The sequence below is a fragment of the Capsicum annuum genome, chromosome 11 (assembly GCF_002878395.1).
Source record: "Capsicum annuum cultivar UCD-10X-F1 chromosome 11, UCD10Xv1.1, whole genome shotgun sequence".
NCBI classification, from domain to species: Eukaryota; Viridiplantae; Streptophyta; class Magnoliopsida; order Solanales; family Solanaceae; genus Capsicum; species Capsicum annuum.
Window position 1 is genome coordinate 63220861 of NC_061121.1, and position 288358 is coordinate 63509218.

The window sequence follows — 288358 nt, forward strand, 5'->3', positions numbered from 1 at the left end:
TCCCTCTCTGTTATGACCACCACTCTTCTCCTAACGACTTATTAGGCCTGATAAGGGGTTGCTATGAGATATTGTGGTCTCATACTTGCTTTCTAGATTTTTCAGTTGTCGTAACTGGTCCACCTAATGACTCATTATCACTGGTAATGAGTGGTAGGATGGACTTATCACCATAGAGGTAAAATTTAGGGATGCCTCACTATTTAGGCAATGACTACATATAATGACTGGTAACGGGTCGTTACCCGAGTCATTGTCATTGGCAGTTGACAGACCCCTAAGGAAATTTTCCCCAACTTCTTGCCACGATGTTGTAGCAAGGCAAGACTTATGGCATTAGATAGCTAATTTAATGGCCTATATTTTGACGTGTCTAGAGATTGAAAACTTGGGGTATTATAACATCTCCCCCTTGGGATCATTCATTCTTGAATGAGTCTGACTAAGCTGAGAGACTAGGGGAAAGCTAAAATTTTTCACTGAACACTTATGAACTGACATCTAAATTCATGACTGATGTATAAACTGAACTAAACTTATGAATGTATTCTATGACATGAAGATAACTAGATGGCTGAGATATAAATAAAAGAATTAATTAATTAAGAAAAACTATTACCTCAAGGTAGAGCTGGATTTGAAGAGAAAAGATGGGTCTACTTGGTCATCATATCTTCCTCAAATGACTAGTTTCTCCACAGAGCCTTTACTAAAGCAACCTCTTTTTTCCCCAGCCTATGAATTTGACGATCAAGCACTCAACTGGGACTTCTTCATAACAAAGACTATTTTTTACGCCAACCCTTTCTAAAGGGACTACTAAAGTTGGGTCACTAATGCTTTTATTTAACAGAGAAACATGGAAAATAGGATACACTGATACTAACTCCGTAGGCAATTCCAACTCATAGGCTACCTTACCATATCGAGTCAAAATATTATAAGGACCAAGATAGCGGGGAATGAGCTTCCCCTTCTTACCAAATCTCTTCACCCCTTTCATGGGTGAAATTTTTAAGTAAACAAAATCACCAACATCAAAATCAAACTCCCTCCTCTTCATATCCCCATAGGATTTCAAATGACTCTGAGCAGTCTTCAGCCTTTCCCTAATAAGCTGAATATTCTCCATCGCCTCATGCATTAAATCTAGCCCTATTAAAGCAGCCTCACCAACCTCACACTATCCAATAGGAAATCTATACCTCTTACCATAAAGATCCTTAAACAGAGCCATCTGAATACTAGAGCGATAGCTGTTATTGTAGGCAAACTCAATCAAAGGCAAGTGATCAGCATAACTACCCTTGAAATTAATTACACACGTCCTCAACATATTCTGTAAGGTTTGAATGGTCCTCTCTACCTGACCATCTATCTGTGGTTGAAAAGTTATAATAAGGTAAACTTGGTTACCAAGAACCCTCTGGAAAGCCTTCCAAAATCGAGAGGTAAACTAGGTACCTCTATCTAAAGTGATGGTAAAAGGGACTCCATACAAATTTACCAAATCCCTAAGATAAAGTCTAGCATAATCTTCAGCTGAATTTGAAGTATTAACTAACAAGAAATAAGCCGACTTAGTCATTCAATCTATAATAACCCAAATAGAATCACGCTGATGACGAGTATAAGGTAACCCTATAATGAAGTCTATATTCACCACTTCCCACTTCTAATTGGGGATACCAAACTACTAAAGTATATTATTAGGCTTCTGGTGTTCAACATAACCTGCTGGTAATTTGGACACTTAGCCACAAATTTTGAAATATCCCTTTTCATGCCATTCCACCAATAGACCTCCCATAAATCACAGTACATCTTTGTGGCTCCTGGGTGGATAAAATATTGAGAATATGTAGCCTCTGCTAATATCTGCTGCATCAAATCATTAATATTTGACACACATAACCTGTATTGATAATGTATAACACTATCTCCTCCTTGAGAGAATACCTCAACCTTCTGACCCTGAACTGCATCTTTCAACTGAAAATAGGATCTGTCTATTTTTTTCTTCACCTCAGCAACCAAGGAAGATTTTAATCCATTCTGAACCCAAACATTACCTTTATCTGAATCAACCAAATGCACTCTTAATCAAGCACGTTAATGAACCTCATGAACTAGCTTCTTTTTATCCTCTTCAATATGGGCAAAACTTCCCATAGAAAATAGGCTTAGGGCCTCAGCCACAAATTAGCCTTACCTAGGTGATACGAGAAACTCATATCACAGTCCTTCAACAACTCTAACCACCTTCTCCGATGAAGATTTAAATCTTTCTATCTAAAGACATATTGAAGACTCTTATGATCAGTGAACACTTCAACATGAACCCCATAAAGATAATGCCTCCAAATCTTTATGGAAAAAATAATTGCCGCCAACTTGAGATCGTAGTTGGGTAGTTCTTATCAAAGGGTTTGAGTTGTCTAAAGTCATATACTATGACCTTGCCTCGTTGCATCAAAAGAATTCTAAGGAAAACCTTGGAAGCATTACAATATACCACAAAACCATCTGAATCTTCTAGTAAATTCAAAACTAAAGTAGAGGTAAGTTGAGTCTTTAACTCCTAAAAACTCTTCTCACAAGAATTGGACCACTGGAATTTGACTTTATTCTAAGTCGGTTTGGACATGGGAGAAGAAATATAGAAAAATCCTTCAATGGACCATCTATAGTAACTAGCTAAACCTAAGAATCTTCTGATATCTAATGGAGAGATGGGTCTAGGCCAGATCCTTATCGCTTCAATCTTTTGAGGATCAACTCAGATACTTTCACTAAAAATAATATAGACATGAAAAGCTATCGATTTTAACCAAAATTCATACTTATTGAACTTAGCGAATAATTGGTGATCTTTAAGAGTTTGCAAGACAATCCTCAAAATAGTCTGCATGCTCACTCTCACCCTGAGAATAGATGAGGATGTCATCTATGAAGACTATAATAACATGTCTAAGTACTGTTTGAACACCCTGTTCATCAAGTCTATAAAAGGTGTAAGAGCATTCATTTTTCCAAAAGACATAACTACAAATTCAAAGTGACCATACCAAATTTTGAAGGTTGTCTTCAAAATGTCACATTCTCTGACTTTGAGCTGATGATAGCCAAATTTGAGGTCTATCTTAGAGAAGTAATGTGCAGCCTAAAGTTGGTCGAACAAGTCATTAATCCTTGGGATGGGATACTTATTCTTGATTATTCTTGATTATGACTCTATTCAACTGATAGCAGTTGCAACACATTTTGAGAGAGCTATTTTTCTTGCACACAAATAGAACTGGAGCACCCTATGGAGAGACACTGGGCCTGATGAAACCCTTGTCTAATAGATCTTTCAATTTCTTCTTTATTTCCTTAAGCTCAACTAGAGCCATTTTGTAAAAAATAATTGCCGCCAACTTGACTTGAACGAGATGATAGAGAAATCCCTTGAAAATTATTTTCTTTTCCTTAAGAATAGACAAATTGACCTATAGGCATTGACGTACTACCTTTCCATTTAAAGATTGGCCCATTTGGGAACTAAAACTAGACTACCCTTTTTGTATAGTCAACTGTGGCATAGGAAGAGTGGACCCAATCCGTGCTAAGAATGAAATTGAAATTAGTCATGTCTAACTCTACGGGAGCAACTAAGGTGACTTTCTAGGATACTGTGTGTAAGAATCTGTAGAATTCTAGCTTAAATTAGTCCTTTAGAGCATGAGAAGAGGTGTCATACTAAGAAATTTCAGCTAAGTGTTTATACTTAGAATCATTTTAGCCTTCATAATTTGGCGATCTTATTTTATGACCCTGATGACCCTAAAATATTGATCCTTCGATTGAATCATGATCAGGTGTGTCAATAGTTAACTTTGGATGAGTTTCAGATTTTTTGAACCTCATTTGAAATATGTTTGGGTGACAAACCAGTGAGTCAATGCAATCTCGATGCATTGCATCGCCCATCGCGTCGACTAGGATTTTGTCACTAGTCTTCAATGCAAATTTCAGTAAGCATATGCAATATCAATGCGTCGCATTGGCTATCGCATCGACCCTCAACTCGGCACGTCTCTCAATGCGTTCGTGGGCATATTTTCAGTCATTAAAACTCCATGTCTATAAGGGTATTTGGGTCATTTTCCCACCCTTAATCAGCATAAAAAATATGAGATTAACCTACTCTAATGGTAAAATCCCTCATTCTCTCTCAAATTTACTCAAGAACTAACCCTAGGGCATTTAAATTTTAAGACCAATCTTCAAGAACACACCATCAGTCTTCACGAATTTAATTACCAAGGTATGTTAGCTGTTCATTCATGGGTTCCTTTCACTCATGAAGTCCAAGAGCCCCTTTTAAAACTACAAGTTTATGATTTTCAAGATTTAAATATTGGAATTGGATTGTGTTCATGTGTGAATTGATATTTGGGGTTTAATTCCATGTTTTATTACAAGTATCAAGAAAACTAGATAATTGTGGGTTGATTTATGTGATCTTCATGTTGAACTCTTGAACTACAAGTTGAATGTAGTAACCATGATATTATTACATGTTTATTGCTATATGAAATAAGCATGCTCCCCAAGTGTTTGTTAAAATGCTTATGTGAATTGACTAGTGAAAGCATGACATGTTATTAGGTCATTCCATTCATGCACGAGCTCATGTATATCAACTGTTTTACAAAATATCTAAATAAATGCATTGTTAGTAAGTAAGTATTATTATGCTTTTAAAGTTATGCTATGTTTTAGTTTTCATGCTATTGAGTCTTGGGGCTATTTAATAATTGAAAATCTAGTTGTTGACCTAGAGCTACAGTAGTTACAGAATAGTTTCGAGAATATCATGATCAATGGTATTTAGTAAGTACAGAACTCAGTGTATTCAGTCAGATATTAGAATTCAGTAAACTCAGTCCAGTTTAGTCAATTAACACGACCAGTAACAATTCAGACCATCCCAGTACAATTTATAAATAAGTTCAGTGTCTATGTAGTTGGGATAGGATTCAACACCGAGTGAACCCAAGGATGGGGACTCACCTGCCTGTAAAGAGTGTGATCCTTAGAAGCAGTCCTTGCATTTTAGAAATACGTAGATAACATAGGTTGACACATCAACCTGGTAATTGAGGGTTGAAGAGGTTTCTTACTTGCCAGTTGAGGGTACCACCATTCTCATTCAGAGCACCTTCCAGATAAGGGTGACTCAATAACTTGTCTTTAACAATGGCATGATATTGACACCCTTCCAGCTGGGGTTATAGGTTGAACCCCAATCAGTTCAAAGAGAGGTATGCCGGTTAAATAATTACCTCCCATAGTTTCAGTTTCAGTCTTAGTATAGAACTCAGTTCAGTTCTATAGCATCAGGACTATCAAAAACAACCACCCAGCTCAGTATAGAGCTCAGTTTAGTTCTACAAAAATAAGATTGTAAGAAACAGTAATAAAGTTATCAGTAAACTCAGATATGATTCATTAGTTATCAGAACTCAGTACCCAGTTTTAATATGATCTCAGTTACAGTATACGTAGTAATATGCATAGTATTACATAATCAATATTTACAGCAGTTTCATATATACATGTACTCTCATTAAGTTATATTCATGTTACTCAGCTAGTTATTGTTCATGCTTATGAACCCATGCATTCAGCCTTACCTCACTTAGCATACCGGTACATTCAAAGTACTAATGAATACCTTACTTTTGCACTTTGATATCTTATATCATATGTTTAGATGCACGGGCTCCTGATCGTTCTTAGAAACCCAGCTTATCAGTAGCAGACTTAGTCATGAGTCCTCCTAGTTCAAGGATAGAGTTATTATTTAAGTATATTTTTAGTAGTTGGAGTTAGTTGGGGGTTTGTCCTATCAACTCCACCTTCAGATAGTTGGAGGCTTTCAGACTAGATTATTTTTGATAGATGCTCAGTTTTCAGTATTTATTTACAAGTATTTGATTTCAGTTATGATCCTTAAGGTAGATTCAGCCTTATTTCTGCATTATTATAGTATTATTACTCAGTTATTGTAGCAGGTACCAGTCATGGGTTAGCTTGTGCTCCTTTGGGATTATCATCACTGTGTAACATCCGGGGTGCAGACTCGGGGCATTACACTATGACTTGATAATTTTTGTATACCCATCTAGTTCTAATATAATTACCGACTGGAGTAGAAACTGAGAAGCGCTTTTCTAGGATTTTAGGATTGACACCAAAATCTACTGCTTTATAGGGTGTCATGAAGGAAAGTGTGGCTCCAAGATCTAATAAGACATACATATGCATATAAAAGACATGTAATGTACCAGTAAACTCATCCAGGGAACCCTCCTAGTCCTGACAATTTTGAAGGTCATACAACCTATTCTGACACTGTCTACTGGTTGCACTAGTAGTGGCGCCCTATTGAGTAGGGGTGACCTGCTTTAACTATTGAGGAGTTATATTAACCCTTCTGACGAAGATCCTAACCTCTCTATGCAACCACTGGGAAATTCTTGATTTTTTGGCCTGACTTGCTACACCTAAAATACGTATCACTACCAGCCATGCACTATCTGTTATGATTCCTATAATATTTCTTGCAGATTAGGTTGGTGCGACCACTATTCACACTACCCTATGACTTACATCCTGGTGCTCTATCATATGTATTCTATCTAAACTTCGGCATTATCCGACTCTACTGAGAGAAATTGAAGCTACTAGTTCTCACCCTCTTATTTTCCTTTTACTTCTTCTTAAGCTTATCATCTTCAATAGCTTGATCATGAACCATTAGTTTAGAGGGGTCCATCTCTTTGACTAGAATATCCATCCTACACTCCTTGAATATCCTCAAAAACACCAGACACAAACTTACTCATTCAGGCCCTAGAATCATCCACCATAGTTGAAGCATATCTTGCAAACTTAGTAAAGTTGATTAAATGCTCCTTCATACTCATACTTCCTTTCTTTAAGTTGATGAGCTCCTCTACCTTGGCCTCCCTCAAATTGAGTGGGAAAAACTTATATAGAAAAGCAGTAACAAACTCATCCCATTCTATAGGCTCTGCATCAGCGCCCCTATCCTCTTTTCACTACTTAACCCAGGTGTGACCCACTCATTGTAGTTGGTAAGCAACTAAATTAGCTGCAATACCCTATATTTTCCTAGCATAATTTAAGTCTCAATACATGAGTATTAATGTACATAAAATTTAAGAAATACTCATTATTTCTTAGTTAAGATCCCACCAAGTTGTAAGAAATTGAATCATCTTTCCAACGATATAAGATTCTCCTTAGTCTGATAACCGAGTAAGAAGTTATGGCGATTCTAAAGTTTCAGTTGTAAAACACTGTAATTTGGGATCGTAGTGCATTGCAGAGAGGTGTAAAATCACATTTTTCAAATTCTAGTGAGACTCTGTAATTCCACTGTATCACAGTGACATCCCATCTCACAATTTTCCTTTTCTAGTGAAGCTTCATGATCATGGAGCATCGCGAAGGAGTCCCATTTCACCTTTGGCAATTTTTACAACCCAATCTCACACACAATTTTTACATCAAAACTATAGAACATAGCATTAAGAAAAACTAGTACACAATGACAATCGATCATAATCATATGGCCTATCTTATTCATAATTTGTTAACACATCCTCTTTCTTAACATCATTACTATTTACCCATCTTCACACCTAAATTACTTTCATAGCTCTATAAATTTCAACTAAACTTCCTCTTGCAATCTCAGAAAAGCCTAAATTAACAATACTCAACCACCAAGTACTTCCATCAAAACCTATACTTTCCTATCACAACAAATACCATCAATAACTCTTTTCATACTTCAAGCATACAACAATCCACCTTAACTAATAATCTCTAACTTCACTAAACTAACAAACAAGGGTATATCACTTCATTACTAATTCAATAATAAGCAAAAATTCAGCTATACATATTCAATAAATTGCCCTTACCACCATTCTTGCCACTACACTTCTAAACCCACAAGTTCAACTAACATAAGACTTTTAGCTACACGTTACTACTTCTGTCACTACACAAAAACCCACACTTTCAACTAACACCAGAATAACAAGATAAATAACAAGTTGTTAGTGAATCGAAATAGGCCTCACACGACTTCACTAGACTTTTGTTTTGTATTTTGAACAAGAAAATTAGATGAATAACAAAGCAACTGTGCTAGTGAATCGAAATAGGCCTCACATGGCTTCACTAGACTTTGATTTTTCACAAACATAATAATAACAAGATTACATAATACAAGAGATAGAAACTTGACACACAACATTCAATGATCTAAGAATATACCTTACTCTGTCTTAATTAAATAACTTATAAGAACAATGGTATGACTTCAAATCTGATGGACTTATAACATACTAGAAGGCTCCTCTCAAGCTGCTTTATGAGACTTTTAAAAATTCTGCTAGCAATTATAAAAGCATTATCTAGGAAGGAACTGAAACTTGCCGAACATGTTACTTCAAAAACATAGATAGAGAAGTATAGATTATCATTATAGATTATGAAGAGAAATTTGAAAGAATAGCTAACTCAGGCTTTATGCACGATTTCTACAGGCCTGATAAAGAACTTCAGTTTTCAAAACTCAGAAGTATTGACAGGATACTTTCTAGATCTCTTACAATCCCATAACTATCTATGGAGAATGAAGTTCAACTGTTTCTGATACCTTAGAAATAAGGCAGAGATGGCCTGACTAGAGTAAGATAAGAATCTGTATAAGTTTCTTGGAGAACTTTTCTATAGCATGATTTAAGACTTGAAAGAATGGAGACATTTCCTAAATACCCTGTAGCCTCTCAAAGAAAAGTGTAGACGTCTCCATACTGTTCTACAAGAGTCTATTACACATGACTTCATAGACACCCCAGGACATTTTTACTCTGTGCTCTGATACCAAGTTTGTAACGCCCCAAAATCGGGTCCCGAGACGTAACACGGTGCTTAGGATCACAAGTAACCCCAAGATAACCCTTCTACTAGCATAACTCATAAGAAACTGAACAAAAAAGTATAAATCAATACAAATCTGCAAAAAATAACTCTTTTTTGAATATGATAGATACAAAACTAAAGTTATAAGATTACAACCAAAACTGAAACAGAATACATTAACTTCTACTGATTGTTTATGAAGCCTCTACTAGTACTGACTGTAGGTAGCTGGGTCATGACTCCCGACTAACCCAACTCAATACGACTGAATAAAGAAAATACAGCACTTCTGGAACTGTATAACTGACTTAAGCCCTTAAATCAAAAGGACTCATCACCTGCTGACTGGATGCCGTGAACTGACTGGATCTGAATATGTACACTATACCTTGTACCTACATTCCAAGAAAATATAGCCCACATACGAATATGTGGGTCAGTACCATGGAAATGTACTGAGCATATGAGGGTGTAATGCATATATAAAATAATATCTTAATATCATCACAGTTTATAAAATTATGCATGTTGATATAAATGACTCACCTAGCTCAAATTAAAATCATCATAATCATAATAGAGTAAAATATATCAGGTGAAACATGTGAGTCATCATAATAAATCTCAATTAACTTCCATCTAGATTCCAAATCATCAAAGCAATCAAATCTCATAACAATTCTCTTTGAAAAATATGTTCATTAAATCTTTCAAAAATAATGACTTTCTCAAACTCTGTCTTTCAAACAAATATATTTTCATCTCAAATAGAAGAATAAGACTTTTCATAGTAGATAGGAGAATACACACACACACATTGGGATTCTCCTACAACCGACATAAACTATGTGAGCTACATGGAGTCCAACGTCTAACCCACGTTGGGGAGAGCTGTCCTCTCCTTGCCATCAGAGTAGGACCTTAAATCATCAATCCAAACACTAGTGATCACTATATAAATCAGCCTTAGGCTCACAACCCATGGGGGAACATAGTTCTAGGGAAGTACCAATCCTCTAATACCTCCTGCTCGATGCTAAAGACTACTCCTGAACTTAGCTCAAATCTTTTCAAAAGAAAATCCACTAATAAATATTTAAACAATTCAAAACGGGAGCCATCATGCTACCCCTTTCATAATAAATCAATAAAAATGGATTTCTTTTCTCATCTCGATTTCAAAAACAACTCTTTTTATAACCAAAAGGTCAAAGCTTCATTATCATCTCAAATTATTTAAAGTCAAGATGTTTATGACACATGATTTTCTTAAAATAATCATCTCAAATAGGGTTCCTAAAACCCATACATCAATATCACCATAAAACCTTCCAAAGTTTCATACTTTATGAAATAAGCACAAAAATAATCACTTAAAACTTAAAATTTTAGCTTTATTATCATACATCTTGGTAAAGAAAATTATCTTAGCACATAATTTCTCAAAGTACAATCCCAATTAGGACTCAAGGTCTCATACATCAAAATAATAGTAAATTTTCTCAAGATTCATGATTTTCATCATAAATATATATAACTTACTTTATAACCTGGAAAATTCAGCTTTATGTACAAAAATGTCATCATTCTCATTCAATTCAACTTCCAAAACATAGAGAGTATCATAATCTCATGTAAAACCATATAAGGTATAAATTCATGCTTGAAATTCATATCAAAACATGTAAAATCATGTATATTCATAAAACAAAAATCAATTTGGTCACAAGAACGAAAGGGTGTTCTTGTTGAAAAATCCCACATACCTTTATGGTAACGGATTCATTGAAAGATTGGACCTTCAAGCTTGATTTAAAGAATCCTTGTAGAGAACTTTGAACTCGAAGCTTAACTTCTTGATTCTTGAGAGGTAAACTTAGATTTTGTTCTTGGGAAGAGAGGAAGGGTTTTGGATCATAACTTGACTGATTTAGGGCTTAGGGATTGTAATTATGTGTTTAAAAACCCCTTGTCAACGATTTGGAGTGGTTAGGGACGGTTTAGGGGTGTGAAATGACTTCAACACCCTTGATATAAGTCAAAACGGAGTGTTTTTGGAACTTGGAACTGACTTAGGAAGCGCTCAAGTAATTGTACAAGCCAGGTTGGGCGGCGCTTAACCAATCACCTAAGTTTGGTTGGGCGGCGCCTAACCAATCGCATACCCTTACTGTCTCTCACGAAAATAGGCATAACTCTTCGCTCGGGTATCAGATTTTTGCAAAATTGGTATCTTTGGAAAGATAATTCAATTATCTACAATTTGATAGGTCTTGTGGTGAAAAATTCTATGTATATTAATAGATATACACGTTTGAAGTTGACCCTTGTAGAATCAAATGTCAAACGTTGGATAAATCAATTGGTCTTAGCTCAACTTTGTTCTAGGTCATTGCTATGAACATTTTTCACCTATAAAATACTCCATAGACTAGGATAATGATCATGAAACTTGTATTCACATTAGAATTACTTGGATTAGAGTTTAGACGCGCAAGAACAATTGTTAGAATTCTAGCACGAAATTATGGGTTATTACAGTATTTGGAAGGTCTATTTTGAAGTTAATTTTCCTTTGCATAAGAACTCTGCAAAGATCTTCAGGGAACACATCTAGGAATTCCCTAACTACTAAAACTAACTCAAGGGTTAGAGTCTTTGAATTAGAGTCTTTGATTCAAACAAGATGGTAAATACACCCCTTGGATATCATTCTTCTCGCTCTAAGGTACTAAACAAGCTGAACCCTAAGAAATGTATTAATACCCGCCCATTCAGGGACTGGTTCATTTGGAAACTGAAAATGAACTATTCTATTTCTATAATGAATTGAGGCATAGCATGAGTGGAGCCAACCTATGTTGTGAATGACGTCAAAATCTATCATCTCTAACTACATGAGGTCAACTGAAGTAACTTTCTAAGATATTATGACCAGACAGTTCCTGTATACTTGCTGTGCTATTGTGGAAACACCTACTAAGTCAGACACTAAAAAGGGCTTTGTTAGAGTTTTGGGATTGACTCCGAAGTTGACTACTAAATATGGAGTTACAAAAGAAAGAGAAGCTTCATTGCCTAGTAAAGCATAAATATCTAAATTAAAGACCTACAGTGTGCCAGTAAATACGTCAAGAGAATTTTCCTAATCTTTTCGGGACTGAAGAGCATATAATCTATTTGGATGCTAACCGCTGGTAGCACTGGAAGTGGCATCCTGCTGAGTCGGGCGACTGGCTGGAACTAATGACTGATGGGACTGGCCCTATTGGTGCAAATCCCTATCTTTCTGAGCAACCACCCGACACTTCCTAACTCGATGTCCTGGCTTTCCACACCCAAAACAAACTTTGCTGCCATCTCTACACTCACTCTAATGATGTCTGCCATATTTCTAACATAGAGGATTTATATGGGCACTATTAACACTGCTCTGGGACTTGGAGCCTGCTGCCTTATACCGAGGATCATCTCTGAATTTGGGTATGGGGGAACTAGCTGAAGAGGTTATTGGGGCTGAAGATCTCTGATGAAACTAAGGATGGTTACTATCTTCTGACCTTGGAAGGTTGAAATTAAAACTACCTGTCATAGCTTTTTTCTCTCCCTCTGTCTCTTCTTAGTCTTCTGCTTCTCTATTTATTGAGCATGGACCATTATCCTAGACAAGTCTATTTTCCTAATCTGCATTGTGGTCCTACACTTCTTGACCAAACTATCAGATACTCCAGACACAAACTTGCTCATATTAGAACTATTATAAGCTACTACATGAGGAGCATATCTAGCTAACTAAGAAAATTTAAGGGAATACTCCTTCACGCTCATGCTTCCCTGCCTCAAGTTAATAAGTTCTAACACCTAGGCCTTCTCTCAATTCCAAATGGTAGAACCTTTCTAAAAATTATGTAGCAAACTCTTCCCATTCTACAGGCCCTATATTGTACCCCTATCTACTTTTTACTACTTAAACCATGAATGGGATACATCTTGTAACTGATATACAGCCAACTCAGCACTCTCACTAGATGTCACCCCCATAATATTTTTCACCTTTTAAACCATATCTAAGAATTTCTATAGATCCTCTTCAGACTTGGATCTCATGAAGAAAGGAGGATTCATTCGGGTGAAGTCCCAAATCCTGGTTGCAATAGTATTGGCCACTGGGTTGGCCTGAACAGAAGTTGGCCATTCATTCCGAGCTATTACAGAATTCACTAGAGTGGTGAATACAAATCTAAATTCTGCATGAGAGACATGCTCATCCAGAGGATCTGCCTGAACGGGTAGAGGTACTGGATGGTTTCTCACTCTTCTTCCTTTGTTCTTTTTGGTAGGTATGTTTTTTTAAATGTAAGGAATATTAGATTAGGAAGAGAGTTTAACATAAGCTCATGCTCAGTCACACGACATGAATACTAAAAGAAGAGAAACTTTTCCTAAATGCCTTGTAGTCTCTGACCCATAAGTGTTGCGCTCTACACACCCATGCATAAGCCTCTACTTGATGCGTCTTTCAGACTTCCTAGGATACTTTAAAACCCTAGGCTTTGATAGTAAGTTTCTAACACCCGAAAGTATACCCTAGGCGTCACACGGTGCTTACAGTCCTGAGGGACCATAAGCTAACCCATGAGCTGGTACCTGCTGTTAGCACTGAATAATAACATAATAAATGTGGAAGAACAACTGACTAACCATAAGGTTTAATCAACTAAATCAGTAATGAAATATGAATCTAAATAAAATAACTATTTGAATCTAATAAAATTTTAATAAACCAAATACCTAACAAATATGTCCGAAAGCCTCTAAACTTAACTGAATACGAGTTGATGGGACAGGCCCCAACTCCAACTAACTACTAAACTTAAAGAATGAAACAAAATAATTTGTCCTTGAAATATGAGGACTCACCACTGCTACTGCTGTGAGCCTAAGAAGTTAAAGAGTTAACTAAAAACTGGGTGTCCGAACCTATGATCTGATATAACATGGCACAAAAGAAAAAGTATGCGATCAATACTTTGAATGTACTAGTATACTAAATGAGGTAGGTTAATATACATGGTTTCATGAACATGGATAAATAATCATCTGAATATGTTTGTATTAAATAAGGTATTGAATAGAATGTATAAAATCTGGAGTTACCAAGAATATGCTAATCTGTAAATACTAAGGATGTATGACCAAGCATGTAACATAAATTGAATAAAATCTTTAAATTAAAATACAAAAATAACTTAAATAACTGATATCTGTTAGCTTTGGTCAACCAACACTGAGACTGAGTATCTGAACTAATTAATGGACTTAAGCTATAGGTAAGACTGTGATAGGTATCATCTAACCGGCATGCCCCGATCTGAGCTAATTGGGGTCTAACCTGTAACCCAGTTGGAAGGGTGTTAGTACCGTACCATGGCTACTGACACTGGCTATGTAGATTTGATAAACTGGTAGACTGTATAGTCCCAAAGGACTAAGGGTGTCAATCCTAATCTGATGGGTAACCCCTGTGAGATAGTCAAGCCTAAACTGATGGGTGACTTCTAATATCCTACGCTGGCTACATAGTTTTGGAGTATAGGGATTGCTACTTATGACTCTTCCTATCTGATGGGGAAGTCGTCATCCCTGTACTTACTCGATGCTAAGTGCTACTCCCAACTGAATAACACTGGATGCTAAATTCTTCTAAGTTTCATTGACTGATCTAGTAATGCTCATAATATATTCTGAAGTTATCCTAAAGATACTGATACGAGACTAAGTAAACATCTATGGTTTTTGGGTATTCAATACCCCAGGACTCAAAAGGAAAAATTGTTAACTTGATACTTAAGCAGAAAGGACATAACATGCAAGCCTCTATCAAATCTTCACTCTTGTAGGCATCTTATCAAACACTTGTAGTTAGTTCATAGTTTATTTAAATCATGGGAATGTTATGGGACATGTAGTAATAGCATGAATTCAACATGAATAGCACCAAATCATTATTTAATCCAATGAATGACAACATTAAAACGTGGAGAATTGAATAACCACAATAATTTCATTTACACATGGTGTAAGATCATAGTTCATGGAGATTCATGGGTGAAATCATAATCTAAAATAAAAAAAACTTGAAAGAAACATAATTTTTGCAATTTAAACCTGATACTTGGACTCCATAGGTAGAAGGAACCTATCGATGAACATCTAACATACCTGGGTTAATGAATTTGGGCGGATGGATGGCGAGATTTCTTGATATTTGATCTTGTATTTGAGAGCTTGGGTTTTAATGGAGAGATATTTGATGAACATTTAACATATTTTGCCCAATTTCAATATTAATCTTCTCTTTACAAGGTTTGGGGGCTTGATGAAAGAAAAGATTGCTCTTGAGAATTAAAATCCCACAACTGGAATGCCAATTAAGGACTCACCACGGCGTGTTGAGTGGGTCATTGCGATAGCCACCATGACGCGGTGGAATCATGATGACTCTCTAGATAGTTACAATTGTTGTTTTGGGGATCACTGTGATGCGGTACAACTGTGGTGACCTCTAGAATTTGACAAATGCTGAAATAGTATTTATCATGATGTGATGACATGCTCTTCGCGATACACACCTCGCTGAGGCCTTATTGCAGTGATCTACTATTTTTCCAATTCCAATGCGGTCCAATCCCCATTCAAAAATCCTGAAACTTACCCGAAATAAGCTATTTTCCAACTTCTAAGTGTTACAAGTACGTACTACGTACTAAGGGTTGGACTAAGCTAGAAATGTTTGGGGTATTATAGGAGGGTAGTATGTATGTATACCATACCACTACCTAAAATAAAGTTGAGAGGTTTTCCAACTCAGTACAAATAGCGGTTTAACAAATAGCAAACAGAGCACACTTCAAAAAAGGATAACATCTTGTTAGCTAATACAAAAAACAAAATAACCCAAGGATAATACTAATGAAACACCCTGGTTACTGGACCTTAAAAATTTTACTGGAATTATGGAATTTGGACCAAATATGAGTCATGATTATGAGCCCAATGTTGTGGTATGAATGGTATGGTCCAGTCGTATACTGACTAGTGTTGGTTGGTAGGATGGATATGGGTCACTGGAATGGGTACGATTTGGGGGTACAAGTTATATGGTTGGATAAGGATTGTTTGGTTTCTTCAATTAACCTTAGTATTGGTAAATTATATTGGATATGAGTATGAGTGGCTCACTAGGAGCCATAAGCTAGGGTATGAGTCATACTCAGGACAAGTATGGTGGACAGTGTTCAAACCTTTTGTGGTTTTATCTTGCTAGGGATATGGGTGAAGGGTACGGATCATATGTTTTCAATAAGACTTGGGTAGGATGAGTCATACACTGTACAATGTTGGGTCCAAGGGTTAATGTAACGCCCCAAAATCGGGTCCCAAGACGTCAATCGGTGCTTAGGGTCACAAGTGACCCCAAGCTAACCCTTCTACTGGCACATCTCATAAGCAACAGAATAAGAAGTACAAATATATATGAAAATCTGCGAAAAATAACTTTTTTTGAATTTGATCACTGCAATACTAAAGTTATAGGATTTCAATTCTGCCTTTACAACCATAACTGAAATGAAATGCCTTAACTTCTACTGATTATCTATGAAGCCTTTACTAGTACTAACTGCAGGTAGATAGGTCATGACTCCTGATTACCCCAACTCAATACGACTGAATAAATAAAATACAACACTTCTCGAACTGTATAACTAACTCAAGCTCTTGAATCAAAAGTACTCATCACCTGCTGACTGGATGCCGCGAACTAGTTGGATCTGAAGATGTACACTATACCTTGTACATACATTCTGAGAAAATATAGCCCACATACGAATATGTGGGTCAGTACCATGGAAACGTACTCAGAATATGGGGTGCAATGCATATATAAAATAATATCTTGATATCATCACAGTATATAAATTATGCATGCTGATATAAATGACTCACTGAGCTCGAACTAAAATCATCATAATCATAAGAGAGTAAAATATCTTGGGTGAAACATGTGAGCAATCATAATAAATCTCAATTCACTTCCATCTCGATTCCAAATCATCAAAGCAATCAAATCTCATAACAATTCTCTTTGGAATATAAGTTCATTAAATCTTTTGAAAACAATGACTTTCTCAAACTCAGTCTTTCAAACAAATATGTTTTCATCACAGATAGAAGAATAAGACTTTTCATATTAGATAGGATAATGCACACACACACATTGGGATTCTCTTACAACCGACATAAACTATGTGAGCTATATGGAGTCCAACGTCTAACCCACATTGGGGAGAGCCGTGCTATCCTTGCCATCGGAGTAGGACTATAAGTATCAAATCCAAAAACTAGTGATCACTATATATAATCAGCCTCAATTCTGGCTCCTACGGGGTCACATAGTTCTAGGGAAGTACCAACATAGCTATACCTCCCACTCAGTTCTAAATACTACTCCCGGACTTAGCTCAGATCTTTTCAAAGAAAATCCACCATAAAATAATTAAGCAATTCACAACGGGAGCCATCATGCTACCCCTTTTTGATAATAAATCAAAATATGGATTTTTTTTCTCATTCGAGTTCAAAAATAACTTTTTCAAGATCAAAAGGTCAAATAAATCAAATCTCAAGGTGTGCATAACACATTACTTTCACAAAAGTCATAATTTTCAAATAGGGTTCAAAACCCATATATCAATACTTGAGCAAAATATTTTAAGATTCACACTTTATGTAGCAAACATGTATAATTCATATGAAAATCTAGAGATTCAACTTCAAGCATGATATTAACATCAAAACTCAAGGAATTTATCTTCAATACATCATAAAAATATAATAGTCTTTTGAACAAGAACGTAGGATAATAGTTTCTATATCAAATTCATATCAAAGCATGTAAAATCATATATCTTTGTAAAATAATACAAATTTTGGGCACAAGAACGAAAGGATGTTCTTGTTGAAAAACCCCACATACCTTAAACTTGAAGCTTTGAATGAACTCTTGACCTTGGGACTCTATTCGTGAAAATAATGAGTGTTTCTTGTAGCCCTCGGAATGGGGATTCCTAATCTCAAAGAATTATTGAAAACTCATGGTTGAATCTTGAGATATTTGAATTTTTAGGTTGAAACCTTAATGAATGTTCTTGGTGATTTTGAGAAAAAGTAAACTTATTTTGGTGTTATGGGAGTTTAATCCCGTGTTATAGACATACATAGGGGTGTTTTTGGCACTTCGAAGTGAGGTATCCGGCACATTGCTTATCGCACATATTTAAGTATGTGCTGCATTGCTTATAGCACACATTTAAGTATGTGCCGCATTGATTATCGCACACATTTAAGTATGCGCCGCATTGCTTATCGCACACCTTTTCCAATAGCCATGTGCGATTGGTTAGGCGACACACTCTACTTCATAAAGCCATAACTCCTTGCTCCGGTGTTGGATTTTAATGAAATTGGTTTTGTTCGAAAGCTAATTCAATTATCCAAAATTTGATAGGTCTTGGGATGAAAATTTCCATGTATATTAAGAGATATTCACGTTTGAAGTTGACCCTTGTAGAATCGAATGTCAAACTTTGGATGAATCAATTGGTCTTAGCTCAACTTTGTTCTAGGTCATTGCTATGAACATTTTTCACCCCTAAACTACTCCATAGACTAGGATAATGATCATGCTACTTGTATTCATGTGAGAATCACTTGGATTAGAGCTTAGATGCGCAGGAACGATGGTTTTAATTCCAGCACAAAAATACGGGGTATTACATTATCTCCCCCTTGGGAGCATTCGTCCTCGAATGTGGATAATTAACTTGAAAAATAGAGGAATCTTAGTCTTCAAGCCATCATGTGTAACTGATAGAACTGAATCACTAGATCCCAAGAATAATGAGCTACTGAACTATTTTTCAAGTGCATGAATCCTCAAGAAAAATAACTATATGGCTAAGATAGAAACGAGAGTGTTAACTTATGAGTAACCATTACTTTGCACTGGATCTGATCTCATAAGAAAGGATGAGAGGTTTAAGACATGAAAACTCGGGGTATTATAGCATCCCCCTATTGGGATCGTTCATCCCCGAATGATAATAATTTGATGAAAATACTTGGAATAGACTGTGATACTACACAGGATACTTACGAACTGAATCATGACTTAATATCTGAAACTGAAACTGATACATGAACTGAACTATATTCATAGTTTAATTGGACACAAACACATTGCCTTTTGGAATGTACATACGTATAAGACTGTGGATAGTAAGACTAGCTGGAAATTAAGAATCTATAGGAGCTTATCTCCTTGCTTGCTAAACTAGACTACAAGCTATATGGACTGGATTATACTGACTACCCATACTCAAATGGAGTATTTCTTCAGCACTTTTATACAAAATTTTATTGACATTAGGGAGCAAAGAATTTTGGGCATGATCTGAACAAGACATTTGACTAAGGAATTACAACATTCATATAACTCTATAGCATGAAATATAATTATATAACTCATAAACTAGGATAGGATTGCTAGGCTGTAGGCAACACAACTTCTTACTTTCAAGCTTAGCATCACTTCTCAAATGCTCTCTCAACTATACTATTCCCCTTAAATACCATACTCATTTGATTAAACTTATAATTCTCATATTGGCACTGTGAAATCTTTCTACTAAGGTCTAAACTAAATTATGTTCTGTCACTATTATCAAGCCTAACACTAAATCACAAGATACAATATGCCAAACCACAATACTAGTCTAAACCACAAGGTTCAATGTTCTATATCTTCGTAGAGCTCACACCCTAAGTATAACATGCCTTACCACTTCAATGACTAATTTAAAACTCTTGATATGGATTCACTAGCACATATTGCATTCATCATCTTACACCCAACATGATATTCAAGTCTATCATTAAAAATCACATATAACTTTAAGGCAAATACCCCTAAAGGCATACTTCGCATATTCTCTAAACCTTTATCAACAATAATTTTCTTGCGCTATAATTAAAAACATAACCACAATTTCTAACTAACCATGACATGTATCAAAGACTTGGCCTCAATCTTACTTCACACTTTAGCCTTAGATAAAAAAGCATAAATAATCTTTCTTAATGAGGGTCATCAACTCTCTCACATGTAAACCATTGCTTATCCACTATTATCACCACTATCTTAACATAGGAAGAGGTCACCAAAGGGCTAACACATATGACCAGAAGCACGAAAACTTTAATACATAACATTAACACATATCTTTGTCCTGAGGAATAAAATATCAAAGGCATGGATTCATTAAAGAAATCTAAGATGAGGACATGCATGATATAATACCAAATTCACTAGTATCATGATTTTAAAAACTGGTCATACTCTAAAACATGAGTTTATACTTGTCATAAGCTATTCAACAGAAGAATGGGGTTCATAGATTCATAAGAGATAACTTGAATCATAGAGTGAAGCTGTTACATGCTTGCTAGAAGCTGAGAATGGGCTTGAGCACACATGATAGGTATAAGCATAGGCCTGTGGCATAGTTTTGTCAAGCAAGTGATGGATTTCGCATTGTAATAACTGAAATCCAAGGAATACTCTAGAGTAAGAAAGGATCACTATCTCATCATAACTCATTATTGACATGTATCACAATCTAATTCTCAAAACTCGGTTTAGTTCTTCACTAACCATCTCCCCCTTAGGTCAAAGCTGATATTCTAAGTATGATGGTCTACTCCATATCCTCTAGATTAAGCCATAATTTCATCATTTTATTATCTACACATAAATGTTAAACTCACAAGAATAAACTAACTTTGAACTTACCAACTTCATTCTTGAACAACCCATCCATATGCCATCCTTAACTTTTTAGCTTCAGTAATCATCATCAAAGACTTACACTCTCATTTGCAACCATACCTACATCTCTAATCACATAATCATAACATACCAAGATCACACCTCTATTCTTATTTTTTTTTCCAAACCATGAGAATAATAATCATACTAAAAAGGCTCAACGTCTTCAATCATAACTCCTTAACTTATCTATCAAAAATATCATAAATTATCTAACTAGCCTTTCTCCACCTAGCAACTAAACATTACTACTAACCACACAATATGCAATAATCCTTAAAAATAATGCAGCCCCATAGCACCTTGGGCATATTTCTACACCATACTAAATTACGAACACATGATCTTATACTCTTGCATACACTGTTCAAGCCTTCTAGATCACCTCCATATAACTAGCATTAACAACCAAACCATCAACTGTTCAAACTTAATGTCTAGATCTAAACATGATTTACAACCTAATCTCACACACAATTTTCACTTCAAAACTATAGAACATAGCATTAAGAAAAACTAGTACACAATGACAATCGATCATAATCATATGGCCTATATTATTCATAATTTGTTACCACATCCTCCTTCTTCACATCATTACTATTTACCTATCTTCACACCTAAATTACTTTCATAGCTCTATAAATTTCAACTAAACTTCCTTTTGCAATCTCAAGAAAGCCTAAATTAACAATACTCAACCACCAAGTACTTCCATCTAAACCTATACTTTCCTAGCACAAAAAATACCATCAATAACTCTTTTCATACTTCAAGCAAACAACAATTCACCTTAACTAATAATCTCTTTCTCTAACTTCACTAAACTAACAAACAAGGATATATCACTTCATTACTAATTCAATCATAAGAAAAAATTTAGCTATACATATTCAATAAATCGCCCTTACAACCATTCTTTCCACTACACTTCTAAACCCACAAATTCAAATAACACAAGACTTTTAACTAAACGTTACTACTTCTATCACTACATAGAAACCCACACTTTCAACTAACACCAGAACAACAAGATAAATAACAAGTTGCTAGTAAATTAAAATAGGCCTCATACGGCTTCACTAGACTTTAGTTTTGTATTCTGAACAAGAAAATTAGATGAATAACAAAGAAACTATGTCAATGAATCAAAATAGGCCTCACACGGCTTCACTAGACTTTGATTTTTCATAAACATAATGATAACAAGATTTCATAATACAAGAGATAGAAACTTGACACACCACATTCAACGATCTACGAATACACCTTACTCCATCTTAATTAAATAACACATAATAACAAGGGTATAAGTTCAAATATGAGGGACTTATAACATACTAGAAGGCTCCTCTCAAGCCGCTTTTATAAAACTTCTGAAACTTCTGCCAGCAAATATAAGAGCATTATCTGGGGAGGAAATTAGAGCTTGTTGATCGTGCTATCTCAAGAATACTACATAGATAAGGAAGTATTGATTTACATTATGGATTCTGGGGAGGAATCTGAAAACACATCTGACTTGTATTTAGTGCACGATTTTTACAAACATGCTAAAGAAATTCAATCTTCGAAACTTAAAAGCATTGATGGGATACTTTCTAGCTCTCTTACAATCCCATAACTATCTATGGAGACTTAAGCTTAATAGTTTTTGATACCTTGAAAATAAGGCAGAGTTGGCCAGAAAAGAGTAAAATAAGAGTTTATATAAGTTTCTTGGAGAACCTTTTTATAGCACGATCTTAGACTTGAAAGAAGGGAAACATTTCCTAAATGCCCTGTAGCCTCTCGAAGAAAACTACAGATATCTCCGTACCATTCTGCAAGCTCTACTAGACATGGATTCATAGACACCCTAGGACACTTGAACTCTATGCTCTGATACCAAGTTTTTAACGCCCCGAAATTAGGTCCCGAGATGTCACACGATGCTTAGGGTCACAAGTGACCCCAAGCTAACCCTTCTACTGGCACATCTCATACGTAACTGAATAAGAAGTACAAATATATATGAAAATTTGGGGAAAGTATCTTTTTTTGAATTTGATCAATGCAATACTAAAGTTACAGGATTTCAATTTTACCTTTATAACCACAACTAAAATGAAATGTATCAACTTCTACTGACTATCTATGAAGTCTCTACTAGTACTGACTGTATGTAGCCGGGTCATGACTCCTGATTATCCCAACTCAATACGACTGGATAAAGAAAATACAACACTTCTCGAACTATATAACTAACTTAAGCCCTTGAATTAAAAGAACTCATCACCTGCTGACTGGATGCCCCGAACTGACTGAATCTGAAGATGTACACTATACCTTGTACCTACATTCCAAGAAAATGTAGCCCACATACAAATATGTGGTCAGTAACATGGAAACGTACCGAGCATATAGGGTGCAATGCATATATAAAATAATATCTTAATATCATCACAGTATATAAATTATGCATGCTGATATAAATGACTCACTTAGCTTGAATTAAAATCATCATAATCATAAGAGAGTAAAATATACTGGGTGAAACATGTGAGTCGTCATTATAAATCTCAATTCACTTCCGTCTCGATTCCAAATCATCAAAGTAGTCAAATCTCATAACAATTCTCTTTGGAATATATGTTCACTAAATCTTTTAAAAACAATGACTTTTTCAAACTCAGTCTTTCAAACAGATATGTTTTCATCTCTGATACAAGAATAAGACTTTTCATATTAGATAGGAGAATACACACACACACATTGAGAGATCTCATAACCGACATAAACCATGTGAGAAACATGGAGTCCAACGTACAACCCACGTTGGGGGGAGCCATCCTATCCTTGCCATCAGAGTAGGACTATAAGTATCAAATCCAAAAACTTATGATCACTATATATAATTAGCCTCAATTCTGGCTCCTACGGGGGCATGTAGTTCTAGGGAAGTATCAACATAGCTATACCTCCCACCTGGTGCTAAAAACTACTCCCGGACTTAGCTCAGATATTTTCAAAGAAAATCCACCACAAAATAATTCAGCAATTCACAACGGGAGCCATTATGCTACCCCTTTTTAATAATAAATCAAAATACGGATTTCTTTTCTCATTCGAGTTCAAAAATAACTCTTTCAAGAACAAAAGGTCAAATTATTCAAATCTCAAGGTGTGCATAACACATTACTTTGACAAAAATCATAATTCTCAAATAGGGTTCAAAACCCATATATCGATACTTGAGCAAAATATTTCAAGATTCACACTTTATATAGAAAACATGTATAATTCATATGAAAATATGAGATTCAACTTCAATCATGATATTAACATCAAAACTGAAGGAATTTATCTTCAATACAACATCAAAATATAATAGTCTTTTGAACAAGAACGTTTCTATCTCAAATTCATATCAAAGCATGTAAAATCATATATCTTTGTAAAATAATATAAATTTTGGGCACAAGAATGAAAGGATGTTCTTGTTGAAAAACCCCACATACCTTAAAATTGAAGCTTTGAATGAACTCTTGACCTTGGGACTCTATTTGTGAAAATAATGAGTGTTTCTTATAGCCCTCGAAATGGGGATTCCGAATGTCAAAGAATTATTGAAAACTCATTGTTGAATCTTGAGTTATTTGAATTTTTATGTTGAAACCCTAATGAATGTTCTTGGTGATTTTGAGAGAAATTAAACTTATTTTGGTATTATGGGAGTTTAATCCCGTGTTATAGACATATATAGGGGTGTTTTTGGCACTTGGAAGTGAGGTATGCAGTGCATTGCTTATCGCACACATTTAAGTATGCGCCGCATTGCTTATTGCATATATTTAATTATGTGCCGCATTGCGTATAACACACATTTAAGTATGCACCGCATTCCTTATTGCATACCTATTCCAGTAGCCATGTGCGATTGTTTAGGTGATGCACTCTACTTCGCAAAGCCATAACTCCTTGCTTAGGTGTTGGATTTTAATGAAATTGGCATCGTTGGAAAGATAATTCCATTATATATAATTTGATAGGTCTTGGGATTAAAAATTTCATGTATATTAAGAGATATTTATGTTTGAAGTTGACCTTTGTAGAATCAAATGTCAAACTTTGTATGAATCAATTGGTCTTAGCTCAACTTTGTTCTAGGTCATTGCTATGAATATTTTTCACCTCTAAACTACTCCATTGACTAGGATAATGATCATGGAACTTGTATTTATGTGAGAATCACTTTGATTAGAGCTTAGACACGTATGAATGATGGTTAGAATTCTAGCACAAAAATATGAAGTATTACAGTTAAGGCTTAGGATATTAGTGATGGGTACCACTCGTATCGAAGGGTATGAGTTGCGAGGGTCAATTGTACCCTAGTGACAAGATTTTTATGCAATTTAAGTAGGGGTATTCTGGATATTTCCCCACTTATTCTAATAAGGTCCCACAATTTCTAACTCTCTTGGGCTGTTATTTACCCTATTATTTTATTTATTAGCACTTAAAAACTCTTCCTAAACACTCTATATTTCACTCAAAAGCTTTTGGGAATTAAAGCTAGAGTTTCCACTAGAGGACTAATTTGGGGATCATGTTGGTGGTTTCTTTTCGTCTACCTTGTGAATTAAGGCATGTTCTCTTCCCTCATTCTTATTTCCAATTAAAGGAATAGTTTTATGGATGTTTTTCATGATTTTATTATTGTATGATTTTGGGCTTTTAAAATATGATTTGGGGTTGTGTTTATAAATACTTGGTTTGGTTTTCCCTTGTTTTAATTATACTTTTATATGTATTAATGATGGTTTTAGATAACTGGTTTCATTGGAACGGTTCTTTGGCAATGGATTTTGGTTTTTGGAATACTATGCCCCCAATGTGTTTGAATAAAATACCTTTAATAATTTTCCACCATAATATTAGTTTTTCAATGGAACTTATGCATGGTTTAAACCTAGTAATGGAAACCTAAATTGTTTGAATGGTTTAAATAGTTTTAAATAGATTGGAAAGGACTTGGTGGCCATGGTTTTAGTTAATTTAAAATCATGAAGGGTTCATAGAATCCCTTAAAACAATATAATGTTGGGTATCGACAAAACTTGTAGGTATTGTTGGTATGATGATACCACTATAAGTTGCCTTGGTTAATAAATGGTTAATGGATTGGATGTTTTCTTGATAATGGTTTTAATTTTAAAATAATGGCAGGGTGAGTAGTAAAGCCGTAGAAGATGGAGGTCTTGGGGTAACTCAAACTAGAAACTCATATTTGCCGATATGAGGTTTGGTCTTGGTGACCGTATGCATGATGTCACACTTTACATTATAGGGATATCTTAGTCATCCCAGGTTTTTATCCTTGGTGGTGCGACTTCACGCACAAGGGCCTTTTTAGCAGGGGAGCTGAACCTATATAGCCCATGGGTAGTTTAGGATGATAAATCTACATAGCCCAGGTAAAGGTTTTAATGGCATCCTAAGCTTGGTCCCCTTTACCAGCATGGTTATATATATATATACAGGTGTTGTTGTGTGCATATGGATTGCTTTATTTTTTTTATAAATGGTATTATTTTATCCTTATCCTGAGTTCATGCTAGCAATCACTCACTAACCTATCTTTGGGTGGCTGTATACCTACGTTATACAGGAATTGGCCATTCTACTCCTTCTATATAGTTATTGACTCAGGGATAACTATTGGATTGAAGTGGTGAGCTTCCATCTTTCTGAAAGGATTTATTTCATATTATGGAAATTCTTAGACATTTTGGTTTATTTTTGGATATTGGTTTTGGCTATGGTTAGGGGCATGTCCCAACTAGATATTCTTAATCTTTTGGTTAGAGGCTTTATATTATTTCTATGGGTTGGAATGGGCAGGCTCGGTATTGGTATCGGCCTTAATATTGGCATTGGAATTGGGGATGCCATCATTGGATATAATTTCTCACTATTCCATCGTATTTCATTTTAGGATTAATCATATTATGTTTTAGAACTTATTAGGTTATGGCCTGGTAGATGAAGTTTATTTTGGTACTGATTTGGTTTGATATGGTTGGTACGGTTTGGTGTGATGGGATGACTTGATAGGGCTGGTCTAGGAATTGACCTATCCCAAAGTCAATCATTGTTTAATTATGCTATCTTGTTATATGTTCGGTATTCAGCCAACTCAAGATATGCTAATGGTGGTTGGGTTAGGTAATCGAGGGTGGTCTATAGTCCTGATTGGGCTTGTTATGCCCATTACGACAATGCCCCAGTTGGGTCATGTTAAGTTGGTATTAGATCTTTAGGTTCACGGTTAATTAGGATTCCACTTAGCTGTGTCGAGTAGAGTCTCTTTTAGAGTTGTGTAGCGCACCACACTCATAAGAAAAAGGCTATGAGGAATTTAAATTTTTTTCACTTTCTTGGTATTTTTTTCAAGCTTGGAGTCTATGTCACAAAATTCTTCTCTAATTTTTGGTTATTAATGTTTTAGATCACAGGGGCCTCGATGATATAAAACATACAAAAACACTTTAGTCCCATCTGGGGATAATGTTGATGGGGTATGTCCTATGTCTAGAGTTCGTCTTCGATCTCAGAGTCCAATTCTTGATAGTTCTTGAGTTTCTCCAGTTGATACAATTCCTCCTTAGGGTAAGTTGACTAATATAGAATTTCGCCAGTCTAGTCATACTATTACTAAATTAGTTGTTGCTCAGATTGAGCGGGATGCGTCTAGTGGGTTGTCTATTGAGGCCACAAGGGTTGGTTAGTTTATAAAATTGAAGCTTCCTACTTTTATCAGTGTGAAGGTATAGGAGGATCCTTAGGGTTTCTTGGATAAGATGGAGAAGATATTCAGGGTAATGCAGGCCACTAATGTGGAAGGTGTAAATTTTTCAGCTTATAAACTCAAGAATGTCGAGTACCAATGGTATGAAAAGTGGGATAGGGATCGAGGTGATGTGGAGGAGATGTCCTTATGGGATGATTTTTTGGAGATTTTCTAGATTATTTCTTTTCTCAAGAGCTGAGAGAAGAATAGATGGAGGATTTTGTGAATCTTAAGCAAGGGAGAATATCTGTCAAGGAATATTCCTTGATGTTTCACCAGCAATCAAGGTATGCTCCTAATTTGGTGCCTGACATGAGAGTAAGAATAAGAAATTTTGCTTCAGGGTTGAATTGGGATTTGATCTTAGAAAAAAAGATTACATTGCTGATTAAAGATATTGACATTTCTAGGTTGACTATTCATATGCAATAAGTAGAGGATAAGGAGACGAAATGGGCAGAGTTTGAAGATCGGTAGGGAAAGAGGATAAGGTATTTTAATTATGGAGGTGCTCAATCTCAGGATAGTTGAGATAGCGGTAAATGAAAGAAAAAAAAGTGGGGAGTTATGGTTCCTTCTCTACTACTAGTGCTCCTTACTCGAAGCAGTTGGGTGACAAGCATCATCAGAGTGGTGATAATTTTCAAGAATAGGGTGACTAATCTCAAGAGAGTGGGGGTTAGTCAGTTTATTTAAGCCCTCCTTATCAATTTTTTAGTAATCCTCATTGGGTTTATTGCGATAAAGAGAGGAACAAATGCTTCAAGTGTGGCTAGGCAGGCCATTTTCTCAGGATTATTCTGTCAATAAGGTTCCTATAGGAGCTGCTAAGGTACCAGTGGCTTTATCTTCTGCTCTTGCACTCAGTGGTGCTGCGTTTACTTTTGTTACTAGTCCTGTTTCTAGCATTAGCCAAAATAGGTTGTATGCTTTGGCATCCCGATAGGAATTTGAGGCATAGCCTGACGTCGTTACTGGTACATTACAACTCTTTTCTCATGACATGTATTGTCTACTTAATCTTTTGTCCACTTTTTTTTATGTGACCCCATCGGTGGATTTATATATTGGTTTTGATCCTGAGGTTGTTTTGGTTTATTTCTGTTTCTACCTCGGTAGGTGACTCAGTTATTACTAAGAGAGTCAATAGAGGGTGTGTGTTGTGTATTGGTGGTAGGAAAACTTTGGTAGATTTCTTTGAACTTGATATGGTGGATTTTGACAATATTCTAGGGATGTATTGGTTACACTCTTGTTACGCATCTTTGGATTGTCAGACCCGTAAAGTTGTCTTTAGGTTCTTTGGTGAATCGGTTATAGAATGGGAGGTTTATTTCTTATGTTAGATCTCAAGGTTAATCTCTAAAGGTTGTATTTATCACTTCATTTGAGTTAAAGATTCTAACTCAGAGGGTCAATCTTTTTACTCGATTCTAGTAGTAAATGAGTTTTCTGAGGTCTTTTTGGATGATCTTCCTGGTGTTCCTCTAAATAGGGAAATAGAGTTTGGCATTGACTTGGTTCTGGAAACTCGTCCAATATCCACTCTTTCTTATAGAATAGCTTCATATGAGTTGAAGGAACTCAAGGATCAATTTAAGGATCTTCTGAATACGGGGTTTATTTATCCCAATGTATCCTTGTGGGGTGCAATGGTATTGTTCGTGTGCAGGAAGGATGGTTCCCTTCGGATGTGCATTGAATACAAATGTTGAATAAGGTGATAGTCAATAATAAGTATCCTCTCTCAAGGATAGATTATCTGTTTGATCAGTTGCAAGGTGCCAAGTTCTTTTCTAAGATAGAACTTTGGTCTTGGTATCATCAGCTAAATATTAGGGAGGTGGATATCCCTAAGATGACTTTTTGTACTCGATATGGGAACTTTGAATTTTTAGTGATGTCATTTGGATTGACTAATGCCCCGGCGACATTTATTAATTTGATGAACAATGTTTTCAGGCAGTTCTTGGATCTCTTCATCATTTTGTTTATTGATGACATTTTTGTTTATTCCAAAAGTGTGGTGGATTGTGCTAATCACCTCCGTGTGGTACTGCAGGCCTTGAAGGATTAGCAGTTGTATGCTAAGTTCGCCAATTGTGAGTTTTTGTTGAATGTTGTGACTTTTAATGGTCATTTATTTCTAGCGAAGGGATCATGGTCCATCCGCAAATGGTGGTTGGGTTAAAAGGAGGCCTAAACCCACGACCCCAATCGATATCCAAAGCTTCTTGGGCTTGGCTGGGTATTATAGGCAATTTATGGAAGGATTTTTGTCAATAGCGTCTCCTTTGACTAAGTTGACTTAGAAAAGGTTAAGTTTTCTTGGTCGGATACTTGTAAGGGGAGTTTCAAGAAGTTGAAAGATCAGCTAACTTCGGCTCCAATTTTGACTTTGCCAAAAGGCAATAATGGGTTTTTGATATATTGTGATGCATCTCTGGTAGATTTTGGTTGTGTGTTGATGCAACATGGGAAGGTGATTGTCTATGCTTCCAGGCAGTTAAAGGTACATAAGAGGAGCTATCCTACTCATGATTTGGAGTTATTGGTAGTTGTGTTTACTTTGAAAATATAGAGGCATTATTTATATGGTGTAAACATGGACATCTTTCCTAATCATAAGATTCTACAGTATATATTCACTCAGAAGGAGCTCAATTTCAGGCTGAGGAGATGGTTGGAGCTTCTCAAGGACTATGACATGAGTCTTCACTATCACTCAGGTAAGGCTAACGTGGTTGTTGATGCTCTTAGCAGGTTGTCCATGATGAGTTTGGTTCATATGGAGAAAGGAAAGTGGGAATTGGTAATGGATTTTCACCTCTTAGCTAATCTTGGAGTTCACCTCTTAGACTTGATAGATGGAGGTGTAATGGTACAAGAGGTGGTTCGATTATCTGTTGGTGCAGAGATCAAGGAGAAGTAAGTTCTAGATCCTATCTTGATGAAAATCAAGGGTGATGTAGATGGTAAAAAGGTGATGGCGTTTGAGATAAGTAGCAATGGTACTTTATGGTACCAAGCAAGGTTGTGTGTTCCTGAAGTCGATGTTTTGGAACAAAGGATTTTGGCTGAGGTGCATGAGTCACACTATGTTGGTCATCACGATTCCACTAAGATGTATCATGATCTTAAGGAGATGTGTTGGTCTAACGGTATGAGAGGGATATGGCTGATTTTGTGGCCAAGTGCTTAGTGTGTCAACAAGTTAAAGTAGAACACATGAAACCTGTTGGGTTGTATCAAGAGGTTGTTTTTCCTGAATGAAAATGGGAGGTAATAAAAATTGACTTCATTACCGGTCTTTCTCAGTCTCAGAACTAATGTTATTTAATTTAGGTCATCGTGGATAGGATGACAATCTCTGCTTTCTTCTTGCCAGTGAGAACTACCTCTTCGGCGGAGGATTATGAGAATTTATATCTTCAGGAGATTGTGAAGCTGCATGGGGTACCTTTTTGATTATTTCTTATCGTGGCATGCAGTTTATATCTCACTTTGGGCGGCCTTTTTAGAAAGGGTTGTGGACTAAGGTAAGCCTGAGTACTTCTTTTCATCCATAGACTGATGGGCAAGCAGAGAGAACTATTCGACATTGGAGGATATTCTTCGGGCATATATGGTTTATTATGGTGGCAGTTGGGTAGAGTATATACCTTTGGTGGATCTTTCTCACAAAAATAGGTATCATTATAGCATTACTATGGATCATTTTGAGGCATTGTATATGTAACACCCCAAGACTACACCTCGAGCATCACACGCTACTTATGACCTCGAAGGACCACAAGCTAACCCATGATCCTGAAACATATCCAAAAGTAAAACTGAAAACGCCATAAGGTTCATAAAACCGAAATAATATTGAGTACATCTATTGAATAACTGCTATTATAAATATCTGGCAGTCTCTAAACATCTGAAATAAAAGATTTTATGGGACAGGCCCTTAATAACTCCAACCACTTTATGAAAATAACTGAAATACTGAAAATACTATAGATTATGCAATATCTAAATAAGTGTCACGTCCTTGATGGATGAGGATTCACTGCTATAACTGCGGCTGATAGAATGATCTAGCTAAGTACGGTCAGGAACCCGAGCATCCGAATCTGACATCATAGCATAAAAAGATAGTATGCATCAGTACTTTGAATGTTCTAGTATGCTAGGAGAGGTTAGGCTAATATGCATAGGTTCACGTTCTTGATAATAACAACTAAATATCATGACATAACTGGATGAGAGTATATGCAAACTGGGACTACGGTAAGTACTAAACATGCAATACTGAGCATATATCGTCTATCTGAATTAGTCTGAAGTTGAAGTATCGAGTTTCTGATAGCTGATAACTGATAAATGAAAGTCATGGTCATGTAGAACTGAACTGAGTTCAGTACTGAACTCTAAATACTGAAACTGTGACTGTGGGAGTTATCATCTAAACCTTATTATAGACTGATTTGGGGTCCAACCTGTAACCTCAATTGAAAGGGTGTTAGCACCATGCCACAGGTTACTAACAATAGCTGGGTCAACCCTAACCTGGCAGGAAGACTCATGTAATGTATATGGTTACGTCAACCCTAGAATGGAAGGAAGACGATTTACCCTACGCTGGCTATGTAGTTCTATAACTCAGGGACTGCTACAAAGGGTCAAACCCTCTGCTAGCAAGAATGCTCCCATCCCTGGGTTCGCTCGATGCTAAATCCTACACCCAACTGAATCGACACTAAAGTGATCACTAGACTACACTAGGATTTACTAAACTCACACCGATTCGGTTGACTGACCGAATGCTACTATTTGGGATACTACAAAATCATTCTATTTCCACTGAAAACTAGATAAACAACTAAATTTCGGGTATTTAATATCCCCAGGACTCGATAGCATAGATAATGGAACCATATCTCAACTTTAAGAGTATCACACAGAGATTATCATGAACAATTCCTTCACATAGACATTTTGTCAAACACTTAAGATGCATAAATCTTGTACATGAGAATAAGAAATATATGAATGTCATGACTACTATATCAACAACACAATTCAAGGATTTAACATAAGGGTTATATAAATCAACACACATTCTAGTGTATGCACATGAAACTCAAAATATTCTTGACCTGAAACCCATACAACAACACATACATGAACAACAAAATTCCATTCAAGAATGTAAATCATAATCTAAGTTTTAAAAAGGATTCTTGAACTCCAAGGATGGAAGGAACCTAAGGAGGAACATCTTAACATACCTTGATTATTGAATTTGTGAGAATTGTTGGTGAAGTCTTGGGACTTGATCTTGGACTTGATGAACTAGGATTTTGCTCTTGAGAGAATTTGTGAAATAATGAGTGAATTTTTTCCTTTGGGAGGCTTAATTTGGTGTTATGGATAAATAATATAAGGAAATAATGACCCAGTTACCCCATAAACCATAAATTAATACACAAGAAATTCCCAGTGATGCAATAGGTGATGCACCATATCAACAGTATTGACGCAAATGCCTATGCACCACGTTGATAGTGACGAGGTGATAGCCAATGCAATGCATCCTGATCGCGTTGGCTTGTTATTTGGGTCACCCAAACATGTCTTAAACAATGTCTAAAAATTCTGAAACTCACCCAAGATAACTTATAGATAACCCTAATCATTAATCAATTTAAAAATCAATAATCTAAGGCCGGAAAGATAAAAAATGAGACCATTGAAATATTGAGGCCAAAAATAAGACTAAGTCTTAATACTTAGCTAAAAATTTCTAAGTTTGGGACTTCTTTTGGCATGCTATAAAGAACTGAAATGGGCTAGGACTGTATGAGGTCTAACAATATCTCCCCTAGGGAATATTCATCCTCGAATGAGTCTGATTTAGCTGAGAGGTACTGAGTTACTACAACTATACTGACATGCATAGCTGAAACATGACTGAATCTTGACACATGACACATGACTGAACTGATCAATGAATGCATGAATGATATGTAGCTGAAAATAGGCATGGAATAGAGTAAATCTAAGAAAGACTGTTACCTTAGGCTAACTCTAAGTTTGTAGGGAAGATATGAGGGTACTTGTCTCGTATATCTGCTTCATCTTCCCAAGTGGCTCCCTCGACTGAATGGTTCCGCCAAAGAACTGTGACCAAGTGAACTTCTTTATTCCTTAGTCTGAGTCTAATGATCTAGGATTTCAACTGAGACTTAATCGTAAAAGAGATTATTCTAAACATCTACACTCTCTATGGGGACTACTACTATTGGGTCACCTATGCACTTCTTTAGCAAGAAGACATAAAACATTGGGTGCACTGATGCTAAGTCTATAGGAAACTCAAGTTCATAGGCTACCTTTATGAAATGACTCAAAAGCCTATAAGGACCAGCATATCGAGAACTAAGATTCCCCTTATTTCCAAACCTCTTCAGTTCCTTCATGGGAGAGATTTTAAAATACACAAAGTCGCCAATCTCAAATTCAAGATCTTTTCTTCTCACCTCTGCATATGATTTTTGTCAGCTCTGGGCTATCTTAAGCCTCTCTCTAATTAACTACACCTTCTCTAAAGCACCAAACACCAAATCAGGCCCTACTAGTATGATCTCACCTACTTCAAACCAACCAATAGGAGATTTACATCTCTTCCCATAAAGAGCCTCAAACAGAGCCATCTGAATATTGGAATGATAGTTGTTATTATACGTGAACTCAATCAAAGGTAAGTGGTGGGCTTTTAAAGTCAATGACATATGCTCTGAACATATCCTCAAGAGTCTGAATAGTCCTTTCTACTTGACCATCTTTCTGAGGGTGGAAGGCTGTACGAGATGGACTTGGGTACCAAGACCATTTTGGAAGGCATTCCAAAAAAAAAGAGGTAAACTGCATACCCCTATCTTAAATCATGGACAATGGAATACCATGTAACCTAACTAACTCTCTGATATAGAGCATGGCATAGTCTTTGACTAAATAAGAGGTATGGATGGGTAAGAAAGAGGCGGACTTGGTCATCCTATCTATAATGACCCAAATTAAATCATGCCAACGATGAGTACAAGGCAAACTCATCATAAAGTTGATGTTCACTTCTTTCTACTTTTATGTAGGAATAATGAACTCCTGCGTGGAACCACTAGGCTTTTGGTGCTCAATTTTCACCTACTGAGAAGTAGAGCACTTAGCCACAAACTCTATAATGTCTTTCTTTATCCCACTCTACCAATAGACTTTCCAAAAATCGTGGTATATCTTAGTGGCCCCTGGATGAATAGAGTAACGTGCACCATGCACTTCAGCAAGAATTTGTTGTCTCATATCATCTACACATGGAACACATAGCCTACCCTGGCAATGCAACATACCATTTCTCCCTTAGAAGAAAACCTCTACTTTCTGGTCTCTCACTGACTCTTTCAGCTTAACTAAACAAGGATCCCCGTCCTACTTTTATTTTACCTCAGAAACTAAAGAAGATTTCTAACCATTCTACACCCCAACACTACCCTCAGCCGAATCAACCAAACAGACACCTAGTCTGGCAAGATGATAAACTTTCTGAACTAACTTCTTCATACCATCCTCCATATGAAAGAAACTACCTCTGGACAACCTACTAAGGGCGTCTGCCACTATATTAGCCTTGCCCAAATGATACAGAATACTTATGTCATATTCTTTCAACAACTCTAACCACCTTATCTGACGCATGTTCAGGTCTTTCTGCAAAAACACATAATGTAGGCTTTTATGGTCTATAAACATAGCAACATGCACCCTATATAAATAGTGCCTCCAAATATTTAAGAAAACACAATAACTGCTAGCTAAAGATCATGGGTGGGATAATTTTTTTCATAGAGCTTAAGCTGTCTAGAGGCATAGGCTATAACCTTACCACTTTGCATCAAAACACACCCCAAACTAACTCTGTAAGCATCATAATATACAACAAATCCATCTGAACCGTTGGGTAAAGTCAAAAATAGGGTTGTAGTGAGTCGAGTCCTCAACTCCTGAAAACTCTTCTCACAAGAATCTAACCACTAGAACTTGACTTTATTTGGGTTAATCTGGACATGGGGGATACAATCGACAAAAGTCCTTCAACAAACCATTGTTAATAGCTAGCCAAACCCAAGAAACTCCTGATATCTAATGGAGAGATAAGTCTAGGGCAGTTTCTTACTACTTTGGTCTTTTGAAGATCCACTCTAATGCCATCACCAAAATTTATGTGACCAAGGAAAGATATTGACCTTAGCCAAAATTTACATTTACTAAATTTGGCAAACAACTTATGGGCTCTGAGAGTATGTAGTACTATTCTGATATGGTTTGTATGATTATATTCATTGTAGGAGTAAACAAGGATGTCATCAATGAAGACTATGATGAACATGTCCAAGTACTGCTTGAACACTCAGTTCATCACGTCCATAAACATTATTGGGGAATTGGTGAGAGCAAAAGACATTACTAGAAGCTCAAAGTGATGATACGGGGTTCTGAAAGCTATTTTTAGAATGTCACATTCTCTTACTCTAAGACGATAATAGCCGGATCTAAGGTCTATCTTAAAAAATTAATTGGCACCCTGAAGTTGGTCAAATAATTAATAATTCTAGGAAGTGGTTATTTATTATTGATGGTGAATTTATTCAACTAGCGGTAGTCTATACACATTCAAAGAGAACTATTTTTTTTCACACGAATAGAACTGGTGCACCCTAAGGAGATATGTTGTGTCTGATGAACCCTTTGTCTAGGAGATCTTACAACCATTCTTTTAACTCTGTAAGTTCAGTTGGAGCCATTTTGTATGGAGAAATAAAGATGGGCTACGTATCGGGAAGAAGGTCTATTCTAAAGTAAATTCCCCTTTCGGGAGAAAGTTTAGGGAGATATTTGGAAAATATATCTGGAAATTCACTTGTGAGTGGAACTGACTCAAGATTAAAAGTCTTAAAACTAGATTCTTTATCTTGAACAAGATGGTAAACACACCCTTTTGATATCATTTTTCTTGCTCTAAGGTATGAAATAAATTGAACCTTAAGTGCAGAAGTACTTCCTCTCCATTCTAGGACTGGTTCATTCCGGAACTAAAAATAGACAACTCTATTTCTACAATCAACTAAAGCATAGCATGAATAGAGCCAATCCATGCCGAGAATGATGTCAAAATTTGTCATCTCTAGTTCTACAAGGTCTACAAAAGTAACTTTCTGAAACACCATAACCGAACAGTTCCTATATACCCAACGGGCTATGATAGACTTACCCACTGGGGTAGAGACTGAGAAAGACTCTATTAGGATTGTGGTATTGACTTTGAAGTTGAAGGCTACGTAAGGAGTTACAAAAGACAGAGAAGCTCCAGGTTCTAACAAATCATAAACATGTAAATGAAATATTTGTAATAAACCAGTAACTACATCAGGAGAAATCTCTTGATCCTGTTGAGACTGAAGTGTATAGAGGCTGTTTGGGCGCTAACCACTGGTGGCACAGGAAGTGGCGCCCTGCTGAGACAGGAGACTAGACTGAACTGGGGGACGATTATGCTGACTCTAAGAACCCACCTGAAGGTATTCTTTGAATCTAGGACCTGGCTTACCATACCCAAAACACACATCCCTGCTAGCCCTGCAGACACCTTAATGGTTTCTGCCATATTTCTGGCAAAAAGGATTTGTTCAAGCACTGTTCACACTACCCTAAGATTTAGAACCTAACACCTTATCCTTATTATCATTCTTTAATTTGGGCCTCGGCTTACTAGCTAAAGACGGAGCTTGGAATAAATATTTTAGGCTAAATTAAGGATAACTACCACCCTCTGACTTTATCTGGAAGGAATTAAAGCTACCTGTTCTATCCTTCTTGTTCTCTCTCTTTCTCCTTAGTCTTCTATTTCTCAATCTGTTGATCTTGCACTATCAACCTAGATAAGTTTATTTCCTCAATCAGTATTGTGGTCCTATACTACTTGATCACACTATCAGATACACCAGACATAAACTTGCTCATATTAGACCTGCTATCAACTACCACATGAGGGGCATACCTGGTCAACTGAGTAAATTTGATGGAATACTCTTTCACACTCATATTTTCCTACCTTAGGTTGATGAAATATAACACCTTAGCCTCTCTCAACTCCAACAGAAAGAACCTACCTAAAAAGGCAGTAGCAAACTTCTAGTATTCTATAGTCCCTGCGTCTGTGCCCCTATCTACCTTCCACTGCTTAAACCATGTATGAGCTATATCCTGCAACTGATAGGTAGCTAACTCAACACTTTCACTAGCAGTTACCCCCATAATATCTGTTACCTTTTACACTGTGTTTAGGAATTCCTATGATCCTCTTCAAACTTAGACCCTAAAAATGAAGGAGGGTTTATTTGGGTGAATACCCAAATTATAGCTGCAATATTATTGGCTACTAGATTGGCCTGAATAATAACTGGTTGATCACTCTTAGCTACCACAGAATAGGATAGGGTGGTGAATACTACTGTGAATTCTGTGTGAGAAACATGCTCATTTGGGGGGTCTTCCTGAACAGACGAAGGTGTTGGTTAGTTCCCAATTCCTCTTCTGTTAGTCTTTCTGGGAGGCATGTTCAATAAATGAAAGAAAAAGTTGGATTTGATAGAGAGTTTAAATTGAGCTCATGCTCACTCACACGATATGAATACTAAAAGAAGGGAACTTTTTCTAAAAGTTCCTCATAGCCTCTTATCCATAGGTGTGGTAAACTACACACCCATGTACAAGACTCTACTTGACGTGGCTTTCAGACTCCCTAGGACACTTTAGAACTTTATTATCTAATACAAAGTTTGTAACACCCCGATACTACACCCTAGGCATCACAAGGTGCTTATGACCCCAAAGGGCCACAAGCTAACCCATGACTGGAACCTACTGTAAGCACTGAATAGTAACAATGAAACATATGAGGAAGTAAGGTTAATAAAATCAAAACAACACTGAGTAAATTAGTAGAATAATTACTACTGTAAATGTCTGAAAGCCTCTAAACATCTGAATTAAAAAAGTTAATGGGACAGGCCCCAACTAACTCCAACTACTTTCTGAAAATCACTAAAATGCAAAAAATACTGTAGATAATTCAATATCAAATAAAGTGTTACGTCCTTAATGGATGAGGACTCACTATTATAGCTGCGGCTGATATACTTAGCACGGTCAGGAACCCAAGCATCTGAACCTATGATATGAGATATCATAGTGCAAAGAGAGAGTATGCATCAGTACTTTGGATATACTATCATGCTAGGTGAGGTAAGGCTAATATGCATGGATTCATGTGCTTGAGAATAATAACTAAATATCATGAAGTAACTAGATAAAAGTATATGCTTGACTGGGACTACTGTAACTACTGAACATACAATACCAAGCATATATTATTTTTTTGAATTAGTCTGAAGCTGAAGTACTTAGTTTCAGATAAGCAATAATTAATAATTAAAAGTCATAGTCATGTAGAATTGAACTGAGTTCTATATTGAATACTGAATACTGAAACTGTGACTGTTGGAGTTATCATCTAACCGACATACCCCAATTATAGAATTATTTAGGGTCCAACTTATAACCCCAGTTGAAAGGGTGTTAGCACTATGCCATAGGTTACTAACAGTAGCTGGGTAAACCCTAATCTGGTAGAAAGACTCATATGATATTTATGGTTATGTCAACCCTAGTCTGGCAGGAAGATGATTTACCCTACGCTGGCTATGTAGTTCTATAACTCAGGGACTGCTACAAAGGGTCAAACCCTCTGCTAGCAGGAATGCTCCCATCCCTGGGTTCACTCGGTGCTGAATCCTACACTCAACTAAATCGAAACTAAAGTGATCACTAGACTACACTAGGATTTACTGAACTCATACCAATTAGGTTGACTGACTGAATGCTATTGTTAAGGATACTATGAAATCATTCTATTTCAACTGAAGACTAGGTAAACAACTAAATTTTAGATATTTAATACCCTCAGGACTTGATATCATAGATAATGGAACCATATCTTAACTTGAAAAGTATCACACATAAGTTATTATGCATAATTCATTCACAGAGACATTTTGTTAAACACTTAGGATGCATAAATTTTGTACATGAGAATAAGAAATATATGAATGTCATGACTACTATATCAACATCACAATTCAAGGATTTAACATGAAGGTTACATAAATCAACACTCATTCTAGTTTATGCACATAAAACTCAAAATATTCTTGACTTGAAACCCACACAACAATACATACATGAACAAAATTCCATTCATGAATGTAAATCATAATCTAAGTTTTAAAAAGGATTCTTGAACTACAAGGGTGGAAGGAACCCAAGGATGAACATGTAAACATACCTTGATTATTGAATTCGTGAGAATTGTTGGAGAATTCTTGGGACTTGATCTTAGACTTGATGAACTAGGGTTTTGCTCTTCAGAGAATTTGTGAAATAATAAATGAATTTTGCCCTTTGGAAGGCTTAATTTCATGTTATGTCTGAATAATATAAGGGGAAAATAACCTAATTACCCCCACAAAGCCGTAACTTAATATACAAAACATACCTATTGATGCGATAAGTGATGTGCCCCATCGATAGTGTTGATCCGATTACTGATATACCGTATCGATGGTGACAATGCGATAGCTAATGTCACGTGTCCAGATCACGTTGGCTTGCTATTTTGGTCAATGAAACATATCTTAAACAATATCTAAAAATTTTGAAACTCACTTGAGATGATCTATAGATAACCTTTAACATGAACCAATTTAAAAATCGACAATCTAAGGCCGGAAAGATAAAAAATGAGACCATTGAAATATCAAGGCCAAAAATAAGACTAAGTCTTAATACTTTGCTAAAATTTTTTAAGTCTGGGACCTCTTTTGGTATGCAATGAAGAACTGAAATGGGCTAGGACTGTACGAGGTCTTACAGTCTGGTAAGACGTGTAGATCTCCTATTAGTTGTTTTGAGCTTGGGGAGGCAGATATGTTTGGTATGGATTTTGTCTATCAAGTTATGCAGAAGGTGAAGGTAATTTAGGATAGGCTTAAGGCTTTCCAAAGTTTCCAAAAGTTCTATGCGGATGTTAGGTGTAGAGACTTGGAGTTTGAGGTTTGGGATAAGTTGTTCCTCAAGGTATCTTCCATAGAAGAAATAGTGAGGTTTGGTAATAAGGGGAAGCCCAGTCCTCTTCTATTGGTCCTTATTAGATTCTGCGGAGTGTTAGTAATGTTGCTTATGAATTAAAGTTGCCTTCTATCTTGAATTCGATTCATTTGGTATTTCATGTCTCCATGTTGAGGAACCATCTTGGTGATCCTTCTTTGATTGTTCCTTTCCAAGGGTTGGGTATCTTAGACTCTCTGTCTAATAAAGAGGTCCCAATTGAGATCTTAGATAGATAGGTTCCCTGGTTCCGAATGAAGGATGTGTCTTCGGTTAAGATTATGTCATAGAACCATAAGGTTGAAGAACCTACATGGGAAATGGAGGAGGACATGAAGTCTAAGTATCCATCTCTATTTTCTTCTCTTGGGATTCGTGCGGAAGGTATGTGTCTTCAACACATCTTTGTTTTCGGAGCTTGTTAAAGGTAAGACTAATATCTTTGCCTCTTTGTTTTCAAACTTTGTTAAAGATTCAAAATATATTTGACAATACAAATGACTCATGCATGTAGTTACCCCTACCTTGTCTGTCATGTGGGGACAAATATTCCTAGTGGGGGAGACTGAAACATCTTAGTTACCGGTCCTTAGAAAATTTCCTAGAATTATGGTCTCTAGACCCAATATGACTCTTGGGTACGAGCCGTATACTGGGTATGAATGGTATGGTCTAGTCGTATGCTGACCAGTGTTGGTTCATGGGATGGATTTTGGTCATTGGAATGGGTACGACTTGGTGGAATGAGTCACAAGGCTGGATCTTAGTACAAGTGGCTTGGTAACTTAATTTGAATCTGAGTAAGAGTGGCTCACTAGGATCCATAAGCCAGGGTATGAGTCGTACCTAGGACTCGTATGGTGGACAGTGTTCAAACCTTTTGTGATTCTATCTTGCTAGGGATAAAAATGAAGGGTACAAATCATATATTGTTAATATGACTTGGGTATGATGAGTCATACATTGGAAAATGTTTCATCCAAGGTTTAATTCTTAGGATATGAGTGGTGGGTACCACTCATATTGAATGGTACCACTCATGAGGGTCAGTCATAACCCTGTAACGAGATTTTTTATGTAATTTAAGTAGGGGTATTCTGGACATTTCTCCACTTATCCTTAAAAGGTGCCACTACTTTTAACTCTCTTGGGAGGTTATTTACCTTATTATTCTATTCATTAACAATTACAAACTCTTTCTAAACACTCTATAATTGTCGAAAAGCTTTTAGGCAAGTATTTTAGGGTTTCAACTAGAAGACTAATTAAGGGATCTTGTTGGTGGTTTCTCTTTGACAACCTTTTCAATTAAGGCATGTTCTCTTAACCCATTGTTAGTTTCAACTAAACGCATTGTTTTAGGAATGGCTTTCATGATTTAATTTGTTTTTATGATTTTGGGGTTTTTAAATATGATTTGGGGTTTTTATTATAAATGCTTGGTTATGGTTTTCACATATTTTAATTATGCTTTTATATACATTAATGGTGGTTTTGGATAATTGGTTGCAAGGGAATGGTTCTTTGGCAATGGATTTTTGTTTTGGAATACTTTGCCCCCAATATGTATGTTAAAATGCATTTAACAATGTTTCCACTATAATATTGGTTTTTGAATGGAACTTATGCCTGGTTTAAACATGGTAATGGAACCCTAAATTGTATGAATGGTTTTAAAAAATTGGATATACCTTGGTGACCACGCTATTGGTTAATTGTAAATCATAAAGGCTACATGGAATCGCTTAAACCTATATATGGTTGGCTATGGTCAAAACATGCAAGTATTGTTGGTATAACGATACCATTATAAATGGCCTTGGTTAATAAATGGTAAACGTATTGGTTGGTTTCTTGGTAATGGTTTTAATTGGGAAATAATGGCGGGGTATGTAGCAAAGCTGTAGAAGGTGGAGGTCCCTGGGGGAACAAAATAGAAAACTCATATTTGTCGATGTGAGGTTTGGTCTTGGTAACCGTGAGAATGATATCACACTTTATATTTGGGGGATGTACTAGTCATCCCAGGTTTCCTTCCCTGGTCGTGCGACTTCATGCACTAGGGCCCTTTCAGCAGGGGGAACTGAACCCAAATAGCCCGTGGGTGGTTTAGGACGTCAAAGCTACTCAGCCCAGGTAAAGGGTTTAATGGCATGCTAAGACCAGTCCCCTTTTATGGCATATATATATGTGTATAGTTGTCTGCATATGGATGGTTTTACTTTGTTTTATAAATGGAATTATTTTAGCCTTATCCTACGTTCAAACTAACGCTCACTCGCTAACCCGACTTTGGGCTATTGTGTACCCACGCTATGTTGGAACTATCAATTCTACACCACTTACATAGTGATTGACTCAGGGAAAACTGTTGGATTGAAATGGTGAGCTTCCATCTTTCTAGAAGGCTCTATTTCATGTTATGGATATTCTTAGACATTTTAGTTTATTTTTGGACATTAGTTTTGGCTATGATTGGGGGTATGTCCCAAGCAGATATTCATACTCTTTTGGTTAGATGCTTTGTGGTATTGCTATGGGTTGGAATAAGCGCGATAGATATTAATGTTGGCCTTAATATTGGAATCGAAATTGGGGTTGACATCATTGGACATAATTTCTCACTATTCTGTTGTATTTCATTTTCGGGATTAATCATATTTTGTTTTTGGAACTTATTTGGTTATGTCCTTGTTTATGGACCTTGTTTCGGTATTGGTTTGGTTTGATTGATTGGTACTGTTTGGTGTGATGGGATGACTTGATAGGGTTGGTCTAGGAATAGACCTATCCAAAAGTTAGTCCTTATCCAGATATGCTATCTTGTTAAATGTTCGGTATTCAGCCGACTCAGGATATGCTAATGGTGGTTGGGTCGGGTAACAGGGGGTGGTCCTCGATCCTTGTTGGAATTGGGAAGCCCATTATGACAAGACCCCAGTCAATTCCTGTCAACTATAAACTATCTATTCAAAATCATAGGCATCATCAAAACACCATGAACAAGAAACATCAGGCGTAGACAAAGCACTCTTCCCTACTATAACAGACGAACCCCTAACCACCAACCCTTTACCCTAATCCGCATCCTCCACACCTTCCTATTATGCCATGTCCTCCATAAGCTGTAACTGCTCTAACATTATGTAATTATCACACTTGAAGGACCATGACATATATAGAGCATCACAACAATTGGAATGCCTACTACATTCATTTACTACTAAGTTAGGATAAGTAGGTTTCTGCACTTTAACAATGCCTTTAATTGTATAGAAATTACTTACCCAAGTTAAACAATTGTACCATTCCCCATTTCCCCTTTCCAATATTTTGGTAACTTCTATAATAAACACATTGAAGTTAAAACCTGAAAAATACGTATTTTGGGTTTTTACCAACACTTCCAGGAAATAGTCAAATGAAATTCACTAATCAAGACAAGTTCTTTTCTTCCACCACCTTTCTAGTTCACCTTCCTACCTCAGTAACTAAGTAGATAATCAAACAAATGAAACACATACAAAATGGTTCTTTCTTGGGTCCTCAATAAACTCAATTTTGTGATCGGAGAAAGCAACAATATTGAGAAGCATACAACTGACCAATTACACTACCATTCTAGAAACAAAGAATCACCTAAAACAAAGATAAGAGTCAACAATCAAGACCACCTCCACCTATGTAGTTAACCTACCTATTTTAGTCAATAATCAAAGTAATGAAATCATATGCAAGTGGTTGTTTCTTAGAACAAATAAAGATCATAAAGAACTTCAGTTATGCCTCTGAATGGGACTTAAAAAAAGTTCATTATCACAGAAAGCAATAGGATCAAGAAAAGCCCAAGTTACCAATTACAGAACTATTTCAGAAACAAAGAGATACCCCAAAATAAAGAGGAGGGTACTCTCTAGATTAAAACAAAGAGGAAGGTATTCTCAAGATTAGATTTTTAGACAAAATACTAGTTCTTTTTTCTCCTCCACCTATCTAGTTCACCTAACTATCTCAATCAATAATCAAAGTAATGAAATCACATGTAAATTCTTGTTCTTTCATTCCCAATAAGACTATAAAGAACTCCGGTTATTCCCCTTGATCAGAAAAAAGGAACTACAAATAAAATTCATTATGAGAGAAAGCAACAAGATCAAGAACAGCCCAACTAAACAAGTATAGAACAATTCCAGACATAAAGATAATAATTAACAATCAAGACCAGTTCTTTTGTGCATTTCCACATTTTTGGTTCACCATCCCATTTCAACAAACTAAGTAGATAATCAAAGTAATAAAATCACATGCAAATAGTTGTTTGTTGAGTCCCGATCAACTAGAGACGCATTTTAGAATCAAAGAGTCACCCCAAAATAAAGAAAAAAGGAATTCTCAAGATTACATTTTTGACTCAATTGATAGCAAAAAGTTAGAAAGGGGACCTCAACAATTCGAGTGGTATATCCAAAATCATGCCTAATTACATAGTAAGAAAATACATCAGTGTAAGCTACAGTTGTACCTACCCACTTCAAGCTAAATGACTCTATAGTTGAACCTTTTTTTAAAAATTTTATTTTTCCATTGTTGTTTCCCTTCTTCTACACACTAACACATCAAGACAATAGTACCTAAGATTCTTATAGTAACAGTATTGAATTAAACCACACTTAGTACCCTTTTTCAACTTATGAATTAATAATTATAAGGAAAAAATGGAAACAAAGCATCAAAATTATGAAGAATTGAAGACAAATAAGAAAAAGAGAGAAAAGGATGAAAAATTTATCTTCGATCACTCAATTTCAAACTCAAACAACGTCTATTACAACTATCGTAACTCAATTTTAAAGATAGAAAAAACTAGCGTGCCTCTTAAGAATGCAATTCCAAACTCGATGGCTGAGGCCTTGGGTACAGCGGAGGAGGAAGGTCTTAGGTTAATTTTGCTGCGAGAGAAAGGGAAAAGAAGAATTATGTTGTGAGATATAGATGTTGTGTGATACTTATGCTTCAATTCCACATTTCAAATGAACCCTAGCTATGAAATATTTCAGAGAAAGGTCATATTTTGATTTTGTGTGATATGGATGCTTCAATTCCATATTTTAGATGAACCCTAGATGTATTTCAGAGAAAGGTCGTATAGTTTGATTTTCCGGCGAGAGATAGGGAAAAGAAGAATTATGTTTTATATTTTTTGGGTGGTAATTAGGTATTTGAGGGAATATAATATTTTAGTATTAAAAATATTGGAGGGAATACCATAGTTTGATGTAATTTATAAAAAGTTATTAAGACAACACTTATAAATTGTTGTTTGAAAATAATAAAACTAACCACATTCTAAAAGTCTAATCATATTTGCAAAAGGCGTTGTCAATTATATAATTATTTGGGAACACTTATAAAATGTAGTCTATAGCATTAATGAGCACGCTTTACAAGCGTTGTCAAAATTATTGTGGCTTAAAAGCTAAAACTTAAGGCTACCTTTTAAAAGCGTTCCCAAAAATATTTTAGGCAATACTTCACAAGTGATGTCCAGATTTAGTGTGCCCTTAAGCCAAAAATGTTGTAGTGATTGTTAAAACAAATATTAAATTAATCACTAATTTCAAACTAACTTATAAATAAGAACTTTGTTTAAAGCCTACATTGATCTCTCCATTCAAATTGTCCACAATCCACATAATGAAAAGTGAGATTACTTCTCAAGTTTACCTTTGTTTCTTTCAATTTTTTGAATCTACCAACAGATGAGGAAGTCTTTAACATCTTTAAGCACCACACATTTGACTATATGAAAGAAAGTGCAAATCTTCTATCTAACGTTGCAATGAAATAATGGATATCTATTAGTAATTTCAAGTTTAGTATACAAAATAACTTCCAACAGTTAAAGGTTCCCCTAAGGTGTTGTAACAAGTCTGAGATGCTGAAACAGTCTACAGTTTGTGTAATTTTGTTCACAATTATACTATACTCCTTCGTTTTAATTTATTTGGCCAATTTTTCTTCTTATTCTATTTAAAAATAATGACCCTTTCCTTTTTAGCAAGTCAACCTTTCTTCTCATATTTTCCAACGACATGTTTAAGACCACAAGAATAAAAAATATTTTGGTAAATTTCACATTTAAGATCACAAAAATTAAAAATTTAGCATAATACGTAAACATGACATTCTTTCAAAACTATCTTCAACTTTCCAAACTTCTCTACTTTCATAAACTTTGTTCCAAGTCAAAATAGATCAAACAAATGAAAATAGAGGTGTATAAATTAATAACGGAACTTTATTTCCAAAAAAAAAAGAGAATAGGAATCTCATTCTTTTAAAACTCCATCTTCAACCATTTTAGTCCTAAAATTTGATATATTTTTCCTTCTCAGTCTTTTGTTTATATTTAATTTGACTTAAACTCATCTAGATGTTTCGTAAAATTCAAAAATCTTGACGAATTTCTTTACATCCATTCATGGTTAAAGTATACCTAAAAATACCATGAACATGGAAAAACCTTTAGAATGCCACATTCACCATTAAAACGATTACGTGAAGGTAGTATTCTCCTTTTCTATATATAGTTTGGCCAAATAGTTGATCATTAGATCATTAACCATAAATAAAGAACCAAATCTGGAAACCAAAGTTTTCCGAGCCTTAGAACATCACTATAAATAATATAAAATTCATCAAAATAATAAAAGTCAAACCCAAAGACACAAGCTTTGGTAGTACATAACTGTAACACCCTGCTTTTTCGGGGTAAGGTTGAACCATCTTTCCTATGTTTGTAGACCTGAATCCAATGATTTCTAGTTAAAAATATAAATGTGATTAATATTTGGGAACATCCTTGGAGATGAATATACACCATAAGAATCTCCTAGCTCAAAAGTTAAGTTGAGCATTTTCCTATCAATGGACTTTTAGTTGATGATTTTACTGGAGTCAACTTCCAATGACTGTTTCTCCTAGGATATAAATAGTCATGTAGCCTACTTTATATTAAATTAAATCCCTTTGAGTCTTCTTTCCAACTCTATCAACAGTTCGTTAATCCAAGTCTGGAGTAAAAAGTTATGATTGTTTGAATAAGACATTGTCCAGGCTGTGCGATAGGGTATGCGGCACCCAGCCTTGACTTAGACTATGGGACATTCATCACCTAGCCTTGCCTTAGGTGATGAGGCAGGCATCGCCCAGCCGAGGTTTAGCAGTGTAAGGCTTCATTTTTGAGTAATTTCAAAGGCAACAAAGTCTTTTTATGTTCCATAACTGTCCCTAAATATCTTTACATAAAATTAAAGTCCCTAAATACTTTGTAACATTATCAAATCCCTAGCTCATCTTCCAAAAACACTAGAGGAGATAAATAGACTAGGGTTAGTACATTCAAGATTAAAGGGTCGATTTCTTCATGATTTCTTCATCATTAAGGTATGTGGGACTATCCTAAACCCCATGGGAATAAGTTTTGTTGTTTTTATCAAGTCTAAAGATATATAATATTGTTTACAAAGAGGGTTTTTGACATTGTTTTGATGAAATCATGGTTTTTTTTTATGAAAGTAAATGTTTGTCTTGAACCCCTTTCATACAATTGAATTGATACCACGTATATATATGTGTGTGTTTTTGGTTTATAAATTTTGATTGACAGCATGAATAATGAAACTCCCTCTCTCATCATGATATTCTTTGATCTTAAATGTTATGGGTTTCTCTAATGCATGATTTTAAAAGAAAAACTTGGGAATGATTTCCTTACAAATGTTCATGAATTGATATGGTTTATGATGTGTTGAGGGGATGATTTTATTACTGTAATCGTTCATTATACTATTTGAAGGATTGTATGAGTCTTAAAGTAAATGCAAGCATGATATGACCACCATATGTTTGAAATATTTAAAAGAGAATCATTTGTCAAAACTCATTTGATAACCTATAAAAAAATTCTCTCTCGTATGATGTTTAAGGTTTTGGTTGGTAATTAACGCGGTGCTAAATAAGAAAGGGCTAAAAATATGTTGTGATAAGAATTGAGTGACTTGCAAGTCTGGATATGATAATACCCTATGTTGATATACCCTAAAAAAATATTACTGACTATTTTTAAGCATGAAGCATGATTTTTAAAGAACTAAAATTGGGCTTAAAGAGAGCTGGATGGTTACCTGAAGAAGGTTAGAGTTTAGATAACTCATAGCCTGAAATCGTAATTTGTCGATACACAACTTATGAGATGTTATCCTACATGGAAGGATAATTAGGACATCTCACATCGGGAGATTCCTACGTTATGCTCACGTGGTGTTATTACCAATTTCATGAACTCCAATCCTTGCGGTAAACATGAATTGGGAGCTTGGCCGCCAAGTGAAAAGCAGATTCCATATAGCCCGTGGTATTGTAGAAATGTAGAGTGTACCATCTAGATCAGAAGTAAAATAAAGAGTGAGTCATGATTTCCAACAATTATTTTGATGTTCATTAAAGTATACCTATGTGTTTTCATTTATCTTATATTCACTGTTTTAAGAAACTCTCTCACCTATGTTGTATTAAAGTATGCTATTTTTTATTGTTTCACATACCAGTACATTTAGTATTGATCCCCTTATATTTCAGGTTCTGAGGCCAGTCCCGTGGCCCCGCCCCGCTAATCAGTAGATCGTGTTAGATGTCTGGAGTTGGTAAGCCTCCCTTATTTTGGAAGACCTTTATTCATGTGTTAATTTCAATTTATTTTAGTTCATGGTCCGACCAAGGGCCTTGTCCCAATTTTTAGATATTTTATTGTTTTTAGTTAGTAGAAACTTTGTAGACTGGTTATAGATGGCTATGGATTTTATTATAGGCTTGTGTCCCATATTATCTAGTTGAAATAATAAAACCACCATGTTTCCAGTTAACTTCTGCATTATTACAATTGATGAGTTATGCTTATGATTCCAAGCTAAGGGGTCTCTCGAGCCTTCATGGTTTGGGATGCCCATCGTGGTCAGGGCCTCGGTTCGGATCGTGATAATAACCATGTGAAAAATAATCAAGCCAAATAAAAAAAGAAACTAAAAGCATAAATTGCATAATTATGATAACCTATATATAAAGCATAGCCACAATTTGGTTCACTCTCAGTTTTGAAAAAGAGAACTCAAAACTCAAGAATAAATATAAGAATAGATAAAAATATATACATATAGTCACACGAGAAAATTGAAGGAAAGGTGTGATTTAAGTCTTGAATGAAGGATTGATGACATTGAACAACTTAAAGGGTCAAACATAATTAGGAAACTTAATTAAGTTAATTATGGACTTGATTAATATTTTTAAAACTTTCAAATCTTTTCAAAGAAATAAACATTAACCCATACCATTCTTCTCTCCAAATCAATCGTCTTTCTCCTCTCACCACTCTCTCTATCTCGACTGTGTCTCTCATGCTTCTCCCAACCAAAAGTTCTGCAAATTTATCCCTTCAGTCCTTGGGGCGACTTCAACCTCCCGGCAATAAATAGTTGGGATTCAAATTTCCTTTTGACTTTCAACCGTCAATCGACGTGGAAATATTTCTCTTCGGCAATAATAACTCCGAGTTCTTCATTGTCCCTTTTCTTATTTCGCAGGTAAATTATTAGGGTTTTTTAGTTATTAAAAAAAGGGAACTTGAGCCAACTTCTCTTCTCGTACATGTTTACAATTTTAATATTTGCTGCTAAAATTTCAAATGGGGACTGAAGAAAAACCTAATTTCTGATATTTCTTCTTTTCTCTTTTTGGAGTGAAATGTGATTTTTTATTGTTATTTTAGTTCTATTTTAGTTCTTGTTTTCAAACTGTTGATTCGATTTGTTGGTGTCTGCGGAATTTTTTGAAGTTTGATTTTTGTTTTTTGTATTTGTACAAATAAAACAACATTTTTTATGTTTTGGTCACTATTGATGTTCTTGGTGTTTATGTTGTGTTGGTGTTTCTGGGTTGATTTGTTGTTGTTCTAGATAAAAATGGTGCATTTGATATTAAATGGTGATATTAGTTGTGTTCTATTGATCAAAATATAGCTATTGTTTTTTTTCAGCAACAACTGAACCATATGATGCAAAAGATCAACCATCTAATGCAACAGTTGTATCATCATATGCAATCGATGAATCATCTGATACAACAGATGAACAATTTGTTGGATGAAATCCTACCAACTATTCTAATAGTACATGTCCAAGACTTTGATTTGTTCCACCAGATAATTCATCTTTTTCGACAAATGACGATTCTGTTGGAAGAAATATAAACAATTTTGACAGTTGACTTGTTGCATAGACCAGTCATCTATTTGAACAGATGAGTGATCTGTTGAAACAAATATAAATAGTATAGAAACTATTTTTACTATTTACAATAAATTATCTGTTGCAATAGGTTATTTATATGTTGCAACAGATAACACACTTGTTGCAACATGTGTGTGATTTGTTGGAATTACTATTTTACTATGTTGTACATGTTAGATTTACTGTTATTTCTTTTTTAATGATGGTTTAAGTAATTATAATTTTTTTTATTTTCCTGTTATTTTTAAATAATAGGCTCCTAAAAGAAATGAAATGGAATCAATTTCAAGTAAAGGAACAAGTGAAGCTGCTAGGCTTCATCCACTACTCTATAAGCTTGCTTTACAAGCGTTATCTCAATTAGAAGCATAAAATAATGAAAAAGGGGATGAGGATTATTTCAAAAGAGATGATCCAAATGCTAATAACCCTCCCACAGAAGAGTTGTCAAAACCTTCAGCATTGATATTTATCTTGTGAGAATGTAGTGAGATGGTTCCACAGATTTATTTGGTGATTTCGTAGTTAATTCAACCATGAGAAAATCTTTTGATTCCTTTAGAAAAATACTTCAAGACTAAAAATTGGATTCTTATTTTAGGGATAGCTTCTTTGGGCAATAGCTTAATTTGCCAAAGGAAAACAATGCTTATTTCCAAATGAAAATGGTATATGATTTCCTCAAGAGTAGGTTTATGTATGAAAATAAAGATAAGATGGATGATATGTGGATAAATTACTATGGCATGCCTCTTTGTTTTGGTTGGAAGGAGTGTTCCATAGTTACTGGATTACAATGTTATCCTTATTCTCCTTCTGAAGTAATACCAGTTCCAACCTCAAAAAAGGACCTCACATACCTAAGAAAAGGCAAAAGTAAGTCAAGTAATGGTTATGTCTTGGTTTCCCTTGGTTGTCCAAGCTTCAAAAACAAAAATATAATAGAAGCATTGAATGATAAAAGACTTTTAATGAAGCACAAGCAACCGTTGTTCTTAGTTTGGTTTGTACCTAATATTCTTTGGGCGAGAGACGTTAACAACAATATACTACTTGATTTAATAAAGCTATTTGAGGATCTTGAGGCATTTAACAAGTATCCTTGGGGTTATGAAAGGTTCAAAAAAACTGTCAAATATTTGTTAACTCCATTAATGCCAAAGATAGTCAACTTATATGGCTTTCCGTGAGCTTTCATGATAAATATTTTCTTTACTATGATTTATTTATTTTTTATTGAATAATGTTTTTGATTTATTGGTGTAATTTTATAGGTTTGGGGATTTAAAGTCATTCCTTATTTGAGACAATATGTGGACTACCAAGAAGAAGTTTCATGCCCAAGATTTCTTAGATTGTTTTCGGATCTGATAAAAATACAAAATTTCTTGATCTGTTCAACCCCTCCCCCCAAAAGAAAGTAGTAAGTTTAATTCTAATTAAGATTTTATTTTAATTAATGATTTATTTAAATGATTTAATCATCATTCTAATATATGTACTGATTTGTATTAGATTGTGCATCCGTGGCTTTTTCCGACTAATCGAGAGTTGAAGATGCCATTTTTTCTTACTTTACGGTCTGTGTAAACTTTATTGGACCCTAAGGTCATTGATATAATAAAAAAGGAATTGTTTGGAGCAACATCCATCACTAGAAAAATAATATTTAGAGGGTAGGCTTGTTGTTGCTTATGGTGTTAGTGGTGATGGAGTTGTTGGTGGAGGTAGTGGTGCTGCTATTGGGGCTAATGATGCTCCTATTGCAGTTTTTAAAATAAAAAACCATTATGATTATGATCATACTGGTTTTACAAATTTTTCCCCTCCTAGCTAATGTTTTGCATGCAAATTTCATGACTACAAGGTGAAACAAGATGGAGTGATTAATGTTATTAATGCATTAAATGCTTCTATAAAGGAATTGACATCTATGAGGGGTACCATTCCATCAAAGAGAATTTCATATCCATACACTCTATTAGAGATTAAAGCAGCTAAGATGAGGAGGAAAGAAATTTCCAAGTTATCTTAAAGCATCGAACAAAGTAAAATTGCAACTCCTCTGTCTTTGTCTTGCACTTTTGAACAATGTAAAAGGGCCATAGGAGAGCAGCATGAGCCAAAGAAGATGAATATATATCATTTTTTCCAACAAATAAATAGACTACATATCAATTGCAACAGATGACACATCAGCTAAAAATTATCAAACAGATATATGTATCTGTTGGACTAGTTGACTAACTTGTTGCATCAGACGCATTATTTTTTGCAACATATCTTTCATGTGTTTTAGAAAATCAAATTGGCCTTCCTACTATTTTAATTTGTACCAACAGTTGACCTATCTGTTGCAACAAATGGGTCATCTGTTGGTTCAAATTAAATCAAGACTTCCTACTATTTTAGTCTTTCCAAACAGATGAGTCATATGTTGTAAAAAATGGGTCATCTATTAGAAATTATCATACAGGTCTTCCTCCTATTTTAATTTTTTTGCAACAGATGATCCATCTATTTCAATAGATAAGTAATCTATTGGTACAATTTAAACTAGGAGGAAGACCTATTTGATTTGGTAAAACAGATGGGTTATACTTTTAATTTTTTTTTGTATATCTGTGATTAGCATTGACACTTCTGGCTTTCCAAGTGGCTGTCACAGTAGAAGGTACAGTTGAACAACATAATATTACAGTTGATAATCCATCAACTGCTTTCAAAGACGAAGAAAAATTAAAGTATGTCAATTTGAAAGAAAGGAAGAATTACCCATTTGAAGAGTTCAACATCTTGAATGAGGCTCCAAAAAAACTAAAAAAGTTAATCGATGACTATTCAGAATGGATTGTCAATAGGCTGTTAAAGCTTAATGCCAACAAGTACTTAAATTAGTTTTAAAGATATTAATTTATACAATTTTTATTGTAAGAATATGACATTAACACATAAATTATGCAGAAAATAAAATGACGAATACTACAAAGTCAACGAATCGGGTCTTGGTTTTGATATGTTCGACTTTATTGTTGCACATCCCAGAACCAAAAATTATTTTATTTAATGTCATAGCCCCAAACTTACTGGAATGATAAGGTTTAAATTCCATACATCTTCCTATTAATACTTTATTTAATTGTATTTGTATATTAATTTTTTTATTAAATAATCTGAAATGTTTAATAATATATGTAGCACATCGATGCCATTTGTTACTACCTCTGAAAGAAAGCCAAGTTAAAAATACAAGAATAATATAGATATATGACAGGCAATTTTTGTTCAAAGTTTACATCAATAATGCCTACTATAAGTATTGTCTACAATAGCCGAAAGTTTATAAAATGAGCAATGCTTAATCAACATCATTAAAGGTTTTAGCATTCTAGCTGATTTACCTTGGCATTTTGTCGATGAAGTATACATCCTAATAAATTGTGGTGATGAATTCCATTGGGTATTAGTTGTCGTAATTCTAAAAGAAAGGCATGTTCAGGTTTACGAATCGATGTTGGGAAGGAGATGTTCTAGGTCGTCGCTTGAGATACAAAATCTAGCCAAAATATTGCCTACTTACCTTGATATAAATGGCTCTTTGGACCAAAAGGTTCGTACTGATGAAAGAATTATCCTTGTTCAAACCCCACATACCTTAATTTGATGATCTAGATGCTAGAACATGAATCTTGGATATCTATTGATGTTTTGGAGATGAATTCTTAGAGTTCTTGAATTGGAAATTCTCAATCTTGTATTATCTTGGAGAATTGATGGAGGAAATTTTGGGCTTTTTGGGGAGAAAGTTTGAGCCTTAGGGTTTTGTTTAAGAAAGAATGATGAATAAAGCATAAAGTGCTCTCAAATATGATTAATCTTTTGTTTTTTGATGGATTGGGGTTGGGGATTTACCAAAATACCCCTTTAAACTTTGTAACGAAACTAGAAAACTTAAAATTTTCCTGATCTGGGTGGCCACTGGGACGCTCCACTATCGCGGGGCTCACTAAAAATTGACGAATAAAAACTGGGCAGACTCTGCGACGTGGAGACATTGTGGTGCCCCTTTGGAATTCCATTTTGACACATGGCGCGATGTGCCATTATCGCGTTGAACCTCTGAAAATTGAAAAATAAGAAATTGACCCTCTCTGAGATGCGCTAATATCACGTGGGCCACTGGAATGGGAAAATTGAAAATTTACACTGGTCTGTGATGCGCTAAGGGTCCAAACGATGGTGTTTTGTGATAGGAAATTAAAATAGCCATAACTCCTTACCCGGTTATTGGATTTAGGTGAATCTTATATCAATGGAAAGTTAATTCAATTTCCTACCCAATGGAAAGTCCAAATCTAAGGAATTCCACACCAAATAAATAGTATTTGTTTTGGAAGCTATCTCTTAATACTCTAGGGATGAATTTAAGCTAGGAAAAATTGCGGGGTATTACAATATATATTATCAGATTTTTACAAACGCAGGAATTGCAGTCTTTTTATTGTCATTTTTGTCGAGTATTTGAGTGAAGGATTACAATCACCAAATGATGGCCTTGATGCTGGATTACTATGTAAAATATATGCTACTCTGTTATGAAAATATGGAGAAGCAAAAGCTAAGAAACCGTACGCAAGCGACATTAAAAATTTACGAAAACCAAAGTTGATTTTCATAGCACCAGATGAAGAACAACTTGTCCATACTAATTAGATATTTACCGTCAAAGTAATAACCACCCCTTCACAATTGTTTGCACCAAAACTTAAATTGTTGATTTACTGGTTGAGTAGATCATCTGCACACATAAAAAAATTTTACATTTCATTTATTTGCTGATTTATTTCATGTAATTTTTGATGGCTTTGATTTATTTTATTTTGTCTATATTACACTTGAATTCGAAATTATTAATTGAAAGGGAATACTAGATTCGAACATTGCAACAGATAACATATCTGTTGCAATAGAAGACATGTTTATTGGAAATTATCAAACAAATTTAGACATATGTCACAACATGTAGGTCATCTGTTGGAAATTATTAAACAGGTCTTCCTACTATTTTGATTTATTCCAATTGATGACCTATCTATTGCAATAGATAGACTTAGATATAAACATCTGTATATGCAGCAAATAACCAATCTATTGCAACAGATAAACTATCAGTCAGAATAGATAAATTATTTGTTACAATTGATAAACAATCTGTTGCATTATAAGAAATTCAATTTTCATCAAATATTAAATAATGTCATGAAATAAAATGGTATGGTGTTTTTGTTTCTACAACATCTTTTTTATACACATGCTCCAAACATTTAGTTATACCCCATAAGCCCAGGCCTCTCGTATCTTTGCCATAGTGTTGTTGCATAGAAAGGTCATTGGGTTGGACATTTCTATGCCAATCAGCGAATATTCAATGTGTGCAAGAATGTTCGACCCGCATGCCACACCGGTTTCATTTTTTGGAAGGTCATTGTCCTTGTTTCAACCTTCAAAATCCCATGTTTTCTTCAACACTTTTTTTGGCAAATAATTTATCAATTAACTCTACCTCAAAAAGTTGGGAAAAAACTCCAACAGTGGATGAATCTTGGTAAAAAAGTCAGTCTCCTTGAATACAGTCAAATTGCAGTCATAAAGCTTTATCATTCCCTCCTCAAGCAGTATCTCAACAACTATAAAATATGTTTTCTCCATGTTCATGAATGAAAAAATCCTCTTTGCTTTGTTCTAGTACTTGCCGTGTGGATATGCCTCTTCCCTCTAACATTGTTAATTATATCTTTATCCCATTCGAACCCAAAAACCAATGAATCAAATCCCAAGCCACCGAGATTTGATGCTAGTTTAATGAGGTTAGCATACCTATCCTTGAAATCATTGTAGAAGTTGAGGTCTATTATCCTATCGGCAACAACATAAGCTTTGAGTACACTAATTGCCTATCCCTTATGAGGAAGAGAATTTCATCAACATATTGTGTTGTAAGAAGACAATTTTTAAATAGGTAAGTAATTTTAAAAAATAAAAATAAAGTGGAAAGACACAACTGATGGTTCATCTGTTGCATAGGGTTCTCTGAATCTGTTAGAAGATTACCCATCTAATGCAACTTAAGCAATAGATGGGTAATCTGTTGTAACATAACCAGCTCCAGTTTCACCAGAATACCTAGTTGTTGCAATAGATGATCCATATCCGTCATCTTCTTCATCGAGTAGATTAGAAAGCTAGATTAGAAAAAGTAAACTTACCTTGTCCACGTACTAGTGATGTATGTCTGTTATATTCTTGAAGTCTTATAGGGAAAAGGTATGCATGGTGAATTCTTTTGCATGTTTCTTGGAATTCATGGGCTTTCGCAGAACATCCTTCTGTTTGGCATCAAGTTTTATGTATATGTCTACCCTCTTCAATAATCCCTGAACTTCAACATCTTTTGGAGAGGAAGGATTTGAAATTTTTTTTGGTTTCATAATTGAGAGTATATGTCTAATTGCTCTTTTCTTCTTCCTAACCTCCACTGTAGGAGTGTATGGTGTATAACCTTCTTGGATGGTATGACACCCCTCTTGGATTTCAATTTCTCGACATCTTTAGCTATAGCCTCTATTTTTTCAAAGAGTTTATCCTGTCTGTTCATGCACTTGTTGTATTTACAATGAGAATATGAGGGTGAAGAGGGGTTAGGGATCAATGTAAAGGTTATAGGGACCAGTGTAAGGGTGAGAGGGACCAGTGTAAGGGTGATTTCAAATATATTTATTTTTCCTTAAGCATCAACTTGCTCATTATTATGACTGGAAACAACAATAGTATGGCTGCCACCAACATCAATAACTCTACTAGCAATACCCCCAGAAGCGGCACCCAAATCTGTTGCAACAGGTTGGTCAGGAAGAGCTTCAACATTAGGATAACCTTGCCTCACGGCTCTTCTTATGGTTTCTTTCTCCATCCAATATTTCTTTATAAAATCTACAATTTGGTCTACTATTGTATCAACAAGACCTAGAGTAATAAAAAAAGTCATTCCCAACTTCTGCTTAGTAGGCACGATCCTTGGATGCAAACCTAAAAGAAATGGTAGATACATTTAACTCAAATAATAATTTGTAGTCAGTTGGATAGTGTGTTAAAATAGACAACTTACGTATAGATGATCTTTATGGTGCAATAGATAATTCATATATGGCAATGGATTAACCTTTTGTTTCATCAGATTACCTATCAGTTGCATCAACTGTAATAGATAGGTAATCAAAAAAGTCAAGTTAAGAGAACCAAAGCAACATATGGGTAATCTATTAAAAGAATGACTCATCTATCGCAACTAATTACCAATCTGTTGCATCAAATAGGTAATATGTTAAGATAAATTACAACTGATTACCAATTTCTTTCAACATATGAATCATCTATTTCAATATCTTTCTTTGAGTCAAATTATTTTACTCAAAAGAAGGCTTACTGCATCATCCGGAGGGTTAAAGAGATCAACCTCCTTAATTCTAGTATTGCTCTTTGCAGCTAACCACCTAAGGATCCTTGGATAAGAAACCTCATCCAAATAATCCTTGACCTACATTTGGAGGGGAAGCATAACTTAAAATTCCCAGGCCTAAAAAATGGAAAAAGCAAGCAAACCAAAATAAGTCATAATAATTATTCAATATAAACTAATGCAAGAGTATACAAATAGTGATTAAATTTACCATGAAAGCCTAAGGAAAGCCGTACAAGGTTATCGTCCTTGGGAATAAATTTGTCAATAAATATTTGACAATTAACTTGTAGTTGTCATATCCCCAGGGATAATTGTTGAATTCTGAATATCCTCAGCAAGCTCCAACAAATCATCTTTTATGACTTTGTTGACGTCTCTTGCCAAAATAATGGAATGGGAAAACCAAATCAACAACAACTGCTCCTTGTACTTATTTTGTATGGATTTATCCTTTAAATCTTGTAACATTATTGGGTCTCTTTATCCAAGTCCAGCAATGTCCAACAACCCTTTTTTTTTCTTATGTTTGTTGGTTTTGGTGGGTGGTCGCTTGCACAATGCCTTGTCTTTATTTGATAGTGGTGGTTTGGCTGTCCTGCTTGCCTTGGACTTTTTTTAGGGTGGTTCCTTGAAGAGAGGTTCTTTTGGACAATTGCATCTCAAGCCTATCACTATGGGAAAATTTTCATGCCAAAACAAATCGGCATGCCATGGTAGTTAATCCAGCTTTCATCCATATTTTTGGCCCTCTCCTTTAAATTTTTATCATCCCCCACGTACTTGATCCTACGCTTGAGAAGATCATATACCATGTTCATTTGGAAATGGGCATTGTTGTCCTCAGGCAGCTCAAGAAAGTTTCCAAAGAAGCTCTTCTTGAAAAATTCCTCTAGTTTTTCATTCATTATAGTATCCCAAAATTCATCAAAGGGTTTCCCCAACTGATATACAACTATAAAATCACCAGTTTATTCTGCAGGGTTATCTCTCGGCATCTCAACTTAAAAACTGTCAATACTAATAGTTTGACCGGATCATACTGGATTTGATCTTAATTCATACCCCATTGATGATGCATTATCATCATGTTGATCATCATCTTCTTTCTCACTTTCTGCTTTCTCCTCTTCTTGTTTATCTTCTTTTTCTTTCTCTCCACTTTAATTTTCCTCACCAACCTCTACATACACTTCACCTCTCTCTCTAAATATAGTTTTAAGAACTTTTCTCAGCTTCACTTTTTCTTGACTGAGATTGTTCAGGAAGTTCCTTCGACACTATCTGTACTCTAGCCTTTTTTGTTAGGTGGTCAGAAGTTGATCCACTTTCAGTTTCTTTTCTTTTGGGAGACATCTTGTAAATACAAATAATTGAAAAACAAAAAAACACATTACAATTGATATCTGCATAATTTTTTGAAAAATAAAAGACAAATTTCAATAATTTTTTATAAGCCACATTACAAAAAAATATTCCAACTGATAACCCATTAGTTGGAACAGATGAATCATATATTATGACAGATGAATAACCTGTTGCAACAGATAAACAACCTAATGGATGAGATCAAAACACTCTTGCTACTGGTTTGACTTATGTCAACAGCTGAAACATTTGTTGCGACGGATGGGAAATTTGTTTGAAGATCTATGATAATATTTCCTAATAGATCTTATACCTATTGCAACAGATGGACCACTAACACCAATGCCACCAACACCAAAACCACCACCGCAATCAACACCACCAACACCAAGACCACCAATACCAAGACCACCAACACAACCATCAAGAGCACCACCATCACCACCAAGACTACCAACACCATACTACCAGCAAGACCACCAACACCACACCAATACCACCAATACCGACACCAATACTACCAATAAAACCACTACCACCAAAACCACCAACACCAATACCTCCAACACAACCACAAACAGCACCAACACTACCAATACCAACACCACCACTAATGTCACCAATACCAACACCAAGACCGCAAACATAACAACCAAGACCACCACCACGAACCCTAATACCAACACCACCAACATCTACACCAAGACCACTAACACCACTAACAAGACTACCAACACCTCCAATACTATTAATAAAACCACCAATAACACCAAAAAAACAACCAACACCATCACCAATATCATCCAACAATACTGCAATAGTCAATAAAACACTGCAATAAAAACTAGGGTTTTCTCGGGTTCTTCCTATGTTTATAGTATCAAAACTCTAAATTGGTAACCCTTTCTCAAAGATAATACAACTAAAATTATTCATTTTATCATTAACTAAAAATCCCTAATTTTTATAATAAATAAAAAACATAGAACACTTATAGAACTCTGTTACTTATGAAGACAGAGAAAACAGTTGATACAAGCAAGAATGAAGTTGAAAATAACAACTACGGGGTGTGAAATGGGAAGAAAATTGATATGTTGTGAAGAGTTGAGCAATATGTTGAGTTGTTATTTGTATTATTTAGAGAGAATAAAAAGAGTGAGAACTCAGGATATTAAATAATGAAATTTTTTTTTGCAAATAGATGATTTGTATGGGTGGATTTGTATTTTGGAAAAGAATGACAGATTTTGAAAATATTATTTTGGTCTGAATTGATCTTAATTAATTTTTTAAAAAAGACAAATTTTAACCATTCATAAAAATAAATTATATTAAGTTCAATTAGAAAACTGATGAATTTAATATTACCATAAACAATGGCTTGATATGAATTGTTTCAACTAAGATTGATCGATTGACAACTCAGGTCAGAAGGAACGCAATACTAAACTTATACAATTGCAACAAATCAATTGAAATTGTAGTTGACCCAGTGAACTCATCCCTATTTCTTGCAAAATAAATTTAGGTATTTCAAACAATTGCTTGATATGAATCATTTCAACTAATATTGATCGATTGACGACTCAGGTCAGGAGGAATGCAATACCAACATCATGCAATTGTAATGACTCAATTGAAATTATAGTTGATCATATGAACTCATCCCTAGCTAAAAAATCAATTTAGGTATGAAGTTAAACCTATGAACTTAATTGAAACTGTATTAAAACAGAAATTCAACTTGTTGCAAAGATGACATATTTGTTGCAAAATATCAAACAGATAAAAAACCCATTACAAGAAATGACTTATCTGTTGGGAATTTTCAAATAGATAAAGATATATGTTGCAACAGATTACTTATCTATTGTAAATTATCAAATAGATTTTTTCATCTATTGTGATAGATGACTGAGCTATTGGAAATTTTCTATTAGATATTTACATCTGTTGCAACAGATGATTGATGACTTATCTATTTTAAGTTATTTTTTAATTTTCAAAAAAAATTCTATCCTAAATAAAAAAGATAAAATACTAAGGCGATAAAAAATATTTCTTGGATAACTCAAAAATTTCCTTCTTGAGTTTTCATATCTTTTCTTTTCAATGTCACCCATCCCTCGTGCCCCTCAAAGTTATTAATGAATATTTAAACCCATCTCTAGAATTATCTCTCCTTCAGTCATAAATTAATTCATCTCTCTTTTTTTATTTCTCTCCTCTTTAGGATAATCACAACCATCTCCCTTTTTTCTCTATTTTAGCATTTTTCTCTACTCTTTCGCACGAGGATCATTTTGGATCTCAGCCTATATATAGCTTTTCTCAATTTAAATTGATGCTTTGATCCCTTTTTTTGACACTGCATGTATGGTTCACTATTGCTTTTTTCTTCTAGTCTTCTTCTTTGCATATTACTTAGATTAATTATTTACATCTGGTTTTTTTATTTATTTTCTCATTACCCATATCATATTTATTGAGAAAATTGAAGGAAAAATGACTTTTATGTCTTGAATGAATGAATTGTTTCTTTTATTAAAATATGCAAAAAAATTATCTGTTGAGAGAACTTAAAAAGCCTTGTTGGCAGTATCATTGTTTTTTTATATCTCTTTTGTTTTTTTCTTTGTTTTTGATCCTATTATTGATGTTGTTGGTGGGGTTGGTGCTATTGGAACCTATGGAGTTAGTGTTGTAATAGATGCTATTTTTTATTTGTTGTTGATGTTGTTATTGGTGTTAGTGGTGTTGCAACAAATTCTCCAACTATTGCAATTGATGAATTAGATGTTGGAATAAATCTAACAGCTCTTTTAAGAGATGACCCATCTATTGCAAAGAACAAATTAGTTGTTGGAACAAATAAAACCTCTAGAAAAGCTGGTTTGATTTATTCGAATAGATGACCCATATGTTGCAACATATCGGCCATCTGTTCTAATAGATAAGTAGCCTATTATAAAAGATTGTTCATCTGTTGAACATAATGGGGAATCTGTTGCAACAGATGGATCATCCATTGGAACGCTTGTTGAAATGTGTTGTATTTATTCAATTTTGTGTTACCCTTTTTTTAAATTATGCAAACTTCAATTGTAATATTTTTTTGTTCTTCTCTTATTTGAAATTAAATATCTTTTTCTTATTTGTAGATATAAGGAAGTAAAAGTCGACCAACTTTTGTCCGACCAACATAAAGGCTAGATTATAGATGTGTTCAAAGGAATAAATTGCTTGCAGATGGAACCACTTCATATGTGGGAGGTATATATTACTAATCATGTTATTATGAAAATACACATAGAGTACACTGATTTTTAAATATTGTTTTTTTACCGATAAGGCATTGATCATTCAAATAAGATATCTACAATTTCATTATCAGGTTGAAAGTTCTGAACTTATAAGGCTGAGGGACCTTGTATGTAGTATTAATATCCTATTGCAGTTTAATGATGGTTTTGCAATTGTCTATGTGCCAAGTTTGGTGAACGGATTAAGTTTTTATGGCATTTTTGAAAGATTTAATTATGATTGGATTGATTTTTAGGGTTCAATGGACTTTTAAAAGGCCTCCAAAGCATCACACTGCTGCAACCAAGAACAAAAATAAATATAGTTATTTTCCTACCACAAATTTATATGGTTTGGTTACTCGGGTTGATGATTATACAATAGAAGGTCCAGTAGGAGAATACCTATGATGGAAAAGAGAATTTAAGAAGATTATATCACCTTAGACCTTATTAAAGAAGAAACATAGGGTACCAAGGAATCTGTAGCAAATCTGGCTGATGAAATTAACTTAAAACATAAGAAATCTGAACTAAATGCAAATATGAAAGTTTATCAAAAAATGAAAATCTGACAGTCGTCTCTCTTAAAGAAAAATAGTGCAGGCTAGCACTTTGCTAGCTAACTGCGAGTAGTTAGCATGGTCAGAATAATAACCCCCAAAGAAAATAACAGAACGCCAAAGAAGCAGCTTTGCGAGCACCAAGGTTTGAAATGGTGTACAGTAAAGAATAAAACTTGCACCAAGGACTTCTGAAGTTGAAATAAGAAATCAAGCCAATCTATCCATTTTAGAAGTTACACTTGCATCCTAGCCCTTCTATTTTTGGTTTTGGTCACGTTAGTCATAGTAAAAAAAAGGCTTGGGATTTCTACCAAACTTCATACCTTATTGTTTCCACTGTTATTGACCTGATCGAAACCACAAATAGATGGTATGGCATGCAATTTAAAATTTACAAATTACTATCTTGGCTTAATTTCTTATTTTAACTTCAAAAGTTCTTGGCATAAGTTTTCATTCTTCAGTGTACATCATTTCAGCCCTTTGTGCCCACAGAGATGCTTTATTGGTGTTCTGTTATTTTCTCTGTAGGTAATTAGTCCGACCAATCTAACTAGTCGTAGTTCCCTAGCAAAGTGTCCAGCTACTGTAATTTCCTTTGAGAAAGATGACTGACAAATTTTCATTTTTGGATGCACTTTCATATTTGCACTTAATTCAGATTTCTCATGTTTTAAGTCAATTTTGGGATATATTAGCTAGAAGTTACTTGCTAACTTATGTTTCCTCTTTAATTGGGTCTCTGATGATATAGTCTTTTATCAACTCCCCTTTTCCTCACAGGTATTATCCTATGACTCCTTTTGGTGTATAATCATCTTCTCGAACAACCTATCAATATAAATTTGGGCCAAGGGAATTTCTATTGCTTTTTTGTTCTTGTTTGTTGTAGTGGGAGGCTTTGAAAGCCTTCTCAAAGTCCAGTGCACCCTTAAAGTTAGTCCAATTACTATTGAACCTCTGTAATGACACCAAATTTGATCCCTTCTTAAAACTTGACATGCATAAACTAGAGCAACAATCGCCATTAAATCATAATAGGGCATCGCCACTATCTTCATGGTCTTATGAATTTGAACCTATAAAGCTTAACTATACAATGCAGGATCTTGTTTGAATGATTAATGCCTAAACGATTAAAAACTGCATTCAGAAGTTCATTGTACTATATATGTGTTGTCATGATAACCTTATTAGTAATACATAACTCCCACACATAAAAGTGGATCCATCCATCTGTATGCACCTTATTCTTCCTAGCCCATCTGTGGCTTAATTTGAATAAACAGATGACTAACCTGTTGTAGTACATGTCACATCTGTTAAAATCATCACACAGTTATATACGTTTTTTACAACAAATGATTAATATATTACAACAGATGACTTATTTGTTGAAAATAATCAAATAGATTTATATACACCTGTTACAATATATTGCCAATATGTTGTAAATTATCAAACAAATAGAATATATTTTGCAACAGATTACCCATCTATTAGATTTATTTTAAAGCAATTTTCTTTCCAAAATAAAATAAAGATAAAATATTTTATTTAAATCCAATTTTTAATTTAAATAATAAAAAATTCCCTAGTTTTATTTAATCAAGGAATGTAATTATTAAAAAAGAGTTGAACAATAGTGGCTTTTTGACTTACTCATTTAAATTCAATCCTCTATAAATAGGTCCTTCTTATTCCGTCAGTCTACTCCACTTCTAGATATGGCTGATATGGATTTGTATAAGGTAATTCTGCGTGATCCTTGTGGGAACTTGAAAGGAAGATTCATGAACTCCGGTGGGAGTTGGGCGCCATGATAGCAAGGTTAAGGAGGGCTCTGATGCTGCTAGATAACAATAGTCCGGTTGATAATAATAATAATAATAATAATAATGATAATTAGGTTATGGTTTTTTCTTTTAGCGTATGTATTTTGTTTTATTATATAGAATCTATCTATGGGAGGAACCTAATGTATGTTTTATTTTTTATTGTAAATTTGTATATAATAGATTCAAAAATATATGTATGTTTGGTTGACTTTGGCTTTTTAATTATTATTTATTTTTCATTCTGTCTATTACTCATTTTTAATATGTCGATGGTTGGAGGTAGGGATTGAGCATTTATTGCAACGGATATGCTATACGTTGCAACAGATGGTTAATCTATTATGATAGATGGACCATATATTGCAATAGATGGATCATATATTGCAATAGATAGTTAATCTATTATGATAGATGGACCATATATTGAAAAAGATAGATGCAAGAGTTGCAACAATTCAACAAAAAAAGTCATATTATTGAAAAGCTTAAAAGACATGACTTTTCACAATAATAAGAAATTCATTAGTTGGATTTAATTATGACTTTCACAATAATAAAAACGTCACTAGTTAGATTTAATGAAGAAGGTGAACAATCATGACTTTTTTCCAACCACGTTCAGATTCAATCCTCTATAAATAGGTCCCTCCATATGTGTTCACTCTACTCTACTTTATTTATTTCTTTCAATTTGTCTTTTGTATTACATCTTCAACCACTTCTATTCAAAGACTTCTATTCAAAGACTAGATTCCTTTCTCATTTAGGTATGTTTTTTTTATGTGTGTCTAAACCTACTCGTTAGAAGTTGAGATGTTCCTGACTGACATCAACACCCTTGAGAATGTCATTCAAGGCCAACACATAAATAATCAAGCCTTGGTTACCTCGAGGGCACAAGAACATGCATGGAGGATGGATTTTGAGCACACAATAGAGCAATTCCATGAATAGAGCAATTCCATGTATATAAGGTTGCTTGGGGGCTTGCCTTGATTCCTACCAAAGAGTTCCAAGTGATGAATATTGATCGGGGAGGCCAAACATTGAAAAATGTTACTGCCTTAGAGTGACCAAAGGAGCGACGACCTATTATGTTGGGATTTTTCCATCTTATTCCACTTTCTTTATGGGCCACTTTTAGGCCTAATGTAATATCTTAGCTTAAGACTATAAATAGATAACCTTAGGTCATTTCTTCCTTAGCTTATTTTTTATTATTGATTATGATGAACTCTTTTGAGAGTGTCTTGAGATACTGTAAAGGCGAATGTTGAATCTCTTTTAGAAATAGTGGTGATAAAGGGGATCTAATTCCCTTACAGTCATCGTACGAGTTAGGTGCTCGTGGATTATTGAATTAAGGATTTTGGAGCTTAATGTGCTCTTTACTACTTGTTTCTTTGATCTTCACTGTGTCTACCTATATATCTATCATCTATCTATCCTTTATCTTTACTTTTTGCACTTAGATTTGAGTCCTCGTGTCTATGATCATATCATTTAGTATTAGAGCCGAGCTTAGGACCATCCCCACAATTCTAGTATTGGATTTATTATCATGAAATTCTTTAAAAAATGTTACCTTTCATATTTTTATGGTTTTTCAAATTTTGAGTTTTTGATTTTTGTTTCATTTTGAGTTTCTAGTACTATATTCTTGTTCTCTAGTACTAATAGAGTCTAAATCTAGGAGTGGAACTTAATCCGAGGAGATTTAAGTAATCTACCATTATTGGAGCTTGATTTTAAAAAAAAAAATGAGGTGGGTTCTCAAACCAAACTTTAGTTGGTGATAATTTGAGCTTAAAAATGTATGGGTTGTGCTCGGGAGGTTAAACTAAGCTTGGGGTTCGAATTTCATCAGATTCTGGGTTCATTTGGATGAGGGTAAATTTTTTAGTATTCTTTGTGTTATTCATGTTCTTCAAATATTATTGAATAAGAACATTCAAAAATAGTGTGTTTGATCAAAATAGAGCCAAGGAAAAGGTGTTGTACTTGTTTATTCTTGGGAATATTCCAATCCTTCAAAAAGAGGAAGGGACAAAAATAGAAGTACAAGGGGGGGACCAAACGAAATTCAAAATCTTCTTGATCTTGAAAGATCACTTGAAGGGACATAAATCCTTACAATTTCATCCATAGCAGTCCCAACAACATCTAAAGTAAGATAAGGATAAAATTGATAATTTCTTGGAGATTCTTCATCAATTTGCTGATCCTATACACTAATCCTTCGCACGACATATCTCTATCTGCTCTTTGAATTATTAAGATGATTACAATGGTGATTATCCATATTTTTGGTGAATTAATGCACAAAAAATAACAAGGAGAAGGTTTGAATACAAGCTAGAAACAATTGATGGGTCTATGGAAGGATCACCAAGCTAGTGGCGACCCGTCCCACCATCCGTCCTGTGTTGAGAGTGAAAAGAGCTTACTGGTTTGAGCTGAAGGACCACTTAACGATCAGTCAAGATAGCAATGGCCAGCCAATCCATCTATCACAGAGGAGCAACACACAACCATCACCGGTTTGATGTGACGGTCCTAGGGACTGACCATCACAAGGTTAACGGTCGTCACCCCATCCGTCACCTTGAGGAAGCAACTTCATTCAACTCAGAAAATTCTTGTAAGCTCAATTCTAGATTATTAGTTTCTTTTCTTTGATTCTTTAACGTCTTTTCTTTGATTCTAAACATTAATTAGCAACTATTAATCAACCTACATAGTTTTGATTAGTGCTTGAGTCCATTTCTTCTTTGTCCTATTTCTTTTTAGTTTTTCTAGTTTTTAATTCATTGTGGTTTCTTGAATCAAGATTTTACATTTTTTGTTTGAGTCATTTCAACCAAAAATTGATTCCGACCGTAAGTAGAAATTGACACCTTATGAGCTACCAAAGTATAAACAATTGTCAACATTATCCAATCCAATTGTGAGGCAATCAAAGGTGTGTAAACATGAGCAATTGTAAGCTTTTATTTTCTAACATTGTTGTTGCTTTTATTGAAGTGTTTAATTGCTAGGTACAGTGGCTATGGAACAAGCTACCTGAATTCCCCATGGTAGAAGACATGATGACAACTATATTTAAAAGGATCGAAAGCTTGAACCAATCCTTGGACAGAATAGAAGGTCAACTAATCACCATGGATGGTAGCCTATCAAACCTAGAGAAATCCTTACTCATTGGGCCAATTCAAGATACCCCAACCCATGATCTAAATAATGTAACCTTAGAATGGGGTGATAAGCTAGTGAGTAGAGAATGTGAGATCATAGAAGGATTTTGGGAAGTAGTGAAGGAGGGGGAAGTTGAGAAGAGAGAAATGGAACTAACCCTTGAACAAGGAAAGAATAATATGTCTCAATAACAACTAGAGTTTAGTAATAATGATTACCCAAGTGGTTGCTTGAAAGGTGTGGATAAGGAAAACCTAGTTGTAGGACTAGTCAACACTAACCCCTTATTACCCACTCACATTGATACTAGCATTTTACCTAGTATCAACCCTTCTTTTGTGTAGGTTAAATAATATATGCTTACAAAAGGATCCAAGGAAAGTTCCTTATAAAAACATGTGTGATGATCTAACGGAGTTCTTCACTAAGAATTCCAACTTTGGGAAGAGTGATGAAGAGATTATTCAAGGGAGAATTCTTGACAAACTTCCTTATGATGAGAGCTACCCAAAGGACCAAGTGAGCTTCCATGATACCAACTAAGGTAAAGACCATACATCATATGAGCTATAAGGTAATAATGTTATCTCCTACACTCCTATAAACGTAGAATGTTATGATGTGGCTAGTTGTAGCCAAGTGGTTATAGTTGGTGGTATGACTAAAGGAGAATTACATGAGTCTTCCCTTTGTGATACTCTTTGTATTGATAGGTTGCATAAAGATCATGTTCTTATTGTAAGTATGCAAGAACTAGTTGATCTTATATATGGCCGAGTTGATTCTTCTCATGAGATCAATTTTTTACACCTAGTGCTAGAACTTGTAACTTGAATGAGGTACCCTTTCTAAGTAATGAAAGTAGTCACAGATTAGTTGACCCTTGTGAAAACCAAGGTGAGTCTATGTTGGCATGCAAGTTACCAACAACTAGTGAAGATGTGAATAATGATCAACTTACTCATGAATTTAGTACACTACTTGAGCATGTATATGATATTCTTGATGAGTCTCAAGTTAGTGATGATGTTGATAGAGTTGATCATGAGAATAGAAATGAATCTTTGAGCATATTGTGTGATGAAGGTCTTATTATTAGTTTTTCTCAAAGATATAATATGGATGAAAATGTTGCAAAGCATGACATATGTCTTTGTGAGAGAGAACTTGTATGCTTAAACTCCTTACCTTTGAATCATGAACCTCTCTCAAAGCAAGATGTCTTGTGTGAAATAGTGAGATCGCTCCTTGCATAACACCTAATTAAGTGCAAGATGACGTGTTTAAAAAGAAAGGTGATGTGCTTAAGATTCACATGTTATCCTACTTCTTGAAATCTATTAAGGATATAGGTTTAAGTGAATATTATGCTAGCCATCCTATTCTTGATAGTGATCTCCTACTTGTGGAAAAGAATAATCAATTGGGTTATGATGACTTTGACTTGCTTGAATGTTTAAGAAACCCAATTAGTGATTGTTCTTTTGAAATGATTTTTATTGTGATCCTTTATATGAGACATCACCCTTGTTTGATAAATATGGGGATGAACTGCTTGACCCTTATGACAACTTGAGTTACATTCCCTTTAATGTTAATGGTGGTTTGTGTCTACTTGAGGATTGCCCCTTTAAAAGAGAATGTGGTGTTAGTTTAAAAAGTCCATCTACTTTTTCCTTGTGTGTCACCTATGTTGAGGATACTCATGGTAATGATTTTGAAACTATTAGTGAGTACATGCATGAAGACACTATAGTCGAAGTGGACTTATGTTACACATTTCTCGACCCTCTGTTTGTTCCTGGTATTACTAATGGTAGTATATAGGGAATGCCTAATTGTGAGGATGGCACCATAGGGGAAAGAAATAATAGTCTTCACCCATGTCCTTGGCTACTTCTCCTATTTGACCCCGGTGACCTATTGGGATGTGGAAATTGCTACACATCCAACTTGGTGGTTGGTCAAGAGGACAAACAAAGTTTCATTGAGGATGTTGATATCCTTACCTATGGAGGAAAGTCTTTATTGTGGATTCATAATCCACTTGATAGCCCCATATTATGCATGGGAGGCATTTCTAACAAAGTTGAGTGTTCACTAAAGAAGGGGGAAAATGAGAAGCTCCAAGAGAGTTCACCCTTGAATGTTTCCATTCTTGACTAAGGTATCACTACTTGTAGGTAAAGGAGAGAGTTACCTCTTGAAAATATTTTAGATGAATTCCATGTATATGATACCCTTCTTTGTACTTGTTTGTGATGGGAGACCCCTTTCTCAGAGGTGGTTTGATGATTGAGGAACCCTAGGGCAAACGTGTCATTGCCTCTTAGGGTTATTGCTTATGTTTTTGCATCTATATTTGACACACTTGAGCTTAAGTTATGTAGACCACAACTTGTGGATGCCAAGTTGAATTCTTGTTTGTGGAAGAGTCCAAGGATGTTAATGACTTCTTGTCACCTTCTTAGGGTTAGACAACTTAAATTATCTTGTGGTACTCTTGGGAGCTTACTTAACATCATTAATAGAGGGAAACAAACTTCTTGTGAGAACTACTTGTCTTAGATTGGTTTGTTACATAGTAGATTCTTTATTCTCCCTAATAGCATTATTCCATTGATAAACTTTCTTCCCTTCAGAAGTTATTTGAATATAAGAGGTCCTATGTGCATGTGTTTACCATGTCTCTTTCTCTCTTTGTATGTTCCTATTTGTGAGTACCCTATTGATGAGAATAGTGTCATTAGTACCTTTCTCCATTACTTTTATGCATATGATGATATTTAAAAATTTGTTAAATCTACATCGTATGTTGTCATGAATTGCCTAAAAGAAAGAATCATGGTGTGCCTAAAAGATTTGACTCCATCCTTAAGTGCGTTGTGTGCTAAAACTCTTATGGCCAATGGCATCCTTTTAGATAATAGCACCTTGGAGGAAGCTTCCGCGTTGGATTCCTTTCTATACTGCATGTTTGCTAAAGATGTTATCCTTACTAGTCTTGGAATTGCTTTATTTGGAGGTAAGAAGCTGTTGGTTGGTCTACTTAGTTGAGTAATAATTCTACAAGGGTTACTCATATCCTTGACCTCGTAAAACCTCCGTGGATGTGTGAACCATTGGTAACACCAATCTTGGTATGTTCTACTATAGAGATGATGAAACAACTGTGTCGTATGGCTAGAGGAAGGTATTATTACCTTTGGAGATTATTGATTCCATTATGACTTTTGCAGTTTCATTATTTCTGTAATGCCCTAAAATTTGATCTCGAGACGTCACACGGTGGTCAAGACTATGAGTTGCCTTAAGCTAACCTTGTTTGCCTGCTACTGATCCTAAATCTCATAAAAAAGGAAATATAGACCTTAAATTCATACTGAATGCGAAAATTGTCTATTATATCTAAGAATAATCTTAACATAATATCTAAAACATCAAAATTAAATCATCTTTATCAAAATGAGTAGTCTGACAAGCCTCTACTATTAATACTAGAGAGTCACTAAGACAAACCCCCAGCTAACTAGAACTATCTCAAAGGAAATGCTAAATCTCATAAACTGATAAACGGCAAAATCTAAATAAATAAGTCCCCGAACTATGAGGAATCAACAACTGTCTACTCACGCTGTTGACACTGAGCACCTGAACTAACATTATGAGACAAGGAAGCTCATAGACATATATGTGGATCAGTAGTTTGAGGATGTACTGAGTATACGGGGATGATATGCATAAATAAAACATTATCTCATAATAATCATTTATAAAAAAATGCATGCTAAATATAAATGACTCACATAAGTTGGAATATCTTAAATACTGAAATATGTAGCAATAAGAAGAAAAACATAATAAGAAGAAAAACATGCTTTATAAATCTTGTGAGCCATAACATTTAATTCTAAAAGTTATACTTGTGTTCTCCCTTTAAATCATTTTGTCTAAGTATAGAAGGACTCACTACTGAATCTGAAATCTAAAAGATGAAATCTATAGCTATTATCTTTTCTGTAATGTATAATCTAATTAAAACTTGTGAGCCTTTATACTTAGTTTTCTAAAAGATTTTCTGTTCTTCTTTTACTATTAAGGAGAATACTTTTTCTTAAAATAATTGTTGTTAGGATTTTTAAAATTTTAGGGAGAAACTATTCTGCAAAGGAGGTTCTCTTAACCAACATAAATCATGCGAGCTACAGAGAGTCCAACGTCTCGCCCTACTAAGGAAGAAACGTCACATTGGGGAGAGGTTTCATACTCTTGCTAAGGAGTATAACTTCAGCTTAAGTGATCACCACTCTGCCCACTATGGGCATTTAATCTCAATCCTACGGTAGCACATAGTTCTGGGGCATGAGATCTTGGAATCATAACCAACTCAGTGCTAAATACTACTCCCTTTAATTTGCTATGCTCATCTCGTGGAAATCCACTTTAAAACTCGCATAAGGGTTTATTATAAAACCAGTTATATATTTATTTGAGTAAATCTTTTAATAAAGCTATTTTTCTTTCCATAATCTGTAATAAATCTGTAAAATGGATTCCAAAACTCATCTGAGGATCAAAATATTAAAACTTCAATGTAAATCTGATATAATCAGCTCATAGGATGCTTAAAGCATCATCTTTCTCAAAATAACAATATTCAATCTTAGGGTAATAACCCATGTATCAAACTCATGTCAAAATATCATAATTAACATTCTTGATAGTGAGAACAATGATAATTCATCTCAAAATCTATAATTTACTGCAATAGGCATGAAAGTATGAAAATACACATGCAATTCATCTTCAAAATATTTCAAAATCTCAAAAAATTTCAAATAGCAATAATGGGTATTAACCCTAATTCAATATTTCATGTAATATCATTCAAAATCATGTAAATTTGCGGTTAAAAATAAATTTTAGGCACAAGGATGAAAGGAGATTCTTGTTAAGAAACCCCACATACCTATCGGGTTCTTGATGATGGGTTCTCGATTTTCTTGCCCTGGAAATCCTCAATTTTAAGCTTTCTTGGAGAAGAAGATTGGGAGCTTTAGGGTATTTCTTTTGAAGAGAATGATGAATAATGAGCACCAAGTGCTTTGAGTATGAAAAATCTTGTGTTTTGGACGGATTGTGAGCTTGGAAAAAGTCCAAAATACCCTCTTTAAACTCCTAAACAAAGCTGGAAAAACGTGACTGGGATCCCGATTTAATGGGCCATCGTGATGCGCCACTATCATGGTGGCTCACTAGAATTTGACGATTAGAAAATTGGGGGCATCCACAATGTAGAGCTATCGCGTTGTACCACTGAATTTTGACAATTGGGACTTGGAACATCAATGCAACGCACCACCATCGCGATGCCCTATAGGAATGCCATTTTGGCCTTTGGCGCGACATGCCACTATAGCGTTGGACTACTAGAAATTGACAAATGGGAAAATGGAAAATAAGGTCCACTGGAAAATGACAATTATGAATTTAACTATCTCCGCAATGCGGTGACTGCCCAGGTGGCACACTGTCAACTTAAAAGCTTCTTAACTCCTTCACCGAGTGTCAGAATTGGACGAATTTGGCATCGATGGAAAGCTTATTCAATTTTCCATACCATGGAAAGTCTAAATCTGAAGAATTCCACACGAAATAAATTTTATTTAGTTTGGAAGCTATCCCTTAACATTCTAAGGATGAATTTAAGCTAAGAAGAGTATGGGGTATTACAATATCTCCCCCTTGGAAACATGTGTCCTTTAATGTGGCTAATTAAGCCTAAAATATAGAGGAATCTGAATCTATGAGATATCATGCAAAACTGAAATAAACTAAATGTCTGAATCTCAAATATAATGAGCTACTGAATTGATCTGTAAGTGCATGATTTCTCATGAAAATAACTATATAGCTGAATCTGAGAATGGGAAAATACTAAATAAAGGAAAACTATTACCTTCGGCTAAATCTGAGTTTGTAGAGAAGAGATGAGGATACTTGGTATGCATGTCTGCTTCTACTTCCCAAGTATCCCCTCAACGGACTAATTTCGCCACAGAACTTTGATCAAGGGAACTTCTTTATTCCTTAGTGTATGAATCTGATGGCCAAGAATATCTACTGGGACTTCTTCATACTAAAGGATATTTTGAATATTTGTATTTTCTAGAGGAACTACAACAGTTGAATTGTCCATGAATTTCTTCAAGGACACATGGAATACTGGATGAACTGACGATAAATATGTGGGTAGCTCAAGCTCGTACGCCACCTTCCCAACACGACTCAAAATACGAAAGGGACCTACATAATGAGGACTAAGCTTCCTTTTCTTGCCAAATCTCTTCACCGCTTTCATCGGTAAAACTTTCAAATACACATCATTAACCTCAAACTCAAGATCTCTTCTTCTTACGTTTTCATAGGATTTTTGATGACTCTGGGCTACTTTCAATATCTCTCTAATTAACTAAACTTTCTCCATGGCTTCAAACACCATGTCTGGCCTAATCAAAGCAGCCTCACCCACTTCGAACCAACCAACCAACGATCTACATCTCCACCTATAGAGAGGCTCAAACAGAGCCATTTGAATACTAGCATGATAACTATCATTATAGGCGAACTCAATTAATGGAAAATGCTCATACCAACTACATTTGAAATCAAGAACACAAGCTGTCAATATATCCTCTTAAGTCTGGATGGACCTCTCTTCCTTACTATCTATCTACGGATGAAAGGTTGAACTAAGATGAACTTGGGTACCAAGACCCTTTTGAAAATCTTTCCTAAACTGAGAGGTAAATTGAGTACCCCTTTCTGAGATGATGGACAAAGGAACTCCATACAATCTAACCATCTCTTGGATATACAACTTAGCATAATCATCAGCTATATAGGATGTATGAACTGGTAAGAAATACGCTTAGTCAATCTATCTACAATAACCCAAATTGAATCATGATGACAACACAAATGGGGTAAACCAATCACAAAATCCATATTCATCTCTTCCAACTTCTAAGTGGGGATACCAAACTCTTGCAACATACTACCAAGCCTTTGGTGCTTTACCTTAACCTATTGACAAGTTGCACACTTGGCTACAAATTCTGCTATATCTTTCTTCTTACCACTCCACCAATAGATTTCCCATAAGTCGCAGTATATCTTGGTAGCACCTGGATGAATGGAATAACGCACACCATACGCTTCTATCATAATCCATTGTCTCAAGTCATCAATAAATTTCACACACAATCTACTTTGGTATCTTAACATGCCATCTCCCCCATGGTTGAAAACCTCTACCTTTTGTTCTTTAACCAACTCCTTCAGTTTAACCAAACTAGGATCCTTGTCTTGCTTTCCTTCAATTCATAAACTAGGAAACATTCGAAACTACTCTGAACCCAAAAATTCCTCTTGGTTGAGTCAACCAACCTAACATCTAACCTAGACAAATGGTGAAATTCTTGGGCTAACTCTATCTTATCATTCTCCACATGAGAAACACTGTCCATAGACAATCTACTAAGGGTGTCTGCCACTACATTGGCCTTGCTAATGATACAACACACTTATATCATAATCCTTTAGCAACTCCAACCACCTTCTCTAATGGAGATTCAAATCCCTCTGAGTAAACACATACCGCAAGCTTTTGTGATCCGTGAACACATCAACATGCTCCCCATAAAGATAATATCTCTAGATTTTTAAAGTAAACACCACAACAGCTAATTTAAGATCATGGGTTGGGTAATTCTTTTCATGAGGCTTAAGTTGTTTAGAGGCATAGGCTATGACCTTATCTGCATCAACACACAACCCAAACCAACTCTGGAGACATCACAATACACCATAAAACCATCGGTACCATCAGGTAATGCTAGAACTAGGGCTGAAGTGAGTCGAGTCTTCAAATCTGGAAAACTCTTCTCGCTAGAACCTAACCACTGGAATTTAACTTTCTTTTGGGTTAATCTGGACATAGGAGATGCTATAGATGAGAAACCCTCTATGAAACATCTGTAATAACTAGCTAAACCCAAGAAACTCCTAATATCTAATGGAGAGATAGGTCTAAGACAATTTCTTATGGTTTCTGTCTTTTGGGGATCAACTCTAATACCCTAACTAGAAATAACATTACCAAGGAAAGCTACTGACTTTAGTCAAAATTCACACTTCCTGAATTTATCAAACAACTGAAGATGTCTAAGAGTTTGCAACACAAATCTAAGATGGTCTGGACAATCATCCTCACTATAAGAGTAGACAAGAATATCATCAATAAAGACTATGACAAACATGTCCAGATACTGCTTGAACACTCTATTCATCAAGTCCATGAAGGCTTCTGGGACGTTGGTCAGACCAAAGGACATGACTAGAAACTCAAAATGATCATAGGGAGTTCTAAAGGTTGTCTTTGAAATATCACACTCTGTTAATTTAAGCTAATGATAGCCAGATCTAAGGTCTATCTTCGAGAAATAACTTACACTATGGAGTTGATCGAATAAGTCATTAATTCTCAAAATGAGATATTTGCTCTTGACTATAACTTTATTCAAGTGATGATAGTAAATGTACATACATAAAGAACCATCTTTCTTTCGCACGAATAGGACAGGAGCACCCCATGAAGAAACACTAGGCGTTATGAAACCTTTATCTAAATGATATTTGAGTTGCTCTTTCAAATCCTTAACCTTTGTGGGAGCCATACAATAAGGAGGGATAGAAATAGACTGAGTATCTGGGAAAAGGTCAATTTCAAATTCTATTTCCCTATCGGGAGGTATCCCTGGGAAATCTTCTGGAAAAATATCAGGAAACTCATTAATCATACTAACAGACTGAATTGTTAGAGTCTCTGACTTAGCGTCTTTGACTCGAACAAGATGATAGATATAACCTTTAGAAATCAACTTTCTGTCTTTAAGATAAGCTATGAAATGTCTTTTTGGAGACACTAAATTACTTGACCACTCAAAGACTGGCTCATCTGAAAACTGAAATGTAATACCCTAAAATTTTTCTAGAATAAACTAATTCCTATAATGATATGGGATGTCTTCCCAAATAAATAATATTTTATTATGTGAGAAATTGAATAAGCTTTCCATCGATACCTAATTCGCCCAAATCCGACACTCAGTGAAGAAGTTAGAGTATTTTTTAGTTGATAGTGTGCCAACTTGGCAGACCCGCATCGCAGTGAAGGACAATTTCATAATTTTCACTTTCCAGTGGACCACCAAGATGTTGACGCATTATGGTGAGGTCCAAATTCCCATTTGTCAATTTCTAGTGGACCTCAATGATATAGGTGCATCACAAAGAGGATCATTTTACCAATTATTAAATTCCAGAAGTCGAATGCTATAGTGGCGCATCGTGCCGAAGGCCAAAATGGAATTTCTATAGGGCACCGTGATGGTGGCACGTCCCATTAAAGTTCCAGGTCCGAATTGTCCAAATCCAATGGGACAATGTGATAGCTCTGCATTATGGAGGTCACCAATTTCCCATTCATCAGTTTCTAGTGAGCCACCATGATAGTGGCGTGTCGCGGTGGCCCATTAAATTGGGACCCAGTTATGTTTTTCCAGCTTCGTTTAGGGGTTTAAAGAGGGTATTTGGACTTTTTCCCAGCCCCTAAAACTGTCCAAACACAAGATTTAAGTCTATTACATGCATTTTATAATATATTCCGCAAAATTTTTCTCAACCAAAACCCTAAACTTCAACAATCCACCTCAAGAATCCCAAGATTCCACCACTCTTTTTACAAATTAATTTAAGATTCAAGATTCCCAATACAAAAATTCCAAGAACCATCATTCAAGAGCACGAATAGAATCTCAAAAGCAAGCTTGTTCATCTAGTTCATTGACCATGGTATGTGGGGTTTCGAACAAGGATAAATCTTTCATCCTTGTTCCTAAAAACTTACTTTAAATTACAAATTGCTGAATTTTGTATGATTTCCCATGAAATTTAAGTTAGGGTTTATACCCGATGTTGCCAATTGCATTATTTTGAGATTTTAAGTGATTTGGGTATTGAATTACATGTCTACATTCAAAAAATTAGTGTGTATGATCTTATTTTGCAGATTTTAAGTTGAATTATGAATATTTGTATTATCAAGCATGAACCATATGGTGTTTGACATAAAATTGAAGGATGGGTCCTTAATCCTAAGTTTGTATGTTAACATTTCAAGAATGACTATGTTTTAAGCATCCCATGATTAGCTATTTTCATATTTTGATAAAAAAAATTGATATTTTGATCCAAGCTAAGATAGGAATCAACATTATTCATATAGTTTATGATTTAAATCAAAGACAAGTATAATTGGTTTACATTATAAACCTTATGCTGTTTTAAGGTGGATTTCTTAAAAGTTTTGAGCAATAAGTATGGGAGTTGTATTTAGAACTGAATTAGGTATGATTCCAAGGTCTCATGCCCCAGAACTACGTGCCACCGTACGTTTCTGATTTGCCTATAGTGGGCTAAGATAATGATCACTTTAGGTTCTATTCTGATGGTAAGGATAGAATAGCTCTCCCCAACATGGGCAATATATTGGAATCCATGTTAGCTCACATTGTTTAGGTCGGTTAGAAGAAACTACCTAAGTCCTAAAGTTCCAAAATTTCCAAAGCTCCCAAAGATTCTAAGTTTAAATAAAAAAGAATGATAGAAAAGCTTTTATAAGACTAAGTATTGTGACTTACTAGATTTACAAGTATGATTTGTTATACATGATTTTATAATTTAGTATTTTAGATAATCAAGCTTATGTGTGTTATATACATCCAGCATGCATTTACTTTCTAATTATGATGATGTCTTTCTTATGAATTACACCCCCATATACTCAGTACATCCTCAAAGTGTTGATCCACATATATGTCTATAAGCTACATTGTCTTATAATGTAGGTTCAAGTGCTCAGTATTAGTAGCATGAGTATCTCTAGCATCTTTATCTATGCTCCCATATTTGGTGATTCCGCATGATTCGAGGGCATACTTCTTCAGATTTCTAGCTTTCATAGTAATTGAGTTATCATTTTCAGTTTAGTCTGAGTCAGTCGGGGTCTATCCCAATGTCTCTCTAGTTCATTAGTAGTAGAGGTTTGTCGTACAATGAGCTTATTTTTAGACTTTCAGTATTTATAATTTAGACAGTATTTTTAGTTTATTCAATTCAGTTTTGGTATGATACAACATTATTTCTTGACTAGTTTATCTTAAAGTAAGGTTTCGACCTAGTATTAGGCTTAAAGGGTTAGCTTGAGGCTACTCATAGCCTTGACAACCGTGTGATGTCTCGGGATTAGAGTGCAGGGTGTTACAAACTTGGTATCAGAGCCTAAGGTTTAAAGAGTCCTAGGGAGTTAGATAAGCCACATTACGTAGAGTCTTGATCATGGGCGTGAAGCATGCCACATCTATGCGCAAGAAGTTATGAAGAATTTTAGGAAAATCCTTTCTTTCTTTCATAATCCATCATGCTTACAGCTATCTCTATTTACTATTGACTCATGCTATTTCATGACAAAATATGCCTCCCCGTAAAGCTAATTGCCATAGGAATTATAACCAGCCACCCCAGCCTGTTGATCCCCTGAATGAGAATATGTCGCATGATGAATTATAGGCTATCTTTTAAGCACTAGCCCAAGTTTTGACCACTAATGTTTATGCCAATAATCAGGCAGTAGTTCCACATTAATAAGGAGATGATTTTGACACAGCCAGGCTCCTGACTTTATGAGAATAAATTCGCTCAAATTCTTTGGGTCAAAAGTATGTGAAGACCCCTAATTATATCTTGATGAAGTGAAAAAGATCACCCAATTTATGTATGTTACTGAAGAGGAGAGCGTAAAATTAGATTTTTATCGGTTGGAAGATTTCGCTTATGATTAGATTGTTATGTAAAAGAAAGGTAGGGGTGAGAATACAGCTCCTATGAGTTAGCAGGTGTTTCAGGATGCTTGTTTAGATAGGTTCTTTACGCATGAGTTGAGAGAATCCAAAGTTGAGGAGTTCATAAACCTGAAGCAGGGCTCAATAACAGTGAATAAGTATGTCTTAAGTTCAACCAATTATCTAAGTATGCTTCCAGATTGATAGCTAACACCAGGTCTAGTAAGAGTAAGTTCATTACTGGAGTGTCAGGACTGGTAGTCAAGGAGTGTAGGACTGCCATGATTATCAGAGATATGGATCTTGCTAGATTGATGACTCATTCCTAACAGATCGAGGCAAAAAAGTTAAAGGAAAGAAAGAGGGGGAATAAGAAGGCTAGAACTGGGCTTTGAGTATGGTCAGTCAAGGTCTGTAGGGGGAAATCACTCATAGTTTCAGATTTGTCCGCTATTGTCAGTGCCTTTTTCAGCTAGTTCTCCTACTCCCAGAGGTAGACAGGAGCAGTGGGGTAAGTCTTCTATGTCTAAATCTAGAATAATACAAGCGGTAGGCCCAATTATCCCCCATGCACTAAGTGTGGTAGAACTCATCTTGGTGTGTGCTTGGCTGGTTAGAAGGGTTGTTTTTATTCTAGAAAGTTAGGTCATAGAATTAGAGAGTGCCTGTATGCTAAGCAGGGAAACAGAGATGTTTTTCCTCAGACTGGGGCTACCAATACACCAGCTCTTGCAACTCACCCAACCCTTCCTCAGGGAGCATCATCCAGTACTAGTAGTGGTTAGCGTCAGAATCAGTTCTATGTTTTACCATCCCTCCAAGAGCAGAAAAGCTCGCTAGATTTTGTCACTGGTATACTTTGTGTCTTCCATTTTGATGTTTATGTACTGTTGGATCCTGGGTTGAGTTTCTCTTATGTGACCCCTCTAGTTGCAGTTAATTTTGAGATGAGTTCTAAAAAGATTCCTGTGCCTTTCTGAGTTTCTACACCAGTAACGGAATCAGTTCTTGCCAAAAGGATTTATAAAAGTATCTCATTACTGTCCTTCATAAGATCATGTTATCAAATTTGATAGAACTAGACATGTTTTACTTCAACCTTATTCGTGGTATGGACTGGCTCCATTTTTATTATGCATACATAGATTGTCATACCCGAGTGGTGAAGTTTCAGTATCCCGATAAGCCAGCCTTGAGTGGTCAAGTAATTTAGTGTCTCCCAAAAGTCATTTCATATCCTATCTTAAAGCCAGGAAGTTAATCTCAAAAGGGATCATCTATCATCTAGTTTGAGTTAAAGACACCAAGTCTAAGACTCCAATAATTCAGTCAGTCAGTATAGTTAATGAGTTTCCTAGTGTCTTTCTCAAAGATTTGCTAGGGGTACCTCCCGATAGGGAAAAAGAATTCAAAATTGATCATTTTCATAATACTCAGCCTATTTCTATTTCTCCATATCGTATGGCTCCTGCTAAACTTAAGGAGTTAAAAGAGCAGCTCAAAGATCTTCTAGACAAATGTTTCATAAGACCTAGTATTTCTCCATGGGGTGCTCCCATCCTATTCATGTGAAAGAAAGATAGTTCTTTGTGTATGTGCATTGACTATCGACAGTTGAATAAAGTCATAGTCAAGAACAAATATCCTCTTTCTAGAATTGACGACTTATTTGACCAACTCCAATGTGCAAGTTATTTCTCAAAGATAGACCTTAGATCCGACTATAATCAACTTAAAGTAAGGGAATGTGATATTCCAAAGATAGCCTTCAGAATCCGTTATGGTCATTTTGAGTTTTTAGTCATGTCTCTTAGCTAACCAATGCCCCAACAGCTTTTATGGACCTCATAAACAGAGTGTTTAAATAGTATTTGGACATGTTTGTCATAGTCTTTATCAATGATATTCTTGTCTACTCTCATAGTAAGGATGATCATGCAGAACACCTCTGAATTATGTTGGAAAATCTTAGGGATCATGAGATTCCCAAAATTTAGCAAATGTTAATTTTGGCTAAGGTCAGTTGCTTTCCTCAGTCATATTATTTCTAGTGAGGGTATTAGAATTGATCCCCAAAAGATAGAAGCTGTAAGAAATTATCCTAGACCTATTTCTCCATCAGACATTAGGGGTTTAGTGGGTTTATCTGGCTATTACAGATGTTTTGTTGAGGGGTTTTTATCCATTGCATCTCCTATGACCCGATTGATATTGAAGAAGGTTAAGTTTTAGTGGTCAGATTCTTGTGAGAAGAGTTTTCAGGAGTTGAAAACTCACTTCAGCCCCAGTCTCAGCATTACCTGATGGTATAGATGGTTTTGTCATTTATTATGATTCCCCTAGAGTTGGTTTGGGTTGTGTTTTGATGTAGAGAGGTAAGGTCATAGCCTATACCTTTAGTCAGCTTATGTCTCATAAAAAGAATTATCCAACCCACAACCTTTAATTAACTATTGTTGTGTTTGCTTTAAAAATATGGAGACATTATCTTTATGGGGTGCACATTGATATGTTTATGAACCACAAAAATCTACAGTATATGTTCACATAGAGAGAGTTAAACCTCTATCAGAGAAGGTGGCTAGAATTATTGAAAGATTATGACATGAGTGTCTTGTATCATCCAAGTAAGGCTAATATAGTGGCAGATGCCCTTAGTTGATTATCTATGGGCAATATTGCTCATATGGAGAGGGATAAGAAAGAGATAGCTTAGGAAGTTCACTGTTTGACTAGGTTGGGTGTTACATTGGTTGATTCAGATGAGGGTAGTGTTTGGGTACAGAATAGTGCAGAATCTTCCTTAGTTTCTGAGGTGAAGGAGAAACAAGATCAGGATCCTATCTTAGTTAAGTTAAAGGAGTCGGTTAGGGATCAAAAATTTAAGGTTTTCTCTCAAGGGGGAGATGGCATATTGAGATACCAAAGTAGACTATGTTTACCATGTGTAGATGAGTTGAGACAATGGATTATGGCTGAGGCGTATGGTATGCATTACTCCATTCATCTTAGTGCTACTAAAATGTATTGAGATTTGTGAGAAATCTATTGGTGGAGCGGTATAAAGAGAGATATAGCAGAGTTTGTAGGAAAGTGTGAAACTTGTCAACAGGTTAAGGTAGAGCACCAAAGGCCTGGTGGTATTTTGCAAGATTTTAGTATTCCTACTTGGAAATAGGAAGAGGTGAATATGGATTTTGTTATAGGGTTACCCCATTCGCCTCGTCATCATGATTCAGTTTGGGTTATTATGGATAGATTGACTAAGTCAGCATATTTCATACCAATTCATATATCCTATATAGCTGAGGATTATGCTAAGTTGTATATTCGAGAGTTAGTCAGATTGCATGGAGTGCCCTTGTCAATAATCTCAGATAGGGGTACTCAGTTCACCTCACAGTTTTGGAATGCTTTTCATAAGGGTCTTCGTACCCAAGTTCATATTAGTTCTTCTTTCCATCTGCAAACTGATGGTCGGGTAGAGAGGACCATTCAGACACTAGAAGATGTTGAGAGGGTGTATGCTTGATTTCAGGGGTAGTTTGGATGAGCATTTTCCGTTAATTGAGTTTACCTACAGCAACAGTTATCAAGCTAGCATTCAGATGGACCCGTTTGAGGCACTTTATGGGAGGAGATATAGATCACCTATCAGATGGTTTGAAGTAGGTAAGGCCGCAATGTTAGGGCCAGATATGTTGTTAGATGCTACGGAGAAAGTATAGTTGATTCGAGAAAGGTTGAAAATAGCTAAGAGTCATCAAAAATCATATGCAGATATGAGGAGATGAGATCTTGAGTTTGAAGTTGGTGATTTAGTTTATTTGAAAGTTTCACGCATGAAGAGGGTGAAGATATTTGGCAAGAAAGGGAAACTTAGTCCCTGTTATGTAAGTCCCTTCTAGATTTTGAGCCTTGTTGGGAAGGTGGCATATGAGCTTGAGTTGCCTACAGATTTATCATCTGTACATACTATTTTCCATGTGCCTTTGTTGAAGAAGTGTATTAGTGATCCAGCGGTTGTAGTACCCTTAGAAAGTATAGAGGTTCATGATAGGCCCCCTTATGAAGAAATTCTAGTTAAGATCCTTGACCATCAGACTCGTAGACTAAGGAATAAAGAAGTCCCCTAGTCAAGGTTCTTTGGTGAAATCAATCTATTGAGGGAGCCACTTGGGAAGCAGAAGTAGATATTTGGACCAAGTACCCTCATTTTTTTCCTGCAAATTAAGATTTAGTTTAAGGTATCAAGTTTCCTCAAATCATCTCTTTTCAGTCTAAGTTTTAGCTTTATATAGCCATTCATTCGATAGTCATGCACTTGCAATCAGTTGAGTCATGCTGTAAGTTGTATATGAAAGCTATGACCTCAATTTTCAATATCTCAGTTTCACTAGCCACATTTAAGAATGAATGTTCCCAAGGGGGAGATATTGCAATACCCTGAACTTTTTCTAGCTTAAATTCATTCCTAGAATGTTACAGGATGTCTTCCAAAATGAATAATATTTGTTTCATATAGAATTTTCTAGATTTTGACTTTTCACTATGTGGGAAATTGAATAAGCTTTCCATCGATACCAAATTCTCCCAAATCCGACACTCGGTGAAGAAGTTATAACATTTTTAATTGACAGTATACAACTAGGCAGACACCGCATCGCAGTGAAGGACAATTTCATAATTGTCACTTTCTAGTAGACCGTCGCAATGTTGGCGCATCGCGGAGAGATCCAAATTCCCATTTGTCAATTTCTAGTGGACCTCCGCGATATTGGTGCATTACAGAGAGGTCTATTTTCCAAATTGTCAAATTCTAGTAGTACAAAGCCATAGTGGCGCGTCATTCCGAAGGACAAAATAGCATTTCTATAGAGCACCGCGATAGTGGCACATCATGTTGAAGTTCCAGGTCCCAGTTGTCAAAATCCAGTGGGACAACGCAATAGCTCCGTGTCATAGAGTTCCCCAATTTCCCATTCATCAGTTTCCAGTGAGCCACCGCGATAGTTGCGCATCACGGTGGCCCATTAAATCGGGACCCTATTACGAGGGCCTTCCCTCTTTAAACTCCTAAGTCAGGAGTTTGAAAAATATAACTGGGGTCCCAATTTAATGGGCCACCGCGATGCGCCACTATCACGATGGCTCACTAAAATTTGACGATTGGAAAATTGGGGGCCTCCACGATGCGGAGCTATTGCGTTTTCCCACTGGATTTTGACAATTGGGACTTGGAATATCAATACGATGTGCCACCATTGCGGTGCCCTATAGGAATGCCATTTTGGCCTTCGACACGATGCGCCACTATAGCGTTGGACTACTGCAAAATTTATAAATGGGAAAATAGACCTCTCCATGATGCGCTGATATCGCGGAGGTCCACTGGAAAATGACAATTATGAATTTAACTATCTTCGCAACGCAGTGACTGCCCAGGTGGCACACTCTCAACTTATAAACGTCTTAACTCGTTCACCGAGTGTCGGAATAGGGCGAATTTGGTATCGATGGAAAGCTTATTCAATTTTTCATACCATCAAAAGTCTATATATGAAGAGTTCCATACGAAATAAATTCTATTCAGTTTGAAAGCTATCCCTTAACATTATAAGGATGAATTTAAACTAAGAATAGTACGGGGTATTACAATCTCTTAGTTATTGTCATAGCCACTCCCTTTATGACATTTTTACTAAGTTTTTCATGATTAAAATAAAGGATTTGTGGTTATATTTCAAGCGTGTAACACCTTGGCATAATTATGTTATTTATTATACTAACCCTAACTCTCGTGCCATGAGGATGTTGTGAGCGTTTGTCCTTCCTTTGGTTTTGTAAGGTTTAAATTTAAGGTTCAATTCTTTTTAAGAAGGGGAGGATGATATGATTCTGACTGGCATCAACACCCTTTAGAATGTCATTTAAGGCCAAAACATAAAGAATTAAGCCTTGATTACCTCGAGGGCAGAAGAACACCTATATAGGACCCATTTTGAGCACATAATCGAGCAATTCCATGTTTGGAATGTTTCTTGGAGGATTGCCTTGATGCCTACCAAATAGTTCCAAGTGACGAAGATTGATTGAGAGGCTAAACATAGAAAAATATTACTGCCTTAGAGTGACCAAGGGAGCGACGACCCATCACCCTAGTGACTGACCGTTGCCTGGGCTATCAAGCTTAAGCAAAATTGGTCATATATGGTGGGCTTATTCCCATCTCATTCCATTTCATTTATAGGCCATTTTTAGAATGTAATAGCTTAGCTTGAGACTATAAATAGATAACCTTAGGTCTTTTCTTCCATAGCTTGTTTTTGAATATTGATTATGATGAACTCTTTTGAGAGTGTTTTGATAGCCTGGAAAGGAGAATGTTGAATCTCATTTATAAATGGTGGTTACAAGGGAGATCTAATTGTCATACATTCATGGTATTAGTTAGGTGCTCATGGATTATTGAATTAAGGGTTTTGGAGCTTAGTATGCTCTTTAGTTCTTGATTCTTTCATCTTATTTATGTCTACCTAGTTATCTATCATCTATCTATCCGTTATCTTTACTTTCCGCACTTAGATTCGAGTCCTCATGGCTAGGATTGTATCAGTAGTATACATTGTATTATATTCAGACTCCTTTCTTTACTTTTATGTTTACGTTTTTGTCAATTCATGCGTGTTCTAGATATGGCTGATCCTATTTGAGACATTGCTATTCTATGCAACACTGTGTGAAAACTTTAGTGGTAGGTTAATGAACTCCAGTGGGAGTAGGCCGCCGTGAGAGTAAGAATGCTTTGAGAGATTCGCAGGCTGAGCAGTGCCCTGCTGTTGCCGGTTGATGATTGTCTGACTAAGAATAATGATAATAATAATAATAATAATAATAATAATAATAATAATAATAATGTGATCTTTTTTTATTTTAGTATATGCATTTTTATTTTTCTATATTGGATCTACCTACCTAATGTATTTTATTTTTGTTTAGTGAAAAAATTATGTTTGGTAGAGTTTGACTTTTTAATTCTTATTTAATTCCATTATGTCTATTTCTTCTTCTCAACAAAGTTGCCAACATTTGGACGTAAGGAACAATTTTGAATCCAGTAGAAATAGCAAAAGTTTTGAGTTCTTTCAACAGATGGACCATCTGTTTAAACAGATTGGTCATCTGTTGGGTTTGTGGCGGGAAATATCTTGTGTTTCTCTAGAAGATTACCCATCGGTTGCAACAGATTGATCATCTGTTGGTGGAACACATTCTAGTTTGATGAACTATATTATGCTCTTCCAGCAAATATCCATTTGTTGCAACAGATGGATAGTCTACTGAAAATAATTTTGTGGTCTATTAAATTTAATTCCTATTTTACCTCTTTTATTGATGCACAAGATAATAAAAAAGATATTTTATATAATAAATAATATAATTTACGTTCACAATAATGAGTTGAAAATATCAAAGTCCATAACAAACAATAACACAAGTTTTGCTATTACAACTTATCGTACCTAAATAAAGACATTTATTATTGATCCTTTCATTAGTGGTACCTAAATAAATACATTTGTTAAAAAAAAGTTAATAATGACATCATAATAAAATTAATAGTGATTTTATAGTGCCGTTACATGAACCCTAATAGATGAATAATCTATTGTAATTGGTGAATAATATGCTACAACAGATTAGTTATATGTTGAACAGATGAATCACTTGTTGGTAATTTATGTTACGGTACTATAGAATCTAATGCTTATTCCAACAGATGAGTCATCTGTTGGAAAAGTTAACTCATATGTTGCAACAAATTATACATTTGGTGCAACAAATGAATCACCTATTGGGATGTACTGTAGAACCTTTAAAGCTGATTCCAACAGTTGAGTGACATGTTTCAACAGATAAATAACCTGGTGCAATAGATTAGTTACCTGTTGCAACAGAAGACTCTTCTATTAGAATCGTGTTTAGGTTCTATTACAATAATGAGTAATCTGTGTCAATAGATTACTTTTCTATTACAACAGATAACTCATCTGTTAAAAAAGATGACCCACCTGTTTGATTCATGTTGCAGAACTATAGAACCATGAACATGAATCCAATATATGAGTCTTCCATTATGATAGATGACTCATCTGTCACAACAGATGAAATTGTTGTTGGGCTTATGTTTATTGTTCTATCCACTATTTCAAAAACAACAGTAGTAGTGTACCCAAATGAGAAATTCAACTAAAAATAAATAATTTTACTTAACAGCGTCGCCTATGAGTTAATGCCAAAGTGATATACAAAACTAAATTTGACATTAAAAATTGGTCAAGTAGCAACAGTAGCTGTAACAACAATAGCAATGGTAAACAAAAAGAAGGTGGTGATGATAATGAAGTAGAATATGATGATAATGAAGCACAAGATGATGAATAAAGCAACAACAATAATGAACAGTAAAAATGGTGAAGGGAAAGAAAACAACAATAATAAGAAGAGAGAAAACACGCATTTTTATTTCCTTCATTTCTAGTTATATTAGGTCAACATTTGGATCAAAGTGTAATTAAAATACTTGTGGGTTATTCTCAAACTTTCCTAACTTTCTTAATCACTAATAAAGTAATTATCACTTACACTCCATTAATAAAAATTGAGTCACCTACACCTCATTTTCAAACTCTTTTATCACTTTTAGCTAAATTGCCCCAGTCACACCTCTTTATAATATGATCTCATTATAACGATATTTCACTATAGTGACTTGATTTTCTCCAAAAATAGATTTTTCATATTATATTTTACTTCTCTATAGTGACATTCTACCTATAAAAATAATGTCATTTATTATAGTGGTACACTCTCTGTAAAATTTATCTCTCTATAACCACATACTCAAATATTATCTAACAATATTTTGTAAAAAAATATATATTATGTACAAAATAAAATATCAAAATATTTATGGTACTCATCATTAATGTCATGCACACAGTAAATTTCAAGTGTGAATATATATAATTTAAAGGAAAAACTTGTCAATAAATGGTTTACATAAGTTATTTAATAAATTCATGAAGAAAAACCTATTAATGTCTGTCTTTTTTATATTCTTTCTAATTTTGCATACTTTTATTTATAACAGCTAAATAAGATCTGAATGTCAAATACTAGTATACATGTATAATGACACCTTTTTATACTAGCCATGAAATTTTCTGATAAATATTGTCACCGTAGGAAAAATTTGTTGTAACGTTCTCTCTCTATAACGTTCTCTCTCTTAACGTTCACCTATACCCCCCCCCCCTTTGGCTGACCGGCGACTTCTGACGCCGTTGACGGCGTCGATTGAGCCGGAGAAGGTAAGGTCGTACCTCTCTCCCATCCCAGATCTCCCTCTCCTCCAGTTTCCGCTATATACTCGCCCCCTCCCCCCTCAATCTCCTTTTTGTCTCGTCGCTGCGGTCGTCGGCGGATTTAGGGTCTCGGCCGGCTCGACTTTCGGCAACAACGTAGGGTTCCATCGGTGGAAAAAGGTTGGTCAAACAGGTGGTTCAAGGGCAGCAGACGTACCAACAGTCTTTCCGGCGTGCTCCGGCGACTCTCCAGCGACACCCCGGAGACGTACCAACAGTCCTTTTACCAGTTACTTTATTTCGGCAACAATCTTTTGACATCAATTTGACGGATCCAGCAGTTAGCCGGTGCACCGGTGACTTCTAAACCTTTTATTCATTTATCCACTTCATACAGTTTTTGATTCCTTCATAGTATTTTGTTCCTGTTTCCCTGTTTCTGTTTGTTCCTGCTGCTGTAGCCATTTTGCTGCGTCCTTTCCTGTTGCTTTGCTTGTGGGTGTAGTGGTGTTTGGCTGCTTTTTTGGAGATTGTTGTTGAGTGGTGTCCCGGACTATTACATCGCTCGACTTAGCTATAATTTGTTGGATAGACTGTCCTCGACTACCCCTTCTACTTTGCTTTGCTTGTGCCTTCTATTTCCTGCTGTTGCTTTATTACTATCGTTGCTTGTTTTTCTTGTGGAGCTGTGGCTATGTGCTTTATTCCTAATTCTTAGTTCTTGGCTTTTTTGTCTTGTGCAATCACTTTTTAAAAAAAAACGCAACAACAATTGTTTATTTCTTTTTCGTCAAATCATTGTTCAATTCACATTGTCTGTTGTCTGTGGTTGCTGTTGCTGTGGTCGCTTCTTAGTTTTGCTTCGGGAGTAGTCCGTTGAACGTGTGTGTGCCCTGTATCCCCTTGCTGCTGCTTTGATATTGCCTCTAGGTATATCCGTATATTTTCCTATTTTTTCGTGTAGTTGTGGCTGTGGGTGGTGATGGGTTAGGGTCATGTCCGAGGGGGTTGGGGCGTGGGGCTGTGGCGGGGGCAGGAAATGGGGAGAGAGCGGGAGTGGGTGGGAGGCCAAGGTTTGGCCGAGGGGGGTGTAGTGGGGGGCGCGTGGATAGCGACGGTAGGCTGAGGGTTGGGTCTTGGAATATAGGGACCCTTCAGGGGAAGTCCATAGAGCTGGTGAAGATTCTTAGGAAGAGAAGGATCAACCTTGCGTGTGTCCAAGAGACCAAGTGGGTAGGGTCTAAGGCTAGGGATGTGGACGGTTACAAGCTGTGGTACTCTGGCAGGGACAGGCGTAGGAATGGAGTCGGCATCTTGGTAGATGAAGAGCTTAGAGGTCAGGTAGTGGAGGTGAAGAGGATCAACGATAGGTTGATGACTATTAAGTTGGTCATTCGGGGGTTTACCCTGAACGTGTGTAGTGCCTATGCGCCGCATGTGGGATCGGAGGGGGAGGAGAAGATGCGGTTCTGGGAGGCTTTGGAGGACGTGGTGAGAGGCGTGCCCAGTTCGGAGAAGATTGTTGTAGCAGGGGATTTCAACGGGCACATCGGGGCGCTACCGGGAGGCTTTGGGGATGTGCATGGTGGTTTTGGTTTTGGGGAGAGAAATGAAGAGGGGGCGACCCTATTGGAGTTTGCGAGGGCGTTTGGGCTGGTGGTGGTGAACTCGGGCTTACCGAAGAAGGCCGAGCACCTGATCACTTTTCGGAGCGCGATAGCCAGGACCCAGATTGACTTTTTGTTGCTTAGGAAAGGGGATAGGGCGTTGTGTAAAGACTGCAAAGTCATCCCGAGTGAGAATCTTTCGACCCAACATAGGCTCTTGGTTATGGATTTGGGTATAAAGAAGAATAGTAAGAGGAGGAGTAAGGAGTGTAGACCGAGAATTAAGTGGGGCGGTTTGACGCCAGTGAATGCGTGGGACATAGGGGAGAGGGTGGCGGGAATGGGGGTGTGGGAGTGTAGGGGGGAGGTGGATAATATGTGGGACAGGGCGGCAACGTGCATCAGGGAGAATGCGAGGGAGGTGTTGGGTGTCTCGAGGGGCCGGGCCGGACACCATCGGGGGGATTGGTGGTGGAATGAAGAGGTGGGGAAGAAAGTGGAGACCAAGAAAGGGGCGTATGCTAAGTTGGTGGAAAGTAAGGACGAAGAAGAGAAGCGGGTAAACAGGAAAGAGTACAAGCTAGCGAGGAAGGAGGCGAAGTCAGCGGTCACGGCAGCTAAGACGGCCGCTTTTGAGTGCTTGTATGCAGGGTTACAGGGGAAAGGAGGGGAGAAAAAGTTGTTCCGACTCGCTAAGGCTAGGGAGAGGAAGGGTCGTGACCTCGATCAGGTGAGGTGCATTAAGGGGGAGGACGGTAGAGTGTTGGTGGAGGACGGCCACATAAAGAAGAGATGGCAGTCGTATTTTCATAGGCTCTTGAATGACGAGGGGGACAGAGCTATTGTGTTAGGGGAACTGGAGCACTCAGGGGAGTGTCGGGATTTTAGCTATTGTAGACGTTTTAAGGTAGACGAGGTTAGACAGGCAGTCCGCAGGATGCGAAGGGGTAGGGCGACGGGGCCGGATGAGATACCGGTGGAGTTTTGGAAGTACGTTGGAGAGGCTGGTGTCAGGTGGTTGACTGCATTGTTCAATGAAATTTTCAGGACGGCAAAGATGCCCGAGGCGTGGAGGTGGAGTACCATGATCCCCCTCTATAAGAATAAGGGGGACATTCAGTGCTGCAATAACTATAGGGGGATTAAGCTACTGAGTCACTCTATGAAGATCTGGGAGAGAGTGGTCGAGGTGAGGCTGAGACGGATAGTGTCTATTTCGGAAAACCAGTTCGGATTTATGCCCGGCCGCTCGACGACGGAGGCAATCCACCTGGTACGGAGGTTGGTGGAGCAGTATAGGGAGAGGAAGAAGGATCTGCACATGGTGTTCATCGACCTGGAAAAGGCGTACGACAAAGTCCCCAGGGAAGTGCTTTGGAGATGCTTGGAGGTGAGTGGAGTACCGCAGGCATATATCAGAGTAATTAAGGATATGTATGAGGGAGCGAAAACCCAGGTGAGGACGGTGGGAGGAGACTCAGAGCATTTCACTGTCCTGACAGGATTGCACCAGGGATCTACTCTTAGTCCCTTTTTGTTTGCGTTAGTAATGGATGTGTTGACGCGGCGTATCCAAGGGGAGGTGCCGTGGTGTATGCTTTTTGCAGACGATGTAGTCCTGATAGATGAGACTCGAGGGGGTGTGAATGACAAATTAGAGTTGTGGAGGCAAACTCTGGAGTCTAAAGGGTTCAGGGTGAGCAGAACCAAGACAGAGTATGTGGAATGTAAGTTTAATGACGTGAGGCGGGAGGATGAGGTAGTAGTGAGGCTAGAAGCACAGGAGGTCGGGAAGAGGGACAAGTTCAAGTATCTCGGGTCCGTGATCCAGAGTAGCGGTGAGATTGACGAGGATGTCTCGCACCGTATTGGGGCGGGATGGATGAAGTGGAAACTCGCATCGGGGGTGCTGTGTGATAAGAAGGTGCCGCCCAAGCTTAAAGGCAAATTCTATAGGGTGGTAGTCCGTCCGGCCTTGCTGTATGGAGCGGAGTGTTGGCCAGTTAAGAACTCCCACACCCAAAGAATGAAGGTGGCAGAAATGCGGATGTTGCGCTGGATGTGTGGACTGACCCGAGGGGATAGAGTTCGGAATGAGACTATCCGGGAGAAGGTTGGTGTGACTTCAGTGGAGTGTAAGATGCGGGAAGCACGATTGAGATGGTTCGGACACGTGAAGAGGAGGGGCATGGATGCCCCGGTCCGTAGGTGTGAGAGGCTAGCGTTGGATGGTTTTAGACGGGGTAGGGGTAGACCGAAGAAGTACTGGGGTGAGGTGATTAGGCGGGACATGGAACAGTTACAGCTCACCGAGGACATGACCCTAGATAGGAAGGTCTGGAAGATGCGAATTACGGCAGAGGATTAGGGCCAGTTCGGGTCGCTAGTGTAGGGAATTAATTGGTGGGGGTGTACTCCTGTTATGATTCCGTATTCAATGTTCCGTGTTCCGTGTTCCATGTTTATTACGAATATGTGTGCTTTCCTCTGCTTTATATTCCTGCATTAATGCTTTACTCTGTTTCATATTCCTTATGGGTGCCGTATCTATGTTATGTCATCTGCTTCTGTGCTGTACTATGTGTTTGTGTGATATCTAGTGACTTGAGCCGGGGGTCTTTCGGAAACAGCCTTTCTACCTCATCAGAGGTAGAGGTATGGACTGCGTACATCTTACCCCCCCAGACCCCACTAAGTGGGAATACACTGGGTTTGTTGTTGTTGTTGTTGTATTGTCACCGTAGAGAGATTTGATGTACTATGGGAAAGAGGAAGATACACAAAAACATAAAAAAATACAAACATATGTATAGTAAAGAAGAAATATAACTCTAAAATTGAAAACAACAAATTGAAAATTTAGAAAGGTAAACTTTAACAAATAGATTATAAAAGAGATAACATGCATGACAACATAAACAAAGACAAATGTAGAGGAAGATTTAGAAAAGTAAATAAAGAAGAAATATAACCTAGTCTCTAGGGGCTTTGAGCTGTAGGTGACAAAAAAATTTGAAAATAAGGTGTAGGTGACACAAGTCTTAATAATTGATTAGAGATGAAAATTACATTATTATGGATTAAGAAAGTTGGGTAAGTTTTAGAATAGTCCACAAGTTTTTAAATTTACACTTTGATCTAAATATTTACCTAATATAATGGGAAACTGGGGGAAAAGGGTGTGTTTCTCTCTCTTCTCATCCATTGTTGTTTTCTCTCTCTTAGAGATTTGTGTTGTTCATTGTTGCTGCTACTTTATTCATCATATTTTGCTTCATTATCATCTTCCTCTTCTTTATTATCATCTTTATCTTCTTCTTGTTGACAATTGTTGTTGTTGTTGTTACCACTACTGCTGCTATTTGACCAATTTATTAGGTCAAATTTTGTTTCGTACATCACTTTCCACTTTGGCATTACTTCATAGGAGACTTTGGTAAGTCAAATTATGATTTTTAATTGAATTTGTCATCTGGGTAACTACTATTGTACTATTTTTTCAACAATAGACAGTATATGAACATGAATGCAACGTAAGAGCCATTTGTTTAAATAGATCAATCATCTATTGTGATAGATGAGAGATCTGTTTCAGTGGAAGACTCATATGTTGAATTCATGTTTATGGTTCTATAGTATTGTAATATGAATCTAATAAATGGGTCATCTATTGCAACATATGACCCATCTTTTTCAACAGATTAGTTATCTGGTCCAACATGATAAATATTTGTTGTGACAGATTAGTAACCTATTACAACAGAACCTGAACTTAATTCTAACAGGCGTATTATCTGTTACAAAGGGTAAATATTTGTTGCAATATATAGTAACCTATTGCAATAGAACCTGAATTCAATTTCACCAGCTGTATTGACTATTACAACAGGTAATTCATCTGTTGCTACAGGTTAATTATCTATTACAACATGTCACTCTTCTATTGGAATCAACTTCAAAGGTGCCTTAGTACTGTAATATCTATCCCAACATGTGTTTTATCTATTGTAACAGATATATAGTCTGTTGCTACATATGATTCACCTATTATAATAGATGACTCATCTATTGAAATTAGCTTCAGGAGCGTAACACGAATCTCAATAGGTAAGTAATATGTTGCGACTAATCACTTACCTATTGGAACTTATTTTTCACCGGTTGCAATAGATTAAATATTTGTTGGGACTAATGTATGGGACTATGAAATCACTATTGACTTTTTTTAATAAATGACTTTATTTAGGTACCACTGATGGAGGTATCAATAACAATAGGGTGGATTGTCATGGTCAATGGATCAAAAAGATCAATTGATATGTATGTTGTTGAAAATAGGGTGAAATGCTAGAGATGATAGTTGTTACAGTCCAAAATAATGATTTTGTGAACATAATCATCAGCTATTGTGGACTGAATTATTAACCATAAGAACTCGTCATCAGCTACATGCACAGCTCTTTTGAAAATCAGAGGTTACTACCTTTTAAGATAACTTATTAGGTTTGGTTGCGTGCTTATCTTAGTGATTCATCCAGTCTTGTGTTAAGGGTGTACGTGGTTGAAAAGATGAGAGAGATGAGAACCAAAATATTGAAAAAGAACAACAGCAAGACATATTTGATGATAGGTTGGATGATGTAGACATGAATATTACAGATAATGTTAAACATCTAGGCCCGTTGATGTGACTAATACGGTGGGCAGTTCTTCTTGATTTACATAGTCTGGCAATCTTCAAGACGACGGGACCATATTTCTCAATGGAATTTCATTCAAAGATAAGAAAGAAATATCTACTACTTTGTTTATTTCTTGTTTGAAAAATGATTTCAGAATAAAGAAGGTGATTAATTCGAGTAGTGTCTTTTGCTACAAATGTGCTAATCTGAATTGCAAGTGGTAGTTATGAGTGATGAACTATATAAGTTCTACTAGATTTGTCATTCATAAATATGAAAAGTATCGCACATGTGTTTCGGAGAACATTTTAAGCCAAAATTCTCATGCCACATCAAAGGTCCTCGATGAATATTTCAAGAATAGTTTCCCCGATGGCAAAGGCCCTTTTACAAGGGTAATGGCCAATCAACTCCTTACAGAATTTAACGTCTTGGTCAGTCATTGGAAGATATATACGACCATGGGGATTCCCAAGGACTTGGTTAGGGGGACACACGAGCAAGGGTATGCAATCCTTGATGGCTACCATTACATTCTTGAGTCCATAAATCTGGAAAGTAAGACGGCATTGCATGTTGATGAAAATGGAAGGTTCAATTCCTTTTTTGTATCCTATGGTTCTTGGATTCAAGTTTTTTGACATTTGAGAGAAGGAATAGCCATCGATGGTACCTTTTTGAGGAGCAGGTATAATGGAGTTCTGCTAGAGATGGTGGCGCAGGATGAGGAGAATCACATCTTTCCTGTCACTTTTTGTGTAGCATACAAGGAATGTGATGCCTCTTATGATTTTTTTTAACAACTGTGAAGTTGCGTCGAAGATACTGAAGAGTTGTGTTTTGTTTCGGATAGGCATCCAAGTATTACAAAGATGGGTTCAATTTTCTTCACTTTAGCTTACTTTGGTTGTTGCATCAGACATCTTGGGGAGAAAATTCAGACCAACTTTCATAATTAAAGGGTCGTGACCCTTTTTATAGAGTAGATAAAGCATATAGTAGAGATGAGTTTTTAGACCATTTCAATCAAACAGCAGATATACATCCCCAGGCAGCAAAACATCTCGTACGTGTCAGTTTTAACAAATAGAACCAAGCATTTTGTTCGGCAAATAGGTATATTTTTATGAATTTTATGTCTCATTTGAGTTATAAGTTTGGTATGATATCATACTAAGTGATTATTTTGTATAGGTACAATATTATGACATCAAACATAGCTGAATTAGTGAATTCATTGTTTGCCAATGAAAGAGAATTTTCCATCAAGGTTCTATTTGAAAAAATAATCAAGAAGTATGGACAATTTTTTAATGAAAGGCACGTGCAGTTCAAGGATGCAGGAAACCAATTTGTTCTAGAAGTGGAAAAAATTATATCAACAAACATCAGTCTGGGGAATAGGTTATTATATCATCAAATATAAGATTATAAATTCTGTATCACCGGTGATGGTGATGTTGCCATGGTAGATCTTCAAATAAGATCTTGTACGTGCAGGTTTTTGTCTTGGACAAAATAACCTATCCACATGTTATGGCAGCACTTCAAGATAAATACAATGCAAAATATGGACCTAAAATTTATAATCACTCCTCTCCATATTAGTCGGTGGAAAAATATACAATGGCATATAGTGGACATATTACTCCTGTGCCTCCTGAAGAATCTTTGGTTGTTCCTACAGAGCTTTTTGGGAGATTAATACCTCCTCCATATATTTACCCAAAAACTATCAAACCAGGAAGAAAGTCATATAATAGGATCCATGGAATCGGAGAATCATTTCTATCAAGAAGAAAAAAGTGCCCCTTATGTAAGCGCGCTGGCCACAAAAGAACTACTTGCCCAGATCTTAATCCACCATGATAGTTGTAATTGCAAAAACTTGTGTGGTTGGTTGTTGTGGACTTTTATATATTTAACTCATTTTTATGAACGTAATGTTATCATTTATTATATATAAAATATCTTTTTAAATAACTTGTGCATCAATAAAAAGAGGCAAATCATGAACTAAATACAGTAGACCACAATTATTTTCAACAGATTACCCATCTGTTACAACATATGGACATTAACTGGAAGAACACAATACAGTTCATTATCAAACTGGAATGTTTTCCTCCAACAGATGACAAATCTTCTGCAACAGATGGTTAATCTATTAACAAAAACCCAACCGATGACCAATTTGTTGCAACACATGTTCCATCTATTGAAAGAACTCAAAAGCCAAAATGGCTATTGCTACTGAATTAAAAATTGCTCCCTATATCCAACCATCAATATGTTAACATGTACGTTTAGAACGAGAAATAGACAGAATGAAAATTGAATAAGAATTAAAAATCCAAAGTCAACGAAGAATAAATTTTTCACTAAATAAAAAATAAAATACATTAGGTATAGATCCAATATAGAAAAATTAAAATACATACGCTAAAAGAAAAAACACATTCTAATTATTATTATCATCAGCATCATTATTATTTCTAGCTGGCCAATTAACAGGCAGCCGCAGAACCCTCATCAGCCTCTACATCTCTCGGAACATCCTTGCTCTCACAGCGACTAACTCCCTCAGCAGGTCATTACTTTGACTATGAATTTCTTGCACTGTGTCACGTAGAATAGCAATGTCCCAAATAGGATCATCCATATCTAGAACACACATGAATTGACAAAAAACATAAACATAAAAGGAAAGAAAAGAGTCTGAATGTAATACTACGTATAATACCAACTGGTAGATTTATACAGAAAAAACTTACCTCAACAAGGAAGGAATATTCTCTTTGAATAGAAGTTCTTGAAGATGTAATATGAAAACAGAAAATGTAAGAAATAAATAAAAAAGGATTAGAATGAAGATTAAGGAGGGACCTATTTATAAAGGATTGAATCTGAATGTGTTAGGAAAACGGAACGATTGTTCAGCTCCATTGTATTAATTAAATTCAAACTACTAGTTTTTCATTTTCTATCAAAAGTTGTGAATTTTTCTTTTATATTCAAACTTTTCACCTTTTCAAAATAGTTTGAGACTTAATAGAAGCCGTTATTATTGTGCTATTACAATAGATCATCCATCTATCATAACAGATAACCCACTGTCGTAACAGATTTACCTTCTATTGAAACATATGGTTTGTATGTCCAACACATGAGACATCTATTTTAACATATGGATTATCTCTTGCGACAAATGGAATATCTATTGGAGGAGATATTTTGATTTATTCTAACAGTTGAATCATCAGTTGCAACAGATGGGGAATTTGATTCATTAGCTTATTTGAATGATTTACCATCTATTGTAATAGATGGTCTATATGAGCAACAGATAAGACATTTATTGCAACATGTGGATTATCTATTTAGATAGAGGGACCGTCTGTTGGAGAAAATGTTTTGATTTTTTCTAACAGTTGATTCATCAGTTGCAACAGATAGGGAATTTGATTCATCATCTATTTTGAATGTGTTAGACAAAAAGTCATAATTGTTCACCTCTATTTTATTAGCCATCAGATGAATAAATATTGTCTGACGTTGATGGAGTAGGAAGAATAAGGTACGTGCAAATGAACAGATCCACTTTCATACGTGGGAGTTATGTATTAGTGATCAAGATATCCTGACAAACATACATAAAGTATAATGATATTGTGAATGCAGTGTTTTACTGATTAGACATTGATCCTTCAAAAAAGATCCTATATTTTATAGTTTAATTTGATACGTACAAACTAATAAGGTCAAAAGGTTCTAAGACGGTGGTGTCTATACCTTGTTCCAATTTAATAATGGTTTTGCTTATGTTTATATGTCAAGTTTGGAGAAGGGTTTAAGTTTTTGGTGGTAGTGTAAATATCAAATAGTTACTAGACTGATTTTAATGGTGCAATGAACTTTTGAAAGGCCTCTGAATCCTCATACTACAATAAATAAGAATGGAAAACCAATAGTAATTCCCCTGATCCAAATTCATATGGATGGGTTGCTTAAGGAGACTATTATACAGTAGAAGGTGCTTGGGAGAATCCCTGTGTGTGAAGGGGGAGGTGGAGAAGACCATCTATCATCTCAGACCTTGTTTAAGAGGAAATTTAGGGAAGCAAGTTAGGAACTTCAAGCAAATCTGGCCAATTAAATTGACTTGAGAGATGAAAAAATTAAATAAGCTTCAAATTTTGGAAGTGTATCCAAATATTAAAACCCGTTGATCGTTTTTGAAAATGAAAAATGATCAAGAGGACTGGAGATGGAAACTTTGCTGAAGACTCCAACTAGCGAGCGTGGCCTCAATAAAGACCTACAAAGTGTAGGACCAAAACTCTAAGGAAGCAGCTTGGCCAGCAGAGAGGATTGGTAAGATTTTAAGTCAAGAATAAAACCTGAACCAACAACTCTAGAAGTAAAAATAAAGGATACCAAGGCATTAATTTATGAAGTCTAACTTGCATCTCATAACTTTTTTTATGGTTCTTATCAGGTCAATGGCAGTAGAAATAAAAAAGTCTGAAGTTGGGCAGAAATCCCATACCTTGTTGTTTCCACTGCCTTTGAGCTGACCAGAGCCATAAACAGGAGGCATATGATACAAGTTTAACTTTATAAATCACCATCTTGGCTTGATCCCTTATTTTTACTTCAAGAGTTATTGGTTCAGTTTTCAGTCCTGACCTACAATCTTACCACCATCGGTGTTTGCAAAGTTGCAACCTTAGAGTTCTAGTCCTGTATTTTGTGGGTCTTCAATCAGGCCACTCTAGCAACTTGCAGTCCCCGAACAAAGCACACAGCTCCACTTCAGCATTTTTCTTTTCAAAATGGACTGATGGATTTTCATTTTTGGATACACTTTCACATTTGCAACTCATTTAGTTTTTTTATTTTTCATGTCAATTTGATCCGTCGGTTTCTCTACACTTTCCTTTCTACCCTGTGTTTCTTCTTAAATAAAGGATGATTTCATATATGGTCTTCTCCACTTCCCCCTTCCCACATAGGATTCTCCCAATCACCTTCTGCTATATAATAGTATAATACCCCAAATTTGGTACTCAAAATGCTACACGGTGCTCATGATCCTGAAGGATCACAAACTATCCCATAACTAATATTTGTACCTGTATACTGTATAATATACTGTATAACATAGAAATATAAACTGAAAGGCCATAAGGTTCAACACTGAGACATAATATCTGATAAAATTTAACATCTGGGTGAGGTATGAAATACCTAAAACTAACTGAAATAAACTTTTTGCACATACTGTAGTCTGAAAAGCCTCTAAATCATGACTGAACTGTCTAAATAAAGAGTTGATGGGACATATCCCTAACTAACTCCAATTAATAAATTAATTAACAAGATAATAAAGAAATGGTCATGTCCTCGAAAGATGAGGAATCACTGCTAACTCTAACTACTGAGACTGGATGCTACTGATGCTCTAGAGATCGTGTCTCTGAACCTATAGTATAAGACACCATAGAAAATACGTTAGTACTTTGAATGTATTTGTATGCATGTAAGGTAGGCTAAATGCATGGGGTTCATATGCATGAACAATACTGACTAACTGACTAATATGAACGTGAGAATACATGCATGAATACATAGTAACTATAACTAAGATCGTGATAACATGAATTTACTGATAACTAACATGACTGGTAACTGAGTTCTGATGACTGGTATAACAAATAACATGAGTCATTGTATCTAACAGTCTTGAATTTGATGGAACTAGCTGAGCTCCATACTGTATCTGATAGTCCTAAATTCTATAGAACTATCTGAGTTCTTTTTCTGATACTGATACTGAAACTATGGGAAATATTTATCTAACTAACATTCCCCTAATACACCATTATGGCTGAGTTGGGGTCCAATCTGTAATCCTAAATTGGAAGGGTGTTAATACCGCGCCACTAGTAAGGACAATCTATGAGTAACCCTCATATAACAAGTAACTCTAGTGAGAATGGTGGGAACCCTTATATAACAGGTTAAGCCACCTTATCTACCCTCATATAGTAGGCTATGATGTCTCAACCTATGCTAGCTACATAGTGATGTGTGATCAGATGCTAACACATTATATACTTTTAACTGAGAATAATTGCAAAGTCTTAAGAAACGTTTGTCATTTTTGTTTATTTTCTCTTTGATATTACAGTAAAAGTCAAGATGCAAGAGAACCAGCAATAATGGAAGTAAAAGAGTTGATTTCTGAGAAAATAGAGAAGGAATCATAGCTGATCACTTATTTGATAAGTCATTAGCCTTATGATAAGCTATTAGAGTTGTTGTCAGCCTTAGACAAAAAATGAGATTTAACTGGAAGAAGTGACGATGACCTGTGGTAGGCCACCAAAGTTGTGATATGTTGTTAGGCTCATCGTCATGCTTTAGCAGTGCTTGAGAACTTAAAGTGAAGAAGCGATGAAAATTTTAATAAGTCATCACATGTCTGATAAGCCAGTAGGATTCATCGTCATTTGTAGATAGTGTGAGGTAGTGGGAGCAGAAGTGTGATAATATTCCTTGAGAAGCCATTAGCTGTCTGATAAGCCATCATGAATACCATTATCCCAAGGCAGAAAACATAAAAGTGAAAGAGGACCTGACGACAATTATGATAAGTCCCTAGACTCCTTATAATCCATCAGAGTATCATCATCAGCCTAAGGCAGAAATTACCAAAATTAGAGAAGAAGCTGATGATATTTCTGATAAGTCATCAGACTCCTGATGAGGCATCACACTTCATCATCACTTGTGCGAGAAAAGATCTGTAATCTTTGATTTGTTTCTATAATTAGGCCGAAGTATTTAAAGCATATGTTAGGGTTTTCTAATCATAAGGGGTGGAACATCTGGAACTTATTCCAAGGGAGTTTACTTTTCTTTTTGGTCTCTTAACTTAGAATTCAATTTGTTCAACTCTTTGATTTGGCTGTTGCAATTTTCTTTTGAACTTAGAAGAGAATCAACTTCAGACTTCATCTTTTGTAAGTTTAATTAATTTTAATGATGATTATAATTGTTTCTATCTCTTTCTTTCTCATGTGAAACTAAAAGCCACAACTAGGGTTGTGGGATCTATGATTATTCCCCCATGGATTTAATAGTTTGTTAGGATTTCAGTGATTGTGGGGACATCTTGATAATTCCTTTGTTATGATTGTTATTTATTGGTTGCAAACAATAAATCTCGCCTTATGTTGATTTGCTCGAACTGAGAAATAAACTAAAGGTAGCAAATTATCAATAAGGATTTGGGAGGTTAAGCTCCCATCTAATGATTAATGTTGTAACAAGATTGATCAACTTGAGATAAAATCAGTATGTACAGAATAATTTCCTAAGTTCTAGAGAATTAGGGAGTTCAATATTTAAGTAGGCTGAGAAATACTTAGATGGATTTTCGAAGCTGATAGTTTGGATTTTTCCCACAAGTCATGAGAACCTAACACTACAGCTACTATTTAATCAGGATTAATAATCATAGTGATCACAACCCTAGTTTCTATATCACTGATTTGAACCATTGAAATTATAGTTTTGAGCTCTGAAGCAAGTTAAAACTTTAACATTTGTTTGATCATCAAAACCCCCCATTTTATCTTTTCACAATATTTGTTTAAATTCAACTTGTAGCTATAGTTTAAAATTAGTTTAATCGCCACTAACATTGTTCCTCGTTGATTCAACCCCGACTCCATAGTTGGGTAAATATATTGATGACGACCGTCTTGCACTAAATTGACGTGTAAGTTGTGCGTTATGAAAAATGGCGCCATTGCCGGGGAACAATTTGGCGTATTGAGTTGGTTTAGAATTTTAGCCTACTTGCTTGAATTCAAACTTATAAATATTTTTTTTTAGTTTTCTTTTATTCCTTGTGTTAGGTATATTTTTAATTTAGTTTACGTATTACTATGGCATCGTGGAATGAACATGAGCTTGGTGGTTTGAAATCTTATCTTGATGATCCATGCTTATATTGTGATGGACTTCACTTTTGGCAAGATTGTAGATATGCTCCTCGGATAGAGATGTGTGCACCATCTCCATCCTACCGGGAGTATGATTGTTATTTATATGGTGGTCAAGATGGACATTGGAGTGATTGTCCAAATGTCCCCTCCCCCTATTGAGCTAACCCAAATTCTAGTTCTTCTTATGAGTTTGATAGGTCTTATGGTAAAGAAAAGAAAGAACGAAGCACTGATAAGAGTGGCATTGAAGCTATGTTTCAATAAATGTTATATCTCAAGAAAAAATGTCTGATATCATATATGATATGTATCAAGACATAAAGCCAATCATTTATGGGGAGATAGATATAGAGGTCAATCATTCAAAGCATTCTTCTATATTATGTTTAGATGATATCTTGTATGTGGAATCATTTAAAATAATAGAAAAGTGTAAAGATGAAGAGCAAAAACCCTATATTGATGTTGAGCTTAATCATGAGCAACCCTCAGTGATTTCCCAACCAACCAAACCAACCATGAGAGATGATGCCAAGATTGAGGAAATGGTGCTAGAGTCAAAAGAAGAAACCAAGCCAATCTTGTATAAAAAATCTAGCCCAATTCGAGGTGAAGAGGTATAGAAGGATGCAACTCTGAAATTGGGAAGAAGACCTCACTCGAATCACTTTTCAATATTATTCTTGGTGGATGTGATGAAAGTCAAATCACCCAAGCAAATGATGAATTTTGGAAATAAGGAGGAAAATTCCTACATTTTGGAGTTTGTCATGCCAAAAGGGTATAATGCAACCCCAATATTGAAGGCCAAGAAGCCTAAATATCGATGTCTGTTTAGTGGCTTTTTAAGATTCTCACCATTTCCAAATGAGCCCACACGAACGTTCGGTGCAAAATTGGGAAAGCAGTTCAAGTCTTTGAAGTGGCGTGATAGAACTTTCCTTATCACGCTCTCACATTTGCCCAACGTACCTATAAGATATAAAGATCAAAATATAGTTCGACGATTCAAATCGTCTAAGTAGAGGGATAAAGGATAAAGTACTTTTAAGGTGTCTTGATGAATTCTGAGTAGTCAAGATAACCTAGTCGTGCCGCGACAGTAAAATCAGGCACTGCTTGGGAGAAAACCCAAGGTATTTTGCTGTTTGTATTCGTATTATGTGATTGACATTAGATCTTTGCACCCATGGTGCCACAGGTGTGTTTCTAACTCTCTTGTTTTGGTTTGACGCATTGGGGACATTGCATGATTTTAAGTTGAGGGTGGGGCTACTTGTAGGTGTTGATGTCCTCTTGGGGCTTTTGTTGCCATGCATATTTTCCCCGGAGTCTTGTTCCTAGTAGAGCTAGCATGTTTAGGCGTATTGTGATTTGTTGTAAAATATTGTAGTTGACAAGGAGAAATACAAGTACCTTAGGCAGTTAACATGTTTTTGTTGATTTTTGGACACCTCTCTAATGGTTTGTTTTATTACTGTGTGATATTCATTTATGTGTGACCATTATGCATCTTGTTATGACATTAGTACTAGTGACATGATAACCATTGCTAAACAATTGCATGAACCGAATGGGTAGTAGTTTGTGATGTACCTTTGTGTCATATGTGTGTGACACACTACCTAGTTCTCACTGTGTGTTAAATCCAGAACTTTCCTGGTTGGTCTTGCCGCAGTTAGGAGAGGATCATTGGTCGTTGTTGATATTAGTCCACTTTTAGCCTAAATGACCTCCCATGTGTGAATAATATCCCTTGATCCAGATTTTAAGCCTGAATGTCTATTCTTTTTGTTATACCTATCACCTTCCCATTTGTATTACAATGAACCAGTTTTGGCCCTGGTCCTCCTTGGACATTGTGCACTTTGACTTAGGTAAATAGCCTAAGTTGAGGGTGGCTATCATAGGGGTGCATGATGTAAAGTGAGTATGAAGAAGGGTAAAAAAATGCAAGGCTGGGTGCGGTAGAAAAAGAATGAGGAAAGAAAAGTTGTGAAAAAAAGAAAATGAATAAATAAAAACTGCACCCAGCTTTAATGTGCTTTAATTAAGAAAGGGAGAAATAAGGTAAAGGTTGATAAGTGAGACCCCAAAAATAGTGTAGTGCCAAGGAGGCTTAGTTACTTTAAATATCCTTGTGTGTCATTCCAGCCCCAAGCCTACATTACAAGCTGAAGAAAGTCCTATAGTGATCCAAACTTAACTGTCTGAAAGCTTTAGTAATGAAAATAAGGGCAAGCTTATGGTATTTGGCATACATTGACTAGAACTTCTATCTGAGAGTGAATGTCTCTTGACCGTCCTCCCATTGACATGCTCGAGTTCACATATAAGTGAGGAGGGACCTCTTTGTTGTAAGGGCACACGGGTTACATTGCTAGTTGCTAACTTGTTTAGATAGTGTAATCTTGGTACATGCATGGTTGTTGTTGCTAAATTGATGCCATATCTTGATTCCTGTGTGTTGCATTGTTGTTCTTCAATAATATGCACATTTCTGTTTAAATTAATTTACCTTGGAGATAGTAAAGATGTTTTGAGCTTAAATGGATGATTGACTGTTGAATGTGCTTTGTATCCTGTTAGTTGTGTTTTAATTGCTTGAGGACAAGAAATTGTTTTAAGTTGAGGGTGTTGATATGTGGGTAGATACTCACACATTTGAGGCTTTTAACTGAGAATAATTGCAAAGTCTTAAGCAACTTTTGTTATTTTTGATTGTTTTTCTTTGATATTGCAGTAAAAGTCAAGATGCAAGAGAACCAGCAATAATGAAAGTAAAAAAGTTGATTTCTGAGCAAGTAGATAGGGAAGTATAGCTGACAACTTGTCTGATAAGTCGTCAGCCTTATGATAAGCTATCAGAGTTGCCTTCAGACTTAGACAGAGAATGAGATTCAGCTGGAAGAAGTGACGACAACCTGTGATAGGTCGTTAGAGTTGTGATAAGTCGTCAGGCTCGTCGTTAGGCTTAGGCAGTGCTTGAGAAATTAAAGTGAAGAAGTGACAACAATTCTGATAAGTCGTCACATGTCTGATAAGCCTTCATTACTCATCGATAGTGGTAGACAGTGTAAGGTAGTGGGAGCAGAAGTGTGACGACATTCTCTGATAAACTGTTAGGTGTCTGATAAGTTGACAGGAATGACGTCATCCCAAGGAAGAAATCATAAAAGTGGAAGAGGAGCTGGCAAAAATTCTGATAAGTTGTTAGACTTCTCATAAGCCATCAAAGTGTCATCGTTAGCCTAAGGTAGAAATCATCAAACTTGGAGAAGATGCTGATGGCATTTCAAATAAGTCATCAGACTCCTGATGAGGCGTCATACTTCGTCATCACCTGTGCAAGAAATGATATGTAATTTGTAATTTGTTTCCATAATTAGGCTGAAGTATTTAAAGCATATGTTAGGGTTTTCTAATCATAAGGTGCGGAACATCTGGAAATTATTCCAAGGGAGTTTACTTTTATTTTTGTCTCTCTTAACTTAGATATCAATTTGTTCAACTCTTTGATTTGGTTATGGTAATTTTCTCTTGAACTTAGAAGAGAATCAACTTCAGACTTCATCTTTTGTAATTTTAATTACTTTGAATGATGATTATAATTGTTGCTATCTCTTTCTTTCTTATGTGGAACTAAAATCCACAACTAGGGTTGTGGGATCTATGATTATTCCCCCATGGATTTAATAGTTGGTTAGGGTTTCAGTGATTGTGGAGACATCTTGATAATTCCTTTGTTATGATTGTTATTTATTGGTTTCAAATAATAAATCCCGCCTTATGTTGATTTGGTCAAACTGAGAAATAAACTAAAGGTATCGAATTATCAATAGGGATTTGGGAAGGTTAAGCTCCCATCTAATGATTAATGCCGTAACAAGATTGACCAACTTGAGCTATAATCAGTATGAATAGAATGATTTCCTAAGTTCGAGAGAATTAGGGAGTTCAACATCTAAGTAGGTTGAGAAACACTTAGATGGATTGTCGAAATTGATAGTTTGGTGTTTCTCATAAGCCACGAGAACCTAAGACTACAGGTACTATTTAATGAGGATTAATAATCATAGTGATCACAACCCTAGTTTCTCTATCACTGATTTAAACCATTGAAATTTTAGTTTTGAGCTTTGAAGCAAGTTAAAACTTTAACATTTGTTTGATCATCAAAAACCCCCATTTTATCTTTTCGCAACATTTGTTTAAATTCAAATTGTAGCTATAATTTCAAATTAGTTTAATCACCACTCACATTGTTCCTCGTGGATTCGACCCCAACTCCAAAGTTGGGTAAATATATTAACAATGATCGCCTTGCACTAAATTGACGTGTAAGTTGGGCGTTATCACATAGTCCTAGAATGCAAGGATTGCTTCTACGAATCATACCCTCATATAATAGGTGAGTTCCCATCCTTGGGTTCACTCAGTGTTAATTTCTACTCCTATCTGAATAGACATTGAACATGATTAGCTGAACTATTCTGATGAACTAAATTTCTCACAATGAGAATGCAGGCCTTATGCATAATTAAATAACTAAACTGATACATGAATGAATATGCAATGGTATTTAATACCAAATTTGTAAAGAAATCCTGCACATGAAATGTATACCAAGCTTGTAATTGAAGTCTAAACATGAAACTGAAAAGCTTAAGGAGAACTATTACCTTGAGCTTGATCTGAGTTAGCGGAGAAGAGGAGAGGATACCTATTTTGCATATCTGCTTCTACTTCCCAATTAGCTCTCTCAACAGACTGATTTCACCAAAGAACTTTGACTAGAGGGACTTCTTTGTTCCTCAGTCTACGAGTCTGATAGTCTAGGATTTTGACTGGAATCTTTTCATAAGAGAGGCTGTTCTGAACATCTATGATCTGAATAGGGACTACAATTGTTGGTTTACCTATGCAGTTCTTGAGTAAAAAGACATGCAAGACTGGATGAAATAAGGCTAGATCTTAAGGTAATTCAAGCCATAGGCTAGCTTGTCAAGACAATTGAGAATTTTGAAGGGACTGACATATTGGGCACTGAGCTTTCCCTTCTTTCTCAATCTCTTCACTCCCTTCATGAGAGATATCTTTAGATAGACATAGTCACCAACAATGGAAATACTACCAATAGACAGTCTAATAGAGCATCGGCCACAACGTTGGCCTTGCCCAAATAATAAAGGAAACTTCTGTCATAATCTTTCAAGAGCTCTAACCACCTTCTATGATAAAGATTGAGATCTTTTTGAGAAAAGACATACTGGAGACTCTTACGATCTGTGAACATATCTGCATGAACACCATATAGATAATGCCTCCAAATCTTTAAGGCAAAAGCTATAGCTGCCAGCTCAAGATCGTGAGTAGGATAATTCTTCTCATGGGGTTTAAGCTCGCTGGAGGCGTAGGCTATGACCTTACCATGCTGCATGAGGACACAACCCAAACCTACTCTGGATGCATCATAATACACTATGAAACTATCTGAACCATCTGGAATATCTAGGACTGGGTTGTGGTAAGTCGAGTTTTCAACTCCTAAAAACTCTTCTTGCAAGGATCTGACCACTGATACTTAAAACTTTCTTCTGAGTCAACCTGGACATAGGGGATGAAATAGAAGAAAATTCCTCAACAAACCATCTGTAATTGCTATCCAAACCTAAGAAACTCTTGATATCTGATGGAGAGACAGGTTTGGGCTAGTTTCTTACTGCTTCAGTATTTTGAGGATCTACTCTAATGCCATCACCTAAAAAGATATGGACAAAGAATCCTACTAACCTTAGCCAAAATTCACACTTACTAAATTTGGAGAACAGTTGTTGATCTCTGAGAGTCTGAAGTAGAATTCTGAGATGGTCTGCATGATCATGCTCACTATAGGAATAGATGAGAATTTCATCTATGAAGAGGATACTTGTTCCTTATCATGACTTTATTGAGCTGACGATAATCAATATAAATTCTGAGAGAACTATTTTTCTTTTGCACGAATAAGACTGGTTCTCCCCAGGGGACAAACTGGGCCTGATGAATCCCTTATCAAAGAGATCCTTCAACTGTTCTTTTAATCCTCTTAATTCTGTTGGTGTCATTCTATATGGAAAAATAGATATAGGATGAGTATATCGAAGAAGATCAATGCCGAAGTCTATTTCCCTTTCGGGAGAAATTCCTTGAAGATCTTTGGGAAGAATATCTGAATATTCATTCACTACTGGTACTGATTCAAGACTGAGAGTTACAGAACTAGTGTCCTTAACTCGAATAAAATGATATATATTTCCCTTAGATATCATTTTACTTGCCCGAAGGTAGGAAACAAGCTGATCTCTGAAAGCAGATACACTGCCCTCCTACTCTAAGACAGGTTCATTCAAAAACTGGAACTGGCCTATTCTATTTCTACAGTCTACTATGGCATAGCAGGAATAAAACCAATCTATGCTGAGAGTGACATCAAAATCAGTCATCTCTAATTAGACTAAGTCTGCTGAAGTGACTTTCTAAAATATTATAACCTGGCAGTTCTTGTATACCCGCCGGGCTATGATAGTTTTACCCACTGGGATAGAGACTGAAAAGGGATCTACTAGAATTTTAGGACTGACTTTGAAATCAACTGCTATATAGGGAGTAACAAAAGAAAAAGAAGCTCCTGGATCTGGCAAAGCGTAAACATGCACATTAAAGATCTGTAACATACCAGTAACCACATCAGGAGAATTTTCCTGATCTTGCCGGGACTGAAGAGAATAAAGTCTATTTGGGTGTTGCCCAGTAGTAGTGCTGGAGTTGGCATCATTTTGGTTTGGGCAATCGGACTGAGCTGGGGAATGGTTCTCTGACCCTGAGGACCCAGATAAGGACAGTCTCTGACTCTGTAGCCAAGCTTGCCATACCCAAAACATATACCAATACTAGCTTTGCATATACCCTAATGGTGCTTGTCATAAGTCTAGAAAAGAGGATAGGTGTGGGCAATGCTAACCCTTTCCTGAGACTTAGAGCCTGGAACTTTATCTTTGTTACTCTCCCTGAACTTTGGAGCTGGAGTACTAGCTGAAGAAAGAGCTTGAACTGATGACTAAGGATGAAACTAAGAACGGTTTCCTCCTTCTAATTTAGGCTGAGCAAAGTTCAAACTACATGTCCTTGCTCTCTTATTCTGCTTCTCTCTCCTCTTAATTTTTTGATCTTCTATCTGCAGAGCGTGAGTCATATGACTGGCTAAACTCATGTCACTATTCAACATCACAGATCTACACTCATTGACCACATTATTATTCAGCCAAGACACAAACTTACTCATCTTGGCCCTACTGTCTGCAACCACATGAGGGTCATATCTGGCTAATTGAGTAAACTTAAGAGAATAATCTTTCATCGCTATGTTGCCTGCCTGAGGTTGATGAATTCTAACACCTTAGCTTCTCTCAGCTCTAGGGGAAAGAACTTCTCTAAGAATGCAGTGAAAAACTCCTCCCACTCCATATGCCCTACATTATCTGGCCTTTATGACTTCCATTGTTTGTACCATGTGTGAGCAATATCCTAAAACTGATATGCAGCTAGCTCAGCACTCTCAACAGATGAAACCCCCATAACGTCAGTAACCTTCTAAACCTGATCGATGAATTCCTGAGGGTCCTCATCTTACTTAGACCAGAGGAAGGATAAAGGATTCATTCGAGTGAAGTCCTGAATCCTGGAAGCAGCTAAATTGAACACTGGATTAGCTAAAATGACAGCTAGTCATTCATTCTAAGCAGTAACTGACTGGGAAAGAGTAGTGAATGCAGCTCTGAACTATGCATGAGAAACATGTTCGCCCAAAGGTTCTTCGGCCTAAGAGGCTGATTGATTCTAGTTTCTTCTTTTTGAAGGCATGTTTTATAGAAAACAGGGAGAAACGGATTAGAATGAGAGATTCACTTGAGGCTATGCTCACTGGCACGACATGAATATTGAAAGAAGGGAAATGGTTCCTAAAATATCTTATTACCTCCTGCACATAAATGCAGCGCGCAACACTCCCATGTAAAAGACTCTACTAGATGCAGCTTTCAGACTTCCTAGGAAACTATTGAACCTTAGGCTCTGATACCAAGTTTGTAACACCTCAAATCTAGTACTCGGAATGCTACACAGTTCTCATGACCCTAAGGGACCACAAACTAACCCATGACAGATATTTGTACCTGTATACTGCATAATATACTATATAATGCGGAAATATGATCTAAAAGTCCATAAAGTTCTATACTGAGACATAATATCTGATAAAATATAACATCTGGGTGGGGTATGAAATACCCAAAACTAACTGAAATAAACTATCTGCACATACTGTTGTCTGAAAAACTTTTAAATCATGACTAAACTGTCTAAATAAGGAGTTGATGGGATATGTCCCCAACTAACTCCAATTAATAAATTAATTTATGAGATAATAAAGAAATGGTCATGTCATTGAAAGATGAGGACTCACTGCTAACTCTGACTGCTGAGACTGGAATGCTATTGATGCTCTGGAGCTCATGTCTCCGAACCCATGGTATAAGATACTATAGCGTAAATGTGTCAGTACTTTGAATGTACTGGTATGCATGTGAGGTAGGGTAAATGCATAGAGTGCATATGCATGAACAACATTAACTAACTGACTAATATGAATGTGAGAATGCATGCATGAATACATAGTAACTATAACTGAGATCGTGATAACATGAATTTACTGATAACTAACATCACTGGTAACTGAGTTCTGATGACTCATATGACTGATGACATGAGTGACTATATCTGACAGTCCTAATTCTGATGGAACTAGTTGAGCTCCATACTGTATCTGAGTTGACTGTATCTGAGAGTCCAAAATTTTGTAGAACCATCTGAGTTCTTTTACTGATACTGATACTAAAATATTGGGAAGTAGTTATCTAACCGACATGCCCCTAATACGCCATTATGGCTGAGTTGGGGTCTAATTTATAACCACAAATTGGAAGGGTATCAATACCGCGCCACTGGTAAGGACAATCTGTAAGTAACCCTCATATAATAGGTAACTCTAGTGAGAATGGTGGGAACTCTCATATACCAAGCCACCTCATCTACCCTCAAATAGTAGGCTATGATGTCTTAACATATGCTGGCTACACAGTTATGGTATGCAAGGATTTCTTCTAAGAATCACACCCTTATATAACAGGTGAGTTCCCATCCTTGGGTTCACTCGGTGCTAATTTCTACTCCTACCTAAATAGACACTGAACATGATTAGCTGAGCTAACTGAACTGAGTTGATTGAGTTCCACTGACTGATAGAATACTACTGAGGTCTGATAACTGATTGATATTTACTGAAGTTATTGAGTTTTCCTAAGTCATAAAACTGACTGAATTCTCCTGAAAATAGCCTGACCAAGAGTATCTTGAAGACATGACATAGGCTCTAGGAACACAACTAATTGTCGAGTACAAGTACCCCCAGGACTAGATGGAAAGAAACTGACAAAGCATTACTCTTTTGAATACATGACCAACATCACAATCCATAATTCATTTATTTAGGCATTTCTTCAAACATGTGATATGCATAAACTTGTACATACAAGAGAATTGCATAATATCATACTAGTTGGCCCATTTTCCTTCGCATAGACATTTAATCAAATATATGGTAAGCATATTACATGTAGACAACATTATACAACAAATAAACATCATGATTCAACTCCAATTTCATCATCCAAGGGTTTAATCATAGGTTCACATGAATCTACACCTATACTAATCAATTCCACATAAAATTGATCACCCAACATGGATTAGAATTCAATTGGTCATTATCAACATGAACAAAATCAACCCAACATGAAATTCATAAAGAAATCCATACAGTTGAACTTTGTAAAGAGATTCTTGGGCTTCATGAATGAAAGGAGTCCATGAATGAACATCATTCATACCTGGTAGTAAGTTTCTTGAAGTTCTTGAACTTGAATAATTTGAATCTCTTAGTTCTTAAAAAAGATTTGGATTTTGTTTCTTAAGGATTCCTCTTAGGGAGAAAACCCTAATTTTAATGCTATGGAAGAATAATGAATTTAGGACCCTTGGTTTGATATTACTAGGTATATAAACGGGTGGTAAAAGACTAAAAATCCCATTTAAAAATGACTTTAAAATAACTGAATGAAATCTATCATGGCTCATGCAATGGTCCATCGTTGGATTGATGGTCTGTCATTTCGACCATCGTAGGTGGACCAGGATAGGGACTCACTACCTAAGTAGCGATGGCTTGGGCGACAGTCCATCGAAAGTTCGACGGTCCATCACCCTATCTACCGTACCTGATTCGGAAGGTTGCTTTACTGCCTTGTCTTCGACGGTCCGCGGCTAGGTCATCGGTCCGTCAACCTGGCCGTCACACCTGGGCGATTTTTGTAGCTTTGAGTAAAATGTCCATAACATTTTACTTCAATATCAGATTTGGATGAAATTGGTTTCGTTGGAAAGCTTATTCAATTTCCCATATGATAAAAAAAGAAAATCTGAAGAATTCCACTTGTACAAAAGGATTCATCTTTCAAAGAAAGATTCTAACATTCTTAGGATGATTTCAAGCTAGGAAAAAGTATAAGGTATTACAATATATCCCCCTTGAGAACATTCATCCTATAATGAGACTGTCAATGAGAGGAGAAGATATACCGACGTAAATACTAAACAAGAACAATTGGAACATGGCTGACATGACTGATAACTGAACATATCATACTAAACATGTATATCTAATGCATGCATAACTGATTCATGAATGCATGACTGAGTGTTCTGATGAACTAAATTTCTCATAATGAGAATGCATACCCGATGCATAATTATATAACTGAACTGATACGTGAATGCATGACTGAATATGCTCTGGCATTTAATACCAAATTCGTAATGAAATCATGAACATAAACTGTATACTAAGCTTGTAACTAAAGTCTGAACATAAAATTAAAAATCTTAAGGAGAACCATTACCTTGAACTTGACCAGATTTGGCAGAGAAGAGGTGAGGATACTTGGTTTGCATATCTTTCTCTAATTCCGAAGTAGCTCCCATAACGGTTTGATATCGCCAAAGAACTTTGACTAGAGGGATTTCCTTGTTCCTCAGTCTATGAGACTGATAGTCTAGGATTTCGGCTAGAATCACTTCATAAGAGTGGTTGTTCTGAACATCTATGCTCTGAATAGGCACTACAACTGTTGGTTCACCTATGTACCTATTAAGCAAGGAGACATAGAAGACAAGATGAACTGAGGCTAGATTTGAAGGCAATTCGAGCTCATAGGCTACCATGCCAAGACGATTAAGAATTTTGAAGGGACCGACAAATCGAGGACTAATCTTTAACTTCATGCCAAATATCTTCACTCCCTTCATAGGAGAAATCTTTAGATAGACATAGTACCAATCTCAAACTCGAGATCCTTTCTATGCACATCTGCATAAAACTTCTGTCATCTCTGAGCAGCCTATAGTCTTTCTCTGATCAACTGGACTTTCTCTAAGGCATTGAATTCTAAGTCAGGCCCTATGACTGATGCCTCACTAACTTTAAACCAACTGATTGGAGATCTACATCTCCTACCATAGAGAGCTTCCAATGGAGCCATCTTAATACTGGAATGACAGCTATTGTTTTTTCAAACTCAATCAAAGGCAAGTGGCCATCCCAACTACCTTTAAAATCAATTGCATAGGCCCTTAGCATATCTTCTAAAGTCTGAATGGTCCTTTCTACTGGACCATCTGTTTGAGGATGAAAAGTTGTACTAAGATGAATTTGGGTACCAAGAATGCTTTCTAGAAATAACAGGTGAACTGGGTACCTCTGTCTGAGATAATGGATAACGGAACACCGTGCAATCTAACCAACTATTTGACGTAGAGTTTGGCATAATCCTCGGCTGAGTAAGAGGTATAGACTGGAAGGAAATGAGCTGATTTGGTCATCCTGTCTGCAATGACCCAAAATGAATCATGCTGATGAAAGGTACGAGGCAAACACATCACGAAGACCATGTTCATAACTACCCACTTCTAAGTCGGAATACTAAACTCCTGCATGGAACCACTAGGCTTCTGATGCTCTATCTTAACCTTCTGATATGTAGAGTACTTATCTATAAACTCTACAACATCTATCTTCATCCCACTCCAACAATAGATTTTTCGTAAGTTCTGATACATCTTTGAGGCCCCTGGATGAATAGAGAAGTGCACACCATGCGCTTCTGCGAGAATTTGTTACCTTAAGTCATCTACACCTGGAACACAGAGAAGACCCTGACAATGCAGAACACCATCTCCCCCTTAAGAGAAAATCTCTACTTTCTGATCCTTAACTGACTCTTTCAACTTGACTAAACTGGGGTCTCTATCTTGCTTTTCTTTTACCTTGGAAATTACAGATAATTTAAAACTACTCTGAACCCATATGTCACCCTCTTCTATATCGACTAAACGAACACCTAGTCTGGCAAGCTGATGGATTTCCTGAGCTAACTTCTTCTTACTGTCCTCAACATGAGCAATACTACCCATAGATAGTCTACTGAGAGCACGACCATAATGTTGGGCTTGCCCAGATGATAAAGGACACTCTTGTCATAATATTTCAAGAGCTCTAACCACCTTCTCTGATATAGATTGAGATCTTTATGAGAAAAGACATACTGGAGACTTTTATGATCTGTGAACACACTGCATGAACACATTATAGATAATGCCTCCAAATCTTTAAGGCAAAAACTACGGCTTCTAACTCAAGATCATGTGTAGAATAATTCTTCTCATCGGGTTTAAGCTATTTGGAGGCATAGGCTATGACCTTACAATGCTGCATGAGGACACAACCCAAACCTAGTCTTGATGCATCACAATACAATATGAAACCATCTGAACCATCTGGAAGATCTAGGACTGGAGCTGAGGTGAGTCGAGTCTTTAACTTCTGAAAACTATTCTCACAAGGATATAACCACTGAAACTTAACTTTCTTCTAAGTCAACCTGGACATAAGGGATGCAATAGAAGAAAACCCCTTAAAAAACCGCCTGTAATATCCATCCAAACCCAAGAAACTCCTGATATCTAATAGAGATACAGGTCTAGGCCAATTTATTACCACTTTGGTTTTTTAAGGATCTAATCTAATGACATCACTTAAAACAATATGGCCAAGGAATGCTACTGACCTTAGCCAAAATTTGCACTTACTGAATTTGGCAAACAGATGATGATCTCTGAGAGTCTAAAGTATGATTCTGAGATGGTCTGTATGATCACGCTCACTGCAGGAATAGACCAGAATATCATCTATGAAGACTATGACGAATATGTCCAAGTACTACTGGAACACACAATTCATCAAGTCCATCAAAGCTGATGGGGCATTGGTAAGACCAAAGGACATAACCAGAATCTCAAAATGACCATACTGAGTATGAAAAGTAGTTTTCTGAATGTCACATTATCTAACTCTGAGCTGATAATAGCTGTATCTGAGGTCTATCTTAGAGAAATAGCTGGCACCCTGAAGTTGGTCAATCAAGTCATCGATTCTAGGAAGAGGATACTTGTTCTTGACTGTGACTTTATTAAGCTGACGGTAATCAATACACATTCTGAGAGAACTATCTTTCTTATGCATGAATAAGACTCGTGCACCCCATGGGGACACACTAGGACAGATGAATCACTTATTTAAGAGATCCTTCAACTATTCTTTCAATTCTCTGAGTTCTGTTGGTTCCATTCTATATGGTAGAATAGATATAAGCTGAGTATCTAGAAGAAGATCAATGCCGAAGTCTATTTCCCTTTCGGGAGGAATTCCTGGAAGATCTTCGGGAAGTACATCTAAATATTCATTCACTACAAGGACTGATTCAAGACTGGGAGTTGTGGAACTAGTGTCCTTAACTCAGATAAAATGATAGCCACATCCCTTAGATATCATTTTCCTAGCCCGAAGGTAGCAAACAAGCTGACCTCTGAAAGCAGATACACTACCCTTCCACTCTAAGACAGTTTCATTTGGAAACTGGAACTAGACTATTTTATTTCTGCATTCGACTGTGGCATAGCGGGAATAAAGCCAATCCATGTCGAGATTGATATTAAAATTAGTCATCTCTAATTTGACTAAGTCTGCTAAAGTGAATTTCTAAAATATCATAACCTGGAAGTACCTGTATACCCACTGAGCAATGATGGTTTTACCCACTGGATAGAGACTGAAAAGGGCTCTACTAGAATTTTGGGACTGGCTTTGAAATCAACTGCTATATAAGGAGTAACAAAAGATAAAGAAACTCCTGGATCTAGCAAAGCATAAACATGTACATGAAAGATCTGTAATGTAACAGTAACCACATCAGGATAATTTTCCTAATCTTACCGGGAATGAAGAGCATAAAATCTATTTGGGAATTGCCCACTAGTAGTGCTGGAGGTGGCACCCTGCTAGTTTGGGCGATTGGACTGAGCTGGGGAATGGTCCTGCTGTCCATGAGGACCTGGATAAGGAAATTCTCTGACTCTGTGGCCTGTCTTTACACACCCGAAACATATACCACTACCAGCTCTGAAAATACCCTAATGGTGCTTGCCATAAGTCTGGGAAAGGGGATAGGTGTGTGCACTACTAACACTACCCTGAGACTTAGAGCATGGAGCTATCTTTTTTACCCTTCCTAAACTTAGGAGCTAGAGCACTAGTTGAAGAAGGAACTAGAACTGATGACTTAGGATGAAACTGAGAACAGTTTCCTTCTTCTAATTTAGGCTGAGTAAAGTTCAAACTACATGTCTTTGTTCTCTTATTCTGCTTCTCCCTCATCTTAATATTTTGATTTTCTATCTGCAGAGCATGAGTCATAAGACTAGCTAAACTCATGTCACTATTCAACATTGCAGATCTACACTCGTTGACGACACTATCATTCACCCCAGACACAAACTTAATCATCTTGGCCCTGCTGTCTGCAACCACATGAGGGGCATATCTGGCTAATTGAGTAAACTTAAGAGAATAATCTTTCACCTCCATGTTGCCTTCCAGAGGTTGATGAATTCTAATACCTTAGCTTCTCTCATCTCTAGGAGAAAGTACCTCTCTAAGAATGCGGTGACAAACTCTTCCCACTCAATATACCCTGCATCATCTGGCCTTTCTGACTTCCACTGCTTATACCATATGTGAGCAACATCCTGAAACTAATATGGAGCTAGCTCAGCTCTCTCAACAATTGACACCCCCATAATGTTAGTAACCTTCTGAACCTGATCGATGAATTCCTGAGGGTCCTTATCTGACTTAAACCCAAGGAAGGATGGAGGATTCATTTAGGTGAAGTATCGAATACTGGTAGCAGCTTAATTATCCACTAAGTTATCCAGAATGACAGCTGGTGATTCATTTTGAGCAGCAACTGACTGGGCAAGAGTAGTGAATGCAGCTCTGAACTCTGCATAAGAAACATGTTCGCCCAAAGGTACTTCGGGCAGAGGGGCTGACTGATTCCCATTTCTTCTTTTTAGAGGCATGTTCTGTGGAAGACAGGGAGAAATGGATTATACTGAGTGATTGACTTCAAACTATGCTCACCGGCACGACATGAATATTGAAATAAGGGAAACTATTCCTAAAACATCTTATAGCCTCTTGTACATAAATTTGGCATGCAACACATCCATGTACAAGACTCTACTAGATACGGATTTTAGACTTCCTAGGACACTATTGAACCTTAGGCTCTGATACCAAGTTTGTACGGCCCAAATCTAGTATTCAGAATACTTCACAGTGCTCATGACCCCAAAGGACCACAAACTAACCCATGATTGATATCTGTACCTGTATACTTTAAAATATATTGTATAATATGGAAACATGAACTAAAAGGCCATAAGGCTCAATACTATGACATAATATCTGATAAAATATAACATCTAGGTGGGGTACGAAATACCCAAAACTAACTAAAATAAACTATTTGCACATACTGTAGTCTGAAAAGCCTCTAAATCATAACTGAACTATCTAAATAAGGAGTTGATGAGAAATATCCCCAACTAACTCCAACTAATGAATTAATTAATGAAATAATAAAGAAATTGTCATATCCTCGAAAGATGAGGACTCATTGCTAACTCTGACTATTGAGACTTGAATGTTACTGATGCTCTAGAGCTCATATCTCTGAACCAATGGTATAAGACACCATAGCGCAAATACATTAGTACTTTGAATATACTGGTATGCATGTGAGGTAGGATAAATACATGGGGTTCATACGTATGAACAATACTGACTAACTGACTAATTTGAATATGAGAATTCATGCATGAATACATAGTAACTATAACTAAGATCATGATAACATGAATTTACTGATAACAAACATGAATGGTAACTGAGTTCTGATGACTCATATAACTGATAACATAAGTGATTGTATCTGACAGTCCTGAATCTGATGGAACTAGCTGAGCTTCGTACTGTATCTGAGTTGACTGTATCTGACAGTCCTAAATTCTATAGAACTATCTGAGTTCTTTTACTGATACTGATACTGAAACTATGGGAAGTAGTTATCTAACCGACATGACCCTAATATTCCATTATGGCTGAATTGGGGTCTAATCTGTAACCCCAAATTAAAAGGGTGTCAATACCGCGCCACTGGTAAGGAAAATCTGTGAGTAACCCTCATATAATAGGTAACTCTAGTCAGAACAGTGGGAACCCTCATATAACAGGTGAAGCCACCTTATCTACCCTCAAATAGCAGGCTATGATGTCTCAACCTATACTGACTACATAGTTCTGGAATGCAAGAATTGCTTCTAAGAATCACACCCTCATATAACAAGTGAGTTCCCATACTTGGGTTCACTCAGTGCTAATTTCTACTCCTATCTAAATAGAGACTAAACATGATTAGCTGAACTGAGTTAATTGAGTTTTATTGACTGACGGAATATTAAAGAGGTCTAATAAATCACTGAGATTTACTGAAGTTACTAAGTTTTCCTAACTTATGAAAGTGACTGAATTCTAGTGAACATAGCTTGAATGAGAGTATCTTGGGGATATGACATACGCTCTAGGCACACAGCTAATTTTTGGGTACAAATACCCCCAGGACTCGATGGAAAGAAACTGACAAAGCAGGACTTTCTTGAATACATGACCAACATCACAATCCATAATTTATTTATTAAGGCATTTCATCAAACATGTGATATGCATAAACTTGTACATACATGAGGATTGCATAAAATCATACTGGTTGGGCACTTTTCCTTCGCATAGGCATTTAATCAACCATATGATAAGCATAATATATGTAGACAACATTATACAACAAATAACCATCATGATTCAACTCTAATTTCATCATCCAAGGGTTTAATCATAGGTTCACACAAATCTACACCTATACTAATCAATTCCACATAAAATTGTTCACCCAACATGGATTATAATTCAATTGGTCATTATCAACATGAACAAAATCAAACCCAACATGAAATTCATAAAGAAATCCATACACTTGAACTTTGAAAAGAGATTCTTGGGCTTCATGGATGAAAGGAGTCCATGAATGAACACCATCCATACCTGGTAGTGAGTTTCTTGAAGTTCTTGAACTTGAAGAATTTGAATCTCTTAGTTCTTGAAGAAGATTTGGATTTTATTTCTTAAGGATTGCTCTTAGGGAGAAAACCCTAATTTTAATCTTGTGGAAGAATAATGAATTTAGGAGCCTTGGTTTGATATTACTAGGTATATAAACGGGTGGTAAAAGATCAAAAAGTCCCTTTGAAAATGACTTTAAAATAACTGAACGGAACCTGCGATGGTTCATGCGATGGTCCATCGCTGGATCGATGGTCCATCATTTCGACCGTCGTAGGTGGACCAGGATAGGGAATCACTGCCTAAGTAGCAACGGCTTGGGTGATGGTCTATCGTAAGTTCAACGGTCTGTCGCACCTTATCCAGAAGGTTGCCTCACTGCCCTAGCTACAACGGTCCATCGCTATTTCAACGGTCCGTCAACCTAGCCATCGAACCTGGGCGATTCTGGCAGCTTTGAGTAAAACATCCATAACACTTTACTCTGATACCGGATTTGGACAAAGTTAGTATTGTTGGATAGCTTATTCAATTTCTCACATGATAAAAAGTGAAAATCTTAAAAAATCTACGTGTACTAAAGTGGATTCATATTTCAAAGAAAGTTTCTAATATTCCCCCAACCTTACCAGTTAGAACCTAACAATCTTAACTATAAAATACCACATCTTGTTTGAAAAATTAACCCCTAATAGGTAAAGAACCATAATTCAGAAAATCAGTGTATTGTATGTGTGTTTTCACGATAGGTTGATCAGTAATACATACCTACCAAATATGAAGTGGTTCCATCTATAAGTAACTTATTCCTCTGAACCAATTTTACTCTAGCCTTTAATGTTGGTCGGGTAAAAGTTTATCTAGTTTTACTTCCTTTAATCTACAAACAAGAGAAAAAAATTTGATGTCAAATAAGAGAAGAACAAAAAGAACATTACAAAAGGGTAACACAAAATTGAATGAATCAACAAATGACCTATCTGATGTAATAAATTCCCCATTCGTTCAACATATGTGTCATCCATTGCAACAGGCAATGCATCTATGGCAATAGATGGATGACATGTTGCAACAGATGGGTCATCTAATGGAATAAATCAACCCAGCCTTGCTACTAGTTCGATTTCTTCCAATATTTGCTTCGTCTGTTCCAACAGCTATTGCAACACCACTAACAACATCAACAACAATATCAACAATAAAGAAACAACAACATATGTTCCAACACCATCAACAACACAAACACCACATGTTCCAACAATACCAATACCCATTTATTTGTATATAATAAACTGGAAATGGGTAAATCAAGAATAGCAACAGATGTAAATATCTAATTTAAATAACATATAAAGAAGAAGATAAGAAGAAAAAAGCAATTATGAACCATACCTGCAATGTCAAAAAGGCAAAGGGATTAGAACACCCATTTCAATCGAGCAAAGATATCGGAGGGATTAGTTGAGATGTGAAAGGGTCCTCATGCAAAGAGGAGAGAAAAAAAGAGAAAAAAAGGTGGTTGTGATTACCCTAAAGAAGAGAGAGAGAATTCCAAATCTGAATAAAGAAGGAAGATGAGTTGTATTAATTTATAGTTAAAGGAGAGAGAATTCTTGAAATGGGTTTTATATATTCATTAATAATGTTTGAGGGGCACGAGGAGATGGTGATATTGAAAAGATAAGATAAAACTACTCAAGGAGGAGATTTTTGTGTTACCCAAGTAATATTTTTTACCGCCTTAGTATTTTATCTTTTTTATCTCAGACAGAAAATTCAGAAATTTCTTTAAATTAAAAAAAAATCTTAAAACACACAATCATCCGTTGCAACAGATGAAAATTTTTGTTTGAAAATTCCCAACAGCTAAATCATCTCTTGCAACAGATGATAATTTCTGTTTGAAAATTTTCATTGGCTTAGTCATCTGTCATAATAAATGGCAATGCCTATTTGATAATTTACAATAGATAGTTAATCTGTTGAAATAGATGACTTAATTTGTTTGATAAATTCCAATAGATAAGTCATCTGTTGCAACAGATTGAACATTTTTTTATATAATCTCAGTTGAGTTCATATGTTCAACTACAACTTCAATTGATTTAGCTAGAACTAGGGGTGAGTTCATGGGGTCAACTACCACTTATATTGAGTCTTTTGGCAATTACATTATGTTGGTATTGTGCTCCTCCTGACCTGATTCATCGATCAATCACTCTGAGTTGAAAAGATTCTTATTAACTCATTATCAAGATAATACCTAAATTGATTAATCTTGGACTAAGGGTGAGCTTATAGGGTCAAATACAACTTGAACTAAGTCTTTTGGCAATTGCATAATGTTCGTATTTTGTTCCTCCTCAGTTATAGAGTTGTCGATTCATCACTCTGAGTTGAAGCAATTCTTATTATCTTATTGTCAATATAATACCTAAATTACTTTAAAATAAAAATCAAAAAAAAATCTTAAAACATATAAGTTGTACTTTCCAACAGATGACAATTTCTGTTTGAAAATTTCCAATGGCTTGGTAATCTGTCATAACACATGGCAGCGCCTATTTGATAATTTATAATAAATGGGTAATCTATTGCAATAAATAACTTAATCTGTTTGATAAATTTTAACCGATAAGTCATCAGTTACAACATATTGAACATTTGTTTTTATACAATTTCAATTGAGTTCATATGTTCAACTAATACCGTAATTGATTAATCTAGGACTAGGGGTGAGTTCTCATAGGGTCAACTACAACTTCAATTGAGTCTTTTGGCAATTGCATAATCAGACGATATTGAGTTTCTCCCGACCAGAGTTGTCGATGTATCACTCTAATTTTAAGCAATTCTTATTACCTTATATGTTCAACTAATACCTTAATTGATTAATCTAGGACTAGGAAGTTAACTATAACTTTAATTGAGTCTTTTGACAATTGCATGATGAGACGGTATTGCGCTCCTCCCGACCAGAGTCATCGATCGATTACTCTGAGTTGAAGTAATTATTAATACCTTATATGTCAACTAATACCTTAATTGATTAATCTAGGGCAAAGGGTAAGTTCTCATAGGGTTAACTACAACTTTAATTGAGTATTTTATCAATTACATGATGAGACGGTATTGTGTTTCTCCCGACTAGAATCATCGATCAACCACTCCGATTTAGAGTGATTCTTATTACCTTATATGTTCAACTAATACTGTAGCGCCTTGAAAATCTGTCCCGAGATGTCACACGGTCTTAGGACCACAAGTGATCCCAAGCTATCCCTTCTACTGGCATAACTCATAAGAAACTAAATAATATGTATAAATAACTGAGTTTACTATGAGGAAACATAACAATGATGGAACCTATGAAAAACTATACTGGTACACTTGTACATTCTAGTAAAATCTATAAAGAGAGACTAAAATTACATAACCGACTCTAACAGACATCTGTGAAGCCTATACTATACTGACTATAGATAGTTGGGTGACTCCAGCTATCGCTAATCAGTACATATGAATTAGAAAGTAAAATACATAATAAAATCTAACTAAAGTCCCCAAAGTGGATGACTCATCATCTGCTCGCTGGAATCTGTAATCTGTCTGAATATGGTATGCGTACTACAACTCATACCTATATTTTGAGATAATATAGCATATAGACATATATGTGGATCAGTACTTTGAGGATGTACTGAGTATATGGGGGTGAATTCATAAGTAAAACATAATATCAATCATCATAATTTGTAAAACGATGCATGCTAAATGTACATGACTCACATAAGCTAGAATTTTTGAAATACTAAAATGTTCAACAATAAGAAGCAAAACATACTTTATAAATCCTATGAGCCATAACATTTAGGTCTAAAGGCTGAACTTGTACTCTCTGTTTAAGTCATACAGTCTAAGTGTAGAAAGGACTTACTCTAAAATCTGAAATTTCTGATAACTGAAATCTTAAGCTATTATCTTTCTTTAAAACATAATTTGAGTAAAAGTTATGAGCTTTTACACATAGTTTTCTAAAAGCTTTTATGTTATTCTTTTTTGAGAAACTATTCTGAAAATCTTTACCATTAAGTTGTGAGGAAAACACTGTATCTTAAGGCTTTAAACCAATAGACTGTTTTAAGAGTAGGGGACTTCTTTTGGGAGGTTCTTCTAACCGACATACACCATGTGAGCATCCATGGGAGTCCCACGTCTGACCCCATTAGGTAGGGTTGTTCTACCCTTGCCATCGGAATAGAACTTCTTATCTTAAGTTATCACAATCTTAGTTATCCACGTAGAAGTGGTAATAATATTAACCTACGGTAGCACGTAGTTCTGGGTATGAAACTGTAATAACTTACCCACCTCGGTTCTAAATACTACTCCTATTCTTATGCTCAAAATATTAAGAAATCCACTTCAAAAATAGCACAAGATTAGATCTCAAGTTATATGAGCAAAGTGGATTCTTTATCTTAGCTTAGGACCAAAAGGTCAAATCTTTATCAAAATCTAAGAATAATCTTATCTGAGGGTACTCATAGCATAAATAATCTCAAAATAGCAATCTTAATTAGGGAATAATGACCCATTCATCAATCTCATGTTAAAACATCTTAAAATTTATGCTTGATAATATAAGCATTTATAATTCATCATAAAATCTAGAAATTTCAGCAATATGCATGAAAATATGAACAAAATCAAGGAATTCAACTTATAACACTACAAGAAATCTGGCTTTTAGTAGCGACAAAAGTCTCCGCAAAAGAATCAAAAGTCGCCACTAAATATATTTAGCAGCGACATTAGGATCGTAGCAATTACTTCCATACCTAAAAGTATTTTGTGACGACATATGTAAGTCGCCACAAAACATACATTCTGTGGCGATAAAAGTTGCCACAAAAAAGGCAAATACACCACAAAACAATGATTTAGTGACGATCTTTTGTCTCCACAAAAGGTTGAATTTTTTTTTTCAAAATAACTTTTTGCAGTGACTATGGGTCGCCACTAATACTCCCTATTTGTGGCGACTACGGGTCGCCACTAATACTCACTTTTTTGTGGCAACTATGGGTCGCCACTAATACTTACTTTTTTGTGGCAACTATGGGTCGCCACTAATACTCACTTTTTTCCCAAAAAAAAATATAAATTATATATTGTCTACTTCGTTGCCAATAATACAACTACAGTACTTAAAGGTACAAAGACGATATTAAAATATATTTCTCTAGAAGAGAATTATATAGTTTTTAATGGGTAACAAATCAGTGTGATATACATATGATAAAGAAAGTCAAAAAATATCTTCAAACTTCTCATGGCTAACAATTTCCATTATCAAATTACTTGTCCCTGAAATAAAAAATAAAGCGAAGTTTCAATTCTAACTTGTTAAAATGCAGGAAATGATTTGAGAAATTTTAATGTTGTTTTGTAAAAGAGATGACAACAATATCTTTGAATTAAAATACTACGGAATACAGTAAAGATTCCAGAATACACAAACTTGTTTGCCCCCTGTGGTAATCTCCCTCAATACTCATCTTACTAATGGGGATAAAAACATACTTATCAGACTGGCTCTTCCAAAATGATAAGACTTTTAATTCCTCAAATGATGAATTACATTAAGAAAGCTTTGGAACTTTGACTCAATAAAAATTCTACCCTTTTCTGTTTTCCAGGAAATGAACTTCTTTTTTAACTACTCTTAGTTAAACCAAAATAAACTAAAAGAACAATGAAACTAACAAAAAGATCTAGCCAGTAAAAAAGAAAGATCTCAATTCAGCTAACACCACCAAACTTATTCATGCTAGGCATATCAATTCCTAACACATTTTTTCTTAAGGATTTACTTAAGAATTATCTAAGACGCTCATGAGATCATTTACTTAACTTCCACTTTATTTTATCCATTATGTGGTCCTAAAATTCTGTTAACTCTCAAAGTTTTCAAAAAAATTTGCTAGATTTTCCTTTGTAAATAGGTCCATCAAAAACCTATCAGCTAACTAGAATACATATAAATACGCTTCACATAGAGTTACAACAATGGATATTGTAATGCCGTATTGATACAAGACTATGTGTGTATCAATAGATTCCAACCAACACAATAACAACAAGATGAACAACAAGGTGCTAGTGAATCAAAATAGGCCTCACACGGCTTCACTAGACTTTGAGCTTATGTGTTTGAACAAGAAAATTAGAAGAAAGACAATGTAACAATGCTAGTGAATCGAAACAGGCCTCACATAGCTTCACTAGACTTTGATTTTGTGTTTTGAACAAGAAAATGAGATAATAACAAGGTAACAATGCTAGTGAATCGAAAGAGTCCCACACAGCTTCACTAGACTATAGATTCAACAACACAATGTTAAAACTATAAAAATTGCTCAACAGAGTACTTACACAAATCTTTTTTGCCACTTTATTAACATCTGCTCCATCTTCTTTGGTATTGAGTTATTTACACTAAAAGGAGATAAAACTCAGTGGGGCAATAAACTTGATAAGGCTACCAAAATTTATGTATATATTATTATTCTATGCAAATTGATTGCAGAAATGAGGAAAATTTCTTAAACCAGATATGGATCTGCTTTACTTTTACAATCTGTGCAAATGAAAATTATATGTTTATCAAAGGATAAGAAGCCCCTCCACACCCCTCCAACCGTAACCAAAAATAAAGTTTTAGTTGCTTATTCCAGACTAAACCAGTAGCAGCAGAGCAGATGTGAAGAGCTGATAATTAGCCTTGTAGCTAAGCCTTCTCTAGGTAAGCTATTGTCCAATAAAGAACCAAGGCGAAAGCCGTTTTTCAATGAAATTAGTAATGTAGCCAACTAAGTAAAACCAACATGCCAAAATGAACAAAACAACACTAAAACAACATCCAAATCCCATTAATTTCACAACTTAATGCTGAAAATATAGAAAAAAAAATACTTTGATGGTGTGATTAAGCCTTAACATGCTAAAACTAAGTAAACCTCAACAACACCCAAATCAAATAAAGTTCACAACTTCAACAATACTTACTAAAAAATATAGAAACAACAAAACTTTGATGGTGTGGTTAGGCCTTAATATGCCAAAACTAAGCAAACCCCAAATGCAAAAATGAACCAAACAACACCCAAATCACATAAACGACCGCAAAAGGACACAACTCCTAAACTCGAGAAATGTAAGCATGGGCATAGCTTTAGACAGAAAAAGATATGCATTATAATTCATTCAAACCCAAGATACCATAAGTGTCCAGTGAACGCTAGGTACTTGTTCCATTGCAGCATCTGTAAAGATAATTTTATTTGGTTGCAGGCCTTGTGCAAAAGAATCTATATAAGCGAGCTGAATTAGCAAGAATTAACATTTGCCTACCCAACCTATCATTTTCCTACCAACTTCAACCTATCATGATACTATCTCAAAATCAATAAAAAAAAATTCACACAATATGAATTTAACACACCAAAATATCAAACAATTAAAATTAGTTGAGAGAGAGATAAGAAATGGACCTCAATTTATTTCAAATCCAAATTTTTTGATGTCGCCACCAGAATCTCAAACAAACGTCAACCAAATGAACAAATCCAACTTTGATCTAACACCCTTTGCATTGCCTCGCCAAAATGGAACCAAGAATCACAAACTGAAAAGACCAGAACCCATCCCATGTCATTTTCTAATGGATTTTTGATGAATAGTCGTCGAAAAGGGAACGGGGTGACTGTTCTTCTTTAATATTGGCCATGTTTTTCTTAAGGGGATTTGAAGTGCGTTGAAGCTAGTTTCGATCGGGTTTTGGGGAAGGGACATTTCTGGCAATGGTTCGATCAGAAAATGTAGGAAAGGCGGCTGATGGTGTTTCTCAGCGATGGATGACCCATTTTCTGGTGAGATTTTGGCGAAGACTCACCGATCTTTGACCCCTCTCTCTCTCCGTCTCCAATCTCCCCCCTCTCACTGTTCTCTATGTACATCTCTCTTTCTTAATTTCTCTCTCAAATCTCCATTTATCCACTCTTTTTTTGTTCTGGATGTAGATAAAATGGAAAGATTTTATGAGTTTGTTGCTACCTATTGTAACTACACTTTTTATTTTTTTTCTTGTATGTTACTGAACTTTTTTTTCATTTTATAATTTTAATAAAGTAGGACAGAGAAAACATTTTTTACCAGATACCCAATAATTGTATTCAACAAAATTTAGGTAAATAATAAATAACATAATACTTCTCTACAAAAATTAAACACAAGAAAGAAAAATTAGATAAAAGTGGCTGCTAGTTTAATAAATATGATAGCCATAATAATAATGAGACTTCCTATTAAAATAAATTAATGTTACGTCAAAATTATTATAAAAATTGTCGATAATAATAACAAGAACAATAATAATTATAGTAAATATAATGATAATAGACAGTATATTTATAAATTGTGAGTGTGAATTTTTTATGTGAAAAAAATTAATAACTATTAATAAAATTATGTAAAATATCTTATTTGAATTAATAAATTTTAAAAAATGATACTAAAACCTACCAGAATAATTTGTATATTTTTAAATCATGAATGTGGATTGTCTATATATAAAATATATATCCAAAATATATTTACAAATAACTTAATTTATTTTTTAAAGAAAAAAACAATGCAAAATGAAAATTTAAACTTTTGATTTGGTTCACATTTTGAACTTTTCGGCCTTTTAATTTATATCATTAATTATTCTATATATTTATTATTATCATAAATAATTTTTATTTGTAACTAATGTTGTAAAATATCTCGAGCTGAGAGTATTATCAGCGGCGACCTTAACGATCGCCCCTAAATCTTAAACCTTTTGTGACGACCTATGCATAGTCGCCACTATATAGTAACTATTAGTGGCGACTTTAACGGTCGCCCTAAATCTTATACCTTTTGTGGCGACCTATGCATAGTCGCCACTAAATATTTCACTATTCTTATACCTTTTATGGTGACCTATGTCACTATTAGTGGCGACTTTATAGTCGCCACTAAATATGTCACTATTCTTATACCTTTTGTGGCGACCTACGCATAGTCGCCACTAAATATGTCACTATTAGCGGCGACTTTAATGGTCGCCCCTAAATCCTATACCTTTTGTGGCGACCTACGGATAGTCTCCACTAAATATGTCACTATTAGTGGCGACTTTGATGGTCGCACCTAAATTTTATACCTTTTGTGGCAACCCTTATATGTCGCCATAGAAATACTAGCTTTTGTGGCAACTGTTTGTGTCGCCACTGAAAGTCATCACAAAAATCTGTATTTCTTGTAGTGTAAATAATTGGATATCATAAACTTGTAAATAGAAATAATGGGCATAAACCTTAACTTTAATTTAATGGAATATATGATAAACTTCAGTAAAAGTTGAATTTAAAATAAGTTTTAGGCACAAGGATAAAAGGATTATCCTTGTTCATACTCCACATACCTCAATTGATGATCTTAGATGCTAAAACTTGAATCTTGAATCTCTATTGATGCTTTGAAGATAAACTCTTTGAGTTCTTGTATTGAGAATCCTTAATCTTGAATTTCTTTGGGGAATTAATGAAGGAAATTTGGATTTCTTGGGGAGGAAGTTGATGATCAAGGGTTTTCTTTTCCTTGAGAGAGAATGCTTTAATTTGGGAAAAAACAATAAAGAATGACTTGAGAATGATTTTACGGATTAAATCCCATATATGGATGAAATAAAATTATGGGAAAAGGACAATTTAACCCTGGTTGAAGCTTTTAATTTTCGTCAAAATTTTTTGAAAGAGGTACCTGGGGTGATGCACCATGATCACACCAGGCCACTGGAAATAGACAACTGGAAACTAAGGGCTTGGCACGACGTGGAGAAATCACGGTGCCCATTTTAAATGTCATTTTAACCACCAACGCAATACGGAAAGATCGCATTGGTCTGCTGGATTTTAAAAAATAGGAAAATGGACCATTATGCGACACACCAATAACATGGAGGTCCACTGGAATTGACGATTGCCATTTTTTACCTCCCCGCGATTCGCTGAGAGTCCAGGTGGTACACTGTCAACTTAAAAATGCTCTTATTTCTCAACCGAGTATCGAATTTAGGCAAATTTGGTATCGATGGAAAGCTTATTCAATTTCGTACACAATAAATGATAATCATCTATAAAGCAAATTCTTGACATTCTAGGGACGAATTTAAGCTACGAAAAGTATGGGGTATTACAAATACCTTAATTGATTAATGTAAGACTAGGGGTGAGTTCTCATAGGGTTAACTACAACTTCATTTGAGTCTTTTGGCAATTGCATGATGAGACGGTATTGCGTTTCTCCCGACAAGAGTTGTCGATCTATAACTTTGAGTAGAAGCAATTCTTATTACCTAATATGTTCAACTAATACCTTAATTGATTAATCTAGGACTGGGGTTGAGTTCTCATAGGGTCAACTACAACTTTAATTAAGTCTTTTTGCAATTGCATGATGAGACGGTATTGCATTTTTCCTTACCTGAGTTATCGATCAATCACTCTGAGTTGAAGTGATTCTTATTACCTTATATGTTCAACTAATACCGAAATTGCTTTAAAATTAATAAATAAAAAAAGATCTTGAAACATATAAGTCATACTTTGCAACAGATGACAATTTTTGTTTGAAAATTTTCAACTGCTCGATCATATGTCACAATAGATGGCAATGCCTATTTGATAATTTACAACAGATACTTAATCTGTTACAACAAATGACTTAATCTGTTTGATAAATTCCAACAGCTAAGTCATCTGTTGCAACAGGTTGAACAATTATTTTTTTATAATTTCAATTGAGTTCATATGTTCAATAAATACCTAAATTGATTAATCTAGGACTAGGGGTGAGTTCATAGGGTCAACTACAACTTCAGCTAAGTCTTTTGGCAATTATATGATGAGGCGATTAAAAATTATGCATATCTTTTGAGATTTTAAAAAATAATTAAGATCAATTCGGGCCAAATTAACATTTTCAAAACTTGTCATTATTTTCTGAAATACTAATCAACCCATACAAATTATCCATTTGCGAGAAAAATATTTCATCATTTCAAATTTTGAGTTCTCGCTCTTTTCTCTCTCTCCACAATAAAGACAACAACTACTCAACAAATTGCTCAACCCTTCATAATAGATTGATTTTCTTCTCATTTCCGACCATATGGGTGTTATTTTCGATCTTATTTTGCTTGTATTAGTCATTTTCTCTGTCTTTGTAGATAAATGAGTTTGAGAAGAGTTCTATGTTCGTTATTTTTTCTAAAAATTAGGGGTTTTAAGTTAATGATGAAAAAGAAGACTTTTAGTTGTATTATTTTCAATAATGGGTTTACAATTTTGAGTTTGGATGGTAAAATTATAGGAAGAACCCAAGAAAACCCTAGTTTTGTCGCAGTATTCCATTGATTGTCGTGGTATTGTTGATGGTGTTTGTGGTGTTTGTGAGTTTGGTGGTCGTGGTGGTGGTATTGGTGGTCGTCATAGTGGCACTAGTGGTGTTTATAGTGGATGTTGGTGGCATTGGTTAGTGGTGTTTATGATAGTTGTTGGTGGTGTCACCAAATGGGCATGAATTAATATCAAAATACCAGCATGAGGTTGTCAAAACTATTAGTATTAACAGGTTTTAAGTTGCGATGTTGATAGATCACCCTGCAAAACTAACTGTTGATTTTGTTCTTAAATGTCAGTTGAGTAAACCTTTTGACGAATTTAGGAATATTATGAAGAATGAAAATATAGATGAACTTTTTAAGAAAAGATACTTTGGATACTTTCTTGAGCTACCTGAGGACCATACTGTCCATTTCCAAATGAGCATGGTATATGGTCTTCTCAATCGCAGGATAAAGTACGTGAGAATGATAAAGATTAGGAGGAGGGGAAAAAATATGGATGAAATTTCGATCAACTATTATGCATGCTGGTTTATTTTGGCTTGAAAGAGTTTTCCATAGTGACAGGCTTAAGATGCGATCATCCAGAAGAATCTATCACTAATAAAACACCACGCAAAAGGTCCAAGGCAAGTAGGACAACCAAACCACCACCATTAAATAGTGGTAAGGCATTGTCCAAGTGACCACCCACCAAAACCAACAAATGCAAGGAAAAAATAGATGGGTTGTTGGACATTACTGGACGTGGGTGCAAAGACAATGATTTGATAGAACATATCAAGGATAAAACCATACTAAAGCAGTACAGGGAGCAGTTATGCTTAGTTTGGTTTACCTATGTCGTTATATTGGAAAAAGACGTCAACAAAGTCACAGAAGATGATTTGTTGAAGCTTGCAGATGATTTTGAGAAATTCAACAATTATCCCTGGGAATATGACAGTTACTACTTGACTGTCAAATATGAAAGCTTTCCTTGAGGTTTCATGGTAAATTTAATCACTATTTGCTTACTCATCCATTAATTTATATTGAATAATTATTATGACTTTTTTACTTGCCTCTTGTTTAAATTTTTTAGGCTTAGGCATTTAAAGTCATTCTTCACCTCCGAAAGCAGTTCAAGGATTATTCGGATGAGATTTCTCATCCAAGGATCCTTAGGTGGTTGGCTGCAAAGGGCAATCCAAAAATTAAGGAGGTTGATCTTTTTAACCCTCCGGATGATGTAGTATGTCTTCTTTCAAGTAAAATAATTTAACTCAAACAAAGATATTGAAACAGATGTGTCATCTATTGTAATAGATTACTCGTCTACTACAACAAGTACACCAGATGGGTAATTTATTACAATAGACAATCCATATTTCACAATAGATTAATCATTTATTGCTCTGGTTCTCTTAACCCAACTCAACAGATTACCCATCTATTGCAAATTATGCAACAGATAGGTAATTTGTTGCAACATATTATTAATCTGTTGTGACATACAGATTAGCTGTTGTGACAGTTAGATCATCTTTTGCATAAGTTGTATGTGATAATATGTAACCCAACTGATTGTAAATTATATATGATTTAAATGTATTTGTTTTTTTAGGTTGTGCATTCATGGATCATGCCTACTAAGCAGGAGTTAGGGATGACTTCTTTTATTACTCTAGGTCTTGTTGATACAATAGTAGACCCAATGATAGAGTTAATAAAGAAGGAATTGGCAATAGTAACCGCCATAAGAAGAGCATTTAGGAAAGGTCAGCCTAGTGTTGAGGCTCTTCATAACCAAGCTACTACAACAGATTCGGGTGCTTCTTCTAAGGGTGTTGCTGGTGGAGTTGATATTGGTGGAAGGCATGTTGATGCTACTGCCAGTCGTGGAAATACACCTTTCATAGGTCTCTCTCCACATGACACAGGTCCCTCTCACCCTTACACTGGTCTCTCTCACCCCTCTTTACCCTCATGTTCTCATTGCAAATACGAATAGTGAAAGGACAGTCAAGATAAACTCTTTGCAAAAATAGAGACTATCGCTAAAGCTATTGAGGAATTGAAATCCAAGAGTGTCATATCATCCAAGAAGTCGAGGGAGACATACACTCCTATAGTAGCTATTGGGAGAAAGAAAAGAGCAATTATCCAAGTACTCTCCAATCAAAAATCTAAAAAAATTACCAACTCTTCTCTCTCCAAAGTTGTTGAAGTTCAGGGGTCATTCAAGAAGTTGGACATATATGCAAAACTTGGCACCAAAGAGAAGGGGTATCAACGATGGGCCAAGCAAGGCACAAAGATTACCCTATCTATACCTTTTCCGTCCAAGACTTTATAAGTATGACAGATATACGTACGCAGTACGTGGACAGGGTAAGTTTACTTTTCCTAACCTAGCCTTCTAATCTACTTGTCATCTGTTGCAACATATGTGTATTTTGGTGTAATTTGTTTTGGTTTTGTTGCAACATATTAACCATATCTTGCACAAGTTACATTAGATGGGTAATCTGTGAACAGATTCTGAGAACCCGCCACAATAGATTGACCATCTGTTGCATCTTTCACTATTTTTTCCTTTCTTACAATTACTAACCTATTTAAAAATTGACTTCTTATATCACCGTATGGTGAAGAAATTCTCTACCTCATTAGGGGCAGGCAATTAGTGTATCCGAAAGCTTATGATGTTGCTGATAGGTTAATGGACCTCTACTTTTACATAAATCTCAAAGATAGGTACGATTATCTCATTAAGCTAGTGTTAACTCTCGGTGGCAAGGGATTTCATTTGTTACTTTTTAGGTTCCAGTAGGATGCAGAAATTATAAAATATGTTAGAGGGGAGAGGCCAAATCAACAAACAAGAGATGCACTGAGGCAAAGAGGATTCTTGGATTCATGAACGTGGACGGCTTACATTATGTGGCTGTTGAGATACTTCTCAAGAAGGGAAAGATCAAGGTTTATGACTATAACTTACCTGCCTTGGATGAGATCGATTTACTTACCTACATTTATCCACTGTTGGAGTTGTTCCTCATCTTATTGAGGCAAAGTAAATTGATGGATTATTTTCCAATGAAAGTGTTAATGAAGTACCCATGGGATTTTGAAGGTCAAAATAAGGACATGGACCTCCCAAAAAATAAACCATTGTCGCGTGCGGGTCAAACGATCTTACACACATCAAATGTTTGCTGATTGAGATCGAAATGGCCAAGGCAAAACATTTTCTGTGTGACAACGCTATGGCAAACAAACAAAAAGCCTGGGCTTATGGGGTATTAACTGGACACTTGAAGCCTATGTATAAAGAAGAGCCTGTGAAATAACAATTTTAATATTTCAAGTCACTTCACTTTACATACTTACTTTACATTACATACATGTAGGGGCAATTTTGTTTTTGTCTGATGAAAGTTAAATTTTTTTAGAATGCGATAGATTGTCCATCTATTGTAAAATATATTCTATCTATTCATACAGATAGTTTATCTATTGAAATAGGTTGGTCATCTATTGCATTATGTTGATATAGTGTTGTCTGTTGCAACAATGGGGAGACCTATTTGATAATTTCCAACAGATGACCTATATGTTGCAACATATGTCTAAATCTGTTTGATATTTTTCAACAATTACTCTTGAATATCCATGTTCTCAACAACACCAAACTAGTAGAAAATACAAATACACCACCATGAAAATATCACCAATTAGGTTTGAATATCCATGTGCTCAACAACACCAAACCAGTAGCAATAACGCCAATAATGTAGCATCTTCTTGCTCGATTTTCTTTCTCTTCAATGACCTTGACTTTCTTCAACAAACCCCAGACTACGCAATTTGCTTTTGAAGGGTGTCATTATTTATACCAATCAAAGTAATCACATGCACCCAACTTCTATAGAAACAAGACCACAATAACAAAACAATTACAAGTCAATAATTAATCAACTAATTAAATAAAAAAAATATTACCTCTAAAATCTTACAAGTAAAAAACCTACGACCTGGATTCTGTTGAGTCCAAGAAGTCTTTAATAGAGCTTCATGGCCACAATTGTAATATCAAAAATCTTTATCACAAAAAATAGTGGAAGATGATCTCGACATTGTCAAGATCAGTTGGAAAAATAAAAAAAATATACAGAAAAACCAAATACAAATAATTTAAAGAATTTGGATAGAGAAAATAAAAGATGAAGAAGAAAAGAAGATTTGGGAAATTAGGATTAAATTTTTGGAAGAAGATGAATATATAACACAATGGGAGAAAAATAACCATTGAGGGACAAATCAGATGCCAAGTCAGCAAAAATGGGGGTTCAATGAGCCTTGGCTGTGGGAATTACATGCGAGTAGCCAATAGGGCAAAAAGTGCAAAACTGACACATTTGATGCCTATTTTATTTTATGTGTTTAAAATGAATACTGTCTACTTGATGCCTATTTTATTTTAGGTGTTTAAAATGAACACTATCGATGGGTTTCTCTTTTTTTATTTCAAGCCGCTTCACTTTACATGTAGTGGCAATTTTTTGTGCCTAATAAAAGTTGAATTTTTATAAAGCAACAGATTGTCCATCTGTTGTAACAGATATTCTACCAGTTCTGACATATAGTTTATCTATTGCAATAGGTTAGTCATTTATTGCATTATATTGATGTTTCTATGTAAGTCTATCTGCTGCAACAGTGGAAAGACCTGTTTAATAATTTCCAGCAAATTACCTACCTATTGTAATATATGCCTAAATCTGTTTGATATTTTCCAACAGATGTGTCGTCTATTGCAACAGATACATTATATGTAGCAATATTTGAATCTAGTATTCCATTTCAATTAATAAATTCAAATCTAAGGAAAAACTAAAATTCATTGACAAAATAAAATAAATCAAAGCCTTTATAAATTACATGAAATAAATCAACAAATAAACGAAATGTACAAAAAATGTTATGGGTGTAGATCTCAACAAATACATCAATAATTTAACTATTGATGCCAAGAATTCCTAAGGAGGGGTGAGGTTATTACTTTGACAAACTCAAGCTATAAATATCGACTCAATATGGACATGTTGTTCTTCATCTGGTACTACAGAATTCGGCTTTGATCGTCGTAGATCTTTATTGTCACATACGTATAGTTTTTACGCTTTTCTTTCTCCGTATTTTCATAAAAAGAGTAGCATATTGTCAATGTTGTTCATTGGTAGCTTCCACATCCACCTGAAAAGCCAGAATTAGTTAATGCTAATCTTGAAGATACAATAAAATGGAAAAGGATAACTCACTCGTTTTTGTAAATCAAATAAGTCTTCCTCCTATTTTAAATTATCCCAAACAGATTATATTTCTATTACAATAGATGAATCAACTATTGGGACAAATTTCTACATGAGGAAGACCTATATGATAATTTCTAATGGATGAACCATCTGTTGCAAAATATGACTCATTTATTTGGAAAATCTCAAATGGTAGAAAGTCTTGATTTAATTTGTCCCAACAAATGACCCATCCGTTGCAGCAGACAGGTCATCTATTGGTACAAATAAAAGTGGTACGAAGAGTTGTTTGATATGCTAAAATAGATGAGACATATGTTGCAACAGATACTTTACTTGGTGCAACAAGTTAGTCAACTGTTGCAATAGATGTATATATTTGTTTAATAATTTTCAGCAGATGTGTCATCCGTTGAAACAGATATATGTTTATTTTTTAGTTGGAACAGACATATATATTCACATTCTTCAACTTGTGTTGCTCTTCTTTGGCCATCGTACATTGCTCAATGCAACACACGGACAGAGGAGTTGCAATTTTGCTTTTTTGAATGCTTGATAATGCCTTGGAAATTACTTTTCTTCTCCTCTTATCCTTAATCTCTAATGGAGTGGATGGGTATAAAATCCTCTTTGATGGAATGACACCCCTCTTTGATGTCAATTCCTTTACTGAAGCAGTTAATGCATTAATAGCATTAATCACTACATTATTTTTTGCCTTGCAGTCTTGACATTTGCATGCAGAACATTCCCTGGAAAAGGCAAAATCTGTACAACCAATTTGATCATACTCATAATGGTTTATTTTAAATACTGTAAGAAGAACATCAATAGCACCAACAGCAGCACCACTACCACCATCAACAGCTCCATCACCACTAAGACCATCAACAACAACTAGCCCACCCCTCAAAAATTATTTTTCTTATAATGGTTGTTTCTCCAAACAATTTTATTTTTATTCTGTCAATGACCTTACGATCCGATAAAGTTTGCACAGACCGTAAAGTAAGAAAAAATAGAATCTTCAACTCTCGATTGGTCGGAACAAACGAGGGATGCATAATCTAATATAAATCATTACATATATTAGAATGGTGCTTAGATCATTCAAAAAAATCATTAATCAAAATAAAAACTTAATTATAATTATACTTACTGCATCCTTCGAAGGGTGAAGAGATTAAGAAATTTTATATTTTTATCAGTTTTGCTGACAACCATCTCAAGATTCTTGGACAGGAAACTTTTTCCTAGTAGTTCACTTATGGTCTCAAATACTGAATGGCTTTAAAAGCCCAAGCCTATAAAATAATACCAATAAATCAAAACCATTATTGAGTAAAAAAATGAGTGATATCATAATAAAAGAAACATTTACCATGAAAGTCCATGAAAAACCGTACAATTTGATTGTCTTTAGTGCTAACTGAGTCAACGAATATTTGATAGTCATTTTGAAGCTTTCATAACCCCAAGGATAGCTATTAAATTCGTCAAGAGCCTTGGAAAGATTTATTAAACCAACACTTATGTTGTTGTTAACGTCTCTCACCTAAGGAATATTATGTACAAACCAAACCAAGAACAATAACTGCTTATTCTTCTTTGAAATTCTTTTACCTTTCAACGCTTCTATCAAATTTTTATTTTTGAAGCTTGGACCAATAATAGACACCAGTTCATCACGATCACATGACTTGCCTTTGCCTTTTTGGGTGTGCGGGGTGCTATTTTGGGTTAGAATAGGTATAGCATGAGAAGGAGAAGGAGGATAATATTTTAGTCCAGTAACTATGGCAAACTCCTTCCAACCAAAACAAACAGGCATGTCACAGTAATTTATCCACACCTCGTCCATCTTATCTTTGTTTTCATATAAACCTACGCTTGAGATGTTCATATATCATTTTTATTTGAAAACATGCACTGTTGTTCTCCGACAAGTCAATATATTTCCCAAAGCAGCTGTCCCTAAAATAAGCATCAAATTTTTATTCTCAAAGTATTTTTCTGAAGGCACCGAAAGATTTTTCCATAGCTGACTTAACCATGAAATCACTCGTTAAATTTATGGCACTATCGTACTGCATTCTCACAGGATAATGATCAATGCTGAAGGTTTTGACCAACTCTTGGGTGTAAGGGCAATTAGCATTTGGATCGTCTCTTTTGAAATATTCATCCACTCTATGTTCATCATATTCTGCTCATAATTGAGATAACGCTTGCAAACTAAACTCATAGAGTGGTGAATGTAGCCTAGCTACTTCACTTGTTCTTTTACTTGGACTTGATTCGATTTCTATTATTTTGGGAGCCATATTATCTAAAATTAATAGAAAAATAAAATAATATATTATAGTTGATTAATACATCATTAAAAAGGGATAACAGTAAATCTAATATGCTAAATAGTTAAATAACAGTTGCATCAAATCATATTTATGTTGCACTAAGTAGATCATCTGTTGCACCAAATAACTAACATATTACAACGGATGAGTAATCTATTGTAATAATACAAAATATATCACTCATCTGTTAAGATAAATAAATAGTTAGTGCAGCAAATCACACATCTGTTGCAGCATATAGGTGATCTAGTAGAATAGTTAATTAACCTGTTGCAACGGATGAATAATTTCTTACAAGAATACAAAATATATCACTTATCTATTGAGAAAGATGAATGCTCTATGTAACAGATTACAAATCTGTTGCAACATATAAGTGATCTGTTAGAATGGTTAACTAACCTGTAGCAATAGCTAAGTAATCTGTTGTGATAATACAAAACATATCACTCATCTATTAAAACAGATGAATGGTCTATGAAATATATCACACATATATTGCAATATATGAGTGATCTGTTAGAATAGTTATCAATGGTGTAGCAACTACTGAGTAATCTGATGTGATAATATAAAACGTATCACTCATCTGTTGAGATAGATAAATGGTCTGTGCAATAGCTCACATATCTGTTGCAATATATGAGTGATCTGTTAGAACAGTTATCAATGTTGTAGAAACAGTTGAGTAATCTATTTTTATAATATAAAAAATATCACTTACCTGTTGAGATAGATGAATGGTTTACGCAGAAGATCACTTATCTGTTACAACTTAAGAGTGATTTATTGGAACAACTATCAATACTGTAGCAATGGTTGAGTAATTTATTACGATAATACAAAACATATCACCCATCTGTTGAGATAGATGAATGATCTATGCAATAGGTCACACATCTGTTGCAATATATGAGTGATCTATTGGAACATTTATCAATGGTCAATATTGTTTAAATTTCTTCAAACAGAAAGGTTGTCAATTACGACAGATGAATAATCAGTTGGAAAAATCAAGTCTTGGACATGTCCTGTTAGAATAGTTGATAGAATTTTATCCAACAGGAGGTTCATCTATTACATCAGATCTTTAATCTGATGGTTCCTCCATTGCATCAGATGGATAATCTATTGCGTAAGATTTTTAATTGTTATTTTCTGTATTGCATCTGATAGTAAATTTGTTGCATCAGATGGTTAATTTATTGCAACATATGATTAATATATTGCATCAGATAGTTAAACTGTTGCATCATATGGTTAATATATTACATCATATGGTTAATCTATTGCATTATATAGTTAATCTGTTGCATCAGATGATTAATCTATTGCATCAAATGGTTGATATATTTCATCATATGGTTAATCTGTTGCATCAGATTTTTAATCTGATGGTTTCTCTGTTGCATCAGATTTTTAATTTGATGGTTCCTCTATTGCATCAGATGGTTAATATGTTACATCATATGCTAAATCTGTTGCATCAAATGGTTAATCTGTTGCACCAGATGGATAATCTGTTGGAGAAAAAAAATAGTAGCACAATTTTGTTTAATAGAACAACAACAATATCACTATTTTTACCAAGAACAAATAAACCCAACAACGGGCGCAAAATTAAAAAAACCAACATCATTATTTTTCTTGTATAAACACAAACAAAAAAAAATCAAACTTTAAAAAAATGCAACAAACAACAAAAAATCATAATTCACTTCGAAAAGAAAAGAAAAGAAATACTAGAAATTAAGATTTTATTTAGACCATATTTCAAATTAAAGCAACAACTATTGAAATTGTTAACCAATACTATAAGAGAAGTTGGCTCAAGTTCCTCGTTTTCTTCAAAACTAAAAAGGCTATAATTTTTTACATGTGAAAGAAGAAAAGGAACGATGAAGAATTCGAAGATGTTATGGCCGGAGAGAAAGATTGTCACATTGATTGATGGTAAAAGTCGAAAAGAAACTCGAAGCCCAACTATTTGTTGTTGGAGGTTGAAGTCGCTGGGAATTGAAAGGAGAAATTTACAGAACTGTTGGTTGGAAGAAACTGTCGAGAGAGGAGAGAGACGGTTGATTTGGATTAAAGAGGGGTGTGGGTTGGGTTGATTTGTATTTTTGAAAAGGTTAAAAAGTTTAGAAAATATTAATCAAGTCCATAATTAACTTAATCAAGTTTCCTAATTATGTTTGACCCTTTAAGTTGGTCAATGTCACTAATCCTTCATTCAAGACTTAAAAGACACCTTTTTTTCAATTTTCTCTAGTCTCTGTAGTATTCTTTTTACTCACTTTTAATATTTTGAAGTCATATAATTTTTATACTGTCAAAACTTGTAGAACACCAATTTATACGTGTATTTAGAATCTTTTCATTCTAACATGACAATAGGCCATCATCTAAGGTCCATTAATTTTTCTTAGTTAATTAATATCTGACTTTTGTATAGGTTTGAATTGAAGGAAACATAGAAGCATATAAAATAAGGGGGGGTAAATTAAAACTTAGAGGAACTCTAAGAATCTGGAAATTAGAATGATTTCGGACAGCATATCTCTGGTAATAGTAACAAAATAATTGAGATACAAAGACAAGGAGACGTGTATACATATATACACTTTTTAGTAGATAAAAATCAAACGTCAAACTCGATTTGGGCGTAAATAGATTTGGCCAGGAATTAGCCGTGAAAATAGTTGGAAGGAAAAGTCATTATACTGAAAAGCTAACCATCAAATATGTTTGGGATAAACAACGATTAGAAGATGAAGATTAGTGAAGGAATGTAAGAGGCCGAATCTTTTAGGTAATACTGTAAAAAAGATTGAAGACTGAGGGATAACTGCCATATGAGATTGTTTTTTTAAAGTAAGCAATTTAAATGGTGCAATTCTTTGAACGTTTTTTGATATGTCTGGAGGAAAGGTTTTGTAGTGACACGTCTTATCAAGAAGATTGCCCAGCATGTAATTTGTACCAATTTTCTTAATTAAATAAGTGAAGTGTATATGGGTAAATTAAAGGGTAATTTAGTAATTTCACTTTAATATTTTGGAGTTCATGTTTTTAAGGTAGCATTGATATATATGTATATGTTATCTTCCACAATACGGGTATGTAGAATCTGTATAATAGAATAACAACTTCAACTCGAGTTCAAGTATGAACAAGAACACAACGAAGTTGAACAAATACCCTCAACACAACATCAAAATGATCTTTACAAGAGGTGTATTTTATATTTCACAAATATAGATGAAACAGAAATTGTTAAGGCCAAGTCGTCCGAATTCACGGACTTTCCTTAAGGAATAATTCCTCTCACTGTACCCGAGGTTATGGAATCTTCCTCCCAGGATAAAATGGCCTTCAATCCGACTATAGCGGTGCCTTAAATAGGAGGATTCTTCGACCACACTCACGGTTTGAATGATCACACTTAGAGTATTTTTAAGAAGAAGAAGAAGTTTGTAATTCTTAAAATTTTTTCTATCTTAACCTGTGGAAGAAAGCAGGTTATTTATAGTTACAACATTCCTCTTTGAAAGTGGCATTGGTTCAATTTAGAGGTGTGTGTCTTTTCCTGAAAATACATGTCTATTTACTTAAACCATTGTAGTAATTTTCTGAAACAGTACACCATTGCGTGAAACATTGCATCAGTTCGAAATAGTGTTGCAGCAGTTCGTGTAGCAGTGCACTGTTCACATAAAATAGTGCTACTGTTCACGTAACAGTGCTACTATTCACGTAAAACAGTCACTGTTCACGCGTCAGTTCATGAAGCAGTGCACTGTTCACGCAAAATAGTGCTACTGATCACGTAACAGTGCTACTGTTCACGCAAAACAGTCATTGTTCACGCATTCCTGCATGTTTTAACATTTCCATTCACACCCTTTCATTACTATGAACCCAACAATCCTCCACATGAATGGGGAATGGTTATTATTTTCGTAAAACTTTTACAAATAAGTATGTGATCATCAAGCAAAGAGTGATTGCATCTGGATAAGTGGGTTTCCCTTTGAACTTTTCATAGTGAACATGCATCGGATGCACTCGGTCAATCGGTAGATTTGATATCTTTGAACCATCAAGTTTTAATGTACAACTAGACAACACATGTCACACAACCAGCCTTTTACCATTTATGGTTCTTACGGTTTTGTTCTTTTCAGCCATGAACATGTCCCGGTTTTCATGACAGCTTAGAGAATAGGCCATTACTAACATTCTCTTTGAAGCGGCTTCCACTTCGTCCACACATAGGTGATTTCTAAACGTTCAATCCTATAGATTAAACTATTTGGTCAAATCTGCCAAATTTAGATAATCATTAAAAGACTTTTCGCCTTAAGTCTTATCCTTATTTACTATACATTGTCTATATCATGAGAGTGAATTGGGTAATTGACAATGTTGAACCTGTCAGACACAACTTTTTTTATCTCCTTTAACCTAGCTCTTGGGATCTCCAGTCTGCTAGGTAGAGTTACCGCCATGCTGACTTGTCCTAGGCCTTAAACCTATTCCCTTGGATGTCCTTTCTACTCCTTCTCTAGATAGGCCTTTTGTAAGTGGATCCGACACATTATCCTTCAACTTTACATAGTCTACAGTGACAATTCCACTAGAGAGAAGTTCTCTAACGGTATTATGTCTTCATCTTATATGACAAGATTTATCGTTATACATCATGCCCCCTGCCCTACCTATTGCTCTTTGGCTATCACAGTTTATACATACTGGTGCCACTGGCTTGGGCCAATACGGAATATCTTCCAAGAAATTTCGAAGCCATTCTGCTTCTTCATCGACTTTATCTAATGCGATAAATTTAGATTCCATTATAGAGCAAGCGATATAAGTATATTTGGATGATTTTCAAGAAACTGCTCCTCCACCGATAGTAAATACATATCCACTTGTGGATTTTACTTTGTTCGATCCGGTGATCCAATTTGCATCACTATATCCTTCAAGTACTATAGGATATTTATTATAATGCAAAGCATAATTTTGAGTGTATTTAAGATACCCCAAAACTCTTTTCATTGTCATCCAATGAGTTTTGTTAGGATTACTCGTGTACCGACTCAATTTACTTGGTTCATGTCGAGGTAATTTGGAACCTCCACTAGAGTGTTCGTGTCTAATTGTATACGGGTAAATGTTTTTATAGAATTTAGCATTGTTTGATTCAATTACTGTATTTTCACTAATATCCAGATGTTCAGATTTATGAACCAAAAATTGACAAGCTTTACTACTTTTAGCATATCCTATGAACATGCAGTCCACCGTTTTAGGTCCTATTTTAACCCTTTTAGGTATAGGAACTTGAACCTTCGCTAGATACCCCCACGCTTTGAAACATTTCAAGTTAGGTTTCCTTCCTTTCCATTTTTCGTAAGGAATTGATTGTGTCTTACTATGGGGAACTCTGTTGAGTACACAATTGGCTGTAAGGATAGCCTCCCTCCATAAGTTTTTTGGTAAAATAGAACTTATAAGTAAGGCATTCATCATTTCCTTCAAAGTTTGGTTTTTCCTTTCCACAATTCCATTAGATTGGGGTGAATACGGGGCCGTAGTTTGATGGATTATTCCATTCTCTACACATATTTGCGTAAAGGAAGATTCATATTCTCCACCCCTATCACTTCTTATCATTTTGATCTTTTTGTCTAACTGATTTTCAACTTCAGTTTTATATTGCCTAAACGCATCTATAGCTTCATCCTTACTATTTAGCAAGTAGACATAACAATATCTAGTGCAATCATCAATAAAAGTTATGAAATACTTTTTTCCACCACGAGATGGTGTTGACTTGATATCATAAATGTCAGTGTGTATTAAGTCTAAGGGATTGAAATTCCTTTCAACAGACTTATAAGGATGCTTTGCATACTTCGATTCCACACACGTTTGACACTTAGATTTATTGCACTCAAAGTTTGGCAAAACTTCTAAGCTAATCAGTTTTCGTAACATTTTGTAATTAGCCTGGCCTAAACATTCATGCCATAAATCATAAGACTTAAGCAAATAAGACGAATTCGAACTTTTATTCATTTCAACAGTCATTACATTCATCTTATAAAGGCACTCCGTGAGATAGCCTTTTCCTACATACATTTCTCCTTTGCTAACTACAATTTTCCCAGAAATGGTTAAACATTTGAATCCATTCTTATCTAGGAGTGAAACAAAATTAAGTTCCTACGTAACTTCGGAACATATAGCACATTGTTCAGTGTCAAGATCTTGCCAGAAGTCATCTTTAGGCAAATTTTTCCTATTCCCTTCACCTTAGCAGTAGCGGAGTTGGCCATGTAAAGCATTTATTCTGCTTGAGCCGGAGCAAATGACGAGAACAACTCTTTATTTGCACAAATATGGCATGTGGCACCAGAATCCATCCACCATTCGCGTGAATTCCCCACCAAGTTGCATTCTGTGATCATAGCACACAAATCATCATATTCTTTGTTAGACTCAATCATGTTTGCTTGGTCCTTTTTCTTGCCTTTCTTCGAGGCTCGACAATCTGTGGACTTGTGGCCAATTTTTTCATAATTGAAGCATTTTCCCTTGAACTTTTTCTTCGGTTGATTGCTTCCATGTTCAACTTTCTTTCTTTTCTTTAAGTTGTTTTGGCCATCTTCTACAATATGTGCTCCACTCATTGTAGAATTTCCCTTTGAACTTCTTTCGGCAGCTTTATTGTCCTCTTCAATATGAAGACGGATGATAAGATCTTCAATGGTCATCTCCTTGCGCTTATGCTTTAAGTAGTTTTTGAAGTCTTTCCACAAAGGTGGTAGCTTCTCAACTATTGCTGCTACTTGGAAAGTATCATTCATAATTAAACCTACAAAACAGTTTATGGGAGTTTTAAGAACATTTTTAATTTGTTCAACTATGGTATTTTTCAAAAATATACCTTCTGCTAGGAGATCATGCATGATGACTTGCAACTCCTGTACTTGAGAGAAAACAGATTTGCTATCAATCATTTTGAAGTCCAGGAATAGTGCAACAAGGAATTTCTTAATTCCCGCATCCTCCATTTTATATTTCCGTTCAAGTGCCCCCCACAGTTTCTTTGATGTCTTGGTTCCAATATAAATATTATAGAGGTCGTCTTGGAGACCACTCAGAATATAGTTCCTGCAAAGGAAATCCGAATGTTTCTAAGCTTCTACAATAATGAAGCGGTCTTTGTCCGAGGTTTCCTCGGGCACCTCGGGAGCGTCTTCGCTAATGAACCACTATAGACATAAAGTGGTGAGGAAAAAGAACATCTTTTGTTGCCACCGCTTGAAGTCAATTCCAAAAAATTTTCCGGACTTCTCCGCCGGTGCCATCATTGGCGGAGCATTTGTGCGACTTGATGTGGCAATATTATTTGCCGCCATAGACGTTTTCGCATCCATCAGTTGACTTTCAGTTGTCATTTTTCCTATCACCACAAGACTAAAAAATAGTATTTTTCAGAATACTATTAATAAAATTAAATAACTTTAAAATCTTCTTCTTCTTGTTTCTAGTTAACGATGAAGTTTTTATTACTTCGAATCGTCAACCGAGAGAACCTTAACTTGTGATGAAGATTTTATGTCTTCTAATCACTAGTTAAATTCAAACGGAGTAGAAAGCCTAAGCTTTAATCTCCAAAAACAAGCAATATAGATTCTGTAAACTTATTTCTTAAGATTGTTATCTTCCACAATACGGGTACGTAGAATCTGTATAATAGAATAACAACTTCAACTCGAGTTCAAGTATGAACAAGAACACAACGAAGTTGAACAAATACCCTCAACAAAAGATCAAAATGATCTTTACATGAGGTGTATTTAATATTTCAGAAATATAGATGAAACAGAAATTGTTAAGGCCAAGTCGTCTGAATTCACGGACTTTCCTTAAGGAATAATTCCCCTCATTGTACCCGAGATTATGGAATTTTCCTCCCAGAATAAAATAGCCTTCAATCCGACTATAGTGGTACCTCAAATAGGCGGATTCTTCGAACACACTCACGGTCTTCTTCTTCTTAAAAATACTCTATCTTAACCTGTGGAAGAAAGCAGGTTATTTATAGCCACAACATGCACCTTTGAAAGGTGGCATTGGTTCAATTTAGAGGTGTGTGTCTTTTCTTGAAAATACATGTCTGTTTACTTAAACCATTGCAGTAATTTTCTGAAACAGTACACTATTTCGTGAAACATTGCATCAGTTCGAAATAGTGTTGCAGCAGTTCGTGAAGCAGTGCACTGTTCACGCGAAACAGTGCTACTGTTCACGTAACGTGCTACTGTTCATGCAAAACAGTCACTGTTCACATGTCAGTTCGTGAAGCAGTGCACTGTTCGCGCGAAACAGTGCTACTGTTCACGTAACAGTGCTACTGTTCACGCGAAACAGTCACTGTTCACGCTTTATTGCATGTTTTAACATTTCCATTCACACCCTTTTAGTTACTATGAACCCAACAGTATATAGAGAGAGAGAGAAATTTTATGTTTACACAAATCTTTTCACAGAGAGCTAATTACCCGTTGTATACATAATGCTTTGTTTTCAGCAAAAATTTATCGTCGCAACTAAGATGACTAGCTGCCATAAGAAGGACATCTCTCAAGTTTTCAACTACTATGATGATCTTAAGAATGTAAAGGTTTTGAAAAAAGATAACAAACAACACCGGGTGTCGATGCTCAAGAAATGCTTCGCTAATGCAATCTACAGGTCCAAACAACAACTACAACTTGGCAATTATGACGAACAAAAAATCAACGAACAACAAATGAACAGTAGAAAAGAGAATCTCTTGCCTGAAGAGAACGTAAAAGTTGAGTTCATGAAGACACAAAGACAGAGAGAAAGGGAAGCTGCTTGTATTGCCATAGAAAGAGAGTCTTCGAATTTATTCTTAAAAATTGGGCTTCAAAAATATGAATCGTTAGTAACTTTCTTGAATATTAAGACCAAGAATCTCCTTGGCCTTCAGTGTTGTTTGGATATATATATGTTGTACGTCTAGTAAAGAACTTTGTTGGGCTTGAAAGTTAAATAGTAGATCATGCTTATGTTACATTTCATTTTATAGATTTTGGGCTGTAATTTTAATTATTTTTCTCGTTTGGTACAGGTATAAGGGATAACTAATCTCGTAATTAATTTTAGGATGAGCTTATCCCATGTTAGGTTAGGGATAAAATGCATTGAATAAATCATTCGGAGATTAGTTATCCCAAGATTGTAGTATTATTTTTATTACACCTTGAAGGTGAGATAATAAATTCTGGGATAGCTGATTCCAGAATAATTAATGGTGGCACTGCCTGTGTTTGTGGGCACAAAATTATGAGTATGAGGTTCGCTCTATATCCTCTTTGCGATATGTCTCCGAGGCATCTTGAAATGAAAGTTTCTCGTATAAAACAGCAGAGTCCAACGCATACACACGGACGGCAAGGGTTGAGAGTACCCAGATTTTTGCAGCAGCTGAAGGCGATAACCAGTACCACCTTGGACCATCTGAAGGAGATAAATGAGCAAAATTAAAGTATTCAAAATTTTAGGACCAAAAGAAGAAAATAGAAATTATCCTTTGAATTTTAGAGTATAATATGCTCCCCTCTCTCTACCCTTCTTCTTTTAGTACGGGAGAATCTAAACCGGTGACATGCCTACCACACACCCTTCTCCTTTACCAAATATTCTCAAACAAATGAACAATATATGCACGGTCAGCTGCAAAATCATCCTCATGAACTAGTGCAACGTAACCTAAAGTTCAAAAGACTCATACATCAAGAAAACATTCGAGCATAAGAGCATCCTTCATATGAAGGGGGAAAGGGGGAGGATGGGGAAGAAGTAAAAGAACAATATTGCACAATCTCATTATTTTTTTGAAAAAAAAGTTGAGCAACTTTAACTAGGAGAGAGTTGGAATTAAAGATCGATGATATCTTTGACAAGAACAGAAAATCGTTAATAGTAGGGGTCAGGTGGTTTAGAGACAGATTATGGAAGGAATATTAATGTAGAGGGTTGGTAATGCAAGATATATTTCTTGTTGGATGTTTGCTTTAATGTATTAGTAACATTAGGGGGTCAGGGCGTTTGTAGATTTTAGTCTCTCAAACCTTGGTCCCCAGTATAATTAGGATTGTCAAATATATTAGTTCAAAAAGTTTGACTCCATTCCAAAGTTGTTGCTCTTAAGACAACAAATGTGTAGAATTTCCTTCCTTATCTTCCCTTTAGGGAAGAATCCAAGGGCAGAATCACTTAGGTAGGAGATGTGCCTGGAACAAATGATGGTGTAGTAGTACACCTAAGGAGTCCTATGTCCTTCGCTAGCTCCTAAGTGAACTCTGAGTGATGAATTGTGCTTTGATCTCTTCAAACATAAATGGACATTTTTGTTCCGTTTGATTATCATCATTACCATTCTTGTCCCTCGTAGATGCTTCACCATTACCAAGATTCTTTCTCTTGTAAGCTTGAGACATGTCAATATTGCTTAAAGAATTCTCCTGCAATGTTTCACCTTTTGTTATTCTCTTCTACTTTGCTTGTTCACCATCCTACTGAATGGGAGAATCAATACTAAACTTTTTATTTGCTTGCTTCAGACGTTTCTTTGCATTGGAAACTGCTTGGTGGTATGACAAATAATGAGGTCTAGGCGGCTATAATGGTTCTAGACACACACACCTTCACCATCAAATAAACTCTCATTTTGATACCAATATCATTGCAGATTTATGTTTCTTCTGCTAAGAAACCACTAATCATCTTTTAAACTACAGTAACGACTCTAGTGACAAGAGAATCAATGAAATAAGAACCTGAATCCTCAGAAGGGATAGAAATGCTAAGTCTTACCAAATAGTCGTATATCAAGGTTCTATTATCTGCCACTGCAAAATAGACTCCTTTAATTCTGTCTCTCTCATCTTCTGCTCTCTAAGCCATCAAATAGGTATTTCAATCTCAACATCATATTCTCCTAAGGGGCAGATGAATCTAAAACACCACTTTGTCTTGAACATTCCACACATAGGACCTCAAATGTCGAGATGACTCTGACTCTGTACTTATACTTGCATAGGCTACTAATAGTGAAGAAGTAGAGCTGCCAAAAGTATCTGTACCCTCAAAATCCTATCCCATGTATTCCTTCCTAATAGAAACCTCCCGAAAGGTATGCTTATGGATCCTATAAAGGTATTGTTAGTCACAATTTGAGTAGCAAAAAACCTCAGACTTTTCAAACTACTTTGTGCAGACCCCAAACTTTTTCCAGGAATTTGGTAAGCTTCTTGTTGGACGGTACTGGATAATATGTCTTATGATAAAGAGATCCATGGATGCTATGAATGGTTTCCAGAACGGTAGAGGTAGACCAAAGAAATATTGGAGAGAGAGGTGATTAAATAGGATATGATGCAGTTATTGCAGCTTACTGATGACATGACCTTTGATAGGAAGGTGTAGAGATCACGGATCGGAGTGCGTCCATGCTAGTAGGTAGGGCCATTTTCCTTACTAGTAGTCATAGTAATATGCTTATAGTTTGTTGTTCGTGGATTCTTGTTGCAATATGTTGTTTCAACGGGTCGTTTTATACTTGAAATTTTTTGTGATTTTCTTTATAATAATGCGCGCGGGTTTTCTCCTTTGGCACAACAACAATCATATCCTTCTTTCTCCTTGTGGGATTCTTCCCTCGGAACTAAACCTTCTGGAGTTCTATCTGAAACAGTCGGACCCAGAATGGGTGGAATATGTACATCAAGTGCTAAAAACGACCCCGATACATTCAGCCACATATGAAGTAATGGTCCGAGACTTCCTAAACACGGAGATGTGTTTTGTAACTCGCGACCAGATTTCCGCAATCTCTGATGTCAATGACACGAAAAAGGGATATATACAATGAATGGAATATACTGCGTCAGTATTTGAAAGCATCTGCAAAGCCAACAACGGGCACAGTCGATCGTAGATCCCACATGATGCCTTGTACCCTCACCCAACCTTGTCTCTCGCTTGTCGACTTGAGTCGAGCTAACTTTCGATCGAGGACTACCGGCGAAAAATGTTTGTAGCGTCAATTCCTTTCGGTGTACATCTCACCCAAAACAAAATACCAGAAAACATAAGCTGTCAGCTCATATCTATCTCTGTACAGTTCTGTCATTATCGATTGTTGTATTAATCATTGTTGTCTTTTTAATCGGTTTAATATCTTTTCCCTAGAGTATTAATTAACTATTTTACAATTTTATTATCACATTTTATATTGAACTTGTATAGTTGCTTCATGTTTGAAGGTAAATCATACGAGAAAATAAACGACATTTCAACCAATAATATCATCAAACAAGAACTACACCCCACCCCACCAACGTACTTTTATTATTTGTTCTTCGATTTCTTCTCATCAAACTCCTTAGCAGATTTTCTTTTAGAATTCTTGATGGACACAAATTAAATCTCAAGAGAGAGAGCAATATGTAGTAGTGAAACTAAGCTAGCAACTTTTGGAAGTGAAGCAATAATTATATTTTAGTTTTTGAAACATAAAAACAGAAAAATAACACGAAACTCGTTTATTATTATTATTATTAGGCAACATACATTCACGCAGGTAAGTAACATATTAAGATCAATCACAAAATCTAAGTGCATATTATAAACTTGAATAGTTCTCAAGTTGCCTGTTACGTATATAATTTGTTCTTTTCAATTTTTTACTCAAATTTTTCGAGCAATGGCGGACTCAGGATTTATGGATTGTGGGTTCTTAAAAAATTAAAAAGTTAAAAAATAAAAAAATTACCTCAACAAGGTTCGAACGGGACATCCCTTTAGTGGTGAAGCTTAATATCAACTTAAATGTCAGTGCACCCAACCAACTTTTATTTTAATGGGTGCTTTTATCTCTTTTATACCTATTTTTGTATATTTTTTATGTAATTATACCTATTCTGTATCGAGTTTACTGGGTGTCGGAGCACCCCAAAATATGTAGGTCCGCCCCTGTTTCCGAGACATTATGATACATTCATACGGCGCCAATAATCATCACAACATTTCTTTCCGCTTTCAGACATCATCAAACTCAACTGTCCTTTTAATGCTTTCTACCACAATCCTCGGAGCTTCTCTTTCACTTCGGCACTGCATCATTAGCTTTCCCTTCTCTAATTTCCGAAACTGCTTTTTCGAATCCTCTTTCTTCTTCTTCATCGAAATATTTACAACGAACCACTTCGTCTGATTATATTGTTTCTCAGGGTATAAAAATCTGTATGTTTCAATTCAAACTTCAATACTAGGTTCACGAACAACTTTCAAGAACTACAATGAAATTTCAAAAACTTCAAACACAAGTCCAAATGAATAATCAAATGAACTATCAAAATGAAGTGTTTATCAACTTTAAGAAAGAAGATGAAGCAAAAAATTGTAGAATCAAGTCCACCGAATACACGGTACATAATTAAGGAATTTATTTCCCTCAAGTATTCTAGGTTATGGAATCTTTCCTCCCAAGATAAAATGATTCTCTTTCTGAAAATAGTGGTACCTCAAATTTTCAGAAACTTCGAACACACTCAACTATTTGATGATCACATGAGAGTTTTTAGAAGAAGATTGTTTTTCTACTCAAAAAAATTTCTTTACGTGAGAAAAAAATTCAGATATTTATAGCCATCAAGGTGTTGCTTCATGAAGAGAAGCAATGGTTCAGAAAGGTGCACCCTTTCATAAAGGTGCAACTCTTTGGAAAAATCACAACCCATTGAAAAGGTGATAACCATTCAATTCGAAAAGGTATCTATTCAAATTGCATCCTTTCGCTTGGTGTCTTTTTTTAAAAAATACTTATTCATTTTCCATTAACACCTCTCAAAAACTCAACATATATTAGCAAAACTTTTCTTCAACATCGTGGCTCAGTGAAGGATTTAATATCTTTTCTCAGTGACACAACCATATCAAAGTCATAGGAACAGCTATCGGAAACCTGAGTGAAATCCCCGTTCCTACTTCTATAAACCTTATTATGTAAGAGCAATGTAAAACTAGTAATAAAAGTTAAAAGTGATTAGTGGAAGAAAGTTAAAAGTGAAGTGAGTATTAAATTAACTAAGTAATATATAGGCAAGATTTTTTTTTCCTTTTCCTACATGATAAAGGAATTCCAAAACGTGTCTTCTCAAAAATGGTAACTTAATTAACTTGTGCCGTTGGTTTTTATTACTTTTGTTAGAAATAACATATCAAATTTTAAGTCTTTTTAAGATGTTTTGATGAAATTTTTTATAAATCAATTTGAAGTCATGTTTTTAAAGACTCGTTTTGTCACCCCTAATTTTAACTGATAATATTTAAATTTTTTTTTTTTCTAATTCAAGTAATTATACTAGTGCTATTTATTTTTCTTGTTATTTGCGATATTATTGAGATCGGTCAAATATTTTATTGGATTCAATTTACCTCTCTTTTAACGTGAGCTAGTGCTCTTAGCAACTAAATACTATATATAAAGGATTTTATCTATGCTATAATAAACCAGAAGGAATATCATAATATATGTATGTAAAAGTAAATTTGCAAGGGCAGGAGCAGACCCACATCCAAGGGAGTGGCAAGTGCTCGAGAGAGCTCATAGTTTTATGAGGTCATGCATTCAAGTGTTTAACTCCATGGGATAATTGTTACCTTCCAACAACAGCAGGCGTACAGGGCAACTCTATCCACCAAAATTAGGATAGATAGGAAGAAATCTAGTAATTGTTTCTTTTGAGATTTTGAACTTGAGATTTTATGATTCTCACCCTTTTCACTGATCACTAGCCGACATCCTTTGGTCCACAATGTTAGAAATTTCTAAGTTTCATAGCTTCAAGATAACTTCATTGGTATACACAGGGAGCACGGGCCAAAATGCACGTATACCCGATCACCATTTAAAATTTTCTTTTAATGAACATTGCTCTACCAGAACATTTCAAATAATTAATATCAGAACTAACAAGGTAACGTAAAATAAAAATATATTACTACTCCTTGCTTTCCTTTTTAATTTTCATGCTTATTAATGAAATTGGCTCAAAGTATTTGTTATTTAGAAAATTAAATTATAATTAAATACTAGATTGTACACCTTACTTTTACTCAAAAATGCTAGAGAAATTAATATATCAAAAAGGAAAGTAATAGTATTAAATTAATACTGGATCACTAATGTTGGGACACGTGTCAGTCTCCCATCAATTTAATCTATCCCTTCAAAATATTATAAAATAATATATGAATACTAGATTGTATACAATTTTGAGGGGATGGGTTAAATTGATGGGAAATTGCCATGTATTGCTTCATTAGTGTAAAGGATATATATGACGTCGAACTATAATGATTGGAGTATATATGTATTCAAAGTATAACGGTGAATATATACGTATCAATTATAATACTTCGAGATATGTATACCCCTTTTCCATATTAAATTGAGATCAAAGATAAAAAAAAATAACTTAATCGAATTACTTTTTAGTTAATACTTTCTTCAGGGGTTGATAAAAGAAAAAACACATAAATTAAATAAAAGGAGGGATTAGTATAATTAACTACTTGATTTAAAAGAAATAGGCTTAATTTTTCTTTTTTTCTTCTAATAGTTTGCATATTTGATAACCGTAACTAGTTAACATAGTTGAGGAAACTCTGACACTCTCGTGCCACCAATATATGTGTATCATAGTAAATATTCTGTATAGTCAAATCTATTAAATGGAGAGCCAATTAGTGATTATCAAATATACTTTCTTCTCACCCAAAATTTTCAACTAAGATGGCTTGCTACCTATTGGACAATAAAATTCTAGAGATAAAAAATAATAATCTAGACAAGAAAAATACTGCAACAATCGATTTATTGATTTCAATAAGTGAGTGTTACAATCTCTATGATTCCTCTGATTGTCTTTTCAACTATAAATTCAAGGGCTTCGAGCTTGATCTTGAACTTTAACTTGAACTTGACGGATTTGATCTTGACTTGTACTTGAATCCAAGGACTTGGCAGCTTGTTCTTGAATCTTGCGGTCTTGATCTTGAACTTGAACTTGATTTGAAGACTTGATGAACTTGATCTCGACTTGTACTTGAATTCAAGGGCCTTTGAGCTTGTTCTTCAATCTTGTAGTCTTGATCTTGAAGCTTGAACTTGTTCCTAAATCTTGAAGTCTTGATCTTGAAATCTTGAGCTTGAAATCGTGAACCTTGAACTCTCAATCTTGAAATCTTGAGTTTGTTCTTGAACCTTGAACTCTTGATCTTGAAATCTTGAGCTTGTTCTTGAACCTTAAACTCTTGATCTTGAAATCTTGAGCTTGTTCTTGAATTTGTAGAGAAATCTCTTGATTCTGGTTAAACTTGTTGGTCTCTTTTCTGAATTATGAGACTCCTATTTATAGTTGTAGGAAGTAAAGAGTCATGATAAACATGAACTTTCTTTGACCAATCAGATTTAAGTGACATGACATTTCTTATGGGCTTTTAATTTACTGCATCATTTTGACACATGACATGGTCCCATTGGCTTCTTCACTAGACTTGATATGCCACGTCATTTGACATATGACACCAAATTGGGCCTCTAGAACATGATGACATCTTGGGCTTGATAAAGTGGACTTAGTCATTTTTAACCCAAATTAGTGGGTTAGCCCAATAAAAATTGAATTTTAATTAAATTCATGCATGTTTGGACTTATAATTAATAATCCAATTATATTAATCCACAATATTTATTTGGGACTAATATATTTTAAATTTAATATCATCCAAATTTTATACGGAATTAAATTTAATAAAATTTTATTGCTTAGTGCCCCCTACTTCAAGACTTATCGAAATATTTAATTTATTTGAGACTAGACTTGGAAGTACACACAAAAGAAATGTATGTATATAATAATGTCCACGGACCAATAGCATATTTGTTTTTCATAAAAAGAAAAAAAAATCCCTTATTCATTTTTTTTCTTTGCTTACGTGGAAAACATAAGCAAAATGACAAAACAAATGATTTTTGACTTTTTTTTTTTTGGTGATCAATCATTGGTCTTCCTCCCTTAATTGTTATTTCTCACGCCTTCATCCATTTTTTTTCTTTGAATTCGTCTATATGGCACTTACTGCCGCTGCCTTTGCTATTCTTAAAATTTTAGGTGGATAATATTAATTTATTTTGACTCAAATTGGGAGTCTCAGCAGTATCCAATCAAAGCTAATATCCACCAACTCCATACACCTATAAATGTTAACAACTTTGTTACCCTTGTGGCACAATTCCAGGAGCTTAGCAGCGGCTTCAAGTTCAGTCAACACGTTTGAGCTTCCACAACGATGTATTCCTTGCCTCCCCTCCCCCCCCCCCCCTTTTTTTTTTAATTCCTTTATTATCTTTTTTTTTATGCATGGCTAAACTCTCTCTCTCTCTCTCTCTCTCTCTCTCTCTCTATATATATATATATATATATATATATATATATATATATATATTGCTCAAAATAACATCTTCCATGCCAAGATACTAATTATATGGTACAAAGGGATGAATATTCGTCCTTGTACCAAAAAAGGTAATTTCACGGGTAATCTTATGACGCATAGTGATGTATTTTCGTCCTCGCCATAATAAAAGGTAAACGATAACTTTATGGTAGCCTCATGAAAAAGATAAAAGGTAACTTCAGGGTAGTCTTATGGCCAAGGTAAAAGGTAACTTCATGGTAGTCTTTTGGTAAAGGTAAAAGGTAACTTCATGGTAGTCTTATGGCAAAGGTAAAAGGCAACTTCATGGTAGTATTATGGCATGAAGAGATGGTCATTTGTCCTCGCCATAAGAAAAGGATAATTTTAGGGTAATCTTATGGCGCATCGGGATCACTACTCGTCCTAGCCATAAAAACAGGTAAAAGATAACTTTATGGTAATCTTATGGCGCAACGGGATGACCACTCGTCCCCGCCATAAAAAAAGGTAAAAGGTAACTTTATGGTAATCTTATGGCGCAACGGGATGACCACTCGTCCCCGCCATAAAAAAAGGTAAAAGGTAACTTTATGGTAATCTTATGGCGCAACGGGATGACCACTCATCCCCTCCATAAGAAAAGGGTAATTTCAGGGTAATCTTATGGCGTACAGGATGACTACTCGTCCCCGCCATAAGAAAAAAGATAATTTCATAAAGATTGAAAGGAAAACTCAAGAAGGTTAGAAGGATTTAAAGACTTCAACTTATAGATCAAAGCACCTGATGACTCCAACTTTCAAACTTTAAAAGCTTCAATATGGAAGACTTGAAGACTTCAACTTAGAGTGGCAGAGCATCTGAAGACTTCAACTTGTAGACTTCGTGAAATTACAGGTTTCAATATGGTGAAGTTGAAATCTCCAACATAAAAAGTTAGTGAATTTGCAGACTTCAAATTATATGCATAGGTCATTTGAAGACTTCAACTATCAGACTTCATGAATTTGCAGGCTCCAATATGGTAACTTAAAAGCTCCAACATGAAGACTTTGTGAATTTGAAGACTTCAAATTAAATGCATAGGTCATTTAAAGACTTCAACTATCACACTTTGTGAACTTGTAGGCTCCAATATGATAACTTAAAAGCTCCAACAGAAAGACTTAGTGAATTCGAAGACTTCAACGTATATGCACAGGTCATTTAAAGACTTCAACTATCAGACTTCGTGAACTTGTAGGCTCTAATATAGTAACTTGAAAGCTCCAACATAAAGACTTAGAGAATTTGGAGACTTCAACTTATGTCCAAGAAGCATATACTTAATAGGGATCTGCCCCCATTAAGTCACCAACACTTGGTTCAAGTCTGAAGATTGACGATGTTAAAAGTCTTTTGAAGAATGATTTTTTTTATATGAGAGGGAACATGTTTTTTTTTTACGCTCATGCAACTGAACTCAGAATAAAATTCCAAGCGCCTACATACCTCAATGAAGAGTATCAAGTCACAATGTAGTCCTCGAGTGAGTGTTTTTTTTCTTTTTTTTAATTTTTTTTCTGCGTCCTAACTTTTGGCTAGGCCGCCTCTTTCAAGGTTTTCAACCTAGCGGATATTTTTTTTTGATTCATTCATAGTTTATACTCTTGCGGGCCAGGAGTAGACATGCAGTTTATACTTATGTCTTAAGGAGTGTCATCTTTCTTCAAGGTTAGTATTTCTTAAAGAACTTGAGATTGATGGGGCCAATCTTTATGCCATCTGCATCGACAAACTTGTGAACACCATTTGAATATGTTTATTGTACGACATATGGTCTATCCTACTTTAAGGTAAATTTACCCCCAAAATTATGAGAAGTAATAATGGGCCCTCTTACTGTAAGGACTTGATCTCTAACTTAGAAGCACATCAAGCGAGCCCTTTTGTTGAAAGAACGAGATATCCGGGCTTGATAACATTTAAGATTTTATTGAGCCTCCAGCCTCTTCTCATCAAGAGCTTCTAACTCTGCAAGACGCAACTTAGCATTTTTTTCATCGGTGAGGCCTTCTTGAATAGCCAGTCTTAAAGAAGGTATTTGACGCTCAAGTGGCAAGATTGCTTCAACTCCGAAAGCAAGTGAGTATGGGGTTTCTTGCGTTGGTGTATGATAGATTGTCTTATACACCCATAAATCTTCTTTCATTCACTCATGCCTGTCTCATTTAGACTTGGAGACGACCTTCTTCAACAAATTGCATAAAGTCTTATTGAATGCTTTGGCTAGTCCATTGGCGGCAGTGTGGTACATAGAAGATTTGTGCTTCTTGAAACCAAATAGAGAACAAATTTTGTTCATCATCTTGTTATCAAAAGGATTTTCTTTGTCAGTTATTATGTACTGAGGAATTCCAGAACGGTAGATGACGTTCACTCGGATGAAGTTTGCAATATTTTCCTTCTTTACTTCCTTAAGAGCAATAACTTTAGCCCATTTTGAGAAGTAATAAGTTGCAGCCAAGATGTATAAGTGTCCACCAGAAGATTTTGGTAGTGGACCAACAACATCCATTCCCCAAGCATTGAATGGCCAAGATGCTACAGTTGGCTGTAGTACCTCTGGAGGTTGATGTATGAAATTTGTATAAAATTGGCAAGCTTTTCATCTTTTAACATATTCCAAGCAATTTTTCACCATCGTTAGCCAATAATATCCCATCCTTTTAATGTGAAAATGGAGCTTTGATCCAGACTGATGTAATCCAGAAACCCCCGAGTACGTTTATTGCAACGCTTGAATTGTTTTTTCCTCTTCCAAACACTGTAAGATTACTTCATCAAATGACCTTCGGTACAGTGTGTCTTTGTAGTAAAGAAAATGATTTGCACGACGATGAATGTCAGTCTTTTTTCTTGGATCTTCTGGAATTATTCCATAACACAAGTAGTCAATGATAGGTTGTCGACAATCCTCTTTTATAGCTTCGGACATGGCGATGAGGTATTCAACCTTAACTTTTACGTCTTCATCTTCATTTGATAGCGTTACTACCCATTCTTAGCAAATGTTAACTCGTGTCTGATTCGGAAGAGTTAAAGTTGAAGCTAAAGCAGCTAGGGCATCAACTTGATTATTTTCTTTCCTTGGCACATGCTGGACGGTTACTTCTCCAAGCCATCCCAGCAACTTCTATGCATAATCATGATATAGTTTTAACTCATGCTTTCGGACTTTGTAGCTTCTCAAAGCTGCTTGATCACTAATTGGGAGTCTCCAAAAACTTGTAATTGTAGTTGCTTTATGTCGAAAGCTATCTCAAGTCTGAGTATGAGATCTGATATTCAGTAACATTATTGGAGCAATGATTTGTCAAGGTAAAAGAGTAGGGGATGACTTCTTCTTGTGGAGTGATAAACACTACGCCATCACCAGCTCTATCTCAATGTATAGCACCATTAAAATACATCTTCCATGGGGATCTAACTTTAATAGCCATTGCATCTTCATCAGGAAGTTTATCACTTAGCTCTCAGTCATCAGGTGTTGGTTAATCTACTAAGAAGTCAGCCAATGCTTGTCCTTTTACAGCTTTTTAGGGATCATACACAATCTCAAACTGTTGAAATTAAAGGTACCACCTTCCAAGTCAGTCACTGAGGACTAGTTTTGACATCACAAACTTAATGGGATTTGCCCTAGACACAAGATGGATAACATGATCTTGAAAGTAGTGTTTCATCTTTTGGATAGAGAAAGACAACATAACTTTTTAATCAAAGAATACTTCATCTCATTTGGTGTCATCATTCTTCTCAGATAGTAAAGTGAGTTTTCTTTGCTTTCACTATTTTCTTGAGCCAGTAGTACTCCAACTGACCTCTCATGTGCCATGATGTAGAGTATCAATGGTTTCCTTGGTATGGGTGCCGCAAGAACTAGTGGTTTCATCAAGTATGATTTGATACTCTCAAAGACGTTACTACAAGCTTGGTTCCATTCTAATAGAGTATCCTTCTTCATGAGATGACTAAATGGTTGATATTTTTTAGCCAAGTTTGAGATGAACCTCTTTAAATACGCTAACCTTCCTTGAAGGATTTTTAATTCATAAATATTTTAAAGCTCGGGCATCTTCAAAATTGTATCAACCTTGGCTTGATCAATTTCAACTCCTTGGTATCGCACAATGAAACCAAGAAACTTTCCAGAAGTAACTCCGAAGGCACACTTCAATACATTCATCCTAAGTTGATATCTGCGAAGCAACTCAAATATCATTCTTAGGTCTTTTAAGTGGTCGTCTCTCTTTTTTGACATCACCACTAGATCATCTACGTAGCATTCAACATTTTAAGAAGTAGGTCATCAAATATATTTTGCATAGCCCTTTGATAAGTGGTGCCATTATTATTCAAACCAAAAGGCAACACCTTGTAGCAATAAATACCTTTGGACGTGCGAAATGCAGTGAGCTCTTCATCTTTTGGCGCCATGCAGATTTGGTTATAGCCGGATGAACCATCCATGAAGGACATTTCCTTATAACTAGTGGTGGCATCAATCATTAAATATGGTATAGGGATTGGAAAATCATCCTTAGGGTATGCACTGTTGAGATCCCAAAAGTCAACACAAACTCGAATTTGGCCATTCTTCTTTCGTACTGGAACAATACTTGAAATCCATGTGGGATATTTAACTTCATGAATAAAGTCTGTTTCAATGAGTTTGTTAACTTTATTTTCAATTAGAGAAACCAACTCCGGCCTAAAGCATCTTTGGGCTTGCTTAACAGGACGGGTACCATTCTTGATTGCCAACTAATGGACCGCTATTTTTAGATCTAAGCCAGGTATTTCTTTATAGATCTAGGCGAATACATCCATATATTCTTTGAGTAAGTCCATAGAAGAGAGTTATTCCTCCATCTCTAGAAAAGCACTCTGATAAGGTGGTCTTAGGTCTTATCGGTTCCAAGATTAACTTCTTTTAAGGGATGTATTGTAGCCTTCGCTCCTTCTTCAAGTTGAGATAGAGTATCTCCATCATCTTCTTCCTCTTGAGGATTATCATCACTGATGGATATGTGGTGACTCCATAAAGTATCTTCCATCTTTTCATCAACCTTCATTTAAGATGAGGCCTCATTTTCATTCTAGGCTAAAACATGGTATGAAGAACCAACACTTTCCTCATCTTCCTCATATTCCTTGGTATAAACCATAGTATGAGCCTTTTTTTTTAACACCTTGTTGTATGAAACTATCAGTTTCATCTGTCACTTCATTCTAGAAGGAATCAAACTTTGGAAATCCTTTTGTATTTTAAGTGAAAAATTCATCATCGTGATTTGACGACTTCTCTTATACTTGTTATTTTTCCTCTTATTTAGAGGTCTCAACCTGTCAAACACAAAAGTTCTTGCAGTTGACCCTCTAAGTCGGTCAAATACAGAGGGTCTTTTATTAGCAGCAGTGGATTCTTCTTCCATGGTAATGTAATTACTAACTATCCTTCTTATGGAGATGCGAATTGGAGGTGGTTGCGTGTATCCTAGGACTTCATGTGCCTACCTGGTTGTACTCTCCAACAAAAGTTTTCTTAATCTTGATGGCTCATTATGATTGTATCCAGCCTTTACAAATTGCTTATATGCATTTGGGTCAAAGACTTCTTTCGTACGCTTCATAGGGAGATCATATCTTGTGGTAGATTTTGAGCCACAGACTCTTTAAGAGTCTTGAAGATGGATTTATTGCATCAATCTTCATGATAGGTAAAGTTAGCACATTTAGCACATTATCTTGGAAATCCGATGGGTGATTTTTCTCTTTCTTTACCTTCGCTACGTAGCAAAGAATGGGAGTTTCCTTCCTTTTCATAGAAGCAACACTTTCTTTATTTGAAGTGGAGAGAGGCTTCTTGGTGGTAACTTTTTCAACAGTAACCGCGACCTTCTTAGATGCAAGATCATCACACTTGGTCTTAGTGATATCTTCAACCCTTTTCTCATCCACAATATGCTTTTTTAAGTAGAATTTTGCATCGACAAAATATGACTCACTTTTAGTGAATGGCTTGTCATCGACAAATATCTTTCTTTCCACTCCGCCTTCAAAGTACTTCAAGCATTGATAATAAGAGGACGATATAATTTTATTCCCGTGCACCCAGGGCCTACCAAGCAATTATTATATGAAGTTTTGGCATCGATCACATGCATCAATGAGTTTGATTGAAAATCATCCATATGAATCCCCAACTTGATATATCCCATAGCCCTCTGGCCTCCTTGGTTGAATCCTTGGACCATTATATGACTTTTGTCCAGTTTACTAGTAGCGATGTCGTGTTCCTTCATTGTGCGATAGGCAGGATGTTGACTCCAGATCCCTCATCTATTAAGATTCTATTGATCTTCTTTCCTAAAATTTAGCCCACCATGTATAAGGGACGGTTATGTAGGGCCTCACCAAGCAAAAGATCATTATTTGTGAATGTGATTTTTGTATCATACATATGTGCCTCTTCGCCAAGAGTTTCAGCAAGTTTTTTGGAAGATGAAGGAATTTTCGTGGGTAGATTCTCACACTTTGCCCCCTCTTTGGTGGTATTAAAACAAGACACCTCAAGGTTGACTTGGGCAGTCTTTACATAAAATCAACTCGGTAAGAATTCCTCCAAAGTAACCTGACGCCAAAGTTTTAGGGGGTAAAGCTCTGTGATGGTCCTCTATTTTGGAAGTTTAACCGGCTTCTGTTTTCTTGGTTTCTTCACCATTCTCCTTCTAGTTGGCTGATCAACCAACTCCTTTTGCAGACTTGTCCTCCTGCGTCTGTGCCTGGTTACCAGAGTCCAACCTTCATCATTGCCTTCATCAACTAAAGACCTATGAGGATCTAATATTCACTAATTATGCTCTTCAACACATATTTGGACTGGATCGAGCCAGCCAAATGTGATAGAGATTTGATGAGAATTGGCCGTCTCATCGTCGAAGAAGATCTTCTTCTTGCAAAATATAGAGAATCCCCAAGTGCATTCCTTGGACGCACATCTCTATTGCAGAAGCTTCACTAAGCCTATCTTTGCAGTTTAGACTCACATTTCTCTATTGATTGATTAAGTCGATGACTGGATCATCCTTTCTTTACCGAGTATTTATGAGCTCTATCATGCTCACTGTACACCTTGTGCTATAAAACCGATTTAGGAATTCGTGTTCTAATTGCTCCCAACTATCGATGGAGTTAGGCTCGAGGTCCGTATACCAATTAAAGGCATTTTTCTTTAGGGAATGAACAAACTGTTTGAAAAGATAGTCACCATAAGTTCTAGCATTTTACATATCTCGACAAAGTGTGTGACATATTGTTTTGGGTTACTTTTGCCCTCAAATTGTTGAAATTTGGGGGTTTGATAGCCGGTAAACATTTTGAGGCTATCTATTCTCACAATGTAGGGCTTGGCATATACAAAGGAATACTTAGTGACAACATCATACTTGTTTTTGAGGGTCCATTTAATGAATTCCCTCAATTTCCCAATCGGGATCATTCCTTTAACAGAAACTTAGACCTCTTTAGTCGGTGCTATTTATTTCATAGGATTTTCTATCTCATAAACCTCTGGAGATTTTCTCGGTGCATGGCTAGATTCTTCTTCTATCAGGCCTTCCACTCTATCTACTATCTTATCAATCCTAGCCTCCTAATTCTAAACATAGTTGGTCAGGCCATCAATTGCCTTTGTCAGATTTGCAAGATACTCCTCTATAGACGAGGCATCAGTTACTATTACTTGCAAGATCACTAAAGACGCCGGAGATTAATATGGATTATCACATAGGTTGATCTTTGAAGTGATCAACTTATGTGGTGTAAGTGGAGATTACGCATTTGTTGAACGACCATCACTCTTTACGCCAGAGTATTTGGAACCAGAATGCTCAAGTAGAGCAAGAGTCTTCTTAAGTGATTCTACAACACTTCTTCCTTCTTTCGAAGCACTTGCATTAAACTTCATTTATTTTGGGGTTGAAGATCCAAAAACTAAAGTTGGAGAGGACGGCACTGGATGTGTTTGTTGTCGTAACATGTTTGTCTTACTCCTCATGATAGCTCTCAAAAGTAAAACCAAGGATGCTTTCTACTTCGACAAAAAACCTTGAATCAGTAGCCTTGGAAGTAGTTGATTGAGAATTAATCTTCTTGGAAGTTATTTTGGCGTTCTTAATCTTCAAAGTAAAAAAAGTTAAAATGAGAGGTAGAGATCGTCCCACTGGGCGTGCCAGAATTTGTTGGACAATAAAATTCTCGAGATCGAAAATAATAATCGAGACAAGAAAAATACTGCAACAATCGATTTATTGATTTCAAAAGTGAGTGTTACAATCTTTATGATTCCTCTAATTCGTCTTTTAGACTATAAATTCAAGGGCTTCGATCTTGATCTTGAACTTTAACTTGAACTTGATGGATTTGATCTTGGCTTGTGCTTGAATCTAAGGGCTTGGTAGCTTGTTCTTGAATCTTGAGGTCTTGATCTTGAACTTGAACTTGATTTGAAGACTTGATGAACTTGATCTCAACTTGCACTTGAATTCAAGGGCCTTTGACCTTGTTCTTGAATCTTGTAGTCTTGATCTTGAAGCTTGAGCTTGTTCTTAAATCTCAAACTCTTGATCTTGAAATCTTGAGCTTGAACTTGATCTTGAAATCTTGAACTTATTCTTGAACCTTGAACTCTTGATCTTGAAATCTTGAGCTTGTTCTTGAACCTTGAACTCTTGGTCTTGAAATCTTAGGCTTGTTCTTGAATCTTGAGCTCTTGATCTTGAAATCCTGAGCTTGTTCTTGAATTTGTAGAGAAATCTGCAGCTTTGATCCACGAGCTCTCTCTTGATTCTTGTTAAACTTATTGGTCCCTTTTCTGAATTATGAGACCCCTATTTATAGTTGTAGGAAGTAAAGAGTCATGATGAACATGAACTTTCTTTGACCAATCAGATTTAAGTGACAAGACATTTCTTATGGGCTTTTAATTTACTGTATTATTTTGACATATGGCATGGTCTCATTGGCTCCTTCACTTGACTTGGCATGCCACATCATTTGACATGTGGAACCAAATTGTGTCTCTAGAACATGATGACATCTTGGGCTTGATAAAGTGGTCTTAGTCATTTTTAACCAAATTAGTGGGTTAGCCCAATAAGAATTGAACTTTAATTGAATTCATGCATGTTTGGACTTATAATTAATAATCCAATTATATTAATTCATAATATTTATTTGGGACTAATATATTTTAGATTTAATACTATCCAAATTTTGTACTGAATTAAATTTAATAAAATTTTATTGCTTATACTACCTTAAGAGGGTCTCTCTCATGTTTTTGATTTCTGTAATGATCTTCATGCTGCCATGGAGTTAAAAAAAGATGAAAAACAATTAACACCGAGCAGCGGCGGTCAAGAGAAGTTTCAATAACATAATCGTCAAGTCAGAATAAAAACTATTACTTGGCAGCAATGAGTTTGACAAATAACAAATCAAGAAGAGAAAAGAAAATCAATTGCGTAAAGAGGACGTAAAAGTCGAGTTCATAAAGACACAACCATAAAGAGAAAAGGAAGCTGCTCGTATTGCCTTTGAAAGTATAAAAAGAACAATGGATTATGATAACAATCTAAAAGTAGAGATTATGTTGACAATCTGAAAGCAGAAAGAGAGTTGTTGATGCTGATCCATACTGCTTGAATTTATTCTTAAAATTTGGACTTAAAAACGTGTAATATTGTTAGTTACTATCATGAGGATTAGATAATACGAGTACGATCATGACCTTGGACACTTTTTGAGTATTTTGAAGATCACCTAAAAGAGTGCACAAGCCCAAGTGTGAAGAAGGCCCAAACCCTCCCCTAAAGTGCACTTGATGAGAGGTTTGGAGCCCATTAATGAAAGAGACCTTTAGTCTTTTGTCTCTTATTTTTTAATGTAACATAGATGAAACATAATAGGGTTTCTAGTTCTTTAGTTATTTTAAGATATTGAAAGAACACTTCTCTTAGATTGAGGGATTCAAAAACCGAAACTAGGATATTACACAAGTGTGGAATCATTTGTGTATTACATTTTGCTTGATACGTTGATGCTTGAGTGGTGGACTCCTCTCTTGTATCATTTTAAGAGATAGGTGATTGTAGTGTGTAGTATTAAGGGTCCAAGAGTGGAATAGGCTCTTGGGTTCTTAATATTATACCTCAATTTTGTCTATCTTTCTATTTTTATCTTGTTGTAACTTTGTAGTTTGTATTGTAGTAGTAAGCCATGTGGATTGTTGTTGTTAATATAGTTTGGTGGATGGCTGTTTTTCGTGTTAAACACTTTGTAAACTCTTTCTTCTTGTCCTTGTTCTTGAATCCGAGAGTAGTCACCAAAGGGGTTCTCGATTCTTTGAACTTGTGGACTATTTTTGTGTATGTTTTGTGTCTTTTCTTGTCATTCTTGTATCATTTAGTATCAGATCAACGTTTGATTTTGTTCCAACAAAATCAATCTTGGGATTGTTATCTTGAAAATAAAAAAAAAGTGAAAAAGAAGAAAAAAAAACGTTACTGTTCACGTTTTTAGTGTTTTTTTAAAAAAACTTGATTTTTGTGTGTTTCTAGTGTTAGATCCTTGTTCCCTAACACTATTAGAGTCTAGAAATTGAAAATCCCAATACAAAAGAAGTGTCAAAATTGAAAATCTGTCAAAAAAAAATTACTAAACCCATTTTTGACCCTAGGTCAAATTTTGAGTTTTTCTTGTATTTTTAATGTTAGATTTGTGTTCTCTAACACTATAGGAGTATATGGTTTGAACTTGAGCTAAATTGGAGGTTATTTGAGCCATCCACCATTGTTGAGCTTGAGTTTGTAGAAACTTGAAGGTGGGATCTCATTGTGGGAGGTTATTTTGAACTAACGTGTGTTTTGTTTTGAAGGATTTGTATTGTATTATTGTGTATGACATTGTGAACTGATTGGGTGTTTTGTTGGAACATAACTTGAAGGGTTATTTTTGGTAAAACCATAATGGAACCCCAGGCTTCAAAATGCTCAAATAATGGATAATAATGCTATCAATCTCATTTTGGCTCGCCTTGAAACTATGTCTCGAGATATGGCTAGGTTGAATGTGGGTCTTGAGAAATTATATATGGATGTGGCATCAATGAGTGGGAGAATAGAATGTTTGGAAAGTCAAAGGAGTCGACCTTCCACCCCTCAAAACAATTCCCCAACTAATACTCCGGAGACCTTGCACCAAATGCTAGGTTCACCAATTGGCACAAATCCAACCAATCTTTACTCCCAAAGTCGAGAACAAGATAGACAAAACCATCCCCCACTCCACCAAGTCCAACAAGAAAGTCTTGGAACCTAAATACCACCACCAAACCCAAACCCTCTCATCCAAACTCCACTTGATCAAAGACCTCATTATCCAAATCCAATCCCTCCACTACAAACTCCACTTAACCCAAATAGACCCATCCATGTTGAGGGCTATGGTAGGGGAGGAAAACATGATGTTTATGGGTCATATGATGATGTTTACTTGAGAGAAGAAAGAATGGGGGTATCCATGGGGGATTAGGCCGAGAGATGAGAGATGACTATCCAAAATGAGATATGGGTCTCAATTCTATCAAAGTGAGCCTTCCTATTTTCAAAGGTGAGAGTGATACCGAAGCCTACCTTAAGATCTTCCAACTTAATGATCTCACCGACGAAAATAAAAGTTGATATGCTATAGCTCACTTCAAAGGGTATGCTAATACATGGTGGAAGTATGTTAAATGGTTTGGGAATAAGATGATTGAGGGTAAACCTCCTCCTTGGTTTCGGTTAAAAAACCTTATGCGGTAAAGATAATTGCCCGAGACTTAGAGACATGAATTCGTTGCCAAATTGTACAATTTGAGGCAAGAGAGAAAGAGAGTTGTGGCTTACTATGACAAATTTCAACAATTGATGTTGAAACTAGATCACCGGGGAGAACAAGTGATTCATGACATTATGCGCTTCAAAGTTGGTTTGAATAAGGATATCTCTACTCACATGAAACTTCATAAGTTCAACACCATTGATGGCATCTTCCAAGCAACATTGGAGGTTGAAAGGGAGCTCAAAGAGAGCTCATTCATGGTTGTCCAAACCGAGAGCACCAAGGCTTCCCTAAAACAGTCCTCTAGGTATGAAGGTAAACCAAATGTCCACTTCTAATTCCAAGGGATTTCAATGCTTCAAATGCCAAGGGTGGGGGCACAAGGCTAGTGAGTGCCTAAATCAGAGGAATATGATCCTAAGGGAGGGAAAATATACTATCTTGGGGGAGAATTAGTAATTGAATTGGTTAAGGTTGATGGCAAGCCTCAAGATGGAGATAAAAAAGAGGTTAAAATACAAGGCGAGGAAGATATAGAAGATGTATGGCCGTGTGAAGGAGATTATGAAGTGCCTTTGTAAAAGAGGTGAGGTCATGAATTTGTGGGACAATTCCTCTCAAGATGGAGAGGATGATATGAGTACGATCATGACCCTGGACACTTTTTGAGTATTTTGAAGATCACCTAAACGGATGCACAAGCCCAAGTGTGAAGAAAGCCCAAACCCGCCCCTAAAGTGCACTTAATTGGCGATTTAGAGCCCATTAATGAAAGGGCCCCTTAGTCTTTTGTCTCTTATTTTGTAATGTAATATAAATGAAACATTATAGGGTTTATAGTTCTTTAGTTGTTTTAAGATATTGAAAGAACACTTATCTAAGAGAGAGGGATTCTAAAATCGAAACTAAGGCATCACACAAGTGTGAAATCATTTGTGTGTTGCATTTTACTTGATACGTTGGTGCTTGAGTGGTGGATTCCTCTCTTGTGTCATTGTAAGAGATAGGTGATTGTAGTGTATATTATTAAGGGTCCAATAGTGGTTTAGGCTCTTGGGTTCTTAAGATTATACCTCAATTTTGTCTATCTTTCTATCTTTATCTTGTTGTAACTTTGTAGTTTGTATTTTAGTAGTGAAGCCGTGTGGATTGTTGTTGTTACTATAGTTTGGTGGCTGGCTGTTTTTGGTGTTAAACACCTTGTAAACTCTTCCTTCTTGTCTTTGTTCTTGAATCCAAGAGTGGTCAAAGGGGTCCTCGGTTCTTCAAACTTGTGGACTGTTTTGGTGTGTATTTTGTGCCTTTCCTTGTCATTGTTGTATCAGTGCCAAGAATGTCTTGGCTTATCTGAATTAACACTTAAGTAACAATTTCACTTCGTACATAAAGAATGATAGAGGGTATATTAGAATCCATCTTGTAAAAGGAAAATAAATATGTCGGAAACCTTTTTGTATAAGGAAACAAGATGTATATATAGTTGTAACATTCCTTGTAATACATACATGTATACATAAATATATATATGTATACATATATACATACATACATATAGCTATACATATATACATACATATTCATATATCTATAATCTATAGTGTATATCTATAATATATAATATATTAAAAGTGTGACCCTTAGAAAAGTAATTTGAATATTTTACCCTTCATTAAAAGATTTTTCTTTAGACAAAACTATCTTTTCACTATTTTAAAAAATTTATTATTTAATTATTTTTTATTGTATTAACTAGACTTCCTAAAATATGTGGGACTCCTAAAATATATGGTAGGAGAATTAATTAATATTTTCCTTTTTACTAGACTTCCTAAAATATATGAGACTCCTAAAATATATGGTAGGAGAATTAATTAATATTTTTCTTTCTACTAAACTTTCTAAAATATACGGGACTCCTAAAATGTATGGTAGGAGAATTAATTAATATTTTTCTTTCTACTATTAATTAGAAAAATACTCCTAAAATAGGACTATTAAGGAAATACTTCTATAAATATTGAGTTGTACGTTAAACTAGAGAACAAATCTGTTTGTCTACTGGGAGAATATGATTGATGCTTATCTAACTTGATTCGATTGCATGTCTAGATGGTGGATGCTTGATTTTCTAACCCTCATGTGTGTGTGTGTGTATATATATATATATATATATATATATATATGTTTATATATATATAGTTTTACAGGCCGTAGATCAATGTCAGTTGGCTTTGAAGAATTTCTTGTGTAAAGGTTAGTTTAATTGTATTGTTTTGATATCTTTATTATCTTATTATTTTATTTTAATTTACAGATACTAGCTGAATGTGGGCCGACTTTGAAATTTTTTTTAGGTATAGGTTAGGTTTAATTGTATTATTGTAATATTTCTATTAGTTTGTTATTTTGTGGTGCTTTACAGTTCGTAGATGAGTCTCGATGGGCTCTGCAAAATTTTTGTGCATAACATTTAAGTTTAATTGTATTGTTTTGATATCACTTTTATCATATTATTTTGTTGCAGTTTAGAAGTGATAGATAAATGTTGGTCGGTTTTGAAATTTTTTTTTATGTAAAAGTTAGGTTTAATTGTATTATCTTGATATCTCTATTATCGTATTATTTTGTTATTGTTTACACGTGGTAGATGAGTGTCGGACCACTTTAAGAAAATTTTGGTGTGTAAAGATTAGATTTAATTGTATTATTTTGATGTCTCTATCATTGTATTATTTTGTTGCAATTTACAGATAGTAGTTGAATGGTGATCGACTTTTTTTAAAAAAAATTGTAGAGATTAGGTTTATTAAATAAATTCCTCATCTTTACATAGTCAAAAGATAGTAAATTTAATTCTTATATTTATTTTTATTATTTAAACAAATATCCTACTTAATGTAATGTTTGAACTCATTAAAGTGAGTTACACGCGCATGATGTGTACACCTAAACTAGTATATATATATATATACTAGTCAATTATATGTGTTTTGCACGTGTGTCTAATATTTATGTTTAAATAAGTTATCATACACAATCACACATCTAACCTATAACAAACTAACACTAAATAAAAAATAATCTTGCTTCTAACATATAACAAGACAATAAACTACTTGAATCCACAATCAAACCAAGCATCGAATCACAAGAAATCACACATCTTTAACCTACAAGCAGAATCAATGCTACAAATCTCGAGGCATTGAAACAACCATTATTCTTCCGGCGTGTGGGCAGAGAGAGAAACGTTTAGATGAATTTTATCATACATGTATAGATATTTACGAAGGCTCTCAATATTTATAAGAGTATTTTTTTGATTGAGTTCTTTTCTAATTCTTCTATTTTAGAAGTTTTTTCTTCTAATTGAGTCCTTTTTAAATTTCTTTATTTTAGGAATTTTTTTTAATTGAGTCCTTTTCTAATTCTCCTATTTTAGGACTCTTTTTCTAATTGGGTGGAGATATTGATTAATTCTCTTTTTGTAGATGTTTTTATTTTTGGACAAAGACTATTTTAATTGAAAAAGGTGTGGTATCCATAATTTTAATTTTTTTGTCGTGAGTAAAAAAGATCACCATAAAATTTGCGTATTTATTTGGACAAATACTATTTTAGTTAGAAAAGGATGTGGTGAATATTAATATGTTTATTATATTCAATATTTTTATATCATAAAAATAATAGAAAAAAGGTGAAATGACAATTGTGTCTATTATAGAGTCTGTTAATGAAGGGCAAATAGTTCAAATCACTTTTCTAATGTCTTTCACACTCTTATTATATATTTATAATCTATAATATATTAAAAGTGTGAAAAAACCTTAGAAAAGTGATTTGAATTTTTTGTCTTTTATTAAAAGACTCTCCTTTAAACAAAAATAGTTTTTCACTATTTTTTTTAAAATTATTTAATTATTTTTTATATTAACTAGACTCCTAAAATATATGAGTTTCCTAAAATATTTGGAAGGGGAATCAATTAATATTTATATTTTTCACTACTTTCTTCAAATTATTTAATTATTTTTTATATTAACTACACTCCTAAAATATATGGGTTTCCTAAAATATATGGAAGGGGAATCAATTAATATTTTTCTTTGTGCTATCAGTTAGAAAAATACCCCTAAAATAGGACAAAAAAATACTCCTAAAATAAGACTCTATTAAGGAATACTTAAATAAATATTGAGATACACGTTAAACTAGAGAAGAAACTGATTTACTTATTGGTAAAATATTATTCATGCTCATCTAACTTGATTCAGTTGCATGTCTAGATTGGTGGATGCTTAATTTTCTAACTCTCAAAATTTTCTAACTCTCAACTTCTTCACTATTTTTGTCAATGTAATAGAAAATAACATGTGCGTATATATATATATATATATATATATATATATCTTCTTTGTTTTCATTCAAGTCATTCTTTAGTGTCAAATTTTTCGCTCAGTCAAGAATTATTTTCATTAAAACTGAAGCTTTGTGATCACTATTATATTAGTTTGTTGTTGTTTACAGGTCGTAGATGAATTTATATGTGGTAGATGAATGTCGATCAGCTTTGAGAAATTTTTCTTAGCTAAATGTTAGGTTTAATTGTATCGTTTTTATATCCCTATTTTGAGAAAATTTTTAGTGTAAAATTAAAGTTTAGTTATATTATTTTGATATCTCTATTGTCGTATTACTTTGTAATAGTTTACAGATGGTAGATGAGTGCCAATCCACTTCGAAACCTTTTTTTGGTAAGTAACTAAAATTTTAGACTTTAAAGTCAATTAATTTTTATCTTAAATAAATTTTTAAATAAATCAATTAATTGATAGTTAACTTTGGCGTGCCTTTTTTTTTTGGGCGCAAGTTGTTGTTGCATTTAGTTAACTTTGACAATGGTATGATCTCGACAATTGAAAGCAGACTATATTTAGTTAATTTTGCTTGATGGAAAATGCATTGTCTGCTTTTATGAATTTTATTTAATAAATAAAATTAGTATTATTATTTTTTTAACATTTAATTTTGTAAATATAAACGTTTTATTATAATAAGTGTGTATATATATATCCTCTTTGTTTTCATTCAAGTCATTCTTTATTGTCAAAATTTTCGCTCAGACAAGAATTGTTTTAATGAAAACTGAAGCTTTGCGATCACTATTGTATTATTTTATTTATAGTTTACAGGTCGTAGATGAGTTTAGAGATGGTAGTTGAATATTGGTCGGCTTTGAGGAATTTATTTTAGGTAAATGTTAGGTTAATTATATTATTTTTATATTGTGTTTTGAGATTTTTTTTTGATGTAAAGGTAAAGTTTAGTTGTACTATTTTGATATCTATATTGTTGAATTACTTTGTAATATAGTTTACAGATAGTAGATGAATATCGATTGATTTTGAATTTTTTTTTTTTGGTAAATGTTAGATTTAATTTTACAAAAATCTTTAAAAGATGTTGAATTTAATTATTATATTTATTTTACTAGTAGTGTTCTCATCCTTGTTCATTCTCTCTCATGGCAGCTCGAATCCATCTTGTTTCGGAACCTTCACCCTCGTTTTGATCTAATTTTGGAAGGTCAAACACTCCATCCACTAGCCAGCATGATTCTTTTATCTATCAACTTGGTGTACTTAATTTAGGTGGATATACTGCTCTTCAGTCGGCATTTAATCCTCCAACCAATATAACTAATATTGTCACACATGACCTTGGTAGCATGGAGGATTATTTAGATCAGAGTACTCAATTTACTACATTTCATATCTCTCATGTTCTATTGGCAGTTGCAGATGGATCCCGACCACCTCCATCTCAATTTACCACCAACAATTCTGGCGGTCCTAATTTAAACCCGGTGTATAAGCAATGGATTCATGCTAATTAAACTGTTTTCCCTTGGCTTTTGTCCACAGTTTCAATTGATTATTTGGCGGAGGTGCATGATCTCACACATTTCTATCATAATTGGGATCGCTTACGTAAACGATTCTTAATTGCAAGCATGGCTAAAAGTATGGGGTTAAAAAAAAAAATCTTTCTAATCTCAAGAAACTTTCAACACAATCCTTGGAGGCTTATCTTCATGAAGTTCAGAATATTGAGGACTCTTTGGCGGCTATCAATTCTCCACTAACTGCAGAACAATTGATTGAATATGTGTTGAAAGCTTGGATAAGAAATATGCTAACTTTGTTGCTGCTGCCACATATTTTGAACGCTCTATTAATTTTGACAATTTGTGGACAAAGTTAATCATGTATGAGCAACGGCTTTCTCAGTCTAATTCAGTCATGTCCATTATACATCAAGCACTGGCTACGACAACAAATTCCAGCACCTCCGTAAAGCCTAATTTAAGGGTCTCCAACAACAGAAATATAAATAGTAGTGCCACCATCAATTTTGGAAATTAACATGGTAGTTGTGGAAGTTGGAGAGGTGGCAGGGGATATGGACGAGGTAAGTACAGTGGACGAGGACGTGGATACCATATTTGTCATGAAAATTACAATCATCCATAGGGTCAAAATTCCAGCGGCTCATCCCAAGTACAATATGTAGGACAAGTATCAACAACATAAGGTATATCTCCTAGTTATAATTCTTGTATTACTTTTGCTACTCATACTGCCACTAATGCCAATATTTCTCCAAAAGTTAATGCTAACCTGTTCTCTCCATGTGTAGTTGTTTTCCAATTATGCTTTAATTCCAGGGTATACTGCTTCTTTCTGTCCTCGTTATTTCTTGCCCTGGCCAGTTCAACTTTGCAGTCTTCTACTCTCACTACATTTGCTTCAATTCAATCTGGTGAGGCTAATGATTCCATATGGTATCCCGATTCTCTAGCATCCTCCCATATGACCTTCCCTCTGAAGGTATGTTAGTCAATAAGCTTCCTTACAAAGGTACAACTAGTGTGATTATTGGTGATGGTAGTAAATTGTCCATTTCTTGTGTTGGACAAGTGCACTTAAAAACCTATGCTAATCCTTTGGTTCTTAAAAATCTCTTATACCTTTCAAAACATCTATATAATTTATTATCGGTTAAACAATTATGTACTGATAATAATTGCAGTATTAATTTTGATGTTTCTTCTGTGCATATAAAGGATAAGGACATAGAATAGATACTACTTCAGGGATCCCGTGAGAGGAACATTTATACCATTTCTCTACCAAAAAATCGCCTTTGCCTCCTTCCAAGCTTCTGGTGATACTTGAGATCGTAGATTAGGACATTGTGGGTCTAGAGTTTTTGATTCTTTGCATCAAGCTCGATTAATTAGTACTGCATCAAATTTTTTTAATATATGTGATTCTTGTAAGTTGGGTAAAGCTCATCAACATCCTTTTAGTGATGTGAAACATTGTTTAAGTACACCGTTATATTTAATACACTCAAATGTTTGGCAATCTCCTATAATTTCCAATTTGGGCTATTGTTATTATGTTTGTTTTATGGATGAATGCACTTAAGATACATTAATTTATCCTATGAAGTTAAAATCTGTTAATACATAAGAGAGATAGGGACTGTTTAGTCATTTAAGTCCACAACTAAGAAACTACTTATTTAGTTAAGTTAGTTATTACTTGAGCCTTAATCAGGTGATTAACTCTCTAACTAATTAGGTAGTTAGTTACTAGAGAAGTTATTTTTAAACAAGCTGTGTTGCCTTTCTCTCAAGCTCAAACTCAACTGTCTGAAGCTCCCTTTGTAGATATATTTGCCAATTCAGATTTTCTACTTGACATAGAAAACTGGTCTCCAAGTTATCCAACTATTAATGAGCCTACATATCATATATCACCATCTGATAATGCAACATCGCCTCAAATGCAAACTAAGAGTGCAGAACTGGCTACTTCGACTCCTGCTATACAAGTGCTTAATCCTTCTGTGATGCCTACTAGAAGATCTGTAAGAGAATCTCATTCGCCAGGATGGTGGAAGGATTTTATGTCTCTTAACATCAACAAGGATGTTAAATATCCTATTTCTGACTACATGTCATATGCTCATCTCTCTAATCACTATCAAGACTTTATTGCTGCTACATCTATTCTAGTTGAACCAACAACATATGCAGAAGCCATTAAAGATCCTAGGTGGATAGAGACAATGCAAATCGAAATACAAGTGTTGGAAAGCAACAAAACCTGGGAATTATCAAAATTACCAGCAGGAAAAACTACTATTGGATGAAGATGGATTTACAAAATTAAGTACAAATCTACAGGTATAGTGGAAAGGTTAGTAGCCAAAGGTTATTGTCAAAGGGAAGGGATAGACTATAAGGAAACATTTTCACCGGCGGTCAAAATGATCACTGTAAGGACCATTTTAGCTCTTGTTGTTTCTATACATTGGCATATCCATCAAATGGATGTGTACAATGCCTTTTTACAAGGTGACCTCCATGATGAGATATATATGTCCCTTTCTCAAGGATTTTTTCGTCAGGGAGAGAAGAAAGTATGTAGACTAAAAAAATCCTTATATAGCCTAAAACAGGCTCCAAGGCAGTGGAACCACAAGTTAACTGAAGCTCTATTAAAGCTACAATTCAAGCAAAGTCAACATGATTACTCTTTATTCACAAGGAAGACAAAGGAAAAAACTACTATGATATTAGTCTATGTTCATGATATGCTAGTCACAGGTAGTAGTTTGAAACTTGTAGAAAAAACAAAGAAGTCTTTACAACAAACATACAAGATGAAAGAATTGGGAGAATTGAAATACTTCTTAGGAATTGAATTTGCAAGGTCCAAAGATGGGATTACAATACATCAAAGAAAATATGCACTTGAGCTTATTTCTGAAGTTGGCTTATCTGTACCTAAACCAGCTAGTACACCTATAGATGTGAATGTAAAGTTAACTTCTAAACAATATGATGATCAACTAAGAGTAAATATTGAAGATCCTCTTGTAGACCAAAGTGCTTATTAGAAACTCATTGGAAAACTGTTGTATTTAAATATGACAAGACCTGATATCTCATTTAGTGTACAGACCTTGAGTCAATTCCTTCAGCAACCTAAAAAGTCTCACATGGATGCCTCCTTAAGGATAGTAAGATATATCAAGAAAAATCTAGGACAAGGAATACTATTATCAAGTAGTACAGGTAACACTATCTCTGCATATTATGATGCGGATTGGACAGCAGGCCCTCTTACTAGGAAGTCAGTATCTGGATATGCAGTAAAGATGGAAAATTCCTTGATTTCATGGAAAGCTAAGAAGCAATCAACTGTGTCAAGAAGCTTTGCCGAAGCTGAGTGCAAAAGCTTGGCAACTACAACGATAGAACTGGTCTGGCTAGTGGGATTACTAAAGAAATTAGGTACAGAACTCAAGATTCCTGTTAAATTATTTAGTAACAGTAAGGCTACTATTAAACTTGCAGCTAATCCTGTATATCATGAGACAACGAAACATATAAAAATATACTGTCACTTCATCAGGGAGAAACTACAACAAGGATTGATTAAAATTATCTACTTGCCTACATAACATCAGCCCGCAGACATCTTCACTAAGGGACTTAGCAGATTGCAACATGAATTGCTCTTATCCAAGTTTGGCTTCCTTAATATTTTCACTCCTTCCAGCTTGAGGAGAGTGTTAATACATAAGAGAAATAGGGACTGTTTAGTCATTTAAGTCCACAACTAAGAAACTACTTAGTTAGTCAAGTTAGTTATTACTTGAGCCTTAATCAGGTGAATGACTCTCTAACTAATTAGGTAGTTAGTTACTGATTATTTTAGCCTATATACACACATATACCTCATTTGTAATCATTCAATAAAAGATCAATATAGTAGATAATGACTTCATCTTCTTCCCTCTGTTTTTTCCATTTCTTTGTAAATTGAGTACTCCTGCATTGCAACTACGGTTTCATTCTTTTACTGTACAAAAACCTACAAAATCTGATGTGTTAAATATTTTGTATGGTTTTCAAAAATTGATTGAAAATCTTTTTAAGAAGAAAGTCAGAATTTTTTAAAGTGACGGTGGAAAGGAATTTGATAATGCGTCTTTAAAGGATCATTTTCTTAAAGGTGACATTTGTTTTCAAAGTCATCCCCCCATACTCCAGAACAAAATGGAGTTGTTTAATGAAAACGTTGTCATATAATTAAAATGGAACACCATTGTCTTTTGAAATTGAATATGCCAAGACTATTTTGGGTAGAAATCCACCTATGCTGCTACTTACACAATAAATCATCTATCCACTCCTCTTTTGAATACTAAATTCCTATTTGAGATAATAGTTCAAAAATTTCCTAATTATTCATTTTAAAAGTTCTTGGGTTTGAATTCTTTCCAACTATTTTAATTCAATCTCATAAATTTGAACCTCATTCATACAATGTATTTTTATTGGATATGCTTCTGATTATAAAGTATATCAGTTTCATGATCCTGTTAGTGGTCGCGTCTATGTTAATAGGCACATCTTTTTTTTAGGAAGTTTTTTTGTATTCCTCCTTGGTTTAATATTCCCCGTCTTGATCGAAACATTCTTCTTTGCAATTAGTGGTCATTTTCTTCATCTCTATAGATCCTCCCACACCTTCATCCAGTTCCACACCAACACTAGCATCCTCTTACACCAACCCAAAATATATTTTTGAGCCTCATCCTAGCACTTCTTTTATGCCTGCAAAAGAGGATTCTGCTCCACCTTTTCTTATTAATTCATCTGACCCTTCAAGCCAGAATGAGTCCAAATCACCATTATCTTCTTCTCCAATACTTAATACCAATCCTTCTATGACGAGTTCAACAAATATTCCTGATACACCTCCATTTTTGTTTACATCTCTTGTCCAAGTTTCATGTCCAGTTAGTAGTCATACCATATAGACGAGGTAGAAATTTAGAGTATTTAAGCCTCTTTTTGTTTTGTCCTTGCATACTACTACAGATTCAAATTAGGAACTATCAACATTTGTGTAAGCTTCTAAACTTAAATGTCGACTGATTGCCATGGTAGAGGAATTTAATGCGCTTGTTCAAAATAAGACTTGGAATTTAGTTCCTTCTAATCTTCACATGAATTTTCTCTATTGTAAATGGTTTATCGAATTAATACTATTCTAATAGTTCAATTGAGCGTCATGAAGCTCGATTGCTTGTACAAGGTTTGGGCAACTTGCAAGACTGGGTTATCATGATACCTTTATCCATGCAGTAAAGCCCACTACTATTCGTGTCAGTTTTTATATTTCAATTACAAAAGATTAAGTCATTTGACAATAAATTGTTAAAAATGCCTTTTTACATGGTGATTTCACTAAAGATGTTTATATGTTCCAAGCTTCGGGTTTTATTCAACCTGACTATGCAAAATCATATGGTTAAACTAGATATTTATATGGGTTGAAACAGGATCATTGAGCCTAGTTTCGCAAATTTAGTAGCTTTTTTCATGACCCAAACTCATCGTGAGTGGTACCCATACTAACCCTACAGTGGGAGAATCAACAAAACCCAATAAACCTTACAACACGTATCCATAATTAGGAAACTAGACCAAAATTTATTAGCAAAGTCAATATTCAACATCTTAAATGAAGAGTAACAGTAAAATATGTGGAATTAACCATCCCCTAGAACCTAAAAGCCATTGTACCAAAACCCTAATAAAGGTCAAAAAAGAGATGCCTCCTAAAATCAAAGTAATATCTAAGTAAAAAATTATGGTCTAGAGAAATAAGAACTCATGGTATCCTAAAAGATGCAGCTTACCTTTGAGTTTGAATATGACCTAAATCACAACTTGTAACGCTCTGTATTTTCGACCTAGAAATCAAATCGTCATTTCTACGTGTGTAAACTCTAATACCATGATTTATATTTAAATTCACGTGTCATGGTCTTTATCCTCGTGTTTGAAGTGCTTTTGAAGTGAAAAATATTCATAGGAATCACTTAGAACAAAGTTGAGCTAAGAACCTTTATTCGGCTAAATCTTTGTATTCGATTCTACAAGGGTCTACTTTGAATGTGTATAACTATCAATACACGTAGAATTTTGCAGCTCAAGACCCAAAAATTATAGATAATTGAGTTATCTTTCCACCAATACCAATTTCACCTTAATCCGATACCCGAGTAAAAAGTTATGACATTTTTTGTGAGCGGCAGTAAGCCGACGCAATTGGGACGCGCCACGTCGGTCTCTCAACGCGATAAGCTACGCAATGTGTTTCTCCCCCCAACGCGATATCTGACATGACCTAAAGCTATTTCACACACTGTTTCAATTCCTCATGGGTCTAAGGGAACTTTGGTCATATTCCCTCACCCAAAATCCGTCCATAACATGAAATTTCAGCCCCCAAGGAGTATTAATTTCCTTTTTATTCAATTTTTCTCTCAAATAAAAATCCTAACCACCTCCCCAGAAGAAGATTCAATTCTTCTTCTCTAAAGAGCAAGAATTCAAGCCTTTCAATTCAAGATTCTCAAGAAAAGTTTTAAGATTAGGGTTCCATTCTTTAAACTAAGGAACTTAAGGTACGTGGGGTTATCCTAAACTACATGGGCATGTTGAAATCATTTTGAGTAAGGTTTAAAGTTACGAAATCATATGTTTACGAATGGTTTTGAAATTACATTAACAAATATGCATGGTGAACTCTTTTGATGATAATGTTTTGGTCATGAGGCCTTCTCCAAAATTTAATTTTTACTCGCATATAAGCATGTATGCATTTTGAGTTTGAAAGATTAATTGAGAGAATAAATATTTATACTCCTTCTCTTATTATGATACCTCTTGATTTCACTTGTTATGAATTAATGAATTTCATATTTTAAAGAATGACATAAATGTTTTGACCTATTATTGAATGACTTGAGTTTGGTTGTGAATCTGAAGAGACAGTGTTTTTCTTGTTAATATAAATGAAAAGTGATGATTTAAAGAGTTGCGTGTTTTGCTACAGAGTAATGGACCACCACATGTTTAAGAATTGAAAGAGAGAATCTTTGTATAAGTTTCTTGTATTTTGTTATACAAATTCTCTTGTACTATTTGAATGATTCGGTGGTCTAAACATTATAATTTTAATAATCGAATTGTAACACGATAATGTATGACTGAGATGTATGACTTGTAAGTCTTGGTATGATGATACCTAACAGATAAATGCCATAGTAGATTAAGAACAAACTAAAAATACAAGTTTTACTTAGATTGTTAATTCAAAAAGATGCATATTTAGATAAGGTTAAAAATGGGCTTAAAGAGAGTAAGATGGTTACCAAAGAAAGTACGAGTTGAAAAACTCAGTACTAGAAATCGTGATTTGCCGACACGGGATTATGGTACAATGGTGTGTAGTCTTATGTACCTTGATTTATGTCATCCCAATTTGGGACTGTGTTTAGTAGCCATGGTTTGTATTCTTGTGTACTACCATGACATGTTAATTTGATTGGGGATCATGGCACCATGTTGTGTGGTCTTGCGTGTACCCCTATGCTGATACTCTAATCTTTGCGGCAAACTTAGATTGGAGGCTTAGTTGATGAGTTAAGGGAGGATTCCAAATAGCCCGTGTAATTACAGATTGTAAGGTGTACCATCTAGCTCAGAAGTAACATAAAAAGTGGTTCATGATTTCAAAGAAATGTTTCAAAGTCTTTAAAGTATGTCCATGTGTTTTTCCTATATCATATATAAACTGTTTTTATGAATTGCTGTCACTTACATTATATAAAAGTACATTACTTTGGATTGCTCTATGTACCAGTACATATATATTGACCTCCTATATTTCAGGATCTGAGGCATAGTCTCAGGGTTCCGCTAAGCAGTAGATTTGTGTCAGAGATTTGTAGTTGGTAAGCCTTTCCTATTTCGAAAGGCCTAGTTATTAGACAATGTTATTTTATTTTAATTTATTGTTTGACTGGGGGCCTTGTCCCTGTTTTCAAATATATTGATTGATTTTAGTCTCAGTAGAGATTTCACAAATATGTATTAAATGGTTTAAATTTTATTGATCTTATGTCTGCATTGTTCAGTTAAAATAGTAAAATGACAATGTTTTCATTTTGTTTCTGCTTTTTATAGTTTATGAATTATGCATATGACTACTAGTTAGAAAGACTCTCGGGACTTCATGATTCGGGATGCCCATCACGGTCAGGGCCTAAGTTTGGGTTGTGACAAACATAGTATCAAAGCACAGTTCATGGTCCTAGGGTGTTTGCAAAATTACATCGGTTAGAGTTCTTTTTATGGGTGTGTAGCACACCACACTTATAAGCAGGAGGCTACAAGATATTTAGGAATGTCTCTTTTCTTTTCAAGATTTAGTTCGTTCTATAGAGTCTGAATGTCCTCTAATCAACGATTTCTTATATTTTAGAAAGTTATCATGCCTTCCCGTAGATCCAACAAATAGAATGACCAAGCGGAAGATGTCTATCCTACTCATGGGATGCAGACCCCTAATAGAGCTCGTACCCCAGAGTTTGTTACTACTCTGAGAGTTTCTTTAGTTCTAACTAGTCCACCCCGAGCTCCATGGACTGGTGTTAACCGTCCTCATCCTTCTTAGAAGAAAGTTTCGAATGCTGAGTTACGACAGGCCATCCATATAATTGCTTATCTTGTGGCCTCTTAAACCTATCTGTCTGAAGATATGGGTTCTGTGTTTGGTTCATTTGAGGTTACATGGGTTGGTCAATTTATGAGGTTGAACCCACTAATATTTACAGGAATGAAGGTTGAGGAGGACCCCCAAGGGTTCATTAATGAACTTGAGAAATTTTTTAGATTTATGCATGCGAATGAGGTTGAAAGGGTTGAGTTGGCAGCCTATCAGTTGAAGGATGTGGCCAATCAGTGGTATAATGAATGGGAGGATTCGAAGGGTAGTGATGCTAAGCCTTCTGTGTGGGGTGATTGTAGAGGCCTTCCTAGATTGCTTTTTTCCCAGGAATTGAGGAAAGCAAAGGTTGAAGAATTTGTGAATCTGAAGCAAGGGAAGATGATTGTAAAAGAGTATACATTGAAGTTCACCTAGCTGTCTAGGTATGCTCCATAATTAGAGGGTAACATGAGAGCTCACCTGAAAAAATTTGCATCTAGCCTCTAAGTTATCAGTGAACATGCAGCAGGTAGAAGTGCAAAAAAAGAAGCTGGCTGAGGAAAGGGAAATGAATGAGAAACTAAAAGAGCTAGGTCTACCAATCAAAATAGCAGTCAACATCAAGGGATAATTGGGGAAATAGGTGGTCTAAAAAGAAGTTTTGGAGTAATGCTCAGTCGTCAGTAGGTTCACCTAAGCCCAGGCCTTGGGGTGAATAGAGACTTCATCAAGAGATAAGCATGGAGCTTATGGCACCCAGTCCCAAAGGAGTGTGGCTCAGCCCTTTAGGTCACACCCTCATTGTAGTAATTATGGGAGAAATCATCCAGGGAAGTGTTAAATTGATATTCGAACGTGTTATTCTTATGGTAAAGCGGGCCATTTTCTGAGGGACTGTCCCACAGCTAGAGGGAATATAGGGGGTTCTAAGCTCCAAGCCACATCTATAGATCTTCCTCCTAAGGGTACTACTTCAGCTGTCAGTGGTGGCCGCAACTGATTATATGCCTTAGCTAATTGTTAGGATGCGGAGACCTCGCCAGACATTGTTACGGGTTTGGTTATAGATTTTCTCCCATGATGGGTATGTATTTGGCATGATTTATATGATTGGTGTTGTTAGACAATAAAATATAGAGTGTAGTGGCGGAAATAGTAGCTTAAGATTGTTAATGTGTGTCTTATAGAAAGGAATTAGTGGGCATGATGCAATATTTGGAATAACCTAGGTTGGCAACTTACGGAATAAGAAGTAGATAATTATAATATAAATGCATATACATGAGACTAGTGTTATAGAGATGAATTATGGTTGAGTCATTAAGCGAATAAGAGCGTGGGTAAAGAAGAATAAGTTGAACACCCAGGTAGCATGTTGTTAGATAAAGTTTATGTATATAAGTGTTTTGTGTACCTAGTTCCTGGTCTTAAATTTTGTAGTATGGGGAAGACTAAGGAGTTGTTGTGTGATGTTCTTTAGAGCTGAATTGAGGGAATATAGGTAGATCGTATGTGCCTTTGGGATAGTTTTACAAATTTTATTATGTTATAGGTTATGTGATTAGCGGTTTAATGTTAGAATGTTAAGTAGGGGAGAGTGGATTTTTATGTAATAAGGAGTGAAGATGAGTATTCTCATGAGACTTTGAGTTATAGGTTAATGGCTATAGAGGATAGCAAATAAAAAATTAAAAGTAGCATTCTTGGAAAGCAAAGCCTGTAGAGTATAGTTAAAAGGGGGAGGGGGATTTAACGTTTATGTGTATGGTGATACCCATTATGTTAAGAGTTGTGTTATTGATTTAATGAGGGGATATGTCCTCAAGTCGAGGATCATGACTTTGACCTAAGGGGGAGATGGTGAATTAAGGTAGTTCCTGAATTTTCTCCCATGCATGATACTTATGCTTGGGTCCCTCAATGACCCTTCGTGTGTTAGTAGGATAGTGGTTATGGAAGTGTAGTAATGTTTTAGATAGGGAAGTAGATGTTCATGAAGGTGAAAATCTTGATGTAATTTCTTGAGCTAAGGTTATGTAATACCCTGGGAAAATTTTCGTTGAAATTTTATGCATAAACGTGTTGGGTTCTATCTTTTAGAATGAATTATAAATTTTTCATGCGAAATGTCTTAGATTATAACCCACCATTGCGTAGAGTATTAAATAAGATTTTCAACGATATGTGGATCATCCAAAATGGACACCCGAGCGACAAGTTATGAACATTTCGATCGAATTGTGAATAGTAGCGAATAGTAAAACGTGCAAGAAAAAGTACTGAGGCCTGGCGTATTTTTGCTCCAACTTTAAACGATCATAACTCCTTGTACATAATGATTTGAGTGATCTACTATATATCAACGGAAAGATCTGTGAGTCCTCTTTCCAAAGAAATTGGTTTCATCCAATTTTTCTATCGGAGCAAAAAATTATGGTCGATCTACTTCAGCCTATCAAAAGTGAATTTTTGGGTGAGATACTATATATCAACGGAAAGATATGAGAGTCCTCTTTCTAATGAAATTGTTTTCATCCAATTTGAATATTGGAGTAAAATGTTATGGTTGATCTACTTCAGACTATCAAAATAGTCCACCAAAGAACATATTCAATAATTTTTTTGATTTTTAGGGGCATTTTGGTCATTTCCCCTCACCTGAAATCCGTCCAAACCCTATATTAAAGCCTATTAGAAGCATTATATGTTATATTTCATCAAACTCCCTCAAAAAGAAAACCCTAAGCTCCTACATCCAACTTCAAGAACCTCCAAAGTTCACCATTAATTCGGCAAATTTATTCAAGATTCCAAGTTCCTAGTTCAAGAACTCCAAGAACCATCATTCAAAGGCACGATTAACATCTCAAAAATGAGTATCGACATAAAGTTCATCATTCAAGGTATGTGGGGTTTTTCAACAAAAACTCTCTTTTATTCTTGTACCCAAAAGTAATTTTCTTTACAAAGGCATGATTTTTATTTGATTTTTATGAATTTGAAGCATGAACCCATATCTTATGATGATTTTTATGAAATCTTGATGTTTATGATTTTGAAAGATGAATTTACATGTGTGGTGATATAAAACATGAATCTTGAACGATATTTATCATGATTTTGATATTTGGGTCGTGAATCCCCATTGGAAATTGTATTTTTTTAGAAAGTGTGTGTTATAAGCACGTTGATGTTGAATATTTGAGATATTTTGAATGATTTGACCTTTTGATCTTAATGGAGTTGTTTTGAACTCGAGTGTGAAAGAAATCCACAACGTGGTTGATTTTGATAGATGGGAAGCATGATGGCTCTCGATGTATATTTATATATTTCTAAAATTGTTTTGTTGTGGATTGTCTTTGAAATGATGTGAGCTAAGTCCGGGAGAAATCTTTAGCACCGAGTGGGAGGTATAAAGCGACCTTACTTCCCTAGAACTACGTGCCCCCGTAGGAGTGAGCCTGAGGCTGATTTATATAGTGATCACTAGTTTGTGTGGATTTGATATCGATAGTCCTACTCTGATGGCAAGGATAGGACGGTTCTCCCCAATGTGGGTTGTACATTGGACTCCATATAGCTCCCATGGTTTATGTCGGTTATAGGATCTCTCAGTGTGTGTGTGTTTCCTTGTGTCTATGGTGAATAGTGAAGTGATTTGAAAGTGGAATTGTGAAAGTTATTCTTTCAAAAGATTTAAATGATATTTACATTATGAGAATTAATATTCTTGATGAACTGAAAGTGATTGACAAATTATATGATGACTCACATGTGTTATTGTACTTATTTCATCCTCTCATGATTATGATGATTTTCTTCGGGCTATGTGAGTCTTTCATACATCCTGCATATTTCTTATAAATATTTATGATGATGATGTTTATACAACTGCATACACCTTCATATACTTGGTTTCTTTTCATGGTATTGACCCACATCTTCGGATATGGGCTGTATTTTCTCGGAATGTAGGTTCAGGTGCTCAGTACAGGTTCAACAATGATTTTTCAGGCACGCTGTTCTACATCCTCTGTTGTGGTAAGTCCTCATGTTCTGAGGACGTGATGTCTGATGTTGGTTTCACGAAATTATTTACATTTGATAACTGAGTATGAGTCAGTTGGGGCATGTCTCAGTGGCTCGCTAGTTTTATTGATTTTCTTAGAGGCTTGTCAGACTAGTATAGATGTTGGGAGTTGACTAATAAGTTGTATTTTGTTATCTTTCTGAAATTCTTTTATTCTTGGATGATGATTACTCTGTTGATATTTGAGGGTTATTTATGGAAACCCCGTTGATTTGTGTTGAACTGAATAAAAGTGGCTTAAAGGGTTAGCTTGGGGCTACTCGTAGCCTCAAGCACCGTGTGATGCTCTGGGACCCGTTTTCTGGGGCATTATAGGTTATATGATAAGGGTGAATAGGGAGATGAACTTTCATTATGTGAAATAGTTAGGAGAGAAATATATGGTGAGAATATTTATGATAATGATAGAATTTGCTGGTAGTGGAGATATCCATGAAGTAGGGTGTATAAATGATAAGCTTGAATATTGTGATTGATGAAAACACAAACTAATGTGCCATGTGGTTAGTTTTCCTTGAATTAAGACTTGAAGTTATTGGATTATACGGATGAAGTGAGGTGATTTCTTAATGTGATGTAGAGTACTGGGCCTGTAGTTTAAGTTAGCACCTCTTTCCTCTGAGTTAGGCTTCAACATAGAAGTATTATGCGGTAGGACACAAATTCTTATGGTTAGATGTGTTATGGGAGAATTGTAAGTTAGAAATGATGAAATGTGTTACTAATTGTTTGGGGCATAATTGAGTAGTGTCTGTAAGTTTTAGGCCTATTCGTGGTATCTTGTATGGTACAAAATATTTCTATATCTTATCTTCCGCGAAATCATATTTCATGATTAGTACCAATGTAAATCAGGCCTATGATCACCAAATAAACTCATACCATAATTTGTGGTGATCATGATCATTATAACTCGTGTGCAAGATCTTCCCTATGTAAAGTCTCATTACCTTATATTTTGTGCTTACATGTTTCACTAGGGGTTACTATGAAGCTAGTTTGATGCCTTTGCATATTTCGTTTAGGAAAAGTATTCAATGCAAGATTATGTTCTTTATCCTACACTTTTAGTACTTCAAAAAGACCCTACCCATCATTCAAGGATGAATGATCCCAAGGGGAAGATAATGTAAGACCCCACATTTTTGAGCTAGAAATCGAATCGTCATTCCTATATTTTAAAACTCTAATCCCATGATTTATATTTAAATTCATGTGTCATGCTCTTTATTTTCATGTTTGAAGTGCTTTCGAGGTGAAAAATATTCATACTAATCATTTATAGAAAAGTTGAGCTAATAGGCTTTGATTCGGCTAAATATCTTTATTTGATTCTACAAGGGTCTACTTTGAATATGTATAACTTTTAATACACGCAGATAATTGTAGACAATTCAGTTAGCTCTCCACCGATACAAATTTTGCCTTAATCCGATACCCAAGTAAAAAGTTATGGCAATTTTCGTGGGCGGCAGCAAGCCCACGCGATTGGGATGCACCGTGCCGGTATCTCGATGCGATAAGTGACCCAACGTTTTTCTCCCCCAACGCAATATCTGACGTGACCTAAAGTTGTTTAACACACTATTTCAATTCCTCAAGGATCTAGGGGCACTTTGGTCATATTCCCTCACCCAAAATCCGTCCATAACATGAGATTTTAGCCCCCAAGGAGCATTGGTTGCCTCTTTATTCAATTTTTCTCTTAAAGTAAGACCCTAACCACCTCTCCAGAATAAGATTCAACTCTTCTTCTCTAAAGATTAAGAATTCAAGCCTTTCAATTCAAGATTCTCAAGAAAAGTTTCAAGATTAGGGTTTCATCTTTTAAACTAAGGAACTTAAGGTACGTGGGATTATCCTAAACTACATGGTCATGCTGAAAGCATTTTGAGTAATGATTAAATTAACGAAATCATATGGTTACGAAGGGTTTTGAAATTACATTAATAAATATGCATTGTGAAACCTTTTGATTATAATGTTTTGGTCTTGAGGCCTTCTCTAAAATTTGATTTTTACTCGCAAATAAGCCTATATGCGTTTTGAGTTTGAAAGATGAATTGAGCGCATAAATATTTATACTCCTTCTCTTGTTATGACACCTCTCGATTTAACTTGTTATGAATTGATGAATTTCATATTTTGAAGCATGGCATATGTTATGACCTATTGTTGAATGACTTGAGTCTGGTTGTGAATCTGAAGATAGGGTGTTTTTCTTATTAATATAAATGAAAAGTGATGATTTAAAGATTTGCATGTGTTGCTATAAATTAATGGACGACCACATGTTTAAGAATTGAAAGAGAGAATCTTTGAATAAGTTTGTTGTATTTTGTTATACAAATTCTCTTGTACTGTTTAAATGATTCGGTGGTCTAATCATTATGTTTTGAATGAAAAAATTGTAACACAATAATGTACGACTTGTAATTCTTGGTGTGATGGTACCTAACAAATGAATGCCATAGTAGATTCAGAACAGACTAAAAATATAGGTTTTACTCAAATTTTGAATTCAGAAATATGCATGTTTAGAAAAAGTTAAAAATGGTCTTAAAGAAAGTTAGATGGTTACCAAAGAAAGTACAAGTTGAAAAACTCAATGCTAGAAACCTTGATTTGCCCACACGGGATTATGGTACCACATTGTTTGGTCTTGTGTACCTTCATTTATGTTGTCCCAATTTGGGACTATGGGTAGGATCAATGCTTTGTGGTCCTATGCACTACCATGATATGTTGATTTGATAGGGGATCATGGCACCATGTTGTGTGGTCTTACGTGTCCCCCCTTACTGATACTCCAATCCTTACGAAAAACTTAGCTTGGAGGATTGGTTGCCTAGTCTAGGGAAGATTCCATATAGCCCATGTAATTACAGATTGTAGGGTAGATTCCACATAGCCCGTGTAATTCCCTTGAATAAGATTCAACTCTTCTTCTCTAAAGATTAAGAATTCAAGCCTTTTAATACAAGATTCTCAAGAAAAGTTTCAGTATTAGGGTTCCATTCTTCAAACTAAGGAACTTAAGGTAAGTGGTGTTTTCCTAAACTACATAGGCATGTTGAAATCATTTTGAGAAAGTTTTAAAGTTACAAAATCATATGTTTACGAAGGGTTTTGAAATTACATTAACAAATATGCATTATGAACCCTTTTGATGATAATGTTTTGGCGTTGAGGCCTTCTCCAAAATTTGTTTTTTACTCGTATATAAGTATGTATGAATTTTGAGTTTGAAAGATGAATTAAGAGCATGGATATTTATACTCCCTCTCTTTTTATGACATTCTTGATTTCACTTATTATGAATTGATGAATTTCATATTTTGAAGCATGGCATAAATATTTTGACCTATTGTTGAATGACTTGAGTTTGGTTGTGAATCTGAAGAGAGGGTGTTTTTCTTGTTAAAATAAATGAAAACTGATGAGTTAAAGAGTTACATGTTTTGCTATAAAGTAATGGACCACCAGTTGTTTAAGAATTAAAAGAGATAAACTTTGCATAAGTTTCACATATTTCGTTATACAAATTCTCTTGTACATGATTTGGTGATCTAAATATTATGTTTTGAATGAAAGAACTATAACAGAATAATGTATGAATGAGATGTATGACTTACAAGTCTTGGTATGATGATACCAAATAGATGAAGGCCATAGCAGATTCAGATCAGACTAAAAATATAGATTTTACTCAGATTTTGAATTCGGAAAGATGCATGTTTCAAAAAAGGTTAAAAATGAACTTAAAGAGAGTTATATGGTTACCCAAAAAATTATGAGTTGAAAAACTGAACACTAGAAATCGTGATTTACCGACACGAGGTTATGGTAACATGCTGTGTGGTCTTATGTACCTTGATTTATGTCATCCTAATTTGGAACTATAGTTAGGAGCCATTCTTTGTGGTCTTGTGAACTACTATGAGATATTAATTTGATTGGGGATCATGACACGATGCTGTATGGTCTTGCGTGTCCTTCCTTACTAATACTCCAATCCTTGAAGAAAACTTGGATTAGAGGCTTGTCTGCCGAGTCAAGGGCGGATTCCATATAGCCGGTGGAATCACAGATTATAGGGTGTACTATCTAGCTCAGAAGTAACATAAAGTGTGGTTCATGATCTCAAAGAAATGTTTCAAAGTCTTTAAAGTATGCCCATGTGTTTTTCTTATATCGTATGTAAACTGTTTTTATGAATTGCTCTCACTTATGTTGTATAAAAGTACATTACTTTGGATTGCTTTGCGTACCAGTACATCTGTATTAACCCCCTATATTTTTGGATTTGAGGCACAGTCCAGGGGTCCCGCTAAGCAGTAGATTGGTGTGTCTGAGATTAGCAGTTGGTGAGCCTCCCTATTCCAAAAGACCTAGTTATTAGACATTGTTATTTTATTTTGATTTATGGTTCGACCGGGGGCCTTGTCTAATTGTTTAGATAGATTGATTGATTTTAGTCGTAGTAGAGATTTTGCAGACATGTATTAGATGGTTTGAGTTTTATTGAAATTATGTCTGAATTGCTCAGTTGAAATAGTAAAATGACGATGTTTCCCGTTTTGTTTCCGCATTTTATAGTTTATGTTATGCATATGACTGCCAGTTATAAGGGCTCTTGGGCCTTCATGGTTCGGGATGCCTGTCTCGACCAGGGCCTCAGTTCAGGTACTAACACAACTGAGGTCTCAAAACAATTGCCAAACTATGCTCTGCACTCAACAAAAAGACATGTAATATCAACACACATGAAACAACAGTGTACTGGTAGGCTCATCGGTCAACTCAAGATGAGAAATATGAACACATAACAATAATGTATTTCAATAAGATAACCATGGACCCTATCTCACCATCCTACTTCAAGTTCATAACACTTAACATTGTAAACAAGTACATGCTAAATTTTCGTCTATACGAGTCAACAAGGATAACAAGTTAAATCAAAATATGACAACCAATAATACTCCAAGTCAAAATCCATGATGCAACAATCATATAAATCATGTCCCAATTACACAAATAATTGAAAACAAAGAGTTATGCATAACTTGAAATTGATCCAGACCACTCAAGGATCTAGAAAAGTAACAACAATGACAATTATCACACATTCTGATTTACATAAAGAAACCACTTTTAGAAATTAAGCATAGAAACTATGTTCAAGGAACCAACATAATAATGACAATACATAAGCCCAATTCACTTAAGAAACCAATGAAATCAAGAAAACACATAATCCTCGATATACTCAAGGAATTTTCATACTTATTTGTACCTTCTACATACATGCTAAGGATCTTATGGTCACCCAATAGTCATGACTTATGGTGTACGATCTCTTGTTCATATACTAAAATCCCAAACATCAAGTTCCTACCAATCTTATGTCAACCAATCTTGTGAAATGCAAATACCGGTACATTTCTCAATAAAGATAGATATCACAACAACCATAACCACAACGATAACAAAAATAACATTTGTAAAACCAAAAATATTTCTTATAAATTTATTGAATGCGATTAATAGTTAGGATATCAATAGTTATTCACATTCCTTGAACATGCATTGTAGAGGAAATACTAAGGTCACGCACACATAACACAAATTAGGTTTCAATTATATTAAAACCATCACCTACGTCAATCCAAGTCTGAAATGCTCTAATAAATTTAAGCTTTCCCTTTTCTTAAAACTTTAGCTTGATTGTGGTCTAAACATAGCAATATAACACATAATCAATCAAATGATCTATAATATTTAGCATTACAACCTAATCTAGAACCCCAAGACCAATTTCATGATACCTTCCCCCCCCGCCATCCATAAACTAGTAATTCTATAGTATGTCACGCTCCAAACTGAAGCCCTGGCCATGACGGGCATTCCAAACTAATGAAGGTTTGACATGACCCTTTAGCATTTTATCATAAGCATTGTCATAAATAAAGTTGCGGAAATGACCCATAATAAAAGAGGTTCAATTACTAAAATAAAGTAATATACAAAATCTTAAGAACACAATACAAACTAATAACCCTTCATTGTCTACGAAGCCTCTAACTTTATGAATAAATCCTACATTGGGACATGACTCTGACTATGCTATAAAAACTATATAATGATGGATAAAAAAATAAGAGAAATGAATAATTGTCTTTTGTATGATGAAGGACTCACCACATAACACCAACTATCCAAGAAAGAATAACAAACTATGTAACGCTGCACATAGTCACAAGTGAATCACTCGGAACCTATAGAGCATCGTGGGATAGTCAGTATGGAAAGTACTAGCATGCAACCCAAATAAAGAGATAAAATATATGCATTTACCAAACACCAGTACATATCACATGCACAATAATTATGTATATATATGTATTGATATTGGGGTGGAGGTAAGTGTAATGCCCCTAGAGTACACCTTAGGTGCTACACGGTGCTTAAAGCCTCGATGGACCACAAACTAAACCATGTTGGTACCTACTGTAAGAACTGAATAAAATAACAAGGAACATGGATGGAATTTAATTAGATCTCCATAAGGTTTCAAATACAGAAAACAATACTGAATCATAATACTGAAAATAACTATTTGAAGACTGATAAAACTTAAAACAACTAACTAAAAATTTCTAAAAGCCTCTAAATCTGACTGACTATTAAGTTGATGGGACAAGCCCCCAACTAACTCCAACTAACTAAATGACTGAACTACTAACACAACTGAAAATAAGGTAACTCATCCTCAAAGGATGAGGACTCACCACCACTGCTACTGCTGATACCCTTGAAAATCTAAGTACGATTGGGAATCTAAGCATCTAAACCTATGATATAAGACATTATTGTGCAATAAACGAGTATGCAATCTGTACTTTGAATGTACTGGCATGCTAAATGAGGTTAGGCTACTGTGCATTGGTTCATGTACATGAGTAATAACTTACTGAATGTACAACATGAGATACTGAGTAAGAATGCAAGCTAACTATAAAGACTGAGGATGCATGACCAAGCACAAAATAAGTTATGAAGTCTGTAACTAAAATACTGGTAACTTATAAACTGATACTATATGCTGTGGTCAAGCAAACATGAAACTGAATACTGAACTAGAAACTAAACTGAAACTGTGGGAGATAGCTATAGCCAACATACACTAATATACTATCAGGGTCCAACCTATAACCCCAGATGGAAGGGTGTTAGTACCGTGCTACGGGTACTAATAATGGCTGCATGTATCTACTAATCTGATATCCTGAAGGACGAGAGTGTCATGCCTATTAGACAGAGGACCCCTCAAATCTACGATGGCACCGTACGTCTGGAACCTAGGGACTGCTACTAACATCATATGCCTACTAACGGGGGAGATAAGTCCCTCATGCCTATTGATGGAGGAGACGTCATCCCAATGTTCATTCGGTGATAATTTTTACTCCCAACTAAAAGACACTGATTTCTGAACTATTATAAGTTTGACCACTTCTGACAACTGACCGAACTGTTAGTGTTGATGGTTTTTTTGAAACCATTCTGAGAGTACTGAAAACTAGATAAATAGAAAAATTTTAGGTATTCAAACCCCCAGGACTCGATAGATATAACAATAAAATCATAGTAAAACTTTAAGGACATGACATGCAAGTACTTATTCAAAACTTATTCTTGTAGGCATTTCATCAAACATTTGCAATTCATGGCTTAAGCTAAGCATGGAATAGTTTTAAAACTTATAGTAATAGTATGATTTCAATATTAACATCATCATTCAGATGTATGGGGTTCAATAACGAAAACAATACGTGGAAAGCATGGTATAAATTGAAATTCATGGGACTTCATGGTTACAATCTTAATAACATGTAAAAATCATAGATTTGAATTTGAAATTGGGTTCTTGGATCCAATGGGTGGAAAGGGATCAAGGATGAATATTTAGCATACCTTGAAACTAAATCTTGAAAGAGAACAACTTTCTTGAAAGCTTTCTTGGATTGGGAACACTTGAGTTCTTGGTTTTCTTGAAGGAAGGGCTTGAATCTTGAAGAGGCTAGGGTTTTTCTTTTGAGAGAAAAGATGAATAATAGTGTGTATAATGCTTTTGAGGGCTGAAATTATCTTTTATGGACGAGTTAGGATGGAGGGAAAAACTTATTTTCCCTTATAAATGGGGAAACAAAAACTTAAAAATAGGTGTGGGCGATGGAGCACGCCTCACGGGCTAATCGCGCTCCCTCACTGCCTCTCCTATGAAAATGGCTATAACCTTTTGCTCGAGTAAGAAGAAATTGGTATCGTTGGAAATCTTACTCAATTATCTACAATTTGGTGGTTCTTGAGATGCAAAATTCAATGTATATAAAAGTTATACACGTTCAAAGTAGACCCTTGTAGAATCAAATACCAAACTCTGGATGAATCAAAGAATCTTAGATCAACTTTGTTCTAAGAAATTCTTATGAACATTTTTCACCTCAAAATAACTTCACACACTAGGATAAAGATCATCACATGTGTATTCAAAATAAATTCATGGAATTAGAATCAACAAATATAAGAACGATGCTTCAAAGTCTAGCCCAAAACTTTGGGGATTATATTATCTCCTCCCTGGAATTATTCATCCTCGAATGAGATTGATTAGACTGAGAGTACTAAGGCAACTGAGAACATATTCTGAACATGCATGGCTTGGAACGTGACTTGGAATATGACTGCATAACTGTGTCTGAGCATAATACATGAACTGAACTGATTTCTTGAACACATGCGATGACATGAGAATGGCTATAAGGATGAGATAGAAACGAGAGAGTTAACTTATGAGTAACAATTTCCTAAAGATGTATCTAGTTTCGTATAGAAAAGATGAGAGATTTAGTACATGAAAAACTCGGGGGTATTAAAACAACTCACCCATTGGGATATTTTGTCTCCCAAATGATACTGACTTGGCTAAAATACTAAGGAAAAATTGAAATGATGCACGAGACACTTATGAACTGAATCATGACTGAATATCTAGAATCCAAAATATGATGCATGGAAATAGATTCGTAATTTACATGGATGCAAATATTTTACATCATGGAATATATATATTCATGAAACTTTAGATAGTAAGGCAAGGCTAGATCGGAATACAGAAAATAATAGGAACTTGTTTGTCTGACTGCTAGGCAGGATTGCTGGCTATACAGACGGCTATACAGACTATCTCATACTAAAATCTTATACACAACTGGAGCATCTCTCCAATGCTATTTCTAAGAAGTTTTAATAACGTTAGAGGGAAGATGATCTTGGGCACGGTCTGAATAAGATATCTGAAGAAGAAGTCACAACGTAGCTAGAATTCTGTAATATGGAACATAGGCCTATGAAACATAAGCTAGGCTAGAATTGCTATGCCTTAGACCATGCAACTGCTATTTTTAAGCTTAGATATACTCCTCAAATACTCCCTCAGCTATACCTTTTACTTCACTATTGCACTTTTTTTGAGGCTACTAAAGATATTCACATGAGCATTGATAACTCTACCAACTGAATCCTAAGCTGAACAGAATCCTCTCACTCTGTTCAAGCCTACTCAAATCTACAAAATACATACATAACTACATAATACTAGTCTGAATCATGAATTTAATACGCCCTACATTTTCACAACTTCTCACCTTATGAATAATTATTACCACTTCAGCAGCTACATTCAACCTTTTACTAGACATTCACTCATGCATAATGCATTCATGCACACATATATAAGTATGACATTCAAGTCTATCATCATAACCACATATGCCCTTCTAGAGAAACACCCATAAAAGAATCTTTCTCATATCCTGCAAATCTATATCATTAATATCTTCCATGCACTACCCTAAGAAAACACACACATAATTTCAACTATCCATGACATGACTGAAGGCTTAAAATTAAGGAGGCCATGATAGAGCATGTGCCATAGGCTCTAGTCTGCCAGAATGGAGCACGTGCTGTAGGCTCTTCCGTGGGTATCCCTGCCAGTGTACTGGGGCACATGACGTGGGCTTATCCTAGCGGTGCTACTATTTTGGAAGTCCAAAAATACCCTTACGCTTGTCCAAAAATTCTGAAACTCATTCGAGATGTACTATTGACCTCCCCAATCATGAATCAACTTAAAAATTAATGTTCTGATGTCAAGAAGGTCAAAAATAAAATCATCAAAGTTTGGGAGATTTAGAAATGACTAAGTCCCAACCCTTAGTGAAAATTTCTAAGTCCTAACCCCGTTTAGTATGTAATAGTAAGCTGAAGTGGGTTTTGTGAACAAAAAAAGAAACGTTTACCCTCTCCCATCTAGCTATTGCTCATCACTGCTATTATTTCATAAGGGAAGGTCACTGAAAGGTTAGGACATGAGGACCCAAAGCATGAAAGAATAACTTTGACACTCAATTGAGGCCTGAGGAATAGTGTATCATTGTCATCAAAGAGGTCTAAACCAAGGACATACATGACATAAATCTGAATTTCATTGATCATTAAATGTGTTACTTGGGTACGGGAACTGAACACACTGTAAAACATGAATACATGAGTCATGAGCTGCATGACCTGAGTTTGGAGTTTCTAAATTTATGGAACGTAGTTTTTACTGCTGAGCAAACTGGAACTTCTTATACTAGGGACTTGAAGCGTACATGATTCTTTATGATGTGCATGAACATGAACTATGATAATGGAACTGACATGTAAGGCATGAGTAGATATCGTAATGACTTAGAAACCTTGAACTGAGATAAGAACGGGTTGGACATCATCCACTCCTTTTGCTTTTCTACACATACTGACATCACTACTAGGATCTGAGAGTCTAACTTGGTTACTAATTTTATCATTTCCCTATTAGCTTAAAGCCATCATTCTAGTTCTGGAAATCACTTAATCAACATCCCTAAACTGAATTGCCACTACTTTACTCTAGAATCTGGGATATAATAATATGCATAATTGGTAAACTCAACCCAAATGATTATGGCCGATAATGTAAAACTTGTTGCTAGTACTTTCTTCTGAGATACAACTCTTGGCTTTCTATGGCCCCCAACAATCATCATATAATAACTTAACCACTGACTAACTTACAATTCTTAACTCTCCCTTCCATTAGCTCATTCATTAAAGATTCATTATGAGATTCTTGCACTTAACATGAATATCCTTAAACCTTCAATGAACCATACTACATTTATCATAACCTACCAATATCACATCCTCAACATATGTTTTGAATCAACAAACCTAAATTCTTGGATACACTGCTTCAAGCCTATTAATTCACCTTTATCCAACTAGCCCCATGAAATATGCCCTGCTCAAATTCAGATAACACTATCCCAACTGTACTATTGTTGCTAAACTCTCAATTTCATGCCTATAATTCTAGATCATATGCTATTATAGGATTTTGAGAAAGAATTTAAAGATATGTATGACTCCTAATCATTGAGATTCTACCTCTCCATTCAATGACCAGTTCATTAGGAAACTGAAATTAAATGACTCTATTTTTGAAATCAACTAAAGTGATTTTTTGGGATATTGAAACCGGGTAATTAATGTATACCTGTCTGGCTAGGATAGATTTATCCACTGAGGTAGACATAGAGAAGGGCTCTGCTAGGGTTTTAGGACTGATACTAAGCTTAACAACTATATAATGGGTTACAAAGAGGAAGTGAAATTTTGAGGTCTATTAAAACATACATAGAAATATGAAAGGCCTGTAACATACCCGTAACCACATTAGAATAACTTTCCTGATCATGTCAGGACTAGAGTGTATAAAGTCTGTTCTGATGTTGACCACTGGTGGCACTAGAAGTGGCACCCTGTTGGGTCAGGTGGCCGACTGGAACTTGGGAATGACTGTGCGACTATATTGACCCATTTGGGGGCATTCCCTAACTTTGTGGCTTGGATCTCCATATCCAAAACACAAAAACCACCTGCCCTACACAGTCCTTAATGATTTCTACCATACTTCCCACAAAGAGGGTTAGTACGACCACTCTTTGGCCATGACTTAAAACTACCTGTTCTGGTGCTCTTATTTTTCTCTCTTTTTCCCTACGCTTCTCCTCCTTACTTTGTGGAGCATGAACCATAAGCCTAGATAGGGAAATAACAAATTGATTGTTCTAAGAAACTACTGAATATGCTAAGGCAGTGAAAGCAACTCTAAATTTGGAGTAAGAGACATGCTCATTCAGGGGATTTTATTGAACAAATGGAGATGCAGGATGATTCTGATTCCTTTTTCTATTGTTCCTTCTGGGAGGCATGGTCTATAACAAAATTAAATAATGGATTAGAAATAGAGTTTAAATAGAGCTCATGCTCATTTGTACAACCCGAATACTGAAAGAAGGGAAACTTTTCCTAAAATGTCTAGTAGCCTCTTATCCATAAGAGTGGCGCGCTTCACACATATGCACAAGAATCTACTCAACATGGAGTTTAGACTTCGTAGGATACTTTAAAACCTTAGGCTCTGATACCAATTCTGTAATGCCCCGAGAGTGTACCCTGGGTGCTACACGGTGCTTACAGCCCTAAAGGACCACAAGCTAACCCATGTTGGTGCCTGCTGTGAGCACTAAATAAAATAACAACGAACATGTAAAGAATTTAACTGGAATGCCATAAGTTTTCAAAATACAAAAAACAATACAAAATTGTAATATTGAAAACAACTATCTAAAGATTGATAAAACTAGAAACAACTAATTGACTGAAAATTTCTTAAAGCCTCTAAATTTGACTGACTGTGAAGTTGATGGGTGAAGCCCCCAACTAACTCCAACTGACTAAATGACTAAAATTGTAACACCTTGAAATCTCATTCCGAAATGTCACACGGTGCTCAAGGCTAGAAGTAGCCCCAAGCTAACCCTTTGAGCTTGCTACTAAGTCTGGAGCTTACTTCATTATAAACAAATCAAGCAATAGTGCTGTATTAAATCAAATCTGAATTGAAGTAAACTAAAAACACTATCTGATTGTCAAATATTAAAAGTCTAAAATCAACTAATAGTCCGACCAGCCTCTACTACTAAAGAACTAGGGAGCCACTGGGACAAATCTCCAACTGACTCAGATTAAATTGTAAATGATAAGTCAAATACTATGAAAGCTGTTAAATTTGAAGTAGTAGGCCCCCGAATCATGGGGACTCACCAGCTGTGGAAACATAAATAGAGATGCCGAAGATCACTCATGCCGCTGATAATGAGCACCTGAACCTACATTACGAGGCAATGTAGCACATAGATATATATGTGGATCAGTAGTTTGAGGATGTACTGAGCATATGGGGGTGCAGTGCATAAGAAAACATCTTCATAATTTATAAAATCATGCATGCTAAATGTAAATGACTCACCTAAGCTAGAATGTCTAAAATACTGAAAACTAAAATCATGCATAACAAATCAAGCTTTAGAAATTTAGTGAGTCATAACATTTAGTTCTAAAGGATGTACTTATAATTCCTCTTTAAGTCATACCGGATGGGTATAAAAGAAAAATATGAGCTCATGTTTAAATCTGAAATCTGAAATTACTACCATTTTTGTAAAGAACAATATGAGTGAAACTTGAGAGCTTCTACACTTATTTTTCCAAAAGCTTTTCAGTTATTTCTTTTCTTTTGAAACTTAGAGACTTTGGGGAAATCTTGGAACTTTGGGACTTAGGGAATTTTTTCTAATCGAAATAAACCATGTGAGTTGACATGGAGTCCAATGTCTTGCCCACATTGGGGAGAGCTGTTCTACCTTTGCCATCGAAATAGAACTTTAACTTAAGTGATCACAATCTCAGCCCACTATGGGCAAATCAGAAACCTACAGTGGTACACAGTTCTAGGGCATGAGACCCTGGAATCATACCCAACTTAGTGCTAAATACTACTCCTATACTTATTGCCCAGAACTTTTAGGAAATTCACCTTAAATTAGCACAAGGGTCTATAATGAAAACCAATTATGCTTCTCTTTGCTTTAAATCATAAATAATGCGGATTCCTATCTTAACTTAGGATCAAAAGATCAATCTTTCTTTAAAATGTCAATGCTTGCTTGTTAAAGCATGCTAATATATACTTTTCATGAAATATCAAAATTCATACTTGGTCTTAAAGAATATGTACTTAAATAGTAACAATTTCATAATGAAGCTTAGTTCTCAACAATTATCTTGGAAGCACTTGAAAATATTAATTTACAATAGGGATGTGCAATTCATGTTATAAATCTTCAATTTAAAGCATAAATAGGTGGGATAAACATGCAATTGAAGGCTTAAATCACTTATAATTTCATAAAGTTAAAATAATATACTTTGGGTATAAACCCCAACATGCAATCATGTAATCTTTAATAAAATTCAAGTTTTTGGGTACAAGGACGAAAGATTTGTCCTTGTTCAAACCCCATATACCTTGGATGATGAACTAGATGAACAAGCTTTCTTTTGGAGATCCTATTTGCATTTTTGAAGGATGATTCTTGGAATTCTTGAATTAGGAACTTTGAATTTTAGACTAATTTAGAAAAAGAAAGGTGGAATCTTGGGATTCTTTGAGATGAATAGTGAAGCTTAGGGTTTCCAATTGTGAAAATTTTGATGAAAATAGGCCTAATGTGGTTAGAATAATATTTAATCTTGTGTTTAGATCGATTGGGTAGTGAAGTGTGACTCAATTTCCCCTTAAAAATAGGAAACTTGACTGCAGAAAAATTACATGGCTCGAACAGGCTAGGGCTCCACAGGCTCTGGAGCACCGCTCTGGTCGAGGCATTGCGGTCTCCATCGCAGGCTTCCTTGGGCCTGTCTGCAGAAATTACCCAGACCAAATTGGCCAGGGCGCTATGGGCTCTTGAGCACCACTATGGCTGAGGCACCATGGTCTTCATCGCGGGCTTGTCTTAGCACCGGACTGGGTGAGGCACCGCGGATAAATAGCCTCGATCTGCTATTTTATTGTACCAAACATGCACTTACGCTTGTTAAAAAATTCCAAAACTCACCCGAGATGTATTATAGACTTTCTCGATCATGAAACAACTTAAAAATTAATTTTCAGAGGTTGGGAAGGTCGTAAATAAATTCCTCAAAGTTTAAGAGTTTGGAAAAGACTCAGTCCTAACACTTAGCTGAAAATTTTCTAAGTCTGAGACCTCTTTTGGCATGCTTTAAAGGACTTAGACGATGAGGATGTTGTGGGGTTTTACAATATTTTCCCCTTGGAAACATTCATCGTCAAATGAGACCGACTGGACCGAGACTTGAAACTATAATTGATGTGCATAACTTAAAGCATGGCTAAACTGATCACAAATGTAAGAACTGTCGAATGAATGGCTATATAAAGATGAAACTTGAAATGAAAAGAGATGATCTGAGGAATTTTGCTACCTTGAATTGAATCTGAATCTGTAGAAAAAATATGAGGGTACTTGGCTTACATATCTGCTTTTTCTTCCCAAGTGGTGCCCTCAACGGATTGATTTCAGAAAAGGACTTTAACTAAGGGAACTTCTTTGTTCCTTAGTCTACGAATCTGGCGGTCAAGGATTTCAACTGGAATCTCCTCATAAGAGAGGCTATCATGAATCTCTACCCTCTCTAAGGGTGCTACAACTGCTGGATCACTAATACACTTCTTTAACAGAGACACATGGAACTCAGGATGTACGGATGACAAATCTGTAGGCAACTCAAGCTCATATGCCACTTTTCCAACACAACTTAGTATCCGGAAGGGAGCTACATAATGGGGACTAAGCTTCCCCTTTTCGCCAATCTCTTTACCCCTTTTATGGGTGAAGCTTTCCAATAAACAAAATCACTGACTTCTAACTCAAGATCTCTTCTCCTTACATCCATATACAATTTCTGACGACTCTAAGAGATTCTTAATCTTTGTTAAATCCACTGTACTTTCTCCATAGCTTCTAACAGCACATATGGTCCAATAAAGCGGCCTCACACACTTCGAACCGACCAACTGGCGATCTACACCTTCGCTAATAAAGTGCCTCAAATGGGGCCATCTTAATGTTAGCATGATAATTGTTGTTGTAGGCAAACTCAATTAATGAAAAATGTTCATCCCAACTACCTTTGATATTTAGCACACAAGCCTTCAACCTATCCTCTAAAGTCTAGATGGTCTTCTCTACCCGACCATCTGTCTGTGGATAAAAAGTGGAGCTAAGATGAACTTGGGTACCAAGACCCTTCTGAAAAGCTTTCCAAAACTAGGTGGTAAATTGAGTACCCCTATCTGAGATGATGGACAAAGGAACTCCATACAATCTGACTAACTCCCTAATGTACAACTTAGAGTCTTCAACTTAATAGGATGTATGAAATGGCAAGAAATGCGCTAACTTAATCAATCTGTCTACAATAACCCAAATTGAATTATGCTGTTGACTATAACGGGGTAAACCAGTCACAAAGTCCATATTTGCCTCTTCCCACTTCTAAGTAGGAATAATGAACTCTTGCAAAATATCACCAGGCCTTTGGTGCTCTACCTTAACCTATTGAAAAGTTGCACACTTAGCTACGAACACCGCTATGTATTTCTTTACACCACTCTGCCAATAGATCTCTTGAATGTCGCAGTACATCTTAGTAGCACATGGATGAAAAGAATAATGCGCACTATGCACTTCTGCCATAATTTAATGTCACAAATCATCAACACATGGCACATACAATTTACTTTTATATCTCAACACACCATCTCACCCTTAGGAGAAAACCTCTACTTTTTAATCTTTCACTATAATCTTTCACTATCTCTTTTAACTTAACTAAGATGGGGTCTTGATCTTGTTTCTCCTTCACATAAGAAACTAAGGAATATTCTGCACTGCTCTGCACCCAAATGTCCCGCTTTGCCAAATCAACCAACCTAACGCCCAATCTAGCCAAGTGATGAACTTCCCAAACTAGCTCTTTCTTTTCATTCTCCACACGAGCAACACTACCCATAGACAGTCTGCTATGGGAGTCTGTAACTACATTGGCCTTGCCCGGGTGATACAACACTCTCATATCATAATCCTTCAACAATTCTAGCCACCTTCTCTGGCGTAGATTCAATTCCCTCTGAATAAGCACATGTTACAAGCTTTTTTGATCCATGAACACATCAACATACATCCCATAGAGATAGTGTCTCCAGATTTTTAGAGCAAACACTACAACAGTTAATTCCAGATCATGGGTTGAGTAATTATTTTTATGAGGCTTCAACTATCTAGAGGCATAGGGCTATGACCTTACCTCTCTGAATTAATATACAACCCAAACCAACTCTAGAAACGTTATAATAAACAACAAAACTATTTGTACTATCATGTAATGCTAAGATTGAGGCTGAAGTAAGGCGAGTTTTCAACTCCTGAAAACTCTTCTCACAGGGATCTGACCACTGAAACTTAACTTTCTTTTGGGTCAATCGGGTCATACGAGATGCAATGGATGAAAACCCCTCTACAAAACGTCTGTAATAACCTGCTAAACCCAAGAAACTCCTAATGTCAGATAGAGAGATAGGTCTAGGACAATTTCTTGTGGTTTCTGTCTTGTAGGGATCAACTCTAATTCCATCGGTGGAAATAATATGACTGAGAAAGGCTATTAATCTTAGCCAAAATTCACTTTTGCTGAATTTGGCAAACAATTAATGATCTCTAAGAGTCTATAATGTAATTCGAAGATGGTCTACATGATCATCCTCACTACGAGAGTACACAAGGATATAATCTATGTATACTATGAAAAATATGTCCAGATACTATTGGAACACTCGATTCATGAGGTCTATGAAGGCTGCCAGGGAATTAGTTAGCCCGAAGAACATGACTAGAAACTCAAAATAACCATAACAGGTTCTAAAGGCTGTCTTTTGAATGTAACATTCCCTTACTTTAAGCTAATGATAGCCGGATCTAAGGTCTATCTTTGAGAAATAACTTGCACCTGTAATTGATCAAAAAAAATGATCAATCCTAGGAATAGGGTATTTGTTCTTGATTGTGACTTTATTTAGTTGACGATATTCAATGTACATACGCAAAGAACCATCTTTCTTTTGCATGAATAGGATGGGAGTACCCCATGGAGAAATACTAGGCCTTATGAAACCCTTATCTAATAGATCTTTCAGTTGCTCTTTTAACTCCTTAAGCTCTGTAGGAGCCATAAGATATGGAGGGATAGAAATAGGCTCAGTATTAGGAAGAAGGTTGATCCAGAATTCTATCTCTCTATCGGGAGGCACCCTTGGTAGATATTCTGGAAAAACTTTAGGAAACTCATTGACCACTCGGATGAATTGAATTATTGGAGTCTTAGACTTTGGGTCTTTGACTCGGACTAATGGTAAATGCAACCTTTGGATATCAACTTTTTGACCTTAAGATAGGATATGAAATGACTCTTAGGAGATACTGAATTATCTAACCACTCAAAGGTTGGCTTATCAGGAAACTGAAACTTCACCATGCAGGTGCAACAATCAATGGATGCATAACAGGAATGAAGCTAATCCATGCCAAGAATAAGGTCAAAATCAACCATATCTAACTCTACCAAGTCTGCTAACATGACCTTATGAAGGATAGTGATAGGACACTTTTTATAAATCCTTCTGGCAATAATTGACTCACCTACTTGAGTAGAAATTAGGAAAGGCTTAGGGATCTTTTTAGAACTTATCTCAAAATTAACTACAACTAGTGGAGTCACATATGAAAAACTCGACCTAGGGTCCAACAACACGTAAACATCAAAAAAAATACACGAAGTATACCAGTAACAACATCTGGGAAACTCTCCTGGATGAAGCACCCTGAGGAGAGACTGGGTGAGCTACAGGAGTTGGTGCATTGGTAGCCTGAGTTTGGGGATGAACATCTCTGTTTCCCTACTTTGCATACGGATACTTTCTAATTCCTTGACCTAACATGCCAAAACTAAAACAACCCTGCTACTCAGCCAAGCACTCACTGAGATGGGTCCTACTATACTTAGCACATAAGGGATAAATGGGCTTACGGCTCACACTATTATGGGACCTATACATAGAATACTTGACCCACTACTCCTACCTACCTCTGGGAGCAAGGCTACTAGCCGAAGATGGCGCTGGTATAGATGAACAATTTTAAAACTGTGAGTCATTCCCTCTATGAGATCTAGTTTGACCATACTGTCCAGTTCTAGCCTTCTTATTACTTCTATCCCTCCCCTTCAACTTTTTTGACTCAATCTGTTGAGCATGCGTCATAAATCTAGCAAGGTCCATATCTCCAATAAGCATGGCTGTACTACACTCCTTGACTACCAATACCGACTCCCCAGTAACAAACTTACACATACTAGATCTGGTGTCAGCTATAAAATCAGGGGCATACTTAGATAAGTGGTTGAACTTAAGGCAGTACTCCTTTACTGTCATAAAGCCATGCCTCAGGTTCATGAATTCCTTAACCTTGGCTTTCCATAACTAATCTAGAAAGAACCTGTCTAGAAAAGTATCCTGAAACACCTACCAACTTAGGGTAGCTACATCATCACCCCTACCTTCCACATAACAACCCAATCATAAGAAACATCCTTCAGCCTATAAGAAGACAATTCCATACTCTCCTCCTCAGTAACATGTATAACTTGAGTGATCTTTTTCACCTTATCGAGATATAACTTGGGGTATTCATCTACCTTTGACCTAAAGAATTTAGACAGATTCATTCTCATAAATTCACGAAGTATAGATGCAGCTAAATTACCTCTTTCCAAATACAGAACTATAACTTGATTATTAGCTTGAACATTAGTGGTCATAGCTTGGGCTAATGCCTGAAAGGCAGCCCAAAATTCTGCATGATACACATTCTCATTCAAGGGATCAACAGGTTAGGGTGGCTGATTACCATCCCTACTAGCATTAGCTCTGCGAGGAGGAATATTCTATCATGAAAGAGTATGAGTTAATAGCAGATAGCGACATATGTAAGCACGAATGATTATGAAAGAAAGAGATGACTTTTCCTAAAATTTCCCATAGCCTCTTGCTTATAAATATGGCATGCTTCACACCCATGATTAAGACTTTAAGCAATGAGGCTTGTCTGACTACCTAGGACTCTTTAAACCTTAGGCTCTGATACCAAGTTTGTAATGCCTCAAAATCTCATCCCTAGATGTTACACGGTGCTCAAGGCTACAAGTAGCCTTAAGCTAACCTTTTAAGCCTACTACTAAGTTGGGAGCTTACTTCAAGATAAACAAATCAAGTAATAGTACTATATTAAATCAAATATGAATCGAAATAAACCAAAAACACTGTCTGATTGTCAAATATTGAAAGTCAGAAATCAACTAATAGTCTGACAAGCCTCTACTACTAAAGAACTAGGGAGCCATTAGGACAGATCCCCAACTGACTCATACTAAATTGTAAATAAAAAGTCAAATACTAAAAAGGCTGTAAAATCTAAAGAAGTAGTCCCTCAAATCATGAGGACTCACCAACTGTGGAAACGTAGATAGAGATGTCGAAGATCGCTCGCGCTGCTGAGAATGAGCACCTGAACCTACATTGTAAGGCAATGTAGCACATAGACATATATGTGGATTAGTACTTTAAGGATGTACTGACCATATGGGGGTGCAGTGCATAAGAAAACACCTTCATAATTTATAAAATCATGCATGCTAAATGTAAATAACTCACCTAAGCTGGAATGTCTAAAATACTAAAAACTAAAATCATGCATAACAAATCAAGCTTTACAAATCTAGTGAGTCATAACATTTAGTTCTAAAGGTTGTACTTATAATTTCTCTTTAAGTCATACCAACTGAGTCTAAAAGAAAAATATGAGCTCACGTTTAAAAATCTGAAACTACTACCTTTTTTGTAAAGCACAATATGAGTGAAACTTGAGAGCCTCTACACTTAGTTTTCCAATAGGTTTTCAGTCATTTCTTTTCTTTTGAAACTTAGAGACTTTAGGGAAATTTTGGAACTTTGGGACTTAGGGAGTTTCTTCTAACCGACATAAACCATGTGAACTAACATGGAGTCCAACATCTTGCCCACGTTGGGGAGAGATATTCTATCCTTGCAATCGAAATAGAACTTTAATGTAAGTGATCACTATCATGTCCCACTATAGGCAAATTAGAAACCTACGGTGGCATATAGTTCTGGGACATGAGACCTTAAAATCATACCCAACTTGGTGCTAAATACTACTTTTATACTTACTGCTCAAAACTTTTTGGAAATCCACCTTAAATTAGCACAAGGTTCTATAATGAAAACCAATTATGCTTCTCTTTGCTTTAAATCATAAATAATGTGGATTCTTATCTTATCTTAGGATCGAAAGATCAATCTTTCTTTAAAATCTGAATGCTTGATTGTTAAAGCATGCTAAATATATAGATTTCATGAAATATCAAAATTCATACTTGGGTTTAGAGCATATGTATCTAAATGATCATAATTTCATAATGAAGCTTAATTCTCAACAATTATCTTGGAAACACTTGAAAATATCAATTCACAACAGGGATGTGCAATTCATGATATAAATCCTCAATTCAAAGCATAAATAGGTGTGATAAACATACAATTCAAGGATTAAATCACTTATAATATCATAAATTTAAAACAAGATACTTTGGGTATAAACCCCATCTTGCAAATCATGTAATCTTTAATAAAATTTAAGTTTTTGGGCACTAGGATGAAAGATTTGTCCTTGTTCAAACCCCACATACCTTGTATGATGAACTAGATGAACAAGATTACTTTTGAAAATCCTATTTGCATTCTTGAAGGATGATTCTTGGAATTCTTGAATTGAGAACTTTGAATTTTGGACTTATTTAGAAAAAGAATGGTGGAATCTTGGGATTGTTGGAGGTGAATAGTTAAGATTAGGGTTTCCAATTGAGAAAATGTTATGTAAATAGGCCTAATATGGTTAGAGTAGACTTTAATCTTGTGTTTAGATAGATTAGGGTAGTGAAGAGTGATTTAATTGCCCCTTACAAATGAGAACTTGACTGCATAAAAATTACATGGCCTGGACTGTCCAGGGCACCGCGGTCTCCATTGTGGGCTTCCCTAGGCCTCTTTACAGAAATTACCTGGACCGGACTGTCCATGGAACCACGGGCTCTGGAGAACTATTCTGTCTGAGGATCTGCGGTCTCTATCACGGGCTTGCCTTAGCATCGGACTGGGCAAGATTCCACGGGAACATCACCCTGAGTTGTTGTTTTGGTGTACCAAACATGCCCTTACACTTGTTCGAAAATTCCAAAACTCACCCAAGATGTACTATTGACTTCCCCAGTTATGAAACAACTTAAAAATTAACTTTCAGAGGTCGGGAAGGTCATAAATAAGTTCCTCAAAGTTTAAGAGTTTGGAAAAGACCAAGTCCTAACACTTGGCTGAAAATTTTCTAAGTCTGAAACCTCTTTTGGCATGCTTTAAAGGACTTAGATGATGAGGATTTTGCGGGGTCTTACATAACTAATAATACAACTGAATATAGGGTAACTCATCCTCGATGGATGAAGACTCACCACTGTTGCTGCTGGTACCCTTGGAAATCTAAGTAGGGTCGGGAATTTGAGCATTCGATCCTTTGATATAAGACATCATAGCAAAAGAAAAGAGTATGAGATTAGTACTTTGAATGTATCGGTATGCTAATCAAGGTTAGGCTAATATGCGTGGGATCATGTATGTGAGTAATAACTGAATGAATGTACAACATGAGATACTGAGTAAGAATGCATACAATCTGTAAAGACTGAGGATGCATGACCAAGCATAAAATAAGATCTGAAATAGTTTGTAAACTAAAATACTAAAATACTGGTAACTGAATAACTGATACTGTATGCTGCAGTCAAGAAAACCTGAAACTAAATACTGAACTAGATACTGAACAAAAAATATGGGAGCTAGATATAATCGATATGCCCTAATATACTATCAGGGTCCAACCTGTAACCCCAGCTAGAAGGGTGTGAGTTCTGTCCATGCGTACTAATAATGGCTGAGTGGATCCACTAATTTCTTATCTCAAAGGACGAGAGTGTCATGCCTATCTGATGGTGGCCCCCTAAAATCTATGGTGGCACCATAGGTTTGGATCCTAGGGACTGCTACTAACGTCTCATACCTACTGATGGGGGAGACACATCCCTATGTGCACTCTGTGCTAAGTTTTACCCCCAACTGAAAGTCACTAATTTTTGAACTAATGTAAGTTTGACTACTTATGACAACTGACCGAACTATTAGTGTTTATGGTTTATCTGAAACCATTCTGAAAGTACTGAAAACTAGATAAACAACTAAATTTCGGGTATTCAAACCCCTAGAACTTGATAGCAATAATAATAAAATCATAGTAAAACTTTGAGGACATGACATGGAAACACTTATTCAAAACTCATTATTGTATGCATTTCATCAAACACTTGGAATTCATGGCTTAAGCTAAGTATGGGAATAGTTTTAAAACTTGTAGAAATAGAATTATTTCAACACTAATATCAACATTCAAACATGTGGTGTTTAATAACGACAAAAATACGTGTAAAATATGGTATAAATCAAAATTCATGTGAATTCATGGTTACAATCTTAATAACATTTAAAAATCATATATTTGAATTTGAAATTGCGTTCTTGGATTCCATGGGTGGAAAGGGCCCATGGATGAACATTTAACGTACCATAAAACTTAAATCTTGAAAGCGAACAACTTTCTTGAAAACTTTATTGGATTGGATAACTTGAGTTCTTGGTTTTCTTGAAGGAAGGAATTGAATCTTGAATAAGCTAGGGTTATGCTTTTGAGAGAAAAGATGAATAATAGTGTGTATAATGCTTTTGGGGGATGAAATTTCTGTTATGGACTAGTTAGGGTGGAGGAAAAGACTTAATTTCCCTTAAAAATGCTGAAATAGAAACTAAAAAATAGGTGAGGGTGACGGAGCGTGCATCGCGGGCTAATCGCGCACCCTCACTGCCTCTCTCATGAAAATGGCTTTAACTTTTCACTCAGATATTGGATTGAGGTGAAATTGGTATCGTTGGAAAGCTGACTCAATTATATACAATTTGGTGGTTATTGAGATGCAAAATTCTATGTTTATAAAAATTTATGTTTGTTCAAAGTAGATCCTTGTAGAATCAAATACCAAACTTTGGACGAATCAAAGGATCTTAGCTCAACTTTGTTGTAAGCGATTCTCATGAACATTTTTCACTTTGAAATCACTTCACACACTAGGATAAAGATCATTACATGTTTATTCAAAATAAATTCATGGAATCAGAGTCAGCACACATAAGAACGACGCCGCAAAGTCTAGCCCAAAAATACGGGGTACTACAGTAAGAGACAAGTTACATGAGCATTTAAAAGCTTAGCCTGAACTATATATCTTTCATTGTCTTCTACTGACCCATGTGCAGTATGAGTCATATTGTAATACATGGGCTATATTGGTCCGGTATTCCCCAAATGATGGGGCTTCAGTCCGTGTTAGCCACATACCAAGGTCAGGCTGAAGTCACAAATTGACTAAAGCCACCATAAATATTAACCTCATGTTAAGGACACAATATGGTAATCCAATTAATGTACGACATTACTATGCCAGCAAACATAGGTTTTCGGTGACTTATGCCTTCACGGTGAGCTATATAATTCCCTTTAGAGCCTAATTTAAATAGTTTGCGCATAATATTATTCGTGGAGTCACTCATTAGACATATTCATATTGGTATAATCATATCAAGACTTGCACGCCATTCATATCATGCCAAGAAAACATTATCATAAAAAAATAACGACTCCTTAACTCCATCATTCTAAATCATAATCATATTCATCATTTACTTGCTTAAGAATCTCAAGGCTAGTCGTGAAATTCAAAACTTTTGATATTTCTAAAAAGATGGGGTATCATCTCTGTTCATCATCTTAATTCAAATTATTTTCAAAGTATTTGAAAAGTATGATTTCAGTCATCCTTAAAATTCAATGTTTCAATTCTTATATAATGAAATGCATCCTTTCAGTCATTTAGTTTAAAATCACAAAAATGTGAAGTGGGTTGAGCTTCATATCATTACCATGCCAAAATTTATCAACTTTGAGAAAATTCAAATTACCAATTCCACCATTATCACAGTTCATGAATTCGGTTCACAATCCATCTTTTAAAACATAAATAATCCAGTTAAAACAATAGAAAAAAATGCAAGTGTTAACCACCAAAAACCCTTAACCCTAGTTCAATCAATTATTCAAGATTATTAAAATAACAATTGAATTAATGAAATAGTATAACATTTTAAATTAGGAGTGTCGTGGGGAAAATCTCGAATCCTTAACTTTGAAGCGTGGATCCTAGCTTGAAATTGATATGAACACTTGGATTTATTTTCCATATCCTCGATGATGAAATTGATGAGAAAATATTGAGATGAACTTGAATTTGAGGATTTGGGAGCTTGAATTTTTGTGAAGAACCCTTAATTGGTGTTCTTGAGAATTTGGAAGAAGAGGAATTGTGTATTTGGGTTGTCGGATGAAGAAATCATGTTAGTATTAGTTATAGGATGATTTAGGACACAAATGACTTGTTAGCTCTTGAAAAACTAAAGAGAAACATGAGTTTTAGAATCTTTAGAAACATGGGCAGGCCACCCTTAACGCAGAGCAAACAGGGCGCGCCACACTCTTACTGCAGAGCACAGAGGGAATGCCATGCCCTTATCGTAGACCCTCATTAGTTTGCTTGCGAAAATGGTCACAACTTTTCGGTTGGGTATCGGATTAAGGAAAAATTGGATGATTTGAAAAAAGGACTCAATTATCTTTTTGTTTTTGTGTCTTGAGATAAGAAATTCCATATATTCCAGCAGTTATACATGTTAAAAGTTGAACTTTGTAGGATATCAGTCGATAATAAAAGTTCTTAACTCAACTTTGCTCTAAGTATTTCCTATGAATATTCTTCACATCAAAAACACATTACACACTTGGTAAACGATCATGACACTTATATTTACATATAAATCATGGGGTTTAGGTTTACACATGTAGGAATGACAGTTTGAATTCTAGCCCAAAAATATGAGGTGTTACATTATCTCCCCATTGGAATCATTCATCCTCGAATGATGGGTAGAAACTTATTGAAGATTTAGAAGTAAGAAATAAAGGATGTAAATGCGTATTAGGAATTTTCCCTCAACAAAACATTTATTGGCATCAAAAGAAAAGAGCTTCATGACATCACCAAGTAAATCGTGTAAGAATGAATCATAATATAACAAGTCTTAATATAGACATGATCTTGGGCATGAGTTTCATGAAATATAATCATAACAACGTAAGCCAAGAATTATTCAAGAAATCCTTGTCCTGATTAAGATTGATACAATAAATGAAATAAAATTTTGCGGGACGTAAGAATAGAAGCATTCTCCATCTACAATGATACGTCTAATAGCCCTTACATATAGCAATGCTTCTCAATTATGAATTCAGCGAATACCACACTTCATCATTTAGTCTAATTCCCCAATGAAACATATAATTAAAAGAGCCTTAGTCCAACTATACATTTCTTTCGTATTAAAGCCTAACTCAGAGTTAAAAGGTGCTTACTTAAGCTGCTGGGCTCTATACTCTACATCCTTCCAGGAATACTACTCCATCTTATCACTATAATCAAACGACTTCATATCTTAATCATGGAGTTCTAGCCACATAAAACAATGGTTTGTGTATCTATCAATCACAACATTTAAGCCTATCTTTTCTACACCCGCTTTATGGATCTCCTCATCAAAATCAGCTACCTCAATCTGTTTCACATAGATTTTCACCATATATCCCCTTCCTAACTATTTCACATAACCAAAATCTTATCTCACTCTTCCTACTTCATCTACAACCTTAGCTCGAGTAGTCATATCAAAATTTTCACAATAAAGAACACTTACTCTCTTATCTAAAACATATATAAGCCTTCATAACCACTATCATCCTAATATAAGGAGGGTAAGTGAGGGACTAGAGTATGAGCTTCGGGAGTAGGAGTGACATTATTTAATTTTAAAGTATTTTTGCTGTTCTACTCAAGGTGGGGCTTTTGATTAAGATACAATCCAATAGGCACAAAGGCTTCATAACAAACACCTAGATCATAAATAGAGGGTCAAAGCATGGACACAGGTTGCATAGAGAACTCAGACCTTAGGGATAGGCACAATTTGAATACATAAGATATTGGTAGAATGTCCTGTTAAATAAAAGTAGGATGAAATTTCTAGAAAAAGAATAGATTTACCATAATTCTTCCCTGAAACTCACCACCATGAGAAGATTTAAGATTTACCTTAGTTCATAATCTCTTCCTTAGCTTAAAGGTCACTATTCTAAACTTGCGTACATATCCTTCTATTTAATCTATAAGAACAACACTCCGCACCACAGGGGTATCACTATACTCATTACTGTTAAACTCGCACTAATAAACTATTATAGGACAAGTACTACTTTTCTGCTATGACATTCCTTCTAGGGACACTACTCTCAACTTCCTTTAGCCTCCAAAGACATTGTCATCTTATAACTATAATTTTCATGGGTATAGACATCCATGCTTCTAAACACGTAACACTCCATTTTCAACTCCTTAGAATACTAGCATTACACCTCTAATATCATAACCTCGTTATTTTAAAAAAATAAAACTATACCACGAGTTCACATAGTCTATTTATTTCTCCCTTAATTCAGATCTAAAGAACACCATATAACAACTCCCTAGACTTCTCCATGAAAAGAAAATTAAAACATAAACTAGGTAAACATGGCACTTATAACTCAAGATCGAGTACACTTTATTCTTATAACTTAAGGCTCCTATCCATCTAATGATTTAGCCACCATTTCTACTTAAACACTATACCTAATGCATATATCACAATTACCTACTCCAATGTTTCATAAATCATCAACCTAATCTCTTTCATGCATTATCTCAAGCCTACTAATCTACTCCTTCAAACCTTGCATCATTATCCTCATGCTAATATTCTTAATGCGACAATCAACATCAAAAGTTCAAACCTAGTGTCTAGCAATAATAATGTACCACCAATGAAATATCCCGCATAATATACTAGTCCATCAGATAGAGAAATCAACAAAAATTCCTTATTTAACTATGACCCTTAAGCACATTCGTCTTCACAACATTACTACTACACCTTAATATTCATTGTACGTCTTCTCACACACTATTCTGTTTTACAATTACTAGAGAAAAATTTCAATGGGTATAGCCACATAATAAGGATAGTTATACTTATGGTCTATAGAACATTCACCTCCCTATCATCACATCCACTTATCCATGAATACATCCCAACTACCTTCAATATTCTATAAATACCACTAAGTCCCATTTTCTAGATCTCCCTAAGTAAACATTAAATTTATAAATAATTAGCCGACCAATCCTTTCATTCACAACCTACGATTAATTTTACTACTATAATATCTAGTCTTCAGGAGCCCTTTGCTTATTTTAACTTATGACACAAATATTTTAACTAAGAAATTTCTCTCTACCGAGAACCATAAGTTTGCTAATTTTGGTATACATTAACCAATGCCATAAGGAAGTAACACCCCTAACACTCGCTTAAAGGTTATGCAAACACAGCTACCCTTTCTTTCACTGAAAAGTTACCCTCTTTGACATCCAAACTTAGGACTTCATATCACTAACCTTGGGATCATATTACTAATTATAAGTGATAAAATCCTATTTATACTACCTCTCGGTTAGAAATACTATCCCAAAATTCAGACAGATATCTTTCCCCTAAAGCAAGTCATCTGCAATAAAGCTCTTCAATGAGATTGAATACACATCTTACTTCTGGCTGAAAAACATAATTCATGAAGATAGAGTTATACACTTGAATCAATACGCTTCGATGCAATAATGTTCTCCATTCAAGTCCTTGAGTTATTTCATAACCATTTGAATGACTAAATCGGAAAGGGACACATCACTAGGAACCTAAGCCTTTATATTTGTTTCATCTTAATAATGAGACAAAGCCAACAAAATTAGAGTAAGGAATAAACTTGGATAAATTTCATAAGGACAACACAATTATAGATCTATAGTATGAAAGAATGAAAAATATTTCCTAAATGCTTGATAGCCTTCTGGTAATAAGTGTGGTGCACAACAAACCCATAAGTAAGACTATACTAGACACAACTTTGTAGATATCTTGGGACCATGAACCGTGCTCTGATACCAAGCTTGTCATAACCCAAACTAGGGCCCTAGCTGTGAAGGGCATACCAAACCAATAAAGGTCTGAGATGATGCCTTAACATTATATCATAAACATAGTCATAAATAAAGTTGCAAAAATAATCCATAAGATAAGAGGTTCAATATCTAGAATAAAGTAATACACAAAATCTTAAGAACAAAATACAAACCAACAACCCATCATTGTCTAAGAAGCCTCTAACATTTGAGAATAACTCCTAAGTTGAGACATAACTCTGACTATGCTATAAGAACTATAAAAGGATAGTGTAAGAACATAAGAGGAATGAATAATATGATGGAGCACTCACCAAATGCCACCATGTACCCAAGAAAGAATAACGAACTACTAAACGCTGCATAGGGTCACAGAAAAAGTCCTCAAAAATATAGTCTTACTTATTTAGGGATGATCAGTTCCGCGAGTATTGGCATGCAACCCATAGAAAGGGATAAAAAATATGCACTTACCAAAAACCAGTCAAAACACATTCACAACAATTGTATATATATGTATAGGATGTTGGGGTAGGGGTAAGGGACAAGTTACATGAGCATTTAAAATCTTGACCTTAACTATATAGTATTCATCGTCATCTGGTAACCTATGTGTTGTATGATTCATCTAGTAACCCAGGAGCTATATAGGTTTAGTACTCCCCAACTGGTTGTACCCCAGTCTATATTGGCCATATGTACCGAGGATAGGCTAAAGTCACAAAAAGACTAAATCCATCATACATATTCTCGTCATGTTAAGGATACAATTTGGTTATCCAATAAATGTGAAACATCCCAATGACGACTAACATAAGTTTCGAGCATTGGTCATGAAGACTTACATCTTCATAGTGAGTTATATAATTCCCTTTAAAGCCTAGTTAAAATAGTTTGAACATAACATAAATCATGGAGTCATTCATTATACATATTCATATTGGTATCTTCATACCAAGACTTGCCAGTCATTCAAAGCATGTCAAGAAAACATTATCATAAAGCAACAATGACTCCTAGACCCCATTATTAAAAATCATAATCATATTTAGCATTTAATTGCATAAGCATCTCAAAACAAGTCTTGAAATTCAACACTTTTGATATTTCAAAAAAGATGGGTATAATCTCTTTTCATCATCTCAATTCAAAGCTTTTTCAAAGGATTTGAAAATAATGATTTCAATTATCCTTAAAATTCAATGTTTCAATACCTATATAATGAAATGCGTCTTTTTAATCATTTAGTTTAAAATCACCAAAACATGAAGTAGTTGAGGTTTATGTCAGTACCATGCAAAAAATCATCAACTTTGTGAAAACCCAAATTACCAATTCCACCATTATCACAATGCACAAATTTAGTTCACAATCAATCTTCTAAAACATGAATAATCCATTTAAAATAAGAGAAAAAATAATGCAAGTGTTAACGACCAAAAACCCTCAACCTAATTTCAATGAATCATTCAAGAACATTAAAATGACAATTAAATTAATGCAATATTATAATTTTAAATAGGGAATGTCAAACATGTATTTTTGATGGAAGAAATTTAGGAAAAAGCTTGAATCCTTAACTTTGAAGCTTGAATTCTAGCTTGAAATTGATATGAACACTTGTATTCAATTCCCATACCTTTGATGATAAATTTGATGAGAAAACATTAGGAACATCTTGAATTTGAGGCCTTGGGAGCTTGAATTTTTATGCAGAACCCTTGGTTGTTGTTTTTTAGAATTTGGGCGAAGAGGAATTGTGTATTTCATTTGTAGGATGAGAGAAATCACATTAGTATTAGTTATAGCATGATTTAGGATATAAATGACTAGTTAGTCCTTGAATAATAGAAGAGAAACATGAGTTTTAGCACATCTGGAAATGTGAGAGTGTCACGACCTTAATGTAGAGCATAAAGAACGTGCCACACTCTTATCTCAGAGCACAGAGGGCGTGCCATGCCCTTATCGCGTACCCTCACTAGTTTGCTCGTGAAAATGGTCATAACTTTTCGCTCGGGTGTCGTATTAAGGTGAAATCAGATGCATTGAAAAAGAGGACTAAATTATATTTCATTTGTTACATCTTGAGCTCAAAAATTCCATATATTCTATATGTTATACATGTTAAATGTTTACCCTTATAGGATCGAATACCAAAATTCAGTCAATAACAAAAGTTCATAACTCAACTTTTCTTTGTGTAACACCCAGAAAATGGGTCCCGAGATGACACACGGTGCTCAAGACTATGAGTATACTTAAACCAACCCTGTCTACCTTATACTAATTTGAAACACATAATAGAGAAGTATAGATATAAAATCAAGTTTAAAATGTGAAATTCTGTATGAGCTAAACTAAAACTTTTTGTTATAATATCTGAAAATACTTAACTCAAGAGTCTGGTCTATCCATACTAAAAATCTGAATCAAGTCTTATAGTTTGACAAGCTCTACTACTAATGCTAGAGAGTCACTGGGACAAACCCCCAGCTGACTCGAACTGTCTGAAAATACTGAATCTTCTATACTAATAAGTTAAAAAACTGAAAGACTAAGTCCTCAAACAATAAGGACTCACTGACTGTTGGGATGTAGATGGAGATGCTTGAAATCACTCACACTGCAAAAACTGAGCACCTGAACCTACATTATGAGATAATGTAGCACATAGACGTATATATGGAATAGTACTTCCAAATTGTACTGAGTATATGGGGGTGAATGCACAAGTAAATCAATATCTCAATATTATTATAAATTTGTAAAAGAATGCATGCAATGCATGATAAATGTAGATGACTCATATAAGCTGGAATATTTGAAAATTAAAAATCATAATCATGAATAGAAAAACATATTGCATAGATCTAGTGAGTCATAACATTTAGTTTCTAAAACCTGTACTTGCATTCTCACTTCAAATCACGCTGTCTAAGTATAGAAAGGACTCACTTTTATATCTGAAATTTGAAGTCTGAAATCATGTAGCTAATGACTTATATAAAAACAATATCTGAATGAAGTCGTGAGCCTTTACACTTAGTTTCTGAAAACTGTTCTATTATGATTATTCTGTAGTCTCTTCTATTAGGAAAACACTTTGAAAACGATTCTGGAAAGCTTTACTATTAGGGAGGTTCTTCTAACCGACATACACTATGTGAGCTATCATAGTGTCCAATGTCTAGTTTCTTTATAGAATAAAACCTCACATTGGGGAGATGTGTCATACTCTTATCAAGGAGTATAACCTAATTTAAGTGATCACATCTGTATCTGTCATCCATATAGAAATGGGAATAATCTAATAATCTAAACCTATAATGGGTCGTAGTTTTGGGGTATGTGAACATACCCAACTTGGTGCTAAATACTACTCCTTTTAATCTGTATGCTCATTCTATTAGAAACCAACTTTTAAAAACTAATATAAGGGTTTACAATGAAAACCTCTTAGAAATCTATTTAATGTAAAATTTAGCTAAATCTATAAAGTGAATTCCATATCTAAGGTGAGACTAAAAATTCAAATCTTTGTTCAAAATATGAATATAACAAATCATGAGATGCTTAAAAATATAATCTTCTTGAAATAACAACATTCAAACTAGGGATACTAACCCATGCATCTATTTCATGTGAAATCATCTTAAAGCTAATGCTAAGTAATGAAAATATTGATAATTCAAGTCTAAATCTGGAAATTACTGCAATACGCATGAAAATACAATAGTAGACATGCAATTCAACATCTAAATCACTTGACAACTCATAATCTTGCAAATAACAATATTAGGTATGAACCTTAATTTGAAACTCATTTTAATTCATAGAAAATTATCTTCAAAAACTAATTTTGGGCACAACAATGATAGGATTATCCTTGTTGAAAAACCCCACATACCTTAATTGATGCAATTGATGACCACACTTGAATTTGGATTCCTATTTCTGCTCTTGAAGATGAATTATTTATTATCTTGAATTTGAAATCTTGAATTTTGAGTTTCCTTTGAGAAATAATGGTGGAATTTGGATTTCTTAGGAATTAAGTTTCTATGTTCTAGGGTTTCTTTGAGAGAAAGTTGATGAAAAATGTGCATATAATGCTTAGAATAGGATTAATTCAGAGTTATTCACAAATTGGGGGCTTAGGAAAAGACTAGATTTCCCTTTAAAAATTATGTTCAGAAACAAAAATCTCAATTTTGGGTCCCACCGCGACACAGGGCTATTGCGGTGGCTCACTGGATAAGGGGCCACTTCCAATTTGGGCTGTAGCGCAATGCGACGTCATTGAGTTGTGCCACTGGAAAAAGGAAGACTGCCATTTTGGCCTATGGAACAATACGACATAATTGCATTGCGCCACTGGAAAAGGATGAGTGCTATTTTTCACTCCTCCATGATGCAGTATTAGTCCATTTGGAAATTTTGATGCGATACAGGAAAATCATGATGTGCTACTGGAAAAAAAAATGAATGCGAACTAGAGTTTAACCGCGATGTGAAGAAATTGTGGTGCTCCACTGGAAATTGGACAATTGTAATTTTGTCCTTCACCATGATGCAGTGCCTGCCAAAATACCTTACTATTCTCACTAGAATCTCCATAACTTCTCATCTGAGTATCGAATTAATGATAAATTGGTATTGTTGGAAAGCTAATTCAACTATCTATATATTGAAGGGTCTAAAGATGGATAATTTCAATGCATCATGAGTTATACACTTTCAAAGCTAATCCTTGACACACTAGAAGCTAAACTGAGTTAGGAAAAAGTATGGGGTATTACAATATCTCCCCTTATGAATATTCATCCTCGAATGAGACTAATTAAAATAAAGATACTAAGGAATTGAGGCTATATGCTGGTATGCACAACTTAAAACAAACTGCATGGCTGAATCTAAAACATACTGAGCGACTAAACTAATCTGCGAGTGCATGAATTGATATGAAGATAACTATATAGTTCAATCTGAGATTGGAAAAGAACTAAATTAAGGAGGACTGTTACCTTCGGCTGAATATGAGTTTATGGAGAAAAGGTGAGGATACTTGGTACACATGTCTTCTTCTGCTTCCCAAGTTGCACCTTCAACGAATTTATTTTTCCATAGAACTTTGACCAAGGGAACTTCTTTTTCCCTTAATCTACGGATCTGATGATCAAGAATCTCTACTGGAACTTCTTTGTATTAAAGGATACTCTGAATATATGTGCTTTCTAGAGGGATTACATCAACTGAATCATCCATGTTCTTCTTTAACAAGGACACATGGAACACTGGGTGAATGGATGACAAGTCTGCGGGTAGCTCAAGCTCATACTCTACCTTCCCAACATGACTCAAAATTTGGTAGGGGCCTATATATAGGGAACTAAGCTTCCCCTTTTTGCCAAATCTCTTTACCCCTTTCATGGGAGAAACCTTTAAATACACAATATCATCTACTTCAAACTCCAGATCTCTCATTCTTTTGTCTGCAAAAGATTTTGATGACTCTGTGCTACTTTCAATCTCTCTTAAATCAACTAAACTTTTTCCATGGCTTTAAACACCATATCTTGACCAATCAAAGTGGCCTCAACCATTTCAAACCAACCAACTAGTGATCAACATCTTTGCCCATAAAGTGCTTCAAACTTGGCCATCTGAATACTAGAATGGTAACTATTATTGTAGGAAAAATCTATCAACAGCCAGTGGTTATCCCAAGTTCCTGTGAAGTTAAGAACAAATACCCTCAACAAAACGTCTATAATAGCCATATAAACCCAAGAACTTCTAATGTATGAGTCAGAAATGGTTCTATGCTAGTTTCTTACTACCTCTGTCTTTTGGGGATTAACTCTAATACCATCATTGTAAACAAAATGATCGAGAAAAGCTACTAATTTTAGAAAAAATTTATATTTGCTAAATTTGGTGAACAAATGGTGATCCCAAAGATTTTGCAACATAATTCTAAGGTGGTCTGCATGATCATCTAAGTGAATAGAGAAGAATATAATCAATAAAGACTATGACAAACATGTCCAAATACTGTTTGAACACTCGGTTCATCAAGTCCATGAAGGCTGCTGGGGCATTTGTTAGTCCGAAGGACATGACTAGAAACTCAAAATGACCATAATTGGTTCAGAAAGATTTATTTGGGATATCACATTCCTTAACTCTAAGATGATAATAGCCGGATCTAAGGTCTATCTTGGAGAAATAACTTGCACCTTGGAGTTGGTTGAATAAGTCATCAATCCTAGGTAGAGGATATTTGTTTTTGACTATGACTTTATTCAGCTGATGATAGTCAATGCACATTCACAAAGAACCATCTTTGTTTTGGACAAATAGGATGAGAGCGCCCTTTTAACTTTTTAAGCTCTACTGGAGCCATACGATATGAAGGAATATATATAGGCTAAATATCTTGGAGAAGGTAAATACCAAACTCTATTTCCCTATTAGGAGGTACCCCTGGCAAATCTTGGGGAAAGACATCAGGAAACGCATAGACTACATGAACTGATTGAACTGTTGGAGTCTCAAACTTAGTGTCTTTGACTCAAACTAGATGATAGATATACCCTTTAGATATCAACTTTCTGAATTTAAGATAGGATATGAAATTACTCTTATGAGACACTGAATTACCTTCACACTCAAAGACTGGATCATCTAGAAATTGAAACTTTACCACTCCGGTGCGATAATCCATAGATGAATAATAGGAATGGAGCCAATCCATACAAAAAATGAGGTCACAGTAAACTAAATCCAACTTTATTAAGTCTTCTAACATAATCTTATGAAGGACAGTGATAGGACACTTTTTATAAATTTGTTTGGAAACAACTGACTCGCCCACTATGGTAGAAACTAAGAAAGGCTCAGGGATCTTTTCAGGACCTATTTAAAAATTTACTACAACTAGTAGGGTCATATAAGAGAAACTCAACCCGGTGTCTAATAACACATAAATATTAAGATGAAATACACAAAGCATACTAGTAACAAGATCTGGTGAATCCTCCTGCTCCTGATAGGATGGTAAATCATATAACAAATTTTGGCTCTGACTACCACTGGTACTAGATGAATCGCCATATGGAAAGACTGGGTGACCTAGAGGAGCTGGTGTGCTAGTAGCCTGAGTTTGGGCACGAGCATCCCTATTTACCTTCTTAGTATACGAACATTCTTTGGTTCCATGTCTAACTTACCACAACCATAACAACCTTTCTATACCAACAAATACTCATCAAGATGATTATTACCATACTTAGCACTTGGATGATAACTGGGTTTTCCACTCACGCTATTCTGAGATCTGGACATAGAAGTCTTACCCCACTGCTCCTGTCTAGCTTTAGGAGTACGAGCACTAGCTAAAGATGGCACTGACATAGATGAATAATTCTGAAACTACAAATAATTTCCCCCTCCATACTTTGTCTGACCATACTCAAACTACCCAGTTCTAGCCTTCTTATTTCCCCTCTCTCCTCCCTTTAACTTTTTTGCCTTAATCTGCTGAGCATGAATTATCAACCTAGCAAGATCTATGTCTCCAAAAAGCATGCCAGTCCTACACTTCTTGACTACTAAACCAGATACTTCAATAACAAACTTACTCATACTCACCCTAGGGTCATCCATCGTATTGAGGGTATACTTAGATAACTGGTTGAACCTAAGGAAGTAATCCTTCACTATCATAGAGCCCTACCTCAGGTTCACAAAATCCTCTACCTTAGATTTTCTCATTTCACGTGGAAAAAACCTATCTAGAAACACATCTTGAAACACCTGTCAACTCATAAGAGCTGGATTTTCACCTCTACGAGTCTTCCACATAACCTCCTAATCATACGCTATATCCTTCAATCTATAGGATGCCAGCTCTACACTCCTCTTCAAAAACATGCATAATCTGGGTGATTTTCTTTACCTCATCTAAATAAAGCTGTGAGGTATCACTTGCTTTTGACCCAAAGAACTTTGGAGGATTCATTCTCATAAAGTCTTGGATATTGACTACTACTAAATCCCCATTCTGCTAAAGTGGAACTGCCGCCTGATGGTTGCCCTAAACATTTGCAGTCACAGCTTGGGCCAATGCCTGATAGGCAGTCTAAAATTCATTATGGGATACATTCTTATTCAGAGGGTCAGCAGGCTGGGGTGGCTGGTTATCATTTCTGTGGGCATTAGCTCAACGAGGAGGCATATTCAACTATCACATAAGAGCATAAGTTAAAAGTAGATAGAGATACTATAAGCACAATAGATCAAGAAGGAAAGAGATAATTTCCTAAAAATATCCTGTAGCCTCTTTCTTATAAATGTGGCGCACTTCACAACCATGATCAAGACTATACGTAACTCGGCTTGTCTGACTCCCTAGGAATCTTGAAAGCTTAGGCTTTGATACCAAGATTTTAACGCCCCAAAAATGGGTCCCGAGATATCACACGATGCTCAAGACTAAGAGTAGCCTTAAGTCAACCCTATCTGCCTTTTACAAAATCTAAAACTCATAATAGGGAAGTATAGATATAAAATCAAGTTTAAAATACGGAATTTGTATAAGATAAACTGAAACTATCCTAATATAATGTCTGAAAATAATAAAATCAAGAGTCTGATCTATCATTACTAAAAATCTGAATCATATCTAGCAGTCTGACAAGCCTTTACTACTGATGCTAGAGAGTCACTAGTATAAACCCCCAGGTGACTCGAACTGTATAAAAATACTAAATTATTTATACTAATACGCTGAAAAACTTGAACACTAAGTCTCCGAACTATGAGGACTCAAGAACTGTTGGGATGTAGATGGAGATGCTCGAAATCACTCATGCTGCTGAAACTGAGCAACTAAACCTACATTATGAGACAATGTATCACATAGACGTATATATGGATCAGTACTTTTAGATTGTACTGAGTATATGGGGGTGAATGGACCAGTAAATCTATATCTCAACATTATTATAAATTTGTAAAAGAATGCATGCTAAATGTAGAAGAATCACATAAGCTGGAATATCTAAAACTTGAAAATCATAATCATGAATAGTAAAATATATTGTATAGATATATTGAGTCATAACATTTAGTTTCTAAAAGTTGTACTTGTATTCTAACTTCAAATCATGCTGTCTAAGTGTAGAAAGGACTCACTTTTACATCTGAAATCGGAAGTGTGAAATCTAGTAGCTAATGACTTATATAAAAACAATATCTGAATGAAGTCGTGAGCCTTTACACTTAGTTTACGAATACTGTTCTGCTATGATTATTCTGAAGTCTTTTCTATTAGGAAAGAACTTTTAAACTATTCTACAAGGCTTTAGTTTTAGGGAGGTTCTTCTAATCGACATACACTGTGTGAGCTATCATAGTGTCCAATGTCTAGTTCCCTTATGGGAAAACATCATGTTGGGGAGAGGTGTTGTAACGCCCCGGAAACTGTTATTGTAAGCAAACTCTATCAATGGTAAGTGATCATCCCAACTTCCCTTAAAGTCAAGTGCACAAGATCTCAATATATCCTATAAGGTCTGGATGGTCCGCTCAGCCTAACCATCGGTATGCGGATGAAAAGAAGAACTCAAAAGCACTTGGGTACCAAGACCCTTCTGAAAAGCTTTCCAAAATTGCGAAGTGAACTGAGTACCCCTATCCGAAATGATAGACAAGGGAACTCCATGCAGTCTGACTAGCTCTCGAATATACAATCTAGCGTAATCCTCAGTAGTATATGGAGTATGAACAGGAAAGAAATGAACAGACTTAGTCAACCTATCAACCACAATCCAAATGGAATCATGATGGCGTCAGGAAGGAGGTAAACCAACCATGAAGTCCATATTTTTCTCTTCCCACTTCAAGGTGGGAATACTAAAATCTTGCATCATACCAACAGGTCTTTGGTGTTCAACCTTAACCTATTGGCATGTTGCACACTTAGCTACAAAAGCTGCTATATCTTTCTTCATGCCACTCCACTAATAGATTTCCCGTAAGTTTCGGTACATCTTGGTGGCACCAGGATGAATAGAATATCGCGCCCCATGCGCTTCAGCCATAATCCTCTGTCTCAGATCATCAACATTTGGGACATACAATCTACCCTGGAATCTCAACACACTATCTCCCCCTTGGGAGAAAACCTCTACTTTTTGGTCCTTGACTGACTCCTTCAATCTGACCAAACTAGCATCTAAGTATTGCTTTTTCTTCACTTCTGAAACCAAGGAGGATTCGGAACTACTCTGGACCCCTATGCTACCTTCAGCAGAGTCAAACAACCTAACCCCCAATCTAGCCAAACGATGTACATCACGAGCCAACTCTTTCTTACCTTCTACTACATGTGAAAAACTACCCATGGAAACTCTACTTAGGGCATCCGCCACAACATTGGCCTTGCTCAAATGGTACAACACACTCATATCATAGTCATTTAATAATTCTAACCATCGTCTCTACCAAAGATTCAATTCTCTCTGGGTAAACACATACTGCAAACTCTTATGACCAGTGAAAACATTAACATGGACACCATACAAATAGTGTCTCCAGATTTTCAAAGTAAACACAATAGCAGCCAACTCAAGGTCATGGGTGGGGTAATTTTTCTCATAGGGTTTCCACTGTCTAAAAGCATAAGCTATCACCTTACACTTCTATATCAATACGCAACCCAACCTAACTCTCGAAGCATCACAGTACACCACAAAACCATCAACACCATCAGGCAAAGTCAAAATAAGGGCTGAAGTAAGTCGAGTTTGCAACTCCTGAAAACTCTTCTCACAAGATTCGGACCACAAAAACTTCAGTTTCTTTTGGGTCAATCGAGTCATAGGAGATGCTATAGAGGAGAAACCCTTAACAAAATGGCAATAATAGCCAGCTAAACCCAAGAAACTTTGGATATCAGTCGGAGAAATAGGTGTAGGCTAATTTCTAATAGCTTTAGTCTTTTGGGGATTAACTCTAATACCTTCGAAAGAAATGATATGACCCAGAAAAGCAATTGACCTTAGCCAAAACTCACACTTACTGAACTTGGAAAACAACTTGTGATCTCTAAGTGTTTGCAAGACAGTTCAGAGATGATCAGAATGTTCATCCTCACTACAGGAGTACACCAGTATATCATCGATGAACACTATGACAAACATATCCAGATATGATCTGAACACTCGATTCATGAGGTCCATGAAAGCTGATGGGGCATTAGTTAACCCAAAAAAAATAACAAGAAACTTAAAATGGCCATAATGAGTTCGAAAAGTGGTTTTAGAGATGTCACACTCCCTAACTTTGAGTTGATGATAGCCGGAATGAAGGTCTATCTTTGAGAAATAACTTGCACCTTGTAATTTGTCAAACAAATCATCTATTCTCAGAAAAGGGTACTTATTTTTTATGGTGACTTTATTCAGTTGGCGGTAATCAATGCACATACACAAAGAGCCATCTTTCTTTCTCACAAACAACATAGGAGCACCCCAAGGAGAAACACTAGGCCTTATGAAACCCTTATCTAGTATATCTTTGAGTTGCTCTTTTGAACTCCTTAAGTTCTACAAGGGCCAGGTAAGGAGAAATAAAAATGGGCTGAGTATCAGGAAGAATATGAATCCCAAACTCTATCTCTCTATCAGGAGGTATCCCTGGGAGATCATTCGGAAAGACATCAGAAAACTCATTAACGACGTTAACAGACTGGAGAGTTGGAGTCTCAGACTTAGTATCTTTGACTCTAACCAAATGGTAAATACACCCCTTGGAAATAATCTTTCTAGCTTTGAGGTAAGAGATAAAATGACTCTTGGGTGACACAGAATTCCCAAATCACTCAAACACGGATGCACCCAGAAATTGAAACTTGACCACTCGGGTCCGACAATGAATAGACGCATAAGAAGAATACAGCCAGTCCATACCGAGAATCACATCAAAATCTACCATGTCTAACTCAATCAGATCAGCCAACAAGACTATATGAAGAATGATAATAGGACACTTTTTATACACTTTCTGGGCAACAAACGAATCACCCACTAGGGAAGAAACTAGGATAGGCTCAGGAATAATCTCAAGACTCATTTCAAAATTCACAGCAATCAAAGGTGTAACATATGAGAAACAGGATCCAGGATCCAACAAAGCATACATATCAAACTGAAATATACGAAGCATACCAGTAATAACATCGGGAGAGTCCTCCTGTTCCTGGTGGGACGGTAAAGCATAGAATCTATTCTGGCACTGCACGCCAGCATTGTTAGAAGAGGCACCCTAAGCTGGGGCTGGGCGAGTCACTGGAACTGGAGCACTAATAGTCTGAGTCTGGGTTTGAGGGTGATAGTCACGACGCCCTTGTCCATCCTGTGGATAATGTCTAACTCTGTAACCCATGTCACCACACCGGAAACAACCCCTCTTTCTACCCCAACACTCACCCGAATGAGCCTTACCACACTTAGGACACAGGGGATGATTCGTCTTACTGCCAGCACTATACTGGGACCTAGATGCATATGACCTGGTACCTTGCTCCTGCCTATCTCTAGGCATGGGAGCACTAGCAAATGATGGTGCTGGTATAGATGAACGATCCTGATACTGAGGGCGACTCCCTCTCTGCAATCTAGTCTGACCCTGTCCGTGCTGCTTGAACCTAGCTCTCGTATTCCCTCTTATTCTATCTGTCTCCTTAATCTTGTCTGCCTTAATCTGGTGGGCATGAGTCATAAGCCTAGAAAGATTCATCTCACTATTCAGCATAGATGACCTACACTCCTTAACGACATAACTAGACACTCCAATCACAAACTTACTCATACTAGCTCGATTATCACCCACTAAGTCTGGAGCATACTTCGCCAACTGATTGAACTTTAAAAAGTACTCCCTAACAGTCATAGAGCCCTGTCGCAGGTTCATAAAATCTTCCACCTTCGCTTTCCTCATCTCCAAAGGGAAAAACTTATCCAAGAATGCATTCTGGAACTCTTTCCAAGTTGTAGGGACAGCTCCCTCACCTCTACCTTTTTTCTAAGCAACAACCTAGTCATAAGAAAGGTCTTTCAACATATACGCAGCCAACTCGACACTATGTTCCTCAGATACATGCATCACCTGAGTAATCTTCCGCACCTCCACTAAAAATAACCATGGATCCTCATTAGACTTGGACCCATAAAATTCTAGCGGATTCATCCGCATGAAGTCACAGATCCTGGTAGTAGCTGAATCACCTCCCTACTGCTGTGGAGCTGGGGCCAGGTTGGCTTGAACATTTGCAGTAATAGCTTGGGCCAACGCCTGAAAAGCTACCTAAAATTCAGCATGAGATACATTTTCATTTAATGGGTCAGCGGGTTGAGGTTGCTGACCATCATTATTTCTTCTCGCTCAACATGGAGGCATATTTCTTAAAGAGGAGAGCACGAATCAATAGCAAAGAGAGACACTTTAAGCACAATAGACTTCTGAAAGAAAGAATCACACTTTTTCCTAAAAGGTCTTGTAGCCTTTTGCTCATAGATGTTGTGTACTACAGACCGATGATCAAGACTCTACTTAACGCGGCTTGTCAGACTCCCTAGGACACCTTAAAATCTTAGGCTCTGATACCAAGTTTGTAACGCCCCAGAAAACAGGTCCCGGAGCGTCACACAGTGCTTGAGGGTACGAGTAGGCCCAACCTAACCCTTTGAGCCATTTTCATTCAGTTCAACACAAATTAATGGGGTTTCCATAAATAACCCTAAAATATCAACAGAGTAATCATCATCCAAGAATAAAAGAATATCAGAAAGATAACAAAATATGGCTTATTTGTTAACTCCCAACATCTATACTAGTCTAACAATCCTCTAAGAAAATCAATAAAACTAGCGAGCCATGGAGATATGCCCCAACTGACTCATACTCATTTATCAAATATAAACAATTCCGTGAAACCAACATCAGACATTACATCCTCGGAACATAAGGACTCACCACAATAGAGGATGTAGAATAGCATGCCCAAAGAATCACTGTCAAACCTAGAACTGAGCACCTGAACCTACATTCTAAGAAAATATAGCCTATATCCAAAGATGTGGGTCAGTACCATGGAAAGGAACCAAGTATATGGGGGTGTATGCAGTTGTATAAACATCATCATCATAAATATTTATAAGAAATATGTAGGATGTATGAAGGACTCACATAGACTGAAGAAAATCATCATAATCATGAGAGGACGAAATAAGTACAATAACACATGTGATTCATCATATAATTTGTCAATCACTTTCAGTTCATCAAGAATATCAATTCTTATAATGTAAATATCATTTAAATCTTTTGAAAGAATAACTTTCACAATTCCACTTTCAAATCGCTTCTCCATTCACCATAGACACAGGGAAACACACACATACTGGGAGATCCTATAACCGACATAAACCATGTGAGCTACATGGAGTCCAACGAACAACCTACGTTGGGGAAAGCCGTCCTATTCTTGCCATCGGAGTAGGACTATCGATATCAAATTCACACAAATTAGTGATCACTATATAAATCAGCCTCAGGATCACTCCTATGGGGGCACGTAGTTCTAGAGAAGTAAGGTCTCTTTATACCTCCCACTCAGTGCTAAAGATTTCTCCTTGACTTAGCTCAGATCATTTCAAAGATAATACATAACAAATAATTTCAGTAATATATAAATATACATCGGGAACCATCACGCTTCCTATCTATCAAAATCAACCACATTGTGGATTTCTTTCACACTCGAGTTCAAAACAACTCCATTAAGACCAAAAGGTTAAATCATTGAAAATATCTCAAATATTCAACATCAATATGCTTATAACAGACACTTTCTAAAAAAAATACAATTTCCAATGGGGATTCACAATCCAAATATCAAAATTATGATAAATATTGTTCAAGATACATGCTTTATATCACCACACATGTAAATTCATCTTTCAAAATCATAAACATCAAGATTTCATAATAATCATCATAAAATATGGGTTCATGCTTCAAATTAATAAAAATCAAATAAAAATCATGCCTTTGTAAAGAAAATTACTTTTGGGCACAAGAACGAAAGAGAGTTCTTATTGAAAAACCCCATATACCTTAAATGATGAACTTTAGATCGATACTCATTTTTTAGATGTTGATCGTGCCTTTGAATGATGGTTCTTGAAGTTCTTGAACTAGGAACTTGGAATCTTAAATAAATTTGCAGAATTAATGGTGAACTTTGGAGGTTCTTGTGGTTGGATATAGGAGCTTAGGGTTTTCTTTTTGAGGGAGTTTGATGAAATATAACTTATAATGCATCTAATAGGCTTTAATATAGGGTTTGGATGGATTATGGGTGAGGGGAAATGACCAAAATGCCCCTAAAAATAAAAAAATTGTCGAATCTGTCCTTTGGTGGATTGGTTTGATAGTCTGAAGTAGATCAACCATAACGTTTTACTCCGATATTCAAATTGGATGAAACTAATTTTTAAGAAAGAGGACTCTCATATCTTTCCGTTGATATATAGTATCTCACCCAGATCATTGTGTATGAGGAGTTATGATCGTTTGAAGTTAACCCCAAAATTCACTTTTGATAGGCTGAAGTAGATCAAACAAAACTTTTTGATCCAAAATACAAATTGGATGAAACCAATTTCATTGGAAAGAGGACTCACAGAGCTTTCCATTGATATATAGTATATTACCCAGATTATTATGTATAAGGAGTTATGATCATTTAAAGTTGGAGCAAAAATACGCTAGGCCTCAGTACTTTTTCCTGCACGTTTTACTGTTCACTGCTATTCACAGTTCGATCGGAATGTTCATAACTCGTCGCTCGGGTGTCCGTTTTGGATGATCCACATATTGTTGGAAAGCTTATTTGATAATCTACGTAATGGTGGGTTATAATCTAAGACATTTCACATGAAAAATTTATACTTCATTCTAGAATATAGAATCCAACATGTTTACGCACAAAATTTCAACAAAAAATATTTTAGGGTATTACTGGTGTCATACTCTTGCCAAGGAGTATAACCTAATATAAGTCATCACATCTGTATCAGTCATCCATATAGAAATGGGAATAATCTGATAATCTGAACCTACGTTAGCTCATAGTTCTGGGGTATGTGAACATACCCAGCTTTGTTGTAAATAATACTCCCTTTAATCTATATTCTCATTCTGTTTGAAATCCACTTTTAAAAACTAATATAAGTGTTTATAATGAAAATCTCTTGTAAATTTGTTTAATGTAAAGTTTAGCTAAATCTGTAAAGTGGATTCCATATCTAAGTTTAGATCAAAAGATCAAATCTTTGTTCAAAATCTGAATATAACTAATCATTGGATGATTAAAAACATAATCTTCTTGAAATAACAACATTCAAACTAGGGATAGTAACCCACGCATCTATTTTATGTCAAATCATCATAAAACTCATGATAAGTAATGAAAATATTGATAAGTCAAGTCTAAACCTAGAAATTACTACAATACGCATGAAAATACAATAGTAGACATGTAATTCAAAATCTAAATCACTTGAAACCTCATAATCTTGCAAATAACAATATTAGGTATGGACCCTAATTTGAAACTAATGTAAATTCATAAAAAAATTATCTTCAAAAACTAATTTTAGGCACAAGGATGATAGGGTTATCCTTTTTGAAAAATCCCACATACCTTAATTGATGAGAACACTTGATTTTGGATTCCTATTTGTACTCTTGAAGATGGAACCTTGATTATTTTAAATTGGAAACCTTGAATTTTGAGTTTCCTTTGAGAAAGAATGGTGGAATTTGGATTTCTTGAGAATTAAGTTTTGATGTTCTAGGGTTTCTTTGAGAGGAAGTTGATGAAAAGTGAGCAATGATGCTTAGAATAGGATTAATTCAGTGTTATTCATGAATTGGGAGCTGGGGAAAAGACTAGATTGCCCTTTAAAAATTAAGTTTGAAAACAGAAATCCTAATTTTGGGCCCCACCACGATGTGGGGCTATCGTGGTGTCTCACTAGATAAGGGACACTTCCCATTTTGGGTTGTGGCATGAAGCAGTGTCATCGCGTTGTGCCACTAGAAAAAAGACAAGTGCTATTTTATCATTTTGCATGATATGGCATAATCGTGTTGCACCACTGGAAAAGGACGAGAGCCATTTTGCACTCCTCTGCAATGCAGTATCAGTCCATTTGTAAATTGTAACATGATATATGTAAATCATGATGATCTACTAGAAAAAGGACGAACGAGAACTGAAGTTTCACCGCAATGCAAAAAAGTCACGGTGCTTCACTAGAAATTAGGCAATTGAAATTTTGAACTTCACCGCAATGCGGTGCCTATCTAAATGCCCTACTGTTTTCACTAGAATCGCTATAACGTCTCAACCATATATCGAATTAAGGAAAAACTGGTATCGTTGGAACACTAATTAAACTATCTACATGTTGAAGGGTTTAAAGCTGTAAAATTCCACACGCATCAAGAGTTATACACTTTCAAAGCTAACCCTTGACATAATAGAAGCTAAACTGAGCAAGGAAAAGTAAGGGGTATTACACTCTAACTATTTCCTATGAAATTTATTCACCTCAAAAGCACATTACACACTATTTAAATGATCTTGCCACTTATATTTTGATAAATATCATGTGGTTCGGGTTTACACATGTAGGAATGATGGTTCAAAATCTTGCTAAAAACTGTGGGGTGCTACAAAATCTAGTTAATGAGGGATAAATAACTTATCTCTATGAAGAATTCTGGTGAAAAGATAGGTGAAAATTTCCCAAAATCACCTAAGCCCTTCCCAAAAAAAGTTTTGAAATATTAAATCATTTTTGGAGAAAGTTCTACATAAATAACAATTTTCCTTGCTATAGTAGCCTGATCCTACTATCGCAAAATTCTCCCACTATAGTGAGATTGATTGACTTTGATTCCTATTATAATGAGAATTACCCCACTATAGCAATAGCCTATAGTGTCCTGCCACCAGCTATAGTAGGTGTGGTGAGGTAGAAACTTGGAAATATCCCCAGTTTCTCCTTTTCCACAATTCACCCTTTGATCATGACATCCCAAATAACCCCTTTACATGAAGTTCAATATCGAGAGTTTTACTCACCCGAATTCACTTGCAAGAAGTCCTATGAAATCCTTATTATATTATCTAATCCAATATGTCATGTTGTAACAAAAATGTATTGTTTTGAGGTTTATAAAGGTTTGAAAGCAAGATCAGGTAACCTATTATATAAACTAACATGATAGCACTGCGTATCAAATATTGCATTAAGGATTCACATGGTTTTTTACCATATGTAGTTTAATTCACTCTTGATGGTCTCACATTTAGTTTGTTTGTTGTATGAATAATAATCTATACTTTATTACATTTATCTAATCCATTTTTGAATTGCCTGTTATGACACAATTTCTCAGGTCATGATGACACCTACTAAAACACACTAGTAGGTAAACCAACCCGTAATCGAAAATAGCTAGTAATATATGATCTAGAGAAATAAAATAAAAAGACTAATATATATTACAACCGTAAATTGATAATGTCAGTACAAGATAGGTATGACAACGAGTTATGGTGTGAGTCATTCTGAGCATACTAGCAGAAGTATTGAAGATAGACTTGAAGCCCTAGTGGAAATGGATGAAGGATATGCGTTGTTAGGAGTGACAATGACTCATATTTAGGAGTCATTCTAAAAATATAGAGAAAGTTTTGAATGTTGACCATTCACAGGAGTGACAATGACTTTCATAAAATGAATCTTGTGTTTTGACCATGAGTTGTTATCACTGAGCAACAAAGAGAGCAATGAAAGCCGTAACGAGTCGTCGTTAGTCCTGAGAACTCATTGCAATAGGCGTAGCTACTGTCGACTTAATTTTTTTTATTTTTTTGGGGTTAGTTTTTCTTTGTTATTTTGAGAAACTATAAATACCCTTGAGTTACTCTTGTATTAAGCTACACACTTTATACTCTTACAAACACTTATTAATTTCAAGATTAACTTTTGATCTTGAAAATATCTTCTTGTTTTGGGCTTTTAGTTTATTAATTAATTTGAGACTTTGGGTTTTCTTCATCAATTATTGTGAGATTAATGTTATGCGTTCTTTATTGAATTCCATGGCTTATTTCACAACTATGAGTCGCTAATTCTGCTAGATCATCATTTTCACGTGTATTGTGATCTTCTTCAGCTTAATTAATTTTTAGCGATGGCCACCTCTAAAAACCTGCCTGAATTTGAGCTAATCTTCACAAGAGAAATTGAAATTGAGAAAGAAGATTATGACATTGATTTAAGGCGTTCAACCCTAGTTTAATAACTTGAGACCCACAAGGTGATAATTAAACTGGGATTAAAGGCAAGGGTTAGTAAACACCCTGAGGCTTACAAGGTGGAGGGTGAAATTTACCAACGAGTTCACAAGACAATTGGAAATACTTAGCTTATCAGATTCAGCATGTGCAGCGGTGATATAGTTAAATTAAGCATGATAAACCTACAGAGTTAGAATCCAGGGGGGACACAAGACTAGTGTACAGTTCAGATTGTTTAAACCAAAAGAATTCAAATCTTGTTACTTTTATTGATTTAATGCAAACCCCCATTCACTTTCCTGCACTTCTAACTACTTCAGTAGGTTTATGAAATGAGTTCAGCCTATTTCATCTAGGATCAACCCCAATGTAATTGGGTTACATATAACACCCTGCATTTTTTGAGCTAGATTTTAAACCATCGTTCCTACATGTGTAAACTCTAATTTCTTGATTTTTATGTGAATAAATATGTCATGATATTTATCCTTATATGTGGAGTGCTTTTTAGGTAAAAATTGTTTGTGGGAATCACTTAGAGCAAAGTTGAGCTAAGAGCCTTTGATTCGGTCAAATCTTTGTATTTGATTCTACAAGGGTCTACTTTTAAGGTGCATAACTTATTATATATGTATAATTTCTCAACTCAAGACCACCAATTGATATATAATTGAGTTAGCTTTCCACCGATAATAATTTCACCTTAATCCGATACCTGAGCAAAAAGTTATAGCCTTTTTCATGAGAAGAAGTAAGGAAAGGCAATAATCCCGGGCCATGGGGGTTGTTCCCCTGGGATAAGGAGGGCGGTGTGGGGGATATTTCCCCGGACTAAGAGGTACGATGCGGTGTCTCTTCTTTTACAGTTTTAGCTTCATAAGTGTCAAGGAGTACTTTGGTCCTTTCCCCTCAACCCCAAACATCCAAGGCATGAATTATAACACCCAAAAGGGCATTATTTTTCCCATCTTTTTCAAAATTTCTCACGTAAAAATCCTCCCCTTCCCAAGAATGAAAGCTTCAACTTTCTCTCTCAGAATTCAAGTATCCAAGCTCCAAATTCAAGTTTTTTTCAAAGATTTAAGCTTCAATTGTAAGATTTCTTCAAGAATTCATCTAATTATGGTATGTGAGAGTTTATTCATGGGTCCCTTTCACACGGAGCCCAAAAACTTTCCTTTGATTACAAAGATGATTTTTTTATGAAGATGCATATGTTCAAGATGGGTTTTTCCCTACTGATTTGAACTCAATTCTTGTCAAAGTATAATTCCATGGATAGTTATGTTATATTATGCTTCAAGTTTCAATTTCCCATGTCATATTCAAATGAATTTCATATTAAATCCCCAATTTATGGATTTATCCATGTCATCATGTTGATATCTCATTTTTAACATATTTCTATGTTCAAGTTCATAATTATCATATGTATGGTGGAATGCTCATGTTTTGGGTCTTTTAACTATGATTTCCATACTATAGTTTTAAGTGTTGATATCGTACTTTATGGTCATTCAGTGTTTGTGGGTTATGAACACCCGATACCTATGTGTTTATTTACTCTTCAGATTTTTCAAGTTATAATTAAGTAAAACCATGAGCCTTATTATTTACTCAGATATTTATGATCATGATGAGCACTATCAGTTATGTAATAATGTTCAGTTTAGTTTACTTCTTTCCAGTGCCAGTTTTAGTTTAGTTAGGAGTAGGATTTAACATCGAGTGAACCTAAGGATGGGGACTCACCTGCCAATAGAGGGTGTGACCTTTAGTAGCAGTCCTTGAGTTATAGAACTACATAGCCAGTGTATGTTTGAGATGTTTTCTTGCCAGTTGAGGGTTGACATGTATCTAATGAGAGCACCTGCTAGTAGAGGGTGACTCCTTAGTCCTTCGAGACCCTAGATTAGCAGATCCACACAACGAGTGTTAGTACCAATGGCATGGTACTAATACCCTTCTAATTGAGGTTACAGGTTGGACCCCAATTTACTTAGATTGGGGCATGTCGGTTACATGTTAGCTCCTACAGTTTTAGCCTGGTTATTCAAGCTAAGTACAGTTAGTATTATATGATCAATATTCAGATATCTGTTAATCAGTATACAAATATTAGTTAATCAGTATACAGATGTTAGTTAATCAGTATACATATACCAGTAAATCAGTATTCAAATATCAGTTGATTAGTATTCAGATGTCAGTTATTCAGTATTCAGTCATCAGCTATTCAATATTTGTAAATCAGTTAGTCTGTATTCAGGTATATCTACTCATTAAATAGACATTAGTTATCTCTATACTTAGATTTCAATCATTCAGTCACACAGGTATCAACTATAGAGTTAATCAGATCAACTTAGTACATGTTATATTGGTTTTGTATATTCATACATTCATACTCGGTATTTCAGAATATTCATATCCTCGAGTTATGTCAGTTTTTATCCCATAATTTTAGACCCAAAATTCATATATGATCCTTAGCATAGTTCTATAATATTTTTAGATTTACATGAGATTTATATACAGTATTCATGATTTATCTCTTCTCAGCTTCAGTTCTATTCATTCTATAAAAATAATGTCTTAATAAACAAAGTGTAGTGATTCACCAGCTTATCAGATTATATCTGTTACACATGTTTTAAGATACTTTAGCTTTTAGTTTATATTAGTCTCTCAGTGAGTCTACTAACACTTGGCATGTATGTTTTTAAGATTATGTACCTATTCAGTTTTACGTATTCCATTCACCCCTAATTACTCAGTACATTCCAAAGTACTGATCCACATATATGTCTATGTGCTACATTGTCTCATAATATAGGTACCAGTTGTAGCCTATACATCATAATCAGATAGTTGTATCTTCCAGCCAGCATATAATTAGTTCTCCTATTTCGGGGTCTCTAGTCAGTTATAATTCATGTACTATATTGTATTTATTCATATGTATTGATTAGTGGTAGTTGAAGGCATGTCCCAGCTATCTGTAGTCAGTATAGTAGAGGCTTCATAGATAGTTAGTCAGCATCATTAAATTTAAATTCTAGTTCTCTCTTTAATTTTTTTAGGTTGTAAACTTTATCAGTATTTTATTTATCCAGATTATGTCATGATTACATTTCCACAAAAAAATTTAGCAATTTTATTTATTCAAAATTAGTTGCTCAAGTATCATGCCAGTTCATGGGTTAGCTTGGAATCACTTGTGGTTTTATACGTCATGTTACATCTACGGGTAGTCTCGTGTCGTGACAAACTTTGTATCATATTGCATATTTTTAGTGTCCTAAAGTGTCTATGAAGTCGTGTCTAGTAGTGTCTTGCGGAATGGTATGGAGACGTCTGTACTTTTGTTTAAGAGGCTACAGGTCATTTAAAAAATATTTCCCTTCTTTTATGTCTTAGATCGTGTAGTAGAAGTGTTTTATAAGGAACTTATGCAGATTCTTACATAAATCTATTAATGCCAACTCTGTCTTATCGTGAGGTAATAGAAAAAGCCAAGATTAAATCCTTACAGACAAAGTTTTCCTCAAACAGTCTCCACAGATAATTATGGGATTGTATCAGGCTCGAAAGTATCCCATCAGTTCTTGTAATTTCTAAAGTTTGAAAGATTTTGTTCATGTTCATGAGAATCATGCACTAAGAAAAGTCAGATATGCCTTCAGATGCCTTGCCAGAATCCTTAGACATCATATGATCTAGAGTTAAAAGCATGAACCTAGAAGTTTAGTAGTAGTAAAGTGGACATAGTGTTTATCTGGATTTAGTAGACTATGTACCCATAGGGCTAGTTTTATGAAAGGTGAATTTGTAGGCTTGAAATAGTGCATGCAAGAATTTGAGTATGTTGATTCAAAATTATATATTATTGATGTTGAGTATGTTTAGGTATAATGGTAATTATCATGGTTTAGGGAAAAATATATGTTTAGAGATGTGATACTAGTAGGCTATGATTAAAGTAGTATGATTCATTAAGAGTTTGTGAATATCCATGTTACTTGTTAGAATCTAAGTTAAATCTTTGATGATTGCGAAATAGAAAGAAGAGTTTAAAATTCTAGATGGTGTGAATTCAAAGGGAAGTACTAGCAGAGGGTTGCACACTTTTAGGTGTAGTCTTTCGGGGTGAGTTTAGTATTAATGTGCATTGTTATATCTTGGGCTCTAGAGTAGAGTGTTGCAGTTAAGTTTAGAGTTTTTTCCAGGGTCCAAAAGACTTAGAATAATAGCTTAAAGCTAAGGAGAAGATGATAGAACAAGTAACCAAGTCAGGTTCTCAGATTGTAGAAGTGATGCTAGTATGTTGTTGAAAAGCAGTAAGGAAGGATAATGCCCGACCCACTCTCATCTCAATGCAAAGTTTTGTTCTTCAGTTATCATGAGATCTTCTCATGCCTTACAAGTTAGCCTTGTGATCATAGCTCTTATTCATGCACATTCCATAAAATCATATACACTTCCAGTTCCTAGTTTGAGAAGTTCCAGTCCACTCACTCGTACGAATCATACTCTATGAATTTATGAACTCCAAACTCAGGTCATGCAGCTCATAACTCATGTACTCATGCTTTACAGTATGCTCAGATCCCATAGCTCATCATGCACTCTTAATTACTAGTTAAACTTAGATTATGTCATGTATGTCCTCAGTTTTGACATCTCTGATAAATTTATGCTTTTGATACTCTATTCCTTAAGGATCAGTTCAGTTCCCAAGTATGCATAGTAGTCTTTCATGTTTTAGGTCCTTATTTTCTAACCTTTCAGTGACCTCTCCTTATGTAATGATAGTAGTGCTGAGTAATTATTTATATGGGAGAGAGTAAATGTCTCATGTTGGGGAAAGATGATTGCATGCTTGTTATATCTCAGGTATATGTGTGAAGGATGATTGAGACAAAGCTTTTGATATATGTCATGGTTAGTTTAGAATTCCATGTGTGTCTTTTCAAGAATAGTGCTAGAAAGTTATTTTTTAGGTTTAGAGAATATCAGAAATATGCTTTTGTGGGTGTTTTCCTATAAGTTCATATGTGATTATAATGATAGTCTTGAATGTCATGTTGGTATATAAGTGGATGAGTGCATTGTGCGCTAGTAAATTCCTAGTTAGAGGTTGAATTTAGTTGTTAAAGTGGTAATAATAATTACTCTTAAGATGAGAAGTGGTGAAAACACATGGGGTATTGGATTCATGGTTCAGACTAGTTTTATGGTTTTATGTCCAGTACCGTATGATTTTGAGTTGGGCTTAAACTTGGTGATGGTAAGTAGTCAATTCAGACTTGGGGATAAGCTTGAGCATTAGAAGTTGCATCGACTAAATACTAGTAAGTTATATAGCCCTACGTTCCATGTTATAGAGTTATATCCATGTTAATATTCCTTATTCAGATATCTTATTCAGATCATGCCCAAGAATTCTTTTCTCCCTAATGTTATTAGAACTTTTTAGAAAGTGTGTTGAAGAAATAATCCAGTTAAGTATAATCTTTCAGTATAATTTAGTCTGTATAGCTAGCAATTCAGTTTAGCAGTCAGACAGATAAGTTCCTATGGTTTTCCTACTTTCCATCTAGTCTTACAATCCAAGGTTTTTGGAATATGCATATTCCATGAGGTAATTTATTTATGTCCATGAAAGATAAAAATTCAGTTCAGTTTATGCATCAAGTTTAAGATTCAGCTATGTAGTCATGATTCAGTTCATAAGTGTTCAGTAAATGATCTCAGTTTTCCTTGTAATTCAGCTCAAATAGTGTAGTACCCCTTGTACGATCTTAGTATCATTATTGTATAATTCCTTCTTGCATAATTTATTACCTTACTGTTCTCTGTGCATTATTGTATCATGAACACTTTGAGCGGGTACTAAACTCTCAACATGAATCAGCTCCTTATAGTAAGTAAAATCAAGTCAGCTCAGGAATCAGTTTCTTGATAAAGTTATCATGCTTCAGCTCAATTATATCCTTCATTACAAGACAATATATGTTTACATTATTCCATACTCATAATACTTCAACAAATTCCTATCCATCATTTAAGGACGAATGATTCCAAGGGGGAAATAATGTAGCACCCCACATTCTTGGGCTAGACTTTAAATCGTTGTTACTATATGTGAAATCTATAATTCCATGATTTTTATGTGAATAAATTTGTCATGATCTTTATCCTAGTGTGTGGAGTTCTTTTGAGGTGAAAAATCTTCATAGGAATCACTTGGAGCAAAGTTGAGCTAAGAGCCTTTGTTCAGCCAAATCTTTGTATCTGATTCTGCAAGGGTCTATTTTAAATGTGTATAACTTTTGATATATCTTGAATTTCTCATCTCAAGACACACCAAATGATAGCTAATTGACTATATTTTCAATGATAAAAAATTTGCCTTAATCCTATATTAGAGCAAAAAGTTTTGACCTTTTTCATAGTAAGAAGTAAGGGCAGTCAATAAGCCCACGGCACAGGGGTTATTCCCCCGAGATAAGGCGGGTGGCGCGGGGGATACTCCTCCATACTAAGGGGAATGATGTGGGGTCTATTCCTTTACTGTTTCATCTTCTTCAGAGTCAAGGCGTACTTTGGTCCTTTCCCCTCAACCCCAAACATCCAAGGTACGAATTATGACACCCAAAAGGGCATTATTTGCCCATCTTCTTCAAAATTTCTGATGTAAACCCCCCCCCCCTTCCTAAGAATGAAAGATTCAACTTTCTCATAAAGAAATCAAGTACCCAAGCTCCAAATTCAAAAGGTTTTATTAATGATTCAAGCTTCAATGGATAAATTTCTTCAAGACTTTATCTAATTAAGGTATGTGAGAGTTTATTTATGAGTCCCTTTCACCCATGGATCCCAAAAAACCTTTCTTTGATTAAAAAGATGAGTTTTGTTTTTTATGAAGATGCATATGTTCAAGATGGGTTTATTTTATGCTTTCCCCTTAGTGATTTGAACTTAATTCATATCCAAGTATGATTACATGGAGAATTATGTTATCTCATGCTTCAATTTTTAATTTCCCATGTCATATTCAAATGAATTTCATGTTAAATCACCAATTTATGAATTTAGCCATGTAATCATGTTGATTTTTCATGTTTAACACATTCCCATGTTCAAGTTCATAATTCTCATAAGTTTGGTGGAATGTTAATGTTTTGGGTATTTGAACCATTATTCCCATACTATAATTTTAACTGTTGATATAGTGCTTTATGGTCATTCAGTGCTGGCGGGTTCTAAACACCCGATACCTATGTGTTTACTTACGCTTCAAATCTTTCAAGTAATAAATAAGTGAAATCATGAGTCTTATTGTTTACTCAAATATTTATGATCATGATGAGCTGTATCAGTTATATAATAATTTTCACTTGAGTTTAGTTCAATGTAGTGCTAGTGTCAGTTCAATTGGGAGTAGGATTTTGCACCGAGCGAACCTAGGGATGGGGGCTCATCTGCCAGTAGAGGGTGTGACCATTTGTAGCATTCCCTGAGTTCTAGAACTATATATCCTACATAGGTTTGAGATGTCTTCCTTCTAGTTGAGCGTTGACACGTATCTCATGAGAGCACCTCCCAGTAGAGGGTGACTCTTTACTCCTTCAAGACTCAAATTTAGTGGATCCACACAGCTAGGGTTAGTACGCATGGCACAATACTGACACTCTTCCAACTGGGGTTACAGGTTGGACCCCGATTAGCTGTGATTGGGGCATGTCAGTTACATAATACCTTCCATATTTTTAGTCCAGTTATTCAGACTAAGTACAATCTAGTATTACATGATAAGCATTCAATTATCAGTTAATTATTATACAAATATCAGTTAATCAGTATACAGATATTAGTTAATCAATATACAGATACTAGTAAATCAATATTCAGATATCAGTTGATCAGTATTAAGATGTCAGTTATTCAGTATTCAGTCATTAACTATTCAATGCTCATAAATCAATTACTGTATATTTAGGTATCAACTACCTAGTATTTAGACATTAGTTATCCCTTTACTTAGATTTCAATCATTCATTCACACAGGCATTAGTTATTCAGTTAATCAGATCAGCTCAGTACATGTTATGTTGGTTTTGTATGTTCATGCATTCATATTTAGTATATTGGTATATTCAGATCCTCGAGTTATGTCAGTTTCTATCCCATAGTTTTAGACCAAAAATTTATACACGATCCTCGCTATAGTTCTATAATATGTTCCACTTTACATGAGATTTATATATAGTATTCTTGTTTACTGCTTACCAGCTTATGTTCTATTCATTCTACAAAAGTAATTTTTTAAGATTTTATCAGATTTTATTTGTTATGAGTGTTTTAAGATACTTCAGCTTTCAGTTTATCTCAGTCTCTTAGTGATGCGGCTAACACTTGGCATGCTTGTTCTTAAGATTATGTACCTGTTCCATTTTCTTACTCAGTACATTCAAAAGTATTGATCTACATATATCTCTATGTGCTACATTGACTCATAATGTAGGTAACAGTTGTAACCTACACATTATAATCAGATAGTTGCAGCTTCCAACCAGCACGTGATGAGTTCTCCTATTTCGGGGACTCCAGTCAGCTGTAATTCATGTACTATATTGTATTTAGTCGTATGCATGTATTGATTAGTTATAGTTTGAGGCATGTCCCAGCTATCTATTATTAGTATAGTAGAGGCTTCATAGATGGTTAGTCAAAGTCATGAATTGTAAATTCCAGTTCTCTCTTTAGTTTTATCATGTTGTAAACTTTATCAGTATTTTATTTATCCATATTATGTCATGATTATGTTTCCGCACAACAAATTTAGCTATTTTATTTATTCTAAATTAGATGCTCAAGTATCATGCTAGTTCATGGGTTAGCTTGGGATCACTTGTGGTTCTAAGTACTATTTTACGACTAGGGGGTATTCTCGGCTCATGACATTACTATAATTTTATATCGACCAAATTGTATATTCTAGGAGGGTATCATTTGGGAGACACTAAATTATAGTGTTGTTGCTGGGGAATATGATTGCATAATTATTGATTGAAGTTATTGAAGTTTTCGAATTTTAATTTTTGTTCTTCTTAGGGCATATGCCGGTGTATGAATATCAGGAGGAGTTAAGGCAATTCATTACTCCTAATTGATCCTGAACCAGAAAGAATCCTACACTAGAATCATAGGATGTCACAGCATAGTCGTAAAGCTCATTATGAGTAGCCTCAAAATAATCCATGTGACTTGTCTTCTCACCTCCTTAGGAAATAGTAGAGCAAATCATTGTATGGTTACTAGAATAGGAATAGTATAGGAGAGATAATGAGGTGGCTCAGTGTGAAACTCAAGAGGTACAGAGAGTGAGACAGAGACCAGTAATTAATTATTAAGCAGAACTTGACAGAGTAGAATGGGTAGAGCACAAGTACTCCCATCCTATCAGTACTTGCCAGCATATGATAATTTGGAGGAGGATTTAGGATATGGTGAGCCTACCAAGAGATAAGCTATCATTCCTCCTGTATTACCACCGGATGTGAAGTTTGACATTACTAGTTTTATGATCCAACTATTGAATCTGAAAGGTCTGCTTACAGCCTTGCCAACTGATGATGCAAATATGTACCTTATTAATTTTATTAGGATTTCTACTTAATACATGATATCTGGGGTCTAACACCAAGATTTTTGGTCCCTAAAAATATTCTTGACCTTTGAGCTCACTGCCCAGATTACGACCCTCCCTACGAGTTGTAGGGTTTCATTATGGGTCGTTGGACCCTAATCATAAACTGACCAATATGTTTGGCCAGGTTCCTATTTTGATCACGATTGAGACTATACAAGTTATCTAGAATCACAACAAGTCGTATCATACTTATTCGTAGCCTAACTATGCTAGTGCCCAATTAATTCTACTTTGACTATGGTTGAACCTAACGAGTCGTAGGATATAGATATGATTTGTAGGGTGTGACTCATAGTCAAACCAATGTTTTTACCTTATGGATATTGTCTAGACTACGACTGGAGGTCACGAGTCGTAAGGCCACCCATAGCGACTAGGCGATAATTTTTAGTTTTTCATTAAGGGCACTTTGGACATTTCCCCTCTTCACCAATTGTGATCCACCACTTAAAATCCCTTTAGGGTATCATTATCACTTTGAAAAAATTTAAAATAAATTCTAAACCTCTCTCAAATCCCCAACGTCAAGCACACTTAGGGTTTAAAAGAAGTTGGTCAATTACGGCTCTCAAGGGTGATTTCTCTACATAGTTGTGATATTTTCCGCCATGTTACTTTTCCTCAAATCTTATTTTATGAAAATTTTGTGTTTTAAATGGTTTAATTGTATGGATTTGAATGTGGGTTTTGAAATGGGTTGAGGGTTTTGGAATGCATGATTTTTGAATTATTTTCCTATGATTTTCATGAGTTGTTCATGCTTTGAATTGAATGTTTTGACCTAATGAGGGTGCATCAGATTGGAAATTTGAATGGGGGTTAAGGTAATCCTAAATTGGAAATTAGTTTCCAAAAATTATGTTTCTTTAACCACCTTGTGTACATGACTTGAATTGTAGAATTGTCACTTGGTTTGACTTACTCACCTATTCTATTGCATTACATAAATTCTTAAATAATGAACATGAATTTTAAAAGTCTCATTTGCTATGTTTTGATTTAATGAATATAGGGGTCGAGGCATTCCCCCAAGTTAATGGAATTATAATTGTCAGCTTGCAAGCTAAATGGTATGATGATACCATGGTATGCCTTAATGTATTATTCCTTAGTTAATGAATGGGTTATGTGAAACTTATTTTAACTAGGATTAATGGGTGTTGTGCAGCTAGGCCATGATGGCATGGGTCTCGAATAACTTATACTGGAAACTCATATTGACCAATGTGGGGTGGTCTAGTTGACTATGTGCATGCTTCACACTATTGATATATTTTGTATCTAGGATTGGCATGGGGTCAGGACATTCCCTTGTCTTCCTTGATACCTCTAGTTCATGTGTCTGCCACCCATTTGGGCCCTTTCAGCAGGGAAAGTTGAACCCATATAGCCTGTGGGTACCTTCTTATCAAGGTTGAGCTACATAGTATAGGATAATGTTTTACTATCATTTTAAACCTCATTCCCTACCCCAATATCTATTATTTATATGTATGCATGTATGTGAACATGTATAATGAATTTGAAATTTAACTTTTGACTAACACTGTTTTACCCTTATCCTGAGTTACATGATAGTGCTCACCCCACTAACCTTCTCTGGATACTGCATCCCAATGCGTTGTAGGGTGTGAAGGCACTTTTACTTTTCCTACACAGTGATAATAGATCTTAGAGTCAGTCATTATGATAAAGTGGTGAGGTTCCATTCTCTGAAAGACTTGATCATTCCATCTGCTTTTCCTTCCATAAATTAATATTGAAAACTTCACATTTACATTGTCATTGTCTTTATCAGGGTCAGGGTCTTGTCTCGACTTAGATTGTTTTTGAATTAGTAAAGGCTTTGTGGATATTACTGTGGATTGGGTATTGATGTTGACACTCTTAGATATTTTTAAACTTATTACTTTCTACAATGTTATAGCTAGGAATTTAGTCATTTCTAGGTGTGGTATGCTCTGTTTGGCTAGGCAAAGGGGTTGGTCTCTGGTTCTCGGTGGACGTCAGATACCCATAATAGCCAGGCCTTGGTTTGAGTCATGACAAAGTCGGAATTAGAGCCTAGGTTCATGGTCAAATTAGGTGTCCACAAATCCATATCAAGTAGAGTCTCTATCATAGGTTTGTAACGCGCCATACTTATGAGGGAGAGACTATGAGAAATTTAGGAATGTTTCCCTTTCTTGTGCTCTATGTTGGGCTATAGTTTCTAAGGTCTTGAAACTCTTCTAATCTCTATTTGTTCATATTTTAAATCATGCCTCCCTAAAGATCTGATGCTCGTAGAACTTTTTCTATCCCACCTAAGGATAATGTGGGTGGAACTCATCCTACTTATAGAGTTCAGACTCAGTTTAGGGGTCCATCTCCTAATTGTACTACCCTATGTGGAGTTCTACTATTCCTACCATTCCTCCTCAGGCTGATGATGATCATGCTCTACCATCCTAATTAGATATTTATAATGTTGAGTTTCATTGATCTATTTATCTGTTAACCCAATTGGTGACACCTTTATCACGTAGTTGGGTATTGTTAGTATTGTTGTTACACAGCCCAGGTAAAGGTTTTAATTGTATGCTAAACCCGGTTCCCTTTCCCGGCATGGTTATATGTATATGTATGGTTGTTTGCATTATGGATGATTTTAGTTGGCTTTGTAAATGGCATAATCTTATCCTTATCCTGAGTTAATGACAGTGTTTACCTACTAACCCATCTTCGGGTGGCAGTATACCCACAATATGCAAGGATCGACCATTTTACTTCTCATGCTTAGTGATCAAATTCGGAGACAGTTGATATTTGATTGAAGTGGTGAGCGTCCACTATTCAGAAGGCATCTATTTTATATCATGGCTTACTTTACATATCTCTTGTCTTTCATAGACTTTTGTTTTTGGCTATGGTCGAGGGCATGTCCCGAGTAGGTACTCTTTGGTTGGTCTAGAGGCTTTATATGGACAGCTGTGGACATTGGTATTGTATTGATTGGATATGTTTCATATATATACGTGCATTGGCTTATTCTCAGAGTGTTGACTTATGGTTTCTGCATTGGTTTAGGTTGGTTACTGGGTGATTTGTCTTGGTTGAGTTGGTCTCGGATATAGACTTATCCCAGAGTCACCACATGATTGGATATGCTATCTTGTTATATGTTCAGACTTCAACCGACTGAAGGTATGTGTTTGGTAGTTGGGTTGGATAATGGGGGCGATTCTCGATCCTGGCAGGGCGTAGAATTGCTCATTGCGACAAGGCCATGGTTCCAGTCGTGTCACACCCATATAAACTCACTACTATGTAATTTATTACAAGAATGTGTGTAAAAATCAAGTTCCACTCACTCTCACAAAGAATTCACATGTGACATAAGATAAACCATATGTTTTCCCTTAGTGAAGTACTCCTCTAATATCAAACATCAATACTTAAGATCAAGTAGGACTTTAAGGATTGTAATGTCGGCTAAGGGACAGGTAGCTACTATTCTATGCAGTATAGTAACTCCCTCCCCTAAGCTCTTTAATTCTGTTAGAACCCTTGAGGGTTGTACCACACAGTGAGGGACCAGGTCCCTCAAAGTCATTCACAAGTAAAAGAATAGTAAAGCAACTATGAGGTGCTAGAAAAACAAAGGTAGTGTAGGAAAGTAAAAACACTAGAATTTTTACGTGGAAACCACTACAAGAAAAAGCTTTATTTATGACCAACATTTTGGGATGAGCTAATAATCCCATCTCTAAAAGTATAGGTATTGAGACAAGATTAAATTTTGGTCCTTATTTATGTAGTTTATTATGAAGGTACTAAATATGGTCCCAAAAAAATTTAGTAAATGGTCCCAAATAATACACCATTGAAGGCATGAGCGGGAATTTTTTTCTTTCACCAAAAATTAAAGCGCCAATTCCATCTCTTTACCAAAAATTAAAGCGCCAATTGTGAAAATAAGAAATTAAAAAACATTTATTTTCTTATAATTTAACTCATGACTAATTAAATCCTAAGCTATTAATCACTCCCACTTTTCCAATTTCCACGATCATTTTCTCTTTGTGATCTCAAAGAGAGAGAATTTTTCTCACAACTCTACACTAAATCGAGGAATTCCAAGGTATGCCTCACATTCCAGTCGATCGATGTTGCTATTTTTCATTCATAGGTTGCTCGATTTTTGTATTAATATCAAAATTTTCCTTGTTCTCCAATTTCCACTGGTCAGCTCTGCCTATTCTCAACGCGAGATAGTTTTTCTCACAGCTCTAACCTAAATCAAGGAATTCCTGTATGCCTCGCTTTCCAATCAATTGAGTTACTATTTTTCATTCATAGGTTGCTGAATTGCGATATTAATTTCACGAGTTTACTTGTTCTCCTGTTATTTCTAGTGCTGGTCTCATTTGTTTTGGCTATTTGAGTGAGAATGACAAATACTTTGGAGGTTTTAAACAATGTTGTTCTTCTTTCTGTTTCTGTTTTGAATTTGGTATTTGTTCCTATGCCTAAAATGTTGTTCTGCTCTTTACTGTATTTAATTTGGTATTTCGTCTTCTCTCTGTTTCTGTTTTAAACAGTAGGATGCATGTTTTTTAGATTGTTTCCCCTTGTGACTTGGTTGAGTAGGATTTATGAATATATTCTTATAATAGAATCTGGAGAGAAATTCCTGCATAATATATCCTAGAAATGCATGGAAGATGATTGTTAAGCATTCCTTTTTTTTCTTATACATACCATTCACACTTCATATATTTTGAATTTTGTATTGACTGCAAATTATTTGACAGTTAAAGCATACTTGTCTACCAATCAAAAAATTTAAAAGTAATAATCAAATCTTTGGTCCATTATAAAGCAATCTTTTATGATCATACGAACGAATCTCCAACCATCCTTTCCTGATTTGTCTTACCAAATATTAGCCCTATAGGTTTCTGAAATAGGTTTCCATTTGTTCATCCCAATGCAAATGTGAATCTTTCCATGGTCAAGCAGAAAGGTTCCTTGATTCTGTAAAAGAAAAGGAAGACTCAATTGCTGTAAACTTGAGGTTTGTACATATCCTATTACTTTTCCTCTAGTTCTTTATCCTTGTGTTGGTAAACTGCACTTAATTGGTGAATCTGCTTTTGATTTCATCCGTTTTTGGCTTCTTAGTGGTGTAGTGATGCATAGATATGAAAACTTTATTAGTAAGCACACTTATTTTTAATATAAAAATCTTGTTTGTCCTTCTTAGTTCTCGAAGGCTTGAGGTGAACAGATTCGAATTGATTCTGCAGGTTGGGACATTTTGTGTTGCCATTGGTGCTTTGGTAGCAGTTATCTATCCAACTAAACAGAAAAATGGGTTAAACATATCCAGTATTTTCTTCTTTGAAATTCTTTCATGAGACTTAGTTGTTGCTCCTCAGTTTTGTCTGCTAAGACGTTATTGGTGATGCAAATATATTTCCAACATAGGAGTACATGGTTCTAGTAGAATTCAAAGGGATTGAGTAACACAGATGTGTTACTTTTATGAGAATTACTTCCATGCATTTACTCACCTATGATTGTTGATTCATCTTGTTTTAGATGCAATGGATATATTCCCACTGTTTAGTGAACTTCGAGTTCCTTTTTTTCAACTGATAGGTTTTGTAGATATGTGGCTCTCTAACACTTCTTAGTTTCAGAGTTCTTGGTGTCCGAGAAGGTGGAGGTGGTTGGGTGGGTTTATTAGACCATACAGGTGCTTTGCTGTCTTACTTTTATCTGTAACAAATGTATTTACACAATTTAATGGTATTGTTTTCACATGCTTTTTTTCGTAATCTGGAAATGTACCTTAAATACAAAAATCTTTGTCCCAAATATAGTTGCACTAAACCCGTTCAGCAATCATAAATGAGCTATTTCTGTATCAAATGAAGTTGCTAGGTTTTCAACCTGATTGTCCAAGTCTCACCGATCGTCATATAGTTTTGACCTAAAGTTTGTTTGGTGGCTTAAAATAAAAATTATCATAAGACTATGAAGTTATCAGTTATAGGCAGTCTTTATAGAACTTACAAGCTGGAGTCTCTTGATGAGGTAAGGGAAATACTAAAGCTTTCTAGAGATCAAGCCCTTAGAATAGCTCCAAATCTCTATCACCCCGTAGCATTCATTGATGTGGTTGAAGATGGTATCGTGGCTGGTCCATGTGCTAGACTTATTAAGGTTCTACTCTGGATCTCTTCCACTACTTTTTTGGCCAATGAAATCCCTTGTCACAAAAGCTCTTCTATTTTAGGTGTATGAAACATTCGAAGTTCTTATACGTTCAGGCACTTCCAAGGCCTTAGTCCATATTTTCCTTTCCCAACGTGGAACCACGAAGGTGAATAAACTTAAATTATTTTAGGAAGAAACTTACATAATTTTCTAGAAAAGTTATAAAGATGTTGATTTTCTATCTTAACACAAACAGATTCCAGGGGTGATTGATTTAGGGTTAGTGCCATGACATGTTAAACAGGTTGCAATTCCTGGAGGTGGATTGATGGGTTCTGAAATTACAACTGTGTTTCTCCTTAGCAACTATTATGTGATCCTTAAAGAAGTTAATGACAAAGTCCTAGAGGCTGGGATTGATAGAATAAAAGGTAAGTTCATTATATTGTTTTGCTGTTATTACTTCAACTTACCCTTGGTAATAAAATATGTAAGTAATGCATAAATTGCTTAGCAAATTTACAACGTTGTGCCAATGAAGGAAAATTGAGTCAAGAGAAGTTTGTAAAAGCTCTCTCCTTGCACAAGGGTACTCTTGATTATGAAAAATTCAGAGATGTTGACATGGTCATTGAGGTATCAGCTATATATGTTCTTGGTTTTATTGTATATTTTTCCGACTGATTTATGTTACAGTGTCTTGCTATTAATTTGTTATAGGCTGATTTATCTTACAGTGAGAAACAGAACCTTAACGGCCACCGTTTAAAATTATAACCTTATATTAGTAAACAACCTTATAACCTTATAACTTTAACGGCCGCCGTTTAACCTTAACGGCCATCGTTTAACCTTATACCACCATTAAGTAAACAACCTTATAACCTTATAACCTTAACAGTCACCATTTAACCATATAACCTTATATTAGTAAACAACCTTATAACCTTATAACCTTCACGGCCACCGTTTAACCTTATAACCTTATAACCTTCACAGCCACCATTTAACCTTATAACCAGCATTAAGTAAACAACGTTATATTAGTAAACAACCTTATAACCTTATAACCTTAACGGCCACAATTTAACCTTATAACCTTAACGGCCACCGTTTAACCTTATAACCACCATTAAGTAAACAACCTTACACTAGTAAACAACCTTATAACCTTAATTGCCACCGTTTAACCTTATACCCTTATATTAGTAAACAACCTTATAACCTTAATGGCCACTGTTTAACCTTATAACCTTATAACCTTAACGGCCCCCATTTAACCTTATAACCACCGTTAAGTAAACAACCTTATATTAGTAAACAACCTTATAACCTTATAACCTTAACTACCACCGTTTTACCTTATAACCACCGTTAAGTAAACAATCTTACACTAGTTAACAACCTTATAACCTTAACAGCCACCGTTTAATCTTATACCCTTATATTAGTAAACAACCTTATAACCTTATAACCTTCATGGCCACCATTTAACCTTATAACCTTATAACCTTAACAGCCACCATTTAACCTTATAACCACCGTTAAGTAAACAACCGTATATTAGTAAACAACCTTATATAGTAAACAACCTTATAACCTTATATCCTTAAGGGCCACTGTCTAACCTTATAACCTTAACGGCCACCATTTAAACTTATAACCACCGTTAAGTAAACAACCTTATACTATTATACAACCTTATAACCTTATAACCTTAACATCCACCGTTTAACCTTATACCCTTATATTAGTAAACAACATTTTAACCTTATAACCTTAACGGCCAACATTTAACCTTATAACCTTAATGATCAGCGTTTAACCTTATAACCACCATTAAGTAAATAACTTTATATTAGTAAACAACCTTATAACCTTATAACCTTAACCGCCACCATTTAACCATATAACCTTATATTAGTAAACAACCTTATAACCTTAACGACCATAGTTTAAACGTATAACCATATAACCACTATTAAGTAAATAAACTTATTTAACAAGTTTACTCCTTGGGTTTTTGCCTTTGAGGCTTTCTAACATGATAATGAATTTAACAAGTTTGTTCATTGTATTGTGGTAAGAAACTACGTATCAAAGTCTTGTATTTGGTTCTGCAGTTAAGTAGTGTTGATTCTTTTTTAAGGTTGTTCTAGTTATGCTAATTTTTAGGATGGAACATGGGGAACTATAAAAGGTAGTTGTACTGTTGTTCGAGATTTTGCAGATATGTATTATCATTCTACTCCAATGTATTTGAAGGCACTTCATGATTCTCCTGCTTCTCTTGATCTTCAACCTTTTAGGTTTGTTTCTAATTTTTCCCTTTCTATGTCAAACTTTTCCAGAAAAAAGAAAAGAAATAGGTGACAATTATTTAATGAATCTTTCATTGTTACACGCGTGATTGTGTTCTTTTTCTAATAGGGCTATATTATATAAGAAATAGTCTGAAGAACTAAAATATAAGAAAGAAAAAATTATATGTAAATAGAATGTTTCAATTTGGATAGAAACTTTTCTTATCTGGCTACGAGCATCTGTTAAATTATCTTCTTGATAATTCGGGAATAAAAAAATGCTAAATGTTGTGCTGCATATTCATCCATGTACCAGGATGTATCATGGTTTGTTTATTGGGACTGATTGTGGAAATTTCTCTTTACACTGCTATAGACATAATAAAGAGCCCATTTATGTTGTTCAAAGGATGGTACATACTCATACATGATCTGATAAGCCGCGAAGGGCCATTTCTTAAAACTATTTGCATTCCCATTGTTGGATTACAATCCTTCTATGGCCTGTTGTTATTGGAAGTGTCATAATGGCTATTTTCTCCAGCTTTTTCATCGATTTATATAGATCTGTTATTGTCTATTAGGTAATTTATCCCTTTGCCTTGTTCATTTCGCAGTTCTGATGTTTTAGTGTGATTGTGAGATTTATCATTAGTTAAAAATATCTGCATTCAGGAGAGGTCCTTCCAAAGAGGTGTTTCTTTTGTGGTAGCAATGCTGGCAAAGTTTGATGAGTACATAAATGATTGGCTTTATCTAAGAGAAGGGTCTATTCTTCTAAAGTAATTACTCAAGTTCTTCCTTATTTCTATGTGCAGTTTTCATATTTGTCAATGTTACTGATCATCTTAGTTGCAGCCAGGCCTCATTATCAAAACAACAAGGGATCTAGTATGGCAGAGTACTCTGTGAAACAAAATGGTTCAGTACAAGGCAGATTAAATTCGATATTTGCTGAAGCACCTCCAATGCTTGTGCCAAGCCTAACATCGTCGAGATCAGTGAGGGAGGCAATACAAAAAGTGAAAATGGTGCAGCTGTGTTTATCTTTCTATGTTGTTTTGCATGCTTTTTTTAGTGAAACATGCACCAGAAGAACACTTTCTATGTAATTTGCAAAATACTGACAAATATGTGAAATGATCTACTCAAGTAACGTCTTTAATTATGTACATGAAGACATAATTAAGTAAATGAAAGTGTGCCTTGTCTAACAACTTAAGATTTTATATAAGTGGTCACACAATTCAATGGAACTTTTATAAATAGAATCATAGTTTTCTTGTCTTGAAAACCATGAAATTGGGTAATCCTTGTAACTGATAAAAATATTATGAACTCTTGCCTGGTAATTAGATTTAGCCTGCTCTACTGTGAGTTACTTGTCACGATATTGTTACCCGAAAAGATGTTGAGCTGCTATCTGATTTTTTGAATTGTAAAATATACCTCCCCCCCTCTCTTCTATGATAGTATCATGTTCTCATGATGTTGGATATTACGAATTAGAGATAGTTGACCTATCAATGAAGATGGGAAATATGCTGTCAGGGTCTGAAGTATTGGATAAAATATCTTAGGTTGTTGTAGACGATCAAAATTACAAAGAGGGTGAAATTTGAAGATTCTAATGTTACAGTAAAAATTATGCGGACTAGAAGTCATCTTAAGGAAAGAAAAGGCAATGAATCTGTAGACTTGAGGCCATCAACAATGAGCAGCAAAATAATCATGTTGGAAGAGCAGAGCGTAGAAAGTTATGGGAACTGTTATAGGTAGGAATGTGATTTGGATTGCCTAAACAGTGCCATAACTTATATGTCATGGCTACATGGCAATTGGGATGTAAATACATTATTAGTTTTTAATATATACATAAGTTATCTTTATATTTGTTATGTGCATCTTGTTCTATGTAATGTATATTTTATATACTCTGTATCTTTTATGAAATTGGATGGAGGTTTAGTTATTTAGTTAGGAACCATAAATTATGGTCCATAAAAATATATTTAGGGACTAAATATTTTTTAGGACCAGTAGAAACTGGTCGCTAAAAGTCTATAGGGACGAAAATAGTATGCAATAAATCTTGAATTAGGGACTAGAAAGTTGGCCGTCAAAGCATATTTAGGGACCAGATTTTAGCTGTCGCTAATTACTTCTAGGGACCAGAAAAAAGATGTCATCGCTATTGGGCTTTAGCGAAGAATCCTATAAGGACGTGTGGTGACCAGATTTTTTTGGTTGCTATTGACATTTAAGGACCTAAATTGGACTTTTAGAGACGAGATTTTCCTTCAATAATAACCATTTTTCTTGTAGTGAACCCAAGAAGGAAAAACCACAGTGTGCCCTCATAAGAACCTCAAGAACTCCATTATAATCAACCTCCTGATTATAGTCTAGATTTTAGCCTAACTCTAGGCTCTTTTCGCTAGTAGCAACTCTACTATAAGCTCATCTTGGTAACTCTACCAAGGACTCTCTCTGCTGATTAACTATAATCAATCTCACATTTAGGCAACTCTACCTAAGCACCTCTCTTAACAAACGAAAACACTACTCTTATAGCATGAGTAGTTCAGTAACAAATCAGTACTCACTCAAGACCAATTTAAATTCAAGCTCACATAAATAGCTACGAACTTGAGCAGTATCGAAATGGGGTTTTTGATTCCTCTCTTCACTCTTTTTAATTACAAAAAGCCATTTGATAAAAATGCATCTCTTTGTTTATATAGCTGAGTGATAATTAGGGTTGAAATATCATTTGACCATCTTTCTACAAGTTTCTTACACAAGAGGACAAAACTATGCTGACACCTCGTTCCTGTTGCACTGTACCTTGAACATCTAGGGACCTTGTCCCTTTCAATTAATTGCTCATCACCCTTTTTGATGATGACACACCAACCATACAGCTTTGAGCATCAATGCATATTAATCACATTTAATCAGTGTGTTTACCACTTGAATATGTATGTTTCCCCTATCATCATGCTTCCCTATTACATCATGTAACACAGGGTCCTGGTACCTTATTGCCATTTACAGCTAAGAACCCTGAGCACCATGTTTGCTTCCCCCGGTCATTATTCCTACATACCTTCACTTTAGCTTATCACATTATTTACTATCCATGTCAACATGCACCATAATTTTTATACAGCATGCCTTACACACATGAAGTCAGTATTTCCTTTTTTGGCATCATTGAAAAGGATTAATAGTAAACCAAGAGTAAAGATAGTACAAATTAATTAACTCATAGCCATTGGGGCCACACTAACATATAGAATAGTTTTAAGGTAAAGAAAACAAATGAAGATCACAAATAAAGAGTCATTCATAATTAATCAGGCTAAGTACTGTTGTTTGCAAAGGCAACAACAGAACCAAGGACCAGAAACTGACACACTAGGACTTAGGTGGAAGAGGGTTTGGGAAAGAGTGACTGTAGCAATATGTCTATTCTATTAGCCGCATCAGCATATGCATCCAATAATTTTTTGTTGAGAGTTTTTACTTTAACATTCAGTGTTTGGACTTCACCAATCAATTCTGCAATTTTTTCTTTGAGCTATGCATTTTCTACTTCAAGTTCTTCAGTGGCACCAGGTCCCTCCGAGGACAACTTTTGATTCTATAGTTTCAGATGCATTATTATGGAGTCTTTTGCATTTAGCATAATCCTCAACTCCTTCATTTCTTTGGTTAAGCTTTCTTGAGCATCCAGTAGCTCAGAAACTTGAGATATAGTCCCCACTTTCCCTTCAATTAACCCATTTCCCACCAATGTATTTAGAATGATCTTTTGTTTGACTATTTTTGGTGTTCCTAAAATCCCAATCACCCCAAAATGATTAAAAACTATGTTCAATAGGTAACTATAGGGCATCATATACCTTTCTTCCTTTTCTTAAACCATCTTGTGCGTATGCTCTACCATTAGAGCAGGCAGACTCATCGACATAAAATTACTCATCCATTCAATTAAAAATAAATAAATTCCAGAGGCAATTGTTCATTTCTCCGATCTTGGTAGCTGGACCTTGTTAATAAATTCAAAAACTAGTTGAAACTCATTTTTAGAAATTTCTTTTTTACGGCAACTTTTGAAGTCCCACCTACTCTTGAGGCCTCAATCACAATTGTCCTTACACCTAAAATAGGTACATCAAAAATTCCTCCCAAGGTTTCTTCATCCACTCTAATATCTTTTTCTTACACCTATGTAAATAGATTTAATCTGTCTTCTGATAAATCTATTGAATAATAGAATTCTCTCACTTTAATTTCAAATACCACTGGTGTTGCTTCCTCAAACAAATGCAACCAGCCTTGGTGCCTAGCATATTTTGCCAACTCTGCCATCCCATGTTTCTCATAGATTTTGGGATAAAACATTCTACCTAACAGCACCTTTTTTTGTTTTCAGGCTTGCAATCCTTTTTTCTTTGGATATTTCTTTATTTTTTCCTCTCTTTTAAATCTCTTAGGATCATTAGTTGGCTCTTTCTTTTCATCAGTATTTTTCTTTGTGGGACCAGGTCCCTCAAAATCTTTTTTTCTTTTTACATCTATGTGCCTCTTCCTACTTACATCAGGACTATCAGATTTTGTATCATAGGACCTGGTCCTTTTTTCTTCTTGTCTTTTCTTCATAGATGCAATGAACATATCTAAATCAGGGTCCTTATCTTCTCCAACCTCATAATTTCAAGATTTTCTTCTTCCACTATAGTAGATTTACTGAGTCTTCTTTTTTTAGTTGTATAAGACTTAGTCTCCTTCATTGCATCTGCTACCAACTTTATTTCAGACCCTTAGTGGAATAAGATCTTGTAACCTATACATCAGAGTCAGTCATTTTCTCTTTTCCTTTACTATCCTTCAGTTTCTTTATTTTCCAAATCAAAAATTTTTCATCCTCATCCTTTTCATCTTTCTTATTTGGAGGTAATATGAATTCCCCATCATTTTTTCAAGTTATCCTCTTCCCTTGCAAATTACTCTTCTGCACAAACTGAACTTTCCATGGGATCATGAGCAAGTAAGAGTAAATTTTCAGCTACCCAATTTATGCTGCTAAGAGAATTAGACTTATTTACATGAATTTCTTCATCAACTAGATTAGCAAATATTGAGTTTGAGTCGGAGAGGGTAGGAGAACAATGTTCTTATAAATTATCTAAAATTTTTGTACCTTTTAATTTCTTACAGAGGACCTGGATATGAGGAGCATTAGAGGACTCTGATTTTTCTGAGGAAAGCGGTCCTTCAGTTTGAAGAATCTCTTATTCAATTGGAGATCTAAAACCTTTATTTAGGTTATCTACTAGGATAGAACATTCACTAAGGTTTAGAGTTTTGACTATAAAATTTTCACTTAGGGTTCAGGAGTCTCATGAGAAGAACTGACAGGTAGAGCTTTTTGTGGTTCTTGAGAATGATCTGAAGATGAATTTTTCATAGGGTTTGAAAAAGATGAAATTTAAAAAATTTGAATTCTTAAGAGAGAAAAAAGAAGGACCCATTTTGATTTGAGGAAAATAATAGTCTAAGTTAATAAAGAATAGAATGATTTGAATCTATAGCTAAAAAGCTGACTATTAGGCATATAAGAGACACCCTTTTGAATGAACACACCTGATGACAACGGTTGTGACTCTTAACATTTGAACTAAATTGACAAATTTTGTTCATATAGGAATGGACATATGCTCTGTTCAAATAGAAATTTTATAAAAAAATCAAAGTACATTATTTTGGTACTCACCTGAGAGGTGGGACCAGGTCCCTCTCTTTTTGAGTGAATTTTCAATTTGTGTTTACTCCAACTGTTTCTTTCCACAGTTGTCCCGTATGGTGTATACTTTCAAAGGTATGATAATGAGTTAAATTAATCTTGCACCTACATTATAATGGATACCTATCTCCTTGGCATAACCCAATTTGATTGGAGACACTAATTCATATGATATGTCAGGTTGTCTTGATCAATTCATGTTTTATCCTCTGCACCCCCCTTTTGTCTTGAATGTGTCTTGAACATGTCCCTTGAAATCAACTATTTCAAAATATGACACCTCTACTTAAAGTGTCTTGAAACAGGCTGCATTTGGATCATCCATAAATAAACTTTGAACACTACCTTTTAATGAGTATTCTTGACAGAAGTCCCACTTTATCAAACCTGGAATGATGATCACTTATTTGATTTGGTAACCCACTTTAGTTTGAGTTCCTAGTAAAAAGAAAAGGGTGTAATCGAAACTTTCTCAGCCCACCTAAGCAGAGAATTCTTCCTCACCCTTTTCAGAGACTTGAACTTCTTAAGCCATGTTCTCTCCTACTGGTCATGTCTGAAATTATTCATTCTAGCTCTTATCCATCTTTGAAAACTTTCCTTAGTGTGCCCATCCTTCCCATAATGAGTACATATAGGATTGACAGCCTTGTTTCTAGACTCATTGATAGTCTTTCTTTGCCAACCAACAGGTTGCGATTCTCCTTGATAGCCCAATGCTCTACCATCATTTACACCTTGACTATTCAAATGATAAAGAATCAGTGAGGAAGTAGTACATTTAAGAGACTTATTCAACTCTTCTTTCAAGCGGACAAGGTCCCTCTCTAACTATTTATTCATATGAAGTGCAGACATAAGGTGCTTTTAAGAATCCCCTAGTATTTCTTCAAGAACAGTTTGAAGCCATAAATCTTCCTTCTTCCCTTTTCCATCTACCTTATTGACCTTCTTCAGATTACTCATCAAACTCAAATTTTCAGATTTTTTTCGTTGTGAGCAACTTTTCAGTTTCAAAGATATGGAAAGTTAAGGCAATCAACTCATGTTCTTGATTCGTTACTTTCTCCTCTAATGCATTCTTCTCGGTAGTTAGTTCATATTCAAAGTCTATCATTAAACTAGCAAACCTTTTTATCTTCTCAGCAGAGTAATTATCTAGATTCTCCTTAATATCATAAAGGGTTACCTCTTTTTCTTCTTCATCTTCTGTGTTTGCCATGAATGCAAACAAGAAATCATAGATAACTAAACTGTCTTCCACTACTAACATAGATACATCTCCAATCTTCTCATCATTATCAGATTCACTAGAAGAATCTCCCCATGCTATCAGAGTTTTCTTTACTACATACTCAGCTGTAGTTTTCTTTTTTGACTTTTCAGGGACTTGGTCATTGTTTTGCATTTGGTAGTTTCTCTTGAATGCTTTAGAGCTACCATTTTTGTGACAGCCATCAATCTAATCATTTCTTTGCTAAATTGGCCACACCTTTTTATAGATCTAATAATTCTTGTTGTCAAAAGTGTAATATCAGTGTCTTTTTCACTTGGGTCAGACTCTAAAGCCTTCAACTTAAGTTTCTTTTTCACCTGTGTCAGACTCTAAAGCCTTCAAGGTCAGGAATCTCTCCATTTTTGCTTTGTTTCATTCCACCCCAAGTTTAGTTATAGCAACCATGATGACCAGAACACTCTAGGAAAGAACCTTTTAGAGTGAACCTTCTCTGAAACCAATTGTTAGAACCCTTGGGGATTGCACCACATAGTGAGGGACCAGGTCCCTCAAAGTCAATCACAAGCAATAGAATAGCAAAGCAAATATGAGGTGCTGGAAAAACAAAGGTAGTGCAAGAAAGTAAAACCACAGGATATTTATGTGGAAACCCAGGAAGGGAAAAACCATGGTCTGCCCTCACAAGAACCTCAAAAACTCTACTATAATCAACCTCATGATTATAATCTAGATTTTAGCTTAACTCTGGGCTCTTTTTTCTAGTAACAACTCTACTACAAGCTCATCTTGGTATGTCTACTAAGGACTCTCTCTACTGATTAACTTTAAGCAGTCTCACACTTAGGAAACTCTACCTAAGCATCTCTTTCAGCAAGCGAAAAAAACTACTCTTATAGCATGAGTAGTTTTGTTACAAATCAGTACTCACTCAAGATCGATTTCAATTTAAGCTCACATAATAGCTAAGAACTTGAGCAGTATTGAAATAGGGTTTTTGCTGCCTCTCTTCACTCTTTTTAATTTCAAAAAACCATTTGATGAAGAGGCGTATCTTTCCTTTAAAAGATGAGTGATGAGTGGGGCTGAAATATCATTGAACCAGTTGTCCTAGTCAGTACAAAATAGCACCTTCAAGTTTGTTACACAAGAGGACAAAACTATGCAGACAACGCTTGCCAGCTGTACTATACCTTGCATATCCAGGGACCTGGTCCCTTGCAGTTAGTTGCTCATCATCAAAACTACATATATCAAATACATTACCCTTTATATGAAACTCCACTCCATCCAACCTATTTTTTATTATTTTCTTATCTTCCTACCTTTCATTTGTCTTGCCCTATCTCTTTAAGCTTGCATACATGTTTCAACTAGGGAGATTATCCTTTCATAATTCATTTGTGGTAAATTTTCTTTTCATTGCACCACTCCCTCACAACCACATAAACATTTTATGATCAAAAGCTATTTCCTAATGGCATTACTTTCACTTCTTCCTTCTTCAACTACACACTCCTTAACATCTTAACTTTTTCTACAAAAGCACTTAGTAATTTTGGATCAAAGAATGGCAAACTAAAAGAAAAGGAATAAGCTAAATATAAGGCTACCAAAGAATAGTTTCAAGCCTCAACGAGTGTCACAACTCAAAAATGAGGGTCATGATGGCACTTGTCGCAGCGTACCTTGACAAGTAAGCCTATAACCCAAAGTAATACAAAAAAGGAAAAGACGAAAATATTCCAAGGTAAGGCTTCTAAAATGAAGTCGAACCATGTAAGTAATTATAACAATCCAGAAAGAACTTATACAAAATAGAAATCATGCCGAAAAACAGGTGTCATTAGTGTAAGAACTACAAATAAAATTCAAGTGTCAAATACATCAGAAAAATAACCACAAAGGAATAATATCAGTCTCCGAATTCTAATAAAGACATAACTACTACAAAAAGATAGAGGTGAACTTCAGATACATGAATGTCCAACTGCTACCTTGGAAGCTCCAAAAATCACCCGAATCAAGCAAGTTGAGGTACACTGGAGCTAGGACCTGTACCAAAAGGGCATAGTAGGCATGAGTACGGTCCATTTATACTTAGTAGGTATCATAGACCGACCAAGAAAACTAGTAAATAAAGTACAAAAAAATATACACTAAGGGAACGTCATCAGCAATTAGAAAATATCCCACAAATGATAGCCCACACCGCTTGCACTAACAGTTCTAATATATCTCATATTTATTGCAACATCACACTAAGATAGAACAAAAGTACGTATTATATTACATATAAGAAGAATAAGGGGGAACATGCACATACAAGATCATCAAATACAAGTAAAATAAGATATGATAAATACATAGATGACAAGTCAACATTCCAATACAACACAACATAACACAATAAAGTAAGTGCAATCTATATGATGATGATAATGATGATGCACGAGGTCGCCGTACAGCCTCTGGGATCGTCGCACAATCCGTATATACACCTATGGAGAAAAAGTTCCCAACGTAGGACCCATGAGGGATACATCGACCCATGTACAATCTAGATATCTCATATCTCCCTTTCAGCACATCCCTCAGAAAGGGTTTTAAAAGGTGTTGCAATATCTCTTTCCCAAAACATTCCTTGGGGAGGGTTGTAAAAAGGTGTTGCCATTATTTCTCCGATGTTGAATGAGTATGATATGAGGATGTAATACTCACAACGAATCACAATCAGTATTTTCACAACCAACCATAGTGATATATTTCCACAACCATGAGAGGTAATATTCACTCATTATTTCAGTTTCATCAACGAATTTTCACGTCTCATATGCCAAATAAAGTATGAATATAATCACAATACACCAATGGTACCATATTAAGCATCTTAACAAGACAATACAATTATTCACATTTATTCATGGGTGTTAATATAATATAGGACTTCACATGGTCACACGTATCACATAATAACTCAATTTTGACAATTACATCACATATATACCCCCACATGGGCACAACATATAAATAGCCATTTTTTATGACTAGTTCTCACCCTTAACATGCATTTTATATAATCATTAACTACCCAGCCCAGTTTGAAGAGTTAAGTCATAACCTACCTCAAAAGAAAAAACCAATCTTCTACACTTCGAACTCATGACCTTATTTTCCATGAACAATCTTTAACTCCACTAAAAATATCAAATATAAAATCTACGCAGTAAAACAAAACCAACGACACCTATATTGACTACTTTTGGTTCGGGGTCAAAACGAACCCCCGAAATGAGTTTTCAAAAAAGAAGGGAAAAATTGGAACTGTACTTCAAAAACATGTTCTTCATGTTTTTAAGAACCTACACCTGAAAAAGAAAGTTAAATCGAGGCAAAAACGAGGTTCAAATAAAAAACAAACCATTTTTGAGCTTTACCGGGTAAAATCTTTAAATCTGGGTTCAAATCAAGAATCAAAATTATTTTGAAGGTTAAATTGATGAAAAAATAGTAATTATATGATAAAAATATTATTAAAGTGAAAAGGAGTGAAATTTGGATTGAAATCATTCCCTAAAATTTTTGGATCTTTGAGAAATAAATCAAGAAATTACTAAGAAAAGGGTGAATTCTAGCCTTAAATCCATAATAAGATCAAGAAATATGTGTTAATCTAGCTTTCAAAGATCCCACACACTTTACTTTTAAGCTTCCAGACTATTTTAGGGTTTAACTCTCAAATGCAAGATGAAAAATGAGCAAAATAGGCCAAAAAGAGTGAAAAGGTAGTATTTATTGCAAATTTTCTGCAACATTTAGTGCAGATTTTTCCCCTTAAGTCGAAATGGACTTCGAGGGTACCCGGAATTCGTTCGGAGTCTAATATACACAAACGAATAGTAAAACGATACTAAATTTGATGTTATGGATGCATTAGAGATATCAGATATTAAAAAAATATTTTTTTCACAAAGTTGACCTCCGAAACCCGAAATAATAATTTTCCAAACCAAGAGTCAAAATGAGATTTAAAAGCCATAAAATCATACCAAACATGCTAACACCCTAAAATCAATATTCTGAATCTGCTGGTGAAGTCATATTTTCCATCCGAGGTCGTTTCGATCAAATGTGGGTCCCATACCCGTTATTTCCAATATTTCAACATTCCGACCAATAGGTCGAAATGAGCTCGGATTCACCAGAATCTGAACCAAAGGTCTACCTAGCCTAAAATCAATATTCTGCAGCTGCTAGCATAGTCTATTTAGCCATCTTTCGCACGGATCAAAAGATATGCACATAAGTCCAAAATAAGGCTCTCGAAGCCGTCAAAAACTACAATATCGCATAAATGATACCAAAATGCATCGAAAATCATGCCAATCACTCCCAAACCCCAGAATTATCGTAATGCAACTACGGCTAAAATAGTCAAATCATACAAAATCAAAAATTTCACATATTTTATCAAATTTTTAGATTGTTACATCGCTCACCACTAAGAATCTAGTTCATCCTCGAACTAAGGCAAAGAAATACCTGAATCAATGAAAAGCTGGGGATAAGAACTATGCATATCAAACTCAACCTCCCAAGTAGCCTCATCTACAGGTCGATGACGCCAATGAACCTTAACCACAGGGATAACTCTAAAGTGTAACAGCCTAACATCCCTAGCCAAAAAAAAAAAAATAAAGACTGGCTCCTCAACAAAAGGCAACCGCTCATCTAACTGAACTGACTCCCAACGAATGGCATGAGACTCATCAGGAATATAGCGATAAAGCATAAAAATATGAAAAACTGGATGAACAACAAATAGATTAGGGGGCAAAGCCAACTCATAAGCTACATCACCAACAGTCAGAAGAATCTCAAATAGACCAATATACCTAGGTTAAAATTGCCCTTCTTCCCAAACCTCATCACACCCTTCATGGGTGAAAACCAGAGGAAAACACAATCACTAACACCAAATCTCAAGGCACAAAGTCTACGATTAGCATAGCACTTCTGCCTACTCTAAGCTGCTTTAAGTCTATCTTGAATGACCCGGACTCAATCTAAAGACTTACGAAGCAAGTTTGTACCTTGAGGTCTCACCTCTAAAACCTCGAACCAACCTATTAATGAGCGACAACGCATACCATACAATGCCTTAAAAGAAGCCATATCAATACGGGAATGGTAGCTATTATTATATGCAACTCTGCTAAAGTCAAATGCTGCTCCCACTAGCAACCAAAAGCCATCACGCATGCACGGAGCATATATAAATTATGGGTAGGATAATTCCTCTCATGAGTCTTCAACTGAAGATATTCACAAGCAATTACCTTTCCCGCCCGCATCAATATAACATCTAACCCAACACCTGAAGCATCACAAGAGACGGTAAAACCCACGCCGTCCTTAGGCAAAGCCAATATAGGAGCTGAAGTCAACAAATTCTTGAGCTTTTGAAAGCTTGCCTCACAAGCATCAGACTATTGAAAAGAAATCTTCTTCTGGGTCAACTTGGTCAATGCAGATGCAACGAATAAAAAAACCCTCAACAAAACACCAATAATAACCTGCCGAGCCAACAAAACTCTAAATCTCAGTTGGTGAAGTAGGTCTATCCCTATCATGAATCATGACAATCTTGGCTGGATTAACCATAACACCCTCCTTAGTCACCACATAATCTAGGAAAGAAACAAACTCCAACAATAACTCAAACTTAGAAAACTTGTCATATAACTACTCATCCTTCAATCTCTAAAGCACAATCTGCAAATGCTCCTCATGCTGAACCTCATTCTTTGAATACACCAAGAACGCATCTTTAAATACAATAACAAAAGAGTGAAGATACGATCGGAACACTTAGTTCATCAACTCCATGAATGTGGCAGGGGCATTGGTCAACCCAAATGACATAACAAAGAACTCATAACGATCATATCAAGTTTAAAAAGTTATTTCGAAATATCTGATGCTCTAATCCTCAACTGGTGATAGCCAAATCTCAAATCAATCTTCGAAAACAATGTATCACCCTAAAGTTGATCAAATAAATCATCAATACGAGGAAGAGGACACTTATTCTTACTTATCACCTTATACAATTATCGATAATTAATACACATCCGCATAGACCCATCCTTTTTCTTCACAAACAACACAAGCGCACCCCAAGGTAAAACACTAGGTCAGACAAATCCCTTATCCAACAACTCCTGTAACTGATCCGTTAGTTTTTTTAACTCAGTTGGTGCCATCCTATAAGGAGAAATAGAAATGGACTTGGTGACCGGCTCAACATCAATGGTGAAATGAATATCTCGATTTGATGGAATACTAGGCAAGTCCATAGGGAACACATCCATAAACTTACGGACAACACAGTTAGAATCCAAGGAAGGAGGCGAAATAACACTGGTGTCACAAATATGGTCCAAGTAAGATAAATAACTCCTCTCAACCAATTTATGAGCCTAAACATAAGATATAATCTTCTTAGAACCCGAATAAAATGTACCTTTCTAAGATATATTTGGCACACCGACGAAGCTAAAGTAATAGCTTTAGCAAAATAATCTAAGATAGCATGATAATGAGCTAACCAATCCATACCCAAAATAATCATCAAAATCAACCATATCTAACAAAAGAAAGTCTACCAAATTCTCATGCTCAACAAAAGTCACAATACAATATCAGTGCACTCTATCTACCACTAAAGAATCACCTATCAGGGACAGTCCCTAGCCACATGGCCAATCTAATCACACATATAGAAACCTCTATGACTATCCTAAACAATAGAACGTACAACTAGGGCCAAACATCCTCCCTGAACTGCTAAACTAGAAGATCCACCAGCTGAACTCTATAAATACACCTACACTGGCCTACACCCCAAAGGAATAATATTTTCCTCCTAATTCTAATAAAGGCATAACTACTACAGAAATATAGGGGTGAACTTCGGACACATGAATGTCCAACTGCTATCTTAGAAGCTACAACAATCGCTTGAATCAAGCAAGTTGAGGCACACTCGTGCTAGGACCAGCACTGAAAGGGAATAGTAGGTATGATTACGGTCCACTTAAAGTCAGTAGGTATCATAGGATGACCAAGCAAAGTAGTAAATAAAGTAGAAAAAAATACACACTAAGGGCATATTACCTGCAATCAAAAATAACCCACAACGGTAGCCCACACCGCTTGCACTAACAGTTCTAATATATCTCACATATATAGCAACATCATACTAATATAGAACAAGGGTATGTATTATATTGCACATAAGACGAACCAGGGGGAACATGAACATACAATATCATCAAATACAAGTAAAAGAAGATACGATAAATACATAGATAACAAGTCAATAAGCCAATACCAAAACAACATATCACAATAAAGTAAATGCAATATATATGATAATGATAAAGATTATGATGATGCATCAGGTCGTTGCACAACCTCTAAGATCATCGCACAATCCCTATATACACCTACGGAGCTAAAGCTTCCCAACGTAGGACCTATGGAGGTCTTCAAACCATATACAATCCATATATCTCATATCTCTTTTCTGACACATCCTTTGTAAAGGGTTTTATAAGGTGTTACAATATCTCCACCCTGACATATTTCTCAGGGAGGGTTTTAAAAAGGTGTTGCCAGTGTTTCTCAGATGTTGCCACGATGGTACCAATGTTTCATGAATGAGTATGATATAAGGATATAATACTCACAACCAATCACAATGAGTATTTTCACAACCAACCACAATGATATATTTCTACAACTATGTGAGCCAATATCCACTCATTATTTCAGTTTCATCCACAAATTTTAACATGTCTCATATGACAAAATAAAGTATGAATATAATTACAACACACCAATGGTACTATATTAAGCATCTTAACAATACAATACAATTATTCACATGTATTAAAGGCTATTAATATCACACAGGACTCCACATAGTCACAAATATCACATAATAACTTAATTTCGACAATTACATCACATATATACCCCCACACGGGTACAACACATAAATAGCCATTTTTATGATTAGTTCCCACCTTTAACATGAATTTTGTCTCATCATTTACTACCCAGCACAGTCTGAAATAGTTAAGCCATAACCTGCCTCAAAAGCCAAAATCGATCCGTTACACTTCGAACCCACAACCTTACTTTCCATGAATGATACCTAAGTCTACTTAAAATGTCAAATATGAAATCAATGTATAAAAACAAAATCAAAGACACCCATATTGACTACTTTTGGTTCGGGGTCAAAAAGGACCCCCGAAATAGGTTTTCAAAAAAGAATGGCAAAATTGAATATTTACTTCATAAACATATTCTCCATAATTTTAGGAACCTATAGATGAAAATCCAAGTTAATTGAGTCAAAAAAGAGGTTCAAATCGAAGAAAAACTATTTTTTGAGTTTTACCTACTAAAATCTTTGTAATCTGGGTTTAAATCAAGAATCTGAGTTATTTTGAAGGTTAAATTGATGAAAAACTAGTAATTATAAGATAAAAATATTATTCAAGAGAAAAGGAGTGAAATTTAGGTTTAAATCATGCTCTAAGATTTTTGGGGTTTTGAGAAATTAATCAAAAAAACTACTAAGAAAAGGGTGAATTCTTACCTTAAATCCGTAATAAGATCAAGAAATAAGAGTTAATCTAGCTTTTCAAACTCTCACATACTTTACTTTTAAGCTCTCACACTATTTTAGTGTTTAATTCTCAAGAGTCAAGATGATAAAAGAGCAAAATAGTCCAAAAAGAGTGAAAAAGTTGTATTTATTGTAGATTTTCTGCAACATTTAGTGCAGTCAAAATGGACTTCGACAGGGTGTCGGGATTCGTTTGGAGTTTGATGTAAACAAATGAATAACGAAACCATACTAAATTAGACATTTCGGATGCATTGGTAATATCAAATTTTCAAAAAAATATTTTTTTCACATAGTTCACCTCCGAAATCCGAAATCACAATTTTCCCAACCAAGTGTCAAAATGAGATTTGAAAGCCCTAAAATCATACCAAATATGCTAAGACCCTCAGATCAACATTCTGAATCTTCTGTGAAGTCGTATTTTCCATCAGAGGTCATTCTGACCAAATGTGGGTCTCACACCCATATTTCCAAATTTTCAACTTTCCGACCAATAGGTCGAAATAAGCTCGGGTGCACCAGGATCCAAACCATAGGTATACTAGTAACGCTCAACTTACACGTCAATTTAGTGAAAGGCATTTGCCATTAACATATTTACCCAACTTTTGAAGTCAGGGTTGAATCCACAGGGAACAATGTGAGTGGAGATTAAACTAATTTTAGACTATAGCTACAAGTTGAATTTAAACAGATGATACGAAAAGATAAAATGGGGGGGGGGGGGGGTTTGATGATCAACAAATAATTGTTGGTCACTTTAGTTTCAATGTTTAAAAATCAAGAGTTTATAAAATAACCAGAATTATGTTCACTAGGGCTTCCGATAAATAACAGATGCTAAATGTTGTTCAAGATCCTCACGGTGGATAGGATAACAAGCTATCTTTATCGATGTTATGCTTAAATGTCTCTTGACCTACTTATTCCTTAATCCTCTCGGACTTAGGGAATTTTTGTTTACTACCCAGATTTTACGTCAGGTTAACCAACCTTGTTACAACGCTGATTATTAAACGATGTATTTCCGAGTCCCTGTTGATAATTCACTTCCTACTATATTTTATTTCTTTCTCAAGCGAATCACAGTAGGTGTGTCTACTGTTTGCAACCAACAGACATTAATTAAAACTTCAGAATTATCAAGAAATCCTACCAACTTTTGAATCTTGAATACTTAGCACCTCATCAAGACCTAACCCTAAATTCCATAACTCAGGTTAATGGAGTTTAGCCATTCATGATGTAATAAACGAAACACATAATTGAATTCATGATTTGAAAGATAAACTTATAGAGATGAATAATAACTAGTGAATCACAGGTTAGATCACAAAGGAAAAATCTCAAAATACTGATAATAATCTCTTCAAAGTATTTGCTTTTTCAAGCCAAGAAACTTAAGTGAGAAAATATCAAAATACGTCTCTTCAAACTCAAGTGCCACCCCCCTGTGCGAAAAATAATAATGATAATAAATGTCTAGAAAACCCTAAAACAAAGTTTTAAATAGTTTACCCTCAATAAGGCAACAAAATCAAGGTTACAGCTTTTTCTCGAAATTGGCGACGACTATTGGTGACGCCTTATCAGGATCTTGAAGACTTATCAAGAATGTCGTCAGGTCTTCATCAAATCTACACTAGTCCTATCTTATGTTTACGGCAACTTCTGATGGCCTATCAAGACTATGATGACTTATCAGAAATGTCGTCACACTTTTTCTCCAATTCTCATGTCCTGCCTAAGTCTGATGGCATTTCTGATGACTTATCACCACTATGACAGCCTATCACAAAATATCATCGATTCTACCAGCTGGAACTCATTCCCTGTTTAAGGCTGACGAGGGCCTTGATATCCTATCACCGGGATGAATACCTATCATGCATGTCGTCAGCTGCATTTGTCTAATAATTGCTTTAGATTTTAGCCTTTTTGCTTCCATTATTGTTGGTTCTCTTTCATATCAGCTTCTACTCAAACATAAAACAATCAAAAATGAAAAAAATTGCTCAAGACCTTGCAATTATTTAGTGTTAAAAGCCTCAAATGTGTTAGCATCATCTCACACATCAACACCTTCAACATAAAACAATTGTTTGTCCTAAAGCAACTCAAACACAACTAAGAGAATACAAAGTACATTTGGCAGTCAATTATCTATATCATCTCAAACATCTTCACCATCTCCAAGGTCAGTTAATTCAAGAACAATCGTATATATTATTGAAGAACACTAATGCAACACACAGGAATCAAGATATGGCACCAACTCAGTAACACAACCATGCATGCATCAATTTTACACTGTCCAAACAAGTTAGTAACTAGTGATGTAACTAGTGTGCCCTCACTACAAAGAAATCTCTCTTTTCTCATACCAGACATCATATATATAACCATTTGGACAATCACAGGACACTCACTTTCAGAGTGAAGTTCCAATCAATGTATGTCGAATACCATAGGCTTGCCCTTATTTTCATTACCTAGATCATCAGACAGGTCATCTAGGATCACTATAGGTCTTCTCTTTAGTTTGTAATGTAGGCTAGGGATGGTATGATACTCGATGATATTTAAAGTGACTAAGCCTCCTTGGCACTACACTAGCTTTTTGGGGTTTCACTCATGAGCTTTTTTCTATTCTTCTCTTTTTTTATCACACTTATTCAGGATGGGTGCGGTTTTTTCCACAATCACTTAATTCTTTTTCACAACTTTTCTTTTTCTTGCTTATTTTCACTGCACCCCACTTTTTACTATTTTCTTTTATTCTATCTTTCGTCATACTCATTCTATATCATGTACCCCTATGATAGCCACCCTCAACTTAGGTCATTTGCCTAAGTCAAGGTGCACAGTGTCCAAGGAGGACCAGGGCCAAAACAGGTTCATTGTGATATAAACGGAAAGGTGACAGGTGTCATAAAAAAATAGGCTAAGCAGGCTCAAAGCAGGGATCAAGGGATATTCTACATACAGGGAAGGTCGTTTAGGCTAAAAGTGGCTAATATCAAAATGGCCTATGAACCTTTCCTAACCCCTATACTTAGACCAAGGTAAGACTAACTGGGCAAGTTCTGGATTTCAACATACAACGAGAAGTGAGTAAGATCTCACACGCACTTGGAACACAAGTATATCAAAATATACTACTCATTCAGTTTATGCAGTTGTTTAGCAATGATTACTGCATCACTAAAACAATGCCATACAAAGATGCACAGTGGTCACAATCAGATGCAATTCACATAGTTAAATACTCAGTCCATTGGAGAGGTGCTCAAAAATCACAAAAACATGTTAACTGCCTAAGGTACTTGTATTTATCCTAGTCAACTACAATATTTTACAACAAATCACAATACGCCTAAACATGCCAGCTCTACTAGGAACAAGACTCCGGGGAAAAGAGGAACGACAACAAAAAACCCAAGAGGATATCGACACCCACAAGTAGCCCCACCCTCAACTTAAAATCATGCAAGGTCCCCAATGCGTCAAACAAAAACAAGAGAGTTAGAAACATACCTGTAGCACCATGGGTGCCAAGATATGATGTCAATCATATAATATGAATACAAACAACAAAATACCTTGGGTTGTCTCCCAAGCAGCGCCTAATTTAGTGTCGCGGCACGACTACGTTATCTTGACTACTCAGAATTCATCAAGATACGTTAAAAGTGCTTCATACTTTATCCCTCCAATTAGACGATTTAAATTTCACCCCCAACTTAGAGTCTATCTTCTTGCCTCGATCATAGGGGGTGGTACAAAAATTAAGAAGTTCAGTAATGGATTGAGCATGGTAAACCACTCGGCCTTAAAGTGAGGTGTGGTTTTATGTTGCTTATCAAGTGTAAAATAAAGAATATAAGATTTTTTTCCTCATCTTCACACTCTTCCACTATTTTAGATGATTCCACAGACAAGATATCATCTAAACATAATGTGGAAAAATACTTCGAGAGAGGCTCAACTAATTCTACTTCAAAATTTACACTATCTACTACACACTCACTTTTATTCACCTTCTCAATGTCAGTCTCAAGATCAAGATGGCAATTGAGTAGTTGCAATTCTTGAGTTTTCTCCTCAAATTGGCTAATGTCCCCCTCATATTCTTCTTTGTTTAGCCACTGTAAACATGGTGGGAGTGGTAACTCTTTTAGCTTTGCCCACAGCTGTTCTTGATTCTCTAAGATTTATTTCATCAATTTGTTTGCTTGAATCGTAACAGCACACATATCTTCAATATGATCATTTTGACCAAAAGTTAAATACCAAGTTACAGTTCCATGTAAATATGGACAGTAAGCCTCATAATGTGGTCTCCCATAATAAACATAAGAATCATCATCACTCCAAAAATCATCTATCCAGGTGGACATCTCAAAAAGGTGTGAAAATAATAAAAATAAAAGAAAATAATTAAAAAAAACTAAACAAATATGTAAAAATTTGAATTCAAGCAAGTAAACTAAAATTTCAAACCAACTCAATACACCAAATTGTTCCCCAGGAACGACACTAATTTTTTATAACGCTCAACTTACATGTAAATTTAGTGTAAGGCAGTCGTTGTCAATATATTTACCCAACTTTTAGAGTCGGGGTCGAATCCACAGGGAATAATGTGAGTGGAGATTAAACTAATTTGAGACTATAGCTACAAGTTAAATCCAAACATATGATATGAAAAGATAAAATGGGGGATTTTGATGATAAACAAATAATTATTGGTCACTTTAGTTTCAGTGTTTGTAAATCAAGAGTTTATGAAATAACCAAAATTATGTTCACTAGGGCTTCCAGTACATGACAGATGCGAAATGTTGTTCAAGATCCTCACGGTGGGTAGGATAACAAGCTATCTTCATCGATGTTATGCTTAAATGTATCTCGACTTACTTAAGCATTTAATTCCCTAATCCTCTCGAACTTAGGGAATTTCTGTTTACTACCTAGATTTTACATCAGGTTAACTAACCTTGTTACAACGCTAATTATTAAATGAAGTATTTCCGAGTCCCTGTTGATAATTCACTTCCTACTATATTTGATTTCTTTCTCAAACAAATCAAAGCAGGTGTGTCTACTGTTTGCAACCAACAGACATTAATTAAAACTTCAGAATTATCAAGAAATCCTACCACCTTTTGAATCTTGAATACTTAGCACCTCATCAAGACCTAACCCTAGATCCCATAACTCAAGTTAATGGAGTTTAGCCACTCATGATGTAACGAACGAAACACATAATTGAATTCATGATTTGAAAGATAAACTTATAGAGATGAATAATAACTAATGAATCAAAGATTAGATCACAAAGGAAAAATCCCAAAATACTGATAATAATCTCTTCAAAGTATTTGCTTTTTCAAGCTAAGAAACTCCAAAGAGAAAATATCAAAATACGTCTCTTCAAACTCAAGTGCCAACCCCCTGTGCGGAATAATAATAATGATAATAAATGTCTATAAAACCCTAAAACAAAGCTTTAAATAGTTTACCCTAAATAAGGAAACAAAATTAAGGTTACAGCTTTATCTCGAAATAGACGACGACTATTGGTGATGCCTTATCAGGATCCTGACGACTTATCAAGAATGTCATCAGGTCATCTTCAAATCTGCACAAGTCTTGTCTTAGGTTGATGGCAACTTCTGGCAGCTTATCAGGACTATGACGACTTATCAGAAATATTGTCACAATTTTGCTTCAATTCTCATGTCCTGCCTAAGTCTGACGGCATTCCTGATGACTTATCACCATTATTATGGCCTATCACTAAATGTCGTCGATTCTACCAGCTAGAACTTATTCCCTTTTTAAGGATGACGAGGGCCTTAATAGCCTATCACCGGGCTGAAGACCTATCATTCATGTCGTCAGCTGCACTTGTCTTTTAATTGCTTCAGATTTCAGCCTTTTTGCTTCCATTATTGTTGGTTCTCTATCATATCAGCTTCTACTACAAAATCAAACATAAAACAATCAAAAATGACAAAAGTTTCTCAAGACCTTGCAATTATTTAGAGTTAAAAGCCTGTGTTAGCATCAGCTCACACATCATCTACCTAGCCTAAAATCGATATTTCAGAGCTGCTGGCATATTTCATTCGTAAATCCATCACACTGAACCAAATATATCTATATAAGTCCAAAATAAGGCTCTCAAAGCCATCAAAAACCACAATATTGCGTAAATGATACCAAAATACATTAAAAATCATTCCCATCACTCCCACACCCCAAAAATATCATAATGCAACTCCGAGGAGGGATAAAACTATCAAATCATACTAAATCACAAATTTTACATATTTAATCAAATTTTTAGGTCGTTAAGGCGAGGCTAACTAAGGTTATACAATGAGGGTGGACAAAGAAGGTACATTGCTACCAAATAAATGCCTATATCATCTCCTAAATTTAACATTCATTAATTTTCTTTGGAAAGAAGTTGGAAAGTTATAGACATCACTATGCACATGGAATATACAAAAAGCTCACTCACACATGGCACATACTTAAATCAAGTAGGATCCTTGTAGACTCTCAACCAAGAAATAACAAGAATTCAAATTAAGAAAATATAGAAGAGTCACATAATTAAGCCTAGGTGTCTCAAGAATAGCCATCCACATCATTCCAACATGTTTCTTTAACAACATTTTCTATTAGGTACTCATATGGCCCAACAAAAGTACTTTGTATTAGATTAGTAGTCATAATAGAAAGGTGCCTAAATAGTGATTCATTATTGGCATTTATCCTTAAAAGGACTCTACTCCTAAAACTAAAAGAAAAAGCAATCCTAATCGATTCAAAAGGACTATCCTAAGGAAAGGAACTAAAAATAAAATTTGAGGAACATAAAACCAAAATAATGAAATAATTAAACTAAATATTACTAGCTATCACATAACCACAATTTTGAATATTTAATTATTATAGACCAAATATAAAGGTACAAAATATCTTGCAAAATCTAGAATTACAAATAATATCCAAAATCAACAAAATAACATCATAGAACAAGAGAAATATCTCTCACCTTAAAACATAAAATGTAGCACTGTCCCTAATGCTTGTAAAAACAAAACAAGAGAAATAGTGAGGTGTTTAAAAACTCCCTGGTCAATCATCCATACCGACATCAATATCAGGGCCAAGCCCTCATTACCCAAGTTTGGGTTAACAACATCATCATCATCGGCCTCAATGTTCAAATCATGTAGGCCCATGTCCTTATTAGTAGAAATGTCATCCTCCACCGGCTCCACAAAGTTAGGACCAATCCTCAGCAAAACTCTAGCATGGTGACTCAATCGGTAATCGAGATCTACTTGGCTTATCTCCTCCCTAGTTGCAGCTCTATCTCAAACCTGAAGATGCAGCATTTGTAGTCTATACATGTAGGTCATGATATCATCAGCTCAAGCATAGATATCGGCTAGTGTCAGTACAAGCCCATGAAATATATCAAGAGCTCGAATCTGGGTCACATCAATTGGACGCATCTCCAACTGTAACTTATAGTCCAAAGCCTTCTCTTTAATATCACGCCCTCTACAAAACCTCATAATTATCCCACCAAAACCATACTTGCAACCATGTTGGTTGCATTTCTTTTTCATAGAAGACTTGATCAGCATTCCATTGTTAATCTCAAAACCATCCTACATCAAATCATAAACCAAGTAAGCACAATCCCGAGTGACCTCCATCATATACTTTCTTGGAATGAGGCATTGACAAACAATCTTCAACCATACGTGAGTTTCTCTATTTATGTAGGCATAAGGAAAGGTCAAATAATAACTGCCTTCTCTGTGGCAAATCCACCTAGCAGTCAATCTATCTCCATATAGCAAATGTCTAATGTGAGTATATGGTGGCACAGTGTTCAGTTGTCTCACCTGAAGAGGATTAGCTTCAGAAGTACCCAAGAAGTCATTCAAGTGGCGTCCCTTAAACTTAATCACCTGCCTCCTAATTTGGACCTCAAAATCAGGCTATCATGTGTCCCAATTCACATAAAACTTCCTTATTAGATACAAGTTACACTCAATCATCTCCTAAAAAATAGAAGTCATTATCAACTGCTTAATATTCCATATAATGTTTAGGAACTCTCTTCTCAAGCTTTCCCTATCAATTATTTCATCTGGGGTACACGTTGACTCCAAGTGCTTGATGTACCACTTTTTTTCCTTCGTCTACTACCCACCAAGTCCCAAATCTTTGAGTTTGTCCTTCTGGAACTCCTGAAGCCTTAGGCACATGATTCACAGAGCAAATTTTTTTCCTCCCCTCACTTGAGGGACCAACTCTTTTACCTTTTTTCTTCTTGCTGGACATGATGCTTGCCAAAAATAATGTAAAAGAACCATGTCATTTGAAATACTACAAAGCTAGCCAAAACCAAGTACAAGAGGCTTTAAGGGCCACCCCATACATAGTTTCTAGCGTATGTGTACGAGTTCTAAAGTAGGGTACTCTAACTTTCCCTTCTAACCATTATTGACACATGTTCACATAACATATGAACACATTCAATCATTTTTTACTCAAGTTAACATTCAAAGGATCACGTCTTTGGTGTCAATACACCATGTCAGAGGTTACAAGTTGCCTACAATGCATTACTCAGACTTCAAGCAATGTCAATTTCTTTTCACCTCATAATTTAACATAAATCAGACCACCTCAATGACAATGGATACTTTGGGAGCTAAACTTTAAGAAGTTTTTCAATTCATGAACTTTGTTCAGTAAACCCCAAAGAATACCAAGATTTTTTTCAATAACTAAACACAATTTTGATTCTCACCCATGAACTATTTACACAATCAGAGAAGACTTCATACATACGCAGAACACGTGAAATCTCAAAACCCTCTACACACTACACAGTTCAACTCAATGCTAAGCATCACATTGGGGTTGCAATACATAACAATAAAAACATTAATTTTCGACACTCCCAACAAAATTATTAAACTTTCACACGCATATTTATATGCAGCATATAGCAAAATACAATATTGATGTTTAATGGTGACCACACACAAAAAAAATGTTAAGCTCATGTTTTCCCCAAACATAATGTAAAATCAACCCAAGTACGTATAAATTGTACCAACAGTGTTGTCCAAGAGAGAGAGAAGAGAAATCTAATTGTGTTATCTTGAACATGGATAAGAGAGAAAATTGATGGATTTCCTTGGCATAGCACGTCGCTATTTTAAGATAATTTTTGGGTGTGGTATGCTAGGCTTGAGAGAATGGGGAAGAATTGGGGATTTTTGTATTTTAAAAAATGGTGGGTCGGATTTTTATCAAAAAATTTTAATTAAAATATCTCAAATCCCAGTCTCAATACCACGCCCTTATCACGGAGGATAAGTAGCATGGAACACTCTAGATGTGCATGCTCACTAGAAATCACCTTGGGGGATTTTTTGTTCCCCCATTTTTTTTAACATTCATTTATTTCCTTGCCTCGACATATTTTCACGTCACATGGCTTCCCGGCGGCAATTTTTGCACACTTTAATCCCTCCTCCATGATAAGACACTCCTTTATCCTACAAATTCACATAAAAATGATAAGAAAAATATGTTAAAAAGGTGGGTTACCTCCAACCAAGCACCGTAGTTTTGAACGTGGCTCGAGACTTCTTTTTGTATTTTTTGATTTTCTCATTTTTTTCCTTCACCTTTTTCTTATTTTCATTCAAATAATAAACCTATGCTATTACAATACATTCATCGGTTGGCTCCCATGTAGCTCCTGATATGATGTCGCGACACAACTCAACTCATTATCACTTATTAGAGAGTTGCAATGACATCCTCTGACAATCCTCGTCTTTACCCCAGTAGTGCTTAACTATTTACCCATTCACTAAGAACATCTTACCTTTGTCCTTATCTATACACACTCACAATTCGACTTCTCACATGAATATACATATTTCTAAACTTTTTATTCATCTAAAAGTAATTAGTTAATATTTTTATAATCTTATTTTATTCTTATCTTTAAAAAAGAAAATAGACAAAAACAAAAATAAAACAAATTAAACAAACAAAAAAACAAGAACCACACACACATTACATGAACCTAATTCACCACTCCTCACTTCATTTACATCATACACGCCACTATACACACATACAATTCAATTTCTCATCTACACAGCTTTTGATGTACTTTTTATTACTCTAAAAGTATTAGTTAATATTTGTTGAATATTATTTTATTCTTATCTTTAACAGAAAAAATAGACAAAAGCAAAAAGAAAAAAAAAAGAGAACTAAACAAAAATGGAAAAGAAAAGAAATCGCCCCCCACATCTCATGAATCTAACTCACCTTCTGAAAATTTCTCTCTCCACTCACACTCTACACGCCACATGCCACTACTTATATACACTAACAATTCAATTTCTTACCTGCACACACTCACATTTTTCATTATTTTAATTATTAATAGAGCAATTAGTTACTATTATCTAATCTTATTTTATTTCAATCATTAAATGAAAAAGGTAGAACAAAAAACTAAATTAGCAAAACTGCAAAAAATAAAATCACCCCAAACATTTCATGAAGTCAACTCACTTCAACATAATTCTCACTCCACTCACACCTTACATGTCAATACACAGTCACAATTTGAATTCTCACCTGCACACACTCATATTTTATATATTTTTCTTATTAGTCTAAAGCCAATTAGAGAATATTTGTATGATTTTATTTTATTTTTTAATTTTAAAATGTTAATAAAAATTAAAATAAAATAAAAAACTAAAATGATATTTCCTACCAGACTAATATGTGATTCCAAATATACTTACTTCATGCACAATATGAACTAAACTCATTTTCTTTAAATTATTCAATTGACCTCCAAGACTAAAAACAAATTTTCTTTATTTTGTTTTACTTGATCACATTGACCTGCCATGCTCTTTAAGACAATTTTTATTAAAAAAATTATATTACTAAAATAAACTTATTAATTATTGTTTGAAAAACATTGAGTATTAGCACACATTTGAAGTCATTTCATAAGAAGTATAACATTGAATATAATAATAATTTTCTTTTTATTTAATTAATTGGATAAGTAAATTTTTAAAAGTTCTTTAATACGACGACAAATAAAACAAATCAAAAAATTAATGTACATTAATAGGATTAAAAATAATATTTTTCCTTATAAAATTGTTGTTATTAAATCCATTTTAATCTGCCCAAATTTCTGTTAAACTATCCATGGACCACCTCTAGTTCCACCTTCATTCATCAATAACTTCTCAAATCCAGTGTAGTGGTTAGACTAGATTACAACAATAGTATTTTTTAGTAACATCATTTTCATGTCACTACACACATTTACCATTAGATCCCTCAACTGCACATACACACATTTTTAATATTTTCATTATTCTAAAAGTAATTTTTTAATATTTATATAATTTTATTTATTATTATCTTTAAAAGAAAAGAGTAATCAAAAAAATTAAACAAGGATATAAAAATAAAATGACGCCACATATCTCATGAGCACAACACACTTTCCATACAATTCTTAATCCACTCACAGCTTGCACGCCGCTAGACACACTCACAATTCAATTTCTACCTATACACACATATTTTTATATTAATCTAAAAATAATAGGATAATATTTCTGTAATCTTATCTTAAGAAAAGATACATAGAAATAGAAAAAATAAATTAAAGAAAAAGACTAAAAAAAATAAAACCACTTCACACACCCCATTAACCAAACTCACCTCCTTAACAATTCTCATTCTGCTCTTATCTTGTACATCACTACACATTATCACCACTCTATCTCTCATCTGTACACATGTTTTTAAAAAATATTTATTAATCTAAAAGTAATTAGTTAATATTTATATAATTTATTTAATTTTATCTTTACAAGAAAAGAATCGACAAAACAGCAACAACAACATACCCAGTTTATTCCCACATAGTGGGGTTTGGGGAGGATAGAGTGTACGCAGATCATACCACTACCTCAAGTGAAGTAACGAGGCTATTTTCAATAGACTCCCGGCTTAGAACCAACAAAACAAAAAATTAATTAAAAAAATACAAAAAATAAAAGCATCCCACATATCCCATAAACCCAACTCACCTCCCGCACAATTTTCACTCTACTCACACTTTGCATGCCATTGCATACACTCACAAATTAATTTCTCACGAGCACAGAAACATTTTCTATAATTTTTATTAGTCTAAATGCAATTAGTTATTATTTGTATAACTTTATTTTAATCTTATCGTTAAAAAAAAATTAGAAAAACAAGCAAAATAAATTTAAAAATACGGAATAAAAACCACCCTAAATTTCATGAACCCAACTCACCTCCTGAACAATTCTCACTCTACTCACATTTTACACGCTAGTACACACACGCACATTTCAATAATTTTATTTGTCTAAAATTAATTAGTTAATCTTTATATAATCTTATTTTGTTATTATCTTTAAAAAGAGTAGACAAATAAATAAAACAAATTAAACCATAATACAAAAAATAAAACCACCCCTAATATTCCGTGAACTGGCACAATCCTCACTCCACTCACAGCTTGCACGCTACTACACACACTCACAATTTGACTTCTCACTTGCATAGACATGTTTTCTATATTTTTTATTCATCTAAAAGTAATTACTTAATATTTGTATAATCTTATTTTATTCTCAAAAACTAGAAAAACAAATCAAACAAAAAATAAAAACAATCACCCATGCATTACATTAATCCAATTCACCGCTCCTCACTTCACTCACATCTTACACGCCACTATACACATTGACAATCGGTCTCATCTTCACAACTTCTTAATGTATTTTTTAGTAGTCTAAAAGTAATTAGCTAATATTGTATAATATTTTTTTTATTCTTATCCTTAACATAAAATAGGAAAAAGAAAAGAAAATTAAACAAAAATACAAAAAAACAAAATTACCTCTTACATCCTTGAAGTCAACTCAACTCTCATAAATTTTTGACTCCACTCACACATTACACGCCACACACCACTACTTATGCACATTCACAATTCGATTTCTTACCTGCACACACTCACCTTTTCCATTATTTTTGTTAGTAAAAAAAAAAATAGTTATTATTTCTTCAATTTTATTTTATTCTTAGCTTTAAACGAGAAAAATAGAGAAAAAAAATAAATTAGTAAAATGCAAAATATAAAACCACCCGACACTAGAGGTGGCAAAATGGATAAATTATATAGTTATTCGTCTATTTTATCCATATTAAATGAGTTGATTATCGAACCCATTTAATAATGGATCAAATATGGGTCAACCCATATTATCCATTCTAAAATATGGATAACCCATGGATATCCACCAACTACACTCTCCTTAAAGTATGACGTGTGTAAAGATGTAGCAACCTCTAAAGTATATTTATTAAGGATGTGTTTGGAATGAAGAAAAATATTTTCAATTTATTTTTTGAAATAGAAAATATTTTTTATTTTTTAAAATTTTATTTTCTTAATTTTTCCACTTCTTTTTACAAAATTGATCTTTTTCATTTAAATTATTTGAACCACCCTTTACTTTTTTTTTTTTTTACTTTTTTTTTCTATTTTCATTTTCTTTTTTTTTCATTTTAGTTTCTTTCTTTTCGTTCTTTTTCTCTCTCTTCTATTTCTAACTTTTATTTCTCTTTCTTCGTCTTCTTTTTTCTTTTTCATTTTTTCTTTCTCATTTTCTTTTTGTATTTTTTTTTTCTTGCCCTCCCCCTCCCCCCCACCCCCATCCCTTCTTTATCTAGTTTGATTTTTTTTTTTACAAATACAAATGATAAATTTGACATTCAAATACGAACGATATATTTCTAGTAAATGATACATGCATATTCGTATATATTAGAATCAAGTAAATACAATCAATTAATATACTTGTTTGTGTATAAATACAAATGATAAAATATACATATTCACGTCTAAACTATTCAAATACAAATAATAAATTTATTTGTAGTATATAGTATGATACATATAAATATAAAACACAACAACAACAACAAACGAGAGGAAAAAATGCCTAAAAAATAAATAAAATGAAAAAACAAAATAACCGAAACAAAGAAAAAAAAGAAAATACAAAAAAATGAAAAAAGCAAATAATAAAACAAAATAGATAAAAAGATGAAAAAGTGAAAAGCAAAAAATGAGGAACGATGAAAAGAAAAAAGAGAAAAAATGAAAAAATGAAAAAGAAAAAGAAAAAAAGAAGAAAAAAAAAAAAGAAAAAGAAAAGAAGAAGAAGAAAAAGAGCTGGATAAGAAAAAAATGAAAGAGAAAGAAAAAAAATCAAGAAAGAAATAATGGAGAGAGATTATGAATTGCATTTAATTAGCAATAGAGGCTATGGATTGTAATAAATAAAAACTTAGTCTAAATTAAATAAGCCATGTAGTTTTTCTTATAATATAAGAGTACTTTTGTCTTTAAATAATAAGAAGTAATAGATAATATGGATATCCATATTATCCATTGGGTTTATCCATTCTATCCATATCAAATATGGGTTGGATCGAATATTTTATTCATTTTCACATGATCCATTTTCGACTCGCCCATATCCAACTAGACTCGCCCGTTTGCCACCCCTACTCGACACATTTCATGAACGCAACTCACCTCCAGCATAATTCTTACTCCACTTACAACTTAAACATCAGTACACACACCCACAATTCGATTTCTCACCAGCACATACACAAAACAAGAATATTTATATGTTTTTTTAGTCTAAAACCAATTAGAGAATAGTTGTATCGTTTTGTTTTATTCTTTTTTTTTAGAAAAGGACAAAAAAAATTAAACAAAAATACAAAACTAAATTTTTTTTTTCTCCAAGACTAAATTGTGATTATAAATATACTTACTTCACGAGCAATATGAGCAAAACTCATTCTCTTTAAATTATTGCGTTGACCTTCATGACTAAAATCATATTTTCATTATTGTTACTTGATCACATTGACTTGAAACTCTCTTTAATAAAATTTATTTTACTAAAATAATCATATTAACACTTTCATAGTCCTTTCATAATATGGATAACATTGAAAAAAATACTAATAATTTTTTTAGTTCATGAATTAAATAAGTTGAAATAACTACTTCAATACAAGGATCAAATCAAACAAAACGAAAAAAGTAATATAATAGTAATTGAAGGACTAAAAATAATATTCCACCTTAAAATATTAAGAATTTCAATACATTTTAATCCGCCCAAAATTTCTATTTAGATGCCCATTTTCCATATCTACCGCTCCACCTTCGATTCAACA